General features: G+C 39.7%; 2 protein-coding genes across 4 annotated transcripts; one reads left to right on the top strand and one right to left on the bottom strand.

Moving 5' to 3' along the window:
- Nucleotides 1-1971: 1971 nt before the first annotated feature.
- LOC126355001 (glycerol-3-phosphate phosphatase-like) lies at nucleotides 1972-72241 on the bottom strand. 2 transcript variants are annotated; one of them, XM_050005126.1, is made up of 7 exons: nucleotides 72152-72241; nucleotides 71233-71347; nucleotides 56915-57075; nucleotides 30615-30752; nucleotides 19674-19884; nucleotides 19446-19587; nucleotides 1972-3813 (listed from the first exon to the last, which is right to left on the bottom strand). In XM_050005126.1, exons 2-7 carry the CDS (start codon nucleotides 71330-71332, stop codon nucleotides 3660-3662), a joined length of 906 nt encoding a protein of 301 aa, XP_049861083.1. In that variant the 5' UTR covers nucleotides 71333-71347; nucleotides 72152-72241; the 3' UTR covers nucleotides 1972-3659. The 2 variants fall into 2 exon arrangements, with proteins under 2 accessions (XP_049861083.1, XP_049861084.1); XM_050005127.1 differs by lacking the exon at nucleotides 72152-72241 and having other exon boundaries at nucleotides 56915-57089; nucleotides 71233-71319.
- Nucleotides 72242-72511: 270 nt separating this feature from the next.
- On the top strand, nucleotides 72512-149451 carry LOC126355000 (mitochondrial ornithine transporter 1). 2 transcript variants are annotated; one of them, XM_050005124.1, is made up of 7 exons: nucleotides 72512-72592; nucleotides 96723-96831; nucleotides 107159-107403; nucleotides 122133-122288; nucleotides 123104-123284; nucleotides 126766-126915; nucleotides 148903-149451. In XM_050005124.1, the coding sequence occupies exons 2-7, from the start codon at nucleotides 96762-96764 to the stop codon at nucleotides 149019-149021; spliced, it is 921 nt and encodes a 306-aa protein (XP_049861081.1). In that variant the 5' UTR covers nucleotides 72512-72592; nucleotides 96723-96761; the 3' UTR covers nucleotides 149022-149451. The 2 variants fall into 2 exon arrangements, with proteins under 2 accessions (XP_049861081.1, XP_049861082.1); XM_050005125.1 differs by lacking the exon at nucleotides 72512-72592 and adding an exon at nucleotides 72798-73486.
- Nucleotides 149452-243793: the final 94342 nt, after the last annotated feature.

The following is a 243793-nucleotide window of genomic DNA, read 5'->3' as shown; positions in this document are numbered from 1 at the left end:
CTGCTGTTCGCCTATCCATGCACAGTATGACTGATTAGGCTGTTTATGACAATGATAAAACTCCACACAGGATGCAATGACATGGCACCATTGGTGAAAGTAGAGAGCACACATTTAATCAAAGTCCTGGTGTACTGGTTCCACAACAGAGGCCAGTTTGTGCAAAAGCTGGTTTGTACTGGGTGGGATCCATGACAGGAAAAAGTGATTTTACAATGGTTGTTTCCATTACTGGAAAAAGTGCTTCTCACTCTTCCACAATATTATCCTAAGGTGGGAATGATGACGGACCTGTAGCTGATTGTCAGGAGAGCAACACGGAAAACAAGGTCTCCTGACATTTCTGTCCCTCTAACTGTTGTTGTAAAAATTGTCATAGCATGACCTCCAACAACATACCTTCAAGATAGCCTACTGAGTAGGGTGCATGGTTAATGCTTATGATCATTTCCAACAAAGTTGCAAATGAAAACATGGAAAAACACAAGATGACACCTCCAGAGCAAGTATATTTATTGATCTCACAGGACAATAGTTCACAAAATATACAATGTATGGCATAGCCACATGGCATGACAGGTACAGTACAGTTCTAACTAGCATAGTAAATAGCTTGATGAATGAGAAAAGACAGAGGGTGCACACAGTGTGGCGATTGCCTATGTAGATGGTGTCTCACAGTCAGTGGTGGGAGGCACCTGCGCTGCCATCATGTGCAGTCTCTCGGCAGTGGCGTCTTTACTGGTGACCACATTTCGCAACTGTGGACAAGGAGTGACTGTCACATTATATGTGCCAGTTGTGCTATGAAGGCCAATGTCGGATACAAATTAGATTCTTCACTTTTTGACAAACTTTGTGAAAAATGTGTTGTTGCAGTAGCAGCCTTAGTGCTTTTATTGAAGAAAGTTGTAAGTCAGTTTCTACGTGTCTGACTATTTTGACAGAAAAGCAATTTAAATTCAAATGGAATATATATCTGCAGCTCAAATTAAATTGATAGTTGCTCCAAGTGATAAACAAAAGAATTGTGATTTCATAGGTTGTCAGCATTGCGTAAGAGCAACTTACCCTCTGCTCCTCATATCTGTCTTTTCTCAAGTCAGAGTAAATTCTCTTTGCTTTCATCTCCACAGTCTGAAAGATCTAAAATTAACATGAACTCAAACATAAGTATTTGACATAAATTTCAAAGTAAGACCTCTACCCATTCCTGAGAAAAATGTGTCTTAACAGACAGGCAGCAGATGGCGAAACAATATTTTTTATGTGATACAATTACAAATTAACAATTTCTTGATTGAAATCTTATTTCTCACCAAATTTCATGATTCTAGGTCAGTGGGAAGTACCCTATGGATTTTGATGAATGAATTTGTATCAAAATCTATTACATAAAAAGCCACATCTTTGGATTGCATTGACTTAAAATCTTATTTTGTTTACAGTGCCTGCGGACCACAGATTTTCCTATTTGACATAACTTTCAACTTGATACCTGAACCCATTCCCACAAAAAGGGAGGGGGAGCCTTAACAGATGGACAGACAGCCAGACAGATGGATAGCTGAGCTATAAGGGTTCAATTTCCACTGACTGAAGTAAGGAACCGTAAAAAAACAAAGGAGGAGATCATGGTGAAAAGTTGGAGCCAAGTGAAAATCTAAAGTGCAGCATGTTGTATAGATGGTTACATGTTTCCTTGGGCTGAATATTAATTTCATAATTACATTTTTTAGTTTACCAGTATTTTTTTTAGTGGAAGGCATCATGTAAACCTTGTGATACCCTACATCCAGTAATTTACTTATTTTCAAGCATTTGTTGTTTAGATTCTTCAGTATGTGTTACTGTTAATGTGAAAGAGGTTGTTTATGGTGTCTTTCCAGAAGATCAAACTGATTTGGCCACGTCACATGTATGCTGTTACTAGTCACATAGTAAAGATATGAAGAATGTTTAAACAACATGGAATTTGAAAATATTTTATTTCTAACTCTTTAAGTATGTATATAAACATTGCATAACGTCCTTAAATGATTTTACAATCGCCTATACTACAAATAAGATCTGCAACTAGATCAGGCAGTGGTTAAGCAGAGAATAAATATTTCACAGCTTTCTGGTAACTGAATGTTTTAAATATATCATTTTACTTGCAGTATTAATGATCTGAAAATACAGTGTTCAATATCTCAATAGCAGCAAATGTAACTTATCTCACTAATGTCAAAGTTCACACTATTATTTGTTTAACATGTCTGTTTAATTGGAATATTCCATTGCTTCATTGTCTAAATACCAAAGTCTGTTGCATGAATGAGACGTAATCTTATTTGATACATACAAATGCTGCACTTTAATTGTTGTTAATCTTAGGCACTATAGAAGCTATACAAAAATTCTTTCCATCAGTAGTTCACTTATTATAGGTTATATGAATAATCTTGCTCACTGTTTCAAAATTTTATGATGTTTTGCATGAAAAATTTTGATGCCTTTAAATAATAGAATGATGCACATTTAAAGGAACACATAAATTAAAGGTACTTATTGATTTATCACATAGTAGTTTGTTTGTCTGTAAAACCACATTTTTCAGCTTAGCTGGTGAAAATTGTTATATCATGATAAATTTCAGCAATACACACATAATAAAGCAATATGTGTTACAGTAGGTGGTCATTTATCAGCATTACTTCCAGCATCTCAACTTTTTTAACCTTTCCAGAAGTTACTAGAGTGTAAAATTATGATCTAAATAAAGGAAATAATGATTCAATAAGTACACACAATTATCACTGTATTTTTGTCATTTTTTTGTATTCATATGACTAAAAATATTAACATCTAGGAATATAGAGAGAGTAATACATCAAAAATTCAACTATAAAAGTACAAAACTTAGGAACTGTGTGATATTTTACTGAGAGCAGTACATTTTTAAAACAATGAGTGCCATTTCTGAATTATCGCAGGTAAATCATACAATCAAATAATGTTTTCTTGATAATATTCTTATACGCAATTCAGTGCGCCATCTTTATTCAAAGTAGAAGCAGTACTAAAAAAAATTACCAAAACAAATTAGTCTCTGATTATGTGTTACACCACTATGATGCAAAGTACTGCTTTACAGTATATAAAAAAATACAAAAGAAATAAACAGAAGAAGCTGAAATTGGCATACTTGGTTTTTGCAGGCAGCCTAAGCCAACATCTGCAAGAAGAAGGTGACAACAATCTTTTTGTATTAATGATTCCTTTTCATGGAACTAGGAACAATAGAAGAAGACAGAGGAAGAGGAACAAGGTATCTAATTAAGAATCCAAGTGCCACAAAAGTAGGTTTTTAATAAATTGTTTTCTACCTCGAGCTGGAGAATCAGAACATTAATGTATAATTCAAATTTAAGCCAGAAGCATGGTTTAAAGCTGTAACCCACCCAAAATGAGGGAATTAAAATAAAGTAAAACCATTAATACTGCAGGTTGTTCATCATTTCAAGTAAATTACTTCACATATAAAAATAGCATCTACATAAAAGCATTGTTAGGACTAGGAAGCAACCACTGTACACTATCGTTGGTTTGCACTGCAACTGCCAGTTCCCTTCCCTCTTTTTCTTCTTTGGAGAAGAAACTTTTCAGTTCAAGGTCTACAATTTTGACAAGAGATCTCCAAGTTTCTGAATATAATATCTTGGTTTATATTCTGGATCATCTGAAGCATCATCAAGGGTACAAACCCCAGACAATACAAGAATTGTCTGAAAGCCACATCTGTTGCCAAAGAGTATATCCTGCTTCACCCTGTATGGAAGATATTCAGCAATATAATATGTGATAAATTTCCCCCAAAGGTAGTACTGAAACAAAAAGTACACATAAAATTGTTGTGGTATATTCACATGGTGGAACATTTCATTACAATAGAAAGGAAATTAGAAACGCCAGGGTTTTAGTCCTCCATTCATGTTTCTATACGTCCCAGAATCATGGCAGTACATCTGACATATTTATACTTTAAAAGGGCAAGTCATTGTTTATCATCATTACTAAGAATATTAAAAAGTACTAGACCAATTTATCTCTCTCTCTATCTCACTAAGTAATCTATAAATACACATAACAGGCAAACTCTAAAAAAGTTCTTGACCAATTAACCAATCTCAGATTCTTACAGGATGGTTGTATTACTAGAGTATCGTGTAAGACTTTTTGACATTTATACTGGCAAAGTGGGGGAACAAAGTTAGCAAAAATTTCTTGACAAACTTACTTCAAATTTTTATATGCTAACTATATTAACTGTGAATGGCTGAAAGCAAGGGGAAACTACAGCTGTAATTTTTCCCGAGGGCATGCAGCTTTACTGTATGATTAAATGATGATGGTGTCCTCTTGGGTAAAATATTCCAGAGGTAAAGTAGTCCCCCATTCAGATCTCCGAGCGGGGACTACTCAAGAGGATGTCATTATCAGGAGAAAGAAAACTGACGTTCTACGCATCGGAGCATGGAATGTCAGATCCCTCAATCGCGCAGGTAGTTTAGAAAATTTAAAAAGAGAAATGGATAGGTTACAGTTAGATATAGTGGGAAGTAGTGAAGTTCAGTGGCAGGAGGAACAAGACTTCTGGTCAGGTGACTACAGGGTTATAAACACAAAATCAAATAGGGGTAATGCAGGAGATACTAAAAGGTATCAGATAGATTATATAATGGTAAGACAGAGATTTAGGAACCAGGTTTTAAATCGTAAGACATTTCCAGGGGCAGATGTGGACTCTGACCACAATCTATTGGTTATGAACTGTAGATTAAAATGGAAGAAACTGCAAAAAGGTGGGAATTTAAGGAGATGGGACCTGGATAAACTTAAAGAACCAGAGGTTGTACAGAGTTTCAGGGAGAGCATAAGGGAACAATTGACAGGAATGGGGGAAAGAAATACAGTAGAAGAAGAATGGGTAGCTTTGAGGGATGAAATAGTGAAGGCAGCAGAGGATCAAATGGGTAAAAAGACTAGGGCTAGTAGAAACCCTTGGGTAACAGAAGAAATACTGAATTTAATTTATGAAAAGAGAAAATATAAAAATGCAGTAAATGAAGCAGGCAAAAAGGAATACAAACGTCTCAAAAATGATATCGACAGGAAGTGCAAAATGGCTAAGCAGGGATGGCTAGAGGACAAATGTAAGGATGTAGAGGATTATCTCACTAGGGGTAAGATAGATAGTGCCTACAGGAAAATTTAAGAGACCTTTGGAGAAAGGAGAATCACGTGCATGAATATCAAGAGCTTTGATGGAAACCCAGTTCTAAGCAAAGAAGGGAAAGCAGAAAGGTGGAAGGAGTATATAGAGGGTCTATACAAGGGCTATGTACTTGAGGACAATATATGGAAATGGAAGAGGATGTAGATGAAGATGAAATAGGAGATACAATACTGCGTGAAGAGTTTGACAGAGCACTGAAAGACCTGAGTCGAAAGAAGGCCCCCGGAGTAGACAACATTCCATTAGAACTACTGACAGCCTTGGGAGAGCCAGTCCTGACAAAACTCTACCATCTGGTGAGCAAGATGTATGAGACAGGCGAAATACCCTCAGTCTTCAAGAAGAATATAATAATTCCAATCCCAAAGAAAGCAGGTATTGACAGATGTGAAAATTACCAAACTATCAGTTTAATAAGTCACAGCTGCAAAATACTAACGCGAATTCGTTACAGACAAATGGAAAAACTGATAGAAGCTGACCTCGGGGAAGATCAGTTTGGATTGCGTAGAAATGTTGGAACACATGAGGCAATACTGACCCTACAAGTTATCTTAGAAGAAAGATTAAGGAAAGGCAAACCTATGTTTGTAGCATTTGTAGACTTAGAGAAAGCTTCTGACAAAGTTGATTGGGATACTCTCTCTCAAATTCTGAAGATGTCAGGGGTAAAATACAGGAGGCGAAAGGCTATTTACAATTTTTACAGAAAGCAGATGGCACTCATACGAGTTGAGGAGTATGAAAGGGAAGCAGCGGTTGGGAAGGGAGTGAGACAGGGTTGTGGCCTATCCCAGATGTTATTCAATGTGGAAATTGAGCAAGCAATAAAGGAAATGAAAGAAAAGTTCGGAGTGGGTATTAAAATCCATGGAGAAGACATAAAAACTTTGAGGTTCGCCGATGGCTTTGTAATTCTGTCGGATACAGCAAAGGACTTGGAAGAGCTGTTTAACAGAATGGACAGTGTCTTGAAAGGAGGGTATAAGATGAACATCAACAAAAGCAAAACGAGGATAATGGAATGTAGTCGAAGTAAGTCAGGTGATGCTGAGGGAATTAAATTAGGAAATGAGATACTTAAAGTAGTAAAGGAGTTTTGCTATTTGGGGAGTAAAATAACTGATGATGGTCAAAGTAGAGAGGATATAAAATGTAGACTGGAAATGGCAAGGAAAACGTTTCTGAAGAAGAGAAATTTGTTAACATTGAGTATAGATTTAAATGTCAGGAAATCGTTTCTGAATGTATTTGTATGGAGTGTAGCCATGTATGGAAGTGAAACATGGACGATAAATAGTTTAGACAAGAAGAGAATAGAAGCTTTCGAAATGTGGTGCTATAGAATAATGCTGAAGATTAGATGGGTAGATGATAATGAGGAGGTGTTGAATAAAATTGGGGAGAAGGGAGATTGTTGGCACAACTTGACTAGAAGAAGGGCTTGGTTGTTACGACATATTCTGAGCCATAAAGGGATCACCATTTTAGTACTGGAGGGCAGCGTGGAGGGTAAAAATCAGAGGGAGATCATGAGATGAATACACTAAGCAGATTCAGAAGGATGTAGGCTGCAGTAGGTACTGGGAGATGAAGAAGCTTGACAGGATAGAGTAGCATGGAGAGCTGCATCAAACCAGTCTCAGGAATAAAGACCACGACCACAACAACAACAACAACAACAACAACAACAACAACTATATTAACATTGCAGCAGATGTGGGCCGAACATTCTTTTAAACAACAATACACTAGATTCTGTTAAATTATACTGAGAGAAAGAAAATGTTTAAACATTAGAAAAATTATTTTTCCCATGTATATTCTTTCTCTTCAAATATAAATTTAAACTAAAACTGCATATACAACTATGAAAATTTTGTTTTCTTCTTCACAGTTGGTTTTAATAGAAGACAGAGGAGTTGTATTCATAGTTTATGGGCTTATGATTACAATACTAATACAGCATCTATATAGTCTGAAACTTTGTAATCCTATGCATTTACTGATTAAAACTAAGAGAAATACTATCACTGAAGCTACTGCCCATGTAGATCCAGCAGCACTATGGGGGGAGGGGACACAAAATGGACAGAGAGCAACAGAAAGGAAGGTCAGTGGGGAATGGACATAGAGAGGGGAAAGGAGGAGATGAACAGACAGAGATAAGTAAGGGAGAAGGTAGTGAACAGAGAACAGAAGGGGGGAGGAGGAGGAGATGGACAGAGAGAGGGGATAGAAGACCAGTTCCATACATATTTAGCTATTGTGAAGCTTTGCTGCATTTGCTAATATAATGTATATTTGACCTTTCAGCATTATAGATGACTGCAATGCATGGTCTTTCAGCCGGGTACACACCAGCTGTTGTCAGGTGGTACCTCTGTAAAAAATAACATAATCAAGGAGATCTGTGAATGAGGATGTGGGGCTCAATGGAGAGAAAGATTTATTTTGATAATGGCATGGTTGTAGCGGCCCGTATATTTAGCAGTTCTATCAGTTTTAGATACAGGTTATACACATGCCTGGGATTACTATTAGTAATATTATCATAAATTGAAAACAACAGAGAAATACGAAATACTTAAAAAGTAAATTATTTAAACTACTGAGCTATAAAGCACTGCAAAAAAGCAAAAATTGTCAGAATTTTTGTCACTTATTTCAGTGGACTTCCACGGCTGCTCAGGAAGGAAGATTTCTGACAGAATAATACACAAAGAGGCAGCTAACAAAGTTTTCATTGTTGTATTATGCCCAGAAGGCATTGATCACAAGAATGAACACAACTTATCTTAGAGTAGTGCAAACAATGCTGTCATTGATCTGCACAGTAGCAGAGTAAGGTTTGAACAAGTGATCAGTCACAGCACATACTATATAACTTAATTGGACTTGTTTCAGTGTGTTGAGTGTTATTTATGTGACTGTGTTGCGTGAATAGTGCAGTTTAGTATAAGTGATGTGATGATCTGGGACAGTTTACTGTGGTCTGGGCCCAGATAATTGGTTTTGATCAATTAAAAAAGGGCATGTTGATAAGTGAACTTTACATAATGGCTTATTTTCCAAACTGTGATAACAGTAAAGAAGTAGATTGTTCAGAATCAGAACGATAGTGATTCTGTCTACAAAGCAAGATCAATTACAACGTGATTCCAAGAAAATCAAGTGATTTTCTGGGCTGGCTTGCACAAACCCTTGATCTGAACCACATTTATTGTCTTTGGAATGGACTAAGTGTTGTTTGAATGCTTTATCAATTCATCCAAAAACCTAATAACAGAAATCATCCTGCTTGAGGATCAATGAAACCAAACTGTGCATTCATTTTATCAGAACCTCACAGTAATTATTCCCTGCAGATTAAATACCACACTGGTGGTGAAGGGAACATAATCCATTCCACAGTTTATGTCTTTGGAACTGTAGCGTCATAGTCTTGAAGATTCCTGTGGGTACCATGAGCGGTGCTTTGAACATCATCAACAATGAAGGACCTCCAGGCCCCTGACCACTGAAGATCACTAGGGCAGTGTTATAAGTGAAAGGACCTGGGCACTAGTTTTCTAGTACAAGATTACTTCCATGTGTTAATTGGTGCTGCACATTATACAAAGTTGTTGATGGCTAGCAAACATTAAGTACACACAGACACATGCCTGTGTTGGGCCTCTGCTTAAAGTTAGCTGTGCCTGCCACAAGTCACCAATGGTGTAGCATTTCTTCATCCACAAACTGAGTACAATCTATTTATTTAAAGTGTATTTGTGTCAACTAATCTTTTGCTTTCCTGTCCAGATTCCTATGGCGACAGATCCTCTGGCCATCTTCTACCCATTTATCACTAGCCCTCAAGTGGGAGAGCTGTTTTTTATAACACAACCAGGTGCATGGCACACTTTGTATGCATGTAAAGAGTAGCTGTCTTTATGTTACCAAGTAACATGTATGAGCACAATCACAGTTTAATCTTGGTTTAATTCAACAATAAATAATAAACTTACATTATACGAGCTAAATCACAGTTTAATTAAACAATAATAAAATAAACTTTCAAACAATGGAAAATCCAGGGTGCAATGTAGCAATATTATGAAAAAGAGGTGTTGCCACTCACCATACAGCACAGATGCTGAGTCGCAGATAGGCCCAACAAAAAGATTGTCAGAAAGTGAGCTTTCCGCCAAAGAGGCCTTTGTCGGATATAGATGCCTTCATTGTCCCCCCCCCCCCTCCCCACATACACACATAAAAGCAACTATCCTTTTCATAATATTGTAAAATAAGCTTTCTTTATATCAGTCTTTTGCTGTGTGCTAGTCTGATATGACAGTAATGATCCACTTGAAGTATTAAACAGCACAGATGCTTCAGTATGCAGCTCATGATCTCTAAAGGTTAGTATTGTTGTCCTGGGGTCCCGGGTTCAATTCCCAGATGGGTCACAGATTATCTCTGCCTGGGGACTCAATGTTAGTGTTGTCCTCATGATTTTTTCATCATTCAGGAAAGTGGTGAGACTGGACAGTGAAAAGATTGGGAATTTGTACAGGCACTGATAACCACACTGTTGAGCGCCCCACAAATCAAATATCATCATCATCAAAAGCTGTTTCAGATGCCAGCCAAATGCTTATTCTATTACTAATTATCTTGTGGACAACTGCCACATTATGGAATTGGGCTGCTAGCTTATAATCTGGGTCATTTTCTTGTACAGACAGTAAATCTTTTCTCATGTAACTCACTGTTTATTGCTGCTCACTTATGACATATGACAACACAACTTACCACTGTGTTAGCAGGTGCAATAATGAACAAATAGATATGGACTCACATTTATAGAACAACAGTGGAATGGTACAAGACAATGTTATTTGGGGTGGTGCAGCACTTTATATATAAATGCAACCTCTCAAGGGTTATTAGTGAGGATATAACATATGGCTTCTCAGAACATAATAGTTACCAACTCACATCAAGTCTTTTACTGGGTGCTAGTGTAACACCACAATAATGACTCACTTGAAGCATTAAAGAGCATAGCTGCTTCAGTCCACAGCTTGTGGTATAATGGTTAGTGATACTGTCTCTGGCTCACAGGCACCTGGGTTCGATTCCCAGCCAAGTCGGGGATTTACTCCACCTGGGAACTCAGTGTTTGTGTTGTCCTTATATTTTCTTCATCATTCAGGAAAATGGTGAGACGGGACAGTGAAAAGATTGCGAATTTGTACAGGCATTGATAACTACGCCATTGAACACCTCACAAACCAAATGTCATCATCGTCGTCATCAACAGCTGCTTCAGATGTCAGCCAACTTCTTATTCTTTAACTAATCTTATGGACAACTGTCACATTATGGAATTGTGCTGCTAGCTCACAATCTGGGTCATTTTCTAATATGGATTGTAAATCTTTTCTTGTGAAGCTTGTTGTTTATTTTATGTTCTTGCTTATTACTTAGATGTATGACAGTGCAACGTATCGCTGTGTTAGGTGGTATGGACTCACAGTCTTAAAACAACAATTGAATGGCACAAGACAATGCTATTTGTGGTTAGTGCACTTTATATATAGGTGCACCCACTCAAGGGTTAGCAGTGAGGCTATAACATTTGGCTCTTCAGAACATAACAGTTACCAACTGACATCATACCATTTGCCAATGAACCTTGTCGAATTTATGATGTCACATCATTTTACGTCCTTTGTTACATTTTTTTATTGCCTTCTGGATATCTTTCTTTGTGCTTTTACCATTTGTGCTGGTGAATATTTCTGTTTCAGATCCGTGCTTGCTATTTTTGTTCAATTTACTTGTTTGTGTTGCCACTTACTGATTTAGCTTTATCATTTTTTGCTTTGCCACACCTACCCCATCACCCAACACTCCACGCGTACCTGTCTCTTACTTAGCGGTATCACAATGGCAAGTGCCTTTGCCACCAATGCTTACTCCAATACCCCTTCCTCAGTTACAAATGCAACAAATGATGCAGCTACTAAAATGATGAGAGGCTTCATTTAAATGTAGATGTCAGCCAACGAGAATTATAATCAGATGCCGCCAACTAAGGCAGTGCCACAACTTACACAGCCATCATTAGAGCCTGTGTTTCCCCCTTTTGAAAATGAGAAAATGGACTGGGTTGAGTACTTGGTCCAGTGTGAAGCTCATCTGTCTGCACACTTAAGTACCAGGTACTGTTAAACAACCTTTTTTTCTTATCAATTGCCAGTGAAACTGTGTATGAAACATGCAAATTATACCTGCACTTTGTTGCCAGAACATACAACCTATGAAGAATTAATCCAGGCTTCAAATAGATTCTATGATGAAAAAGTCCACGTTGTGGCTGTCAGGTTTAAATTCTTCAGCAGTCAGGTCAAACTCACAGGCAGTGTGCGGCAGACTTACAAGGGCTTACTAGACAGTGTCAGTCTCAATATGAGTGTGGTAAATATTATAGTGATCTCAAGCTATGTGACATAATTGCTCAGAATGTGGCTGATAACAGAATAAGGGAACAGATTTTCAAGAATTCCAATCCTTCCTTGCAGCAGATTTCACACTTTATTGACTAGCGAGCACCTTGTGACAGTGACTTAGACAGTTTTCACTCGGTCAATATTTGTGCTGTAGTGCCTAGCAATAGCGTTACTGGCCACATTAACAAACTGCTTCCAAGTTGAGTGCACAGCAGCCCCCTCAGGAACAGCATAGCCAGCCACATAAACAGCCACAGCAGCAAGGTACTGTCGTGAAGTCTTGCCTGCACTGCTTCTCCGCACATAAGCGTCGCTTATGCTCATCATGAAATGCAACTTGTTTTTCATGTTGGCCAGAATGGGCATATTCAAGCAATATGCTTACAGAAAAAAGAGGGCTCCCTCTTCTAATATATGCTCACAGAAATCAAACTTTGTTGCATATGTTGTGCATTCTGAACCAAACAGAGCTTCGAGTGTGGGACAGACGACTGGCAGTTTGCAATTCAAGAAATCAGTAGCCTCTTCTTTAATAAAATGCCACTCTAACAAACCCTTTGTGGACCTTGTGATAGCTCAACTGCAATTAGATGTGGGCGCTTCAGTTTCTTTGCGTAATTGCAATACTTATGATCTTCTTGGACAGTCCAAGCTGCAGAAATCACGTACTACACTTACAGCATATAATGGACAAAATAATCCAGTGCTAGGTTCTTGCAGCCTTTCTGCCATCTACCAGAATTTGCAAAAGATTGTGAAATTTCAGGTTTTGCATTCATGGAACAGTGCAAATATATCTGGATTTGATTTGTTTGGGTTGCACATGGTAGACAGTGTGTTGTCACTTACTCCATTTGATTCAAAGGATGGTGTTGCTTAGTTTTACATTGAATTCAAAGAATTGTTTGCAGATAGCTTAGGCAGTTAAAGTTTCTATTTTGTTGAACATGTGACCATGAAAGACAATGCACAGCCTTGTTTCTTAAGGGGTTGCACTGTACCACACACACTCTGTGAACAAGTTCCTCAGGAACATTGACACTGGCATAACAGTGGTATTATTGCACCCATCATGGCCAGTTAGTGGGCATCTTTGTTACTATTCATCGAGAACCTTCAGGTAAATTGCATATCTGTGCAGAATTTAGGGCAACTGTGAACCCCCCAAACAGTGATTGATTCCTTTCTTTTTCCTTATGAATTTATGAAATGTTTGGGAGCTGGTAGCTACTTCTCTAAGATGGATGTACCTGATGCCTACCTCCATTGCTTACCTCCATATCCTTTGAGATGAACAGTAACAGCAAGTGCTTGTCATTAATACATACAGGGGATTCTTGAAATTTCTTTATTTGCTGCAGCAGCAATTTTCCAGTGCTTTTTGGAACAATTAACTGCATCAATTCCTTCGTATACAAATTACTTAGATCATGTAGTGGTGCTAGAGAAGCGACATATTACATCTGCTTCATTCTGAATACAGTACAGATTGCAGCATCAATTCACCACATTTGCCTTAAAAATGCACCTTGGTGTGGTCCCAGGAATGTGACATTGCTTTTCAACTGCTCAAAGATGCTTTGCTCAGAGATCATTGCCGAGTTCATTTTGATCCTTCCAAATGTGTAGTCTTGGCTGTGGGTGCCTCTTTTTCTGACACTGGTGCTGTACTCTCACACAGGATTGGTTCTGCTAACAGACCAATAGCCTTTGCCTCCAAATAGCTTAACATAACTCAGAGCAATTATACACAAATAGAGATGGAGGCTCTTGCCATCATCTATGGAGTGACTAAATTTCATCAGTATTCATATGGAAGAAAGTTCCACTTACTGACCATAAGATCTTGCAGTCACTTTTCAATCTGACCACACCCATTCTGAATCATACTGCACAGAAATTGCAACACTGGGCTCTCATCTAATCCCACTATCAATATGAGAATGTACAGACCCACATTCAAGCAAGCCAATGCAGACATACTTTCATATCTTCCCTTGGGACTGGATGCTGACTTTGATGTATCAGAAGCATCTTGTTGCCATGTTGATGCACAGGACTCAGACACAATGAACCAGTTTCCCTTTTGATAACAGGAAGATCACCTAGGCCATGGCAGCAGATCCAGACTTGCATATTATGTTGCGCTACATCAACATTAGCTGGCCTTGCACTGTGAAACAAATTGTTATCCTGGTGGTTCACTGATAATTTGCACATCAGATCTGTTTGTCTGTCGTACAAGGTGTCCTATTGCTATGCACTGAATCTGAACAATTGTGTGTAGTGATTCCAAAGGTTCTCCAGAGACAGGTTCTTAGTTTGCTTCATCAGGTTCATTGGGGCGTAGTCCATGACAAACAATTAGCTCACCAACATTGCACATAGTTAGGCATGAACTCACAAATAGAGCAGAAGATGACTCAGTACCCTGATTGTGGGGAACACCAGGCAGCCCGTCCCCAACAGTTCTTTGATTGGCTGAAGCCTGAAGTGCCTTGTCAGCAATTGCATTTGAATATTGCTGGATCATACTGGAACACTGATTGTCATTGACACATATAGTAAGTTCCTTTTGCGGCTTACCATGCACTCTGTGACAGCATGTGCACTCTTCAAGCTCTGCAAGCTATATTTTGGCTTGAAGGTCTACCAGAGTTGCCTGTGACTGACAACAGTCCTCAATTTGTGTCTGCAGAATTTGAGGACTTACAGCCAACAGGATTCATCACATCACCATCATGCCTTTTCATCCACAATTAGATGGAAAAGCGGAACACTTCATTTGAACCTTGTAACAACCAGATGGATAAACTACCCACCCACCAAAAGTGGAACCAAGCTTAGCTGCTCTTCTTGTCATCCTATCATTCCCAGGCTCACAACAACCATTACTAGTGGAGGTGCTTCAAGGATGGTGTCATCATTCTTTGCTGCAGTTGCTGCTCCCACCATAGTGGCTTTCAGATCATACAGATCTCAGAAGCATAAGGAAAGCAGATTCATCATAAAGTTGTTTGCCAGTTGCATGTTTTTGATAGAGTATCCAGGCAGATTGCAGCAATGGCATCTGACTCAACTTCACATCTGTAAATTTCGTGATCCTCCTGCTAACTCTTCATCCACAGATTCATTGCCTTCATAGATGATATAACATGCATCCCCTCTGGCTACCTGGGGTCTTGTGTTGCTAGCTCCTGGCCCTGAACCGATGGACCTCGATCCATCACCAGGCAGACAGCAGCTGTCCACAGGCATCAGCCCCTTTCACTCCCTGGCCAGCATGGGGGCTAATGTACCACTTCAAGATACCTTTGCTGTATTAACCACCTGAAGACCTTGCACCATTGTTGAATACAGGAGCTTGCCTTCCATCTCATTTCTCAGCTGACGTTCTGGGCTAGTCTCAAAGTGAATGCAGTGATGTGGAAAGGAGCTCAGCACAAGCAAAGCATCAGCTCCTTTCTTCCCTGTCTCCATGCCTCCCTCCCATAGTGATTGCAGCAATCAATGAGGAGGTTTCAGGGCAGGGAGGAGTATGGTATCGTAGCTTGTTGATACTGCTGGAGCTGGGGCCTTGAAGATTCCTGGAACACCATAGGGACAAAGAGGAGTGTAGTATCATAGCTAATTCACACTGCTGGAGCCAGAGTGTTGAAGGTTCCTGCGAGCACCGTGAGCAGCACGCTGGACATTGCCACCAATGAACCTCCAGACCACTGACCAATGAAGAGAGCCAGGGTGGTGTTATAAGTGATAGGCGCCTGGCACAAGGTTACTTCCATGCTGCTAGTCAGTGTCGAACGTTACACCAAGTTATTGATAGCTATCTCTACCAGCAAACATTCAATGTAAATAGATGCATGCCCATGTCAGATAGCTGCGTCTGCTACAAGTTGAGAACAATATATTTATTTAAAGTGTACTTGTGTCAAATAACATTTCACTTGCCCGTCCAGATTCCCATGGCAACAGATCCTTTGGCCATCTTCCACCCAATTATCATTAGCAGCAAAGACATAACATTTGGCCTCTCTGAACATAATGGTTACTGCCTCGCATCATAACAGGAACTGCATATACATCACCTTCTGGTAATGTGTTTGCAATCTCCCTTTTATCATTTACATTTTCTTGTTGGTCTGATGTTTCTTCCTGATCTTGTGGATAATAGATGACTTCCTGTGTGTAGCAGTTCAGAAATTTATTGGAGTATTAAGTTCTGTCTCACATTTTCCTGTGTCACAATATCTTGAATGACATTTGATGATTTTCCATTAATAAGAAATCAAACCAAACAGGAGAAAAGTAATATTACACAAGAAAAACACAATAAAAAGCTGAGAAAGCTTAAGACAAGCCATGAAAAAAAAAGATAATCAGTTTTTCCTTGAGTAGAGTAAAAATTGATTGTCCCTATAAAGCTTCAGAGCTTCTACATAAACCTGATCACTGAAAATTGCCTTTTATATCTATTACATGTAACATTACATGTAACATTACTTTTAAGTTATATTTCTTCTTCTTGACCCATGGGCCTGAGCGCGTTATCCTTTTCTGTGCAGTTTTTTTTTTTTTTTTTTTTTTTTTTTGCTCTCCTTTCATTCTTTCTTTCTCCTGTTGCTCCCTGTGAAGCAATGTGAAAGGATAAGAATTTCCTGAACTGTTTCATCTTGCTTTTTCACACAACTAGATGTTCAAGCTGCCTACCATGTTTGCGCAGTCTCTGCCTGTTAAAATTTAATTCATAGCTTTCACTTAACTTCAGAGTTCAAGGTTATTATGATGACTAACAAACTTCCAATGAGCCACAATATGTTTCTATTACAATTTTTGGAAGGTAGTACTTTGAATGCTACCAATATTGTTCACTCATGTCATGCATTGTTACATGTTGTACCTAATATTTCATTTGGCAGCCATCACATCTACAAAGAGATTCCATTTATCTTTCATATATCTAGTACATGAGCCATATGTTTATGTTTGTAGTTTTACTGAAATACTGGCAGTTATAACCTCTTGCGTAATTACATTTATTCAGAGCCATAGTAAACTTTTAATACTCTACTGTTCACAGTGAGAATCCCACACTTCATGTTGATACAGACACTTAGTTTAGTGTAATGGGTTTTATGGACATATAACAGTAAAAATGTGACAATGAATTTTTTGCTCCATAGATAACAGAGGAAACATGAAAATTGATATCATCCTTTTTTTCTGTATTCTTTCCACAAGTGTGCTTGCCAATGCTGAAAATAAATTTGAAATCTTCGTGTAACATCACTTTCAGAACTGCCTCTGTCCTTTTTAGAGCAGTCACTGAGAATTAACAACTTGTCTGATTCAAACCCTCATGCAGTACGTGTATTGTTTGGAGAACACAACACACACTCAGTATTCATGTTGACTGAGTGTTCAATGACAATGTGGCACCATAAATGGGGGCAGTACAATAGTGTAAACATAAACCAGAGGTTAGAAAAATAATTTAGGAATAATAATTAAAATAAAGGAGAGGCAACCCTTCATCTCTAGCTGATTGATTAGTGGTGCAAAGCTACACAACAGAAATTAGTATTTATACTAGTATCTCTTGCTCTTTCTGTAGTAAAGTATACACATTCACACACACATACACACATGTGCAATAGTATGTGGTACGTTTTTCAACAGATGACTCAGTGGCAGTACAACAAGATGAAAGGAGTTTGGAGGGTAGATCAAATAAGAAACAGAAAGAGAGAGGTGGGGGTGAGGAAAGGAGAGAGAGAGAGAGAGAGAGAGAGAGAGAGAGAGAGAGAGAGAGAGAGAGAGAGAGAGAGAGAGAGAGAGAGAGAGGGGGGGGGGGGGTTGCACAAACTCTCTTGGGGGGGGGGGGGGGGGTGAAGACTGTAAGCATTGCTAGCTGCAATTTCTGCATAGTGTTTTATGTTGGCCTGACCACCTAACAACTGTCCACTCAAATGAATGGCCAGCACCAAACTGTGGCTAAGAGCAGAGTTGACCACCCAGTGGCAGAACACAATGCTTCTACATCTACATCCATACTCCGCAAGCCACCTGATGGTGTATGGTGAAGGGTATCTTGAGTACCTCTATCAGTTCTCCCTTCTATTCCAGTATCATTTTGTTCATGGAAAGAAAGATTGTTGGTATGCCTCTGTGTGGGATCTTATCTCTCTGATTTTATCCTCAAGGTCTCTTTGCAAGATATACATAGGAGGGAGCAATATACTGATTGACTCCTCGGTGAAGGTATGTTCTCAAAACTTCAACAAAAGCCTGTACCGAACTACTGAGCGTCTCTCTTGCAGAGTCTTCCACTGGAATTTATCTATCATCTCCGTAATGCTTTCATGATTACTAAATGATCCTGTAATGCAGCGCACTGCTCTCCATTGGATATTCTCTATCTCTTCTATCAACATACTTGATTTCAATGGCTGCTTCTCAACCCGTTCAATCTGGGTCCTTCCCCAGAGAAACAGCTTTTTTGCACTAGGTGAATGATTGTTACCCTTGGAACACATCATCTGTTTCCATAACCCTCTGGCCTCAAGCTCTCCACTAACCCTTGCTCCATACTCACCTCCACACAGCCCCAGGACCCTAACTTAACTCATCCTTTATCCACATCCTCTTCCCCACAGTCTCCCCCTCATGGTCCACTTCCCCTTGTAATCATGCCCTGGATGAACTTATCAGTGCTGGTGCCCACATTGTCACATTTCTATCAATTGTACCTGTTGCCTCTCCCTCATGCATTCCTATCCCATATGCCTTGTAATGCAACATACCCAGACACGCCAAAATGAAGAGATTGCTACCTTACGTATGACTCTGATAGATTCAAATTTCTTTTTACTGACAAATACAAATTCTATGTTTTTGTTCATTTAAATAATCTTACATTGTTTGCTTATAAATATATCACAGTTTATTACTAAGTAGATAATATTTTCAAAAACATAATAATTAAAGTTGAATGAACTGAAAATATACTTGTATTTTCTGTTTCAAAAGTAATTAGCGCAGTAATTTTTACACTAAACACAACTGTACAATGATACAAATGTTAATAAAATTAATAATTCAGTTATTGCATCTGTAATTAGAAATAACATTTAACTATTGTGGCAATTATGATTTTTGATTTAAGCATTCTGTTTAATTAATCTAGGTGTACAGTACAGATTATGTCATTCATAAATTAGTAAAGCAATTAGTTTCATGAAAAAATTTAAATTTCATTAAAATTTGTAAATGTAACAATATTTGGGAGAACTGCCATTGTTCTAAGATATAAATAACTGAATGACTGAGTGCACAGATCAATCAGTCAGGCCGTTGCTAGATTGTACATTTATGGACAACATCTGTACATAACATTTTCAAAAAGTCTTTGATTAGTTCATTAAAAATTTAAGATGCAAATGTAAAAATGTGTCCAGCTTTCATTTTACATACCACATTCGTTGTCTCGTATGTCATATGCACATTTAATTTTTGTATTGCAAAACCTGTGTTGCTTATAGTGAAACATTGTTCCACTTTAAGACCACTAAACAAGAGAAAAAAAACTTCCTGCTCATTCTTAATTGACTGACTCTTGACAGTTGTCTCATACTGTGATAAAGAATAGTACTTAAAGCACTTACATGTCTCCAATCATAAGGGTCTTCGAAGGAACAATAGAATGTCTACTTGATACAACATCTTTTATAAATAACCCTGGTTTGCCAAGAATAACAGCAGTTTTTTCAGAAACTGTTTCCATAATTGAAAGGAAACTCCCTGGACCTGTGTGAGAGTAACATCTTATTATCACAATCAATAATTTCATGAAAGGTGATATTCAAGTATGATAGCACCAGTATAGTACATACCTATCATTTTTAGATCACTACGAAACATTACAGTTTCATCTGTTGCTCCAGCAACAAATATACAATCAGGTTTTTTCAGCAGAACAACAGCTTTCATCATTTTTAAGTAATTGATGTTGGGATCATAGTCAACAACAACTGCACCATATGATGAATCAAGGGATGTGATTTGATTTTTGAATCCAGACAAAGAAGTCTCTGCAAGCTCAGGCTGAACAACATTTCAACATTTAAAAGTTGCTTTGAAGTGAAAATCACATAGGAAAAATATTTAGTAACACTTTTAATTCAAGAAAAATTTAGAATAATGTGATCGGTTTGTTAGTATGCAGTAATGAACATGAAAATTATAATTTAAAACCATGTATTTCAAAATCGACAGTGGAAGGACAAATGTATAACTATCTAGTAGTTGAGATAAATCAATTCTGCCTGCTGTGAACATAACAATATAGCTAAGATAAAAAAAAATTATTTTAAAGAAGAGTGCACTGAGGATATTGTGTCAAGTTGATAACTTAACATTTTTTCAGGAACTTCTTCAGGGACCTTGGGCTTCTTACACTTACATATCAATAAGTCTATCCACTAATGGTATTTGTGGTTTATAATAAAAGTGAAATTAAGATGAACTGTGGAATCCATAATCACAATAAAACAAGTAAAAATAATTTCCAGATAGACTTCGCTTGCATCTATTTTTAGAACTCACAATTGAACTTTATATTCTGGTGCAAAATTCTTTAATAGACTTACAGTAGAATCAGACAAGAAATTGGAAATTCTCAGATATTTGAAAATAAAAACATACTTATTAAACACCCCTTCTGTAGCTCATAAAATATTCTACATCTACATAGACACTCTACAAGCCACCACAACATGCACAGATGAGGGTACCCTGTACTACTTTTCCTCTCACAAATAGAGTGAGGGAAAAATGACTATCTATATGCCTCTGTATGAGCTCTAATTTCACATTTCTTATATTAATGGTTCTTATGCGCAATGTACAAGGGGCATTTGAAAAGCCCATGCAAAGTCTGAGAGATGACACTACCAGCACGTATTGAGGTCATGTTTAGTTAGTAGCATCTTTGCAAAGAACACACGCCAAGTTTCAACCATATTGGTCTATTTATTTGTGTTTGGAATTTGTGTGAATCAAGGAAACTGAGTGATTGTCAAAAAAATGGACAAAAAGAATTTTGTGAGGTGATTAAACATTACTTTATGAAATGCAAAACGTCTCAGGAGACTAAAGAAAAGCTTGATAAACATTACAGTGACTCTGTGCCTTCGATTAGAACAGTTTATAAGTGGTTTAAAAATTTTTGGAGTGGCCATATGGGCACAAGTGATACTGAACGTTCTGAATGCCCTGTGGATGTTATGACTCCAGAAATCATTGATAAAATCCATGATATGGTGATGGATGAGAGAAGAGTTAAGGTGCATGAGATTGCTAGTGCTGTGAGCATCTCGAATGAACAGGTACATAATATTTTGCATAAACATTTGGACATGAGAAAGCTATCCGCAAAATGGGTTCCTCGATTGCTCACATTTGACCAAAAACGGAATCGTGTGAAGTGTTGCAAGAATCTGCAGGACTTTAAGCACCATTTCATCACTGTGGATGAAACATGGATACATTACTATACTCCTGTGACCAAAGAACAATCTAAATAATGGGTTACCAAGGGAGAATCTGCACCAAAAAAGACAAAGACCATTCCTTCGGCCGGCAAGGTTATGACGACTGTCTTTTGGGATTCGCAAGGGATAATCCTCATCAACTATCTAGAAAAAAATAAAACTATTACAAGTGCATATTATTCATCATTATTGGACCATTTGAAAACCGATCTGCAAGCAAAACGATGGTGATTGGACCGCAAAATACTCCTTTTCCATCACGAAAATGCAGCAGCATACTCCTCAGCAGTTCTGGTTGCAAAATTAATGGAAATAGGATTCCAATTCATTTCACATCCCACATACTCTCCAGACTTGGTTCCCTCAGACTACTATTTGTTCCCTAATTTGAAGAAATGGCTGGTGGAACAAAGATTTTATTCAAATGAGGAGGTGATAGCAGCAACTAATAGATATTTTGCAGACTTGGAGAATTCTTATTATTTGGAAGGGATCAATAAATTAAAACAGCATTGGACAAAGTGTATAAGTCTAAAAGGAGACTACGTTGAAAAATAAAAAATGTTTACCCCAAACATTTAAGTGGTTTTTATTTTTGCACGGACTTTTCAGATGCCCCTCCTATATTGGCAGCTGTAAAATAGTTTGGCAGTCAGCTGCAAATGCCAGTTCTCTAAATTTTCTCAATAGTGTTTCTGAAAAATAATGTCGCCTTCCCTCCAGAGATTCCCATTTGAGTTACTGAAACATCTCCGCACAACACATGTTGTTCAAACCTACTGGTAACAAATCTAGCAGCCCACCTCTGAATTGCTTCAATGTCTTCCTCTAATCTGACCTGATATGGATCCCAAACACTCAAGCAGTACTCAAAAAAGGCCACACCAGCAGCCTGTATGCGGCCTCCTTTACATTTGAACCCCTCTCTTCTAAAATTCTCCCAATAAACTAAAGTCAACTATTTGCCTTCCATACCACAATTGTCACATGCTTGTTTCATCTCAATTGCTTCGGAACATTACATGCAGATATTTAATTGACTTGACTGTGTCAAACAGGACACTAATAATACTGTATCTGAGCATTATAGGTTTGATCGTCCTACCCCATCTGCATTAACTTACATTTATCCATCTTTGTATCTTTCTAATTTGTTTTTTTAGCTGAGTTTAAGGTTGATACCTCACTAATACCTCAGTTTTACTGATACTGACACTTTACATTATTTTGCAAGATCTAAATTCTGATGAGTGAACCTTTAAAAAATTTTTAATGTTTTAACTTTGTTGTCTTTTTTAGCCTGATAATGTATAATAAATGCCTCTCAATTTTATTTTCTTCAGTCTTAATTGCATATCTAATGACACTAACTGAAAGAATGTAATAAATAAAGAAATGTGTTAAATGATCTATGGTCGAGATGGCATAAGATGATCCCTGACAGCTCATAGCACTGTTGCCAGCTCTCAACTATGAAGTATCAATGACTTCAAGGGGAAATCAGTAGCCATCAACAGAGCTGTGATGACAATGAAGTGTTGCCACAGAGACATTTACAAAATCACATTACGTTACTGGTTGAGGTAGGCCAGCGAGGCTGCTCCACCCAGCCCACTAAACTTCCAGGGATCAAGTTACGCTGACTTAATTATAGGTGGCTTTACTCACAAAAAGAACAGTAAGCTTAAAAACAACTGTAAACAAAGCATTCAGAGAATTTAAAACCTAATTTTGTTTTTTATAACATCCATCAAAAAGTTCCAGGAACATTCAAGCACATGTAGGATTAGATAATGTCTTAAAATAATACGTTCGGGCAATTACTGAACCTTAAGAACCAAAGTAGTAGACAATCAAATAAAAGCTGAAATTTTGAATTATTTCATGGAAGAATGTGGCACCATACAGCCTCAAGGAGGACAGATATAAGGATAGAGGTTATAAAGTTCAAAATCAATTGGTTACTCAGTTATGATACTCGACACTAGCCATGAAACTATTAGATTTTACTTTGATTATGCAGCATAAATTTCTGCACTTCCAACAGTTTTTGAAGTTTGTCAGAGGAGTATATCTGTGTAACTGTGAAACAACTGACAAAGACTCATACTGGTATTCCGTACTTCAACTGTTTATTTAAATGTGCATTCTCACTTCCTGTAAACAAATTCAATACAAGCCTAGCAAAATTTCTAAAAATTGAATCATACCACAGTACAGGAAGTTTAGAAGTTTGTGACATATGACCTGCAATTTTATTGAAGCTCAGTCATGCTTCTGATGCTTCTCAATGGCAATAAAGCAGCATATTGTGATGTAAGGTGGCTATATGTCAGAAATATAGTACAAGATGAAGTACTGTGATGAATGTACACTTTAAACAGGTTCAAGCTGGATGTTTAGCGCACTTGTGTTTATGTGTCTAATGAAAAATGTAAATAATTACAAATACAATGTAATCACTTTAAAATAGTCATGTAACTTGATTTCCCAGTATTATTCTACTAATTATCAAGTAGCAAATCTGATAAATAATATCTAATAAATCTAGTAGTTTACAAGTATTATTTCATGAAAATGATAAAAAATTAAAATACTCAGAGATGAGTAGATACAAAACTGTTACAGTATGTTATGATTATACACAGCAATAATTTGGTAGATGCTTTACTAATTTTACATTGGCATTTAATAGAAAGAAAACATAATAGTCAGACCAAGCCCGTAAAAAGAATCAGTAATTTCCAGCAGGTTAAAACTAGAGTAAATGCAGTTATCTACCCCAGATGACCATGTGATACCAATAGACCATCATGTCATCTTCTGCCAACTGCATCACTGGATGTGGTGTGGAGGGGTCAGGTTATCAGTGCATCGCTATCTCAACCATTGTTGGCCTTCTGAATCCTGGAGTTGCTATTTCTCATTCAAGTAACTCCTCAATTGTTACCACATGGTTGAAAGCATCCTGTTCTAGACTTACTATTAAGGAATAATATCTAGTAGTACTGAGAATCAAACATGGAGCCTCCACATGGGAGTCAGACATGCTGACCACTCAGCATTGAATGCACACACTTACTAGCTGTGAGAACATCAAAAAATTTGTTCTCAGTTAGGAATCATCATTAAAAGTGATAAGCAGAGTTGAACCATCACAAGGAAGTGCAGCACGTGATACACGTGAAATATGTTGCAAAATTTTCCAGTAGGAGTCAAGAAATGTATTACCACCAGTCTCATACATGTCACAGAATTGTTGTAATGGGAAAATTAGAGTTCTGTTTAGTACAGAGGTGTGTGGGCAGTTGCTTTTCTCCAGAACATTGATGGGTTAGTTAAGAGGAGAACTAATGATAGTGGTACAGTATGTGCCATTTATCATGCAGCAAATAATTGCTTACAGAATACAAAAGTAAACATAGAGCCTAGATTGAATCCAAGCCTGGAAGGCAGTTATACTTTACTAAGAAAATTCAACTCAGTAACACTTTTATGTAGACTTTATGTTCCCTTTGGAACCAGCCTGATGGCTTTAATTTCGTCATCACCCTCTGTATTCTGATCCTTTCTCCCACAACACCTTGTCCATCAATGTATATTGGGGAACCTCTGTTGAATCTGGATGAAATACAAAAGGGTTACAGGCTATCTGAAGCTTTGAGATTGTCCATGAGGTACAACCTGATGTAGAGAATAGCTGCAAGAGGCGAAGTTCTTTGTACAAGTACTGGTCTACAACACAGTACCAAGTTGTCAGACAGTGTACACTGTGACACGAAGTGAAAACAGTGTGGAATCTTTTGTGCAATGTAACAGACCACGGGTGTATTGGTGGTATAGAAGACTGTGTAGTGCTGGTGTGGGAACAAGGAATGGGAAAAGTGGTGAGTGACAGTGAATAATGGAGGCTGAGGCTAGGGGGTTACAGGAAAGTTCCCACCTGCACATTTAAGAAAAACTGGTGTTGGTAGGAAGGATCCAGATGGCACGGGCTGTGAAGCAGTCTTTGAAGTGAAGAATGTTGTATTGGGCTACTTGCTCAGCAACTGGCTGGACCAGTTGTTTTTTTGGTACAGTTTATCAGTGGCCATTCTTGGAGAGAGACAGCTTGTTGGTTGTTATGCCCACAAAGAATGCCACACAGTGCTTGCAGGTTAGCTTAGAGACCACATGATTGCTTTCACAGGTAGCCCTGCCTTTGATGGGATAGGTGATCCTCATGACCAGACTGGAATAGGTGGTAGTGGTGGGAGGATGTATAGGACAGATCTTGCAACTAGGTCTATTACAGGGATTTGAGACATGAGGCAAGGAGTTGGGAGCATGGGTGGAATGGTGATGGATGAGGAAATTGTGTAGGTTTGGAGGGTGGCAGAATACCAGCGTGGGAGGGGTGAGAAGGATTGGGTGTAGGACATTTCTTGTTTCAGGACACAACGAGATGTTATCGAAACCCTGGTGGAGAATGTGATGCAGTTGCTCCAGTCCTGGGTGGTACTGGGTCGTGAGGGAAATGCCCATTTTGTGGCCAAAAAATGGTAGTCTGAGAGGCACTGGGTGACTGGAAAGACAAGCCACAGGATAACTGTTTCTATACGAGACTGGGAGGTTAATTTAAATCTGTGAAGGCCTCAGTGAGACCCTTGCTATATTTTGACAGGGGCTGCTCATCACTACAGATGTGACAGCCACTGGTGTCTCAGCCATATAGAAAGGACTTCTTGATATGGAATGGGTGGGATCTGTTGAAGTGGACATATTGCTGGTGGTTGTTATGTTTGATATGGATGGAGGTACTGGTGTAGCCACATTTGAGGTGGTGGTCAGCATTGAGGAATGTGGTTTGTTGTGTTGAAGAAGACCAGGTGGAGCTAATGGGGGAGGAGGTGTTGAGGGTCTGGAGGAATGTGGATAGCATGTCCTCACATTGAATCAGATCACGAAGATGTCATCAATGAATCTGAACCAGATGAGGGGTTTGGGATTCTCGGTGGTTAGGAGCATTCCTCTAGATGGCCCACGAATAGGTTGGTGTAGGATGTTGCCATGTGGGTGTCCATTGCCATACCACAGATGCCTTCAAAGGTCAAGTAATTATGGGTGAGGATATAGTTGGTCATAGCAACCAGGAAGGAGGTTGTAGGTCTGGAATCTGTCAGAGGTAGTGTTCAATGGTCACAAGGCCATGGGCATTAGGGCTGTTAGAGTACAGGGAGATGGTATCAACAGTGATGAGCAGGACATCTTGTGGTAAAGGAACAGGAACTGTGGAGAGTCAGTGGTTGAAATAGTTTGTGTCTCTTATGTAGGTAGAAATGGTTGGTGTCTTTTATGTAGGAGGGTAGGTTGCAGGTAATACGCTGAAGGTGTTGGTATACAAAAGCAGTAACCAGCCATAATGGGGTGTCTTGGGTGGTTGAGTTTATGGACTTCAGGAAGCATGTAGAAGGGAGGAGTGTGGAGAGTGGTAGGGATGAGGAGAGAGATAGACTCACGGGAGTGTTTCTGGAATGTGTATAAGGATTTGTAGAGAGACTGAAGATCCTGTTGATTTCTGGAATGGAGTTTCTGTGGCAGGCTAGGTAGGTGGATGAATCTGACAGCTGGTGGAGTTGTTACGGCAGGTAATCCTCGCAGTTCAAAACCATTTTGTTAGCAGATAGGCTTACTTGGTCAGGATCACATTTTAGGTGGTGGACTGTGGTTCTTTTTACAGATGTAATGTTAGCTTGTATGTTAAGGGATTTGGGGAATGATGGTGAGGCAAAGTTTGAGGTTAATAAATCCTGGAAAGTTAATGGGGTGACTTGGGGGCAGTGAGAGTGTATCATGGTTGGGTGGAGGAGTGAACTGAGTCAGGCAGGGTTCAACAGTGGTTTGGGGTTGAATCTGATTGGCAGGGCTGTTGGTAAAAAAGTGTTTCCAATGTAGGGACTGGGGAAATGAGAGAAGATAGAATTTGGGAGTGGGGCAAAAGGTAAAGCCTTTGAAAAGGACTGATATATCTGTGGGACTAAGCTTTTGAAGGAAAGGCTCATGACTGTGTTTCAGGTTGGTTTAGGTTCTGCAATCTGTGTGGTGGCTGGAGCGAGTTTCTGAGAGTGATAAATATAGTAGGACTACAAGACGGGATTTGTCAGCTATGAGGGGTTGGGGGGAGGTATGGAGGCTGTTGTAAAGGTGGTGTATAATGGTAGTATAAGGCAGGAGCAGAAGATGAACAGGTTGGAGAGTTTTTTTGAGGTGGTGGTGTGCATCCTGCTCTATTCCTAGAGGATGAGAGTTTCAATGTGAGAGAGATGAGAATTTTACAGTTATAGAGGAGGTTTCACAAGGAGGTTTGGGCCTGATTTACGTAGTTTTGCAGGACTAGTTTGGTGAGTGTTAAGGACTGATGGAATTCAAACAGTTGGAGGTCATTGTAGAACGAGGGGCTGCAGCTGGAGATGTATGATTTGATGGTAAGACCATTTTGGAGGATTCCATAAACCATGCAACAATGTAAGAACAGTATGTGGGACTGGATTCTAGTTAGGGATAAGGAAACTGTTCTGCATTGGTGCATATGGAAGGAGCAAGGATCTATGATGGAGGATAAAAATGCATAGATACATGTTAATAACATAAAAATATGTGTGGAAAATATACAAAAATATGTGGCAAAAAATCACAAAAAGGACAGAACAGATTAATTATGGTAAAGAAAGATGAAACCTGAGGGAGTGGGGCCACTAGTAAAAGGTGAAAACAAAGTGAAATTGACATGAAAACACAACGAGTTCAAAGATAAAAATAAGTAAAAAGATTATAATATGGCTTGCAGTTTAGCGAGCATATATATATATATAAGAAGGGGATATGAGGTGTGAATACATGAATACATTAGGTGTGATTAGTATGTGCATACTGGAATAAGGGAGGAGAAAGACTGGGGGTGGGGAAGGGTTGGTAGAATGAGGTAAAAGTTTGTGTGACACAGAAAAGCATGGAAAATAACATACAGAAACATGTGAAAGTGGTGTAGGAAGAGTTAATCTGAAGGTCTAGGAATAATGAAATCGGCTGAAGTAATGTGGGACATGAAATGCTGCACCAACAATCAGTGCAGTCTTGCAGCAGACTGTCATATGTAGATGTGATGGTTGATACAGTTTGACTCATAAATCAGAGTGTTTGATGCAGTTTGAAAGACATGTCAAACACAGGAAAGAAGAGAAAGAAAAGTATGGACAATGAGTAAAGTAATGTATTAGGAAATACAAGGTGTAAAACTTTGCTTCCACCATTTGCCAATATGTGGCAACAACGGTAAGTAGTGGTTGAAAGAAACAGACATCAGGCAGTTAGCTTGGACCTCAGTCAAGATTCAAGATTCAAACATTAGTCAATTTGTGTCTGCATCATAAAGTTGTTCTTGATAGAAAATGTCAGTTTATGAGCCTAGTTTTCATCATTTGCAGGAGGTGTTACTGTTTTGTTTCAATATGAAGAAAACAGCAGCCGAGTCTCATCAAATTCTCTCAAGTATGTATGGTAAGGACGCTATTAGTGAAAGAACATGTTGTGAGTGGTTTCAACAATTCAAGAACAGTAATTTTAACACTGTAGACCAGTAGAGTGGTGGAAGAGAGAATGTTTTCAAAGATGCAGAATTGGAGACATTTCTGAGTGAAGACTCACGTCGAACTTAAGAAGAATTGGCACGATTAGTGGGAGTGACAGAGCAAGCCATTTCAAAATATCTCAAGACTATGGGAATGATTCAAAAAGAAGGATCTTGGGTCCCGTGTGAGCTGAAACCAAGAGACATTGAATGGTGTTTGTGAACAGTTGCTTCAGAGGCAAAACCGGAAGGGATTTCTGCATCGCATTGAGATCAGGGCCGACAAATGGGTTCATTATGATAACCCTAAACACAAAAAATCATGGGGATATCCCAGCCATGCTTCCACACCGACAGCCAAAATGAATATTCATGGCTCCAAGATCATGCTCTGCATTTGGTGGGACCAAATTGTGTACTATGAGGTGTTAAAACCAAGAGAAACAATCACCAATGCTCGTTACCAAATGCAATTAATGCATTTGAGCAGAGCATTAAAAGACTAACGGCTGCAATATAGCGAGAGGCACGATGTAGTGATTTTGCAGCACGACAACACTTGACATGTTACAAAAGAGGTCAAAATGTACTTGGAAAGTTAAAATGGGAAGTCCTACTCCACCCAATGTATTCTTAAGACATTGCTCCCTCTGTCTATCACCTGTTTAGATCAATGATGCATGGCTTGGCTGACCAACACTTCCGATCTCATGAAGGAGTCACAAATTGGATCAATTCATGGATCACTTCAAAAGATGAACAATTTTTTGCAACACGGGATTCGTACACTGCCTGAAAGATGAGAGAAAGTAGTGGCCAGTGATGGAAAATACTTTGAATGATACCTGTGTAACCAATTTGTTTCATTAAAGCCTCAAATGTTGGGGAAAAATGGTGGAAGCAAATTTGTACACCTTGTAATAACAAAGGAAGATAGCACTGGGTTATGGGAAGGAAGGAAAGCCATTAGGCAAAATCAGACAACAGAAAATCACACAAGCACGACCATTCTCTCTGGAAGCAGAGACCAGACTGTGAGCAACAGCACACAATAGGAAAAGCAATCTGAGGGATAGGAGGAGGCTAGGCAGGGAGGGGGAGTGACAGCAGGGTAGGAGTGGGGGACAGTGGAAGTGCTGCTCTTAGGAACATATGGGATGTAGTGGGGAGAGGGTAGGGCAGGTAGGTGCAGATGGGAGGTTGAACAGGGGGTGGGGAGTGGAGTGAGGGGGAGGGGGAGTGGAAAAGGAGAGACTAAAAAAATTGTAGGTGTATTGGTGGAATAGAAGGCTGTGTAGTGCTGGAGTGGGAACAGGGAAGAGGACAGGTGGGTGATGGACAGTGACTAATGATTATGGAGGCCAGGGAGGTTTTCCACTTTTTAATGTAAATTTTAATTTGGCTCAAATTTTTCTTAGCATAGTTTTCCATTTTTATCCAGACTTGATGGTTCAGTGATTCATAACATTTACTTCACAGAGCAGCAAGAAACAACAGTCTAAAATATAAAAGTTTTATGATTCAATGAAGAATAGAAAGATGATGGGTGTTTCCCAATGACTCATTCTGTCTTTTTCTGTCAATTTATTTGATAACCATTTTCTTCACTCATTATTCTTAGAGATCTAGAATGAAAAAGTGTCTAAGGTAAACACAAAAGTAAATATATCACTCACCTCATCTCCATGACAATCAATCCCAGCTTCTTTTAATGTTGCAATAAGTGACCTGGTTCCTATCACATATGCTTTCTTATTGAAATCCACACTTTTCAAATAGGCAGCTATGGTAACACCAGGTATTAAAATCTGCTCCTAAAAAATGCAAACTATTGTGGATGCTACTAATGCAGTAAACTTCTATATTCACACCAATTAATAAAGTTACACAATGTAAGTTCACAAGAAAAAAAAGATTAGTCACCCCTTGAGGAACCAGTACAAGCATAATTTAACTGTGCTTAATTCCAACCAGGGAATTGATAATTGCCTGGATTCTTATGAAGTGAGTGCATAAGGCTGTGCAGGTATGTCACATCCAGCGGAAGCCACTCACTTAGGATTTGATCATGCAGCTCCACCAACTTGCGAGGATGCTGACATTGGTGCTTTACCTGCTGTTCCAACATTTCCACAGTTTTTCTACAGGGATCAAGTCAGGTAATTTTGCAGGCAATTGAGCTTTAATAGAGACAGAGAGTGAAAAAAAAACCAGCCACTTATTCTTCATGCCAGATTAACTTTGAAGTTGTCATCTTGTGTGCCTGTGTGAGCAATGGCCTCTTGTGATGTGACTTACTCCAAATGTTCATTACACGCAGTTCCCATTACAATGTTCTCTCACGATTAGGCCGGATTGGACCTTCATTCACTGCTTTCAGCAATTCCTGTCAGGTTTTCATTCACAAGCTGTGAAGCACATCTCCAGGTCCTTTTTCAGACCACAATTCTGACGTAATGTTTCATGGCCTTGTATGTTACACGACTGCTTGTAGACACATTCAACTGTATGCCACAAAACAACAACAAATGTGGCAACTTCAAAGACCATATGGCTACAGGCATGGCAAACCACAATTGCCTCTTTCTGCCACTCTGTCATGTCTTTACATTTACCCACATTAAAGCACAATGTCCATTTGAAGTATAAATGTCTCACTGATTGGTACTGCTTTGTGCTCACACAGAGGCAGTGCATGCATGGCTGGGCGTGAGACTCAATTGCTGTGCCCTCTGTAAGGGCTTAAAGAGTCACCTGTGCATGCACACTGAGGTGACTATTTTTTTGTCCAGTGAGTTTAAGTATGATTTATTGCCTGAAAAGTACTAGAAATATTTTGAAATTAATAATGCCTGTGAATTAAATTTATTTTTTAATTTTCTTCTAATAACAATTCACAGATAAATTTAGCCATTATGTCAATGTATAAGTAAGGAAGTTAATAGCAGTACATAATTCCACACAAAAAGCAAATTATTTTTGCACTTTCAGACCTAGGACTTACTACGTTAGGGAAACAAGGAAAAAGACAAAGAAAGAAAGTTATGTAGACTGTCATGAGTATCATACTGGAAGAGAAAGATTGATTACAAAAATGAGAGTGCAGCAACAGATGTTGTTTACATCTCTTTGCATATGTACCTAACTTATTCACAGAAAATACAAGAAGAGTATCTAAAACTAATACAAGAAAATTGACAATAATCATTAAGTGCACTTCACTGGATTTGTTGAAGGTACCACGGTATCAGCTGATTTTAAAAGGGAATTGTGTTGTATGAGGAAACAGTATGACTGGTCAGTACTTACCTCCAAGAAGCTAAATTCCAAGTATTGCCAATACAAACACTAAAACTATTCCTAACTTCTGGAAGTTTCCTAGAAGAAAAGAGGGATTGAGTGAGATAGGTGGAAAGGAGGGACACGTCATTCAGACACCAAGTTGAAAGGGAGCCCCATGATGTGAGGATGAGAGTAGAAGGGGAAGGCATCATACAGAGTAGGAAATTACCCTCCTGGTTTAATCTCCATTAACAACCTCTTCTACTTTTTTGCCAATGGCCACTATGGTAATGATGCGGGCCAAGTTTGAGGGTTATATGGAGATCCAGAGCCAGATGAACTGACTTTGGCAAAACCTGTTTAAGAAAAGGAATCTGGACTGGAGATGACCTATGATGAAATTTATAATGAACCAAATGGTAACAGGAAATTTATCTAGTCCATAATAAATTAATGTTGTTATCTGAAAATAACTTTCTGCATAAAGTAATCAGAAAGGACATTAAACAGCTAACTATACAACCATGGATCATTAGAGGGATTAAAGGATCTTTTGAAAGGAAAAAGGAAATGTATCTGTTGGCAAGAACAAGTAGAGATCCTGCAGTAGTTGTGCACACTACAATAGCTGCTCAAAATGGCTAGGAGAAGTAATTCAAAAATCAAGGAATACGCACACAACATTAGAAATCAGTAATTCTGACAACAGACTTAAAGCTGTATGGGAGACAGGGCAACCAGTGCTTTAGCATTGGATAATATCACAATTGAACTGAATGGAAGGGCTATAAATGATGAGTCACAGGTAGCAAATATAATTAATAATCATTTCTTAAATATAGTAGAAAGTATAGGGCAAAGAAAAATCACAGCAGTATGTTCTAAAAGCAGCGCTCATAAAATTTAATCATATGAATGTATCACCAGCTTCTTCTGGAATTAAAAAAGTTATACATTCTCTCAAAAAGGAAATCCCATCTAGATTTGATAGTGTTTCCTATAGGGTATTAAAGATTTGGTTCCGTATAAAAAGTACTGTCTTATCTGAAATATATAATGTGTCATGTCAATGCATTTTTCCAGAGGACTGATGTGTGTTGTTATGTATTCTGGGGGACATTGTTCTCACTCGGGAGAAATCACATATGGCGTTCCCCAAGGTTCAGTCTTAGGTCCACTATTGTTCCTCATAATTGTATAAGATCTTCTATGTAATATATGACAAGCATAATTAGTTCTTTTGCAGATGACACATACAACAAAAGAAGAAATGGTAAACAAGGTTTCTTAAAAGTGTCACCAACTGGTTTTTTGTGAATGATGTCGCCCTCCATTATAAAAAGACATCACATGTTCAGTGCTGTATATTTAGGAGTACTAAGCCAATGATAAGTGTTTCACATGGTGAAATAATAAATAGGCTGAAATCTTCAAAATTCTTATATGTCCATATTAATGAGAATTTAAAGAGAGAAAAGCACATTTTTGGAACTCCTAAAACAGCTTATTTCAGCCACATTTGCAGTTGGAATCATTAGAAATCCTGTTGAGAAACGAATCAGTAAGTTAACATATTTTGCATATTTTCATTCAAGAATGTCATATGGAATAAAGCTCTGAGGTAACTCATTTTTAAGAAAGGAAGTCTTCATTGCACAAAAATGTGCTGCAAGAATAATATGTGACACTCTCCCACAATCATCTTGTAGACATCAGTTTAAGGAGTTGGGCATTCTGACTAGTGGCATATTCCTAGAGTTATAATTTAAAGCCAATTCTTGAAACTTTATTAGTAGTCTTGATAGTTTCTGTCTATCTTCAAGAGTCTGAAAGTTCAGTACAGTCAACATCTCAGTGGCACACCCCCACAGGCCACACAAACCTCTGACCATACATGCTGCCCCTCTGCTATGCTGCCTCTCCTATATGCTATGGGTCCAGCACACATGAGCAGCATTTTAGTATAGGTCACATGAGTGACTTGTAAGCAGTCTCCTTTGTAGACAGCATTTGCCTAGTATTCTACCAATAAAATGAAGTCTGCTACCTGCTTTACTGATTGAGCCTATATGGTCATTCTACTCCATGTCCTACCAAGAGTTGTACCCAAGTATTTGTGTGAGTTTACAGATTCCACCTATGGCTTGCTAATATTATATTCATAGGTACTGCGGTTTTTTGTCAAGGGCACAATTTTTTACATTTCTTAAAATTTAAAGTGATCTGTCACTCACTGCACCACTTTCATATCTTATCAAGATCTGACTGAATATTTGTGCAGCTTTGTTAAGACTGTATTTCATTACAGATAAATGCATGAATGCAGAAAGTCTGAGGTTACTATTAATATTGTCCACAAGATCATTATATACAAAATGAACAGCAAAGGACCCAACATGCTTCCCTCTCACATTTGTATATTTAGTAATAATAATAATAATAATAATAATAAAGAAACCAAAAAATTTAAAGAATTGAACTTATAAATGTTTGTAATGTAGCTATATCTATAAATTAATTTGCAGTGTGAATGTAAAATGACTCATTCCACATTATTATGGTTTATTGTGCATGGAACATGAAACTAACTAGCTAAGTGACATCCAAATCAAACCCAGCTTTCACCAAGATGGTTATTATGTTAATTCAGCCACAGAAAATGACTAAGGAACATGAATGTTTTCAAATGAAAAGATATTACATAACTATGAGATAGCTAGCTTGGAGGACTTCTTCACCACTTATATTAAAATTATTCTGCAAACAACAGAGAGAACATTTGGGGCAGCCGATCCATAATGACTGAATGACTGTCACATGCATGCCTCACAAATTTGAGGCACACATCATCAGTGCCTGTGGAGCAGCTGAGTAAGAATTTTATTTTTTACATATCTGTTAGCAGTCCTGTACACCTTTTGTGACCAGAGAAAGGGTGATGCTTCTAGTGATGGCAAGACTTTGAGTTGTCTACTTCAATGACACTCTAAGCAATACTCAGCTGAATATACTGGCTGCTTTAAAAAGAAAGAAGAGATTTCAGTTGTTTATTTAAGAGAAACTATGAAAGATACACATTGTGCACAAAGATACACATTGTGTATAGAATAGTTCAAAATATTATGTTTGCACAGACATTATGCCACATGCTCAACATGGGTACCATGTGTATAGAAGAGTTCAAAATATTATGTTTGCACAGACATTATGCCACATGCTCAACATGGGTACCATGTGTTGCTTGAGAAACATCAAAATGGTAAACCATTTCTTTCTATGCAAGAATCAACAGGTCCCTGTCTATTGAATGACAGCTTTGACAATTCAGTTTCTCAGCTCTTGAAGATTAGCTATCATAGATCTGACAAAAATTCTGTCTTTTATGTGCCCCCCCCCCCCAAAAAAAAGGTATCATGAAGTGTGAGGACTGGTGACCTGGGAAGCCAAAAGCAATGAACAATTTCTTGTTGTCTACCTCTTCCAATCCAATGTTGTGGGATGATAGTGAGGGGGGGGGGGGGGGGGATGCCATCATGCACAAAAATGAAATCATAGTAATCTTTGTCAAGTTGAAGAAACAATCAATTTTGTTACATGTTCAGATATGACATTCCTGTCACAGTTTCCTCTGCAAAAAAGAAAGGCCCATAAACTTTGTGAACAGGAACAGCACAAAACACATTCAGTTTTAGTAGGTCTCTTTGATGTTCAGTGATGATGGCAGGATTTTGTGACACCCAAATTCTTACATTATGGCAGTTTACTTTACCCAACAGATGAAATTTTGATTCATCCGAAAAGATGAGTAGCTCAGAAAAAGTGTCCTCCGCTCTGAAATGCAAAATTTGTACCTAGTTATATGGTCACCAGGATGAAATTGTTACAATAACTGCAACTTTTAAGGCTTCATATGCAGGCATCGATTCAGGACATACCACACCAACCTGTGGACTTCTGAGGGCTCCATGTGAATGCATCTCAGACGCATTCAACATTTTCATCAGACATGCGTGGCCAACCAGTCCTCTTCCCTTGGTGTTTGCAACCAACTTCCAACAATTTTTTATGGTAGCCACAAATCTGCTTGTGCAGAGGTGGCTTGTTGCTGAATTGATGGCAGAATGCACACTGCACTTGAACAATAAATTCGTTTCAAGTAAATTCTAACACACAAAATGATTTCTCTTGTATGGTGTAATCACTATGTTGCTACAAACAAATAACAGCGCAGCTCAGTCAAAACTTTCCTCTATGTGGTGATGTATGCAATATGTTTCTATCTCTTACAGTTTATCTGTAATAAACAACTGAAGTCTGTTCTTTCTTTTTGAATCTCCCGGTAATCAAAGGTAGCTTGAAGGCTATTTAGAGAGGTCATATCAGGTGAGGAATTTTACAAACAATTATATTTTGTCTGCTACAGTGCACTATAAGTACTTCACGTGTTTGCACAATCAAAACACATGAGTTAATCTTGCAATCATATCTTCTGAAGTTCATTAAACTTTCCTAAATCCAGCAAGGTTCACTAATACATATTTGCAATGTTGAGTTAAATTTTGATAAGTCAGGTACACTATGTGATCGAAAGTATCCGGACACACCCAAACACATACATTTTTCATATTGTGCTGTGACCTACTGTCAGGTACTCCATATCAGCGATCTCAATAGCCTTTAGACATCATGAGAGAGCAGAACGGGGCACTCCACAGAACTCATGGACTTCGAATGTGGTCAGATAATTGGGTGTCACTTATGGCATATGTCTGTATGCAAGTTTTCCACATTCCTAAACATCCCTAGGACCACTGTTTCTGATGTGATAGGGAAGTGGAAACATGAAGGGACACATATAGCACAAAAGCATACAGTTCGACCTTGTCTGTTGACTGACAGAGACTGCTGACAGTTGAAGAGGGTTGTAATGTGTAATAGGCAGACATCTATCCAGACCATCACACAGGAATTCTAAACTGCATTAGGTTCCACTGCAAGTACTATGACAGTTGGGTGGAAGGTGAGAAAAATTGGATTTCATGGTCAAGCGGCAGCTCGTAAGCCACACATCACGCTGGTAAATGCCAAATGATGCCACACTTGGTGTAAGGACCATAAATATTGGACAACTGAACAGTGGAAAAACGTTGTGTAGAGGGACGAAACATGGTACACTATGTGGTGATCCAATGGCAGGGTGTGGGTATGGTGAATGCCCGGTGAACGTCATCGGCCAGAGTGTGTAGTGCCAATAGTAAAATTCGGATGTGGTGGTGTTATGGTGTGATCATGTTTTTCATGGAGGGGTCTTGTACCCCTTGTTGTTTTGTGTGGCACTATCACAGCTCAGGCCTACATTGATGCTTTAAGAGACCTTCTTGCTTCCTGCTGTTGAAGAGCGATTCGGGGATGGCGATTGCATCTTTCAACACGATTGAGCACCTGTTCATAATGCATGGCCTGGAGCATAGTAGTTACATAACAACAACATCCTTGTAATGGACTGGCCTGCACAGAGTCCTGATCTGAATCCTGTGGAACACCTTTGAGATGTGTTGGAACATAGACTTCATGTGAGGCCTCACTGACCAACATTGATACCTCTCCTCAGTGCATCACTCCATGAAGAATGAGCTGCCATTCTCCAAGAAACCTTCCGGCAACTGATTGAATGTATGCCTGTGAGAATGGAAGCTGTTGTCAAGACTAAAGGTGGGCTAACACCATATTGGATTCCAGCATTACTGATGAAGGGTACCATGAACTTTTAAGTAATTTTCAGCCAGGTGTCCACATACTTTTGATCACTTAGTGTACTTCAAATACTGTACCATTGTGTAGGCTATGTCTTGTAGTGGTACTGTTTTTGGTTTCTGCACCTATTTAATACCAGCACCTCTAAGCAACTGCAAGTGACTTACAAATTTATATTAATGAATATTAAATGATTTCATAAATACAGGTGCATCCAATTCCATTTCCTGAAGGTAGTTCCCTTTTGTCACTGCAAATCACTGCGGCACACACTGCAGAGACATAGTGCCAAATTGTGACCAGAAATCTATCCTCTGATGAGCAAATGACAAAAACCATATTGCCAGTACTGATTTCACTGAGCATGATTCACCACAACAGGCTGTGAGATGGTGGGGTGGGGGAAGGGGCCACATCAAAGAGTTTCCGTTTGGGTAAGTGTTAGTAAAATGGAAGTAAAGACTGAATACTGTTTTTCAAGGCAGTGTCAAACAACCTATCATACTGAGGATATGTATGTTAATTACTATACTGCAAGTATACGTGCATGCAATCAGAAGATATAATATGTTTTCATTGTAGTGTATGGTCCTCAGTCAGATCAGTCTGACGCAGTGCTCCACGCAAATCTTATTGTGTGGAAGTCTCTTCATCTTTGCATGACTACTGCACTCTACATACATTTGAATCTGCTTACTGTATTCAAACTTTGGTGCTCCCCCCTCCCTGCCTCCCCCTCCCCCCACCCTCCCCCTCCCACATGCACACACACATCCCTCCATGATCAAAATAATAATTTGTTGATGCCTTAGGATTTATTCTATCAGATGATCCCTGATTTTAAGCAAGTTTACCTATAAATATCTTTTTCCCCCAGCTTGATCCAGTGCCTCTTCTTTCTTATTCAGTCTACCCATTTAATCTTCTATATTCTTCTGTAGCACCACATTTCAAAAGTTTCAACTCTTTTCTTGTCTAAACTGTCTAATATCCAAATTTCAGTTCCATATAAGGCTACACTCCATACACATAGTTTAAGAAAAAAATTCTAACACTTAACTTTTTCTTCATTGTTAACAATTTCTCTTTTTTCAGAAATGCTTTCCTTGCTATTGCCAGTCTGCATTTTATATCTTCTTTACTTCAGCCATTTTTCAGTATTTTGCTGCCCAAATAGTAAAACTCATCTACCACTTTTAGTGTCTCAGTTTCTAGTCTAATCCCCTCAGCATGACTTGATTTAATTTGAATACTTTGTGTTACTCTGGTTTTAATTTTGTTAATGTTCCTTTTGTAACTTCTTTTCATGACATTATCCATTCCATTCAACCATTCTTTTGAGACCTTCACTGTATCTGTCACTAAGTGTATAGGTTCAATAACATCTGATATAGGCTACAACTCTGTCTCATTCCATTCTCAATTACTGCTTCCCTTCGCATGATCAGCAAAGGTTGTAGGTAAGTTTTTGCTTCCTGTTTTTTTTTTATATTTGCTATGTTTAGAATTTCAAAGAGTGTATTCCAATCAATACTGTCAAAAACTTTCCCTAAATTTATTAATACTATAAATGCTGGTTTGTCTTTCTTCAACTAATCTTTTAAGATAAGTCAGACAGTTGACATTGCCTCACATATTCCTACATTTCTGTGGAACTCAAACTGATCTTCCCAAAGCTGGCTTCTACCAGTTTTCAATTTTTCTGTAAATACTGTCAGTATTTTGCATTCACGACTTATTAAACTGATGGTTCAGTAATATTCAAATCTGAGACTGCCTCCACTGCCGGATGGTTAGTGGTGCTGCCTTTGATGCCTAAGGACCTAGGTTTAATTCCTGGTACATCCTCAAATTTTTTTCTGAGGGTGGGAGGTATGGTATAGGGTCCACCCAGCCCTCATGAGGCCAAATGAGGAGCTGCTTGAATAAAAAAGCAGCAGCATCATCAGAATTCATTTACTGGTAATAGCAGCTGGAGGAACTAGTGACAAGCTGATCACACGCCCCCAGTCATAGATTGCTCCTTGTACAATCTCATAGGTAACAACCAGTGAGTCAGAACAGGCCTAAGGCCTAATCTGTGAGTGGTATGTTTATCTTATTATCTTCACACCTGTCAGTACCTGGCTTCTCTGAAACTGGAATTTCTGCAGAAGTCTGAGATTAGTTTGTCTGTCCTAATATATCTTGTAGGGAAGGTGGCAAGGATCTTAATAATCCTTTGGGAGTGCCAAGAAGCCCAGAAGCCTTTTCTGACTTAGATCTTTTGATGATCTGTCAAATTCTTCTCACAAAATCATATCTCTCATCCCATCTTCATGTATTTCATCTTCCCATTCTATAACATTATCCATATTATTCAATATCATTTCAATCTTTCGCTTCTTTGCTTAGCACTGGGCTTCCATCTGACAACATGGTATTCAAACAACTACTGCTCTTTTTTCCTAAGGTCCCTTTTAATTTTTCTGTAGATAGCATCTAGAGTGTTCTCTGATTACAAAACTTTGTTTAGAAAGCACTGTCCAAGATACAGCTACGTAGTTTGTTGCACGTGTTAGCTGAATTTATGGATACACTTCCACATCATTTCTGACAGCTGCCCCCCCCCCCCTCTCTCTCTGAAGATTTTAAATAAAAATTTGCTTTTCCATTCATACAAAGGGCAAAACCTGCTAGTTTGCAGCCAGATGACAGGCCAGATGTGCTGAGTTTGTTAGGAACATGCTGGACCAAAATGATGAAGACAATGACTATCTCAATAAAATTTGTTTCTCTGACAAAATGATCTTTCACATCTCCAGAAAAAATCAGACATAATGTCCAAATCTGGGGGTCACAATACCTATATATTGTGGTGCAGCAGATAAGGAACAGCTTAAAAGTGAACATGTGGTGTGACTTAATGCACAATTATTGGACTGTTCTGTTCCAGTGAGCCTACCACTACAGTGGCAGTTTACCTCGACATATTAGAACTTTATGTTGAACCTCAGTTACAATAATTTTAGCCATAAGTAGTGTTTCAGTGAGATGCTGCACTTCCACACTGACAGTTATTTGTCCTCTGTTTCTCCATTTCTCAGAGGATGCTGATTCTGCAACTGTATGTACAATTAACAAAAATGCCACTCTAGTTATTAATAAGAAGTTTATTAAGTCTACAACCAGTTTCACTCCTGACACTATGCCATTTTCAAGTAGACCTGAAAATGTACTGTAGAGAAGCAATTTCTTAAGTTCTCGGATGAAATCTTTCTGGACAGATGGATCGGTGGAGATGGTCAAACATAAACCCTCATCATATTTTGTAAGTTTACGTTAACGATAAAGTGATCAGTTCAATTTCCTGTTTGACAAACTCTTATGGCATGAATATCTGATGCTGTAGAGGCAGTGGTGGAAGAGACTTCTGATGAAGCAAGTTGGGATACTTTTAATTTCCCTCTTGTTTTGCCATTTGCCTACTTAAAATTCATTTTTCATTTTTGGCTAATTACTATTAACATATGTGAGCTTAATCTGCATTTTTATAAAAGAGAAAGATTGGCCCTCAACTTTAAAGAATATAACACCAGATCTAATTTTGTGCTCAGTTTTAGGTATGTAATTGATTTTCTAATTTATTTTGACTATTACTAATTAGTATCTTTCATTATAGGGTGAAATCAGTAATTGTTTCATAACTTAGATTCTATTGTTGACATATAAACAAATACAAATTCTGTGATAATATTGTAAACATTTGGCTCTAGTCAGAAACATGTTAGCAAAACCAGCCCTTCATTAATTCCAAAGTAATTAACAGATTTGTCAAAAGTATTGTTTGCATAACTATATCTGTTAATTTCATGAGTTAAACAAATAATTTGGACTAACCCTTGCAGTAAATGAAACTGTTAAAAAGAACCAATGTTTTGATGTATTCAGTTAATTTAATGAGTTAAGTTTTAATTGTAATTTCTGTAAATTTAACTTTAAACAATGTAGAGTTTCAGCACCTATTACTGTGATGATATATAAGGGCCCGATTTTTGGTCATGAATCAGTCAGTCCATGGCCGAGATTCAGACGAGGAAGATGTGTTGGTTACCACGACAACAATGATCGACTTAACAGTGAAATAAGTGTTACACCAATAGGCCATGTGTAAAATCAATGACAGTGTCTGCTCCATAAGTACCTGATTATTCTTCAAGAACTGTGAACTTTGTGGTTAGGTCTTACTGCTCGTAGATGTTCAATAGTAAACTATTGTAGTGGTATGTGGAGGTTCACCTGAAAACTATTCATGAGGCTTATAAAAAGTTAAACAATAGTGCACTGGTCATATAACTGTGTAATATTAGGGGTTGCGAAAAGTGAAATTAAAGTACAGTGAAACGCAACTGTGCATCTGTTGGCTACATTATTTACGGAAATCAGTGTCCAAATTTCAAATCCCATTTTTCAGCCAGTGTAGCAACACAGTATGTTGACACCAAGGACAACAAACAAAAGAAATAATAGCAGGTGGAACTGCTACAGACTGACAAAAACATAGAGAGAAACTGAAGACCATCTAGACATTCTGTGAGCAACAAATGGGTTATATGTGGAAGTGTATCCATAAAATACTTGATGAGTTAGGCAACCTTGAACCAGAGACACTGAAGGTTCTGTCACAAGCTAGACTGTGGCTTCCTACACTTGAGCCATAGGGTTGAGAATTGTAGAGCCCACCCAAACAGGGGTTGAGAATTGTAGAGCCCACCCAAACAGATCACATGTGCATATAGTATATAAGAGGCAGCTATCCAGGTAGCTAACACTGTGTAGAGTGCACACAACAGTTTTTAGATTGGGTGACTCTCTATCCATTTCAGATAATGATAGCTGTAAGACCCAAAGAAATGTCGCCCTCCCTTCCCTTTACAGGGGAGAGTATTAAAATCCTAGTGGTTAACTGCTGAAGCATTTGCAACAAAGTGCCAGAGTTTGAAGCATTCCTAAAAAGCTCTGAAGTTCACATAATACTAGGCGTAGAAAGCTGATCAAAACCTGAAGTTCATATAGGTCAGATCCTTTTGAAAAATTTAAGCATGTAGCAAAAGGACTGATAAATGGGAAATGAAGGTGGTATAAATGTCACAGTAGACAAGTAACTCAAACCCACAGATATAAACATTTAAGCACCATGTGAGATTGTTGGGCAACATACAGTATCAGTGATGGGCATATAATTGTAATAGGATCCTTCTACCAACCACTCAACTCACTTGCTGATGAACCAAAAACTTTAGGAAAAACCTCATGAACCAAAAACTTTAGGAAAACCTCAGTTCCATAATCAAGCTGTAATCATTGGAGAAAACTTTAATCTTCCAACAATCAATTGAGATAATTATAGTTTTGCTAGATGTGGGTGTTAAAAAACTTCCTGCAAAACATTACTAAATGCCTTCTCTGAAGACTACATAGAACAGATAGTTTGGAACTCCATGATGGAAATATATTAGATCTAATGGTAACAAAAACCTGATCTGTTTGAGGATGTCCACATTGAAACTGGTATCAGTGACCATGAGGCAGTTTTACCAACAATGAATACCAAAATAGAAAGGGCAGCTAAAACAAGTAGAAAGATATACAGGGTGGTCAGAAAATGTCTGAAACGCTTGTCGTGACGGTGTAGGGCAGATTGTACTGAGACATAAATGTTAAGAAAAAAATGCGTTACACTGTGCCGTTTCCGAGTTATTTAGCATAGAATTTAGCCAATCAGGGTGTCGCTCGCTCACATTCAAGTGGTCTGCCAGAGGCGGTATTGCCCAACAAGTGCTTTGTCTCGTTAGCTGAAACTTGAATTTACGCGCGCAATGATCTGATTGGCTAACTTCAATGCAAAATAACTTGGAAATGGCGCAACAAATCGAATTTTTTTCTTAACATTTATGTCTCAGTACAATTTTCCCTACAACATCACTACAAGCGTTTGAGACATTTTCTGACCACTCTGTATATGTTCAGCAAACTAAAGAATTACGCAATAGTGTCATATCTCAATGAAAAACTTGAAACCTTTAGCAGTTGACAATGTACTGGTTAGATATGTACCTATTAGACCAGTCCATGATGGGAAAGACCCTTCATGGTATACAGTCACTGTAAAGAAACATTTAAATAAATAAAGACTACTGCATAATAGGTATAAAATAAAGCATGAGGCTATGGGTGTACCAATCTCAATGTAGTCTCTAAGAGACCCTCTACCAAAAAAAGAGAATGATCTTTGGACTGTGAAAAGACAGAGTAATAAGTCTTGGACTGAGGCAGTTGCAGGTATATATATTGACAAATAAAGTTTATGCAGATGTGTCTGCTGCATTCGTTATTTAGTCAATAAGTATCAGCCCATACTATGATCTACCGTCAATTGTGACCCCACGTTGGTTTTGAAATGCACAATTCTTCAAATTATTGTCATAATTTATTGCCATGCCAATGTGGCTGCCTCATCACACTCTGATCAGTGCACTTCTTCTGGATTGTAGTGCTGGAAGGACTGCAGTGCAGGATGTGAAGTGCTCTTCATGTATAAAAATGATGTCAAAAACCGAGTGCACCAATCGACATCATCAAACTTTTGGTACATCAACAATGTCTACCACTTATGAATCCATTCCCAAACTAGGAGTGCAACTCTGCTGTTAATAGTGCTACCTGTGTACAATGATCCCACAGCATTTGCAGGAACATTTTTGTGTCATCCATAACTGCATCACATTTGAAATATGAATATCTGCTTACCACATCATAACAACCATTCGTGCATCATGAACAATCACTGGCCTTGATGCCTCACACCATGGGCCTGCTTTTAGATTTGGAGAATAGTGCCTTCATGGGCAATGCTTCCACTCAAACCTGCGTGCGCAATACTTGTGACACAAATTGTGTGCTTCCCCCATCTTCCATATCGTGAAATGAAAACTGCCAGTCATTTAATGTTTTATCGCAACAAACCAGGATTTGTGCACAATCAGCAGCCACCTTGCCTGCTGCAAGAGACAATGCTGCAAATTCGGGCTTTGCTTCATGTTTGAAGCTTTGTACTCACCTTTCGATGCAGCCACCCCATCTTGTGGTTTGAGATTATTGATAATATTTTACAGCAACAGGAGACTTTGACGATGACACTAGATACATCAGTTTACTCTGTTATCTAGCAGTTCAAGTGGAACTCATCAGTGACATCATAGTGTCACCACCTCAAACAAACAAATATGAAGTGGCAAATTGTGTACTTCTACAATGCTTTTCATAAACCTCTGAACAATAAGCACACAAGGCTATGTATGATCAATAGCTGCGCAACAACATGCCATCACATCGCTGGCGACACTTCCATGCAATCATCAACTGTGCCCTCATGCTGGACACAGTACTATGGGCACTATGGTGGGTTAAACTACTGTCATAATTATAGCTAGTAATGACTATGGATGAGACTGAACTTCTTGATGAATGACTCATGCTACCTGTCTATATGTTCTCTGTCACCCATTACTACTGATTAATAAACAACCAATATGTGACACATGAGGCGGCACATGGGCATTATCTTCTTCAGTGGCAACCACTGACAGCTGAACCAACTTGAAGTAACCTGACTGTGACATCACACCTCACTGTCCAGCTCCAATACGTAGCAGCAGGGAAATGATGCTCCTCGCCACAGGATAAGTATGCCTTCAACAGCTGTTGCTCTCTTGGTTTCATACAACTTCAGGCACACAGCTCAGAAATGTTGAAAACCATGTTAGTTACCAAATGCCTTCAGCAGGAAGAAATAAACACTTCAGCCTGCTCAACACAACATAGTTTCCAACCACCTTTGCATGTTGCAGAGGCTCATATCACTTCTATAGCACCAGTAGACAGATGCCTCTACATTCAAGACCTAAATACAAAATAATTCTTCCCTGAGGATATGGGCTCTCATACCAGTTCCCTGTCCTATGTCACCACACCCAATTATGAGCTGTCTGCACTTGGCAGATGACTCAGATATCTCCATCCACGGCACCACCTCGTGCACTGTTCAGGTTACACCAGAATTACAGTGCACCTGGCCATTTTATGTCATGGATGAGTGCGAGCCTATTATTGGCATGGACCTCCTATGCCACAACAAACTTTTGCCCAATGTAGTGCACATGGCATTAATGCACCACACTACTGGATCTCGCATTTAGGGGCAATTCTCTGAGACTATACCCACTACAATTCATCCTGCTAGACGTGTCTCTACTCACAAGTCTATTACAGGAACAATCCATCAATGTGTCTTTATGATTCAAAGCATACTTCACAATGAAAATTCCACCTCCCAGTCAATGCATCAGAAGTCAAACTTGCAAGAGCACGCACACAAATACATGAGCTCACTTCACAATGGCCAGCTGCAGACAACAGGCTGCCACTGCACGCTATGTGCCCTCCTCCCAGCTATGGCCTCTACTTCATAGACACTTTGCCATGGCACACACAAAAGCTGTACATCAACAGCCACTTCAAACTGGCTGCCACAAACAAGGTGCCCCCTCCTCCTCGCTGCCTGTCTCCACACTGGCTTCAGAGCAGCAAGTATCACATCAGCCTCCTGAAAACAATGCACACCTGAAGGTCAGTATGCTGCTATCTGCAGTGTTAGTAAACAGTGAACTGATCCCAGCCACTACCTGCTCTTGGGCTTATGCATGTGTAGTGTGCAATGGTACAGTGCATAGGACTGTGACAACAGATGGTCTTCCTATCAGACACAAAACTCATCACCTGTGTCGTGCAGATTCACAAAATTCATGAACTTTTACAAGCAGGAATTGTTCGCCCATCTGACAGCCCCTGGGTATCACAAATTAAACTTTTTCCCAAGAAAGATGGTACAACAAGACTTTTTAGTGGCTGCAGAGTTCTTAACTCTAGAACAGTGCATGGCAGCTACTCTGTCCCAAATCTCCAAGACTTTATGCAAGCACTCACAGGTGTAACAATCTTTAGTGTCATTGACTACAAGCATGCATATCTACAGATTCTGATGTACCCATATGATATAGAAAAGACTGCCATCATAACACCATTGGGACGTTACAAAAACGTGGCAGTAGTTTATTGATGGTTTCCTCTGCCTCTTCCCATTTTGTTATTTGTATCTTGACAATAACTTGGTTTTCTCATGTTGCTCAGAGGAGCCCACACTTCCCCTAGTACAAGTTCCACCCATGCTGCAGCAATGTTTTGTTATCATCAATGATTCCAAATCACAGCTACATCAGTTGGAAGTAACATTTCTTTGTCACACTCACAATGGATCTGGCACTTAGCCAACTACCAAATGAATGGACATGGTTAAAAATTTGCTTTTTCCAAAAACTTATCAGGATTTACATCATTTCCTCAGGATTCTCAATTTTTATTGCAGACATCTCCCACATGCTACCAAGCTCCAGTCTCCACTTGCAGATGCCTTATTAGGCAAAGCCAAGTACGGTAAGAGGAAAATTGTCTGGAGATATTCTGTAAATCAAAGAACCGCTTTGTACAAGCCATCATTTTCTTTCTCCCCAGCCTGGAAGCTCAGCTCACACTCACCACTGAAGAAAGTGGCTCTGCGCTCAGTGTGGAACTTCAGCAGGTTGTTAATGGAGTACCTCAACCATTATGATTCTTCTTGAAGAAACTTTCAAAAAAAAGTCTCAGTCTAAAGAGTCAGCTTTCAAGCACATGCTTTTGATGGTGTACACAGCTGTCAAACAGTTTTGAGAAGACATCAAAGGATGTCAGATAACTATATACACTGATGACAAGCTGCTGGTCAACACCACTATGAATTATCTCCAAAGCTGCCAGCCCCCAGCAGTACAGACATTTAGACCTCAATGCACAGTATACTACTGATGTGCACCACATTCATGGTGCAGATAACATCGTTGATTATCTATCATGTATCTGTATGATATCCCTGTAATATTATTATGAAATTACAGCAGTTGAGCAAGTGAAAGGCTCTCTCATCATGGATCTTCTCAATGATATGACTACAAACCTACATATCAAATGTTGCACTCTGCCCTCCACTGCACACCCTAGCCACCTGGGCATCAAAGCATTGGTATACTTAGTGACAGACAGGTTTGTGTGGCCCAACATCAAGTGTGACTACAATCACTAAGCACAGACTGCTTTGCATGCTAGTGTTCAAAAACTAACTACTGTACTAAGCCACAACTCAAATGGTTTCTGATTCCCAAGACAAGATTCCATCTTGTCCACTTGGACACCATTGGACTGCTCATAGATTCCATTACCTACTTTCGATCACTGATAGAACCTCTTGCTGGGTTGAAGTAACTCTCATATGTGACATTACTGCTGAATTGGTTGCACTCATTTTGGAAAACCCTTACTGGTCATCAGTGATCAGGGTAGCAGCATTTTGGGTCAATTCAATGCCCTGGCCCAGCTCTGCAGGACTACCCCCATGCGGACAACAGTGTATTACCTGCAAAGCAATGGCCTTGTAGAGAGATGTCACAAGACCATGAATGGAGCCCTAACATGCCGTGCTGGCTTGTGGACAAAAGTGCTTCCCTGGATTCTCCTCAGCATCCACTCCTCATATAAATAAAAGTTATGTGCTTTCCTAGCAGAGGTGATGTATGGGGAACCATTAGTCCTACCAGCTGACTCTGCACAATTATTACTGATGATAATCAACAGGACCTACCAAAACTCATACAATATGTTTATCAGCACATTCAGTAGATGCACTCACCACCCCTCCCCAAGGTATTCATACACAAAGAGCTCTCTATGTGTGAGTTTGTCTGGGTAAAGGATGACATGGTTCAGGGAGCCTTGCAGCCTTGCAGCCTGGCCCACATCGGGTACTTCAGTGCGGGCTGTAGATATTTGTTATCTTGCTTTAAAGAAAGCCCACACCAGTCTCCCCCTTCTGCCAAGATGCTCTGGATACATTTCATCTTGAGTATGATACCTTGGTCAACACTACTGTCAATCAAAGCATGTTGCAGCTTTCTTCCCCATCAGCAGATTTGTCTCTCAATGACTGATCTCCTGCCAATCTACCATCTCCACCATCAGCCCCAGCTTTGCCATCCAGACCATGCTGCAGCAGCCCATGACATTCACTGCAGCACCTGGCATTGTATCATATATATATATAAACTATGCATCAATTATGACAATCACTTGAAATATAGTCCAACCAAGTCCATTCATGTGCCAGCCACAACACATCCAGTCAAGTGCACCTGCACTTTCACCTCCTCATCTACCACTGTTCTCAGCATTGTGCTGGAACAACAACGTATTCATGACAGCCCCCACAAGAAATGGTCTGGCCTTATCCGCTCACGTGCGAGCCACGACACAACCAGTGAAGTGTACTTGCGCCAGCCACACACACTGGTGCAACAACTCACAGTGCTCTACACTTCCAGTGAAGGAGGGGAGGGGGAAGGAGTTCTTTGGGAGTATTGACCTCGACACAGTCTCCAGAGACCCTCCACTATGAGAAGAGACTGATCTTTGGATTGTGCAGAGAGAGAGAGTAGTGTGATCTAAGTCTTGATCTGAGGCAGCTGCACGTATTTATGTTGGATAACAAAATTTATGTCAATATATCCACTGCATCCATTATTTATGGGTGTCATAAGTATCAACCCATATCACAATCTTCCTACAGGTATATAGAGATACTGAATGAAACACACTTGGCAGTCAAGAGACCTTCAATAACTGCCTTAGCAGAATATTGTTGAAAGATCTTTCACCAAACTCAAAAAAATTCTGGTCAAATATAAAGGCTGTTAGTGACACCAAAGTTAGTGTCCAGTCACTCATGAACAAGACAAGAACTGAAATTGAAAGTTACAAAGCAAAAGCAGAAATGCTTAATTGTGTTTTTAAATGATTCCTTACAAAGTAAAGTGCAGTAGTATTGTCCCAATTTAATCTTTATACCACTGAAAAGATGAGCAAAACAGATATTAGTGTCAGTGACATTGAGAAATGGCTGAAATTGTTAAAATTCAAAAAAGGACCAGATGGAAGCCCTGTCAGATTCTGTACCCAATTTGCAGCTGAGTTAGTCCCTCTGTAAACATCATCTTCATACACCTCTCAAACAAACAAACAAAAAAGCATGCCCAGCAGACAGCAGATGGGATACTACAACAATGCTGACAGATTAGGTGATTTCTAGCATGGTTTCAGAATAGGTCGAAGTACCACATCAGCAGCAGTACTATTTGACCACCATGTACTTGAGGAAAAAAAAGAAATATGCATCTTGTCGTTCTTCAGAGCTCCATTTTAGGTCCTGTCCTATTCATATGCTATGTAAATGATTTCCCCAAGTTCTCGTCCCAATAAGCAATTGATCACTATGTATGCAGATGATACATCTGGTCTGGTGTGCAGACAAAAAGCTCAGCCTAGTTGAAGAGTTACATAACTTTATCGAAAAGGCAAGAGCTCACTTTGAAACAGACAACCTAAAAGTAAACATAGAAAAAATTAATATTAATCATTTTAAACCAAGTGGTCCAAACAGACAAAATACTGTGACTGATGAAAATCTACCAAAATCCTGTACACATTGTAAATTCTTGGGTTTATGCATAGATGATCGACTTTCATGGAAGCAGCACCCTGATGATGTCAGTAAAAAAATAACATCCAGAGTATATGTATTAAGAAGATTATCACCATATGTTAATTCTGAAACCTAAGGACTGAATATTATGGATTAATGTACCCTTTCTTGTCTTTGGATTGTGCAGAGAGAGAGTAGTGTGATCTAAGTCTTGATCTGAGGCAGCTGCACGAATTTATGTTGGATAACAAAATTTATGTCACTTTAGGGTGGGACATGCCAAACTAATATGAAAAGGGTTTTCATATTGCAGAAGTGAGCCTTGAGGATCATAGCAAAAGTAAAACCTTGAACTTCTTGCAAACCCCTATTCATTAGACACAATATCCTCACAGAGTATGAAAGAGGACACTGAGATCACAAAGAGAAACATAGATATTCACAACTATGAAACAAGGCATAGAGAAGACTTTTGTATGGTTAACAGAAGATTAACTTCAACAACAAACAGCTCCTAAGTCGCAGGAGCTGTTTGTTACCTAACAAAGTTAAGATATTGACAGGGGAAACTTTTTAAAAGTGAGTCAAACGGTGGCTTATCCAAAAATCCCTTGACATGTTCCAAAATGGTGCAAAGACTGGCAACTTGCTTTGAATATTCAGAAATGTAAAATTGTACACTTCACAAAAAAGTGTTCTCTGAATCTATCAGTGAGTCACAGTGTAATCATTAAACTCAATGCCTGAGTGTAACACTTAATAGGGATATGAAATGCCACAATCACACAAGCTCATCTGTGGGTAAAGCAGGTAGCAGTCTTTCATTTATTGGTAGAATGCTATGGAACTGCAATCAATCTACAAAGGAAATTGCTTACAAATCATTCATGCAACACATCCTAGAATATTACTCAAGTGTGTGGCACCTGTACCAAATTAGACTAATAGGAGATATTGGACTTATACAGAGAGGGACAGCATGAATGGTCATTGGTTTGTTTAACCTGTAGGAGACTGTCATGGAGCTGCTGAAAGAACTGAACTGCAGCACTTGAAGACAAACATAAACTATTCCAAGAAAACCTACTTACAACATTTCAAGGGCCAGATTTAAATGATAACTCTAGGAATATACCACAACCCCCTGCATATTGTTCCCACAAGGATTGTGAGGACAAGATTAGATTAATTACAGCATGCATAGAGGCATTTAAACCAGATTTTTCCTGTGCTCCATATGTGAATAGCATGGCAAAAAAGCCCTAATAATTGGTATAGTAGGATGTACGCTCTGCCATGCACTTCTAAGTGATTTACAGAATATAGATGTAGATGTGGACACTGTGAGACTGAATCTAGTTCCTTAGAATTAAAATTTTGTATTCAGAAAAAGAATTTATGCTCAGTCTCAATATTTCCCTTTGTCATGCGTGCTCCTACAACATTGCAGTTGTCCTCTAACTGTTCCTGTTCAGTCATTTTGCACTTCTGGCAGTCTTATTTTTTAAACATCTGTACTCTCTTTTGTTTGCTTCACTTGCCACATTTTTATATTTCCTACTTTAATCGTCTAAATTCAATATCTCTGTGATATTCAAGGGTTTCTATTGGGTCTTCTCATTTTTCTTATTTGATTCTCTGCTGCATTTCATCTCTCAAACCTCCCTATTTGTCTTCTACTGTATTTTCCCTTGTTTCAGTCAGCAGTTACCTAATGCTCTCTTTCAAACTGTCAACAACCTCTATTCTTTCAATTTACCAGCTGTGTGACAGTCTTTTTGTTGTGCCTATATGCAACTCAGCATCTCCACTATATGGTGAGTAGCAACTATCCTTTTCATACTATATTTCCTTCTTTTCCTGTGCGTATGATGGGTGCCCTTGCACCGCAACACAAACAGCTGCATTTGTAGTGATGCCATGAACTGTAAGCATGGATTGCTGATGAATGCTGTTGTACTGTGTTCAGCAAAGCATCATGGTTCTGCACTGACCTGGGGAGAGGTCCTGTTCTTCTAATGCTTGGTGTGAATTCACATCACAGCTGTCAGTAATTGAGGAAACTCTGGTGGCACAAATGTCTGTCAAGGACATGTTACATCCTCATGTATTACCTCTCACATTATTCCAACATGGTGCCAATTTTGCATCAGAAAAATGCTCAACCACAAATGGCACATATCTCTATGAACTATATGCATGATATTGAGGTACTACTGTGACCTGCAATCTCCTGAGACCCATCCCCCAGAGAATATGTCTGGGACCAGCTCGGATGTCAGCTCCATCGTAGTGCAACATCAAGGATATCGAGGACCAGTTACAACAACTGTGACCATCTTGCCTCCAGGAGAGGATACAATGGTTTTGTGACAAACTTCCCAACTGAATCAATGCTTAAATCCAGATCAGATGGGGTGCATATCATACTGATAAATGCGCTCATATTGCTAAGTTCATTGTAAATTTGACTTGATTTTGTATTTGCTTAAATAACATCACATACCCTCACAACTCATTAAACTTAATTTGGTTTTCTCTACCCCTTCTGATGTTTCACATGTTTTTTCAGGAAGTGTAATACTGTCTACATCAAGAAAGATCGTACAACTTTAGGACATATCCAACATTACCCAAAATAGTAAAGATATATTTTCTAGTTTTTTTCTGTGACAATAATGCCATGTCCAATAAATATTCAAATTATTTTACAAAGTTTAATGAATTTTCTAATTTCTCTAAGCGCATATATAAAGAGTCCACACACTGGATTGACTGTATGAATTAATGATTATTACTGAGTATAAATGGTGAATACAGTAATTTCTTACCCATTAAGTAATAATCGAGGAAGCACATCAATTATTCCACTGAAAGAAATTTAGTGAAGCAGAAGACAGTAAACAATATTTGTCATCAAAGTTTGAAAACAGAATATCACCACAGTATACAAACGTTGTTTGGAGACATTTTTGATTCCGTAAAGTAGTTATTGCAAATCTATCACATCTGCCATAAATGCTCCTGATGGCATTTAGTTTTTCTTCAAAACAAGGGAAACAAGTAATCAATATCAGAAACACATGTCACTGACTCTTCCCTCCCTGATTTTCATTACTACTTTGGAATTATGACTTGAAAGACTGTAACGTTATTCAAAGACACTTGTCATTTGAACCACCAAAGTGAGACACACCAGTTAGTTGTAATTGAAATGCAGCTACTCACAGAGGTCAAGTGTGGGCTCTAATTATCATATGGCAGTGAAACTTGGTAGATGTTTTAATGCATTAATGTTGTTGTTGTGGTCTTCAGTCCAAACATCTACACATCTACATCATTACTCTGCTATTCACAATAAAGTGCCTGGCAGAGGGTTCAATGAACCACCTTCAAACTGTCTCTCTACCATTCCACTCTCGAGCGGCACATGGGAAAAACGAGCACTTAAATTTTTCTGTGCAAGCCCTGATTTCTCTTATTTTATCGTGATGATCATTTCTCCCTATGATGGTGGGTGGCAACAAAATGTTTTCACAATTGGAGGAGAAAACTGGTGATTGAAATTTCATGAGAAGATCCTGTTGAAATGAAAAACGCCTTTGTTTGAATGATTGCCACTCCAATTCATGTATCATTTCTGTGACATTATCTCGCCTATTTCACAATAATACAAAACGAGCTGCCCTTCTTTGTACTTTTTCGATGTCATCCATCAGTCCCACCTGATGCAGATCCCACACCACACAGCAATACTCCAGAATAGGGTGGACAAGTGTAGTGTAACCAGTCTCTTTGGTAGACCTGTTGCACCTTCTAAGTGTTCTGCCAATGAATCACAGTCTTTGGTTTGCTCTACCCACAATAATATCTATGTGATTGTTCCAATTTAGGTTATTTGTAATTGTAATCCCTAAGTATTTAGTTGAATTTACATCCCTCAGATTTGTGTGTCTTATCGCGTAATCGAAATTTAGCTGATTTCTTTTAGTACTCATGTGAATAACTTCACATTTTTCTTTACTCAGGGTGAATTGCGACTTTTTGCACCATACAGATATGTTATCTAAATCATTTTGCAAGTCGTTTAGATCATCTGATGACTTTACAAGATGGTATATGGCAGCATCATCTGCAAACAATCTAAGACAGCTACTCAGATTGTCTCCTATGTCGTTAATATAGATCAGGAGCAATAGAGGGCCTATGACACTTCCTTGGGGAATGCCGGATATTACTTCTGGTTTACTCAATGACTTTCCATCTATTACTACGAACTATGACCTTTGTGACAGGAAATCACGCATCCAGTTGCACAACTGAGGCGATACTCTGTCAGCAAAGACTTTGGTTAGAAGACGCTTGTGAGGAACGGTGTCGAAAGCCTTCTGGAAATCTAAAAATATGGAATCAATTTGATATCCCCTGTCAATAGCACTTATTACTTCATGATTATAAAGAGCTAGTTGTGTTTTTCAAGAACAATATTTTCTAAATGCGTGCTGACTACATGCCAATAAATCATTTTCTTCAAGGTACTTCATAATATCTGAATACAGTATATGTTCTAAAACCCTACTGCAAATCGATGTTAGTGATATAAGCCTGTAATTCAGTGGATTATGCTTACTTCCCTTTTTGGGTATTGGTGTGACTTGAGCAATTGTCCAGTCTTTAGGTACAGATCTTTCTGTGAGCGAGAGGTTGTATATAATTGTTAAATATGGAGCTATTTTATCAGCATACTCTGAGAGGAACCTGACTGGTATACAATCTGAACTGGAGGCCTTGCCTTTATTAAGTGATTTAAGCTGCTTTGTTACACCGAGGATATCTACTTCTATGTTTCTCATCTTGGCAGTTGTTCTTGATGGGAATTCAGGAATATTTACTTCATCTTCTTTGATGAAGATTGATTTGATGCAGCTCTCCATGCTACTCTATTCTGTACAAACCTCTTCCATCTCTGAGTAATTACTGCAACCTACATCCTTCTGAATCTGCTTACTATGTTCATCTCTTGGTCTCCCTCTATAATTTTTACCCCCCCACACTTCCCTCCAGTACTAAATTGGTGATCCCTTGATGCCTCAGGATGTGTCCTACCATTCAATCCCTTCTTCTAGTCAGGTTGAACCACAAATTTCTCTTCTTTCCAATTCTATTCAGTACCTCATCATCAGTTATGTGATCTACCTATCTAATCTTCAGAATTATTCTGTAGCACCACATTTCAAAAGCTTTAATTCTCTTCTTCTTTAAGCTGTCGATTGTCCATGTTTCACTTCCATACATGGCTGCACTCCATACAAATACTTTCAGAAAGGACTTCCTGACACTTAAATCCGTATTTGATGTTAACAAATTTCTCTTCTTCTGAAATGGTTTTCTTGTCATTGCCAGTCTACATTTTATATCCTCTCTACTTTGACCCTCACCAGTTATTTTGCTTCCCAAATAGGAAAACTCATCTACTACTTTAAGTGTCTCAGTTCCAATAACCATACAGTAGAGCTGCATGCCCATGGGAACACAGTATTTTGTATAACATAATACGTCTTGTGTGCATCAATATATGCTCAAATTGCTCCATGCACTCCACAATTACACATACTTCATCTCTAAGGGTGGTAAAGTAATCTCATACCAGAAGTTAAAATATTTTTTCATGTAGTAAGCCATATGTGCAACATATTTGGTTGAAATTTCTCCAGGCATTCCGGGATAATGCTAATGTTATATGCCACCACTTTGTTGTATCACATTCATAGGTTTTTTTCAAATAGTAAGTTAAATGTGTGCAAAGTGTGAGTGAACAAACACGTGTCACATATGTCCATTTTTATGTAGGCAGAGAGTTTGTAAGTGGTATAAACCTTGAACTGAATGGTATGACACACTGCAAGAAAACTAACATTAAAAATACTTCCATATTCAATTTCTCATATTGTATGGTTGTATCCGTCTCCTTAGCAATATCTATAACCTTTGTCTTCCCAAAGAAAGGCTTTAATCACCAGTCCATTTACCAGTCCAATTAAATACAGCTAGAGTAAAAAAAATACTTTTATATAATGTCGTATTTAACAAACGATCATTAATAATGATAGTGTCCTCCAAATGAGCAGTACATAATCATTATGTTTCTATAAAATCATTTATTTATTTTTTCCATATTTCTCAAGGTTCTCTTTCTTGCTGGGCTCTGTGGCACATCACATTCAATGAGTATATGAATATGTATGTCAATCCATGGAAACAAAATAATAAAGATCTTACCTTTGTAGCACTGTAGCCCATAGCTTGGATCTTCATTAGATATTTTTCAACAGTCAGAAGATTGTTATTAGATATAAAAAATATTTTTTTCCCCATTTCATCAAGCTTTTTAATTGTTTCTATAGAGCCTGGAATCTGCTGGTCACCCATCCACAACACACCTATATAAGACTTGCTGAATTAAAACATGTGAAAGAAACATATATTTATCTACATGATAGATATATTTCCAGTCTAAAGATAACATCAAACTTTATTATAGCAGTGTGATCTACTCAAAAAACATACTGAGTATGGAGAATATCTTGTCAAAACTTAATCATTCATTATATTTTGGTCATCCAAAGTTTTCCCTAGTATAGAGCAAAAGCTGCAAAAAACACAAAATGCAACTAAATTTATCAAGGAATCTTGTACTGAGAGGTCGCAGGACTGAAATGAAAATCTACATTACTTCTATTACCATAAGACAGTTGTTCATGCACAATGTATTTAAGTAATACACAAGACTCTCAGCTATCCAGCCCAAAGTAGCAGAAGGTCAAGCTGGACTCAAAAAAGTTGGCTAGGTTGGAGTTCTATCAGTTCTCTCTTCCAACCCCACCAATTCAAAATGCCCATCTATTATACCAAAATCCAATTTTATTAATATTTTCTCACTTCTTATATAATTCATGCTAGTTATAAGTGTTGGTTATGTACATGCTGCATCCTTCAAAAATTATTACAGGAAACAGGGAACATTGTAAAGTATGAATGTACGATTACACACATGTGAAGAGCTAGGCATAAGAGAAAAGGTGAAACCTGCAGATTTAATGCTTTAAAAAGTCTTTGAGGGGTTACTATTTCCCTCCTTTACCCTTCTTCTGTGCTGCAGTATCCCTCCACTTATGCAAACAGGTGGTACCAGCTGGTGTTGGCTTCCTCCTGCTCACTAATGTACTGTTGCAGTGCCTCCATCATCTTCCAAATGTGGAATGGCATTACTCCTGTAATCTAAGTTTGCTTCTCCCTGTATTATTTCCCCCTGCATTACCATTTCTACAATGTCATTGTCAGTTAGTTCATCAGCTTCACTGTTTGCCATCCATTCTGAGACAACCTCTGCATCAACATCCTTACAGCCCAGTACATTATTATGATATCAATGAAATAGGCTGGATAGTGTGAAGGCTGAGTACTCATGAGCTAGATAGTGGAAAGTCTACTGTACTTTCTTTCAGTACAGTTGCATAATTTTAATATATTGTAAACAAGATATGAAACTGAGAACAGATAGTTGAACTGACTGGAAAAGTTCAAATTATGCTGTAAAATAAAAAGAATGGAAAATGTAACAATATTATTATGAAAAGGATAATAATAATAATAATAAAGATTTTATTGTCTTTAGGCCATTACAGCAATTGGCAACATCAAATGAAGTTACAATTTATAATACAGTGTGATAAGGTATTGACTACTGAAATATTTTAGCTTATATTACAATAAATGTACTGTAAATAAAATAGAAAGAAACTTCCACATGGGAAAAATATATTAAAAACAAAGATTCCAAGACTTACCAAGTGGGAAAGCGCCGGCAGACAGGCACAATGAACAAAACACACAAACACACACAATTACTAGCTTTCGCAACTGATGGTTGCTTCTTCAGGAAGGAGAGGGAAAGACAAAAGGATGTGGGTTTTAAGGGAGAGGGTAAGGAGTCATTCCAATCCCGGGAGCGGAAAGACTTCCCTTAGGGGATGTGGGTTTCAAGGGAGAGGGTAAGGAGTCATTCCAATCCCGGGAGCGGAAAGACTTCCCTTAGGGGGAAAAAAAGGACAGGTGTACACTCGCACACACACACACACACACACACACACACACACACACACACACACACACACACACACACACACACATATATATATCCATCCGCACATACACAGAGACACAAGCAGACATATTTAAAGGCAAAGGCCTTTAAATATGTCTGCTTGTATCTGTGTATGTGCGGATGGATGTGTGTGTGTGTGTGTGTGTGTGTGTGTGTGTGTGTGTGTGTGTGTGTGTGTGTGCGCGCGAGCGAGTGCGAGTGTACACCTGTCCTTTTTTTCCCCCTAAGGGAAGTCTTTCCGCTCCCGGAATTGGAATGACTCCTTACCCTCTCCCTTAAAACCCACATCCTTTCGTCTTTCCCTCTCCTTCCTGAAGAAGCAACCATCGGTTGCGAAAGCTAGTAATTGTGTGTGTGTGTGTGTGTGTGTGTGTTTGTGTGTTTTGTTCATTGTGCCTGTCTGCCGGCGCTTTCCCGCTTGGTAAGTCTTGGAATCTTTGTTTTAAATAAATGTACTGTGGGTCATCTGTTGGATTACTGCATTTTACAGTTGAAGAATTCATTGATATCATAGAACGGGTGGGCAATAAACCATTCATGCAGTCTTTCTTTGAATGTATGTTCAGGAAGATCCTGCATGGCATGTGGCAGCTTATTAAATAGTTTATGCCCTGTGACTTCATAGCTATTTATTAATTTTGATAGTCTGTGGTAAGGCGTGTATATGTGTTTGATGCTTCTTGTGTTGTAACAATATACATTTTCTTTATGTTTCACATCTTGTAGGTTCTTCTTCATAAAGATTAAGACATTGTATATATAGAGGTTTATTACAGTCATAAATTTTGTTTAGTAAATAAGGGTTTGCAGTGAGCCTTATGTGAAGAATTTGTAATTATCCTAATGGCTTTCTTCTGCAATAATAGGATGTCCTGTATTTGACAACAGTTACCCCATAAGATAATGCCATAGGATAATATACTTTGGAAAAATGCAAAATAAGATGATCTGATGTATGTTTCAGGTACACAATTTCTGAGTTGTCTTAATAAATAAATTACTCTAGATAGCTTACTACTAATATAGTTTACATGTTGGCCCCAGGATAACTTTTCATTTAAATAAACTCCCAGTAATTTAACAGAACTACTCACCATATAGCAAAGATGCTCAGTCACAGACGGGCACAATAAAAAGACTACTGGAAAGTGAGCTTTGTGTCAACAAGGCATTTGTTGAAAATGGCAACATACACACACACACTCTCTCATGCAAATGCAACTCACACACACATGACCACAGACTCTGCTAGCTGAAGCCGGACTACATGCAGCAGTGCATGATAGGAGAGGCAACTGGGTGGGGGCGGTGGGGGAGGGGGGGGGGGGTAAGGAGGACGCTGGGGTCGGGACAGGGAGGGATACCAGGGTAGGGGCAGGTGATGGTAAAGTGCTGCTTGTGGCAGTGTTCAGGGGTGAGGTGGAGAGAGGGTAGGGTACCTGGGTGCAGTTGGGGTGGTTATATGGAGGACTCTTAATCAGAAGTTCAAAGTGATCTGATCAGTTGCTAAAGATTTTCAAGGAGAGAAGTAAACAGACTGGGTGTATTGGTGGAATAGAGGGTGGTGTAGTGCTGGAATGGGAATAGGGAAGGGGCTAGATGGGTAAGGACAATGACTAATGAAGGTTGAGGCCAGGAGGGTTACGAGAATTTAGGATATTTTGCAGGGAGAGTTCATAGACTTCACAAAGGCATAGGACTCCATTGACAGACAGACTCTTGTTAGCATCCTGAAGAACAGAGGATTTGACGGAAGTACACAAGAACTCATAAGAGAAATTCTGACAGACACAAAAGCAAGGGTGAGATTCAGAGGAGCACTGTCAGAAGAATTTGAGATCAAGACTGGTGTTAAACAGGGAGATGGATTGTCATCATTGTTGTTCAATATAGCACTGGACGAAGTGACAGGCAGTGGAGAGCAATAAATGAGGAAATGGGAATACCAAGGCCCATGTGGAGGGACAAAAAGGACAACAGGGCTCAAGTGGACTGCCTGGCCTTTGCAGATGACATAGCAATAGTAAGTGAGATGCCAGAAGATGCAAAGACGCAAAGACACAGCTCGACAACTCAAGTAAGGTAGCCAGAAAAGTGGGACTGAGGATAGCCTATAACAGGACAAAGACATTAAACACCACTGCAGACTGGGAAACACCAGAAGGCACTGTGAAAATAGTGGACAAATTTAAATACTGGGGAGAATTTATAACAGGAAGGAACAGGAGCAAAGGAGGGAATAACACAGAGGATAAAGAAGACGAGGTCAGCCTTTTGCTTGGCGTGAGAGATATACAATAAAAATAGTATATCCACAGAGGCAAAGATAAGCCACTACAAGGCAATAGTGAGGAATGCAGTATTATAAGCTGTTGAGACAATGACACTAGGAAGAAATGGCGCAGAACAACAAGAGAAAGAAGAGAGAAAAATACTGAGAAAAATGCTGTGTCCCAAAAGAGCTGGAGAGAAGTGGATGCAAAGACCTAGGGAAGAACTGTACCAAAACATGAGAAGAATATCTGGGGAAATCAGACTCAAAAGGGCAAGGTTTGCTGGGCATGTAGTTAGGATGAGTGTGGCCAGAATGATGAAGAGAGTGTGGGAAACTACAGGGAGGACAAGGGGAAAGACAGGAACCAAGTGGATTGTTGAACTTCAGAAGGACTGGTTGGAATTGGGGATCAAGGTCAAAGGAAAGGAAAATTGGTGGAACAAATATACACTGACAAATATGCCAGAGATCAATGACAGAGAAGAATATAGGAAAAGATTAGAATGTCACCAGTGGAGCCGCCAGGAGAAACAGAAACTGAAGATTTTGGAAGAAGAGCGGGAGAGAAGAAGAGAAAGAATTAAGAGGTTTTGGGAGAAGAAGAGGAAAATGCAGTCCACAGACGGGCTACCCGTGGTCCTATAGAGGCCGTAATGCAAGAAGAAGAAGAAGAAGAAGAAGAAGGGAGAGTTCCCACCTGCGCAGTTCAGAAAAGCTGATGTTACAGGAAAGGATCCAGATGGAACAGGCTGTGAAGCAGTCACTGAAATGAAGAACATGATGTTGGGTGGCATGCTGAGCAAAAGGATGGTCCAGCTGTTCTTGGTCACAAACTGTCGGTGGTCATTTATGCAGACAGACAACCTGTTGGTTGTCATGCCCACATAGAATGCAGCACAGTGGTTTCAGCTTAACTTTTAGATCACATGACTGGTTTCACAGGGCCAAAAGCTCATTTTCAGACAAAAGTATGCTGTAATATATGAGGGCTATCCACAAAGTACACTACGTTTTGGAATTAAAAATAAATAAAGTATTGGAATTTTTTTATTATATACAGATGAAAGCCACACTTAAATACTACTTTTCTACATAGTTGCCATTTAAATTAAGGCACTTATCATAGCGATGGACAAGCTTGGAAATTCCTTCATTGTAAAATTCGAGCGCCTGTGCCGTCAACCACGTGGTTACCTCTTTTGGCACAGAAAAGGTGTGATTTTTGTGGGATTTCCTGGAAAGAGGAACTACAATAAACTCTCAAAGGTATTGCCAAACTCTGCATAACCTCAGAAGAGCAATACAAAACAAGTGCAGGGGAAAGTTGACTCAAAGATCTTTCTGATTCACGACAACGCCCGGGCCCACACGGCAAATGCCACTCGTGAAGTTCTTGAATCTTTTAAGTGGGAGTTGTTTTCTCATCTGCTGTACAGTCCCAACCTGGCACCGAGCAACTTACACTTATTCCCAGCAATGAAGAAGTGGTTGGCTATGCAGCATTTTGATGACGACCCACAGCTTCAAGAAGAGGTAACCACGTGGTCGAAGGCGCAGGCGGCCGAATTTTACGACAAAGGAATTTCCAAGCTCGTCCATCGCTATGATAAGTGCCTTAATTTAAATGTCAACTATGTAGAAAAGTAGTATTTAAGTGTGGCTTTCATCTGTATATAATAAAAAATTTCCAATACTTTATTTATTTTTAATTCCCAAATGTAATGTACTTTGTGGATAGCCCTCATAGATAAAATTGAGCCCAGAGTTTTTGGTGCAGTGTGTTTGCTCATCTCACAAAAGGACAGGAAAGGAATTAATTTTTCAGGCAAGTTAAAGTTCAGTGTCCTTGTCAAAGTAAGGTCACTAAACACAGTGAGTTTGCTCAAAATGGGCAAGAAGGGGATAGGGAACTGCACATAATCTGGTTGAGGAAATTGTCCTTGAATTAACTTGTAGAAATTTAGGCAAACTGTGAGAAATTCCTTGCACATATGGCCCTATAGTACACCAGTACGTTTGGGAGTTAGTGAAAAATAAAGCAAACAGAGCACAGAAAGTACTCTTGGTTTTCCAGTTCCTTTATGGGAACAGGACACAATTACATAAAAATTAACACAGGACATTAACATAATAAAATTGCATAGCAATAAAAACAGACACATTTTGCACACAGTAGCCACACAGAACTGTAGGTTTCAGTGAGTGGCAGGCAAAGAACCATAAATATCAAAAATTATACACAGCTGTTCCATACTTAGCAAATAGAAGAAAACTTACAGGTATGCACATGGTAGATGCCTCAATCAACAGACATGTGGCACACTATGCACTATGATAAAATCATTACTTAAAATTGTATGATGCTAAGGTAGTCCACTGATCCTGTGACATGGCAGGGGACAGCGTGAAAAACATAAATCTAAAATTGGCTCATGTGCACAATATTCTATCATTCTGCCACTAGGGCTCAGCAAGCTCTTTTGTAGATGTCTACAAACACCATTCAGCCTAAGCGTATGATGCAGATTCACTGGCATCATCTACTTTGCAACCATACATGTCCAGAATACTATTACTGCACCTGGTGACAAGTCCCATCTTCACATCCACATAGCACGAAAGACACTCACTACATAACAGTAACTCACTTGGATGAGCATGTCAGACATTTGGTGTTGGTGTGGGAAGTAATGGTCACATGCTTCTGTCTGGAAAACCCATGTGCTACAGCAAGGTAGTGCAAGGCAGAGAGATTCCCCTGCTTAGTCCGTTTTGCTCATGGCTGATTTATGTCATCTGCTGTTTTGATCTGCTGAAGCAGATGGTTGGTGAACCCATACATACTGTAATGCATCTCCACAAAAGCATGATCACCTAAATGAAGGTAATCAGATTGGCACTTGAACATAGTCTCTCCTGAATACAAATTCTGTGATACCCACTGATAACCACTGAGATACTTTATTCCATATGAAAAATTATGAAAAAAAATTAAAACATATGCATAGGCATCCTTATAGTATATGATACTGAGAATGTGAGTAAAGAAATAATCATTCTTCTCTTGTCATGTGTAGGTTTTTCTTAATCAGAAGTTAAAAATTATCTGCTTAGTTGCTTAAGATTTTCAACCCTTCATTTCTGTGTATTTTGTCTCCAGTCCCAGAAGAAACAAACTGTTTTCACACAGCTTAAAATTCAGTATTTTGTTACATATATTTGTCTCTTAGCTATCTCATGGTTTTTGTGGGTAATTTCAGCTATTCTACTTGCCATTATTTTTATACTGTTAATTCTCTGTGGTAATCATTATTATGAATTCACATCCATCAAATAATGTACAGAGCTTATATATTCATCCATGCTCTAAGCATGCTTATACTTCATGAAATTTAATGTGATTTTACTAGCTTCCTGAAATAATTTATTTTCAAATAATCAGCTGCTTACTTCTCTCTGACATAAGCTTGGTTGTCATTGCCTTAAATTCTTAACTCAACTGGAGTTATCACTGAGCAAGAGAGCAGTCACTGAATTCATTTAAATTTATCAAATGTGTACATCAAAGATTCCTTTGTATGAATCTTCTTTAATTGTAAAATAAGTATTTGCCTTCCCTGGGTACAACCAAGGAGATAAAGGGCCATTATTTTATCATACTATATAGTACTATTTATCATGTAAATCATAAATAATTTAAACAATGGGAATCCAGGATGGAATTATGACAGATCTTATGAAAAGGAAAGATTGCTACTCGCCATATAGTGGAGACATTGAGCCACAGACAGGTACAACAAAAAGATGCTAAACAAAAGGGTCTCTTCTGAAGTAGACAAAATTCAAAAATACATTCATGCAAGCATAACTAAAACACACACACACACACACACACACACACACACACACACACACACGACCATTGTACTTGGCAGCAAGAGACAATGGTCTCTTTTGTGTGTGTGTTGTCTAATTCAGAAGCAGGCCTTTTGGCTGAAAGCTCACTTGTATAAATTATTTGTGACAATCTTATGAGAAGGATAGACTGCTACTCACCATATAATGAAGATATTGAGCCACAGACAGACACAACAAAAAGACACTAAACATTTTATTTATTGGTTTGGAAGAGCATGTAAATTGGTATTGTTATCATATCCACCAAGCTGTGAAACATTTGGAGACAACATGTGAGATCAGCATTGGAGCATAGAGACTCTTGGAAGAATATGAATAACAAGAAGAAGAAAAATTCATCAGTCTGAAAAGTGGTCTATTGCAGCTCTTCATGCTAGACAATTATTGACTTTTTTTTGTATCTTTGTAACTACTGCATGCTGCCTCCATTTGAGTTTTTTAATGTACTGAAATGTTGATCTCCCCTACAAGTTTTATCCCTCAGAGTTCCTTTGATTACCAAATTAATTATTTCTTGATGCCTCAGGACATGCCCTATCAACCACTTCTTCCACCTTTTAGTCGAGTTGAGTTTTAAGGATCGTTTCTTCCCAATCCAATTCAGTACCTATTCGTAAGTTAGTTGATGCACTCATTTGCTCTTCACTATTCTTTGGTAACATAACTTCCTCTCTCCTCCTGTCTGTATGATTTATTATTCATGTTTTGCTTCCATATAAGGTTACAGTTCAAATGCTTGCTTTCAGATAAGACTTCCTAACAATTAAATTTATGTTCTATTTTAATAAATTTATCTGTTACAAGAAATCTTTTCTACCTATTGCCAGTCTACAATTTAACATTTTATATCCTCTTTAATTCTGTCTTTTCTGATTATTTTGGTGCTAAAGCTGCAGATTTCATCTACTACTTTTAATGTCCGGTTTCTTAATATAATTTCTTCAGAATCATCTGATCTTAATTTGACCACATTGCATTAACATTTCTGATGTTCATCCTATAGACTGTCTTCAAGACTATCCATTCTGCTCAGCTGATCTTCAAAGTCCTTTGCCATTTTCCATGGAATTACAATGTTATAAGCAAACCTTAGAACTATTATATCTTCCCCCTGAATTTTAAGTCCTTTTCCACATTCCTTCTATACTTCTTTTACTGCATGCTTAATGTACATATTGAATAACATGGGGATGGAATGCAGCCTTGCCTCATATCCTTCATTCATTTATATGTGATTATTCCAGAATTTCAAAGAATGTATTCTAGTCAGCATTATTACTGCTACATTATTAAAAATTCAGTTGACATAAATGTACTAATAATGAATCCTCAGGAAGATCCTAGGCCTGGTAGAAGAAGATGGATAATTCAGGGGAGGACATAGCTCAGAGCTCTACAAGCATATTCAGAGGCTCTCTGACTGTGCAAGAAAAAGAAGAGTAGCTTTCTATAGCCATGTTGCAAGATTGCCTCCAAGTAAATTGACTAACTGTCTGTTCACCTTCTGGTAAAATAAGAAGGTTTGCACCACTTGGCTTATTGAAACTGAAAAGGTCATTAAAGAACTGGGAATAACTGATCTCCAGAACAAACAGTCTGTGAGATGTGCCTTGAAGAAAGCCTGAGGATTTCAGAAAAAGCCCCGAAGGAAAGGTACTCTCTGGACAGAAGAAAGGAAGGAATAACATCAGCAAAGGATGTGACTGTACTTGGCAGAGATCAAAGCCCAACAGTTGAACAATCATCGTCCAAAGTAGGCCCACTTGAAACAAGAAGAAGAAAAAGCTGAAGATGTGTGAAAACCTGAAAAGTGTCTTGGTATAAATAAAATCATTTAAAAAGTTGTTGGTTGCTGTATGTCTTCAAGTTTCATGGATAAATTAACCAGTCAACATTGGCAAATGTATTTATTAAATCGGAGACTGCCATAATTGTGAGTTTGCCTTTCTGCAATATATCTCCTAAGATAAGTTATAGGACAAGTATTCCTTCATATGTTACTTCATTTCTCTAGGACTCAAAATTGTCTTCTCCCAGGTGGCTTAATGGCTGGGAGCAGTTTTTCAATTGGATGCCACTATGGTGACTTGTGTGTCCCCGATCTAAACAGGTTAGCAAACTGGGGAAGGGGGACCTACAGTTTAATGTGGAAGTTGAACCATGTGTCATTCCTGGTGACTCCTCACATATCTGAGAGGTGAAGACTAGATTAAAGGCAGATTGCAAATTTCCATGGTTCAACTGGGATTCGATCTCACGACTTCTTGGTTGCTATGTATGCACTTTACCGCAAGAATGACAGGTCCCAGGCTGGATTATACTAGTTATTCCATCCTTCTGTAGAAGATCTGTATCAGTATTTTACAATCATGAGTTATTAAACTGATGGTTCAGTAATAACTCACACTTATCAGCATCTGCCTTCTTTGCTATGGAATTATTACACCCTTCTTGAAGTCTGGGGATATTTTGTCTTTGTTATGTATCCTGCATAAGGGGAGTAACAGTTTTTGTATGCTGTGAGGGTAGCACTGCAGGTTGGACGGGAGGCCAGCACCCTCCCTTCGTAAAAAATTAAACATGCTTTCAAAACTACAAGTAGTAGTAGTAGTAGTAGTAGTAGTAGTAGTAGCTATTCACCCAAAGATCTAAATAATTCCAAGGGAATGCCTTTACCCTAGATGCCTTATTTTGGGTCAAGTCTTTCAGTGCTTTGTCACATTATTCTCACAGTATCTTATCATGACTCCTATCTTCATCCACTCATTCTTCCTCTTCCACAATATTGTCACCAAGTCTCTTTTGTTTATATAAGTCTTCTACATATGTCTCCCATCCTTCAGCCTTCCCTTCTTTGCTCTGTACTCACTTGTCATTTGAGTTCTTGATGTTAATATATCTTTCTTCCAGATGTTTCTTTAATTTTTCTATAAACAGCTTCTATCTTACGCATAGATGTGCATGCTTCTACAGCTTCGCATTTCTCCTTTAGCCATTCCTAATTTTCTACTTTGTACTTCATGCCACTCTCATTTTTAGGTGGCTGTATTCCAGTTTGCCTGTTCCATTTTAGAAACTGACCTTGGAGAAATGTAGGAACATGTGAGGCAATACTGACCCAACAACTTGTCTTAGAGGATAAGTTAAGGCAATGTAAACCTACATTTATAGCCTTTTTAGACTCTGAGAAAGGTTTTGACAATGTTGGCTGGAATACCTGCCATTCCTCTGTAAAGAATTCATGCTAGTATTTTGCAACCATGGCTTATCAAACTGATAGTTCAGTAATATTCACACCTGCCAGTACCTGCTTACTTTGGAATTGTAAATATTACATTCTTCAGGAAATATGAGGGTATTTTGCTTGTCTCATCCATATTGCAAACTGGGTGGAAGAGTTTTGTCATGGCTGGCTCTCTAGGGCTCTCAGTAGTTCTGATGGAATGTTTCTACCTCTATCATCTTGCTTGGATTAGTCCTTTCAGCACTGTCAAATTTTTCTCACAGTATCATATCTTCCACCTCATCTTCATCTACATCCTCTTCCATTTCTATAATATGGCCTTGAATAGACTTTCAATATACTCCTTCCACCTATCCCTTCTTTGCTTGATATTCATACAGCTGCTTCTCTTTTCTCCAAAGGCCTCTTTGATTTTCCTGTAGGTGGTATCTATCTTTCCCCTAGTAAAATATGCTTCTAAATCCTTACATTTGTCCTCTAGCCATTCCTGCTCAGAATTGTTGCATTTCCTGTGAGTTTCAGTTTTTTAAACATTTGGATTCCATTTTACCTGCTTCATTTGAACATTTTTATATTTTCTCCTTTCATCAATTAAATTCAGTATCTCCTGAGCTATCCAAGCATTTCTATTAGTCCTTGTCTTTTTACCTATTAGATCTTCTGCTGCTTCCACTATTCCATATCTCAAAGCTGCCCATTCATCTTCTACTGTATTCCTTTCCCCTGTTTTAGTCAATTGTTGCCTAATGCTCCCAATGAAACTCTCAACAACTTCTGGTTAAACTTATTCAGGTTCCATCTCCTTAATTTCCTGCCTGTTTCCATTTTTTTTTTTACTTTTAATCTACAGTTCATAACCAATAAATTGTTGCAAAGTTCACATCTGCCCCTGGAAATGTCTTAAAATTTAAAATCTGGTTTCAAAATCTATGCCTTATCATGATATCATTGATGAAACTTTCCAGTGCCTCCAGATCTCTTCCACATATACAACCTTGTTTGATGATTCTTGAACCAAGTGTGAGTGATGATTAACTTATGCTCTGTGCAAAATTCTACCAAGTAGCTTCCTCTTTCATTCCTTTGCCCCAATCCACATTCACCTACAATTTTTCCTTCTCTTCCTTTTCATAACATCAAATTCCAGTCCACCATCACAATAAAATTTTCGTCTCCCTTAACTATATGAATAATTTGTTTTATGTCATCATACATTTCTTCAATTTTTTCATCATCATCTAAGTTAGGCAGTACTGTATAAAGTTGTGCTACTGTGCTGGGTGTTGGCTTCGGGTCTATCTTGGCTACAAAAAGTGCACTCACTATGCTGTAGGTCGTGGATTACCTCCGTTCATACTCTCTTATCCAGTGTTAAACCTACTCCTGCATTATCCCTACGTGATTAGTATTTATAGCACTGTATTCATCTGATCAAACAATGGAAAATCCAGGATGGAATGTAACAATATTATGAAAAGGATAGTTGCTACCCATTGGCACTGAGTTGCAGATATGCAAAATAGACAACATACACACATACACTCACTCATGACCACAGTCACTGGCTGGTGTGGTCACACTCAGCAGCCAGAGACTATGTGTGTGTGTGTGTGTGTGTGTGTGTGTGTGTGTGTGTGTGTGTTTCCAGTGAAGGCCTCGTTGGCCAAAAGCCCATTTTCTGAAATCTTTTTGTTGTGCCTATCTTCAACTCAGCATCTCTGCTACATGATGAGCAGCAACTACCCTTTTCATAATATTACTGTATTTACCTCGTCAGAAAGTCCTGATACTTCTGCCACTGAACTTCACTAATTCCCACTATATCTAACTTCAAACTATCTATTTTTCTTTTCAAATTTTATAATCTACATGCATGATTAAGGGAGCTAACATTCCAAGCTCAATACTTGTATTAAACAATTTAAAAACTAGTTCCCTGATATATCTGATTCTGTCAAAACCATATTGTTTTACCCTGGTAATAGTTTCTTCAATTACATTCATAGATGTACTGCAGTTCTGTCTTACAGAAAATGAACTGGAAAAATCAAATGTGAAAAGCTTTGTTTATATTTAAGAAATTACTGAAATCAGGTGGTAGTGCTCCGATCATACACAGCACTTTCAGTCATTGAAAAACTGGCTCTGCACCAGGCTGCGATGGCCCAATGGATATCTATGGGCAACTGTGTCATCCTCTGCCTAGTGGCATCATGTGAATGCAGTATGGAGGGACTTGTGGTTAGCACACCATTCTCCCAGCCATTTTGCAGACTTTCCAGACATTTGAGCTGCTACTGTTCAGTCACGTAGCTCCTCTGTTGGCATTACAAGACTGAGTTACCCTGTGCCAGTCTTCCCACCAAGGAAAAATCCTTGGCAGTACCAGGAATCAAACCCGGGTCCTCTATAAGGCAGTTACCTATGCTGACCACTCAGCTACAGAGGTACCTTTCAGTCATTAGCTGTACAATAAACCTCTTACCTGGTGGACTCAGATAGAATACACATCAAATATGATGCAGCCAAGTGCGGGACTACTTCTAATTCATAGCCATATTTAAACATTTCATACTACCAAATAATTTCCTAAGTTACATCCTCACACGCTCAACAAAATGTTTCGCCGAAGTGTATATGTGTGTATCGATTTGTGTAAGACTGAAGTTTGGAAAATTTCATTGCAACAAAGCAGCTAGGCCAATTCAATATTAGGTCAGTTTGAAGATAAAATATGAAAGAGGTGACAGAAAAGAATGTAGCCTAAGAAATACAAAAGAATACAACAAAACGAAAATGCAATAAACAAAATTTGTAAAGCACCTAGTTTATGGCACTAGTGAAAAAGTGTAATTATTGTTTGACTGACACAGTTCCTGTAAAGTGCTTTCATTCGCATCATACCAGTCTTATTACTACTGTTATCTTCTATAATTGTAGCTGTTGTTAGGTGGGTAAAGGATTGTTTGCATTTCCAGTAGACAAATTTTACTCACCGTCACAGTCAGTCAGAACTGTATCAAATGAACTGAGAAATGCTGCCACTTCTTTACTGCTGAAGGATGACAAATCTGGAATCTGTTGCCTTGGTGCCATTGTGGTGGAATATAACTGTGTTATAGCAAATACTGAAATTACTACACACAGAATTAATGTGTACACCAATAACAAAATTGTGAAAATTAACACACTTGAAAGTATTATTTACAAAGGAACTTACAGAACACAATAATGAAAATACCAAAGTAAAACAGTATAAATTTATAAGCATACAACTGCATGCCGCTTGTGTCACTAAATGAGATAAATATTGACAATGTAATGACATGTGAGGGGAAGGTTTATATCCTGAAGTGTGGAGAACATCTTGATTTAAAACATTGTGAAATATCCTATCACTTGGTTGGTACACAGATGTAATAGATGCAGAGAATGATTTCTGTTCTTTCCCAGGGAAAGGAAACATTTAAAAAGTATACTGTACATTGTGAAGACAGTTGATTAATATAAATTATTTCAGAACAGTGGCATTTGAATAGCATTGAGAGACCAAATGATAGATTAATGCTGGAAGGTGGAAAGCTGACAATCTGGTAACTAGCTATTTGTTATTGGTGAAACTGTGGGACCTTTTTGTACGACACTATGTGAATGATGTAGCCTTAGTGATAATCTGTTCCTTTCTTTCAATTTGTGATTAATGCTACCAGTAGTTCTACTGTTCAGGCTCTACTAAACAGAATCTGTAAACATTAGTAGGATCTGTTAAAACATTTAAAACAGACATATTCCACTACTCTTTTAGTTGTCCATGTGTAATGTTACAGACTGTTTTGTGCTACATCTGTACTTGCACGCTCCCCTGTCAGTTTCTTCAAAATCTATTGTGCTTGCGTTCCATGTTTGTCTTATTACCTCTTCGCCTTACAGGTGCACACTTAAGACTGGAGTACTATGTTTCTCCACGGCATACGTCGTTGAAGTTAACACTCTCCTGTAAAATATAGACTTCAGTCGCTACAGTGCGTACTCAGCGCCGGTACTTGTAGTGTTTATTGATGCTACGCGTTTTTATGGCGAAACATATTTGGCGGTAGTAAGGGAGATGGGGCAGGAGATAAGAGAATTTTCATTTTGCAGTTTCATTTATTCTCAAACAGCTCAAGGTGAAGATCCGAAAGGAGGAGCACGACCGGACGCCGTTTACAAGATAATTTCATGACGTCGGTTGACGTCACGACTGACATGACCTTCTCGATCCCACACTTAAGATAACACACAGAACTACTTCTAAATGCGTTTGTTCATTGGTTTTTCAGAAATGACTGTTATACAGAAGAAGGAGCCAGGTCACATGTAAGCTGACATACAACCACTGAATTTTGCAACTACGAGGCACATATTTTTGTCTCGTCATTTGCTTGTCTGTTGTAATTATTCGTAGTTCTGAGAAAAGCTGAAATATTTATTAAAAACCAGCACATTGTTTTAATAAAATAATTTGTGGACGTGACAGTCGTTTGTCTCTGGCCAGTCCGAGATTGTTTTCGCGGTTGGTTGCATGCTTCCACATTGCCAGCATAGTCAATACCGCTGCAGAAGTTTAACAACAATAATCAAAATGGGGCTAGACATCTTGTAGCTGCAGTCTTGAGAATAATAAATCCATATGGAAAATATTTCACAGTTTACGTTGTGTACTAGGCGAACACTATAATATGTTGTCTGTGTGTAAAAGTTGTGCCCAAAGTGTAAACTTAACCAGACAATCGCGAAAATCATGTGATCTGTCATAAATAAAGAGGAAGTGGAACTGTACGGACAGAAATGTTTAAATGAAGCATTAATCGTTGCACATAGAATTTATACCTTTTATCATAAAGCACGTTTATATTCAGTGCAACGAATTATGAATTATCGTGAAGTATTCGAAAGTTTCTAATGTAATGTAACTACCGGTTTTGTATTTCTAATAAATGTTACTTTCTGAACAAGTATCTGGTTATGTCACAAATTTATGAAAGTCGGAGAATACCTTTCTTTAACTGCAATATTGTTAATATTCTTATATCAAATATTTTACGGTATTCCAAAAGATAAAATATGCTGGGCAGGAACGAAAAATTTCGTAAAGGAGAAAATTCTCTGATTACTCTCACCAATCAAAGACGAGTGGTGTGAAAAGAGCAGTTTAACAAATTCCCAATATTGGTGATGAAAATCGTGATAGCCGTGGAGAATTAATGCTAGGTTAGTAAGAAACTGTTCAGAACGTGCTAAAGGAGAAACCAAACACACCGTAACAGTAACTGTCGTAGCATATATGGAATGGGGGCTGCTTTTCCTTGTTAAAACTTTTATTTATAATTAAATAGTTTACCATATCATTTAACTCTTAAGCCGTTTATGAACTATATTTATAGGTAACATTTCTTAATTGAAATCAACTGCAGTATTACCTCTGCTATAAAGACTAATAGGAATTTAACCAAGAATAAAGACTTAGTAAAATAGTTATGACACATACTAGGTTCTTTCTACAATGAGGAATTGAACAACTAAAATCTTTGATAATTTGGGTTTTTATATAAGGCTCAGTATGGATTTCATAGAAGGCAAGTTTCAATTAAAATTTTTCCTAATCATAAAATTTTACAGAGATTCAGAATATATACAGCACTCTGGCATTACATAGGTTAGGCAGCAACCCTTTTGATCATATTGTTGTTTTTGTTGTTGTTGTGGTGGTCTTCAGTCCTGAGACTGGTTTGATGCAGCTCTCCATGCTACTCTATCCTGTGCTAGCTTCTTCATCTCCCAGTATCTACTGGAGCCTACATCCTTCTGAATCTGCTTAGTGTATTCATCTCTTGGTCTCCCTCTACGATTTTTTACCCTCCACACTGCCCTCCAGTACTAAATTGGTGATCCCTTGATGCCTCAGAACATGTCCTACCAACCGATCCCTTCTTCTAGTCAAGTTGTGCCACAAAATCCTCCCCAATTCTATTCAATACCTCCTCATTAGTTATGTGATCTACCCATCTAATCTTCAGCATTCTTCTGTAGCACCACATTTCGAAAGCTTCTATTCTCTTCTTGTCTAAGCTATTTATTGTCCATGTTTCACTTCCATACATAGCTACACTCCATACAAATACTTTCAGAAACGACTTCCTGACATTTAAATCTATACTTGATGTTAACAAATTTCTCTTCTTCAGAAATGCTTTCCTTGCCATTGTCAGTCTACATTTGATATCCTTTTACTTTGACCATCATCAGTTATTTTGCTCCCCAAATAGCAAAACTCCTTTACTATTTTAAGTGTCTCATTTCCTAATCTAATTCCCTAGGATCACCCTACTTAATTTGACTACATTCCATTATCCCCATTTTGTTTTTGCTGATGTTCAGCTTATATCCTCCTTTCAAGACACTGTCCACTCTGTTCAACTGCTCTTCCGAGTCCTTTGTTGTCTGACAGAATTACAATGTCATCGGCGAACCTCAAAGTTTTTATTTCTTCTTGATGGATTTTAATACCTACTCTGAACTTTTCTTTTGTTTCCTTCACTGCTTGCTCAATATACAGATTGAATAACATCGGGGATAGGCTACAACCCTGTCTCACTCCCTTCCCAACCACTGCTTCCCTTTCATGTCCCTCGACTCTTATAACTGCCATCTGCTTTCTGTACAAATTGTAAATAGCCTTTGGCTCTCTGTATTTTACCCCTGCCACCTTCAGAATTTGAAAAAGTATTCCAAACAACATTGTCAAAAGCTTTCTCTAAGTCTACAAATACTAGAAATGTAGGTTTTCCTTCCTTAATCTTTCTTCTAAGATAAGTTGTAGGTTCATACATACTACATATAAATTAGGAAACAAAAAACCTTTGGAACAACTGAAATGGAAATGTCACCACTGAAATGTTACTTATCAGTAGAAAATAAATGAACTTCTCCGTAAAGTATTGCAGGTGATATGTGGATCCCCTATTCACTTCCTGTTGACCATCTGAGATTTGTTTATGATGATTCCAAAAGAGAAGCCAGATTAGTCACTAAAAATGTTTTGCAGGGCTGAGAGATCAGAAGAATGTGTTTGACAGGGAAACAGTCAAACACCCTCAGTGTAGAGGTAGGTCAGGGAAGTAGATAAAACAGGTGGTCTCATGTTATCTTGTTGAAAGGTAATGCCGTGGAGATGTCAAAGGTAGGGCGCAGCTACAACCCTTAACACTTTAAAAAAGTAACATGTACAGTCCAAATCACCAACTGTGCGAACTAGAGATGATTGTTTTGTGTACCTAATGGCAACTCATACAATCATATAGAGTTCTGACCCTGTATGATGATGATGATGATGCTGGCATGGCTCTCTCTGGTGCTGCATCAGGGGAAGTAGCAACAATGCTTGCTGTATTGATAGTTATGGGTACTTCAGATGTTCAGTTAAGTGGATACGGAGAAGGTTATCTCTTTCCTTAGACAAAACTACAGTCATTTGATTCAGACAGTGCACATTTAGAGGAACCATGCCACATGTTCAAATGAACAGTCAACCAAACTGTACGAAAATATGTACTTAGCAGGGTAGTTGAAGATATTAGAGATCCCTTGTGCTTTTCAGACTGTGGAAGCTCCTGTAAAAACTGTGTATACTGCAGAACAGCTATAAAACAGAGCATAATTGCACAGATAAATGTTAATTGAAACGCATTTAGATATCAGAAGGGCAAAGCAAGATGACTTCAATAACCATTGTTGTAAAATATATTTTACAGCGTTCTCAAGATAATTTTATGTCTCATACAAGTAGAGTGCATACACCTGCAAATAAGCCAGGAAGTGGAATGACAAATAGCAAAATGAAAACTGGAATGTAGAATTCTGTCTTCAAATAATTAATGTTTCCTTCTTTAATAATATACTACTATCATGATGGGTGACATAATAATCAATACTAGCAGTGTTGAAAAGCAGGTTAAATCGCTAAACCTCAATTAAGGCCCCTAGGCCTGATGAAGTCCCTGTCAAGTCCTACAGAATTTATGAGGCAGTTAACCATAATTTACTGCAGATCTCTTGAGCAAAGATGTATTATCCTTGAAAAGAGTCTACGTCATACCCACATACCAAAGAGGAAGTAGAACTGATCCATAGATTACTGTCATGGGTCACTTGTTTCTTTATGTTATTTAATACTAGAACATATTCTTAGCTGTAACATTATGACAAACATGGAACAAATTAATCATCAGCATGGCTTCTAAAAAACAGTGAACATGCAAAACTCAGCCCGCCTCTTCACATACATTGTCTTCATTGCTATGTATACAGGAAGCTAGAGTGATTTAGTGTTTGCAGACTTTTGAAAAGCTTTTGATTCAGTAACACATCAACACTGAAATAGAATTTTATCAAAAAGGAAAATTAACTTGAGAAAACTGTAAAGTTATAGAGAGAAAAAAATGGCAGGTCATTACTTACCAATAGCAGACAAAATTTGAGCACCAAACTGCCAATAGCCACATTTAAGAGTGAAAAAACTACTATTTAGTTTTGGAACTATTACTTCCTACCTTTGGTGGTGGGGGAGGTTGGGTTGGGGGAGGTTAGAAAGGAGTAGCAGATCTCTCACGTCCCAGGGTAAGAAGGATTCACCTGTTACAAGGTCAAGGAGAAACAAAGACGAAGGAGAAGGTGTCAGAGAGAGAGAGAGAGAGAGAGAGAGAGAGAGAGAGAGAGAGAGAGAGAGAGAGAGAGAGAGTTCTGAATCTGAAATGTTCTCTATTGAGAAATGCTGAGTCTGTTTCTTTTTGGATATCGTGGATGAAGAGTACCATATTGAAAACTGTTTACTAGGCACTTTCAGTATCTGTACTGGCTGCTATGCCCAAAGCTATTTTGTTCAAGGAAATTTATTATGTCACTAAATGCAGGGGAGAAGGTTGTAATTTCTGATCAGTTCTGTTGCTCTGAGCATAGATGTGTGTTGTCTTATTCTCCTTCAATGACCGGGGGCAATTCTGTGCTCATAACAACTTTAGTTGATTGATTTCAGTAGTTTTTCAATTTTAACATCATTATTCTTTATAGTGGTATAGCAATAGAATGTTAGAATTATTCCCTGGTGTTACTTGTGGAGGGTATATTCAGTATGGAATGTAACATTTTGGCTTTTTGTTTTACTTTGTAGTGCGTATCTTGTAAGAAAGTCTCTGAACACTGGTTTTAATGTCACTGAAATCATTTGAGTTTTTTCACTAAATTTCTTTGATTTTTTTCATTAAATCTCATTGAGTTTTGGGAGGGATCTTGTGAAGATAGCTGAACTTTCTGTGAAAAGTGCCACACTGAAGCATTTTCTCTGAAAGAGGCTACACACTTCTATGAAAGTAGGTCTGATGTCATATCATATGGAATACGGTGCAGGTATGTGATAAGTATTCTTTAGACTGCATGAAACAAAATGTAATTTGTACGTAACAGCTCAGAGCTGTACAACTGCCCCTGCTCGGTGTGGAGACTATAGTCTCCACTATCAACAGTGCACAAGACAGCTTTTGGAATGGACAAGACATAGTACCAGCTCGCCACGGAAACTGAGCATGGAAGTGAAAGAAATCATTTTGTGCCCATTTAACAAAATCTGGGCTGAAGATTGCTATTCATACTGATGGCACGAAACAATGATTCACTTCTAAAACCAGAGGAGGACTGATTATCCCCAACTACGTTGCACTCACTATCTTTATAGGAAAGTCTTTTAAGCATATTATTAACTAACACATAACATTGACTAAACGATTAATCAGTTATTTATAGTTTGAGTTTCTGAAATACTGGTTCACACTTGACAGTCTTATCCAATTAAAAGGCGCATTACTAGAGTCTTGCCTATGGAAACATTATGGTACTGGTATGGTTGTGAAACTAGAGAAAGCTTGTAATACTATTGAGAAACATACAATTGTTGACAGCCACATGGACTGGGAGTTTGTGAGCATTTTCCAATACTTATTAAGTGGTTTTCTCTTAACAGTATTTATTATACCAAGTTGGTGACACATACTCCAAACAGTTCACTCCAGGGAATAATGTCTCCCATTTCCAGCATTACCCTTTTTGTTATTTATTCTACAATAAGAATGCTATTCATTATTTGTGGATGACATTTTCATATTCAGTTCTTCCTCCAGCTTATAAGCTTATAACTACTGCTCATTAGCTGCAGCTAATGCTTAGGATGCTGATGTGACTGGTTTTAAAGTATCTACAGGTGAAAATATGTATATTTTAAATGTTCACATTGCACTTTTAATTTTTCAGAATGTTATATGATGGGCATCCTCTTGAATTTTAAAATCTCTATGAGTTTCTTAGGGGCACATCTTTGACAAGAAGTTATCATTGCTGACCTAATCTGCGTGATGTAAAATGTGAATGTATGAAGGCACTCAACATGTATCTCTACAGAAAGAACTGGCTTGCGTATTGAACTGATCTCACATTTTATAGAACCTTCTTTCACACAGATACTGTACAGATCACCTAGACCTTAATGTGGTATACAGTGAGGGCATTAGACTGGCCACGGAAGCCAACTGAACTATACCTATAAAAGCTCTGTGCTGAGGTTTGTTAGCTGCCTCTTGCTCTATAGCACAGCTCTTATATGCAACATTACCAAGTTAGTTATATGGCAGAGAGTTTATTGCATCATGGCTAGGGTTGTGTTTTCTATATTGTACAGTGGACACCTAAGCACATCCATGGAGCAATTAAACATTTTTTTTAACAAAGGAATACCTACTTCCCGTAGCAGGCATTTCAGACTTTAAACAGATAAAGCTCAAATATCATCCATAGATGATTGCTGAACCCATTCCACCTTCCTGCCTCCATTCCGCTATCGAACCCCTCCTATTGCTTTTCTACTCCAGCTGAGCTCATATCTTTCCATCATTATTTCTTTCTGTTACTCTGTATTATGGACCTTCCTCTCAGTGTTTCTTCTAATAACTAACCATATACACACTAACATGTTCCATGCTGGCATTATCACTGACTTTTACTTGTCTGCAGCTCAATGCTTACTCTGTTTGGTGAGTATGTATCTGTCCTCATGCACATTATTTGACCCTGAGTTTCCCATAATTTTTTGTCATTGTTGCCAGGAAAGGAGCTATCCATTTTCCTTGATACTTTTGTATATTTTTCAGATAATTAGTTTTAGAATGAATGTTTAACTTCAGCTCCCAGTCTGGTGGACCATGGTTTGTGATCCGGATTTCTTATCTGATAGGGTGTCTTTATCTTGTTATCCCTTTGTTGTGATTCCTTTTTTCTGTTTTCTTTTTGAGGGCCTGCTAAGTTTGAGACACCCCCTACCTTCAGCTACAGTACAGCTGTCATAGCACTTGGCTTGAAGCAACACACGGTTGTTCCCATATAGGCTAATGTCAAATGATTGACAGCTGCTTGGAGCCACTGTGTTGGATGAGCTCCCAAGAGCCATGAACCTGTGATACCTGTCTCCTATGCAGAAAGTACAGGATCTGTCATTACCCATCCACTTGACTGCGACTGGCATGTCAGTGGTAGATATAGGCATCCTGACATGGTGGATGTGGACCAGGGAGTACTCAGGGCGTTGTACCGATCCCCCTAACCAACAAGTTTGGGGTGCTGTCTGTCACTGAAACTGAGACTGACCCAGTGGGACTCACTTCACTTGTTGTGTGGAAATCTGAGGAAAACACAAAAGGGTGCGGGTCTATTATTTATCAGCAGTTCAAACGTATGGCAAATGATGGTACCCCTTAGGGAAATTGCAGCAAGGGACAGGAAAGGACATCAGGTGGACTCAGTGTGTATGCCTGGGGGCCTCATTTAACATGTCAAAGAGGCTATTCCAGCAGCCATTGAGGGAACAGGGTACAAACAACTGCAGATTATGGTACATGTTGGAAAAAATGACACCTGTTGTCTGGACTCTGAAGTCATTATTAGGTCATTCCAGCAACTGGCAGAGAAGAGTGAGAAGACCAACCTTGCATGTGGAGTTTCATGAAGCTCATGATTTGCAGCAATGTCCCCAGAGCTGATCATGGCGCTTTGGTTCTGAGTTGAGTGGAAGGACTGAACCAGAAACCTTGAAAGTTCTGTGACAAGCTAGGCTGCAATTTGCTGGACTTGTGCCATAGGGCTGAGAGCTGTAGGGTCCCCCTAAATAGATCAGGTGTGCACTACACATCATAGGCTGCTACTCGGTAGCTGACTGTGTATGGGGTGACAAGGTTTTTTTAGATTGGGCAACTCTCCATCCAATCCAGATGACGATAGCTGCAAGAAGGCAGAAGTTTCAGTGTAAGATTGAAAGAAATGCCTCCCAGAGTTGAGAATATTAAAATCCTAATGGTAAACTGTTGAAGCATTCACAACAAAGTGCCATAGTTCGAAGTGCTCATGAAAAGCTGGTTGAAACCTGAAATTGACAACAGTGAGATTTTGGGGGGAAATTTAAGTGTATATCGAAAGGATAGGCAAATGAGAAATGGAGATGGTATATTTGTAGCAGTAGACAAAAACTCAAATCCACCGAGATAGAAACTGGAGCTGCATGTGAGATTGTTTGGACAAGACTCAGTATTAGGGGTGGGCATAAAATGATAATTAGATCCTTCTATTGCCCACCAGACCTATCTCTTCATGTAAACGGAAACTAAAGAGAAAACCTCAGTTCACTTGTACGTCAGTTCCACAATCATACTGTAATCATCAGTGGAGACTTTAATCATCCAACAGTTAATTGTAAAATTACCCTGATGGGTGTAATAAGACTTCCTGTGAAACTTTACTTAATGCCTTCACTGAAAACTATTTAGAACAGATAGTTAAGAACCTCACTCATGATGGAAATATATTGTATCTGGACATGATCTCCTTGAGGCTATCCACATCAAAACTGGTATCAGTGAGTATGACACAGTTGTGGCAACAGTGATTACCAAAGTACAAAGGACAACTAAAACGATCAGAAAGATATATATGTTCAGTAGACTAAATAGAAAAAAATCAGTAATGCCATATCTCAGTGAGGAACTTGAAACTTTCAGCACAGGTCAGGAGCATGTAGAGAAACTCTGGCTCAAGTTTAAAAGAAAAGTTGACCAAGCACTGGATAGATATGTACCCAGTATAACATTCATAATGGGAGGGAACCTCCATGGTCTACTGTCACTGCAAAGAAACTTTTAAGAAACAGAGGTTACTGCATAATAGGCATAAAACAAAGTGTATGGCTATAGAAAGAGAAATACTGAATGAAATACATTTGGCTGTCAAGAGAGCTATGCATGATGCCTGCAATGACTGCTGTATCAGAATATAGAAAGAGAAATACTGAATGAAATACATTTGGCTGTCAAGAAAGCTATGCATGATGCCTGCAATGACTGCTGTATCAGAATATTGTCAATGACATTTCTCAAAATCCAAAGAAATTCTGGTCATATGTAAAGGCTGTTAGCCGCAAAAAAGTTAGTATATGTACCACGTGGGAAAAATATATCTAAAAACAAAGATGATGTGACTTACCAACAAAAGTGCTGGCATGTCGATAGACACACAAGCATACACACAAAATTCAAGCTTTCCAACCAACGGTTGCTTCATCAGGAAAGAGGGAAGGAGAGGGAAAGACGAAAGGATGTGGGTTTTAAGGGAGAGGGTAAGGAGTCATTCCAATTCCGGGAGCGGAAAGACTTACCTTAGGGGGGAAAAAGGATAGGTATACACTCGCGCACACACACACGCACATGTCCATCCGCACAGACACAAGCAGACATTTGTAAAGACAAAGAGTTTGGGCAGAGATGTCAGTCGAGGCGGAAGTACAGAGGCAAAGAACTTGTTGAAACACAGGTGAGGTATGAGCGGCAGCAACTTGAAATTAGCGGAGGTTGAGGAATGCCGGATATCGAGAAGAGGGGATATACTGAAGGGCAAGTTCCCATCTCCGGAGTTCTGACAGGTTGGTGTTAGTGGGAAGTATCCACATAACTCGGACAGTGTAACACTGTGCCAAGATGTGCTGGCTGTGCACCAGGAAATGTTTAGCTACAGGGTGATCCTCATTACCAACAAACACTGTCAGCCTGTGTCCATTCATGCAAATGGACAGTTTGTTGCTGGCCATTCCCACATAGAAAGCTTCACAGTGTAGGCAGGTCAGTTGGTAAATCACGTGGGTGCTTTCACACTTGGCTCTGCCTTTGATCGTGTACACCTTCTGGGTTACAGGACGGGAGTAGGTGGTGGTGGGAGGGTGCATGGGACAGGTTTTACACCGGGAGCAGTTACAAGGGTAGGAGACAGAGGGTAGGGAAGGTGGTTTGGGAATTTCATAGGGATGAACTAAGAGGTTACGAAGGTTAGGTGGACGGTGGAAAGACACTCTTGGTGGAGTGGGAAGGATTTCATGAAGGATGGATCTCATTTCGGGGCAGAATTTGAGGAAGTCGTATCCCTGCTGGAGAGCCACATTCAGAGTCTAATCCAGTCCCGGAAAGTATCCTGTCACAAGTGGGGCACTTTTGTGGTTCTTCTGTGGGAAGTTCTGGGTTTGAGGGGATGAGGAAGTGGCTCTGGTTATTTGCTTCTGTGCCAGGTCGGGAGGGTAGTTGCGGGATGCGAAAGCTGTTTTCAGGTTGTTGGTGTAGTGGTTCAAGAATTCCGGACTGGAGCAGATTCGTTTGCCACGAAGACCTAGGCTGTAGGGAAGGGACCGTTTGATGTGGAATGGGTGGCAGCTGTCATAATGGAGGTACTGTTGCTTGTTGGTGGGTTTGCTGTGGATGGATGTGTGAAGCTGGCCATTGGACAAATGGAGGTCGACGTCAAGGAAAGTGTCATGGGTTTTGGAGTAGGACCAGGTGAATCTGATGGAACCAAAGGAGTTGAGGTTGGAGAGGAAATTCTGGAGTTCTTCTTCACTGTGAGTCCAGATCATGAAGATGTCATCAATAAATCTGTACCAAACTATGGGATGGCAGGCCTGGGTAACCAAGAAGGCTTCCTCTAAGCGACCCATGAATAGGTTGGCGTACAGGGGAGCCATCCTTGTACCCATGGCTGTTCCCTTTAATTGTTGGTATGTCTGGCCTTCAAAAGTGAAGAAATTGTGGGTCAGGATGAAGTTGGCTAAGGTAATGAGGAAAGAGGTTTTAGGTAGGGTGGCAGGTGATCGGCGTGAAAGGAAGTGCTCCATCGCAGTGAGGCCCTGGACGTGCGGGATATTTGTGTATAAGGAAGTGGCATCAATGGTAACAAAGATGGTTTCTGGGGGTAACAGATTGGGTAAGGATTGCAAGCGTTCGAGAAAGTGTTTGGTGTCTTTGATGAAGGATGGGAGACTGCATGTAATGGGTTGAAGGTGTTGATCTACGTAGGCAGAGATACGTTCTGTGGGGGCTTGGTAACCAGCTACAATGGGGCGGCCGGGATGATTGGGTTTGTGAATTTTAGGAAGAAGGTAGAAGATAGGGGTACGGGGTGTCGGTGGGGTCAGGAGGTTGATGGAGTCAGGTGAAAGGTTTTATAGGGGACCTAAGGTTCTGAGGATTCCTTGAAGCTCCGCCTGGATATCAGGAATGGGATTACCTTGGCAAACTTTGTGTGTGGTGTTGTCTGAAAGCTGACACAGTCCCTCGGCCACATACTCCCGACGATCAAGTACCACGGTCGTGGAACCCTTGTCCACCGGATGAATGACGATGGATCAGTCAGCCTTCAGATCGCAGATGGCTTGGGCTTCAGCAGTGGTGATGTTGGGAGTAGGATTAAGGTTTTTTAAGAAGGATTGAGAGGCAAGGCTGGAAGTCAGAAACTCCTGGAAGGTTTGGAGAGGGTAATTTTGAGGAAGAGGAGGTGGGTCCCGCTGTGACGGAAGATGGAACTGTTCCAGGCAGGGTTCAATTTGGATAGTGTCTTGGGGAGTTGGATCATTAGGACTAGGATTAGGATTATTTCTCTTCGTGGCAAAGTGATATTTCCAGCAAAGAGTACGAGTGTAGGACAGTAAATCTTTGACGAGGGCTGTTTGGTTGAATCTGGGAGTAGGGCTGAAGGTGAGGCCTTTGGATAGGATATATATATATATATATATATATATATATATATATAGCGCCGGCAGACAGGCACATGAACAAAACACACAAACACACACACAGAATTACAAGCTTTCGCAACTGGCAGTTGCTTCGTCAGGAAGGAAGGAAGGAGAGGGAAAAATGAAAGGGTGTGGGTTTTAAGGGAGAGGGTAAGGAGTCATTCCAATCCCGGGAGCGGAAAGACTTCCCTTAGGGGAAAAAAAAAGGACAGGTATACACTCGCACACACACACACACATATCCATCCGCACATACACAGACACAAGCAGACATATTTAAAGGCAAAGATGTCTGCTTGTGTCTGTGTATGTGCGGATGGATATGTGTGTGTGTGTGTGCGAGTGTATACCTGTCCTTTTTTTTTCCCCTAAGGGAAGTCTTTCCGCTCCCGGGATTGGAATGACTCCTTACCCTCTCCCTTAAAACCCACACCCTTTCATTTTTCCCTCTCCTTCCTTCCTTCCTGACGAAGCAACTGCCAGTTGCGAAAGCTTGTAATTCTGTGTGTGTGTTTGTGTGTTTTGTTCATGTGCCTGTCTGCCGGCGCTTTCCCGCTTGGTAAGTCTTGGAATCTTTATTTTTAATATATTTTTCCCATGTGGAAGTTTCTTTCTGTTTTATATATATATATATATATATATATATATATATATATATATATATATATATATATATATATATATATATATGATGTAAATAAAATAGAAAGAAATGTCTGCTTGTGTCTGTGTATGTGCGGATGGATATGTGCGTGTGCACGAGTGTACACCTGTCCCTTTTTCCCCCTAAGGTAAGTCTTTCCGCTCCCGGGATTGGAATGACTCCTTACCCTCTCTCTTAAAACCCACATTCTTTCGTCTTTATATATATATATATGATGATGTAAATAAAATAGAAAGAAACTTCCACATGGGAAAAATATCTTAAAAACAAAGATTGCAAGACTTACCAAGCGGGAAAGCGCCGGTAGATAGGCACAATGAATAAAACACACACACACACAGAATTTGAGCTTTCGCAACCAGCGGCTGCTTCGTCAGGAAAGAGGGAAGGAAAAGGAAAGATGAAAGGATGTGGGTTTTTGAGGCCTGGTGGATAACGAGAAGATAGTATATATTGAAGGGCAAGTTCCCATCTGCGGAGTTTGGATACGTTAGTGTTGGTGGGAAGTATCCAGATAACCCGGACGGTGTAACACTGTGCCAAGATGTGCTGGCCGTGCACCAAGGCATGTTTAGCCACAGGGTGATCCTCATTACCAACAAAAACTGTCTGCCTGTGTCCATTCATGTGAATGGACAGTTTGTTGCTGGTCATTCCCACATAGAAAGCGTCACAGTGTAGGCAGGTCAGTTGGTGAATCACGTGGCTCTGCCTTTGATAGTGTACACCTTCTGGGTTACAGGACTGGAGTAGGTGGTGGTGGGAGGGTGCATGGGACAGGTTTTACACTGGGGGCGGTTACAAGGGTAGGAGCCAGAGGGTAGGGAAGGTGGTTTGGGGATTTCATGGGGTGAACCAAGAGGTTACGAAGGTTAGGTGAATGGCGGAAAGACACTCTTGGTGGAGTGGGGAGGATTTCATGAAGGATGGATCTCATTTCAGGTCAGGATTTGAGGAAGTCGTATCCCTGCTGGAGAGCCACATTCAGAGTCTGATCCAGGCCCGGGAAGTATCCTGTCACAAGTGGGGCAAGGCTTTGTCTGGAAGCTCGGTTACTGATTGACAGTCTTATATTTCTTGAGTAGCGATATATCTTCTTATAGATATTTGGTAACCCTGGTTTTATTAATGTAAAACTGGAAATAATATTGAAATCATATTTTGGTTTTTACTGCAAACAGTTGCTAGTTTGTATGTATGGGAAAGATGCAGTAATTGAACGCTTACCCAAAAGTTGGTTTGTAAATTCAGTTTTGAAAATTATGAGGTTGGTGATGTGTATGACTCAAATTCAGCTGCACAAGGCTGATCAGTATTTATTATCCGTCAGAATTTCTTCTTCTTCTTCTTCTTCTTCTTCTTCTTCTTCTTTTGGGAGGGGGGGGGGGGGGGCGAAAGGCAATTGTTGATTCAGGCTATATAAGAAAGCATCTTCAGACCTTGCTGTCAATAAGCATATGAATAGCATAGCATGGCATTTTAAAACATTTTTGTGTTCTTGTCATACTGATGTTTTTTATGTCACTCAACCTGTATTTCCACTTACACTCCGTTCAGACACATGAAATAAATGTAGCATCATAAAATTTGAAACAAAGTTCATCACAGGCTAAGGCTGACAAGACGTGAGCAGGAAAGTCCATGTGTAGGCAAGAAGCCAACAGCAGCAGATGCAGGCAAAATCCAAATAGCAAACCAAGCACAGTCATAAGAACCACACTGCTTTCTCATATAAGGCACACAGAGATAACTGTAGGTTCTGGAAGAGGCATACGCTGAAGTGTCTTAACAGCAGGCAGTGGCTGGCCTTCTACCAGGCCAGTTGAGTGGCTAATGTGATATCATGCCACAGATCTTACACCAGATGGCTCACAGTATTTACATCTACACACATACTCTGCAAACCACTGTGAGGTGCATGGCAGAGGGTACATCCCATTATACCAGTTATTAAGGTTTCTTTCTGTTCCATTCACATATGGAGCTTGGGGAGAGTGATTGTTTGAATGCCTCTGTGCTTGCAGTAATTATTGTATGCTTATGCTCACAATCCCTGTGTGAGTGTTACATAGGGGGTTGTAGTATATCTCCTTGGAGTGATCATTTAAAGCTGGTTCTTGAAACTTTGTTAATAGACTTTCTTGGGATAGTTTATGGCTGTCTTCAAGAGTCTGCAATTTCAGTTTCTTCTGTATCTCTGTGACACTCTCCAATGGACCATTCATGCTTTCCTTCTTTGCATATGTTCAGTATCCTCTGTTAGCCCTATCTTGTACGGGTCCCACACACCTGAGCGATATTTTAGGATGGGTCGCATGAGTGATTTGTAAGCAATTCTTTTGTAGATTGATTGCACTTTGCCAGTATTCTACCCAAATACCAAAGTCTACCACCTGCTTTAATCACGACTGAATCTATGTGATCATTCCATTTCAATCCCTGATTGATTATAGTCAAAGCATACCGTAGTTTTACGTTTTGTGGTGTGCACAACTTTACATTTCTGAACATTTATAACACATTTCCAATCTCTGCACCACATTGAAATTTTATCAAGATGTGACTGAATATTTATCCAGTTTCTCTCAGATAGTACTTCATTACAGATAACTGCATCAGCTACAAAAAACTTAATTTTACCATCAATATTATCTGTAAGGACATTAATATACAGCACAAACAGCAAATGCTCCCAATATGCATCCCTGGGGCACATCTGAAGTTACTTCTACATCTGACAACTACTCTCCATCCAAGATAACGTGCTGCATCCTCCCTTCCAAAAAGTCCTCGATCCAGTCATAAATTTCACTTGATATTCCATACTGTCATGTTGGTGCAGTACTGAGTCAAATACTACTTGGAAATCAAGAAACACTGCCTGGTTGCCATAATCCAAAGCTTTCAGTATGTCATGTGAGAAGAGTATAAGGTGAGTTTCACACGACTAATGTTTTCAAAAACCATGCTGGTCGACATTGAGGAGAACATTCTGTTCAAGATACCACATACTCAGAACATGTTCTAAGTTTCTACAACAAATTGATGTCAAGGATATTGGATGTTAGTTTTGTGGATCACTTCTACCACCCTTCTTGTGGACAGGTGTGACCTGTGCCTTCTTCCAAGAACTGGACACGGTTCTTTGTTTGAGAGATCTGTGACAGATTATAGTGACGAGACGGGGTAACTCAGCTGCAAATTCATTACAGAATCTCACATGGATTCCATCAGGGTCTGGAGCTTTGTTCAATTTTAACGATTTAAGCCGTTTCTCAACACCACTGACACTAATACGTATTTCATTCATCTTTTCAATAGCACAAAGAGTAAATTGTGGCAATTCTCTTGAGTTTTTGTTTATAAAGGAACATCTGAAAATGGAGTTAAGCATTTTAGCTATTTCTTTGCTACACTCAATTTCAGTTCCTGACTCATTCATTAGGGAGTGGACACTAACTTTGTTGCCACTAAATGCCTTTACATACAACCAGAATTTTGTTGGATTTTGTGAAATGTCATTTGACAATATTCTGCTACAGTGGTCACTGAAGGCATCACTTGTAGCTCTCTTGACAGCCAAATTATTTTTCATTCAGCATCTCTCTATCTATAGTCCTACACTTTGTTTTATACCTTTTATGCAGTAATCACTGTTTCTTTAAAAGTTTCTGTACAGTGACAATGTATCCTGAAGGTTCCCTTCCATTATGATGTACTGGGTATGTACCTATCCAGTGCTTGGTCAACTATTCAACTATTCTTTAAACTTGAACCAGAGTTCCTCTACATGCTCCTGACCTATGTTGAAAAGTTCAAGTTCCTCATTGACATATGACATTACTAATTTTTTATCTAGTTTACTGATCATATGTATTTTCTGCTTGTTTTAGTTGTCCTTTGTACTTTGGCAATCATTGTTGCAACAACCATGCCATGGTTACTGATACCAGTTTAGATGTGGAGACTCTCAGAGAGGTCAGATCTATTTGTTGTTTGCAAGTGAACTGAATTTTACTCTGAAGTTTTTGGTTACCTCAGGCGATGATCCTGGTGGACAATAGAAGGATGTAATTATCATTTTATGCCCAACCCTGATACTGATTCTTGTCCAGACAATCTCACATGCAGGTTCAATATCTATCTTTATGGATTTGAGTTTTATATCTACTCCAACAAATACACCACCTCCATTTCCAATTTGCCTATCCTTTCGATATACTCTTAAATTTTCCCAAAAATCTCACTGCTTTCTGTATCTATTATTATGCGAACTTCACTGCCTTTCATGACCACTTCAAACTCTGGCACTCCATCTCTGATGGATATAGTAGCAGTTAAGTGGATATGTTGATTTCTGGCCATGCTCCTAAATGTCTTCCCTCTCAAACTGACCTAAAGTGCAGAAAATGCCCTGGCTGGTGTGATGGAGGATGCCTGACATGTGATATCACAGTGCTGGAGCCACTGTGTTGTGTAGGTAGGATACCAGTAACAGTTTGTTCACTGTCTCCTGCTTTGGGTCATCCCTTGAAGGGAAAAGGTAGTGGAGGTGCCGACTGACCTGCTTCCATTGGGGAAGTTGTCCAAAAAGTCCTTGACAGGTGGTTGCTGGTTGTCCTGAGGGCTTGGAAGTGGTGATCCTTGGAATAGAGTGGTGAGAGCTGACAGTGCACTGCCTGTGTGGGACAATCACAGATGATTCCAGTATCATAATATTTGCTGGCCATAATGACTCCATCCTGATATAGCCCCAAACATGTGTGCCCACACTGTAGTGACTACTCGGAATGGCATGGTGGTGTCCCTCCACTTCAGTGACAGAAACAGCCAATGGAGACAGGTCAAAGCCTGACTAAAATGCTAAGAAGTTTTGGTCTTCCATAAAGTCTGTAAGCAGACCAAAATATTGATTCAGTTACACAATGGCCACAAAAAGGCGGATGACAGAGAGAAAGCCAACCTACTGAATTTGGTCTTCCGGAATTGTTTCTCCTTTCAGTCATCACGTGAACACCAAAATGCCTGATTTCAAGATAAGTTATTCCAGAAAGAGAAAATTAGTGAACAAAATACAAGCTTACCAAATTTGGGATCAGATTTGTGATTGGATGCAGCACTTTCTTGCAGATCAACTTAACAGGACAAATGTAGTATATGTAAAAGCAATTGTGGGAGTACCTCAATGGAGTGTTATATGGTCATTACTATGTACAATGTATATTAATGATCTAGTGTATAATATTGAGGACTTCGTGACATTGGTGTTGTCTATAGGAAGGTTACATCTACATCCATTCATCACTAGCCACTATATGAGGGATGTTGGAGGGCATTTTGTACCACTGCTAGTTACTTCCTTTGCTGATCCTCTTGCAAATGGAGTGAGAGAGAAATGATTACCTGTTTTCTTCTGTAGGGGCCCTAATTTCTCTTATTTTGTCTTTGCAGTCCTTATGCAGGATTTACATATGTGGCAGCTGAATTGTTATGCAGTCTCTTGTAAATGGTGGTTCTCTAAATCTTCTCAACAGAGTTTCACAAAAATAAAATCTTCCCTCTGGGAATTACCATTTGAACTCACAGAGAATTTTCATAATACTTGCATGTTGATCAAATATTGTGGTGACAAATCTAGCACAACACCTCTGAATTGTCCAATGTCTTCCTTTAAAGGTTCGAGCAGTACTCAAGAAAGGTCACACAATACTCTGTATGTGGTCTCCTTTACAGGTGAGATTCACTTTCCTAGCACTCTCCTAATAAACTGAAGTCAACTATTTGCCTTCCCTGCAACTGAACTTACATGCTCATTCCATTTCAAGTCACTTTGTAACATTATGCTTAGATGTTTAACTATAGTGACTCTGGCAAGCAGCACATTACAACACTGTAACAAACACTACAAGGTTGTTTATCCTACGTATTATAAATTTCATTTTCCACACCGACCGCAAACTGCCATTTAACACACAAATAGAAATTATTTCCAAGTCATCTTGTATCTTTCTACAGTCACTCAACAATGACACTTCCCCATACACTACTTTCTCTACAGCATACAGCTGCAGATATGGTTTGTTTAATGTAACTGAGTAGGTAAAAAAACATCTCCTTGTCAAATGCCAGCAGGAGAATGCACATACAAAAGTAATCTGGACACCCTCAAAAACATACGTTTTTCATATTAGGTGCATTGTTCCGCCACCTACTGCCAGGTACTCCACATCAGCGACCTCATTAGTCATTAGACATCGTGAGAGAGCAGAATGGGATGCTCCATAGAAGTCACGGACTTTGAACATGGTCAAGTGATTTGGTGTCACTTGTGTCATATGCCTCGAAGCAAGATTTTCACACTTCTAAACATCCCTAGGTCCACTGTTTCCAATGTGATAGTGAAGTGGAAACATGAAGGGACACGTACAGCACAAAAGCGAGCAGGTTGACCTCATCTGTTGACTGACAGAGACCGCCGACAGTTGAAGAGGTTCGTAATGCGTAATAGGCAGACATCTATCCAGACCAACACACAGGAATTTCAAACTGCATCAGGATCCATTGCAAGTACTATGACAGTTAGGCAGGAGGTGAGAAAACTTGGATTTCATGGTTGAGTGACTGCTCATAAGCCACACATCATACCGGTAACTTCCAAACGACTCCTCGCTTGGTGTAAGGAGCGTAAACATTGTATGATTGAACAGTGGAAAAATTTTGTGTGGAGTTATGAATCACAGTACACAGTGTGGTGATCTGATGATGGGGTGTGGGTATGGCGAATGCCCAGAGTATATCATCTGCCAGCGCATGTAGTGCCAACAGTAAAATTAGGAGGCGGTGGTGTTATGGTGTAGTCATGTTTTTCATGGAGTGGGCTTACACCCCTTGTTGTTTTGCGTGGCACTATCTCATCACAGGCCTACATTGATGTTTTAAGCACCTTGCTTCCCATTGTTCAAGAGCAATTCGAGGATGGCGATTGCATCTTTCAACATGGTTGAGCACCTGGTCCTAAGGCACGGCCTGTGGCACAGTGGTTATATGGCAATAACGTCCCTGTAATGGGCTGGGCTGCACAGAGTCCTGACCTGAACCCTATAGAACACCTTTGGGATTTTTTGGAATGCCAACTTCATGCTGAGACTCACTGACCGACATTGATACCTCTCCTCAGTGCAGTGCTCCATGTAGAATGGGCTGCCATTCCCCAAGAAAACTTCCAGCACCTGATTGAATGTATGCTTGCGAGAGTGGGAGCTGTCATCAAGGCTAAGGGTGGGTCAACACAACATTTAATTAAAGTATTACCGATGGAGGGTGCCACAAACTTTTAAGTCATTTTCAGCCAGGTGCCCAGATTCTTTGGATCACATAGTGTATAAAGATATTAAATTTTGCACGCTTCCAGAGCATTGGCTCCTCCTTCTGGCAGAACAATTGAAGGGAAAGAGAGAGGGATGAAGGAAAAGCACTTGTGAAGTTTAGAGAAAGGGGTAGATTCTAGAAAAGTCGTCCAGATCACCAGGTCAGGGGATGCTTACCAGACAGGATGAGAAGGAAAAGTTGATTTTTGGGGGCTGCACCAGACAAGATCTGAAAACCTGAGAGCTTCAAGGTGGAAGATAGTATAATACACAACAGAGGGAATACTGCCTAAACACCATGCACAAGTTAGAGTGCATTGTACATGATAGGGGATGGAGGGCGCGGGTGGGGGGGGGGGGAGGGGGTGGTTGCAGTGTAAGATAGAGAGGTCAGTAGAAAATGAAAGATGTAGAAAACTAAAAGGGAGTGAAGAAAGGGATAGTTACATTATTTACATTGATACATCAGATCATTTATGAATATAGAGAACAATGTGTCAAATGCTTTCTGGAAGTCAAAACATATGGAATAGTCCAACTTGGAATATGCACAGGAGTTCTGCACAGCAAAGCAATGTTAAGCATACTGGTCTGTATTTTTGTAGGTTCATTCTTTTACTCTTATATATATGGGAGTTACCTACACTTTTTCCAGTCCTTGCAACTTTGTACTGAACAAGATTTGCAGTAAATTCATGCTGAGTAAAGGGCCAATGGGAAAGAATACTCTCTATGAAAACTGAACAGGGATTCCATCTGCACCTGTTGAATTTTTTGTTTTTGGCTCTTTTAGATGCTTTTCAAGCCAAGGATGTTTGTTTATATGTTCTCCTTACATTTCACATGTTGCCATCTTCTCACAATGTAGGATTTACCAGTGGTGGATTTGGAGTAAGTGGTATCGGGTGGGTGTGTGGGGCTAATTTTACTGGGAACAATTGCAGAGGCTTGGTGCAGCAATAATGACCTGGGAATGTCATATGGTTTGAAACTGATGTTGCAGAGTTTAGGAATAAAGCAATGGTGACAAAGGATAGTGCAGGGAGGATATCAGGGAGAAAAGCTTTCATTTCAGCACTGGACTTGAGAAAGTCATAGACTTGGTGGAGTAAGGTACTGACACATTTGAGGCCTATGTGGTAATGGGATGAGGGAGAGTGGGATGTGTAAGGGAGTGCTTCTACATTTTTTAGACATGGGAATTGTGCTATTGAGAGTGTGAGAGCAGAATACTAGTTGGGATATTTATCTGTGCATAACATCTATGGGAGAACAAAGCCTAAGAGAAGTTGTTGTAAGTGGTGATGTATTCAGTGGTGGAGCAAATATGTTTGCCCCAGATGCATAGGCTGTAACAAAATGAGTTTTTGATGCAGAGGTGTGGCAGCTGTCAAAGAGTAGGTATTGTTACTTATTGGTGGGTCTTATATTGATTGAGGTTTGGGTGTGAGATTCAGTGAGATAGAAGTCAAGGCCAGGGAAAGTGACTTACGATTTGGAAAAAAGGACCTGGTGAATTTGAACTGGATAAAAGAGCTCCACTATTGTAAAAAGTGAAGGTGATCGTCCTCAGTCCAGACCACAAAGATGCTACTGAAAAGTCTATATCAAACCAAGAGTTTTACCTTTTGTGGCTATAGGAATGCTTCATCCATGCAACCCTTGCAAGGCCATTCCAATTCCCACAGCAGTTCTCTTGATTCATTTCTAGACCTAGAGAAGTGAAGTAGTTAGAGGGATGGATAAGTTTAGCTAGATTGATAATAAATAAGGTTTTAGAGAGATTTTCAGGTAGACATTGAGAGAAGTATTGTTTTAGAGCTAATGTTTGTGTATGTGGGATGTTTATGTAGAGTAAGGTGACATCAGTAGTGACAAGGCACAGGTTCCAGGTGGGCAAGGGATGAGAATGGATTTGGAAATAGTTGGTGTCTTCTACGTAAAGAAAATTAGAAAGGTGCTATGCTCAGAAAAAGACTGCCCTGGTTTCAGTGTTCCTGGAATTTATAAAATTCGTTGTGAATTTGATAGCAGTTGCATTGCTTAGTCAATATGAAAAAATTGAGAATGTGGCCCACTGCACTTTCTCCACATTAAATATCGTGATTGCGACACATCTGCTGTTGCTGAATGCAACCTCATGATCAAACATACAGTTATATCTGACGAAATGAATATTTATCCTTTGCATCTGCCTACTGAAATTGTGTAATTGAAGAAACTGTTCAGATAAGAATATGCAAGAATTTTAAGTGGGACAGAGCTATAGTCTTAGTGGTGCATGGAAACAGATGTTTAATGCTCAAAGGCAACAGAAAAATAAACTGAGTTATTCACTATATAACAAATTTAGCATCACTGCCAGTGTTCTTCCATCATAGACATCAATATGATCTCTGATAGCTGATAGCATATGGAAGGTCTTGACATCTCTAAGATATAATTTGGCCACCTAAGTAAAGTATTAACCATGCTTGCGATGGTATGTGGTTGTGTTACTCTTGGTTTGTACACAACAGCTCTTGCAGTATTAAATGAAGGGAGGCTTAATATGCTAATCAGTCAGTTGCCTCACCAAGGAATAGCCGTGTTTGGTATACATGTACAGCAAAAATGAATGAAACCATCAAATTTAGAATAGTTTAAATATTGTTGCATTCAAGTTATGAAGGCATTATCCAATGGAAGATGGTGTAGGACAGGATGATGACATGAACTATGTTTTTGGTGGATCTGATTATTCAGAAACATGACTATTCATTTTGCTGCTCAACTGAATTGTTCTGGATAGGATAGTGGATGAAGAAAACAACTTTATATATGATAATGTGATTAATAGTGTTTAAGATTGTAGTGCAAGTGGTAATGGCAGAAACAGTAATCCTCAAAGAGTAATGGTGACAGTTCTGGTGACTATGAACCTCCACCAGAAAAGAAATCCAATATTGTTAGTATTTCAACCAAATTTTTGGACGAACATCTTGAACACATTCGTGATGATTATCATACACCTCTACATAAAGAATTTCTTGGATATATTTATGATGATTATTACACACTTCCATGTAAGGCTATAATATACAGCTTGTTATTGAAGATGCATCCATTTATAAAAAAGTACATTGAAACCAAAGTAATACTTGATTATTTGGAGAAAAAATGTTGTACTGAACATCCATTTTGAGGAAATAAAGCACTCAAATAACTGGAGATAAAACAATATGTACTGTCCCAATTTCACATAGCATGGAATGAAGGAAAATGTGTCCATTATGGCACCTGAACTTTTGGGCAATGCAAAAAGCAAGAGAAATTGAGCACACAAAGTTTAACTGTTCTCCACATTTCATAGCACGTTTCAAGAAAAAATACAGAATGTGCCATAGACACATCACTGTTTTCATGACATCCAGAGATGTACAGGAAGACTAAGATATTCACATGTCTGGGATCTGTTATATATATATATATATATATATATATATATATATATATATAAAATAGAAAGAAACTTCCACATGGGAAAAATATATTAAAAACAAAGATTCCAAGACTTACCAAGCGGGAAAGCGCCGGCAGACAGGCACATGAACAAAACACACAAACACACACACACACACACATATATATATATAGTCCAACAATATATAATATGTGCAAAAAGGACAACAAACACTATAAGGACGCTCCACAGTGATTTCGACACTAAATTGGGAAATAGAATTTTCATGATGAAAATGCATTCTGTTATTCATAACGAGCTGTGTGCTCCAGTGTATCAGTCTGTGTTCAAGTATTCCTATCTAGCAGCTGGATACAATTCTCCCACATATTCTGTTGAAATCAAGAATGTGATTCAAGTGACATTTGATTTTGCAGCTCAAGAGTGTGATTCTGAGGGCAGATATTGCTTTTGCCAAATGTGCCTATTGTGATTCTGCATATTGTTGGGGAACCTCATGTACACATTTTTAAAGTCCAACAGTGGACAAACTATGAGTAACACAATCTAATGCTTTCACCATTCTAATCACAATGGTACATAAAACTTACGAATACAACTGGAACACTGAATTCCTGTTCACTGTAATACAGTCTAGTTTTAGGAACTTTGTTTCCGCCTCCAGAGTTCAAATAAAATATCTCCTCCAAGCTAATTACCTTCAGTGTCAGAAGGAATCTTTATTTGACTGTGTGATATCTGTACAGGAACAAACAATTAACAGCATGGAGTGTTTCTGACTGAATTCACAGTAACTTTTATATCTGTTTCAGATTCTTTTTCCAACACAAAGAAACTGGTTTTTATGCAAGATGTCTCACTCAGGAGATGCAGCAAATAACATTAAAGATATGGCTATTGATTTCATAGCAGGATCCTTAGGTGAGTATATTTTGTTTTTCTTATCATCTAATATGTTTTTGTTCTTTGACTTGAAGCAACTATTAGCTAGGAATTCTTTTCCTTTTCTAATTACATCATACATGCTGTTCAGTGTTTATGTTAAAATGTGGCTTTGGAATAAGGTGATTTAGTGAGTAATGACATAAAATATAAAAACAAAAAAATCAGAACATGTAACATGGCAGCTTCAATTGCAAATAAAAACCAATCTTTTTACCCAGGTTTCAGCCAAAGTAATTTGGCCTTCTTCAGAAGCCATTGACACTAAACTACTGCATGTCAAAGTTTGGCCATGTCAAATATAAAACTGTAGCACAGTAGTAACCATTCATAAATCTACATTACTTTGGCTGAAGAGAAACAGCAGGCCCCACTGCGCAGACGAGGTCGGTAGGCCGCGAGAGCTGGTGGAATTGAAGCTGTGAGGACAGGTTGTGAGCCGTGCTTGGGTAGCTCAGGTGGTAGAGCACTTGCCTGCAAAAGGCAGAGGTCCCGAGTTCGAGCCTCGGTCTGCACACAGCTTTAATCTGCCAAGAAGTTTCAACAAAGTGGTTGTTGCCATAGTGATCATTCTCAAAGTTTAACAAAAACAAGGAAATCCTGCATTAAGTGTTTCTGCTGCCAGAGCTGGCACCATTGACCACAGTCCAGTGTTACATGTTTTCTTGCAAGAAATGTGGGTGTGTAGGCATTATCTATTGAAACAGCCCATGGCGTACATCATGCATCATGCCAGTGCCATTATCTGATACCAAAAGTATGCTCAAGTTGATAACCTTACTGGACAACAACAAAGCAGACATACATTTACAAGTGGCTACTAAAGCTTCTGTATCGCTTATTAGTGCTGAAAGTTACTTGTATATTGGCTTATCACTTTTGGGGAAAATTAAATATTGTTTGGTAATATGCAGTAATCAGCCACTGTTAGCTATAATGGCAAGTGTTAGTTATAAACATGTATGTATATAAATAACATTTTCTGTAGTGCCTTTGCCAGTAGCTAGTAACATATTTGGTTTAGATGGCTTCAGTGGATTTGGCTTTCACATATGAGATTCAGTTAACATCATGTCCAATAATATTTAGTGATTCAGATGGGTCATGCAAGAAATAATCTGATTTAATGACTCTAATCCATGTAGCACAAAAAACTGTGAAACACACAGAGCATTTCTTCACAGCTTGACCCATATCTTTCACTGTGAAAGAGGCAGTTACAACAAAACTCAACCATTTAAAGGCATTACATATTGCGATACAATTTGCATTTAGCCAAGGGGAAATGGTTTTGGTGGTAAATTGATGGCTATATCAGTGCCAAATCTAACATAGCTGTTTTTCGAACTCTGCACCCAAAAAATCTACTGGCTAAGTTATCATGGGGCCAGTTCTATTGTAAGATAGATTTATCTGACACTTATTTGCAGTTGTCCTTAGATGCAGGCTCAAGGGGTTTTATGATCATGAATATACATTTTGGGCTATATCAGTAGTTTGGAGTTGTGAGTGCTCGTGCAATATTTAAAAAAAATATTTAACCAGCTTATGCAGTGAGTACTGGCTATAAAATATTTACTAGACTTGGACTTAATGGGCTCAAATGTAAATTAAGTAAATGTAGTTTTTTTCCAACAAAGTATTCAGTACCTGAGTCATGTACTGAGTGAAGCTGGTCTCCGGCCCATGTTAACCCACATTGAAGTGACTGATGATCTCTCTGTGGCCAAAGCTTTTAAGGTACTTTAGATGTTCTTGGACAAGAGTGATTACTATGACAAATTTATATTGAATGTTGTGAGACATTACACCTGCTCAAACAGCCTTGAAAAATAATGTCAAATTTTAATGATCCCTCACTTTCAGACCTTGTTGTTGAAGCTCAAAAAGTGTATGAAGTTTGCTCCCTGCTTGCCCACATTTAAACCAGGTAAATATTTAATCCTAGCATTAGATGTATAGCAGTTTCGTATAAGTATCTGGATTGGTATTTTAAGTAAGTCCTCCCCTGATGGCACTAAAGAACCAATTGTGTATGTGCCTAAAACACTAACAGTAACGGATGAATTGTAACCAAACAGAAAAAGAGGTGTTGGCTATTAATTATGATATCAAAAAATTCCATGTTTTGATATACAGAACAAAATTTCATCCCGTCAAGGACAACAAGCCACTAATTACACTTTTTAGCCCTGGAGAAAGTAACTGTAAAGTTGTCCCAGCCTGGGATGATATTGGGTGATGACATGAGAATTCTTTCCCATCCCTCCCAAAGTGGCATTTCATTTCCCAGCCATCTATAAAATAGCCTGGTTCCTCCATATAGCACACCCACTCCCAACCATTTTCGACATGGGTCACAGTCATGTAGAAGGCCCAATTCAATGGCCTGTCCTGTACGCCTCATCCAGCACATACTACCCCTGTTCCATAATAGGCACCTTCAATCCTAGCAAAGGCAGAATTGCCTGTAAATCAGCATATCATATAACAGCTCTACTGTAGCTTCTGCACACCATTTTATCTGGACACATCCACCAAGACAGGCAGCAGTAGCCGACCGAGACAGACGAAGCAACAGGGAAGTAAACGCTTTTGTGTCATTTACGAGTTCCCAACCAAGAGTGAATTTTATTGTATCATCTGTGTACTTTAATAGTTTAGTTTCTTGAGTTTCTGCGAGTAAATTTAACATCTAATAGCCACAGTTCTTATGTTTTTGTTTCCGTCAGAAAGTAAACCAATTTTGTGATATATTAAAAGTTCCTAATCAGGGGCAAATTATTTACTTTCACTTGAATGCTTCAGTAGTTAGGTTCTTGAATATCTGTGTATTACTAGACACAGTTTGTGCATTTTTGTCAGGGTCTACAGTAGAGTTGCACAGCACGTGCCAATAGTCCGTTTATCTGAATAGTTTAGTTTTCCACAGTCGTTAGTATGGACAGGGACTGTGATTGTTGTGTGTGGCTCTCAGCTTCAGGCTGTGATGGCTTCAGTTAAACAGCTTGAGGCTGCAGTGGATGGGTGCCACTACTGTGGGCTGGCTGTGGGGATCCAACGGACGTCCAGCACGTCAGGGTCCTCCCATCGGTCCTCACCGGTGGCATATGCAGTTACTGCTCCCATTGAGGCTGACCCCTCACCTGTGGTCAAGTGGGAGGTCACCCTGGGGCAAAGCAGGTGGTGAAAGACTTCCCAGGTGGCTGCATGTAAGGTCTCCCCAGTTTGTCTGACAAACAGGTTCCAGGTGCTGTCTGTGGCTGACACTGTTGCTGAGCTGGATGCTGTTGCCTGTCCTGTTTCAGAGGAAACCACTCAGACTCCAAGATCCGGGCAATTGCAGAGGGTGGGATTATTGGTAGTTGGGATCTCCAATGTTAGGTGTGTTATGGGGCACCTTAGGGACTTGGCTGACAAGGAGGGTAAGAAAACCAATGTGGACTCCGTGTGCATACCGGGTGGAGTCATTCCAGATGTGGAAAGGGTCCTCCTAGACGCCATGAAGAGCACAGGATGCATCCAACTGCAGGTGGTCCCTCATGTTGGTACCAATGATGTGTGTCACTTTGGATCAGAAGAGATTGTCTCTGGTTTCGAGCAGTAACAGAAGTGGTAAAGGCTTCCATTCTTGCTTGCAAGATGAAAGCTGAGCTGACCATTTGCAGCATAGTTGACAGGACCGATTGCTGACCTCTGATACAGAGCCAAGTGGAGGGTCTGAATCAGAGGCTCAGATGGCTCTGCAACCGTGTAGGCTGCAGATTCCTTGACTCGCGCCAAAGGGTGGTTGGGTTTTGGGTTCCGCTGAATAGGTCAGGTTTCCACTATACGCAGGAGGCTGCTACACGGGTAGCAGGGGCTGTGTGGCGTGAACTGGTGGTTTTTTAGGTTAGAGGGTCTCGGGAAAACACAAGAAGGGCTTCAGTCACAAAGGGTGCAGGCTGAATACAGGAAGAATGTAGATACAGGAACCATTGGTGTAACAGTTGTAAATTGTCGTAGCTGTGTTGGGAAAGTACCAGAGCTCCAAGCACTAATAGAAAGCACTGATGCTCAAAACATTATAGGCACTGAAAACTGGGTAAATCCCAATATAAGCTTAGACAAAATTTTTGCAAAGAACCTAACGGTGTTCTGAAAAGATAGGCTAAACACGGTTGGTCGTAATGTGTTTGTTGCTGTCAGAAGTAGTTTAACTTGTTGCAAAATTGAAGTAGATGCTTCCTGTGAATTAGTATGGGCAGAGGTCATTGTTGGCAACTGGAATAAAATAATAATTGTATCCTTTTACTGACCTCCCAGTTCAGATGATACAGTTGCTGAAAGGTTCAAAGAAAACTTGAGTTTGATTTCAAACACGTACCCGACTCATTTGATAATAGTTGGTGGTGACTTTAATTGACCCTCGATATGTTGACAAAAATACATGTTTAATTCTGGAGGTATGCATAAAATATCATCCGAAATTGTGCTAAATGCATTCTCTGAAAATTATTTCCAGCAGTTAGTTCATGAGCCCATGTGAATAGTAAATGGTTGTGAAAACACACTTGACCTCTTAGCAACAAATAATCCTGAGTTAATAATGAGCATCAAAACTGATATAGAGATGAGTGAACACAGTGTTGTCGTAGCTAGATTGAATATTAAAATCCCCAGAGTCTCAAAAAATAAGTGAAAAATATACCTACTCCAAAAAGCAGATAAAAATTCCCTTGGCACCTTCCTGAGAGACAATTTCCACTCATTCCAAATTAATAATATAAGTGTAGACCAGATGTGGCTTGAATTCAAAGAAATAGTATCAGCAGCAATTGAGAGATTTATACCAAATAAACTAACAAATGACGGAGCTGATCCTCCTTGTACACAAAATGAGTTAGATCACTGTTGCAGAATCAACGAAACAAACATGACAAATTTAAACAGACACAAAATCCCCAAGATTGGCGATCCTTTACAGAATCTTGAAATTTAGCATGGAGTTCAATGCGAGACGCCTATAACAGTTTCCACAACGAAACGTTGTGTTGAAACCTGGCAGAAAATCCAAAGAGATTCTGGTCATATGTGAAGTATGTTAGTGGCAAAAAACAATTAGTGCCTTCTCTGCGTGATAACAATGGAGATACTATCAAAGACAGTGTTGTCAAAGCAGGCTTATTAAACACAGCCTTCTGAAATGCCTTCACAAAAGAAGACGATGTAAATATTCCAGAATTCGAATCGAGAACAGCTGCCAACTTGAATAACGTAGAAGTAAATATCCTCAGTGTAGTGAAGCAACTCAAATCACTTAACAAAAGCAAGTCTTCTGGTCCAGACTGTATACCAATTAGGTTCCTTTCTGAGTATGCTGATGCATTAGCTCCATACCTAACAATCATATACAACCATTTGCTTGACGAAAGATCCATACCCAAAGACTGGAAAGTTGCACAGGTCACACCAATATTCAAGAAAGTTAGTAGGAGTAATCCACTAAATTACAGGCCCATATTGTTAACATCGATTTGCAGCAGGATCTTAGAACATATATTGTGTTCGAACGTTATGAATTACCTTGAAGGAAACGGTCTATTGACACACAGTCAACGTGGGTTTAGAAAACATCATTCCTGTGAAACACAACTAGCTCTTTATTCACATGAAGTGCTGAGTGTGCTATTGACAAGGGATTTCAGATCAATTCCATATTCATGGATTTATGGAAGGCTTTTGACACTGTACCACACAAGCGGCTTGTAGTGAAATTCCGTGCTTATGGAATATTGTCTCAGTTATGTGACTGGATTTGCGATTTCCTGTCGGAGGGGTCACAGTTTGTAGTAATTGACAGCAAGTCATTAAGTAGAACAGATTTCAGGCATACCCCAACGTAGTTTTATAGGCCCTTTGCTGTTCCTTATTTATATAAACAATTTGGGAGACAATCTGAGCAGCCGTCTTTGGTTTTTTGCAGATGACACTGTCGTTTATCAACTAATAAAGTCATCAGAAGATCAAAACAAACTGCAAAACGATTTAGAAAAAATATCTGAATGGTGCAAAATGAGGCAGTTGACCCTAAATAACAAAAAGTGTGAGGTCATCCACATGAGTGCTAAAACGAATTCATTAAACTTCGGTTACACGATTAATCAGTCTAATCTAAAAGCTGTAAATTCAACTAAATACCTAGGTATTACAATTATGAACAACATAAATTGGAAAGAACACACAGAAAATGTTGTGGGGAAGGCTCACGAAAGGCTGTGTTTTATTGGCAGGACACTTAGAAAATGTAACAGACCTCCTAAGGATACTGCCTATGCACTGCTTGTCCGTCCTCTTTTAGAATACTGCTGTGCAGTGTGGCATCCTTACCAGATAGGACTGACAGAGTACATCGAAAAAATTCAAAGAAAGGGAGCACTTTTGTATTATCGAGAAATATGGGAGAGAGTGTCACAGAAATGATGCAGGATTTGGGCTGGAAATCATTAAAAGAAAGGCGTTTTACATTGCGACAAAATCTTCTCACAAAATTCCAGTCACTAACTTTCTCCTCTGAATGCGAAAATATTTTGTTGACACTGACCTACATAGGGAGAAACGATCACCATGATAAAATAAGGGAAATCAGAGCTCGTACGGAAAAATATGTGTGTTCATTCTTTCCGTGCGCTATACGAGATTGGAATAATAGAGAATTGTGAAAGTGGTTCGATGAACCCTCTGCCAGGCACTTAAATGTGATTTGCAGAGTATCCATGTAGATGTAGATGTAGAAGTAACTGTCCATCTGAATGAACGGACACTGCCAAACCTAGTGACCAAACATGCTGCTGAGTACAACATGATGGATTTCAGCGGCTACTTTACAACTTGTAGTTGCTCCTTTCTGCAATTCCAGTTTCTCTGTATTACCTAGAAGAGAACTGTCCTTTTAACATGTCCTTCAATAACCCTCCTGGCCTCAGTCTGTGCATCCCCTTCTACCTACCCTCATACTCAACACCCGTGGCCCTGTCTCCACTTATCCAACATTCATACCCTTCACTCTACCGTCTTCCTCTTCCTCTTTTCTATCTCCCCCTCTCAATACACTGCTTGTATGCTGGATGTAACTCCCACTCTGTGCAACCAGATATTCCATTCCTTCCCAAGTGCCAGCCATCCTTCCACAAGGGCACCCATACCCAGTGTTAAGGGGGCGGGCACATCACACTCCCCTCACCAGTTCTCAGGGGAAGGAAAAAATATAATGTAGTCAGATGCTTTTCGTTCAAGAAAATTTTTTAAAAGTCGGTATTATGTAGGTTTTTCACAGGTTCAGAACTGGAACTATTTTATGGATACTTAAAAGTCATCACTTGTCCTCCAAAATTTTTAATATTAAAAATACTCCATAACCCTCCTTCCCCCCAGGACTAGCTCTCTCCCCCTTCAAACTATGCATGAGCATCATTGTTCCACAAACCTCCATCCCATTTCGCACCTCCTTCCTCCCCTTGCCCACTGCACTTGGCACAGTTCCTTGCCCTATTCGAGGTGCAGTTCCACCATAATTTAGTCAGGTGGGACGATGTAGCCATGCAGATGTATGTGTGTGTATGTACCTGTATTCTATAATGTAAATGGATAAATAAAAAAATCTACTCACCAAGCGGTGGTAGGAGAGAACACACACCAAAGGATTTAACTTTTACAAGCTTTCGGAGCCTGTGGCTCCTTCTTCTGGCAGAAGAGTTGAAGGGGAAGGAAGAGGGGTGAAGGAAAAGGACTGGAGAGGTTTAGGGAAAGGGGTACAGTTCAGCAAAGTCACTCACGACTCCAGTTCAGGGGAGACTTACCGACGGGATGAGAAGAAAAGACTGATTGTTGGGGACTGCACCAGACAAGTCTTGAAAACCTGCAAGCTTAAAGGTGGAAGACAAGGTAATATGCAAGACAGAGATTACTACTAAAACATTTAGCACAAGTTAATAAGAGTGGAAAGCTAAGTGCATTGTGTAACAGAGGCAGGAGGGGGGTCAGCAAAAAATAGACAAGTCAGAAAATGAAAGATGCAGAAAACTAAAATGGAGTGAAGAAAGGAGTAGTTACCGTGAATAAATGCTGAGACAGAAGGAATTAACTTAATTTAAGGCCAGGTGGGTGGCGAGAACCAAGGGCATGTTGTAGTCATCGTTCCCACCTTCAGAGCTCTGAGAAACTGGTGTCTGGGGGAAGAATCCAGCTGGCATGTATGGTGAAACATGCACCGAGGTCTTCTTGACTGTCATGTTGTATAGCTTGCTCTTCAACAGGATATTGCGTGTTGCATGTATATACCCTCTGCCTATGACCATTCATCCTGGCTGATAACTGGGTGGTAGTCCACATGAATGGCCACCGACAAACTGTGGTCAAAAAGCAAGTGGACCACCCTGTAGCTGAACACACTGCCAAACAAGATACACCTTACCTCAGTGACTGCTTCACAGCCTGTGCCATATGGATCCTTCCCACCAACACCAGATTTTCTGAATTGTGCAGGTGGGAACTTTACCTGCAATACATCCTACATTCCCGTAACCCTCCTGGCCTCAACCTTCGTTAGTCATTGTCCTCACCCATCCGCCCCCTCCCTGTTCCCATTCCGGCACTACACAGCCATCATTTCACTGCAACACCCAGTCTTTTAATTTATTTTATTTTTATTTCTCTCCTTTCCGCTACTTAGCCCCTCCCCCCTCCACACCTTCTCTCCTACCCTCTGTCTAAACTGCAACACTTCACTGTCCGCCACTCCCACCATACTATCCGTCCCCCTCCCCACCCCAGCCTCCTCCTTACCCCCACCCAGTCACCACTCCCATCATGCACTGAAGCTGCTGATTGCAGTGTAGTTTCAGCTCTCTGAGACTGCAGATGTGTGTGCAAGATGTGCTTGCTTGCATGTGTGTGTGTGAGTGTGTGTATGTGTGTCTACTGCTGACAAAGGCCTTAATGACAGAAAGCTATGATTGTGTGAATCTTTGTATTGCGCCTATCATGGCTCAGCATCTCCACTATATGGTGAGTAGCAACTTTCCTTCTCTCATATTGTGACTAGGAGACCTGCTGGAGTTGCTCTGTCACACCCCTAAATTTCCACGGGAGTGCCCTAGTAACACATGGTCTACAGTCTGGTGGTCGACGCCACTGTGCGAGCTGTGCCTGCTGCTGGCTATCCTTCATGACATTGGGGTGTTATGTAAACAGCCACATTGGAGACAGTTGCCTCAAGATATTGTTGAGCATGGATGTCAGCACATTCAATTCCGTGTACTGTGTTTGCGGTCTTCCTCTCTACTGTCATAAAGAAGACGGTTGGATAGTAATACTTGACCAAATAAATGCATGTCTTGCTAATGCTATCTCATTGGTGCACAGGGCACCATCCAGCAATCACCACTTTTTGCCATCCTTCAATGGTAAGGGCCTCAATCCATGTCCTTACAATCAATAGGAGTACTGTTGACAATGAGTATGAGAGTTAAAGCCTCAGGAGGTACAGAAACTGAATTCCATTATCAACCATTGTTTGGTACATCTTCTCACAGCCACTGCTCCCAACATGATAAATCACACAGTTGCCATTATTCATGCAGACTGGCTCCTCGTAAGTAGCGACTTGGATTTTCAGCTATCAGAGAGCTTTGGGGGGAAGGGGGAAGAGGGAGGGCGGGGGGTTTCTTGAGGCCAATGGAGAGGACTTCCTGGTATGGATCATTACGCATGAGGGAACTTGAGTTATCACTAGGATGGTACCACCTGCAATCACCAAAAAATAAGATATTCAAGACAACTCCCTCTGTTGATAGTCATGATAACACTCTTTTTTGGGGACAATCAGGGTATCATTCTCATGCACACGTTTGCCAGAAGGGTCAACTATTAATTGAGAGACATATGTGAGTACTCTGAACAAACTCTAGGCAAACTCTAGACATTTTTGCTCTGAGCGGAATTCAAAAGAAATCTTGCTCTAACATGACAATGCATGACACATCTTGTCAGTTTACATGTTGTGGTTTGATTTGTATTTATGGCTAGGTAAAAAGAAAACATAGTATATAGGAGCCTGTGGAAATGATATATCTGTAGCTCTGTAATGCAGGGCACAGTTATTTTGTGGAACAATATTTGCCCTCTTGTATTGTTCACTGTATTGGTGTACCTTGTGTGTGTGTGTGTGTGTGTTTGGGAGGGTGGGGGTGGGGGTGGGGGTGAGGAGGATGCGATAGGGACATATAAACAAAATGACTTAATTTTTTGTTAATTGATTTATTTGCAGGAGGAATTGGTTCAGTTTATGTTGGTCAACCTTTGGATACTGTAAAAGTGAAAATGCAGACATTTCCAGCATTGTATCAGGGAATGGTGGATTGTTTTCGACAAACTCTAATGAAGGAAGGAGTTGCAAGAGGTCTGTATGCTGGGACAGTGCCAGCTATAGCAGCAAATGTTGCTGAGAACTCTGTTCTCTTTGCTTGTTATGGATTATGCCAAAAAACTATAGCAAAAGCTGTGGGAGTCCAGGTATGTGAATCTGTTTAAAGGTGGAGCAATCTTACTCAAAGTGACTGTTGCTGTACACTTTTTAATGACTATCTACAGTCAACAATGCTCACAGTGTCACTGACACCAAACTAGGTTTCCAGTATCCTTGTTTCCAAGAGTAACTTAGAAATGGATTTGTGAAATTAAGCAATAAGAGTGACACAGAGGCACCAGCCTTGGATGCTAAAGAGGTACATGTGATTATGACTAATAATTAGTCAAGCACTGTTTTGTAAATAAGAGTCACATGGGGCACAGACATGAGAGATAGTAATGTTGTAGAATAATGCACTGTAGTTTGCTTTCTAAGGGCAAATGCAGTTATGTCTGCTGAAATACATAATTTGATTCTGGAATACTGGTATGATGCATTTCACTGCATGAACATTGTTCTGAATTCTTTCCTATTCTATCTTTCTGCTTTCTCACTTACATAACACATAAGTTTAGCATAAGAATAATACTCTTTTGTCACTCTTGATCCTGTATTTTCCTACTCATTGTGATCTGCTGCCAGGCACACTATCTTGTGTAGGCTATTGCCTGGCTTACAGTGGATCTGGTTCTCTTTTATCCATATTCATGGTGACCCAGCTTTCAGCCCAGTTTGTTTGTAACTTGGCCATTAAATGATATTTTCCATTGATGAGGTGGAGTGAGCTCCCAGGCAATATTTAGTACTGTCATATAATAATGCATGAAGTTCAGGGTTACACTACTTTTCATAACTTTAGAAACCTTCCTTTGTTGTCCTCTTGCAAAAGTTGTCAGCAATGCAGGAGGAGACAAGTGGTGGTGTGCAAACATGTAGTGCATAGAGAATTGCCCGAACACTGGACATACCCGTCAGCACAGTGCGTAAAAGCCTACGAAACATCCTTCTTTGCTATCCATTTAAAATTACCCATGTGCACGAGTTGCTTCCTGTTGACCTGTCAGCAAGAGGGACCTTTGCTTTAGAATGTCTTGCTGACATGGAAGTGGACAGTGATTGTCTGTGGAAGATTTTGGGGACAGACAAAACCCATTTCTATCTGACAGAATATGTCAATACATGGAATTCTCGAATATGGTCAATGGAAAATCCACTCGCAAATCAACCAGTACCATTTCATCCTGAAAAGGTCACTGTGTGGTGCAGGTTTATGGCATTGTTTATCATAGGACCATATTTTTTCAAAGAGACAGGTGCCTCCGGTCCTGTTACCTGTACCATCACTGGTAGGTGCTATGAGTGTCTTTTGCACAACCACATCATTCCAGCTCTCCAACAACATGGATGCATGGATGGGATCATTTTTAAGCAAGATGGCGTACTTTTGCTCATTGAAAATCCAGTTAAGCAGCTACTGAAGTGCCATTTTGGAAATGCTAGAATTATCAGTTGCCATTTGCATACAACCTGGCCATCCCAATCACTTGATCTTAATCTGTGTGACTTCTGGCTGTGGGTCTGTCTGAAAGATGTGTTCAGTGTCCCATTTGCAAACTTAGCTGCATTGAAGGCAGGCATTGTGCAACACATTCTGAACGTGACCCCAGAAACCCTTCGATCAGTTGTGGAATATGCTGTTTCTCAGTTTCAACTAGTTGCAGAAAACAGTGGACAGCATATTGAACATGTTTTGTGCCAGTCACACAGAAATTAATAATTTGATTTGATTTTGATTGATGCTTTTTATGCAGTTTTTGGCCTCAGGACAGTTAAAAACTGCTGTGATTTATACTTTTTATGCAGTTTTTGGGCTCCAGGACAATTAAAAACTGATGTGATTTATGCTTTTTAGGCAGATTTTGGCTCCAGGACAATTAAAAACTGATTTTCCCATCTGATGTGGTATGACCTTACCGTGGTGGATGAGCTTCTGAAACTAAAAGTATCACACCTATACACCCATGCACACTGAGTAGTGCAGTTTGTTTAACATCAAACATACACCTTAGGCATCGTTGTATGATTCATTTGCCATTTGTAGTCGACCACTATTAAATTATGATGCTTACAGAGCCATCTATTGCTACATTTTATAACTATTTATTTTTCTTCTGCCATACATTTTCCCCCTTCTTCAATAATATTCCATTGCAATTTGATGTTATTCTGACCAGTGATGTTATTTCTACAGTGATTTGAAAGTTTAACTTTAATTTTAATCACCCTATATATCAAAGACAAATTCAATAATTATATGTAGTACAAATTTGACTTACTTTCATGAGGTGAAATCAGTAGCACTGCCAATAGGCAAACACAAAAGTGACACCATTTCTAGCTTTTGAAACTAATAGTTTTTTCCTTAGGGAGGGGGGAGGGATGAATTGGATGAGGGCAAACATAGTCAATATAGGTGTCCCCTGTCACATTTTGGGGCTTGAGAAAACTGCTCTTCCTTTTGAAATTTTATTTGGCCTGTTACCTTATGCTTGTATTGCTTACAGATTAGTGCAATGTTATGTAGAAGAGGATAGTAACTGTCTGTCAAGAGGATCAGGCTTGGTCTTGCAACTTGCAAGAGATGCATCATATGGAAGCATAATGATGTGGACTGAGTCATTTTACATTCACATTGCAAATTAATTTGTACATATGATTATAGGATGAACATTTCTGAGTTTTCTTTTAGTTGCCAAGGAGAACTATTTTTGTTTGTTTTCAAATTTTACTTTGCTGTCTGTCAGACATTTTATATACCTATCTGGGTATGTGATCAAAAAATTTTGTTGCAGCATTGTACAGCCCTTTTTGTGCTAAAGAAAACCTTAATGTGGAGGAATGAATATAATTTTTTCTTCTGATTTTGTGATGGTGTACATCATCATTCCTTTTGAAGTGTAATGGATTAATTACAACAAAATTCATGAGGGAATAAATACTCATATACTATGAAGCAGTAGTCAGAATGCCCAACCACTTAAACAGATGTCTACAAGATTATTTTGGGTGAGCACCACATGTTATTCTTACAGCACATTTTTGAGCAACAAAGACTTTCTTAAAGATGAATTACTCCAGAACATTATTCCATATGATTTTACTGAATGAAAATATGCCAACTTACTGATTTGTCTCTTCCCAAGATTTGCAATGATTCTAAGTGCAAATATGACTAAGTTATCTGAGGAACACCAAAATGTGATTTTTTCTAGTTTAAATCCTTATCAATATGGACACCGAAGAATTTTGAAGTTTCCACCCTACTTTTTATTTCCTCCCCAAGTGTTACACTTATCATTGGTGTAAGACCCCTAGGCATGCAGAACTGAATATCTTATCTCTTTTTAAAACTGAGGGCGAGAATGTTTGCAAAAAAACAGTAATGATGCATTTAAGAAATTTGTTTACCTTTTCTTCTGTTTCTTTATGTGTGCTTGGATTGATTGCAATACTAATGTTATCTGTAAAAAGAACCAATTCTGTTTATTGTATAATGGAGGAATATCATTTACATATATGAGGAAGAATAGTAGATCTATGGTTGAGCCTTGGGGAACCACATAAGTGGCTTTTTTTTTTTTTGCATGTCAGAATTATGTCCACATATTATATTGGTTGAGTTACTAAGTAGAACTTTCTGCCTTCATTTGGTTACACATGACATTAGGCATACGGTGGCTATACCAACAGTCCCATAAAACGTCAATTTAAGTAGACAAATACTGTGGTTCACACAGTCAAATGCCTTAGATAGGTCACAGAAAATAACACCCAGAGTTACTTTATTGTTTAATGCTTGTAAAATGTGGTGAGTGAACATGTAAATGGCATTCACAGTAGAGCAACTCTTCTGAAACCCAAACTGTGATTTTCTGAGGATATTGTTGTTGCTAAAGTGATTTACTATTCTAGAATACATCAACTTCTCAAAAATTTTGGAAAATGATGTCAGCAATGAAACAGATCAGTAGTTACTGAAATCTCTCTTACCACCTTTCTTAAATAGTGGTTTAACAACGGCATATTTCAGACACTCCAGAAAAATGTCTTGAGTTAATGATGCATTGCATATTTCAGGTAAGACCGAGGATATTATGTGGTAGCAGATCTTTAGTACTCTATTGGAAACACCATCAAAACCACATGAGCTTTTATTTTTGAGTGAATGTATAATTTTCTTAATTTCAGAAGGAGAAGTAACCTTCTTTTATTCATTTTATGAAAGTTACTTATTCAAAATTGTGCTGTGATTTTTCTCTTGAACCGTTTGTCCCCATGCTTTACTGTATGTGAGAAGTGATCATTATATACAATTTCTACCTTCATCTCATCATTTATAGCCCTTCCATTCAAGTCAATAGTGATGTTATCCTGTCCTGTGGCTGGTTCTCCTGTCTCTTGTTTCCCTATATTCCTTGTAGTCTTAAGTCTATTATTGGAATTATTGACGTTATTTGCATATTCCTTGGTTTTTAATGAACTTGCTTAAGAATTTTGAGTAGTTTCTGTTGTGTGCAACTATTGCAGGATCTCTATGTGTTCTTGCCATAAGATACATTTCTCTTGTCCTTTAACAAGATACTTCAATCCTTCTAGTGATACATGGTTTTTTTACATGACTGTTTAATGTCTTTTGTGATTAGCTTATGTGGAAATCTATTTTCAAACAATGGTTCAAAATGGTTCAAATGGCTCTGAGCACTATGGGACTTAAGTTCTGAAGTCATCAGTCCCCTAGAACTTAGAACTACTTAAACCTAACTAACCTAAGGATATCACATACACCCATGCCCGAGGTAGATTCGAACCTGCGACTGGAGCGTTCGCGCGGTTCCAGACTGTTGCACCTAGAACCGCTTGGCCACCCCGGCCAGCTCAAATAACGGTATGAATTTGTATCGAAGTAGAGTAAATATTATGTTAGCATTTGGTTCATTATAAATTTCATCCCTGGTCATTTCTTGTAAACTATTGTTAAAAACATTTATAATGGCACCATTAATTATCCTAACTGATTTCTGATGAGCTGCCATTTTTATTACATTGTAGCAGTTTTCTTTGTCATGTGGCATTGCTCATATTGGATAGTTATTACAGTACCTGATGCTTATTCAGTAATTAGATATCAATTCCAAATTAAAGAGCCAACCACAAAGAGTGTACATGAAACACTCTTTAATGGTGTAAATATTGTAGGAACAAAGGCTCATAACTAGAACTATTTTGTCTTGGTTGTTAAAGACATTCAGTATATTTTTAACTTAATTTGTTCCACTGAACTTGACATAATCTACAACTTGTCTTTGTTTTATCTTTTTAACATGTGTAATGTGTTAATATTTCAGCCCATTGATTGAGGGTTGAGATTTCACATCCTAAGCATCATCAGAAAACACTGATTCAGTTTTATTGCTGGCGTACTTCCCTAACAATGGTCCTTCAATTTTCATGGTAAGAGTAACTGTTCCTCAGTTGCTCAACTGAGCATATACATCTCTCTTCAGTTAGTCAACGAATGTATGCCAGGGTCTTCCTTGAGGTTTGCTCATCTGTTATTTTGATGTTTTAAATTCAATACTTTTAACCACTGGGTGAATCATTTCAGTGCACCTGATTCATTCTACTTTTATGTAGATGCACAAGACAGCTGCATGATCACTTGAAATCTGTGAACCCTCACAAATTAAAGATAACATTAAAAACATACTATGATAGTCACTCTTCCAGCAAATTATATTATTATTTCGAGCAAATTTAAGATTTCTATGAGATACTTGTTTCCAATGGCCTTGCCACAGTAGTAACACCAGTTCCTGTCAGATCACCGAAGTTAAGCACTGCCGGATTTGGCTAGCACTTGGATGGGTGGCCATCTGGTCTGCTGAACACTGTTGACAAGTGGGGTGCACTCAGTCTTTGTGAGGTAACTTGAGGACATACTTGATTGAGAAGTAGCTGTTCAGATGGAGTTTATTTGCTGCATGTTAAATTGTAATCATTAACATAATCAGGATTACCTTCCAGTGAGCTAGGTAGGAACTGTGCCTTCATTGATTTCTGTTCTGTTATAGCTTTACTCTCTCAACTGCATCCCATGATATTTCTCCCCTCTTGAGGTATTCATTAACCTGGTCTGTCTATCTCTCCCTAGGCCACCCAATCACTCTTTTCCCTGATACTTCCATCTCCAATTACTGATATGGAGTTCAAGACAGGAGAATTTGCTTCACATGACTTAACCACTTCAATCTCATAGTGCTCATTCTTTATTCCATGGTCAAAGTCACCAACAGGTCTCTTCCATACATATATACTCCAGATTCTGCCTCACCTGGATTGTTGTAGAATCGACCCAAGGAACTTCATATCACATGTTTCTATCTCACTCTCTTCTCTCTTATTTATGGCACAGCTCTCCATACTATACGTCAAACTGGCAGGAGATAGGTTTGACACTTGGTTTGTTTAGATCTTGTCCCAGATTAGGTTTCATACTTGGTGGAAGAAGGTGCATCCATTTGCTACTCTGTTTATAACTTCTAGTTTGGCACTTCCTACATTTGATGGGGCACTATCCATATAATTGAAACTTTTCATGCATTCAAACTTCTCTTCTTAAAATATGATGTTACAAGTTGTGGGTACCCTACTTTTTACCTTCATTGCCACTGTTCTTACTCATAGTAATCTTGAATTCTTTAATGTTTTTATTCAAGTAATCCAGTCTCCTCTGATCCTTCACTTCCACCTGTCCCCAGATAGTGATGTCATCAGCAAAAGCAAAGGACATTGAGATCTTTATTTTCTGCTTCCTTGATTTCTTTCATGTTTGTGTCCACAAGGGTGATGGAGAGCAACAGGGAAAGCAAACTGCCTTGCTGAACAGTGCTCTTTGTCTTAAACCATTTTGATCTTACACCTCCTATTTGTACACTGCTTTCACAACCTTCATACATACATACATACATACATACATGATACCTTCATACATATAGATCTTTACAGCCTGAAGAAGATACAAGGAAAACCATTGATAAAGAATGAAAAACTAGAACTCAACAAAAAAATAAAAACTAGTTGAGATTGGGAACATTAAATGTAAATAAGTTGCAATGTTTAACATAAATATGACAATATTACTGTGGAAATTAGGTGAATGTTGTTCTATGATAAATATCAGTATGTTTCTATTGAAGATAAAACACTAGCTATTTAGTAAAACCAAGGTAGGAATGGCATTTTCAAACTAGTGTTTTTCTTAATGGTTTTACTATGTTACAAATAGCATGTGTAAGCATAAATCGTTTATAGAAATTTAACAAAGGCAAATTATTAAACTAGTTTTTAACAGTTTGTTCTCTGTATTAACAAATGTCCTGACTTTTTACATATCTGAAGGTTCTTCTTCATGATGAAGGTCTATGAAATTTGATGGCTGAATCCAGAAAAGCACTTTGGTGTAGATTTCTGAGGAACATATTTCAGTGTACTTTTTGTTGCCAATTTAGTTTAATTGTACATACATATATACATTAATCCTGGTTCTATATATCATGAATATGACATTTTGTAATGGTGTAGAATGTGTCACTTTAACATTTTCTTTACACAAAATAATTTATTATTATTATTATTATTATTATTATTATTTTACAGTTACTACTTCGTATTTAAAAATTCATTTATTGAGTAGAAGGAGTTGTCATTCATAAATTCTTTTAGTTCGCTTTTAAATGCTGTCTGTCTGTCTGTTCCACTTTTAATGCTATATGGCAAATGACTAAAGGTTCCTGTGGCAGCATAGTTCACCTCTTTCTGTGCCAAAGTGAGATTTAATCCAGAACAGTGAGGATCATCCCTTCTTCTATTGTTGTGTTGTAGCTATGCATTTTGCTTCCCTTTTTTTTTTTTTAAAAAAATAATAACAAATTTCGTAAGTGAATATATGTATTGCAAAGGTACTGTGAATATCACGAGTTCCTTAAATAAATGTATGCTAGGTGATCTTGGGTGGGCTCCAGCTATTATTCTGATTTCACACTTTTGTGCAATGAATACTTTCTCTTGCCTTCACGAATTGCTCCAAAATATGAAAACAGTGAATGAAAATAGGCATAATAGGCTAATTTACTGATATGTTTAATACCAAAATTTGCAATAACTCTAATAGTGTAAATAGCTGAACCTAACCGTTTGAGCTGATCTTCAATGTGTTTCTTCCAATTCAATTTCTCATCAGTTCACACACCCATAAATTTTGAATATTCTGCCTTAGCTACAGATTTCTGTTCGTAGTCTACATTTATCAATGGTGCTATTCCATCTACTGTACAGAAATGTATAAACTGTGTTTTCTCAAAATTTAGAGAGAGTCCATTTCCAGAGAATCATTTAATAATTTTCTGAAAGACATTACTTACAATTTCCTCAGCTTATTCTTGCTCGTCAGGTCTGATTACTATACTTGTGTCATCAACAAAAAGAACTAGCTTTGCATCTGGCAAGTCATTCATATATAATGAGAACAATAAGAGACCCAAGACTGAACTCTGTGGGATACCATTCTTGATACTTCCCCAGTTAGAGGACGCTGCTGATTTTTGCAGACTATTTGTACTGTTAATTTCAACCGTCTGTATTCTTCCAGTCAAATATAAATTAAACCATACCACAATACTTAAGCTTATGTAGAAGAATTTCGTGATTCACACAATCAAAAGCCTTTGAGAGGTTACAGAATATTCCATGGGTGATGTTTGGTTATTCAGTGCAATTAATATTTGATCAGTGAAAGCATATATAGCATTCCAGAATGAGATTTTCACTCTGCAGCAAAGTGTACGCTGATATGAAACTTCCTGGCAGATTAAAACTGTGTGCTGGACCGAGAATCGAACTCTGGACCTTTGCCTTTTGTGGGCAAGTGCTCTACCAACTGAACTACCCAAGCATGACTCATGCCCCGTCCTCACAGACTTAGTTCTGCCAGTACCTCGTCTCCTACCTTCCAAACTTTACAGAAGTCTCCACAATATCCTTTCTTTCAGGAGTGCTAGTTCTGCATGGTTTGCAGAAGAGCTTCTGTAAAGTTTGGAAGGTAGGAGACGAGGTACTGGCAGAACTAAGGCTGTGAGGATGGGGTGTGAGTCATGCTTGGGTAGCTCAGTTGGTAGAGTAGTTTCCTGTGAAAGGCAAAGGTCCCGAGTTCAAGTCTCGGTTCGGCACACAGTTTTAATCTGCCAGGAAGTTTCATATATAGCATTTTCTGTTGAAAAGCCTTTCTGAAAACGAAATTGACATTTTGTTAGTACTTCATTTTCACAAACATCTGATGCCACTATAAATAAATTACTTTTTCAAGAATTTTGGATATGGCTGTCAGAAGTAAGATTGGGTAGTAGTTCTTAGCATCATACCTATCCCCTTTTTTATACAATGGTTTAACAATAGCGTATTTCAGTCTATCTGGAAAAATTCCCTGTTTCAGTGAGCTATTACATATGTGGCCAATAATCCTACTTATTTGTTGGGAACAAGCTTTCAGTACTCTGTTGGAAATGCCATCAATTCCATTTGAGCTTTTACTTTTGAATGAATTTATTATTTTCCTAATTTCAGAAGGAGAGGTGTGGTGAATTTCAATTTTATCATATTACATAGGTATTGCCTGTTCCAAATACTGCTTTGCATTTTCTAATGAATAGCTGGATCTTATTTTCTCTACAATACTTAAAAAATGATTATTAAAAATGTTTTCTACTTCTGGCTTCTTGTTAGTTCCAAAGTGTTTTAATTTTATTATTGGATGTGCTAACCTCAGACATAATGCACATACTTCTGGACTTTTTAATAACTTTTCACAATACAGTGCAGTAGTTTTTATAATGTTTCACTGTTTCGGGCTCATTACTCCTCCTAGCTATAAGATACATTTCCCTTTTCTGTTTACAAGATTTTTTTATCCCTTTCGTAAGTCATGGCTTTTTTACATGGTTTCTTACAATTATATTTCACTGTTTCCTGAGGGAACCTGTTTTCAAAAATATTCACAAAAGTATCAGGGAATAGGTTAAATTTTAAATTAGTATCAGGTTCCCTGTACACCTCATCCCATCCTAACTGTTGCAGGCTTTCCCTAAAATTTTCAGTTGTTAAATCATCAATTGAATGCACTATTTTGTAGGACTGTTTTGCATTACTGTATGGAGCTGTATTGTATACCATAATTAGCTGTGCATCATGATCAGACAGGCCATTCTTAACAGGAAAAGTTTTTATTTGATTAAATTTATCTTGTATTCCATAGATCATATTTACAACATGTATTACATGTAGAAAGTTTCAGTAAAACAGAAGTTGCATACATTTATGAAACAAAAATATTTTTGTATTGTTACATGCTGGTCATTTACAAATTTGTGAGTGACTGCTTATTTATTTTGAAACAAAACTTAAGAAGAAACAGTCATGAAAAAATAACATAAAGTTGCGTTTGAAAAAACTGCAGATGTCTATCCAGGAGTTTTGTAGCTGCGCCTTTCACACTTTTCTGTGCCAAAATGATGTTCAACAGAGCATAGAGCAGATAATTTTTCTTCTTACTATTGTATCTATGATACTGCTATTACTCTCAAACACAAATGAATATTTGACAGTAAATTTCATTACTGAATAAATGTACTGTGAAGCTGCAGTTAATATTTTCAGTTGATTAAGTCTCAAGATACACATATGCAGACCTGACATACAGTTCTGATTTAATTCAATAATTAAACAATACATTCTCCACAGGATATGCAGCCTATATTTTAACTTCCTTCTGTCGTATTAAAACATTATCTTTCAGGTTCCTAGTATTTTTAGTTGTTCATTTAGGAAAATTTCAGGCTGACATTAAATTATTAAGTGACTATTAGTACTTTAGGATATATTTTTCAGTCAGGCTCAGTAAAAGTATGTACATCAAAATATTTGCAGGTAAATAAACATTTCATTCAGTCTGACAGACAAAGTAATAAATTGTGAATATTTTTTCATAGAAATTTCTGGTATCATACATACTTTATGCTGCAACAATTACAAATATTGCATTTTCCTTTATTAACCCACAAGATGTTCCTTCTGTATTCTACTCTATACAGAATTTATCTCATTCTATATTTTTGAATTAATGGTAATGGAGCTACATGAATATTCAAATAATTTATAACCACTTGCATTAAAGTTTTTCCCTGTGGATACATGGTGTTCAGACAGACATATCATGTCAGTTCCCATCCAACTCTGGAGACTTCTCAGACATTTTTATGTGATGAGCCATGAGTCTCCTAATATATGCTGGTGAGTCAAAACATTAAACATTATGACTACATGCTTGATAGCCTGTTGGTACACCTTTGGAATGCTATACATCAGTGGTTCTGCATGGTATGAGTTTGACCAGTCTTTGGTAGGTTTCCAGGAGTATATGGTACCAAAAGTCTATGCACAGGTAACACAATTCCTGTAAAGTGTAGGCCGGTGGATTGTAGGCATGGAGCTAGTGCCTGATAGCACCCCATGTGTGTTCCACTAGGTTCAGATTAGGCAAATTTGGAGGCCAAGACATTGATGTAAGGTCAATACTGTATTCCTCTAATTCTTGTGGATCAATTCTGGTCTTGTTACATGGACAGCTATCCTCTGGTAAGTAAGCCACGGAAAAAAAAGCAAGCATCAAGGGATGGAGCTGGTCTGCAAGAATGTTCCTGTAGTCCACAGCTGTCACAGTGCCTTTGATTACTACCACATGTCCCTTGGATGGACAAGTGGATGCCCCCCCCCCCCCCCCCCCCATATCTTAGTACTGCCCCTGTGTGCGTGGCATGATGCAGGTTTTGAGCAGCCATTCACATGGATAATGGCATATCTGGACTGGATCGTCAACCTGGTTTAACAACAAATGTGATCAATCCAACCTGGTTACATGTTTCTATTGATCCACAGGCCAATTTTTATGATCCCATGGCCAATGCAATCATAAGTTATGATGTTGTTTAACATGGGAACATGTAGGGGTCATCTGCTGTAGATCCCCATGTTCAACTACGTGCTCTAATTTGTGTGGTCCAAAACATTTCATGGTGAGGCCTGAATGTCCAACACTGTGTTGCCTACTCTTGATTTTACCACTCTTCATTCACTTTATGTAGATGCTTCCTGCAGTAGCACTCAACCAGCTGACCAGCTTTACTGTTTCAAAGATGTTCACTCCCAGATGCTAGGTCATAGCAATCTGCACTTCGTCAAAGTCATTTATGTCAGTGGATCTTCCCATTTGCTGCCTTTATCTACACTGGACTGTCCCTATTCATATCTGCTTTGCTAGTCCAAGCTATTAGAAATGTGATTGATATGGTCATTAAAGCAATTAGAAAATATAGTTGTTTGACTGATTATATATGAGGGTTGGAACTTCAATAGTGGCAACTATTTATTTACAACATGTACAAAATAGATGTGTGTTTCAAAGTTTTACTGACCTTTAAAGTAGTCACCAGCATTGTGTATAACCCATTGCCAGCAATGTGGTAGCTGTGCCAGTTGTGTTGACAGTTTGCACAGTGCGGCCTATTGCCTGATGAATTTGTACTGAAGCAAATGCCATGAAGTGTTTCCTTCAGTTTAGAAACTGAGTTGAACTTACGAGGGCCTAAGTCAGGGGAGTGCAGTAGGTGGTATAGCACTCAGCAGCCCCATCAGTCAAACAAATCAGTAACAGCTTGCACTGTACGTGCTTGAGCATTGTCCTGCAAAATGATGGTTAGGTCCTGCAGAAAGTGTCATCACTTTTGTCTCTGTTTGCTTCATTCTTTGAACACAATCTACAAACAGCTAAGAGACAGAAGTGGTGACACTTTCTGCAGGACCTGATCATCATTTTGCAGGACAATGCTCAAGCACGTACAGTGCAAGCTGTTACTGATTTGTTTGACTGATGGGGCTGCTAATTGCTATATCACCTACTGAAATCCCCTAACTTAAGCCCCCATAAGTTCACCTAGATTTCTAAACTGAAGGAAACACTTCACAGCAGTCACTTCAGAAGTGCTACAAATTCATCGGGCAATAGACCTGCCGCTCGAACTGTGAACACAACTGATACAGCTAAGAGTATCCTACAACTTGCACATCACTGGCAACGGGTTATACACACTGCTGGTGACTACTTTGAATGTCAATAAAACTTTGAAATATGTTTCTATTTTGGGTACGAGCTGTAAATAAATAGTTGCCACTATTAAAGTTCCAACTCTCATATATTACAAAATTTTAAGCATGATTACAGAATGTCACTTCTGTTGACTAACTGCACCTCTTCAATACCTTTGTAAATTTGTACTACACTAATTAAATTTTTGATGTTCTTTATTAAGTAAAATTTACCATCATATAATGCAATATTACCAGGGTCATTACAAAACCAATACTCCCCATTTACTTTCATGGAAACTACAATAGATACAGAATGCACAACAACGCAGTTAAAGCAGCAAGATTTCAGCTGTGTACTGGCATTTTTCCACAATTTATTATGCAATTTTGCCTGTGATGAACAAGAGCATGCATGCCACATTTGTAAATACTTGAACCAGCTGAGGCTATCCACTGTCTTACAACTTTGATGACAGCATCTGAGACTGGAAAATATTGGCTATGTAGTCCATTTTTCACAGGCTCAAAGAGATTGAAGCATGAAGGTGCCAAAGACATTATGATGTATGTGGTAGAACAGTCCAGCCAGATTGGGCAATGACTTCCATACGCAAAAAATTTTGGAGGGCCTGACATTACGTTTCAAGCAGATCTTTCCGTTCTTCTATCTCTGGAAATTTGGGCTTTCATACTAGACAAGTGCCATCTTGTAGCTTTGTGAACGTACAGTTGCTTTAGGCTCCAAAACATCCAAAAGATCTACACCCTTGCTATCCGATAAGACTGTGCACATCACATTACCTGCAGATGGCTTTTTCTTGAACTTCTTTTTTGACAGAGAACTCACATGTTGCCACTCAAAGGGCTGCCTTTTGGATTCTGGCTCTTAGTTGTAATGCCAAGTCTCATCTCTGGTGTTCAGAAAATTGCCACTTTCAGCCTCATATCAATCAGCAGGCCTCCAACTAATTACCATTTCACACACACTTTGTGCTAACTGAGGTATGCATAACATTTTGTCTAAGGCATTACAGCCAACACTGTACAAAATTCCTTAGTCATAATTTATCAGTCATCTCAGTTGAGTTGGATGAGAAACAGTTCATTATGAGGGATGGGAACTGGGCAGCATCAACTGGGGTGTGCTCTTTAAGGCACATAATTTTCACCGCTAATGAAACATAGTGCCCACTTCATCTCATTAGTCACATCTACTGCATTGTTTCCATACAGATTTAATGAGCATCAGTGGATTTCAGTTGGTACAGTTTGCTAACCAGTAAAGAATTCAATGACACATATCTGTTTCATAAACATGTTGATGGGAGGCACCATTTTGGAATGCTCCCTTACTACTGCCGTTTGTCGCGGGACAATGAAACTAACAGGAGACTAGCAAGAAAATTAAAAAATTACTTCCACATCAACATAATCTGGCTGGGCACACAGTCAGCACAGCAAAATATAAGGCATTGGTTTCAGAAGGCCCTTGTGAATATAAACTGGTTAGCAACTAGATAATTATAATGCAACTGCTTTCTTGTATGTCAAAGTAATGAAATTTTCCTTTACTTTCCAGAATACTGGTGATCTGAGCACTCTTGCAAATGCTTCTGCAGGTTTCTTTGCTGCCTTCTTTTCATCCCTTGTTTTGTGCCCAACAGAGCTGGTTAAATGCCAACTACAAGCCATGCGGGAAGTTCAGATGCAATCACTGAAACAAGGGGATACAGTGGTTAGTATTGTGCTTAACTGGTGAAATGTGTGTTTTTGGTACATAAAAATATTTTTGGTCATTTTTTAAAGTGGGAGAGTTCAAAAATGAGCATAATGCTTAGACCAGAACAATGTTTTGATGAATGCACAAAACTATTTAAGGAGATTCTAGCAGGTGCTACATGTGAAAATGAAATTTATTTTTTTATACTGTAATGTGTACTAAGGCAAGATCATAGGAAGATCAATAATGTGTAGTGTGATAGGTTCCTGTCCCACTGAATCTACTCTTTGTAGCCTTTTCTTTTTTTTTTAATTAAAAAAGGAAGAATACTACAAGTTACTGGTATTTAAATTTCTTACTCTATGTAGTCTAGTACATGTTGATTCTGTAATGATAAGGCTATAAGTAATTCCTTTTCCATTTCTTTGGGGGAGAATGTACATCATCGCACACACACACACACACACACACACACACACACAGACACAACACACATGGTGATGAAATGATTACACTCTGAATGAAATTAACTAGATTTTTATTAGGCACATCAGTTGATTCCATGTCATCCATCCAGCTATAAAACACACATTTTTGGACATTTATTGATTTATATTGTTACAAATAATTTTCAAATGTGCTGTTTAATCATTCATTTGTGCTGTAAAAATGATGGGGACTTTAATTGCAATGAAAGTCCTGCAAGAGTTCAGCAAACTTCTGGAATTAAAGTTTGACTGAATGAAACAAACTCATGCAGTTTCATTTGAATAAGCAAATTATCTAGTACTCTGAATTTAATCTTTATTTCACATATCTTCCTCATCCAGAGTAAAATTGGACCATTCCGCTTAACGAAGAATATCTTACAAAAAGATGGGATCAGTGGTTTGTTCAGAGGATTAACATCAACAATTGCCCGTGAAATGCCTGGGTATTTTTTCTTTTTTGGAGGATATGAGGCATCTAGAACATTCCTTACTCCACAAGGGCAAACAAAAGATGATATAGGTAAGTAAAGAGCAAATTAGCTGAGAGAAATGTGTACATTAGAGAAGAAGCTTCTAAAGATGGCAAAATTATGAATGCATAACACAGAATATAATCTTATAAAGTTGCCAACATATTTAATTGCCACAAAACTATCTGGTTAGTGAACTTAATCATGAACAACAGATGAAAATTGTATGAAAATTGTACTTCCAAGCTGATGTGAACACTATGTATAATTTTGTGTAATTTTAGTCTATTCTCTGTCAGTGCATCTTGCCACTGAAAGCAAGAAAATTTCTACTTATCTGTGCCCCCGTAAGAGATTTGGGACTGAAGTATTTCCAAATATCTGAATGTCCATGTGTTAATATTGTAAAGAAAACTTTTTCAATTGTTATTCCTGTGTTCCAATGCAATATAAATATTCTGATACCAGTCAGTTTGCCAACTGGCTTATATAGCATAAGAAAAATTACTCTACCTTACGAAATACGGAGGTGTACCAGGTCAGCATTAAATCAACGTTCTACATGACACTTGGCCTGCTACACTAGCCAGCCTGAAGGTGAGTTATAGTTAATTTCTCACACTGATTTAACTAAATGTAAGTGTGGCATCAGAAAACATGAAACGTAAATCGTTTAAAGTACAATAACACACAGATCAAAGTTTAGGCAACTGCCAGACTGATAACACTTGTAGCTTTACTCCCTTAGGTTGACTGATGACAGCAGCAGCAGGAAGGGCATCTAGCCAAAAATTTGGAATAAATAGTTGCCAAATCATGAACTATGGTGTACTCTGTGACTGCAGTACAATGCTAGAAAGGGGAAGGAAAGATCTGAAATAAATAGTTGCCAAATCATGAACTGTGGTGAACTCTGTGACTGCAGTACAATGCTCCTTGCTTCTGTTAATGTCATAAACTACATACACCTTAAATCTACTCTCCAGCAAATCATCTTCAGTACCGCCATTTTCTTATTCGATTAAGCACACTGGAGATGATATGACAGACAGTAAACTAATTCACTTATTTTTGAGCTTTGAAATAAGCTAATTGTCTATCAAACAATAGGCAACATATACTTGCTTTTCACCAAATACTGCAGTGTGAAGAGCTTCATGATGATGTGAAAGAGCAAAGTTGGTTCATATGCTATTTGTGAAACAGCAGTCATGAATAAATAAACTGAATACTGAAATTCAAGAAAGGCTGAAGTGATAAGTCTGGAGGAGTAAAAAATGGTACATTTGCAAGAACAGCAACAGAATAGAAAGAATATTGGAAATACAAGTTAGTTTTACTAATAATAATTGCTGCAACATACATTCTTTTTAACCTGCTTACTGTATTTATTTCACGGTCTTCCTATCTCCCCACCCCTACTCACACACACACACACACACACACACACACACACACACACACACACCTACCCACCTTCAGAATTTCAAATAGTGTATCCCAGTCAGCGTTGTCAAAGGCTTTCTCTAAATCTACAAATCTATAAATGTAGATTTTCCTTTCTCTAATCTCTCTTCTAAGATAAGTCTTGGGGGGAGTCAGCATTGCATGGTTTCCAACATTCCTCCAGAATCCAAACTCTTCTTCCCCCAGAGTTGGCTTCAACCAATTTTTCCATTCTTCTGTAAATAATTCGTGTCCATATTTTGCAGATTTTTCAACCATGTCTTCTGTAACTATTACTTCAATAGTATTCACACCTGTCAGCATCTGCTTTCCTCAGAAATGAAATTATTAATATTTTTTAAGTCTTTGGGTATCTCATCTGTCTCAGTATCTTCCACACCATGTGTAATAGTTTTGTCATGGCTGGCTGTCCCAAGCATCTCAGTCCTTCTGACAGAATGTCATCTATTCCATAGGCCTTGTCCTGGCTTAGATCTTTCAAGTGCTCTGTCAAGTTCTTGTTGCAGTATCATATTTCCCATCTCATTTTCATTTACTTCCTCTTCCCTTTTTATAATATTGACCTCAAGCTAAAGGTGTGATATCAAATATTAACAATTTAGACTCTGTTCCCTGTGCTAAAACAAGATCATAATGACACAATTGCAGTTGTAGTCCCAGTTTCCTAAGCCAATGTTATACAAGGGCAACATGAAATGTTCATGGTTTGGCACTGAAAGACACCTATTTTCCAATGTTGTCTCCTTTTATGCGAATTCACTTTGATCTTGTTTTTTCAGTGAATAGATCCTATCCCTGAAATTGAACTCCAGGATGTTTGTAAAACACCTATTTCCTGTTGTCTCTTAATTGAACTTAAAACAAGATATGGTAACAGTTGAAAAGTCAGAGGGACCCAAATATGTTGGTTGGGGAGGATGTTTCAGTCATTTGTATTTCAGATCCCCTAGGTTGCCTATTCTTAAAGGAACTTTTTAAACTGTTTCTTCTAGAAACCTAGGTTGTATTCACCAGTTATTGTTTTATCCTTTGCCAGACAATGAATATGGAAGAATCCTTTTTCATTCTACATAACACAGGAAATTACCTTATCGAGAAGACCAAGGTTTTCCGTCCACTGCTTTGGTTGTTGTTTTATTTCTGGTAGGAAATGGTGGATCCATGTCTCATCCAAAGTAAAAAATCAGTTGAATTTTTTAAAAACGATCAACACATTTGATTTTTGCTCAACACTTAACAAATCTGTCAGTTTATTTCTTTGTGTAAAATGTTATTTATTCCTTCTTGTAATATGTCTATGGGGTTAGCTATTTGTTGGTGCCTTTTTGCTGCACCCTTCATGTGGATCATCTTAAAGAGAAGTAAAGAGAAACATGTTTGAAATCAGCCACCCATTTCTCAACCACTGAAAAAGAAGAAATATCCCTTTGGACCATCACCAAATGTGGATGATAGCACAGTATTCCAGTTTATCCATTTGAATGAAACACAAATCACTACTTCAAGAAGCTATGTAAAAAAAGATTATTTCTTAGATAAAATGACACAATCTCTCCCTCTCCCTCTCCATCTCCCTCTCCCTCTCCTCCCCCTCTCCCTCTCCTTCCCCCCTCTCCTCCCCCTCTCCCTCTCCTTCCCCCCTCTCCCTCCCCCCCCCCCTCTCTCTCTCTCTCTCTCTCTCTCTCTCTCTCTCTCTCTCTCTTTGTGTGTGTGTGTGTGTGTGTGTGTGGGCGCGTGTGCACTGTCGACACCTCAACATTTCTGCTATTCAGTGAGGGGTGTCCTTAACTCCTAAATAATTCTCCTACTAGCGAAGTTTTGATTACTGTGTTTTTCTTAATTTCATTAGTTTCAGCTGATTTAGGGGCATAAATTACTAAAAGTACATATCTGTCTGTGTTATCAGCTTTGGAATGAGGTGGCAAGAAGAAAACTAAAAAATTAAGAAATAAAACATAAATTCTGAAATTAATATTATGTCACTTCTTCACTTTTGACATTCCATTTGTGAGTGCATAGTATTCTTATAATTTTCTGCTGAAATGGAATGTTTGTATGATCTAGGACCCCTCAAGACAATGGCCTCAGGTGCAATTGGTGGAGTCGTATTCTGGATGGTCACATTTCCTGCTGATGTGATAAAATCACGTATTCAGGTTGCAGGTTCAAAGGAGACAATGACTTCAGTTCTGATGCGTATCATTCGGAAAGAAGGTATATTTATGTTATAAAACATTTATTACACAAAATAATGATTGTAAGTTCACATAAGTGGCAGTTGAGAAATCCTCACTGTCATTTTTCTTCTTTCAAACAGATTAGTAAAAAAAAAGAAAAACATAATTTCTGGTTTCTACTTTCAATTATTATTATTCATGGCAAGTACCACAGAAGGAATTATTACAGAATCTGAAACTTTTGACATTTTAAAACTGTTTTTTATATGGGAACTTGAGCCTGGATCTTTTCCTTTCCCTGTCTACTGACATGTCCAGTTGCTTTGTAAGAACATTAAAGTGTCAGGAAGTTTTATAGCTGTACACATTCTGCTGCAGAGTGAAGGATTTATTTTGGATTATAGAGTCATTAGAAGCACTTAATAATCTTAGTTATTTTGTCATTTACATTCTGTTTTCTGAATATTTTTTGTCATTAACAGATCTTGCTAATAATTTGTACCATCTGTGAGAAGTTAAATTTATATATCTAGAAACAAAGATGATGTGACTTACCAAACAAAAGCACTGGTAGGTTGATAGACACACAAACATACACACAAAATTCTAGTTTTCGCAACCAACGGTTGCTTCTTCAGGAAAGAGGGAAGGAGAGGGAAATTTATATATGTACATTAAAATTCTGAGGGTTTTGTGACTGTATATACAATTGCTATGTGGTGGAAACAGATGTATACAAATTCAAGATTCCACAAGAAATGCTCAGACCTCTCCATCTAGTGAACAATATTATGAAAAGGAAGCAGAGATTCTGGGTTGCAGGTAGGTACAACAAAAAGACTGTCACAAATAAATTAAACTTTTGGCCATTAAGGCCTTCATCAGCAATACACACACACATACACACACACACACACCCACCCACCCACCCACCCACCCACCCACACACACACACACACACACACACACACACAAGTTGTTTCAATTGCTTGAGACCGCAGTTGTGTGTGTGAGTTGTGTTTGCATTTGTGTGTGTGTGTGTGTGTTTTATTGTGCCTATCCGCGACTCAACATCTCCGCTATATGGTGAGTAGCAACTTTCCTTTTCATAATATTGTTGCATCCTGTATTTTCCATTGTTTCATCGTGTGAACAGTTATATTGTAAATTGACTTCACATCTTGCACTTATCTTAGATTCTTTTGAATTTGTCAGAAATGTGGAATATTCTGCTGGGGTTACTACTTTAACTACTTCAATTGTGATTGTGGCAACATGTACACTTGCAGTGAAGAAAAGCATGTAATTGTATTGTTCCCTCTCTTTAATCATTTCCATTTGCTGGTATGCATGATTAAAGAAGAACCACAGTCATTGAATCCATTCAGAGCAGCAACATTTCACCAGAAATTGCGATGTTGAAAATTGTTTTTTAATTTAGCATATCAAACATTTTCCCACGATAAAGAAAAAAGAGGCACTGCTGTTCTGAGTGGTTCGCAATAACAGAGTTCACAGAGTGAAATATGATCCAAAATTAAACATCTAAACATAGTGACTACTGTAATCTCTCAGGCTTTCTTGATGTGATCGACTAATACTGTGCATTCCAGGTGTTCTGCCGAGTTGTTGTTTCCATTTTAAGCACAATATTTCAACAAGCAACCCAGCCATCTTCTTCAAGTGCTGTGAGTTTTGCTGCTATTTGTACTTGCTGCATGGACTCCAGCACTCTATAGCTGCTTTCACTCATAATAATTTATTTTCAACTGACAACTTGAATGTATAGTGGCTGTGTTGCACAAAATTATTATTATCCATTTGGTAACAAATGGAAACAGAAAATGACAAGTAACGCAACCAATAGCTCTTTACTTCATATTGGTATAGTGGTGAGATTTCAAATTCAGCCATTTCTTTTCCTTTAATACTGAGAGGTTCAAAAAGATAGGAATGATTACAGAATAAGACATAGGCAGTTCAAAATCATGATAAGAACAGCAATACATAGCAGGAAAGATTTTCTGTGTTAATGTTTTCTTTCATTCAGTCTCAAATGTTTTTAATTTATTGCACTCTATAATCATTATTACTTTTGATCAGTGTAGCATTTTCTTGTATCTTAAATCTTATTTTTGTTCTTGATTTCAGTGTTTAGTTTGTACATTAAATTTTATTTCTCAGAATATATTGCTTTATATCATATGTGAGTGCATTTGCTGGGGCAGGCTGTTGCATCTGATATGAAGCCTTTGAACCAGCCTGAAATTTCGAAACAGTATGACTGCTGATAAGCTTCTTTACTGTAACACTTATGTTCAGACACATTAGTATGCAGTTGTTTTCTGACAATTGTTTTAAGTGACTGGTGCCACATGTTGCAGGTAAATGGATAAAGATTAGGTTCTTCCAATGAACTAAATGAAAGTCTATTTTTATTGTGCCATATGTGTTTCACTCCTTTTTATTTATGAAGCATCTTCAGTAGCATGTAATATGTATTTGCTTTTGTATGTAATAATTGCCTAATATTTAGTACAGATTTGTTATTATGTTACAGTTCTTTGTTATTCTCTTGTACTTAGGTGAGAGAAAACTTATTGTAGCACAAATTTTGAGAGATTACCTTGCTACTTTGTTTCTGTTTATGACATTATTAGTGCGTATGTGTCATTGTGCAGCTGTACATAGTTGGTCTGCGTACCCAGAATGTCTGGCTTTCAGCATTTTATGAACACATTTTGACTTAACACCACACTTCTGCTACTGACTGTGTTTTGGTTTGGTGTGTTTACTGAATGGGGTGTTGCCAACTAATACTCCGTGTCTCTTGTTCATCTTTTGTTTGTGTTGTGGTGCCTGTGTGTAGTTTAATATTCTTTTGCATATTATGTATTTTTTGTTTTATTTTTTTATGAGTTACACAGGGTGGAGAAAAACTGCCACTAAATTTTAACCCTGGATAGCTGATGCCAGTAGGAACCAAAATTACTAATGTTGTGTAGGTTGACAACACAAATTTTTAAATTATGGAAACTTGGCACCACACACTCTAATTGGCCATGAGATTGCCCTGTTGCCGAATGCTCTGAGCAATGTGTGACCGTGAATGCTTTGCCTGCCAGAGATCACAATATATCCAACGTGGCCCACACATTTGGTGGTAGTGCGCAAGCCTCCAACTGTGGGGACCTGAGGGTGATTCCGCCAGGGTCCCAACACACCCTTTGTAGTTTCATGATAAGATGTACTGGGAACAAACCCATCAACAGCTATTAGTTCATGTGCAAAAAGTCTTTTACAAATTGTGTCATGGTTTACTTAGAGCAGGTGCTCGAATGGGCAACCATCTAACACGTCACAAGCTTGGTAACGTTGAACCATATTTTGCCGAAACTCTTTCAAAGATTCCTGGCATTACCCTGATGTGATTGGCAGCATGTTGAATGTGATCCATTAATACATTCTAGGTGGTTCACGTCCGGGTGGGTGAATTAGAACCTTGTAGAATCCCCACAGGAGAAAGTCTGGTGGCATGATGTCTGTGATCGCGGGGGCCATGCCCTACGAGCACCTCTGCCAATTACCTGGCTGTCAAAGAGTTCATTTAAATATCCATGCACAGTCAACTGTTATTTGTGGGTGCCCCATTATGCTGCAACCACATGCATAACTGTATGTCATGGTGAACATGTTCCAGCAAGCCGGGTAGCGTTTCTTACAAAAAGTGGAGATAATTTGCCCTGGTAAGTTGAGGAGGGAGGCGGATCAACCCAGTCAGATGGCCACCCACTCTGCCTGCCCAAATGTTGAGCGAAAATCATTCCTGGTGTCCATGGATATACGTGACATGAGGATTTCCCCTTGTCCAGTAATGAACATTTTGAGTGTTGTAAAGGCCATCCCAATCGAAAGTGCACTTGTCAGTAAACAACAATGTTGGGGATGTCGGAATACCATCCAACATGTCACAGAAACTACCTGCAAAACCCTAGCATGTGTTCATAGTCCAATACAAGATATAGGTCGTGAGCAGGGTGGAAACTAAATGGATGCTGGCCGTCACCCCTCAAAACCTCCCAGACTAACCGATGAGTGACCCCCCATGTTGTGTCCAACCGCTCAAGTACTTGTCATAGGTGCTTCCTTGAAATGTTCGAGACAGTCTCTCAAAATGCAGCATCCCATCGTGTTCAACGTCTTCCAACATCACCATCATATCCCGCTAATGAGTCTGTTTTGCCAAGTCGCAGGTGAATTGCTGTAAACATTTACAGGCATGGGTGGTGTCTTGCTGGGTACCATTCCTCATACAACCATCGAGCTTCATGCACATTACTGTCGGCTAGTCTATAAACAAAAACTATATCTCATTGTTCTTCAAATGAATACTGTGTCACCATGCTTACTGTATGGCTAAATCGCAGGTGACGTGTGTGCTCCAAAGTGAAGCTTACATGTGAATGGCTCTGACATGAGGTGGACACAAAACAGCAAGACCTATTTGACACATGTGCATATCACATTGGTGCAGTGAGGGTGCAAGGAATTTTTTTATGCGTGAACTGACAACCATAGTTCTGCCCCTCAGCCAATGAATGGCAACAGGCAGTCCCATGGACAATAGGAGTGCGTGGCACCAAGTTCCAATTGTTTAAAAATGGTGCATTGTTAACCTACACAATATTAGTAATTTTTGATCCTACTGGCATCAGCTATCGAGGGTTAAAATTCCGTGAAATTTTTATCCACCCTGTACAATCCGGTTACGTTCTACATCTGCATTTGTTATTGTGGTAGTGGCTAACATGATCAATGGATTGTTACTTATATTGATTTGGTCATTCATTACTTTTATGTTAATTGGAAGGGATCCTCCTACCAGTATGTGAAAGTTTTCCTGCAGTGTTAGGAGTTTTCTGTTGTAGTACTTTCTCCACTTCATGCCAAGATGATACAGAAACCATTGATAAATGTTTTGAAGAAAGAAACAGTTTTGGCTGCAAAATAGACTTTATTATTTTATATTCTGTCAGTAATGTATTTTGCCTTGTTTAAGGCATCTTCAGATTGGCTGGCATAACAAGTGTTAAACACATGGGCTGTCATCCATATGAATGTCTTAGCACAGTGGCATTTGCCTGCTAAGACTTTTGCCTGGATTGGTTGGTTGGTTGGTTTGTGGGATTAAAGGGACCAGTTTTGCCTGGATGGCAGCCTATATGTTTAACACCTGTTGTGCTTAAATAAGACAAAATATGTTATTATCAGAATATAAAATATTAAAGCTGTTTCACAGCCAAGACTCTTTATCTTTTCAAAAAATTTTCTGTTGTGATTGTTCATCCCAAAAGTTTTCATATTCTTTTCTAGGTTGGCTCGTTCACGTACATGCTTTATTACAATATAATGAAAAGGATAGTTGCTACTCACTATATAGTGGAGATGCTGATTCACCGAAAGACACAACAAAAGTACTGTCATACAATTAGCTTCCAGCCAATAAGAGATTTGCCAAAATTAGACACACACACACACATGCAACTGTGTGTGAGCTGCATTTGCATGATGTGTATACATGTGTGTATGTTGTCTAATTTTGACAAAGGCCTTGTTTGTCAAAGGTTAATTGTGTGACAGTCTTTTTGTTGTGCTTTTCTGCGACTCAGCATCTCTGCTATATGTGAGTAGCAACTAACCTGTTTGTTATATTAAACAATGGAAAATCCATGATGGAATGTGACTCGTAAATTCAATCATGCAGGACTTGTTAAAGACCTTCTCTCCTTCTCCTGGTTCCTACAGGAGAAACTCTTTTGCCACCAACCCTACCAATCAGACTCAATCAAAGACCAATATTGAACCTTGCCTAACTCAGTTTACTCCTACATCCAACTGTGATTCACCCCCCACTGCCCCCAAACAACCCCCTGTTAATTTTCCAGAATTCCTTAACTTCAAACCTTGCCTCACCATCATTCCCAGAATCCCTTAACATACAGACTAACCTTCCATCTGCAGAAAAAACTGCAGTCCACCATCTAAAAACTGATCCTGACCTTATAATCCTACATGCAGACAAAGGCTCCACCACTGTTGTTTTGAACCATAAGTCTCTAGAGGAACGGAAGGTTCCAAATGATTGGAAAAGAGCACAGGTAGTCCCAGTCTTCAAGAAGGGTTGTCGAGCGGATGCGCAAAACTATAGACCTATATCTCTGACATCCTTCTGTTGTAGAATTTTAGAACATGTTTTTTGCTCGAGTATCGTGTCGTTTTTGGAAACCCAGAATCTACTCTGTAGGAATCAACATGGATTCCGGAAACAGAGATCATGTGAGACCCAACTTACTTTATTTGTTCATGAGACCCACAAAATATTAGATACAGGCTCCCAGGTAAATGCTATTTACCTTGAATTCCAGAAGGCGTTTGATACAGTTCCACACTGTCGCCTGATAAACAAAGTAAGAGCCAACGGAATATCAAACCAGCTGTGTGGCTGGATTGAAGAGGTTTTAGCAAACAGAACACAGCATGTTGTTATCAATGGATAGACGTCTACAGACATTAAAGTAACCTCTGGCGTGCCACAGGGGAGTGTTATGGAACCATTGCTTTTCACAATACATATAAATGACCTAGTAGATAGTGTCAGAAGTTACATGTGGCTTTTCGCGGATGATGCTGTAGTATACAGAGAAGTTGCAGCATTAGAAAATTGTAGCGAAATGCAGGAAGATCTGCAGTGGATAGGCACTTGGTGCAGGGAGTGGCAACTGACCCTTAACATAGACAAATGTAATGTATTGCGCATACATAGAAAGAAGGATCCTTTATTGTATGATTATATGATAGCGGAACAAACACTGGTAGCAGTTACTTCTGTAAAATATCAGGGAGTATGCGTGCGGAACAATTTGAAGTGGAGTGATCATATAAAACTAATTGTTGGTAAGGTGGGTACCAGGTTGAGATTCATTGGGAGAGCCCTTAGAAAATGTAGTCCATCAACAAAGGTTATGGCTTACAAAACACTCGTTCGACCTATACTTGAGTATTGCTCATCAGTGTGGGATCCATACCAGATCGTGTTGACAGAGGAGATAGAGAAGATCCAAAGAAGAGTGGCGCGTTTCGTCACAGGGTTATTTGGTAACCGTGATAGCATTACAGAGATGTTTAGCAAACTCAAGTGGCAGACTCTGCAAGGGAGGCGCTCTGCATTGCAGTGTAGCTTGCTCGCCAGGTTTCGAAAGGGTGTGTTTCTGGATGAGGTATTGAATATATTGCTTCCCCCTACTTATCCCTCCCAAGGAGATCACGAATGTAAAATTAGAGAGATTCGAGCGTGCACGGAGGCTTTCAGAAAGTCGTTCTTCCCGCGAACCATACGCGACTGGAACAGGAAAGGGAGGTAATGACAGTGGCACATAAAGTGCCCTCCGCCACACACCGTTGGGTGGCTTGCGGAGTATAAATGTAGATGTAGATGTAGATTACTTGGCGGAAGGACTCAGCCAACTGTCAGATACTTCCAGCTACTAACCTTGCCACAGTGACCCCATTCCACTTATCCAGCCGCATCTCCGTCACTACTCAAATCCTTAGTCCCATTCCAGAACCTCTCCCCAGAATCCATCTCTCTACTCACCCCTACCACTCCCTGCACTTCTACCTTCTACATACTTCCTAAAGTCCATAAACCTAATCAGCTAGGACGCCACATTGTGGCCATTTACTGTGCCCACACTGAGAGAATACATGCTCTTGTAGACCAGTAGTTTCAACCTATTACCCAGAACCTACAAGAACCTAACCTCCTATGTGAAAGATACCAACAATTTCCTCCACCAACTCTCTACAGTTCCTGTCCCTTTACAACATGGTGCCCTGCTTGTCACTGTTGACGCCACTTCCCTGTACCCAACTCTCCACATTTCCTGTCCCTTTACAACATGGTGTCCTGCTTGTCACTGTTGATGCCACTTCCCTGGACACTAACATTCCTAATGCCCATGGCCTTACCACTACTAAACAGTACCTTTCCCAGTGCCCGACAATTCCAAACCAACAACCTCCTTCCTGGTTGCCATGACCAACTGTATCCTCACCCACAATTACTTCTCCTTTGAAGGCATTATCTACAAACAAATCCTGGGTACAGCTATTGGCACCCACATGGCACCATCCTATCAACCTATTCATGGGCCATCTAGAGGAATCTTTCCTAAAGATCCAGAATCCTAAACCCCTCACCTGGTTCACATTCATTGATGACATCTTTGCTATCTGTATCAAAGGTGAGGGCACCCTATCCACATTCCTCCAGAACCGCAACAACTTCTCCCCCATTTGCTTCACCTGGTCCTACTCAACCCAACGAGCCACCTTCCTAGAAGTTGACCTCCTCCTTGAAGATGGCTACATCAGTACCTCGGTCCATATCAAACCTACAAACCACCAGAAATCCCTCCTCTATGACAGCTGCCACCCATTCCATACTGAGAACTCCCTTCCATACAACCTAGCCACCCATGTTCATTGCATCTGCAGTGATGGGCAGTCCCTCTCGAAGTATACCGAGGCTCTCATTGAAGCCTTCACTGATTGTAATTATCCTCCCAACCTTGTACAAAAACAAATCTCCCATGCCTTACCTTTCCAGTCTCCCACCACTTCCCAAAGTCCCACCGTCTGGACACAGAGAAGCATTCCCCTTGTAACTCAGTACCACCCAGGATTAGAGCAACTGAACTGCATTCTCTGCCAGGGTATCAGTTACCTCTCGTCGTGCCCTGAAATGAGAAATGTCTTGTCCACTATCGTACCCACCCCATCTGCGGTGGTATTCTGCCATCCGCCAAACCTACACAATACACCCCTCCATCCTTACACAACCCCTTCCCCCAATCCCTTATCTCAAGGCCCGTACCCCTGCAATAGACCTACATGCAAGATCTGTCCCATACAACCTCCCACCACCACCTACTCCAGTCCGATCACTAACATCACCTATTCCATCAAAGGCAGGTCTACCTGTGAAACTAGTCGTGGTCTAAAAGCTAAGTTGCAACCACTGTGCTGCATTCTACGTAGGCATGGCAACCAACAAGCTGTCTGTCTGCATTAATGGCCACCAACAAGCTGTGGCCAAGAAGCAAGTAGATCACCCTGTTGCTGAACACGCTGCCAAATATGATATCCTTCATTTCAATGACCACTTCACAGCCTGTGCCACATGGATCCTTCCCTCCAACACCGGCTTTTCTGAATTGCGCAGGTGGGAACTTACCCTACAATACATCCTACATTCCCGTTACCCTCCTGGCCCTCAACCTTCGTTAATTACTGTCCTCACCCATCCAGCCCCTTCCCTGTTCCCGTTCCAGCACTGCACAATCGTCATTCCACCACCACACCCAGTCTTTTTATTTCTCTCCTTTTCCTCCTCCCCCCCCCCCCCCCCCCTCCTTACCCATTAGGGAGGACGATGGTTCAATCCCGCGTCCGGCCATCCTGATTTAGGTTTTCCGTGATTTTCCTAAATCACTCAAGGCAAATGCCGGGATGGTGCCTCTGAAAGGGCACGACCGACTTCCTTCCCCATCCTTCCCTAATCCGATGAGACCGATGACCACGGTGTCTGGTCTCCTTCCCAAAAAACAACCAACAACCAACCCTCCCCACCTCTCCCCTCCCTCCATCTAACCTGCAGCACTTCACTGTCTGCCACTCCCACCATACAATCCCTCCTCTTCCCCACCCCAGCCTCCTCCTTACCCCCACCCAGTCGCCACTCCCATCACACACTGGTGCTGCTGCTCACAGTGTGATTTCAATTGTTTGAGAGTGCAGTCTTGTGTGTGAGTTGCATTTGCATGTGTGTGCTGTTCATTAAGGCCAGTGGCCAAAAGCTTTAATTGTGAAAGTCTTTTTTGTTGTACCTATCTGCTACTCAGCATCTCTGCTATATGGTGAATAGCAACTGTTGATTATATTGTTACATTCCATCCTGAATTTTCCATTGTTTGATTTTATATGCTTTATTGGGTATTCAGGGAAAGACAAATTGACTGTTCTCATGTTTAGAGTTCTTATGTGCTCTTTGTATCTAATTTTGACATTTCTGCGAGCCATTCCCAGGTACACTGATTCACACTATTGACGTTATAACTGGTTTATGCCAGCCCCTTGGTATTTGTTTGGTTTCACTTTTGGCATTTGTAAATGTGATTGGTGGCATTCCTTGTTCTGCATGCCATGTGGAATCCTTATTTCTTCAGTTTCTTTGCATCCTCTGTGTTGATTCGTGTTTGTTTGTCAAAGTATACCATTTCTTTATGTTAAACATGTCATGGGTATTTCTGTTCATGTGCACTGTAGTGTTTGTGGAGCTTTGTGGTGCTTGTATCCTCTGTTTATTTTCATTTTTATTTAGTTTTGTCTTGACTTTATTATGTGGCTGAGCGGTTCTAGGCCCTACAGTCTGGAACTACGCGACTGCAATGGTCGCAGGTTCAAATCCTGCCTCGGGCATGGATGTGTGTGATGTCCTTAGGTTACTTAAGTTTAAATAGTTCTACATTCTAGGGGACTGATGACCTCAGAAGTTAAGTCCCATAGTGCTCAGAGCCATTTGAACCATTTTTGTTGTACCTGTCATTTTGGCTATGTGTTGTATTGCTTTGAATTCTTTGTCATAGTTTTCTTTGCTGAGTTGGACTTTAGTCAGTCTGCATATCCTGATTTAGAAAGCTGCTAGTTTAGAATTTTGTGAGTGATTCGATGTGGCATGTATAATTGTGTCTGTTGCTGTTGGGTTTCTGCAAATGAATGATACAAAAATGTGTTTTCAAATCCTGAACATTGAAATTATCTCATTATAATTATTCTTTGACATATTATTATTTATTTGCTGAACATAACAAATCAGAAAAAGTAATGTTTAATTTATGCACATGCAAATATCAAATGGTTCATAATATGTCAATATTGGACAGTTTAGTAACTTCTTATTGAAAAATTAGGTCTCAGTGTCTCTTCCATGTTGACACCTTTCTTGTATGATCCTTAAATCTACAGCTACACCTACATTCATACTTCAAAAACTACCTTGTGGCATGTAGCAAAGGGTACCTCTGGTACCACTATCAGTTTTCTCCTCCTCTTTTTCATTTGTGGTTGGTGCTTGGGAAGCATGACTGCCATAAACTTCCATATGAATTTTGATTTCTCATTTCACCAGACATATGTGCACTCTCAAAATTTCAACAGTAACTTTCTCTGTGATGCACAACCCTTCTCTTGTAGTGACTGCCACTGGAGTTTGTTGAACATCCATTGTAATGCTCTCATGCTTGCTAAATTATCCTGATGACAAGATGTGCCACTCTTCATTGTATCTTCTTTATCTCTTCCATTAATCCTACTTTGTAAAAGATTCTGATGATACTCAAGAATTGGCTGAACAGATGTTTTGTTAGCCACAGCTATGTTTCATTAAGATTCTTCCAATGAATCTCAGCCTGACACGTGCTTTTCCCACAATTTATTTTATGTAATTCCACTTTAGGTCACTCTGTACAGTTATTCCTAGGTATTCTATGGTTCTTTGAGTTTCCAGCGATTTTACATCACTAATGGATCTCTTCTTCTATTTACAAGCAATGTAGTAGATTTACTTATGTTCACGGTCAACCATCAATCCCTGCACCAATCATCAACCCTTTGCAGGCCATTCTGCATTTTGGGAGTCTTCTGGTGTTACCGTGTTACACCAACTTTACTAAAGAAAACAGCATCGTAGAGCTTCCAATGTTATGCACTAAATCATTTATAAAGGTAGTACCAGGAGGACTGCTCAGTTCTCAGCAGTATGACAGGAATGATCAATCAGAGCAAAAGTCTAGTAAACACGAGTTCTAAAATGCATACCTTAAGAGATATGACACTTCTTCATCTTATATACTGTGAAACAAATGACATCTACCCAATATTTTTGCTTTCCATGTTTTTAGTTTGTACTATGTATTAAAACATGGAAAAAAAAAGTCCAGTAAACATGGGCTCTACAGTGCATACCTTAAAAGCTAGAGCACTTGTTCAGCTTTGTTACTGTGAAGCACATTTCTTGGTATGCATCTTAGAATGTTTACTAGCCAATTTATACTTTGAATGATCATTCTTCTCATATCACTGAATATTTATGCCCTCTTGGAGCACCCTGTATATGCTGTAAAAAGTCCTTTGGGGAGTGCCTACTTTTACCTTTACCTCTGTTGATTTCATCCCATTACAAATAACATATTGAGTTATATCTCTTATAAAGTTCTGAATCCAGTCACAAATCTGATCTGATACTTAGTAGTTTGTGAACTAAATGACACTGCATAACTGTATCACCTAGAAGTTAAGGAACATGGCGTCAACCTGAATCTCTATGGCACATGGAGGAACAGGGCATGCTGTGTTTTGGAAGATCTTTGTTTGCAGAATCAATGTTGGTTTTGTTTATAGAACAGATTTTTGCTGTCCAGAAATGTCATAAAGTGTGAGCACAGAACATGTTCCATAAATATGTGACTGATTGGTATCAGTGATATAGGCCTATAATTATGTGCATCAGTTTGACATCCCTTCTAGAAAATCGGAATGACTTGTGTTTTTTCCCGATCACTTGGTTCTCATCATTGTTCCAGTGACCTATGATATACTGCTTTTAGAAGGGGATCAAATTTATTTGCACTATCTCTTATTATCTCACAGGCATCTCTGGCCCAGAAGCCTGAAATTTTAATTGACAGGCAGTTGTGAGTTGACTGAAAAGAGGAACCACAACAGAGTCATCCACAGTGAAACTATTTCAGAATACTGAATTTACTATTTTGGCCTTCTTTCTGTCCTCTTTCAGTCCAATACCATTATGGTCACTGAGTGACTGAATAAATATTTCGATCCATTTACTGACTTCACACAAGACCAAAACATCTTTTGATTTTTGTCAAAATTTTACTTCTGAATTCATTAGCCACTTCTTGCATTGTTCTCCTTATGTTTATTTTATTGTGTTCATCTTTTGCTTGTGAACTAAACTCTGACTTCACTTACATTCTGTGGTGAAGCTCTCTTTGCTTTTGTAGCAACTTTATAACATGGCTATTGGTTCAAGGGTCTTTATGATCATTCATAACCTTGCTCAGCACATACTGGTCTAAGGCATTTTGCACAATACTTCTGAATTTCATCCATTTTTGATTCACATCTTTGTCCTCGGGGCTAAATATTTGATGTTGACTAACCAAACTTTGCAGTTTGTTTGCTTTCACACTTGTCGAACAAAAACATTGTCTTACCTTTTTTAACATTCCTTTTAACACTTGTAATCAATGATACTATAACGATCTTGATCACTAATGCCTCCTCTACATTAACTGATTTGGAAAACTATTAATTATCAGGAGTTTGCCTCCCTGCTCAAAGTAATTTTCAGATATAGCATTCAAACAAGCTCATGTAGCCCCGCACTCTGATATCACTTTTAATTACATGACTCCTATTCTATAGCTGGTAAACTGAAGTCTCCACCTATAGCAATGGCATGATTAGGATATTTTTGAAGTTTCTCTGAAGCACTATGTCAGTATGGCTCCAGAGGCAGGTGGTCTAAAAAGCATCCAATTACCATGTTTGATCCACCTTTGATGCTAAACTTAAACCAGAGTGTTTTACTTTTGGATTTTTTTATAACTTCACTAGACACTGTAGAGTTCTTTACGACAGTAGATATGCTACAACTATTGGAGTCTTTTCCATATATACTTCAATTTGTATTTAGAATTTCATTGTTATTTACTTCTGAATAATTTTTATGCTAATACTATGTGGGCAGTGCTATTTTTTTGTAAAGAATACTAACTTTTAGACCTTACTATAGATACTCGTGCAGTTTGCTAATATTATATTTCCAGTCTGCAAGGGCAAAAGTTAGCCTCTGACAGTAATGTTGCTGATCCCTTTTTGTTTTCATGAGGCAGTTAATATTGTCCCTAAATAGGGGTTCCTTCGATTAAAAAAATTCCCATGTGCTCATCATACATACTGTACTCTTCTAGTAGCCACATCCTGCATCAAGTGCATACCTGATCTATTGGGAGGGAGGGAGGGGGGGAGGAGAGGGAATGTACAATTTTCTGCCTAATAGTAGAGGTTGAGAAATTTGCTTCTGTGAAAAACACAGAATATTCTGATCCTCCACAGATTGTGATGCAAAGGTCTTTCTGGACTTGATTCATGAGCTGTGGGATGAACATGGCAGTAGCATGATGCATTCAAAGATGCTACTTGAGGATATCATGGCATGATACAACTGAAATATTAATTTCTTCTGCAGTCTCTCAGTCAGTCTTCAATTAGCACACACAGTTTGGTTGACATTCCTGACGACTTGGGCGTTGCTAATAGACACTGAAGGGCATCCTGAATGAGGGTCGTCTTTAACTTCCATCTGCCCATTTTAAACCATGTGAATCATTCATAACACCAACTAAGGCTTAAGTACACATCACTGTAGGCTTCCTGCAGCATTTGGTGTGTCCCTGCAACAGTTTTCTTGAGTTTCACGCAAAATTTAATGCAGACACATGGCTCCTCTAATTCTGTCACTCAAAATTTGCAAACTGTGTTCTACTCAGTACAGCACTGAACAAGAACTAACAGACATACAAAGGGCATTCAGCAAGTTTTGCATGGTTCTCTCTAATTTTTTTTTTTTTATTCTGGAGGAAAATGAAATTTTTTGTTAACATACTTGGAACATTTAGCTATACGAGATGCATTCAAGTTCTAAGGACTCCGATTTTTTTTCTCCAGACTGGAAAGAGATAGAAATATGTGCATTGTTTTAAAATGAGGCCGCGTTCATTGTCAATACATCCCACAGATGGCAGCACCGTACAGCAGATGGAATTTTACTGCCAGCGGCGAGAATGAGAACTGTTTTAAATACTTAAAATGGCGACGTTTTCCTTACTTGAACAGCGTGCAATCATTCGTTTTCTGAATTTGCGTGGTGTGAAACCAATTGAAATTCATTGACAGTTGAAGGAGACATGTGGTGATGGAGTGGGTTCGTGGGTGCAACAGTTTAATGAAGACAGAACATCGTGTGACAACAAACCGAAACAACCTCGAGCTCGCACAAGCCGGTCTGACGACATGATCGAGAAAGTGGAGAGAATTGTTTTGGGGGATCGCTGAATGATTGTTGAACAGGTCGCCTCCAGAGTTGGCATTTCTGTGGGTTCTGTGCACACAATCCTGCATGACGACCTGAAAATGCAAAAAGTGTGGGTGCCACAAATGCTGACGGACGACCACATGGCTGCCCATGGCATGTTGCCAAGCAAATGTTGACACACAACGACAGCATGAATGGGACTTTCATCGGTTGTGACAATGGATGAGACGTGGATACCATTTTTCAATCCGGAAACAAAGCGCCTGTCAGCTCAATGGAAGCACACAGATTCACCGCCACCAAAAAAAATTCGGGTAACTGCCAGTGCTGAAAAAATGATGGTGTCCATGTTCTGGAACAGCGAGGGCGTACCCATTGCATTCCAAAGGGCACTACGGTATCAGGTGCATCTTACAAAAATGTTTTGAAGAACAACGGGAAAACGTCCGGAAAGGGCTGCGCACATCGAGCTAACGTTACGCAACAGTTTCTTCGTGATAACAACTTTGAAGTGATTCCTCATGCTCCCTACTCCCCTGACCTGGCTCCTAGTGACTTTCGGCTTTTTCCATCAATGAAAGACTCTCTCCGTGGCCACACATTCACCAGCCATGCTGCTATTGCCTCAGCGATTTTACAGTGGTCAAAACAGACTCCTAAAGAAGCCTTTGCCGCTGCCATGGAGTCATGGCATCAGCGTTGTGAAAAATGTGTACGTCTGCAGGGCGATTATGTCGAGAAGTAACGCTAGTTTCATTGATTTTGGGTGAGTAGTTAATTAGAAAAAAAATCGGAGTCCTTAGAACTTGAATGCACCTCGTACATTGAGCCTACTCAATGTAGTCGCTCCATCAGCTATGACACATTTGGCCCTATGTTCTATCCATAATGTAAATACATTTTGGTAAAATCTGGGGATTGACTTTTACACCATCACTTGACACAGGAAATAAGGTCTTTCTCATTATCAAATGTTTTACCATGCAGGTGGGTCTTCAGATGACCAAAGAGGTAAAAATCAGATGGAGCCAAGTCAGGACTGTAAGGAGGATGGGGAACAATTTTCCAACCCATTTTCTTGATTTTCTTCTGCATCATAAGGGCTGTATGGGGTTTGGCATTGTCATGGTGTAGTCTGATGAGCTGACCCTGATACCTCACTACCCAATGACAAATGAGTCACTTCTGTCATTTTTGATGATTTCATCAATGGTCTCCTTATTCACATCACTCGCTGCTGTCGTTGGTCTACCGCATTGTGGATTGTCCGATAGAGAGAAATCACATTCTTTGAACCTCTGCAACCACCGCTGGATACTGCTGTGATCCACTGTGTCCTTCCCATTAATAGGGAGCAACTTACTGTGAATTGATGTGACAGAGTCATCGCTGGTCTTGAAGAGGAAATCCATTACTGACCATTGTCGCAACCTGACATCTACTTCATGGCCCATTATAGCTCACCTGTAAATTAAAAAAATATACTTTTATATACCAACTTATAGCTAAATGTTCCAAGTATGTTCACAAAAAATTTCATTCTCCTCCTGCAAAAAATAAAAAAAATTAATGATGACTTTGCAAGACTTTTTGAGTGCCCTTTGTACAACAATGAAACTTATGGCAGTTACACAGTAAACATAGGTATGTACAGAGATACCAACCGTATTTCTCCCCAACACACCACTGGCATCAAACTTCAAATGTTCTAAAATTTTTTGAACAGACCTTGTATGTTGAATCTGTCCTAGCAATCACCATTTCTTTTTCTATTTCTTCACATTTTTTTTAATGACAACTTTGCTAAACGTTTTGAGTGCCCTTTGTACAACAATGATGTTATAACATTAAGTGGAACACACATGTTTCGAAATGATACATCACATATAAGTCACTGAGCAAGTTGACAAAGCAAGATGTGAACACTGTAACATTTGAATGAGCACTTACTCCAAGACTAGCGGCTGCTGGCTGGCTGGGTCGCTTAGGTGGCGCAGCTGCTGCATGGCTGGCAAACAGCGCCGCATGCAGACGACGTGGGTAACTGTACGGTGACACTTTGAATGCTTGGCGAGTCACAACACTTTTCCTCCCTTTGCAATTTTTGCATTGGTCTTGATGGAGGTGGCCTGAGTGCTAATGTCCATAGGTGTTGTTTGACCGGCCATAAAGTCTTGAGGAGGAGGCTTCCCATATGGACCGAAGTGTCCCCGATGATACCGGGTCGAGATTACAGGAGACGTAGGGGTCAAATCGGCTGAGGCCCCGTGCATCAATCTGCCCATTGCGGCAAGTCCAGCTGATATAACAGGAGACATGAGCGATGTGTCGGCATCCGTCGGAGAAGGACGCGAGTAGATGGGCTCCGACAGATAATGGTGATCCAGTTCCTGCATGGGCACATCTCCCGGTGGTGTCTGTTGTTGTACTGTCACCGAGATGATGGCAAGAGGGCTGTGTTGTGAGTAATGAGAGATGCCAAGATCCCGAGTGTCAGGTAGAGCCGAACAGGCGTTGCTGGCACAGGAGGCCGAAGCTGGTCCGAATGACGCACTGCAACACCCGTGTCCATCTGGGTTTCATACAGGCATTGGCCATGGTGTCATAAGATGTGGCCCTGACTCCATTTTGGCTGCCTGCCATATCCCCGTACCCGGACAAGGTCATTGGCAGTGAACCGGCCAAGCGAAGGCACCCACAGCCTTGAGGTGGATGGCCGCAGAAGATGAAGCAGCGTGTGGGGCTGTCGGCCATGTAAGAGCTCAGCCGGGCTGTGGTTGCCCATGGGGGTGAAATGGTAAGAAACCAAAAACAGGAGAAGTGCATCATGAGCAGCAGAAGAAGTCAGGAGATTCCGCATCTGAGCCTTAAATGTGTGGACCAGTCGTTCAGCCAACTAGAAACCCTTATCTTCTTTCCATTTCACTTATCTGATCCCTGCTGTATCTAGACTGAGCCTTAGATTTCTTTTTTCAGATTTTGTAACTTCCCAACCATAATCAGACTTCTGACATTTCACTATCCCCTTGATAGTCCCCCTCCAGCAATCTGAATGAGGAGCTAATCCAAATCTTTATGAAACTTTTCATTACAGGCAACTTGTCCTATGGATACACACAATGGTTTTGATTGCCTTTACATCCTGTCATTGATCAGTCCTGATACTTCTACCTTTTGGGGACTGTTTCCCACACTGAGGGCAAGAGGGTGCCCCAAACTCTGTCCTTTTTCTGCCTTTTTTGACAATGCCATTGGCAAAACAGTGGTGACTTATTTAACTTATTATGCAAGGTTTTGGTCACCATTCCTGATTATATGTGGGCTGTTTAATAAGCAATGCAACAATTTTTTCTGACAGCAGGTTAGTTTTATTCAAGACTCCAGTGCACCATGTCATTCATTATTTCCTTGGCTTCAAAACGCTATTTTTCAACATAATCTCTGTTCAGTGTGATAAAATTATGCCACCTTATTGGGAGCGCCTGTATGCCCACATTGTACCACTTTACTGGACGTCAGAGCCATCTTGCTGCAGTCAATAACCTCCCCAACACCCATGTCCTACTTCCCGCAAAGTGCATCCTTCATTGGCCCAAACAGATGGAAGCTCTTTCGTTAGGTGGCGAGGAACGCAGCAAGCAGACGCTTCGAGTACCCCAACTGGTGGATGAGTGCATAAGCATTTCCAACAGGGATGTCCAGTTGATGCAGTGAGGTATCCGCACATTCCAACATTGCATGAGTCACAGTTGTGTGTGGTTAGCCAACTCACAGGAGGTCAGACAGGTTTGCGTGACCTTGCTGCAATGATTATAGATGCCTTGCCTAACAACTCACCATGCTTTTGTTCACTGACAGGTCCCTGTTGACATCCTACAAGTGTCTATGAATATCCATGATGCTCTGGTTTTCTGCCAAAAGAAACTCAGTGACAGCTGTCTGCTTGGAATGCACTTCCTTTACAGACACCATTTTGAAGACTATGTCCAGCACCATCACCACCTGATGGAACCACGATGTCCCACGACAAATGCCACATTTTTTAAACCGAAACTGGCTGAGAAATAAATGTGTTGCATTACTTATTGAATACCCTTCCTATTTATTCAAAAGTTAAGCAGTGGATGGGACTGACTGAGATACCCAGAACATTTTGATTAGTAACCGGTAGGGAGTTGAAAATGTAGCCTCTATTTTTGGCAAAACTTGCTTCTAGTTTTGGTGAAATTTGCATCTACTATTTTTTTTGTAAATGGTCAAATGCACAAATTAAAAGGTTGTCACACTATATGCTTGAAGACAAAGCCTTAGTGGTTAAAAATTGGCTGTTAAAAAACTGGTGTTGCAAAATATTCAACATTTTTCTACCTGAAGTGATATCTGCTTGTTTTCTTCTTTTGCTTTAATTTAGACTTACAACAAATGATTGTTTCTGTTGAGAAGCTGCAGCATTTGGCCACTGGCGAACAGAGTGTTTCTCTGATCTGAGGCATTTCTCATCATTATTTTTCCTTTCCCAGCCTATTCCTAACTGCAAAATCTACAGAATGTTGTTTTTGACCTTTTGTAGGTATTTCTAGCTGTGTGACTCACATTTGACAACACTACAGTAGAACCTGACAAGGTAATTACGGCCCCCATCCACGATCAAACAGCCTGTCAAACTTTACTGTGTTCGACAAATATTTCACTGTGTACAGTGCTGGCTAATGTGTTTGTCAAACATAGAGCATGTTTTATGTAATTGAGAGAAGTTTTGATTGATGGTAAATTTGACAAGATGATGGACATTGTTTGTGTTAATGTTTCACCACATATGGTTAGTGAAAAAGAGTTTTATTACATTTTATCTTACTATAGGGTGTGTTTCTATAACTATGGAAACTATCATCGGCGATAAAGGCAAAATAGCACTGGCAATTACAGCTCAGTAGAGGTGTCACATCTTTCCCGGCCACATATTACACAGGAAGAGGTTCAGAAGCAAATCAATATTCTGTGCATAACATACAAACAGGAGTGCAATAAAATAAAAGAATTGAGGTTCTCCAGTTCCCATGGATGATTTAGTTTATATGATCTCAAATTGCAGTATTTTAATGAAATTTCATTGGAGGACCAAGTAGAAGAGAATGAATTTTCACATATTGTGTCTTCTTTCTCAGTGTGAGGGCAAAGTAACTCTAAACAAGTTATTGTCCAGTCAGAAAAAAATTGGTTGTAATCATCAGGTTCGGAATGTAACACTTCTTTTAACAGGTTTATCCTGTGAATATTTATCTCTCATTTTAAGCCATTTTCAGACCAGCATCTTGCTTTCTTCTTCTTCTTCTTCTTCTTCTTCTTCTTCTTCTTCCTCTTCTTCTTCTTCTTTAAGCACACCTGCAGTTGTAGGCATTCCCATAAGTGTCTAAAAGCAACATACGCAAACAGCATCTGCATGAAGAGTGATGTTAAATTGATACACATATTGAAAAATGTATGGAGTTTGTTTGACAAATCCTTGGACATACAAGAGCAAATTTGAAAAATATGTCTGATCATGGATGGATGCCTCTAGCACAGAAGTAGAATGAAAATAACTGTATTCACATGTTAGGGGAAGACTTTCAGCATGGTAAAAATACCTTGACAGGATTTGTTATCCAGTCATTGTAGTGCAGAGTACAGATACTATAAACTGACAGTCTGCCATGAGTCTAAACAGACTGGAAATATGACTGCCAGGGGGGAGAGGGATGGTGCAAGGAAACAAGGCCCATCTCCCTCTTGCAGGACACACTTGTAATCTGTGTTTCTGCGAAACAGAGCTGATAAATGGTCTCAGGGATAGCTGTTACATTCTTGTGTCATGGCTTTCATAATCGAATTCCACAATGGACAAGGATAAATATTTTCTCTCATTTCAGAATAAGAAAAGAAAACACACAACACAAAGCATTTAGTAATAGCTACTTTGAAGTTCCTTGCTGATATTGGCAGGGTCATAAACCAGGTACTTTAGGCCCAACCTATAATGGTATTTGATGCAACCACAGTTCAAAACACCCATCACCTAAAACTGCCTCATTAATTGTTCACATTGTACACACTATTGAACTTTAGCTATCAGACAAACATACATGTTTCTTTGTTCTAAGACACTAGGCCTCACCCCTCAGTCCAACGTTGCCATACCGGCATGTATCTTTTAGAGACCACTCAATCACCCCACAGTTGGTGTAGCATGAGTGTGCTGAAATGTTGTTGCGTTCATACACTTCATTTTTCATACATTTTCTTACACAAATTATCTTCCTAACTTGAGCTTCACCAATGAAATGATGTACAATACCAGTAACCAAAAGTTGGTTACATTTTTAATATTTACATGCAGAAAATAAAGCTGTTTCATACTATCAATGATGAAATAAGTCACCTGGATAAATTCATTATGAAATAGCATTCATTAGGTAAGTTTGCATATTTGCATTTTGAGGCAGAATTCACATCTATATTCACAATTATCACAAATGCAAATTTATCATGTCCCTAGCAATCAAAGACACTACTCCTCCCCCCTCCCCCCCAGACCATGGTCACCATAGCAGTTCATTATAACGTGAGAAATCAATTATTAGGCTTATACTCTCTTTAGATCGATGTTAGATATTTACAATAAGAACATTACTTCTTGAAATTTATTCATTGAAAATTTTCCCTTTGTATCAAACCATTACTTATGATGGAACTGTATTTTATATTATTTCAGATATAACTAATAATCTGATGTTTTGTGTTTGCCAGGTCCATATGCACTCTACAATGGCCTTCGACCAACTGTTGTCCGTACAATCCCTGCCACTGCAACGTTGTTCCTTGTGTATGAGAATAGTAAGAAACTCATGCACCATTTTACTGACTGAAGTATTTAAATAGAAATGATCATGCTGCACTAGAATGCATAAATTGTGCAAAAGAACTGTAATGTGGGTAATAGTAATATATTAGCCAACACAAAGAGCATGTAAATCCACAAACTCACCTAGGGCAGTTAACTCTTGTATAGTATGTGGGCATCATTTTGTTACTTTTTGTGAAAATATAAATAACTATATTTTAAAGACAACATTTTTCATAAGGAAATGTGACGAGCACTGGAATCATTCACCCAGTATGGCAGAGCTATGTGGATGTAAGGTATGCACTCATAATGCCTTTGTAGAGTTCGTTTGTATAAATTCCATAAACTTACAATGTAAGTTTGTTTGTATTTAAGACAGATGGCTGGCTATGGATCATTTGTCAAAAAGTGTGAAATCAAGGTTAAGTTTATAATAAAACAAATTACAAATACTTATGCATCCTATTCAGTAACAGTACATAAGCCTGTGTGTGATTCATACTTTGGGTTAACCTAGTTTACTGTACAGATAAATACAAGACCATGCATTTTGTTAACTGGATACTTTGATTTTTAAGAGCCAAAGTGTATTGAATGAGCTAAATTGATGGGCCCAGAAAAAAGATGTCTGTGTGCCATGCTGTTTGAAGTGTTGTTTTGAAACATAGAGTATGTTTGAGAGAATTGTTGATTGGTGTCAGATTTGATAAGGTGGCAGACATTGTTTGTGATGATGTTTCAGAGCACATGTTTAGCAAAAAAAAGAGTTTAAGTACAGTTTATCTCATGTATATGAGTTCCCATAGCAATGGAAACTTTGATTAAGAATTAAAAACAAAATGGCACTGGCAGTTTACCAAAATGGTAAAGGTATTATGTCTTTCCCAGTCATATATTATGCAGGAAGAGGTTGAGAAAAAAAAACAACAGTCTACTAAGGTCAATGCAAGAAACACTTGCATTGGTAGGTATTACCACTAGTGTCAAAATACTTAATGACACAAACAGCATCTGCTTTAAAAGTGAAATTAATTGACAAAGTTGTTTTAGGTGTATGATCTTATTTGACAAACCTGTGGATAGAAATAAGCAAATGTGATAAACAAGTCTGATCACATATGTGCCTCTTTGCAAGAGCCCAAGTACTTTTATTTTCAGTAGGTCAAAATCTGTTCATATTTTAGGTAAGTAATATGTTGTAGTAGTTTATTCATCCAGAGACAAAATACACTGCATGGATTTCGTCAAAAAATACATAGTATATATATACACACACATATAGGGTGAACAATACTATATAAAATACAGATGTGCATAGTAGACTACATAACATCAGACCACATTGAAGTAGCATGTACAACTTTGATTTTTTACATTGATGTATGAGAAATACTTTTTACATAGAATACACAGTTGATATTTAGATATAACACATATAATTAAAGCACTTTTGTACATATTATTTATTTAGATCATAGCAACAGCCACATAAAAATTACTATTGGCATAGAGTACATAAATATAATTGTTTAGTATGAAGCTATTCCAGGTATCCTTTTACACTATAATAGCAGTTGGTCATTAAAAATTTGAATACTGCTTCTTTAAATGGAGACAATTTTTTTATTTCTTTTATCTTTACCGGTAGTTTGTTATACAATCTGCTTTCTTGTATGTTTGTTTGTTTGTGCGCCAAAGCCTTGTTAACTGTTTTTATATGATGTCATTGCACTTTCTTGTGTTGTAAGTATGTAGATCCGAGTTTGATTGGAAATTGTTAATATTTCTTCTTACATTAATTATACTTTTCTGTATATAGAGGCACGGTAGGGGTAGAATATTCAGCTGTTTAAATAATTGCTTTGAAGGAGTTAGCCTTGAACTGTTGGTAATTATTCTAACAGCTCGTTTTTGTAGAGTGAAGATGGTTTTGAGATTTTTCTTACTATGACCCCAGAAGGCGAGGCCATAGGTAATAGCAGAATGTATATAAGCAAAGTAAACAGTTCTGCTACATTCCCTACTACATACAAAACTAATAACTCGTAAAGCAAAGCAAGCAGAGCTTCACTTATGCAACAGATTCAGGATATGGGATTTCCAGTCTAAATTTTCATCTATATGTACACCTAAGAATTTTGTGGTAGCAACTCTCACAATTTCTTTATTTTGTATTCTGAGATCTAGATCAGAGTGTGACTTTGCTTTCCTGTAATGGATATAATTAGTTTTAGAGATATTTATGGTTAATTTGTTCACTTCAAACCAATTTTGCAAATATTCTATAACTCTGGTTGCAGATGTTGGCAATATCCGGTTTATGTCAGTTACTACAATGTTTGTGTCATCTGCAAACAGGGTTATATGAGTACCATTTAGTGGAATCTTGATATCATTTATGTAAAGAAGAAATAGGAGAGGTCCTAGAACACTCCCCTGCGGTACCCCAACTAGCACAGTCTGAATATCCGATCTGTAAACAATACTTTGGTTTTTACTGTTTGTTGTTGCAATTTCTACTACCTGTTTCCTATTATGGAGATATGACTGAAACCACTTTTTAGCTACTCCTCGTATACCAACATATTCTAATTTGTCTAGCAGGTTATGATGTTGGACAGTATCAAATGCCTTTGAGAGGTCCAAATTAATTCCTAGTGTACTGTTGTTCTTATCTAGCCCCATTACAATATTTTCAATGAATCGAAAACCATGTTCATAATGTTACCACAAAGAAACATGCTAGCAGCACTTTTCCCTTATTGGCATCTATAATTAGAAGGAGAACAATGTGTTATAAATTTAGAAGACATATTTGTGTCTTATTATTTAATCGGCATTGTTCAATAATTCTGTGCACCTTTTATATTTTGTTCATTTTCTCCATAATGGATGTGGTTGATTCCATGGCTTCCTTTAATGGGTAATATTGAAGAAAATGTATTGTCTGTCACAACTGAACATGGTTTATTTCAAAACATGTACAGTTTTATGGTTATGCACATATTCAGGTAATTACATTCAATTTTGAATTTACATATTCGATGTTGGTTTTCATTGATGAACATAAAAGAATCATTCCATGCCATGTGGTCTAGAAACTGGAGCCATTGCTGAAATAATGGATGTGGATATTTGAGCAAACTGTGTTTTTACATTTTTGATCAATTCATTGATAAAAACATGCACAGTAATTGTGCTATGTCACAGTCAGTCACTGACAATGTCAAAACTTTTCAGATTCCACCTTCTGATTTTGCTGAAAATAGATGACAAATGAATGGACTGTTGCTTGACATTTTCCTAGTGGGGACATTGCAGTGCACCCTGAATGATAAATGAATAATTTTTGTCAAAATTCATTAGGGTAATGAGCTTGTCTTCCAGTGAACCAAAATTGAGGGATTTTAGGCGCAAACACAGATGTTTGAGGAGGTAATTATGGCTTGGTGAACAATTTTTTTCTTTTTTTTTTTTTACTTCTTCAATAGATGGCTGTTTTGACTGGAGTTTTTTTTTTTACCCAGGTCCACTTCCTCTTCATGAGGACTTCTGATATTACATTCCCCAGACATTAATAAGCAACTGTAAAATATAATTAAAATGTCAGGTATAATGCAAATACCTGTGGAATATGGCCATATTTTCACAGCGACTCCATTGTCTTGTTGTTTTTTAGGACATTGCAAAGCCAAATCTAGTTTTTTAGGTGGTTTAAAATATGACTTTTCTAATAAAAATGGTTCAAAAGAGTGCAGATGATACTTTTTTTTTTTGCAAAAGAGAGCTAAAAGTACCCATTTTTGGTATTTTTTATGAAAATCATCGGATTTGCACTCAATTTGTAAACTACTGGAAAGCAATAGGAGAATAAAATTTGTGATGGTAAGTTATTACGTACAAAGTTTCACACTTTTGTGCAATTACTTCCAGAGGTATATCATGCAAAACTTCATATTTTTTCAAGCAGCTCCTTTTTCAACGAACTTCGCTTCAAACTATCTGTATGAAAATTATTTGTGAAAATTTTTGTTGTTATTCCACTTAAGAAAGTGCAAAAAGTTGTATGAGTTATCCTAGTTTTGTTTCAGTCAAGGAAATATTACCAGAGATTTTAAAGTTTCTGAAAACTCAGGGGAGCACTGCTGGAAGCTGCACTATGTAGTCAGACAAATGCCTATATTTACACAAGTATTAAGTGCACAAGTAAAACTTTACCAGTGTTCATTGGGAAAATGTGCAAGTGTTCACATAAAATTTCATAAAAATTCATGATGTTGATGCAGGAACATTTTACAAAATTAACCAAATAGAATAAAATGGCCCAGAAAACAAATTATGTGTTGTTGACTAATGAGACAAAAGTGAAAGCATTGGAAGTGACAAGAGTCAGACACACAGGTAAATGACAACAACGGGCTTCCCGAGCATACTTTTTTCCTGAGCAACAAAACAAGCTATTATAACCTAAACTCATTGAGCATACTTTTTTCTTGAGCAACGAGTGGTACTCATTGTGCTTTTGCTTGAGGAGGCCCAGTTTCTGGGAACTGCGATGTTTTACCCACGTGTACCGAGTCTGGCACATATTTCATTATGTTACTACTAGGTTGATTTGATTTGCACAAGGAGACAAAAACAACAGTGGTCTCAGCTCTCTATTGCCTACTCAGAAACTGGATTTATTGTGCAGTTCTGCTCCTTGTTATTCTAGTAAAGCCAACCAGCACACTTAAATAGTGGGAGACCCTTTCCCTTTACTAGTTTCCCTCATTATATATGATTTCTGCAGGATTTACTGACCTGAATATTCCGTATCTTTTGTCCTCCAATACTTCACATTCGAAAATTAGGTGTGTGGTTTCATGCCCCTCAGAATTTAGTCTACACCAAGGAGCTTCGTTTCCATAGCCATCATGTCTAGGTGTTTCTTGACGTTCCCATGGCCAGTCATTAGTCCTGTCATGTGTTTAACATGTCTCCTCTTCAAGTACAGGATTACAGAGCTTCTCTTGAAACATGGCTTCAGCATCATTAGCTTGCCATGTTTCTTCTTTCTCATATAGCCAAATAATTCTGTTTTACCATTTCCTTGGTGATGGAGTCATCACACCTCTCCTGACCAGCCTATCAGCTTGGCCACTACCATTAATTCCCGAGTGACCAGAGACCCACGGCAGAGTCATCCTCACAGTCTCACAGAAGCATCATGGAATTCTGATATGATCTTTGTTCTCATTGAAGAGACTGATAGGGATTTCAGACCTGTTTGGCAGTGTGAATAAAAGTAGATGGTATGTTCCTTATAGAATATGCGCAAATTCTCCTCTGCGACACTCTGAGAGCAGATATTTCTACCTGGAGTACCATGGCCAGTTTCCCTAGAGAGACTGCACACTCTAGTTGAACTGTACTGTGTATAACCCAGCCCCAGCACTTTCATATATTTTCAACCTGTCAGTAAACCAGACTGTGTCTCCTGAATGAAATTGTGTTTCATTCTTCCACTGCTCCCTTCTTCCAATTATTGCACTGAAAGGTTTATTGAAGTAGCTGAAAGTTATTGTATAGTCAGCTGGTACACTCAATAAACTGGTGAGAGTTCTGGCTGTCCTAAAGATATCCAGTTTATAACCCATATGCCCCTGCTGGTGCCTTCATTGCAATGGGTGCATGTCCAGCATGATCTCTGTCCCAGCATTTGGTAAGCTGCTAACACTGCCTGTTGTGGCTAAGCAGGCCAACCTGTGCACCTTGCCAACTCCTTAGCAGCCACCATCTTTTTTACTTTTCTACTATGGGCCCAAAAATTATCGTAACTCTTATTATAGTGGTGTATATCTAATATATAATCCTGGGGTTTTGACCCCAGTTTTTACCACAGGCCCTTCTAGTCCTCAAATAAAAGTACCTTTCACTGTGGAACATATATTCTTTATGTGTGGGGTACATGGTAGTTCTACATCCAGGGTTACCCCTAGATACTTCACAACCCTCTTTAGTGGCTAAATTTCACTGCAGAACCTTAGATTCCAGTACCTGTACTGGATATGCTTCCTTAAATATGGCAATATAACCATTTCCTTGGGACTGACCTTTAGTTCCTATTTTCTGCACCAGTTCTGTACAATGTTCAGTGCACATTGTGCCATTGTTCTAACAGCACCAGCAAATTTGCCAAGCTTTACGATGATTTCTGTTCTTTCTACTCAGTGTGGTGTTAATCTAACTGCACATGGTGGTCTTAGTGCCATTCTCTTCTGCAGCTCTAACTCTGAATTTGGAGGTAGTATTGCTAAAAGTCCCCTCAATATTCAGGAAGATGCAGAAAGCAACTTCTTAAAATTGTAGAGCTTTTTTCAACTTTCCCAACGAGTAGGTGAAGTGCTGTCTCACACGATTTGCTTGTATGGCACGTTTGTTGGTTTACATGTACAGGAACATCAGTTAACCTAACATGCACATTAACCAGTTTTTCTACTGCCTTTAGAAGAAAGGAGGACATGCTGATCATTCTAGTACCATTAGTCTTAGTATGATCATTTCTCCATGGCTTCAGAATGAAAACAACCCTCACTGTTCTCCAAGCATTAGGAGTGATTCCTCTAGCTAGGCTGATCCTAAATAGTCTACATAGGAATCTAGTTAATCCCTCTTCTGCTTGTTGCAGTAGAGCTGAAAAGATTGCCTTTGGGCCTGGTGACATGAATGGTTGAAACCTTCTCACCACCCACTGGACTTTTTGAAACCAACACATTCCCTGGCAGATTCTCAGTTCTCTATTTGCTTATCTTTAAACTAGTGCCTCTCGGGAACAGACTCTTGGTTTGTATTATTGGCCAGAGTGCCTTGAAGGAAATGAGTCTGGAGGAGCACATCCAGTGTCTGACTTGCTGTGCTTGCATATCCACTGCTTTCTTTCCTTATAATACCTCCTGGATTAGTTTTCTAGGGAGCAATTTATGAAGTCTACTGGAAGCAGCTGTACCTTCCACTTCCTCACAGAATACCTTCCAGGATGATAAGTTTCAATCGCTTAATTACAATGTTGTATTTGACAAGGGCCTCCCGATATTTTTTTGCCCATTGTCCTTTCTCTCTCACAAGGTTGAACGGTATTCTTAGATGCTTCCTTAGTAGTTCAGATTGTTGTTACACCAAGTTGCATTCCTGTTTGTGCACTTCTTCGTGGCTGGGCGGTTTGAGGTCACAATGGCAGATGTCACAGTGTGTGCGATTTCCTCAAAATCTACTGGATTTCTTATCAGAGTTCTGACTTTAGGTAAGCCTGACTTTGGGTCTGTCCTTGATAAGTTGTCCTGTTTCAAACCAAACTTAATATACACATGGTCAGATAAGTATGGTTCCAGTGCCATGTGTCATTGTTTTATGTAACTACCCATTAGAACTGATCCAATAGAAAAGTGAATTTATGATGGTGTGCTGAAAAGTAATGACTCCAAATTTTTATGTGAAAACTCTCAAAGCTTTTGAAATGAAACAAATGTTATTAATTTTCTACATCTTTATTCTTCGTGTCTACATATTTGCAGACCTCTCCCACAAGAGAGCACCAAATTGTAGTTTGTAACATAGCAGTGTATAACTTAACTTCGTTGGTGTTTGAGAAACAGCATGCTGTAACGGAGTTTCAAATTTGAGGAGTTTGTCCACAAAACAAAGCACCCTTTTGTTCAGCATGATAATGCCAGACCACATACAAAAGTTGTGACGTCTGCAACAATCCAATCCCTTGGGTTTATCATTGATCATCCTCCATACATTCCCAACCTAGACCCATCTTGATTTTCATCTGTTTCCAAAACTTAAAGAACATCTTCAGGGATTTCACTTTGATGGTGATGAAGCATCACAAGCAGAGGTAAGGCTGTAGCTCCATCAAAAGAGTCAAACATTGTACAGTGACAGTATCAAAAAACTGGTCTCTCATTGGGAGAAATGTGTTCTTCGCCAAGATGACTTTGTTGAGAAATAAATAAGTCGATGTGAAGAATACAGATGTAGAACATTAATAAAGTCTGTTGCATTTAAAAACTTTAAGAGTTTTCACATAAAAAATTTGGAGACATTACTTTTCAGCATGGCCCCCGTACTACTTCACTTCATCTGTTCCTGAAGGTAGGTTCCCTAAACCTGTTCAGTATTTCCAAGTTATTCTTGAGTAGGTATTCAGATAGGTAGGCCTACTTACCTCTGCTGTTGGTGTCACTGCTTTGCCATGCCAGGTTGTGCGCAATGGAATGTTAACCAGCCAACAGCTATGAGCAGCTGTCTACCTATTTCCTCACTTCCTGGACAGGAGGAATACTGTTCTTATAAGCAAAATAAACTGAGGCCAACACAGATTCCCTTATGCTTCATTCCCCACACTGTTTCATAGAGCTTTACCTCCCCTAATGGAGATATCTTGGGCACCAGCCAGTCCACTGTTCCCATCCCCTCACAGACAAAGGTAAGAATATCATTTTCCACACAGACCCTTCTGAATATGGGACGGACTTGTCTTCTCCTCAGTCTCCTCAAAGAGAGCCATTAGAACAAGCCCTCTCTGTGTGAGGTTATGTTGACCAGTGGACATTCCTGTTGGATAACCACCACCCTAAAAATCGAGACTGCAGTACTATAGGTATTTTTCCCTGTTTCTGCCTTGGCTTTCTCTGGGTCTGGTTAGCCTGAGAAGTGGGGGTATTAGATTCCTTCCATGTTCTCTCATTCGGTTTATTAATGGTAGAAGGGGTCTGTTTATCCCCTTCATTCTGAGATAGTCTTCTTGGAGGTCTTAGTTTAAACACCTTTTAATTCCCTCCAGTTATGTTTAGAAGCCATCTTTTACCTTCGTTTTCTTTTTCTTCTTTGAGAAATTTTATCTTCTGAGCCCCAGACAAGGATTTAATCTTGACTCAATCCAACTGCTCAGCAACAATTTCTACATTTTGAGCTTATCTGTCATCCAATCCAGTTAGGGAAACAGCTTCCATTTGTTACAAACCTGATGTTTATGCATTTGTGGTTTCATCATGTTCCTCACTTTTGGTTTTACTTTTTTCTGCAGTCTTCATTTTGAGCTCATGAGAATTGAGGATTTATTTGGTCAACAACACAGAGCCCCATGTGGTGTAAGGCTAATTACTCATGGAGGTCGCCTGGTCCCCTGAGGATTGGGGGAGGACTATGGGAATGGATATGGGAGAGGAGGGGGGGGGGGTTGGTTGCAGGACACTTTTCGTCTGGTTCATCCACTGAGGCCTGTCTGGCATGGGAGATATTGCCAGTAGCTTCACTACAGCTGTTGTAGCCCTCAGATTCCCACAAACACACAAGCTTTTTCACTCACACGGTCAGTGCATTGGCAAGGCAGTGTCCTCTGCAGAGGTTATTACTAAGTTTGTTTTCTTCCTTATCTGAAGTAACTCTGAATATGTCAGATGGAGCCCCGTGCAAGTATCTACCTGTTTCCTGTGTGCTGTGTGGTTTTGTAAGCTTGAAGTATTTCTCTGAATGGGAGCTGAATGTTTGAGAATTCATGAGTGCACTTTCATATCTGGCAAATATCTAGTGATCAAGTCTCTAATTATTGAGTCTCATAGGAGTTTTTATACTTACCATTTGGGCACACAAATCTGCAACAGTGACAGAGATCCTTTAAGCATGCAGTACAATCTTTATAGGACTCTAATTGTGTTTCCTGACACTGGTATAACTCTTAAGATGGCAATTACTGTTTTGGTTTTTGTACCTTGGTCTGATCACACTGCACCGATTTCAACTAAAGACAAACTATCTGTATCTGTAGTGGAACACAACTTGTGATCACTGCAAGTACATCTTGTGAGGACCAAAAAAGGGAAAGTTCTTTGAAGATCTGCATAGATTATCTTAAATGTACTGAAGTGATGGTTGAACTGGTGCAGATATTTTTCCCACTTATCAACTTCATCTTTACCAGAATGGAAATGGTGGAAGTCAGTTTACCAATTTCTTCCTGATAATCTGCTATCTGCTGCTGCAGTAGGCCCATTTGTTGTTATTGGCCATTTACTGCTGAACTACATCCAGTTACCCCTCTCATTGCAGTCAATTATGGCAAGTTTGATGTTTACACAACATATGTGCCAGGCTAGTATCATGCAATGTGTACAAAATATATATGCTAGACTGGTATCATGCAATAGCATCACTAATGAGTGAGATTACCCAAAGCAACCATACACCATTAATTATTACTACTGCATGACTGCTCTGCAGTTCACACTAACATGTCTGGCAGAGGTTTCACTGAATCACTTTCACACTATTTCTCTACAGTTCTATTCCCTATCAGTGTGTGGGGAAAATGACCAATTAAATCTTCCTGTGCAAGCTCTGATTTCTCTTATTTTATTACAGTGATAATTTTTCCCTACTTAGGTGGGTGTTGGAAAATTATTTTTGCATTTGGAGGAGAACATTGGAGACTGTAATTTCACATAAAGATCTTGCTACAATGAAAAATACCTTTGTTTTACATAGATGGTGGCTAGTGACAAGAGTAAGTTGTGTCTTAAGTGCAATAAATTAATAAAAACCACGGAAATATTCGTGATCTGTGGATTATGGTGTAGAAAACAGTTTCACAGTGATTGTGTTGGTCTAAGCAACAGTGAAATACGTCTCGTGAGAAATTCGAAAGAGCGAATCAAGTTTTGTTGTGAAGCATGCGAGTCTGCCTTACATGCTCAGCTGACAAAAGAGGTAGGAACTACAATGGATTGGGAAGCTGTACAATATTTAAGGGAACGCGAGTCAAGTGCAGAAGAGAGTAATATTAACGAGACGAAAAGCTGCAGCCACGTTGTAAAAAATAGTGTTTGTAATAAGGGTAAAGGAGAAATCGAAAAGTTGAATGAACGATTAAAAAGTCTTCAGCTAGTTGCTGATATACTGAGATGAGATATCACTAAACTTGAGAACGAAAACCACGAGTTAAAAACATTGGTTGCGAGCAGTAAACGCCAAAAGAGCACAAACAACTTAAACACGCATTCCAGTGAAAGTAATGGTCAAAATTGCGTAAAGAGGCCGAACTCAAATGCCAGTGAAAGTAACGGTCAAAACTGCGTAAATAGGCCTAACTCAAATGCCATCCAAAGTGAAAACAGTGGTCTAAAGAGTGTAAACAATTCAAAAACTATTTCTCGTGTAATGACAAACAAAGTGACTAAAAAAGTGCCTTGCTCACAACGAAATACATGGAATAAACCTAATCTTGTGTGCACAAACAAGTTCAGTGTGTTATCAGACAGCAGCAGCAACCCCATAAACATTGAAAGTGAACAAGCCACCCAGCGTGAAGATAAAAACATTGTAAGGAGATGCAAAAACATTGCCAACAGCTAGAAACAGTGAACAAAGAAACACAATGTGCTTTTTCTAGCCGACAGCTACGGAACAAAACTAGCAAATATTCTACAGGATGTGAATACGGACCTTCGTGCAACTGGCATCGTAAAACCTGGTGCGAGGACAGAAAATATTGTTGAAGGCATCTCAGAATACAACAAGTGACAGTGACTTTGTTGTTTGTGTGACTGGTGCAAATGATGTAGCACATAATGAAGCCAAAAAGTGTATAACAGGTTTGAAAATTTTTTTAGATGTAAGGAAGGTGGAAAACACTATTGTTGTGACGATACCTCATAGACACGACTTGATCTATAATTCATGTGTTAACAAAGAGATTCGTAAAACAAATATTAAAATCAAACAACTATGTTCCATTTATGCTAAATGTAATGTAGTGGATATTAGTAGACTTGAAAGAAATTTGCACACTGAACATGGTGAGCATCTAAATTACCATGAGAAAACATTTTTGTGTCACGAGATAAAAAAAGTTGTAAATGAAATACGAGCACGCAGCAGACTTGTCTTAAAAGACAGTCCCACGTTTTTAGAGAAAACAACATTACAGACGAAGGAAAGTTAGAAACCACATTAAGTGGAAACTGCAGCAGTCTAATTCCTTTGGATAATTGTGAAATCCTAGATCATGTAGCGAAAATAAATGAATACAGAAAGTTCTGTGAAAGTAGAATACCATTGTGTAGCAGTGACAGTTCCTCCTCCTTCATATAAATGTACAATCTCTTAGGTGTAAAATCAATGAATTACAATACTGGCTCGATAAAATCAACTGCAGTGTTCTATGCTTCAATGAACACTGGATGGAAGACACTGAAATAGACTTGTGTGTTCCTCTTGGATATTCGTTAGCTACAAGCTACTGCAGAAAAAGTATTACACATGGTGGGGTCTCAATATATGTCAAAAGTGACCTTGAATTGCATTACTCAGTTATAGACCTTAGTAGAATATGCCTTGAAGCTACAATATAAGTAGCCGGTGTGGTAATGCACGAACAGAAAACTGTAATTGTCTCAATCTATCGAATCCCAGGCTCTGATGAGATAGTATTTATAGAAAAAATTAATACTTTAATATTGTTGTTGTCAAAATATAAAAGCATAGAATTGTAATTGTAGGTGATATTAACATAGATATAAGGGCAAAGAGAAAAAATGTAATTCATATGATTAACACTCTGAAGTCATGAAACTATTACTGTCTCAATGAAAAACCCACTAGACTGAATGCATGCCTTGATAACATAATGAGCAATGTACAAAGAGACTCCATACAATGTGATGTAATAGAATTAGGAATATCAGATCATGCAGGGCTATGGCTTCAAATAGAAAAGATAGCCTTCAGTTCTACAGAGAGAGAAGTGACATATAGAATTCTAGGCGAATCCAATGTAAACAAAATGATAAACCAGTTAAAAGAAATGGATTGAACTCATGTAATGGATAACAAGAAAACGATTAATAAATGTTTTTCCATTTTCCTGACAGAGATCAACCATATAGTAGAAATGACATGCCCCTTGGTAACCAAAAGGTACCAGAGTAATATTACTCATAAGCAACAAAATACCAATAAATGGTACACCCCACAACTTAACAAACTCAAAATACTACTGATGATTATGAAAGACAAATCTCATAACAGTGATACGGACAAGGAAATTACACTAAAATGAGAAACCTTTACAGATTAGAAATAAAAAATGCTAAGTGCTGTGCAAATGATGAATATATTTTAAACTCTAAAAATAAATGTAAAGCTGCCTGGACTGTCATTAAAAGGGAAATAAATAATACCAATAAAGAAAAGACTGCAATATTGACTGCAATATTCTCAATAAATATTTTGTAAATAGAATCACCACCCCAACCATCAATTCTGCCTCTGATGAGAAAGCATTGCTCACTTGTGCAAAACAGACAAGAAGTGAGAATCACATTAAATGATATTCACAAGTCAATAAACAAATTAAGTAATTCCAAAACAGAAGATTATTATGGACTCAGTAATCTCATCATTAAATGTCTAGCAAAAGAAATTGAAATGCCACTTCTCTCACTATCAAACAGAGTACTTGATGAAGGAATATTCCCCGACTGTCTTAAGCTCTCAGTTACATTGCCTGTGTATAAAAAAGGTGAAAGAAACCTCCCAAATAACTACAGACCCATTTCAATAGTACTAATCATATCCAAGTTAGTAGAAAATTGTGTGCATAAGCAGATATACAGGTATTTTGAAACCAACAATATTTTAAATGAACAACAGTTTGGCTTCAGGTCACACCTATCAACTGTAAAAGCAGTAGAAGCTTTGGTAAACAATGTTTATGAAGGGTATGAAAAAAGGGTATCAATGTCTGGAAGACTTATTGACCTAAGTAAAGCTTTTGTAACATGACATACTCATCAAAAAATTAAAATACTATGGCATTGAAGATGACACACTCCGACTATTCAGATCTTATCCAAGCAATAGGTTACAACTTGTATATGCAAGTAGGCAGAGGTCAGAAATACTCCCTATAGAAAGAGGAATACCCCAAAGCTCTGTTCTTGGACCTTTTCTGTTCATTGTCTATGTCAATGACTTCTCGAAATACATACCGTGTAAGAACATACTATATGCTGACCATATGACATTAATAAGTACAGGAGAGAACTTACAGAGTGTACTTGACAAAAATAGAGAAATGATGCAAACGGCTAATTACTGGTGTCAGGCTAACCAGCTGTGCATAAATCAAACAAAAACAGAAGTAACTAAAATGAAAACAAAACAGTGAAATTACTTGGGCTAATCATAGACCAAAAGCTCTCATGGGAAGGACACACCAATTATCCATGTAGTAAACTAGCACGAGTACTTTTCTTATTGTATAAATTAAGAAACATTGCTACTCCACTCGTACTATGGTTTTTTTCATTCCCAACTGCAATATGGAATATTGCTTTGGATTAACTCCCCAGGGGCTGAATATATTTTCAGATGGCAGAAGAAAGCAATCAGGCACATGGATGGGTTAGCACCCAGAGAGTCCTGCAGAAATTATTTTAAATCTCTTGGCGTAATGACAGTGCCAAGCATGTAAATTTATAACTGTCTAATATATGCCAGAGAAAATCTGAAAAAATTGAACATGAGGTGTGATGTGCATGCACACAGTACAAGAAACAGTCACCTGCTGGACTTGCCTTCCACAAGACTTGCTGTAGTCCATAATAACTATAAGTATTTAAGCATAAAATTTTTCAATAAGTTACCATGCTCAGCTCGTACAGTACCACTAAATAAATATAAGAATACATTGCAAACCTGGCAAAAAAAACAACGAATTCTATACAACTGAAGAATTCTTAGAAACTAATCATCAAAATATATGTTTTACCTAAGTTATGAAGAAAATGTTTTGATATTATATAAGTTAGTTATTTACTGTGATTCTTTTCTTATGTGTGCATTTAATTACTGTATAAAACATTGTTTTACATAATGCTGACGAAAAGGTCTTTAGTTCCTTTTCTCCCCTTTCTGTAACTATTTGAATATCGTACTGAAAGTAAAACCCTCTTTAAACTTTGACGAAGCCAATTGTATGAAAAATACTGAAAGGCTAATAAAAATATTCTATTCTATTCTATACAAAAGTGCATGGTGCCATTAATGTTAGTGTCAGTGAACTTAACAAAAAGTGAATACTGTTTGCCTTCCAAAGCAAGAGAAAGGCCTGGGGGGGCCAGTTAGCAACAATACACCTTCTGGGAGCATCTCAAGCATGTTCTTTGGCATTCAGATGAGTAGTTTCTACTGGCCACTCCATGCCATGAGTTATTTAATATTGGTGATATTTGTCCATGAGATAAGGCATGTGTAGCTAGTAAACATCATCTTGTTGGATGAAATTATGACCTGTTGCACCCTGGCATACACATGTAATTAAAAATAAAGAACATAAACTCATAGGCATTTACAGTCAATGTTCCATTTAAAAAAGAAGAAAGTTATTCCAGATGTTTATCATTCCACACATGGATATTGCCTCATATAAATGCTTTCCTTTTGTGGTAGTCTGAGGTATGATGATGAGTTTTATTGCTCCAAATCTAAACATGTTTGCTGTCATCAGTGTTCAAGCTAAACTAGAACCCATTTTTAAAGAAAATGATCCTCTGATGTTTCAAAATCCAGTTTGCATTTTGGCATACCTACAGCAGCCACTTCCTCATATTATGAGAAAAAAATACATTAAATTCTCTCTCTAACCTAGGCCTCTGGCTTCTCAGTAACCTGGCCCACATCTGGCCTCTAGTCACTGAAACAGAAGTAACCTAGTTATGAATGGATTATCATGTGCAACAATTCTGTGGAAACAGATGCACCATCAATATTTGGACAAGAGATTCCCTACACATCTACATCTACATCTACATGACTACTCTGCAATTCACATTTAAGTGCTTGGCAGAGGGTTCATCGAACCACAATCATACTATCTCTCTACTATTCCACTCCCGAACAGCGAGCGGGAAAAACGAACACCTAAACCTTTCTGTTCGAGCTCTGATTTCTCTTATTTTATTTTGATAATCATTCCTACCTATATAGGTTGGGCTCAACAAAATATTTTCGCATTCGGAAGAGAAAGTTGGTGACTGAAATTTCGTAAAAAGGTCTCGCCGCGACGAAAAACGTCTTTGCTGTAATGACTTCTATCCCAACTCGTGTATCATATCTGCCACACTCTCTCCCCTATAACGTGATAATACAAAACGAGCTGCCCTTTTTTGCACCCTTTCGATGTCCTCCGTCAATCCCACCTGGTAAGGATCCCACACCGCGCAGCAATATTCTAACAGAGGACGAACGAGTGTAATGTAAGCTGTCTCTTTAGTGGACTTGTTGCATCTTCTAAGTGTCCTGCCAATGAAACGCAACCTTTGGCTCGCCTTCCCGACAATATTATCTATGTGGTCCTTCCAACTGAAGTTGTTCGTAATTTTAACACCCAGGTACTTAGTTGAATTGACAGCCTTGAGAACTGTACTATTTATCGAGTAATCGAATTCCAACGGATTTCTTTTGGAACTCATGTGGATCATCTCACACTTTTCGTTATTTAGCGTCAACTGCCACCTGACACACCATACAGCAATCTTTTCTAAATCGCTTTGCAACTGATACTGGTCTTTGGATGACCTTACTAGACGGTAAATTACAGCATCATCTGCGAACAATCTAAGAGAACTGCTCAGATTGTCACCCAGGTCATTTATATAGATCAGGAACAGCAGAGGTCCCAGGACACTTCCCTGGGGAACACCTGATATCACTTCAGTTTTACTCGATGATTTGCCGTCTATTACTACAAACTGCGACCTTCCTGACAGGAAATCACGAATCCAGTCGCACAACTGAGATGATACCCCATAGCTCCCCAGCTTGATTAGAAGTCGCTTGTGAGGAACGGTGTCAAAAGCTTTCCGGAAATCTAGAAATACGGAATCAACTTGAGATCCCCTGTCGATAGCGGCCATTACTTCGTGCGAATAAAGAGCTAGCTGCGTTGCACAAGAGCGATCTTTTCTGAAGCCATGCTGATTACGTGTCAATAGATCGTTCCCTTCGAGGTGATTCATAATGTTTGAATACAGTATATGCTCCAAAACCCTACTGCAAACCGACGTCAATGATATAGGTCTGTAGTAAAATGGATTACTCCTACTACCCTTCCTGAACACTGGTGCGACCTGCGCAATTTTCCAATCTGTAGGTACAGATCTATCGGTGAGCGAGCGGTTGTATATGAGTGCTAAGTAGGGAGCTATAGTATCAGCGTAATCTGAAAGGAACCTAATCGGTATACAATCTGGACCTGAAGACTTGCCCGTATCAAGCGATTTGAGTTGCTTCGCAACCCCTAAGGTACCTACTTCTAAGAAACTCATGCTATCAGATGTTCGTGTTTCAAATTCTGGAATATTCCATTCGTCTTCCCTGGTGAAGGAATTTCGGAAAACTGCGTTCAATAACTCCGTTTTAGCGGCACAGTCGTCGATAACAGTACCATCGGCACTGCGCAGCAAAGGTATTGACTGCGTCTTGCCGCTTGTGTACTTTACATACAAACAGAATTTCTTCGGATTTTCTACCAAATTTTGAGACAATGTTTCGTTTTGTAACCTATTAAAGGCATCTCGCATCGAATTACGTGCCAAATTTCGTGCGTCTGTAAATTTTAGCCCATCTTCGGTATTTCACGTTCTTCTGAACTTCGCATGCTTTTTCCGTTGCCTTTGCAACAGTGTTCGGACCTTTTTGTGTACCACGGGAATCAAATCTAAAATTTTAGAGAATTATGTGTACCTTGGAAATGATTTGGTCTGTTACGTGGGATAAACTCTTCATCTAGGACAGTAAAAAACGAAAAAAATCTTAGAAATCTGTAGGCCACAACAAATCATTGCAGTTACTCAAGCATTGCATGGCATTTGCAAAGGAAATTTAAAACATGCCTGATTAGCTGCATTATTATCATTTTGCACAATGGCTAATGTCTTCAAAGTGATTGAAGGGTGCTCACTGTAAGCACTGTTTTTTATTTTTCCTGTTGGAGGTGTTGTGAGAATCCTTCATAATTATGCTATTCACAAAGTTCAAGACTATGTCAGAGGCAAGTGGAATCATATCATCACAGTTCCACAAAACTGCAAAAGCAGATGCAAATGTTTTATAAATGTGTATCTTTGGATATTCAAGTGCAAAGTTTTCCACAAACTCAATAAAAAAGTACCAGTTTTTCATGTGAACTTCACTGTGAGTCACCTTTGAACAATCAACAGTAATTTAGGGAGATTATCTACTCTGATAATGCAAATGAACACATTTTATTATTAATCAAGATTTCATTAACTCAATTAGTTAGTAATTGCTTGAAGGAAAATCATAGAACCCTTTCCTAAAACCATAGATAAAAAACTGTATTTAGCTCAAACAATACATATAGCTTATTAGAGATGACTTTAGGTAACCTGTGTTTTGATGATAATGATATTTGGTTTCTAGGACACTCAACAGTGCGGTCATCAGTGCCTCTATGAAGTCCCAAACTTTTCACCGCCCAATTTTTTACACAGTCCAATCTAGCCACTGTCACAAATGATGATGATGATGATGATGATGATGATGATGAAACGATGAGGACAACACAAACACCTAATCTCTGGGCAGAAAAAATCCCCAACCCGGCCGGGAATCAAACCTGAATCATCCAGAACTGATTCAGAGGCAGCAATGCTAGCCACTAGACCACAAGCTGCAGATGAACCTATGTTGTGAACAGTACTTCTCAGGTCAAAAAAGATTTACTATGGTACTGAAAGTAACTTAAAAGTATACTATACAGAATACATGTTTAAATACATCCAAATTCTTACACTGCAAAGCAGTTAAAATGGAATGAACATACAGAATGTCTGAATGCAAAATTAAGCAAAACCTACTACCTTCTTTGCTCACTAAAAGTTACTGCAGTGAGAAAATAGTAAAGAGTGCATGTCATGCCCACTTCCATTATCACCATAAACACAGGGTCACAGTTTGCAGAATTCAAAAGCAGCCATTAGCACATTCAAATTACAAAAGAAGAGTCCTTAGAATCATGTTTGTATGCAAACGTAGAGACTCATGTAAACTACTGTTTCAGGTTTATGGTATTCAACCTTTACAGTATATCTACATTATTGAAACTCTTAGTTAAAAGAAATAAATATAATAGGTAAGGGATAATAGATGACAAGAAAACTATGATACTCAGCAGCACTGTGCAAGAAAAGAAAACAAAAACGTACCTATGACCCAGATCAGCACTTCCCTATGTGAGAACATTACTTTCTACACTTTCAAATGGTGCCACCCAAAATCATTATGGAAACTGAATAGCTGGTAACCACTATGGCACCAATAGCAAGAGGATGCTGGTCATTGCCCCCCCCCCTCCCCCTCCCCATAAACTATGGACCTTGCTGTTGGTGGGGAGACTTGCGTGCCTCAACGACACAGATAGCCGTACTGTAGGTGCAACCACAATGGAGGGGTATCTGTTGAGAGGCCAGATAAACATGTGGTTCCTGAAGAGGGGCAGCAGCCTTTTCAGTAGTTCCAGGGGTAACAGTGGATGATTGACTGATCTGGCCTTTTAACACTAACCAAAACAACCTTGCTGTTGTGGTACTGCGAACGGCTGAAAGCAAGGGGAAACTACAGGCGTAATTTTTCCCGAGGGCATGCAGCTTTACTGTATGATTAAACGATGATGGCATCCTCTTGGGTAAAATATTCCAGAGGTAAAAATAGTCCCCAGTTCAGATCTCCGGGCTGGGACTACTCAAGAGGACGTCGTTATCAGGAAAAAGAAAACTGACATTCTACGGATCAGAGCGTGGAATGTCAGATCCCTTAATCGGGCAGGTAGGATAGAAAATTTAAAAAGGGACATGGATAGGTTAAAGTTAGATATAGTGGGAAATAGTGAAGTTCGGTGGTAGGAGGAACAAGACTTTTGGTCAGGTGAATACAGGGTTATAAATATAAAATTAAATAGTGGTAATGCAGGAGTAGGTTTAATAATGAATAAAAAAAATAGGAGTGTGGGTAAGCTACTACAAACAGCATAGTGAACACATTATTGTGGCCAAGATAGACACGAAGCCCATGCCTACTACAGTAGTACAAGTTTATATGCCAACTAGCTCTGCAGATGATGAAGAAATTGGTGACATGTATGATGAGATGAAAGGAATTATTCAGGTAGTGAAGGGAGATGAAAATTTAATAGTCATGGATGACTGGAATTCAACAGTAGGAAAAGGAAGAGAAGGGAACATAGTAGGTGAATATGGATTGGTGCAAAGAAATGAAAGAGGAAGCTGCCTGGTAGAATTTTGCACAGAGCATAACTTAATGATAACTAGCACTTGGTTCAAGACTCATGAAAGAAGGTTGTATACATGGAAGAACCCTGGAGATACTAGAAGGTTTCGGATAGGTTATATAATGGCAAGACAGAGATTTAGGAACCAGATTTTAAATTGTAAGACATTTCCAGGGGCAGATGTGGACTCTTACCACAATCTATTGGTTATGAAGTGTAGATTAAAACTGAAGAAACTGCAAAAAGGTGGGAATTTACAGAGATGAGACCTGGATAAACTGAAAGAACCAGAGGTTGTACAGAGTTTCAAGGAGAGAATAAGGGAACAATTGACAGGAATGGGGGAAAGAAATACAGTAGAAGAAGAATGGGTAGCTTTGAGGAATGAAATGGTGAAGGCAGCAGAGGATCAAGTAGGTAAAAAGATGAGGGCTAGTAGAAACCCTTGGGTGCTAGTAGAAATCCTTGGGTAACAGAAGAGATACTGAATTTAATTGATGAAAGGAGAAAATACAAAAATGCAGTAAGTGAAGAAGGCAAAAAGGAATACAAATGTCTCAAAAATGAGATCGACAGGAAGTGCAAAATGACTAAGCAGGGATGGCTAGAGGACAAATGTAAGGATGTAGAGGCTTATCTCACTAGGGGTAAGATAGATACTGCCTATAGGAAAATAAAGAGATCTTTGAACAAAAGGGAACCACTTGCATGAATATCAAGAGCTCAGATGGAAACCCAGTTCTAAGCAAAGAGGGGAAAGCAGAAAGGTGGAAGGAGTATATAAAGGGTCTATACAGGGGCGATGTTCCTGAGGACAATATTATGGAAATGGAAGAGGAGGTAGATGAAGATGAAATGGGAGATATGATACTGCGTGAAGACTTTGACAGAGCACTGAAAGACCTAAGTCGAAACAAGGCCCCGGGAGTAGACAACATTCCATTAGAACTACCTACAGCTTTGGGAGAGCCAGTCCTGACAAAACTCTACCATCTGGTGAGCAAGATGTATGAGACAGGCGAAATTCCCTCAGACTTCAAGAAGAATATAATAATTCCAATCCCAAAGAAAGCAGGTGTTGACAGATGTGAAAATTACTGAACTATCAGCTTAATAAGTCACGGCTGCAAAATACTAACGTGAATTCTTTACAGACTAATGGAAAAACTGGTAGAAGCTGACCTCGGGGATGATCAGTTCAGATTCCGTAGAAATGCTGGAACACGTGAGGCAATACTGACCCTACGACTTATCTTAGAAGAAAGATTAAGGAAAGGCAAACCTACGTTTCTAGCATCTGTAGACTTAGAGAAAGCTTTTGAAAATGTTGACTAGAATACTCTCTTTCAAATTATGAAGGTGGCAGGCGTAAAATAGGGGAGTGAAAGGCTATTTACAATTTGTTCAGAAACCAGATGGCAGTTATAAGAGTCGGGGGACATGAAAGGGAAGCAGTGGTTGGAATGGGAGTGAGACAAGGTTGTAGTCTCTCCCCGATATTATTCAATCTGTATATTGAGCAAGCAGTAAAGGAAACAAAAGAAAAATTTGGAGTAGGTATTAAAATCTATGGAGAAGAAATAAAAACTTTGAGGTTCGCCAATGACATTGTAATTCTGTCAGAAACAGCAAAGGACTTGGAAGAGCAGTTGAACGGAATGGACAGTGTCTTGAAAGGAGGGTATAAGATGAGCATCAGCAAAAGCAAAACGAGGATAATGGAATGTAGTCGAATTAATTTGGGTGATGCTGAGGGAATTAGATTAGCAAATGTGACACTTAAAGTAGTAAAAGAGTCTTGCTATTTGGGGAGCAAAATAACTGATGATGGTTGAAGTAGAGAGGATGTAAAATGCAGACTGGCAATGGCAAGGAAAGCGTTTCTGAAGAATAGAAATTTGTGAGTATTGATTTAAGTGTCAGGAAGTCATTTCTCAAAGTATTTGTATGGAGTGTAGCCATGTATGGAAGTGAAATATGGACGATAAATAGTTTGGACAAGAAGAGAATAGAAGCTTTTGAAATGTGGTGCTACAGACGAATGCTGAAGATTAGATGGGTAGATCACATAACTAATGAGAAGGTATTGAATAGAATTGGGGAGGAGTTTGTGGCACAACTTGACTAGAAGAAGGGATCGGTTGGTAGGACATGTTCTGAGGCATCAAGAGATCACCAATTTAGTACTTGAGGGCAATGTGGAGGGTAAAAATCATAGAGGGAGACCGAGAGATGAATACACTAAGCAGATTCAGAAGGACATAGGCTCCAGTAGGTACTGGGAGATGAAGAAGCTTGTACAGGATAGACTAGCATGGAGGGCTGCATCAAACCAGTTTCAGGACTGAAGACCACAACAACAACAGCTGGTCATTGGGGGTACCCTCTGATGGGCACACACCAGAATCTGACAAATGTGCTGGCCCACAATTGGTCTGAGTCAGCTGTGATACAATCTTTGAAGTGCATGGTAAGTGTACTACTGGTCTGGTTCAGGTGGTAATAGTGTGGACTCTGTAAAAGATTTGGTGTTGGACTTTGGATGAAAGGTAGCATGCTCAGCCTCTTTATCTTTGCTCAGTTACTGCAACCTTCATCAGTTTGAACCTGCATACTGTAATCAATCCCAGGTCTCCCTCTACAGTTCTTACCATCCTTTACTAAGCTGACCCGTCCTTGATGCCTCAGGATGTGTCCTATCAACTGATCCCTTCTTTTAGTCAAGTTGTGACATACATTTCTTTTCTCCCAATTTGATTCACAAACTTATTAGCTATTCGCTCTACTCGTCTCATTTTCAATATTCTTCTGTTAAAAATCTTTGTAAAATCTTTAAAGTGGTCGTCCAATAAATTCATGAGCTTCATTTAGCCATTGATATGCAAAAACAAGCAGTTACGTCAATTATTCAACAGATTATGTACTGGTCATTATACAATTATATAAAATTCTTTGAAAAATCCTACGAAATTTCACTTGGTCATATTTATGCTCTTGGCTTACATTACAAAAGAAAACATCATCTTACAAACTGATTGACCAAGACTAGTTTTTCCTCGATGTATACACCCTTTAAACGTTTCCAAAATCATATGTTCTAAAGCATTCTTTGACAAACTGCATTTACGTTTACAGTGACAATTAATATTTGTAATAAGAGTTCAGATAGACCACCAATTTTAACTAATGTGTTTGTTCACAGTGTGTAAAATGTAATACATAAAAACATTAAAAACCCAAAGAAAAGACAAAGGATAATTTTACATAAATACGTACACAAATAAAAATCTGGATATATACAAATATATAAAAACAGTGGAAGACATCACGTCATTATCAAACATAATGTCAAGCAATATTTTACATGATAGGTACAGAAATATTTTCTTAAGACTACCCTGAAAAATAGGTACAAAATGTGTACACAAATGACAGAAATTGGAAACTGTTAGTTTGTGGGTGCAACTGTTCAGTGTTCACTACATTATGCACACCCTTTTTTAAAAAAAAAAAAAAAAAAAAAAAAAAAAAAAAAAAAAAAAAAAAAAAGAAGAAGAAGAAGAAGAAGAAGAAGAAGAAGAAGAAGAAGAAGTCAAGAGTCACACACTGATTTCACAACACACTTTCACCTTCATTTGTGTATGGGGATGGAAGCTACAGTTTTTTGTGAAGTTTAGGACATGAAAATTGTTCAAGATCAGACATGTTGCCTTTGCAAGTCAGTCTTTGAACCCTCAGCCCATTGTTGATTCTGTCAGGTTACCAGCCTCTTGTGGAGTTGATGATATGGAAGGGTCCTCAGAATATACAGGCAGGTAAGTGGTTGTATGTTTTGAAGCCAAGATTTTTGTCGAATTTGCACACAGTATGGAGTAGGTACAGTCAGGTAGGATCGTTAGGTCACCCAGAATTCTTCTGCGTCGGCTAAGGGAAGTGTAATTGTATCTAGTTATCATTTCTTCGTGTATCTTCTTTTACTATGTTTGTGTTCCTACTCTTCTGTTCTTCATGTCGCTTCTTTCTCTTGATATTACTATTGTTTTTAGGATAAGGATATCGGTAATTGTGGACAGGTAGGTTATCTGTTTGGTGACCCTATATATGGAACTTAAGTCGTCGTGTGAGACTCAGATTCCTCAGGAGTCAATGCCAGGTGACTGACTGCTACAGATTATGTTGTTTATCAGTCTCTGTCTGGCAGAGGACCACAGAAGAAAAGCAAACACAGTTGACAGTTCCGTACAGCTATTAGCAGTTGCGCTGCAGGCTTAACTGACTGTATTATGTGTGCAACAGTTTATCTTGTCTCCATTGTGTAGTACAACAGTGGAGACAAGTAATTAGTGACTGTTTAAATACTACCTCTGCTGCACTAACCATGTTACCTGGTGCCATTGTCTGCCACCTGGGCAAGATCTTCAGGCAGCCGATGTATAGCCCATGCCTCATATCCACCACAAAATGACTGACAGCGCCCCTTACTTCTGGACTGTTCTATCCGCACACCATGTTGTTGCTTCCAGTGTGTCTCACAAAGTTTTTTGTGCATCTTGTGCTCACTAATTCCCACAATTAGTTTCTGATTTACAACAAATACTATACAATCCATAATACAATTTATTGACATTTATGAAATATAAAATTTTAAAATGCACCCACTACTGAGGTTATTTACCTTTATATTTATTATTGTTCTATTTGTATTATTAGCCTAGACACTCATGTATTTACCGTTATTATTATTATTATTATTATTATTATTATTATTATTATTATTTTGATTTTTGAACAAAGTTAAGATTACTTATAAAGGAATACACCTCTACCTGTCAGTGAATTATTAAGTATCTATTGGCACCAGTATACCTATAAAATACATGTTCATTGGTTGTTCATACAATAATAGAATTAATCCTCACCAAATCCAAATGTTAATAGTTGCAAATACTACTTGTTAAACTACTTGTTAAACCAAATGTTAAACTACTTGTTAAACTACTGTTAACTACTTGTTAACTACTGGCCAGTAGGATGTTTGAATCAGTCTAACCACTACACTGTCATGGTTATCACAAGATCATCTGATCTCATAGCTCTTGGTTTACATTTTGGATGTCATCGTGAATATCTGTGAACAACAAAGTGCACGTCTGCAGACACAAACATACACAAATGAATGGTTAGGTGGGCCTCTTCTTCATTTCATGCTTCTGGCATGCTTCCTGTGGACAATCATACTACATAACAAGTTTAGTGCAATTATTGATATCTTTTGTTTTAATCATGCTTTCATGTGCCTTTTCTCATGGTTTTACTTAGTAATACCTTCTCTTCTCTGTCCTCCTTTTGTGATCTGCTGTTGTTACCTTTCTCTGGTGGTCTCTTCTTTTCATCTTAATAAAGTTACATTTTATTTTATTAGTGGTACCTGGAAATATAAAGATTTTAGTACATTATATAAAATCACTGCTCATCAACTTGACTGCCATGTCCTTATGTATTACCCTCTGTGTCCTGTGCTTTGAATGTACAGCTTTGTACTTTTCCTGTATTACATTTTACATGTCTATATCCCCTTATTACACTTCCATTTCATGTCCCTCTAACACTCAAATAATATTTAAGTGCCCTCATACAGAATTCCACATAACTGGCCATCATGTACACAATTATTCCATCTCTTTGGACATCATAAATACAACATTTCCATACAAATAATGGTGCGTTCGCACATAGACACATGGAGCTGGCCACCTTTTGAACTCCTGTTTCTCTGAATGGAGACAAATCATACTTGGACAACACACCTGCGTGTCACCGCAAACCCCATTAGCAAGTCACTCATTTATGATCCTATTGCTAAACATATAAAATAGACACTCATTTATGATTTTTTTTACAGACATTCTCTCCTAATATGTTAGACATTCTCTCCTAATATGTTCCACATCAATTTGTTAACAAATTTTATCTATTCACACATTTTTACAACATTTTTGCAGTACCACACGTTTCTCAATTTCACTTTATTCCTTCAAGGACCGATAGCACATCTTAAACTCTAAACAACTTCTAAAATTGTACACTCAGCTTTCTGTACACATATTTATAGCCTACACTAAGAAACATACCCTAATTTTCTTACCCACGACATGCTGCCCTTTTATGTACTGTAGTACCTCTTTTAACATGATAACATCATAGAAAACTTGATAAATCTACAGATCCCTTCAGTGTAATACTTAACTTAATTGCTAACTATATACAGTACTATACTTTTGTCATACAAGCTCCCCTTATTTCTCCCTACTTCTTCTATAGATGGCTTGAGATGGCTCACATGATGGAGTCCCAAAGAATTTCCTGTTTTCACAGACTCAATTTCAACTGCATTTGTGTGTGTTAGTCTTCTTATACGTACAGGGCCACTGTATTTCTTGAAGAACTTTTTACATATCTTCATTTGTTTGTTGGACAACCTATAAGACTTAACTAAGACTTTTTGTTCATCTACAAATTCCCTTGCATGCACCTTTTAGTCTGCGCGCACCTTGCACTTCTCACCAGCAACCCAAATATTGCAAAAATCCTCCTCCACTATGACTTTATGCTGTCAGCACATCATTTGTGGAAAATTGATCAATCCTTAAATTTTATCAGGAGGGCTCTACTTCAGAACCATCATAGGTGACACCAGTGTAGTACTGTGGCGAAGCTCGTTTATCACATCCTGAAAATCTTTAAGAAACACATCCCAGCTAGCATGATTCTTTCCACCGTATAATCTACATAAATTGCCCAAATCTTCCTTTGTTCTCTCTGTGAGGTTCAAACTCAGGTGAAACCTACTAATAAATATGGGCTTTGTCTTATACTTCTGTAGTGTTCTTTTCCATACATCAGATTTATATTGGGGTCCATTGTCTGACATGATACAGTCTACAGTTCCCACTTGGTTTAGGAAGTCTCTACACAAGGCTCTACTTACAGTTGCACCAGTTGCCCTTTTTAGTGGTGTCAACGTCACAAATTTGGATGTCAGTTCCAATACTACTGATATACACTGATGGCCCCTCGGTGTCTTGGGTAATGGTCCCATTAAATCTGTCGCTGCCTTATGCCTGAGCTTCTCAGGAATGATTGGGTATAAAGGAACCTGGGTTCCTACAGTTATGGATTTCGCCTTTTGTCAGTTTTTACAGATGGCTAGTACTTTCTGTATGTGTTTCTCCATGTTTTGAAAGTAGCAGACATTCCTCATTTTCATAAAACATTTTTGCGGACTGTAACTATGTAACTTAGGTGTGTGTACCATATAAGCCTATTTATTAAGACATTTGGTATGCCCACCACCCACAGCAAATCATTAACATTTGCCCTATAAAACAGAATCCCTTTTCTCAAGAGGTACTGTTGTCTTTTGCAGGTCTGCATCCAATTCTTCCATTTTCTTTTATTTTGACTATATTTGGGTCCTTGTCCTGCTCATTCTGGATATTCTGTATCGTCCCAGTAATGAAGTTTTCAAATGCTATGCCTTTGAGGTAGAACAATGAAAAGTGCTCTGCTCTAATGCTTCAGCTATCTCTTCTGTTATACCAACCAATAGGTGAGTGGGACAGGGCGTCAGTGATGACATTTCTTGGACCAGGTACATAGACCGTTGAAAACTGGTATTCCTGAAGCGCGACTACCCACCTCACTAGTCTTCCATGTGGAAGTTTGATGATTATGAGAAACTATAGGGCCCCATAGTCCATATAGACTTTTGTTTTTCTACTGAACAGAAAGTACCTGAACTTTTTAAATCCCCATACTATTGAAAGAGCTTCAAGTTTGGTAATAGAGTAATTTCTTTCACTTTTGGATAGTACCCTGCTACCAAAGGCAATAGTTCTGTGTACTAATTTGCCATCTTGTTCAAACTCCTGAAACACCATGACTCCCAGACCGGTTTTTGCACTGTCAGTGGCCATACAAAAATCCTGTGATAAGTCAGCAAGTGATAAAATAGGAGCATTGATGAGTGCCACTTTCAAATTATTGAGTTCTCTGTCTGCACACTCATCCCACACCCAGGGTGTTCCTTTACCCGTCAATTGGCAGAGTCGGGGACTTGCTAATGTTTCCACATAGATAAACTTCTTATAGAAATTTTCCTAGAAGCTCTCTCAGTTGTTTTCTGGTTGTAGGAATGGTAAACTTTGCATTTGGTTTGTAGGAGTGGTAAACTTTGCAATTGCTGCCATCCAGTCTGGGTCAGAACTAATCCCTTCTACTTACTGTTATCACGTGTCCCAGAAAGCTGACCCTGCTGCTTCCAAAACAAGACTTTTCAATGTTTGTGGTCACCCCATATCTTTTCAAACTGCTTAACACTTCCTCTAAGAGTTTGTTATGTCCCTCCCAGGTCTTTTCTGCTACCAGTATATCATCTACATAACGTGTAGGCTTCTCTTTTAATTCTTCACTCAATATTTTACTAAAACCCCTGATAAATGCTGCTGAAGGTATATTCAATCCAAAAGGGATCCTTCTGATTTGAAAACACCTTCCGAAGGCAATAAAGGGCGTGTATTTTCAGCATTCAGGATCGAGCTCTATCTGCCAAAAGCTTGAGCGCAAATCAAGTGAGGAAAACACTGAAACCCCATGAAATCTTTGAAGCAGCTCCTCAAGCCTTTCAGAGCAATCCGTCTCTGGTACAATAATGGTATTTATTTGCCGTGAGTCTAATACCAGTCGAATTACACCGTCCTTTTTGTCTACTATGTGTAGTGGACTATTATACTCAGATCTCATGGCCTTAAATTCACCTTCGTCCTCCATTCTTCGTAGTTCACTTAGAACCCTTTCCCAGTATGACCATGGGATGGTATAAGTTGGTACCCGAAATGGTCTACGTTTCTTTACCTCAAATTTATATCGATACCCCTTAATGCATCCGGTTTTGGGTATGAAGATCTCTGCGTTATTTATGAGTGCAAGCTCCAACCCTTTTCCATCCTTATCATCTATGTTAGCCAGATTCTCGACTTTTGCATCAATCCTACTGTTAATTACATTAATATGTTCACGTTCTGACTTGAACTCTGCTCCATTATCATTATCCTTTTTACACTCTTCCCTCTCATCTGCATGTTGGCCCATGAATTGTAGTTTTAAACAGCTCGCCAGAATTTGAGCTTTTATTGCCTTCTCATCAAATCAGATTTTCATTTTATTCTCTTTCCCTAACATTAATTCCCCTCTTCCTAGATTGATGATAGCTTTCTACGCTGAAAGAAAATCCACACTAATTATTATATCAGCTGTTAATTTCAGTAGTATGAACAGATTTGCAGTCATATGGTGTCATTTGCACTCAAACTTTATACGTGTTTATTGCAATATTTCCTTACCCTTTCCAACTAATGCACCTCGTACTTTTGTTTTTTGTACTGTGAGCACTGGTGGATTAACTGAATATTTGCATTTAGCAAACAGCCTATCTGAAATAGCTGAGAGTTCACTTCCACTATCTATTACATCAGTACCTATAATTCCTCCAGTTTGTACATTTACCACCAGATAGATTTCCTGTTAGGGTAGCGTTTCCTTTTCATCAAGTAATATCTCCTTCGTGTCCTCATAGTCTATAATATTTATATTATTAGTTCCGAGATGGTTTACGGATGCATTTTCTCTAGTGCCCGTCATCTGACCTAGTCATTGTTCATTTTCCATGTTATTTTGGCATACTCTTCCAGGGTTAGGTGGTCTAATTTCAATCGATTGCTCCCGATTCCTGTTGTTATTCATTCCACTCTATCCTTGGTCAGACCATTGATGAGTTTCTCTATTGTCGCCCCATGATGTGCCATTATTTTGTGGCTCCCATCTCCGGTCATTTTGTTGCCTATATTCTCTGCCATCCTCTCCATTATTCCCATTATGATCTCTCTGGTCCACATTTCAGTGAGGCGGAAGATTTACATTGTTTTGCCAATTGTCGTATCTATTATTCACTCTGTTGTTCTCCCTTCTTTTGCCTTGCACGTCTCTCTGCCTAACTTTTTCTTCCACCTGCTGCTCGTTGAAAGCGAACTCCAACTCTCTTAGGGTACTTTTGAACCCTTCTGCATCACTTCCACATCAGCCAACAAGTATTTGCTGGTAGGAAATTGGCAACTTCATGTAACATAATCTTATGAACTCAGCCAGAGTGCATGGGTCATCCAAATACTGATTTTTCGTGGTCAAGGTTTTGAAAAACTTCACCAGACTATGGAACCCTGAACTCTCTAAGTCTTTGCTCATCGTTATTTCCTGCTTGGTCCCGTCCTGTGTCTCCCTGGACCAGTATTTGTTTAAAAATGCATCACGAAACTCCTCGTATGACGTGCACATTTTTGCTATGTCTCACATGCATTTGGCTGTCGTTCCCTTGATATGTAAACATGTCCGTATGTGAATATGTCCAGTTTGTACATCAGAGGCCAGTGAGGAGGTAATGATAAATCAAATGGACCAATAAAGGTTTTCGAGTGTAAAACTTTACCCTCAGTTTTGTAATGCTGAAATTTTCGTACAGAGATAAAATGCTTAAAATCAAAAATTTTGTTAGGGTTTCTTCCCACTTGGCCAATCAGATTCTCTCTTGGCACTAACGTTCCCTGTCTACTGTTAGCTTGGGCATCCCCTCTTCTATTCCCTGTCATGTTGTCAACACTGGAAAAATGTTCCATGGTCCACATTATCGGATAATAATCACGCGTATGATATATTTAATTGCTGTTGTCTGTTTTCGCAATTTGTGATCCAGCCGTGCCCTGTGTAGATGGAGGGACCATATCTCTAGTGATATTTCGTTGCTCTGCAGATACACTTTCAGTCTGTAGTTGATGAGCAACTTTTACATTCAAGCACATTCTAATATCATCTGGGCTTGGACATAATCGTGAAGAGTTTGAACTGGCTCTTCCGGTATCTGTTATTTCCAAATTGCCTACTATTTCTTTTCTGAGAGGTGATTTTTGCTTTGGTTGCGACCTGACTTCCTGAGATAATTGTTTAATTTTGCTTTCTATGTTCTGTTTAAATTGGGAGAGCTCTGCGCTCAATACCTTATTTGGTGCAATTTCTGTCTTTCGCAGCTGCGTTATTTCTATTTGTTTCACGTGCCTCTGCAACTTCGTTAATGCTCCTCTACCTATCTTTGTCATGTTTTCTGTCTTCTCTAATGTTTCAAGAGCAATCTGCTTTGTGCCCCTTACTAGTAATCGCACCTCATCCGTGGTTCTTCTGACCTCTGCAATCTCTCGTTCTAGTTTTATTTTGGAGTGTCACTACCTCATTTTTCTTTTCCATCATTCCATGTTTTATCAACTGAATTTTGGCACTAACTTTTCGAATTTTACTTCCCATTTCTGAGCTGACCTTCTGAATTTCAGCAATAACGTTTTGAATTTTATTTCCCATTTCAGAGCATCATTCCCCTGTTTTATTTGGCTTTCCAATTCCTTTAGGTATGCAAGGATGTCCATTGCACCTGTGTTATCTAAATCTTCCCTCCTATTATGACATTCTCTTCCTGTACTCTTAGGTAGTCTTCTCCCCTATTCCCTTACCATTTCTTAGTATTCAAGAAAGTCATCACCGCATGCCCCTAATATGCTGCTTCGTGACAATGTCACTGATGGTGATCTACCACTATTCTTAGTTGTTCTGCGTTCACTTGGGCTCCCTACATTATTTCCCATATCTTTAGGATTGCCTCAGTGTGTCACTGTTCCTCATCTTTGCTATCAGATTGCCCACCATGGGCTTGACTGTGTCTATCATCCTCAAAAATTCCCTTGGATTGGTATTCTCCTCACTAGTGCCTTGTGCTGCTAACATAGCTAACTCTTTCTCATCCCAGAGGCTTTCTTGACTACTCCATGTATCTGCCATTTATGTATTGTTACAACTAGTGCTCTGTTGTGCTACTAAGTGTGCTTTCACCCTAGTTAACATTGACTGATCCCCGATAACAATTCTCTCTTAAAATACACTCAATTTACAATATCCACATTTATTATGTAACGGCATGTAAGATAAATATCTACAATAAGAAGTTAAACTAATGGCAACATTGTGAATGAGCAGTGTCGTTACAATACAAGCAAAATACACTGATAAATGACATTACAAGATCAATAAATTGCAGCCTGTGGGCTGAAGTGCAACACCTCTGGGAAGATATATATTAAAGTACAAAATACTATTTTTTAAGTTATTTCATGACTTTACCACTACAAACTATACACACAAGCTGGTGATCGCTATCAATAACACCTAAACATTAAATGGGAAATTTTTTTTTGAAAATTTCTGAGGTTTCAAACCACTTTATGACTGTGATGCTTAAAGCTTTCCCGGTGTACTGATTGTTCCATAAAAACATGGGAGAACTGGTGGTTGTCAGTAACATCCTGCCACAATATTCCAGCACAGAGTCTTCTGACCATCTTCAGATGAGTACCACTGTAGTAGTACTGCCGCAGGTGCAGTGCACGGAGTTATTATGAATTCGCACACTGAGCAGCGCATGCGCATTGTCACCTCAGTATGACTTTAAATAGCAGACCTCAGCACGTGCTCACCTGTGGTAAGCTTCTGCTACACTAGTCATCGAAGGCTTCACACGCTGCCCTTTTGACAGTCAAGTGCATTTCATTTAGCTTTTCTTAATCTAAAGCCCTGTGTTTTTGTCTTAACATGCATTATGTAGTAGTCAGTATTTCTTTAAAAGTTTCTTTACAATGAATGTCTCGCCACTCTTTGGTGGGTTCGTGCTTGGCTACCATGGGGTCCCAGCCTTTGCAGCCTCATTTCCCTTCTGTGCTGCATGTCTATCCTCTTGCTATTTTTTCCCCTCCGTTGGCAAACATGTCTGGGGTGTTTTTGGGAATGTTCTGCATTGTCTGTCGCTGACATAAGAACAGTCTCGTCACTTTTGTTTTTCCCATTTACTTTCTTTGTTCACCTTCTCCTATCCTTCCTATGCTTCGGTGAAGACTTCCTATGACCCTCTTGCCAAACAACACCTGAGTCTTCCCCTGAAAACCAGAAAGGCTCAAATAAGTCCAACAAAGGCAAATAGTCTTCTCCTTCGCCAACTTGATGATCCTCTTCGAGAGTGTTGCCATGTGATACCTTCTCCTGGTCGGCCTCTGTTTGCCGGTGCACTCCACCAACCATTTTTCTGCATTGAACTCTGCAGACTGACAGCACAAGAAAGCTGAAGCTTCTGTGGAACTCACAGGGCAGGATCCTCCTGCTTCTATGCCCTGTAGCAGTGAGTCTTCACAGGCTGGCACTCAGCAGCCGCTGAGGTGACACCTCTTCATTTTTTCCTCATTAAGACTCTCCTCCAATGGAACGTTTGCAGTCTTTGAGCCAACAAAGAGGATTTATGGTTACTGTTAGAATCACTGTCTCCACTTGTACTCTGCCTACAGGAAACAAAACTGCATCCTCATGACAGCTTTGAGCTTTTGCAGGTCAGCTTCCATCTCATGGGGGAGTCATGATGCTCATATGGGACAATGTTCATAGTTATTCCATCTCCCTGATCACCCGTCTTCAAGCTGTTGCAGTTTCCCTGACTACCTGTCTTCAAGCTGTTGCAGTTCACCTTTTCTTTCCTCGCCTGACCTTTTCCCTTTATACCATTTATATCCTCCATCATTCGATGTCACAAGGGTAGACTTCCTTCAGCTTACTGGGCAACTACCTCACCCATTTCTTCTGCTTGGCAACTTTAATGCGCACCATCCCATATGAGGTTTACTCAGAACCTGTCAGAGTGGTGCCCTGACCTTCTTGATCAACTTCACCTCTTCTGCCTTAACACTGGAGCACCCATATTCCTTTCTAACTCCTCACACACCAGTTCCCATTTGGACATATCCTTCTGCACTGCCCAGCTTACCCATCGTCTTGAGTGGTCCATTCTTTCTGACACCTACTCGAGCAACCATTTCCCGTGTACTATCCATTTGCTGACTCCTATCCCACCTGCATACACACCCAAATGGCAGCTTACTAAGGCTGACTGGCAGCTTTACTCCTGCCTGGTGACCTTCGACAAACACGATTTCCCCAGTTGTGATGACCAGGTGGAATAACTTACACACGTTAACCTTACCACTGCATAATGTTCCATTCCCCGCACTTCCTTTTTACCACACCGTGTCCTGGTCCCTTGGTGGACTGAAGCATGCCATGACACAATTCTCATGTGGAGACGTGCTCTCCGCATTTTTAACCATCATCCTACAATGGCAAACTGCACTCATTATAACCAGATGCATGCACAGTGTCGTCGTGTTATTCAGGATAGCAAAAAAAGCTAGCTGGATTTCATTCACTCAACTCAATCCTCTGTAGTGTGGGCCAACCTCCGACAGCTCTCTGGGACCAAGATCCATTCCTCAATTTCCAGCCTGACAGTAGCAGATGATGTCATAGTGGACACTATTGCTATCTCCAACATCTTGAGCCACAATTTTGTGGAAATTTCGACTTCTTCTCACTATCACCCTGCCTTCCTCCACCAGAAATGAGTGGAGAAGGCTTGGGTGATATCCTTCTCCTCTCAGAATCATGAGTACTACAATGCTGCCTTTACTATGAGGAGGCTAGATAATGTTCTCACTTCATCTCGATCCTCCACCCCAGGCCTAGATGCTGTTCATATTCAGATATTGGAGCATCTTTCTCTTGCAGGCAAGCACTTTCTGCTTAATACATACAACTGCATCTGGGCAGAGGGCACATTTCCCAGGTGCTGGCATGAAGCCACTGTCATATCCGTAACTAAGCCTGGTAAGGACAAAAACCTTCCTTCTAACTACTGTCCCATCTCTCACACCAGATGTGTTTGCAAGGTTATGGAACATATGATTCATGCCCAGCTGGTATGGTGGCTTGAGTCTCGCAATTTACTAACCATTGCACAGTGTGGATTTTGAGCACGCCTTTCTGCAGTTGACCATCTCCCCACTTTGTCCACTCATTTCATGAATGGTTTTCTGTAGAAATCCCAGACTGTGGTCGTGTTTTTTGATTTGGAGAAAGTCTGTGACACCTGTTGGAGGACCAGTGTTCTCTGAACTTTCTACATGTGTGGCTTACGTGTTCGCCTGCTCTGTTTCCTTGAGGAATTTTTAACAGACCAAGCTTTCAAGGTCTGTGTGAGTTCTGCCTTTTCGGACACCTTTATCCAGGAAAACTGTGTGCCTCAGGGTTTTGTCCTGAGTATCATCCTCTTTGCTATTGCCATTACCCCTATAATGGCCTGTCTCCCACCGGGCATCTCCGGCTTCCTTTTTGCTGATGATTTTCCCATCTACTGCAGTTCTCCATGAACCTGTCTCACTGAGTGGCAACTTTAGCAATGTCTTGATCATCTTTACTCATGGAGCATCGACAATGGCTTTTGTTTTCCATTGACAAAAATGTTTGTATGAATTTCTGGTAGCACAGTTGTTTTCTCCCACCATATTTACATCTTGGGCCTGTTGCCCTTCATTTCATTGAAACTAAGAAATTTCTGGGGCTCATGCTTGGTAGGAAACTCTCTTGGTACTCCCATGTGTCTTACCTGGTAGCCCACTGTACGTGATCCCTCAATGTCCTATGTGTCTTCAATGGTACTTCCTGGGGTACAGATCAAACCATTCTCCTGTGTTTGTACCAGTCCCCTGTCCATTTCAAACTGCTCTGTGGGTGCTTTGTTTATGCATCTGCACGTCTGCCCCTCTTACGCCAACTCAATACTATCCACCATCATGGCATCCATCTGGCCACTGGCACCTTTCCACTTTTACATGAGCCCAGCTGGGTGTCTGTATGCAGAAGCTGCTGAACTACCACTTCCCTACTGCCAAGACTTTCTCCTCAGTAGGTATCCATGCCGTTTGTCTTCCGTGCATGGCCACCCATCCTATGCCCCCTTCTTCAATGACTCCTTTGATTGCCAGTATGGAGCACAACCCTGTTCTCTGTTACCTCCTGGAGTTTGCTTTCAGCTATAGCTTTGGCAGCATGAACCCTTCACTACCTTGGTTTTGTGTGGCAGCCCATGTTCACCTTGGCCTTCATTTGCTTTCTGAGCACACTACCCCAGCCTCGCTCTATCGCCTTCAATTTCATGACCTTTGCATGGAACTTCACAACTGTACCTTTATGTACACTGGTTGCTCTCAGAATGACCATGGTGTCAGGTGTGCCTTTGTCATTGGTGCCAACATTTTTCGGTATCGGCTTCTGGTACACTGCTCAATATTTGTAGCAGAGGTCTTTGCTCTGTATCAGGCCATGGAGCACATCTGGTGACACAGGCTTTTTACTTGTGTCAAGGTACTATTTCGCTGCGACTGTCCGCCGTAGCAGCGGGCAGTAACTACCAGCCGTAACTGCCGACCACCACTGCCTGTGTATTTCGTTGAGACTGCTGACCGCAGCGGCCATGCCACTCAGTGAGTTACCTCTGTGAAAGGAACATGCACTCGAGTTTGCAACATGGATGCTAATACCATTCTAGGTTTTTTGGTGGTCGAGGAAGAAGAAGAGGAAATTATTGCAATGCTTACAAGATCTTGTCCCCACAGCATTTTTCAAACATGGAAAAGTGAAGAAATTTATGCTAACTTGGTAACCGGTCACTTGCAAAACAATGAAGAGAGGTTCAGAAATTTCCTTAGATTTAACCCATCTCAGTTCAATTTTGTTTTAAGTCTGGTGAAAGATGATATAGCAGGTACAGCTACCAGTGCAGTGCAAATTCCAACAGAAGCCGACGAAAAAATGGCAGTGACTTTACGGTAAACAGCTGTATAAAAACGTATGTATTCATCAACAATGGTTTAAAATGGATAATTTTGTATCTTTATGAAATAAGATAAATTTCTATTAAAATAATAGGTTTATTTGGAAACGACTCAGGGCCTGTACAGTTTGTTGTTTATTTTTACATTATCTTTACACTGTGTTTACATTATGATTAATAATTATTTTCAAAAGTAGTATCACCTGCTTGTGGTTCAATGTTTATTAATGGGGTGAAAGTGTACGTATCGTCTCCAACCAATGATAAGATAAGATAAGATACTTTATTGTCACATAACATGTTTTTATACAATCATTCGATTGAGAACATTGGTGACTCATCAGTCTTTAACCTAAGTTGTTACAGTATTTTATTTACTACAGGAAATATGTAATACATACATTGCTTCTTATAATAAAAATACAACATTATATTTTAAATCTTTTCATAACTCATCGAATCATTACCATAGCCTTCACACACCTATATGAAGTATGGATGTACTGAACGGGATACAAACTGCCATTTAAACTATAATTCTATATATAAACACGATTATACAGTGAATATGTATACTTTGTATCTATATGGCTTCAAAAGTATACTATTTGTACTTGTATCTTTACTTCCTATTCCTATGTAGAAATTCTTCTAGACTATAATAACATTTGCTTCTTATATAAGTGCCAATGGTCTCCAATGTGGATTCCCCAAATATTGACCTTATCTTATTTCTGATCTTCAGAGCCATTTAATATGGAGTATTTTCATATACTGTGAGTCGGTGACAAGGTGGCATGTATTTCAATTTATGTCTAGTTTCATAGGCATGTGTGAACATATTTCCTTCAAACAGATGTGAGTTTTTCTGTTCAAAGAGAAATATTTCATATATGAAGATGGAAGGGATTGTCATGAAGTCCTGGCTTTCGAATAGGGGTTTGCATGAATGTCTAATATTGGTTCCTGTCATTGCTCTGATTTTTTTAAAGTGTTATGAAATACGTGTGGTATACAGTTTTCTTCACCATTAAATCTGTTACTTTGCATTGCATGAAGTTCTTTCGAACGGGGATGAAAGGGAAGATGAGCCAGAAGGACTGATGCTGACAGGTAGTGGCACAAGAGATGATTCTGAAGAACTGTCAAATCCCGTAACATAGCTTAAAATGTCAATTTTTGCTTTATTAATGAGGTGATGTGGTAGTTTCCTAATGGATGCTGCGATGCTTCTCATGAACAGCCCCACATCATCTTCTGGCTCCTGATTATTAGCCAAGCGCTGCAGCAATTCCAATTATTGTTGATCCCTTTGGTTGATTGAATCCCAGTGTGTTTTCCTCGATCTGCGAGCTGAGATGGAAGAGTTGGCAGCAGGTGCATCATTAGAGGACAAGGAAGCAATGACTTGGGGAGTGTGAGGCCCTGTTTCATTGGCATTTTCTCTGCCTTCATCAGATAGGAGTCCTTCAACATTTGTTGGCTCCTTTAGTGGAACACTACAAAAAGATGACTGCTCCATTTCTACATCTCTCTAAAAGCCTAGTCTGTTGAACAATGGCCATTTTATTGTTGAACTTGGTGCAGCAGAACCTGTTTGCAGTTGTTCTTTTTGAACCATTTTCCAGTAGTAATCTCTGATGTCTTTCCATCTCTTCTTACACTACTTACCTAAAATGGAACAATATTTGTTTAGCTCTGTAATTAGGACAAGACATGTTATTTATGTTTCATTTATTAATAATAATTATGGTTTGCATTACTGGTTTCTAGCTACAGGGGAGTTTCATGTCCTTTGGATATGGTTTTCGGATATCACCAAGCCACATGAGCATCATAGTTCGTGAAACAGTAGAAGCTATGTGCCAACACTTGGCATATATCTTCCTGCCTCCTCCATCTTGAGAATCTTTCAGGGAAGGTGCAAAAGAATTCTAAAATCTTTGGGGTTTCCCTAACTACTGCGCTGCAATTGATGGGAAAAATATAAGAATACGGTGTGCTGGAAAAAGTGGTTCCCTTTTCTGGAATTACAAAAGGTACTTCTCCATAGTACTTTTGGCATTGGTTGATGCAAACTGTAAATTCATTGCAATAGACTTAGGTTCACATGGGAAGGAAGGAAGCAGTGGGATATTTAATAAGTCAGCAATGGGGAAAATGATCATGAAAGGAGACATGTTTCCAGCAGATGAAGAGCTTCCATTAACTGACACCAAGATGCCATTTGTTATAGCAGGCAACGAGGCATTATGCTTGCCAAAGCATATTCTCAAGCCTTACACTTGCTCGTCTGCCCAGCAAGATAAATCAAAAGTGACCTTCAACTATAAATTGTCACAAGCGCGTAGAGTTTCTGAAAACGCTTTTGGACTTTTGTTTCAGGTATTTAGAGTGTTCTACACAAATCTGAATCTGCAACCTAACACATGTGATAAACTCGTTACAGCTTGTTGCTGTCTACACTATCTCCTCAGGGACACCTATATAGAAAAAAGAGGACGGCCTTTTTATGAACTTGACCATGATGTGAGTTTACCACAGAACATTATTCCCCCTTCTACCAAGCTGAAGGGTTTCAGGTGTGAGATACATTTAAGAATTACTTCTGTGAACATACAAATCAATGATTACAACCTGGAAAAGAACTAAGGCTCAAATAAAGAAAATAAATTATTGTTACTACTCATAATGACTATTGTTGTAATCGTTTGGTGACAGAAAGAATGGAAGCATTGTTGTAGCCTCCATATTGTACAATTTGTCACAGTAGGAAAAAAAAACATAAATACATGAATGTGTATATACCATCTTTTTCCATTGCTTCTCCTATCTTCTTCCACACCTTATCCTTTGCCATCACATTTCTGAAATCTGTATGCTTATGATCATACAGTATAGAGTATCTGCTCACATACTCCACTAACTGTTTGTCGTCATCATCGTGAAAACCTTTCTTCAACATAGTGCATCGTTGATTCCTGCAGTCGACACACACCTGGCAGTTGTGGCCGAACTGCTTGACTGCTTCTGCAGTGGCCAAGATGTGGCAGTTACGACTACATCACAACCGCTGACTGCTGAGCATTACAACAATATAGATTCCGTTGCTTTGCCTAAGAGCGGTAGTCAACTGCCCGCAGTCACTGCCAGCCACTACGGCCGGCAGTTGCAGCGAAATAGTACCTTCATCTGCTCAGACTCTATCAGTGCCCTTCAAAGCCTCTGCCTTTACACTGTCCATCCCTTAGTGCAATGGGTCCAGGAAAACTGTCACTTGTTCACTCTTTATGGAGCCACTGTGCTGTTTATGTGGGTTCCTGGTCATGTCAGTCTGACAGGAAATGAGGCTGCTGACACTGCTGCCAAGGTTGCGGTCCTCAAACCTCAGCCCACTAGTTCTTATATTCCCTCTGATTAGCTATGCGTTGCCATCTGTGAGGTGGTGGTGTCACTTTGGCATCACCACTGGTTCTTCCTTCATGGAAATAAGTTCCAGGTTATTAAGCCTCTCCTAGCGGCTCTGACGACTTCTCTTGGCCCTCCCACCACAAAGGGGTCATTTTAACTAGGTTCTGTATTGGGCACTGCCTTTGTAGCCATCATCATTTGTTAAGTTGCGCTTTCCCATCACTTTGTACACAATGTGCCCAACTTTTAACTGTCCGCAATTTCCTGATGCAATGGCTATTTTTTAATCGTTTACTTTGCCACTTGGGTTTGCCATCTGAGTTATTGGCCATTTTAGTGAATGACGCACAGACTGTCGACCATGTATCATTATGGCAAAGGCCATTTAAATTTTAGTTCTGGACCTCCATTTCTCTATAGTGTATTTTATAGACCTTTCTCCACATTTTATCTGTCTTCTTGTACGTCGATTGGGGTTGATGTGTAGTCGTTTTTTAACTCCTGTTCTATAGTTTTGACATGGGTGCATATGGCCCTAGTTATTTTTGTACCCTAAAACAAAACAAAATAATCAGTGAATGTATGAATTTTTATAGATCCATAACTATTCAGTGTTTCATTAATTAGTCTTCCAAACTTGAGCCACATTTTGTCTACATACTCCAGCCCAGAACTAAATGATTTCAGTTCATTCTTGAGGTATGACACTACTGCCTCTTTATCTACAGTACTAAGTAAGTATTGTTGTTACAACTACTCAAAGAGTTCAGGTCTATTTGTTGGAATTTTATCTAATATGTTTCCATCATTAGTGGGCTTCCAACTATTTGTTCTAAATACATTGGAGACAATATTTATTATTATTTTGCAGGATATCTAGCCAATTCCCACCACTTACACACCTATAATTATTCCAGTAGTTTGTTGAATGTAGCCACTTCATACCTCAATGTAAGTATATCTAACATCAGATTTAGCCTGAGCTAGCAAGTCACTGCCCACCACTTTACATTTGTACAAGCCATGCAGTGCATTCTGTGAGGAATAATTGCAGAAAAATTAACTTTGGCCATGTTTGGAACATCTTAGGGGCACCAGTGCCAAAGTTAGTTTGTCGTCATGTTGTGCAAGGCAAGTGAGATCATTTGTTTATTTGGATAACATTTTTTATTCAGTATACATAATTAGATATTTTTTCTCTGTGTACCAGTAGACAAAATATTACAATTCGTTAGGTGTTGTGTATTGACACATACTTGATATTTAGAACTGGACTCATGTCATAAAAGTGTAACAGTGGACTTTTAAGGTTGTGTGTGTGACTTCATTTCTGTGACATTTACATATGTTCTTTTACCTTCAGTGAATGAGTGATGACATAACCAACTATGCTCCCTCCACAAGATACTACTACTCTGCAACTTCTACTTCATACATCACATCCCTGAAATTGAATCCCTTACTCTCCAGCTCCTGGAGGAGCTTTTCAGACACCACCTCCATAAATTATCCAACCTACAGACATCCTACTGTCATACTACTATCCAACCCCTATTGTACCCACAGTGTTCCTCCTTGTTCACCCCTCATAGCAGCTAAATTCTGCCTAACTGACCTTTCCAACTTGCAGCATCCCCCAAAACTCTCTGCCAACCCTCCACCAAATCCAGAGCCAAAACATTCCTGTAGCACTGTTGTTATCCTTTCCACCAAAACCCCCAGCTCCACATAAGTTTCAGTCCTATCCAAAGGCCTCACCTTTAGACCTACAATCAAATTTAACAAAGCTGGACTTGTCAAAGACCTACTCTCCTTCTCCTGATCCCTGCAGTGGAAGCACTTTTTGCTTCCAATCCCTCCAACCAAAACCACCCTAATTCCAATATTGAACCCAGCTTCTTCCAGTTCATACCACCATCCAACTGTCATCTTCCCCACCTCCCACCCAACTGCCCACTGGTCACTTTCCAGGAATTCCTTACCTCCAACTTAGCCTCACCATTCTTCCCCAGGTACCTTCCTCAGCACACCAACCTTTCAGTAGCAGAAAGAACAGCCATTCACAACCTCAAAACAAATCCTGACCTAATCATGCCACCTGCAGACATCACAGTGACTACCTGGCAGAAGGCCTCCACCAATTGTCTGACTCCTCCATCTATAAATTTTGCCAGAATGATTCCTTCCCAGAAGTCCAACAAAAACTCCAATCCCTGCTTCAAAATGGTTCAAATTTCTCCAAGAACTATGGGACTTAACATCTGAGGTCATCAGTCCCCTAGACTTAGAACTACTTAAACCTAACTAACCTAAGGACATCATACACATCAATGCCCAAGGCAGGATTCGAACCTGCAATTGCAGCAGCACCAGTGCGGTTCCAGACTGAAGTGTCTAGAACTGCTTGGCCACAGCGGCCAGCTAATCCCTGCTTAAGGTCTTAGGCCCTTCCCAAAACATCTCCCCTGAATCCATTTCCCTCGTCACTCCTATGACACACCGCACACCCAGCTTCTACATTTTCCCCAAAATCCACAAACACAACAATCTTAGACGCCTCATTGTGACTGGTTATTGCGCCCCCAACTGACAGAATTTCAGCATTCATTGACCAGCACTTCCAACCAATTGACAGTAATCCAACCTCCCACGTCAAAGACACCGACCCCCCACCATCCCCACCCCTTTACCTCCTAGATCCGTACTCATCACTGTTGACACCACCTCCCTATACACCAACATCCCTCATGCCCATGGTCTTACTGCTATTGAACACTACCTTTCCAAATATCCTTCAGACTCCAAATGCACTACCTTATTCCTCATACACCTTACTAACTTTATCCTAGCCCACAACTACTTCTCATTAGAAGGAAAGCTATATAAACAAACCCATGGCACAGCCATGTTCACCGGCATGGCACCCTCCTATGCCAACCTCTCTATGGGTCATCTACAGCAGACCTTCCTAGCGTCTCAAAACATCAAACCCCTAGTTTGTTTCAGGTTCATTGATGATATCCGCATGATCTGGACACAGGACCAAGACACCATATCTTCATTCCTTCACAATCTCAACACCTTCTCTCCCACCTGCTTCACGTGGTCCTCCTCAACCCAGTGTGCCAACTTACTATCTGTTGAGCTCCTCTCTGATGACTCCATCCACACCTCTATCCACATTAAACTGAACAACCGCCAACAGTACCTTCATTTTGACAGCTGTCATCCTTTTTGCACCAAAAAATCCCTCTCTTAGCCTGATTACCCGGGGATGGCGTATCTGCAGTGATGGTCTCACCAATGCCTTCACAAACAGGTATTAGCACCCAGACATAGTTCACAAACAGATCTCCCATACCATTTCCCCATCACAACCCCAATCCTTCCACCACCTCCAAAATCCAGCCACAAAAGAGTATCCCCTTTATCACCCAGTACCAACTCGGACTAGAACAACTGCACCACATCCTTCATCAGGGCTTTGATTACCCATCATCTTGCCCTGAAATGAGGAACATCCTACCAGACCTACTTCACACCCCTACTAAAGAATTCCACTTATGGCAGTTTAAAGGAACTCTGCTGTTCTCAACCCAAAAGTGGAAATCTAGGATGTGACAGCCTAACCTCTCATTGAAACATCAACATATGTGGTTCAAGCTATCTACTCAACTTAGAACCAGAAGACCTTGATTAGTTCTGAGGACAATACAGCACCTGTGAGTGTGGTTGAAATTCTGAGATGAAGGCTGATCTCCACCTATTCTGCCAGTCACCAAAAGGAATCAAGTATGACTTTGGAACCCAGCCAATAGGTTGTTCCAATGTGCACCACAATCTACATACAGTTGCACCCTATTCCCTTCATGACTCTGGTACAACCTGTTTGATAGACGAGCAGTGTGAACACTAGCAATTACTACTTGCAGTCTGCAGTAACCAGCTGATGATGTCACCTTAAAGAGATCTGATGCAATTTATATAACATGATCCAGTAGTAGATTCGAGAGCCATATATATTCAAACACCCCACCCCCCGTGAAAATCATGGAGCTTGCCGTTGGTGGGGAGGCTCGCGTGCCTCAGCGATACAGATGGCCGTACCGTAGGTGCAACCACAACGGAGGGGTATCTGTTGAGAGGCCAGACAAACTTCTGATTCCTGAAGAGGGGCAGCAGCCTTTTCAGTAGTTGCAGGGGCAACAGTCTGGATGATTGACTGATCTGGCCTTGTAATAAAAGCCAAAACGGTCTTGCTGTTCTGGTACTGTGAACAGCTGAAAGCAAGGGGAAACTACAGCCATAACTTTTCCCGAGGGCATGCAGCTTTACTGTATGATTAAATGATGATGGCGTCCTCTTGGGTAAAATATTTCAAAGGTAAAATAGCCCCCCATTCGGATCTCCGGGCGGGGACTACTCAAGAGGATGTCGTTACCAGCAGAAAGAAAACTGGCGTTCTACGTATCGGAGTGTGGAATGTCAGATCCCTTAATCGGGCAGGTAGGTTAGAAAATTTAAAAAGGGACGTGGATAGGTTAAAGTTAGATATAGTGGGAATTAGTGAAGTTCGGTGGCAGAAGGAACAAGACTTCTGGTCAGGTGACAACAGGGTTATAAACACAAAATCAAATAGGGGTAATGCAGGAGTAGGTTTAATAATGAATAGTAAAATAGGAATGCAGGTAAGCTACTACAAACAGCATAGTGAACGCATTATTGTGGCCAAGATAGATACGAAGCCCACACCTACTACAGTAGTACAAGTTTATATGCCAACTAGCTCTGCAGATGACAAAGAAATTGAAGAAATGTATGATGAAATAAAAGAAATTATTCAGATAATGAAGGGTGATGAAAATTTAATAGTCATGGGTGACTGGAATTCAGCAGTAGGAAAAGGGAGAGAAGGAAACGTAGTAGGTGAATATGGATTGGGGATAAGAAATGAAAGAGGAAGCTGCCTGGTAGAATTTTGCACAGAGCATAACTTAATGATAACTAGCACTTGGTTCAAGACTCATGAAAGAAGGTTGTATACATGGAAGAACCCTGGAGATACTAGAAGGTTTCGGATAGGTTATATAATGGCAAGACAGAGATTTAGGAACCAGATTTTAAATTGTAAGATATTTCCAGGGGAAAATGTGGACTCTGACCACAATCTATTGGTTATGACTTGTAGATTAAAACTGAAGAAATTGCAAAAAGGAGGGAACTTAAGGAGATATAACATGGATAAACTGAAAGAACCAGAGGTTGTACAGAGTTTCAGGGAGAGAATAAGGGAACAATTGACAGGAATGGGGGAAAGAAATACAGTAGAAGAAGAATGGGTAGCTTTGAGGAATTAAATAGTGAAGGCAGCAGAGGATCAAGTAGGTAAAAAGATGAGGGCTAGTAGAAACCCTTGGGTGCTAGTAGAAATCCTTGGGTAACAGAAGAGATACTGAATTTAATTGATGAAAGGAGAAAATACAAAAATGCAGTAAGAGAAGAAGGCAAAAAGGAATACAAACGTCTCAAAAATGAGATCGACAGGAAGTTCCAAAATGGCTAAGCAGGGATGGCTAGAGGACAAATGGAAGGATGTAGAGGCTTATCTCACTAGGGGTAAGATAGATACTGCCTACAGGAAAAATGGAGACATTTGGAGAAAAGAGAACCACTTCTATGAATATCAAGAGCTCAGATGGAAACCCAGTTCTAAGCAAAGAAGGGAAAGCAGAAAGGTGGAGGGAGTATATAGAGGGTCTATACAAGGGCAATCTACTTGAGGACAATATTATGGAAATGGAAGAGGATGTAGATGAAGATGAAATGGGAGATAAGATACTGCGTGAAGAGTTTGACAGAGCACTGAAAGACTTGAGTCGAAACAAGGCCCCAGGAGTAGACAACATTCCATTAGAACTACTGACGGCCTTGGGAGAGCCAGTCCTGACAAAACTCTACCATCTGGTGAGCAAGATGTATGAGACAGGCGAAATACCTTCAGACTTCAAGAAGAATATAATAATTCCAATCCAAAAGAAAGCAGGTGCTGACAGATGTGAAAATTACCAAACAATCAGTTTAATAAGTCACGGATGGAAAATACTAACACAAATTCTCTATAGACGAATGGAAAGCTGGTAGAAGCCAACCTCAGGGAAGATCAGTTTGGATTCCGTAGAAATATTGGAACACGTGAGGGAATAGTGGCCCAACGACTTATCTTAGAAGAAAGATTAAGGAAAGGCAAACCTACGTTTCTAGCATTTGTAGACTTAGAGAAAGCTTTTGACAATGTTGACTGGAATACTCTCTTTCAAATTCTGGAGGTGGTGAGGGTAAAATACAGGGAGTGAAAGGCTATTTACAATTTGTACACAAACCAGATGGCAGTTATAATTGTCGAGGGACATGAAAGGGAAACAGTGGTTGGGAAGGGAGTGAGACAGGGTTGTAGCCTATCCCAGATGTTATTCAATCTGCATATTGAGCAAGCAGTAAAGGAAACAAAAGAAAAATTTGGGGTAGGTATTAAAATCCACGGAGAAGAAATAAAAACTTTGAGGTTCGCCTATGACATTGTAATTCTGTCAGAGACAGCAAAGGACTTGGAAGAGCAGTTGAACAGAATGGACAGTGTCTTGAAAGGAGTATATATATAGAACATCAACAAAAGCAAAACGGGGATATTGGAATGTAGTCTAATTAAATTGGGTGATGCTGAGGGAATTAGATTAGGAAATGAGACACTTAAAGTAGTAAAGGAGTTTTGCTATTTGGGGAGCAAAATAACTGATGATGGTCAAAGTAGAGAGGATATAAAATGTAGACTGGCAATGGCAAGGAAAGCTTTTCTGAAGAATAGAAATTTGTGAGTATAGATTTAAGTGTCAGGAAGTCGTTTCTCAAAGTATTTGTATGGAGTGTAGCCATGTATGTAAGTGAAACACGGACGATGACTAGTTTGGACAGGAATAGAATAGAAGCTTTTGAAATGTGGTGCTACAGACGAATGCTGAAGATTAGATGGGTAGATCACATAACTAATGAGGAGGTATTGAATAGAATTGGGGAGGAGTTTGTGGCACAACTTGACTAGAAGAAGGGATCGGTTGGTAGGACATGTTTTGAGGCATCAAGGGATCACAAATTTAGCACTGGAGGGCAGCGTGGAGGGTAAAAATCGTAGAGGTAGACCAAGAGATGAATACACTAAGCAGATTCAGAAGGATGTAGGTTGCAGTAGGTACTGGGAGATGAAGAACTTGCACAGGATAGAGTAGCATGGAGAGCTGCATTAAAGCAGTCTCAGGACTGAAGACCACAACAACAACATAAAGCAAATATATCTTTTGACATGGATACTTGTGTGCACCTGTAGAACCAAGACCGCTTGTGACAGTAACATACAGTAGTTGTTGTGATTGGGTTATTTAACATATGAGACGATTATGACTCTGTTTCTACGACACAGTGGTATCGTACACAAGAAAAAGTTATGAGACATATCCACCCTTTGCTGACTATTTTGAATCTTAGGTAATCAGTTATTGATGAAGTATTATACGTAGTAGTAGTAGGGGGTGTGTGACGGGTTCACCTTGAGCATCAGGCTTGTAAAGTAAGTGTTTGTGTTCTGACATATGCAAAGGAAATGACTATGTCAATTCATAAGGAAGGTTTGGATTTGACAAGTAGTACTGTGATAGCAAAGGGAAGAGTATGTCAAGTCATAAGATGGTACTGATATTTCTACTTCCAGACCCATAGCCGTCAACAGGGTGTATTTCTGATACTTCACTCATTGTCGATTGTCATTCAACTGAGACTGTGATTGTAACATTTAGATGTAAGCACAGGGATGATATATATATGTGATCGATTTCTTAGGATGAATGATTTGTAAATTGTTTGGTTGACTGCTTCTGCACATTTCACGCCTGTATTTAGTTGACTGAAGACTGATTGTGGGGTGTGCATGTGGAAGACACGTTTGCCTGTTCCCTAGACGTGAGAAACGCCTTAGTTGACCTTGTAAATTGTAGGTACTGAGATCGATATTCGTGTGTGGAAATGTCATTTTTCGTATGTTTGTTTCTAGTTACTCAGTGGTCTAGAGCATGATCCACTTAGCTAAAGTTTCGTGTTTGTATAGAAATAATTCCCAGTCTATATCTTCGGAATTATGTTGCGTGAGCGATTGGTAGGATACTGGTGAGTGCGAACCATGCAAAATTAGATATGTTCTTGTAATCCCAGAGTTTGGAGATGGGTATAGAAATGCGGGCAAGCAGGCATGCCCAGCCAGAAACAATAACACATTTGCACCAGTTTGGGAAACGAGCAAGTCTTTACACAAAAGTTCTGAGAGTGACTTCGATTCACTGGCGGCTTTCTGATGTAAAAGGGATGATTTTGTATGGCAGAGGTTATGAATTGTATGTCTACTACATCGACGCGGTACAAGGTGATTTATTGCTGGGCCGGAAATTGGTTTCACACTCTAATATTCAAGCTCTGGTCCTCAGTGGAGAGCAGTGTAATTGAGTAAGAGTCTTTCCGTATTTGATGATCTGTATGGTGTGTATGGCACTTTGCGAGGTTTAGTTGTCTGTGCAATATGGCGTTCAGTGTGAAATAGTTTATTGCCACTAAATGTCATGTCTGTAGAAAGAAAGAAAAGGTGGACGGTGCTTTCCCAGGACTGAGAATCATCGGGACATATAGCCGTTGTGAGTGTAGGCATACTATAATTTTTTTGGGTGCTGTACAGATATAAAAGATAACTGCACTGTTTGTGTAAAATGTGTATATATTTGCATTGTAAAGTTACTGTGGTCTATGTTGTGGCATGACTAGAGAGGATGACTGTGTGTCCTATTGTAAGAGATGTATAGATTCAGCACATCGATAATTGCGAGGGTATGAGAGAGCTATTTTATATGGAAAATTATGTATGCTATAGATACGGAGAGTCGTTCCAGAAGCACAGCTGTCGAGAGCAGACATTACATGTACGTAGATCGGTGTCAAACTGTAGCAGCACTCGTAATATTTAATTGTAGTTACACTAGTAAATATGTTCCCGGCTTCCAATATTCTTATGAGTCTAATATTTATTTGCTGATCTGTAGACAACTTTGCAGTTTTAAGTGTCAATGCAATTTAGTGATCTGTGCAAAATAATTTTACTGCTGAAAGTCCCATCTGCAGAAAGAAAGGTAAGGTGGGTGGTGCTTCGATACTGATGGCATCAGTAATTTGGTGAGTAAATTCCATTAGAGCCAATCATAATGCTCTATTCATTCACATCCTTTGTGCTGGGATATAGGAGTCTCTACATAGCGGTGGGAATGTTAGTGTGTGTTGTTGAAAGCAGGAAGGGTAACACGTGATGGACTGGGGTATCATGTTAGGACCGCTGGGAAAATTGCATTCAATGTTATTCTGCGCGCGGTTAGAAGCTTTTCTCGTGTCGTGCTGGGAACAATGCGCCCTGTGCTACTCTGTCATTGACGGTAAAGACACATGCTGCCCGGATGCGTCTCGTGTATGAAACCGGTGTGAGCGTGCCTTGAAGTTCTACGAGTCAGCATAACACTGGCTGTATACCTGAAAATAGAGGCGACGCGCCTGTGTCTGGCAGCGGCTTGTGGCTGTGACAGCGCGTGCCCCTTGAGTGACTGCACTTCCACCCAGTCACGTCAGCAATGGTGTCTAGGTGAACATGTATTTCGAGAGGAATTTCTCAGGTATCATGTATGAAAGGGATGTCGCCGCCTCATGTGTGGGGCATCTGAGTGTGGTTTAACAGCTGATGGCCACGTCACTTCATGGGGCTGGAGGTAGCCTCCTGTGTGGTCTACAGGGGGTGGCGGATGGTGTCTGTGTACGTTGTTTGCATGGCTGTTGCATTGTTTTGTGAGCAGGTCTGTAGACGGCACTATGCACTATTTGGGCAGTTTACGAGTTAATTTCGTGTCTGCACATCTGTGTACTGCCGGCTGGAGTAGCCGAACGGTTCTAGGCGCTATAGTCTGGAACCGCGCGACCGCTATGGCTGCAGGTTCGAATCCTGCCTAGGGCATGGATGTGTGTGATGTCCTTAGGTTAGTTAGGTTAAATTAGTTCTAAGTTCTAGGGGCTGATGACCTCTGAAGTTAAGTCCCATTGTGCTCAGAGCCATTTGAACCATTTGATCATCTGCGTACTGCATTATTTTGTAGGAGTGTGCATGTCTGTACTAAAATTATTTCGGTAAATTAGGAGCTGTTTGCGTGTCTGCAGAGCGCTATTTAGGTGTAGTTTACAGGTCTGTGCGCTGTGTGGCGTGACCCTATGCGTGTGGTTTGTATTAGTGTGATAAATATACTCCATCCCTAAATAAATTGTTCCAAAATAAATAAAGTACATTCCTTCCTTACTCTATCCAGCAGCCCAGCGCAGGCTGAGTCATTTTCGTGCCATTTTCCCTCTCTAGACCACCATCTTGGATTACATCACAGGAGGGATGACAGCACTCTTTGATGGCAGTATTGTGTACTAGGTCAGGTGGAGACATAATCTGCAAAATAAAATCTTATGTCCAGCACAGGCAGAGTCGTTTTCTCACCATTTCCCTCCACCACCTAGGATTACGTCACAAAGTGGACGACAGTGCTCTCTGCTAGTAGCACTGTGTACTAGGTAAATACCTCGTGGTGAACACACTTTTGGGCTGTCTTGGATAACGGAACTTGCATCACCAGCTGATATCATGGGTGCCAGCTTGGATTACATCACAGAACAGATGACTGCGTCCTCTGATGGTGGTACTGTGTACTAGGTCAGCTGTAGTGCTACTTCCTGGCCAACACACTGGATGGTGGTGCTGTCTCTAATTGTTTAAATAAAGACTGGTGCATGATTTCGACAGTTGACGATTAGGAAGTATGTTTGCAGAGTCTTTTAGATGGATCACTATTTTGAGAATTTCGAGTTGTTTGGCTGTCTGGACGTAAACGTACTGCATTATTTACGAGTGGTTTGCATGTCTGTAGGCTGTGCAATGCGTTATTTTGACTGTTTTCAATTAGCAAGTGCATGTGTATAGCATTATACATGAGTCATTTAGGAGTAGTTTGCAGGTCTGTATGCTGTGTGGCATGTCAGAGCGTGTGTTCTGTATCACTGTGATAAATATACTCCATCCTTAAATAAATTATTCCAAAATAAATAAAGTACACTCCTTCCTATCTCCAACAGCCGAGCACAGGCTGTACTTTTCCCACAAATCAGTTGGGTCACTGAGGTTAGTGGAGGTGAGCTTTGTTTCCTGCAATTTTCCTAGGTTGGTAGAGATAGCCCAAGTGACCTATCTTTACCGCCAAAATTCAAACTTGGCACCAGTTCATAGAATGAGGTGGCAGTCGGGTGACTTAAGTTAGTGGAGGTATCCCAAGTGACTTATCTTCCCATGATTTTCTTAGGTTAGTAGAGGTGTGATGCTTTATCCTGTTGGAATTTGAACTTCCCGCCATTTTTATGGGGGAGGAGAGGGGAGGGGTGTTAGGTTAGTGGAGGTAGCCCATTTGACCTATCTTCCTGCCAAAATTCAAACTTCCCGCCAAAAGCCGCCATCTTGGATTACGTCATGGCCACCATCTTGGATGATATCATGGGCGCCACCTTGGAAGATGTCATCGCCGCCATGTTGAATGACGTCATCGCCACCATCTTGGATAACGGTTCTTTGGTCTAAAACCACTCTTGCCTTAATACTCTTCCTGCCAACTGCAGTTAAATCTCTACATGCAATCCTGTAAAATTTCCGATAACATTAACTTTGCAAATACTAATGCTTGAAAATTATTATCAGTATGATAGTATTTATTATGTTAACTTGAGCCTCAAGCCCAGTATTTAATATTTTATTTAAGTTCCTCCTAATGGCCGCCTGTGCACCACTATGACAAAAGAAAACCACATGGGCAATCTTCTACACAAATCACTTTTACCGAGCGAGGTGGAACATGGAACAGTGGTTAGCACACTGGACTCGTATTCGGGAGGACGACGGTTCAATCCCACGTCCAGCCATCCTGATTTAGGTTTTCCGTGATTTCCTAAATTATTCCACGCAAATGCCGGGGTGGTTACTTAAAAGGGCACGGCCGACTTCCTTCCCCCCTTCTTCCCTAATCCGATGAGACAGATGACCTCGCTGTTTGGTCTCTTTCCCCCAAACAATCCAAATCCACAAATCACTTTAAATAATTTTTTCACTTAAATATTTCTGTAGGACGGGAAAGCACAAAAATATCATATTAACGAATTGTATATTTTATAGTTACCTGTCGTATTAGCTTTGGTTTCTATCGACAAAAATATACTCAGTTTTGTACTTCCTTTTTTAAACTTTACAGTTACACGTCTGGTATAGGTTTAATTTAATTTTTACAGCGTTTTCCAGGAGATGTCACAAGTTTAAAGCGAGCTTGTTTGCAAGACCTTCTTGAAACTTTGTGCAAAACATTTGTATTAGACAGTATTTTGCAGGTACAGTAAGTTGTGATTGTAATATTCACACTGTGCCTGAAGGCCATTTAGAATTATTAAGTAAATTTCGTGTCAGCACATTTGTCATTTAATTACTGTGACCAACACTGTTAGTCCGGATTTAAGTAGCAATTTGCTAGGGATAATCAGCTCGGTTCCCAACTCGACACAGCCCAAGGGAAACCCCAACTGAAAACCTGGGCGACAGCCTCTGGACTAGCTGTGTGTGACTTTCGCAATATGATGGTAAACATTCAGTCAGATAAGAAAGAAAAAAATGTACATCATCATGTTTCAAGTTTACATCAAATAAAGAAACAGATCATTAATAATGCAATAAGTGTTCAAGTTATTGGGTGCCTCATGGCACATTTCTGCATGCATATGCAAATCGAATGAAGTTATTTATTCAGGCTTTTCTTAAAAGTTCAGTGCTCTTTAGTACAAGAAATAAGTCCTTCAACTGTGAATTATTAATGACAGTTAATCAATGAAATTAAAAAAATGAAATGATCGTATGACATTGTTGGCTGGGAGGCCCCATTATTATTTATTTATTTTTCTTGTAATTGTTTTCGTTGTTGATCGTTGTGTTTGGTCGTTGTGGACGTCACATGACATCCGTTCAAGTTCTTTGTTGATCCTTTTACTCAGTTTTTTTATTACAGAGGCCAACGAGCTCTCTGACTGAACATGCTGAGCTACCATGCTGGCAATCAGGGAGTTTGGCCGCCATATTGCAAGACCTTTTAAGTTGACGCCACATCGGCGACTTGCGAGTCAATGATGATGAAAATGATGATGGAGGACTCACAATACAAGGTGCATTCAAGTTCTAAGGCCTCCGATTTGTTTTCTCTGGACTGGAAAGAGATAGAAACATGCGCATTGTTTTAAAACGAGGCCGCGTTCATTGTCAATACGTCCCAGAGATGGCAGCACCGTACGGCAGATGGAATTTTACCACCAGCGGGAAGAATGAGAACTGTTTTAAATACTTAAAATGGCGATGTTTTCCTTACTTGAACAGTGTGCAATCAATCGTTTTCTGAATTTGCTTGGTGTGAAACCAATTGAAATTCATCAACAGTTGAAGGAGGCATGTGGTAATGGATTTATGGATCTGTCGAAAGTGCGTTCGTGGGTGCGACAGTTTAATGAAGGCAGAACATCGTGTGACAACAAACCGAAACAACCTCGGGCTCGCACAAGCCGGTCTGACGACATGATCGAGAAAGTGTTTCGAGATTTCGCTGAATGACTGTTGAACGGATCGCCTCCAGAATTGGCATTTCTGTGGGTTTTGTGCACACAATCCTGCATGACGACCTGAAAATGCGAAAAGTGTCATCCAGGTGGGTGCCACGAATGCCGAGGGACGACCACATGGCTGCTGTATGGCATGTTGCCAAGCAATGTTGACGCGCAACGACAGCATGAATGGGACTTTCTTTTTGTGGTTGTGACAATGGATGAGACGTGGATGCCATTTTTCAGTCCGGAAACAAAGCGCCAGTCAGCTCAATGGAAGCACACAGATTCACCGCCACCAAAAATATTTCGGGTAACTGCCAGTGCTGAAAAAATGATGGGTGTCCATGTTCTGGGACAGCGATGGTGTAATCCTTACCCATTGCATTCCAAAGGGCACTACGATATCAGGTGCATCCTACGAAAATGTTTTGAAGAACAAATTCCTTCCTGCACTGCAACAAAAACGTCCGGGAAGGGCTGCACGTGTGCTGTTTCAGCAAGACAACGCACCCGCACATCGAGCTAACGTTACGCAACAGTTTCTTCGTGATAACAACTTTGAAGTGATTCCTCATGCTCCCTACTCAGTTGCAAAGCGATTTAGAAAAGATTGTTGTATGGTGTGTCAGGTGGTAGTTGACGCTAAATAACGAAAAGTGTGAGATGATCCACATGAGTTCCAAAAGAAATCCGTTGGAATTCGATTACTCGATAAATAGTACAATTCTCAAGGCTGTCAATTCAACTAAGTACCTGGGTGTTAAAATTACAAACAACTTCAGTTGGAAGGACCACATAGATAATATTGTCAGGAAGGCGAGCCAAAGGTTGCGTTTCATTGGCAGGACACTTAGAAGATGCAACAAGTCCACTAAAGAGACAGCTTACACTACACTCGTTCGTCCTCTGTTAGAATATTGCTGCGCGGTGTGGGATCCATACCAGGTGGGATTGACGGAGGACATCGAAAGGGTGCAAAAAAGGGCAGCTCGTTTTGTATTATCACGTTATAGGGGAGAGAGTGTGGCAGATATGATACACGAGTTGGGATAGAAGTCATTACAGCATAGACGTTTTTCGTCGCGGCGAGACCTTTTTACGAAATTTCAGTCACCAGCTTTCTCTTCCGAATGCGAAAATATTTTGTTGAGCCCAACCTACATAGGTAGGAATGATCATCAAAATAAAATAACAGAAATGAGAGCTCGAACAGAAAGGTTTAGGTGTTCGTTTTTCCCGCTCGCTGTTCGGGAGTGGAATAGTAGAGAGATAGTATGATTGTGGTTCGATGAACCCTCTGCCAAGCACTTAAATGTGGATTGCAGGATAGTCATGTAGATGTAGATGTACTCACCTGACCTGGCTCCTAGTGACTTTTGGCTTTTTCCAACAATGAAAGACACTCTCCGTGGCCGCACATTCACCAGCCGTGCTGCTATTGCCTCAGCGATTTTCCAGTGGTCAAAACAGGCTCCTAAAGAAGCCTTCGCCGCTGCCATGGAATCATGGTGTCAGCGTTGTGAAAAATGTGTACGTCTGCAGGGCGATTACTTCGAGAAGTAACGCCAGTTTCATCGATTTCGGGTGAGTAGTTAATTAGAAAAAAATCGGAGGCCTTAGAACTTGAATGCACCTCGTACACAGTCCCCTGCCGGGAATCGAAACCGGGGCCCCTGCGTAGTAGGCGATAACGCTACCGCTACGTTATGGAGGCGGACAGTTAATCGTTAGTTCATTGTCTATTAATACAAAATATAGTTTGTTTGTACATGGATGCACATTTAAAGTTCCAGTTTTCAAATTCACTTATCACTTTGTTCACAAAAATGTTCGATGCACAGTGACACAAGATATCAATTAAAGTTTATGAGGTACTCTTCAGGTTTTCTAATAATTCACTTCATAGCAAGGAAAATGCACAATACTCACTGGCACTTTCAATTGTTATTCATAATATTAAAGTTATGTTATTTATTTCTTAAGACATTAATGTTTAAAGCTTATACATATCAGTTTTTTGTAACTTCCTTGCATAGATATTTACAGAAATAAAAAGAAGTTTCGCATCGCATCGGTTCCGAGAGTTCCCGAACCTGTACAGAAAACTGGAATAGAGATCAACACAAATATCATTTCCGCCCTTTTTATTGCTCATGAAAACCACACTTGCATGTTGTACCACCATACAGCAAGACATTCAGAGCTGGTGGTCCAGATTACTCTACACACTGGTACCTCAAATACCCAGTAGCACGTCCTCTTGCATTGATGCATGACTGTATTCGTTGTGGCATACTATCCACAAGTTCATCAAGGCACTTTTGGTAAAGATTGTCCCACTCCTCAAAGGCGATTTGCCGTAGATCCCTCAGTGTGGTTGGTGGGTCACGTCATCCATAAACAACCCTTTTCAGTCGATCCCAGGCATGTGCGATTGGATTCATGTTTGGAGAACATGCTGGCCAGTGTAGTCGAGCGCTGTCGTTATCCTGAAGGAAGTCATTCACAAGATGGGGGCACGAATTGTCGTCCATGAAGACGAATACCTCGCAAATATGCTGCCGATACGGTCAGAGGATGGCGTTCACATATCGTACAGCCGTTGTGGTACCTTCCATGACCACCAGCGCCGTACGTCGGCCCCACATAAAGCCACTCCAAAACAGCTGCACTCGCTGGACAGTGTGTCTATGGCGTTGAGCCTGACCAACTTGCCTCCAAACACGTCTCCGACGATTGTCTGGTTGAAGGCTAAAGGCGACACTTATGGTGAAGAGAACGTGATGCCAATCTGAGCGATCCTGATCATTTATGAATAATATCAAGTTGCACTGCTATATAAGTTGTTTATATTTTATCTAATTCAAAATGAGCCCATTTCGGCAAATTGCCATCGTCAGGTGCTCTGTAAATACATAGATAAGCGATGGTCTTAATATAATGGTTTTGCAATTGTGATCTGAAAATTTATAATATATCATTAGGTGTTTTACCTTACACCGTTGCTGCCTTGTCCTGCCTGTTTTGGAATTATTACTTTCTCCCAGGTGTAGAGCTGAAGATGTGTATCAGATGTTACTTGTATTCCAAATATGCTACTTTTCTGACAGTTGGATGACAGTGGGTCATGTTTACATAGTTACCATTATAAATAAGTGATGTGTGAAATTCAGTTGTTTATTTTTTTTTCGTACAGGTTTGTTTCTAATTATGTTTTTGCCTAAAGTTAGTTTTAGTTTCATTTTTCGTAATAATTGTTGTCTAAGATTTATGTTGGTGTTCTGTATCTGTTTTACACTACTCATGTTATCGCTGTTACTATGGATATGTGTTGTTTAGAGTCACTGATATTGTTATTTTACCCGTTTTCCCGACTTATTTTGTGAATAAAGTTTTCTATGCCCTTTTTGTGCTTAGGTCGGTTTGTTCCTTCAGTAAATTTGTTGGGTTGCTGTATGCATTTGAATATATCCCTATTTCCTGAAGGATGTTCAAAAATGTTCCCTTTTGCTTTATATGGAGGATTTCTATCGCTTCGTTTATGGGTTTTACGTAGTGATACATGAAATTTTATAAACGCCGGGATTGTTGTGTATGGGAATTTTCGAGCTGCCTTTGTGAATTTTGTGTTCGAGGTTGTGTGTGTTTTGAAATGCAAATGCGATGTCGGTTTTGTTGAATGATTTGTTAATTTTGTTCGAGATGTTTCCTAGATAGGTCGTGGTTACGTATATTGTTTTCTTCCTTTTCGTTGTATGTATTTTCTTTATGTATATTGTGCCTTTCAAGTTGTGTTTTATTGTGGTATAATTGTGTTACAATTTTGGGGTCATAATCGTTTTGCTGGGCTATGTATTCTAAGATTTTTATTTCCCTCGGGATTGCTTCGTCTTCTAGTGGTAAGTTTATTAATCTGTTCAGTATTGTGTGGAAGAATGCGAGTTTGTGGGCTTTTGGATGACATGAGTGTGCATTGATAATACAGTCTGTTGTGGTAGGATTTCTGTAAATTTGGAAGCAATGTTCGTTGTTAGTGTTCTTAATAGTTGAGGAAGTTAATTGTTTTGTTAGTTTCATATTCTATGGTGAATTTCATTTTAGGGTGTAATTGATTCAGTGCTTTATGTATTTCGTCTAAAATGTCGTCTACATATCTGTAATAGTGTATGATTTTTTTGATTAGTTGTGTTTTTTGTTCCAAAATTTTTTTCTTCCAAGCTGTTAGGGAATATGTCAGCTATGGTACCAGCAATGCTACGTCCCATTGCGACTCCATCTTTCTGTGCATACATTTTATTATCGAACTCGAAGTAATTTTGGTGAAAGACAAGTTTTGTTAGTTGCAAAATTTCTGTAGTGCCTTGTACTGAGATTTTTTTGTACTTGAGTAGGTTTTATTCTATGATATCTATTTTTTTCATGGATCGGGATGTTGGTGTATAGGTTAGTAATGTCAAAAGATACAAATCTTGCATTTGAGGTCATTTTTATGTCCTTGATTTTTTTTAGCTTATGTTCTAGAATTCGTTATGCATATTTTTTGTTGCATGTGTAAAAGGTATTAAGGAGGTTGTTTAGTTTCGCTTATGTAATGTGTGGGACTGTTAACATTGTCTACTACAGGACGTATTAGGAACGAACTGTTTATGTCTCTTAGGGTGCCCCCAGAGCCTTGATGTTCTGGGGTTCATGGGTATACATGTCCTTGTTTCATACTCTGTAAGTATTGTATGACATGCTCTTATGGTTTTCGTAGTGTGGGCTAAAATTTGTTAGTGGGGTTTCTCTTGATTTGTGTGATACCATTGCTACCAAAGAAATCGTCAACTTTTTGTGTGTAGTCATTTTTATTGATGATAACTAAACTATTGCCTTTATCTGACTTAATTGCTAAGGAATTGTTATTCGTTAATTTCTTGTCTGAATAGGTATTATAGCTTTTCCTGATTTTGAGCTCTCTTTCTGTTGCATTTGCTATTTTGTTAGTAATTTCATTCTGCTATTTTATGGGTAAGTTTGCTAAGTCTAGCGCTACTTTTGCAGATGGTATTAGTTGTTTTTAAACACTATGGTGGAATCTAGGTCTGATAGTATACTTTAATCCTTTATCCAATAAGTTTTGTTCTTGGTCATTGAAAGTGATTTCAATCATATTGATGGCTTTTTTATGAAAATTGAAAGGAGAGATTATGTCATTAGTTTAGACAATGCAATATTGTTTGTCTATGAGGCGTCTGATTTTACTTTTGTGTCTGGATCTGATCTGGGTGCTGATGTTATGTGAAATGTGACACGGTATCAAAAATTAATGGAGTAGTATTGTTACTTTATTTCAGGTAAGCGACATACATATCTTGATTTAGGTGTTCCTTATAAGATAGTTTACTGTTAATTTCTTGTTGGATCCATAATTTTGCTCCATATTGTCTGATGTGAGGTACCAGGCTTGGTTCTGCTCAAATCTTGATGTTGACGTGGGCTGGGAGGAGTTTTTTCTTTAAACAAACCTTGTTGAATTTTACACATTTTATGACTTTTACCATTTTTATTCTTATCCGTACATATTTCAATAAGTTCCCCATACAGCTGTATGACATTGAAGTACATAAGTTTTTGTTTTTTGGAGCCCACAGAATGACGTGATTATTTATGAATAATATCCAGCTAAAATGCTATGTAAATCGTTTATATTTTATCTCATTCAAAATGAGCCCATTTCGGCAAATTGACATCATCAGATGCTCTGTAACTACATAGACACGCGATGGCCTTAATAAAATGGTTTTTTTACTATGATCTGAAAATTTATAATATATCATTAGATATTTTACCTTACACGTAACATCGTTGCTGTCATGTCCTGTCTGTTTTGGAATTATTACTTTCTCCCAGGAGTAGAGTGGAGATGTATATCAGATGTCACTTGTTTTCCAAATATGCTACTTTTCTGACAGTTGGATGACAGTAGGTCAGCGCCGGCCGGTGTGGCCGAGCGGTTCTTGGCGCTTCAGTCTGGAACTGCGCGACCGCTACGGTCACAGGTTCGAATCCTGCCTCGGGCATGGATGTGAATGATGTCCTTAGGTTTGTTAGGTTTAAATATTTCTAAGTTCTAGGGGACTGATGACCTCAGATGTTAAGTCCGATAGTGCTAAGAGCCATTTGAACAGTGGGTTAGCGATGTTACATGTTTAAATAGTTACCATTACAAATAAGTGATGTGTGAAATTCAGTTGTTTATTATTATTATTTTCATATAGGTTTGTTTCTAATTATGTTTTTGCCTAATTTATGTTTTTGCCTAATAATCATGTCAATAAAAGACATATTTTGCACTACAGGCCCCAAAGAACAAAAGCCTGAGCAGTCCATTCGGCATGTTGTTGGGCCCATCTGTACCGCACTGCATGGTGTCGTGGTTGCAAAGACGTAGGGAGTGAAGTTGTGCATCATGCAGCCTATTGCGTACAGTTTGAGTCTTAACACAACGTCCTGAGACTGCACGAAAAGCGTTATTCAACATGGTGGCGTTGCTGTCAGGGTTCCTCTGTGCCATAATCCGTAGATAGCGGTCATCCACTGCAGTAGTATCCCTTGGGAGTCCTGAACGAGGCATGTCATCAACAGTTACTGTCTGTCTGTATCTGCTCTATGTCCGAACAACATCGCTTTGGTTCACTCCGAGATGCCTTTGTTGAGAGCCCTTCCTGGCACAAAGTAACAACGCGGACAAGATCGAACCGCGGTATTGACCGTCTAGGCATGGTTGAACTACAGACAACACGAGCCGTGTACCTCCTTCCTCGTGGAATGACTGGAACTGATCGGCTGTCGGACCCCCTACGTTTAATAGGCGCTGCTGATACATGGTTCTTTACATCTTTCGGCGAGTTTAGTTACATCTCTGAACAGTCAAAGGGACTGTGTCTGTGATACAATATCCACAGTCAACATATACCTTCAGGAGTTAAGGGAACCGGAGTGATGCAAAGCTGTTTTTGATGTATGTTAAAACTGAAAACAACTGAAATATCGACGTCGTCGCTTCGGTAACAGGCGGCGTGAATGACCAGATGCGTTCGCTGGTAAGTGACTTTAATGACCGGACTGTGCGCTCAACGGTGTCTGGTGTCGATGACCGGTATGTGGTCGATGGCGGAAGGCATCGATGAGCTGGGTGTGGTCGGCGGCGCCCACTGGTGGTTGAGCCGCCGTCTGTTGGGACAGCAAACTCAGCGCAGACAGCGTATGACGATGGCTTCGCAGTATCAGGAACGCAGCCTCCGGATGAGTTGCAAGAACTCGCCATTGCTTCCTGGAGACTGGCAGCAACTCGACATGGATCGCAAACACGAAAATTTTCCAAAGCGGCATCAGAAGTCGTTCATAACTTAATGTCCTTTGGAAAGGTCTCACTAATTAGTACATTGTCGCATACAAGATGTCTAGCACATATGTGTGTGAAGTTTTTCGTGCCGTATTTGAAGTATTTGTAGAAATATCGCCAGTTTATCCTGTTCATGGAAGTCGTCTGCAGAATCACATTAGTTCACCATGAACGCACGTAAAAATAACCATAGGACGCCCAAGCCTTTTTTCTCTAACTTGGATGCCTAGGGGGGGGGGGGGGGGGGGGGGGGGGTTCGGCGAGCCCACAGGTATTAAATAAGTTTGCTGACGAAAAATTACAACTTTCAAAATGGTTTATGTATTTTAACTAAACGGCTTATAAATTAATTGTTATAAATATTGGATTGAGTGAATTAAAAATTTGGCATATTGCAATACAATATACAGATGCGTTTATATACAATAGACTACTCTGAGTTCTCAACTTCAAGGCATGAGATACACTTCACAATTTTTTCCGAATGTGTGTTACACACATGTTTATGACACTGTCCACAATACTGTTTTAGTTTACTTAGATTTTTGTACTTCTGCTTCTTTGTTTTAACTTTTCTTACATAAATATGACACCGACCTTTCCCTGCAGGAGACTGACGTGCTTTTGTTGTCCCTTCTTTGATTTTCTTTTGTAGAATAGTCTCCACTGATTGAACAATTTGGTTAGATTACTCACTTCCATTGGCACTTCTTTTTTCTACCTGCAATTTCACTAGTTCCTTCCTAGCTTGCAGAAGATAAAGTTTCCGTTTGTTCTTCAAAAAAAAATCGTTCAAATGGCTCTGAGCACTATGGGACTCAACTGCTGTGGTCATTAGTCCCCTAGAACTTAGAACTACTTAAACCTAACTAACCTAAGGACATCACACACATCCATGCCCGAGGCAGGATTCGATCCTGCGACCGTAGCAGTCGCACGGTTCCGGACTGCGCGCCTTGGAACCGCGAGACCACCGGGGCCGGCCGTTTGTTGTGTTTCTTTTCATTCCATCTTGGATGTTGCTGGATAAATATGGTGGTTGCATTGATAGCACAAATGTCGATGAGAGAGTAAAATACAGGTAGAGGCCATCTCTTTGTTCCCCTCTTGCAGGTGTACATACACGCCATTTGATCAATGGTATCAATTCCACCTTTGGTGGAATTATAATATGCATTTATTTCGATTTTATTTTACTATCCTCCAACAGTGCCTTTATCTTGGTGCATTGTTGACATCAGTAAGTTTTTACTTTGTTTCGTTTTTGCTGTGTAGGACACCAATGTTACTGGAGGCCTACGTGTTCGGAACTGCACTAACTCACTGCACGTTTACAAGATAAACAACAGCTGGCTGACATCAACAATCACTTCCTCTGAAAGTAAACCGATTGTTGTGAATATCAATAATACCAATCAACAAGAAATTAACTTGCATTGTTGTAGAGATGAGAAATACGAAATCCTACTAAGGGAAATTTTCTACAGCATGGAAGCCTAAGGGGGGGGGAGGGAGTTTGTTGGACCCATAATAAGTTTATTTATTTTTTCTTTCAAAGCAGGAATATTCTATAAAATATATTGACACTAACGTTTCATAAAATAGCCAACAAACAATAACTCAAAGGGAATATGTAGTATGAAAGTTACTTGGGCAAAAGCAGGGGACATAAAAAAAATTGTGGGCTCAACGAACCCCTCCCTTAGGCGTCCTAGGGTTAAATTCACAGTTCGCACTGTCTTTAGTTAAATTAGACATATTCATGTCTTACAGCGGCTGCAAGTATTTGCATTGCCCTATTTGCTGCAGAAATGTTTACTTTAGTTTAAAATGTTTGCGTATTTATTAATACAAGCTCGACGCGTTTATTTAGCAGCTCACGCAAATCCGCCGCGCTTTCAGTGTTTTACAGTCGTCCCCGCAAGTCTTCACACATTCGCTACGCTGCTGTTCAAAATGCATCGTATTCAGCGGGTAGTCCTACTATCACTGTCATGTTTTTGATTAACAGCACTGACGTAGCACTCTTGGTTCATTGTTTATTGAACGTACAGTTTATCTGTCATCTTTTTACATACTTATATAGTCTGTTAAGGTTTACACTATGTGCACACCTTCTTCATTTTTACGTTACTGTTTGATGGGTTAATAATAGAGATGCATGCATAGCCCTTTTACAGACACATATTTTGCTTACATTAGCTCATGTATGTACATCTCCACTCCATGAGTTATGATCAATTGACCATCTGGATTCTTGTCAAACAAGGCTCTGGCTGGACTTTTTACCAAACAAATCCCGGTGTGTTGTTTTTCATGATCTTTAAGTGCGATTAGGTGTAGAGGACACCAGTTTGTGTGTGTTCCTGCAATCACGGAAGCCAATTACCAGTTCTTGAATACGAAATATTGTTGTCGCGAGGACAGCATTAGACGCACGAAAGTTAACTGGTAAATCTGTCATTCACATTCGGTAAGCACAGACTTTGTCTCAAGTTCAAAAGAAATTCAGACCTTGATGTACCGTGGTGCACCTTGCACACAATGAACTCTAAACCTGAATTTAAAACTGGATTAACCATCACCAATCTTCATTTTTAAACAAATAGCATTGAATGCATCTCTGTTCCTATACGCAATATTACATAAAACTTTTCATAATCGTTGCTCAAATGGCCTAATTATTTCTTGAGCTGCCCCCAGGGCACACTGTCTTCACACTTTACATCACGTGAAACGAAAAGCTTATAATCTACTACCTACATACTAAAGATCTGAACAGGGAAAAAAACGAGAATACGTTTCTGTACAAATAAACAACGTTATTCAATAAACTTCTTTAAATCTTTAAAGGGATATAAGACTTTGACAGTTATGTTGTCTGGTTGCTGACCCCACGGATAATTTCTACGTACCGGTATGATTATCCTACTAATAACTCTCGCATCCAGAACCAGCATCACAATACCATCTAGCTTTGTTATTGTCAACAGTGGACTACTATACGAAGAATAGGAAGGCTCTATTATATCCCTTTCGATCCTCTTCCTAATGTCCATTATTGCAGCTTCCCTCTTCGTACAAGGGACGGAATATGTTAGCGCGGCAGAATGTTTCATGTGCGTACACCTCCGTGTTACATACGTAGTCTTTTATAGTTCCCGGTTTTTCAGAAAATACTTTCGTATACATACTAACTAAGTAAATCCATTAATTGACTCTGCTGCTTCATATCTAGGCACTCCGATTCGACTACATTGTGCAGAATCAGCTCTTTTGTGGCAATTACCTCGTCGGTTTGACTAAGGCGTGAAGTACAGTACTCCTGAGTAGGTAATTACTGTCTAGAAATAATATTTGATGTCGGGTATACTCAATACGAATACTATGGCAGTGCTTGCCATCTATCTCCTCTGTGGTAAATAATTCCAGCACGACTCTATTTTCCTACATTGCCCACAGTACAGGTTCCGTGCGAGAGGTTGATCGTTGCGTTCCTTCCTCTGATGAAATCCCAATCCAGGATTGGGATAAATTATTTATCACCAGGAACGTGCACTTCAAGCTCCATAGTCACCTATGTTTGTGTTTTGACCACCTGCGACTTGGAACTAATAGCTCCTGCCACTTTACACCCTTGAACTGGAAATGATGATATCTTGCGTACCCGACATAATATTTACTCATAACGCTTGTCGTTGCTCCTGTGTCCAAGATCACAGTCAACGGTACATTGCCTATTTTCGCGTGCACTGCAGCTTGTACAACGGATTTACCTGTCTTATTTCAAATTTTCGGCTCAGCGCATAGTTCACTGCACATATCCTGGCCGCTGTTGTAACGCAACATATTTACAGAGTTTATATAAGTGTCTTCACTTTTCTCCTTGACCAATACCGGAGTCCATGGGGTGTTCGACTTTAGTTTAAAGACGCGTGCGGGCTGGGTTGGCTTTCGTCCACAACCTCGGCTATCCTAACTCCTTGATCCTGACGCTGCTGCATCATACGACTGTTTTGTCTCTGCACATTATAGTGTTCGGAATTACTTTCGCACTGAATGTTTCCGTCAAGTGGCCCATAATTTTGACTCGGCTGAGCCGCCTGTTGGTTAGCCCACCTGTCGGCATTAGATCGACAAGTTTTAGGAGGTTGGAAGCTGGGATTGTAGTGCCCACGATGTCTCCGCGTCTCTTCCCAATATTTCCGTGCTGATTGTTGAAATTCCCTTTCCCATTTGAGTTCGAATGCGCCGCATTCTGTTGTGGTTACCTATAACCACCGTTCAAAATGGTACAAATGACTCTGAGCACAATGGGACTTAACATCTGAGGTCATCAGTCCCCTAGAACTTAGAACTACTTAAACCTAACTAACCTAAGGACATCACACACATCCATGCCCGAGGCAGAATTCGAACCTGTGACCGTAGCGGTCGCTCGGTTACAGGCTGTAGCGCCTAGAACCGCTCGGCCACTCTGGCCGACATAACCACCGTTATTATGGTCCATATACTCACGGTAATCTTTCCTTTTTCTGCTTCCGTTACCATTGCCATTCCTTTTTCTGCTTCCGTTATCATTGCCGTTTTCACTATTATTATTTCCGCCGTTCTGCGGAGGGTACCTACAGTTACTGGAGCTAACCATTCTTCTATCTCTGTGGATCAAATCTAGTGAATCCATGATGGCTACAAATTTTCCAAGTCATCTTCAGAGAAGTTAACTAACTGCTCTCTGACTGGAATAGATAATTTCGGTTTTAATATTCTTAACACTTCTCTCGTTTTCGTGGGTTCGTCTCAGTAACGAGTCTTACAAACAGAACTCTCTATGTATTTTCTCATGCTCCTAATTTAGGGTTCTACATGGTAGGATTGTAAACCTCTTGTCTTGGACGTTCTTGGGTACAAGTACTCCTATATTTTGCTAAAAAAATTTCCCAAATTCTTCGAGTGTTTTACAGCTGTCCGCTGTCTCTATGGCTCATAGAGCCACTTCACCTATAATATGTGAAGTCACAAACTGTATTTTTTGTCGCTCTGTCCAAAGCTTGGGCAAAATGTGTCTAAAATTTTTAATGAAAATGTCCTAATATACTGTCGTTTTATCAGCAGAAAATGTCTGAAAGTGCCTGTGTTTTACGAGGCTTTCTTGCAGTTTAATCTCAGTGTAGCTCGGCTTTTGTTCGGCAGCTACCGCTGGTATCCTCTCTAGAGCAAGTTTGTAAACACTTCATTCACGGAAAGTTGTTGACTGATAAACAATTGTTTCTGTAACCCCTATGACCTCGATTCACGTTTCGCTCGGTATCTTGCACACTAGACTAACTGCATTCTAGCAGTCTTTGCCATTGCGGAAGTTCCTCCGCCAAGGTGTATGAAATCTGGCTTATTTCGTTTCGCAGTTCATTTGCGGGTTCGCCACTGCCGAATGCAGCTTCGTTTGTGGCCTTTTGTACCTATTTTGTAGCTCAGTGGTCACATGTTCCTTAATCTCTACAATCTTCTGCTCCAACCACTCAGTTATTACGATTTTAATTTTTTCCGATTGAGCCTTCAAGTGCTCCTCGACTGCTCAGTTAATTCTAAAAAAAGCTGGTCTAATTTATTTATCACTATACTTTAGTGTCCAGGGCGTTTTGTGCATCCTGGTACTTCTTAACATCATTAATAACCTTAGATTCAGATTCAGGTAAGCCACTATACACTTCCTTCATAGCAGTGATTTCGGTTTTAAGAGTTTCTAGCTGCTCGTCTAGGTATGTTGACAGAGTTTCGTCACGCTTTGTTAGAATTTCATTTAATTGACGGATGATGTTCTCATCCTTTATTTTCTCCCTGGCCTCTTGTCTCATGTTCTTTCTCTTTGCGAGATAACTCTTCTTCGCATTCTCCTTCTTTGGTCTCAAAGTAGTTCATTAAAGTGTTCAAGCATAGCTTTATCTAGTTCTTTCTCGTTTTCTAGTAACTTCTGAAAGAACATTGTAAACAAATCATCACTAGGCATTCCTGCCGGTGATAGTTTCAATACTGTAGTGTTTGACCTTGCCTCTGCAGAGGTCGATACTGCCGACTTATTAATTGTCGTCAGCCGAGATAATCTTTTCGTTGTGTATCAATTGCTCTGACTCTGATCTTATCATAATTTCCGCTGATAGGGTTTCAGTTAACTCACTACTTTCAAGTGGTAGTTCTTGTATATTATTAAGAGATTCGGAATCGGAGTATACTGATTCCTTTCTCGATTGCTATCTAGTTCTGTTATGATGCATAGTATAAGTAAATGCAGCCTTTTTCGTGCTAACCGTGGTTGGAAACTGAGCAGTCAATTGTTGCGCCAGCTGTTATTTCGGCTGCGAGTAAAATCTTAACTGAAACTTCACACGAATACACAACACACATACAAAACAATACCTAAATCACAATAATAAAATGTGCCATGAGATATCAAAGTGCCCTTGTGACCTATCAGCACAGAAAACCAAAGGAAACACACACTTGTCCTTGGCTTAGTTACATTTAGATATAGGTTCAGGTTGTATGTTATGTATCCTTGTCCAGGTATACGAGGGTCGGAACTTAAACAGTGGCAACTGTTATATTTACAACCGATACAAAAGAGTTACACGTTCGCACCTGTTACTGTCCTTCAAAGTAGTTACCAGCGTTGTGTAGAACCGTTGCCAGCGATGTGGATGGCGTAGTATACCGTTAGCAGAGCCTGTTCTGTTGATGGTGCGAATGGAGCGGTCTGCTGCCTGGCGAATCTCTGGAACAGTTCTGAAGCGAATGCCACGAAGTAGTTCCTTCATCTTCGGAATCAAATAAAATTCACGTAAGTCCGGGGAGTATGGTGGATGGCACAGTACTTCCCAGTCCTAATGACCGAACAGAGCAGCCGCAGCTTGCGCCCGCGCATTGTCGTGCAAAGTGGTGGGTGGGTTGCGCAGAAAGTGTCGCCGCTTCTTTCGCAAAGCTGGTTGCAGGTGATACTCCAAAAACGAACAATAATACTGTGCATTGACGGTCTGCCGTGGAGGAACGTACTGTGTTTGGATAACACCATCACAGTCGTAACGAGAATCACCATAACTTTATAGAGCGCTCCATTCGCACCATCAGGCTCTGATAACGATATACTACGCCTTCCACATGGCTGGCAACGGGTTCTACACAACACTGGTGACTACTTTGAAGGACAGTAACAGGTGCAACCATGAAACTCTTTTGTATCGGTTGTGAATAAATAGTTGCCACTATTTAAGTTCCAACCCTCGTATTATTGCTTGACGTTATAATTTCCTCTCAGGTTTTGAGATTTTAATTATCCAATCAAGCAAAATGATGAACATGTGGAAAGAAACATTTATCAATTAATTACATTGCAAGAAAAATACAATACAATAGACTAAAATAATAATTTATATTCAACTTTATATTTTGCGGAGATTCGAGCCGCGCGTTAGAGCGCCACTTACATCGTCCCTCTCCCTTCTTTGGTATTAAACTGTTTCGATTTTAATGTAAGATGTGATAGGGGTTGTTGGGAAAACTGTAAAGGATATTTTATACACTGTTGGCATCGCGTATATTTTGCACTCTCGTATATGCGGCTTACATATACGCCGACGATAATCAATATTGTTACCCAGGCACAAGTATTAGTAAAAATGGGTATGCTTGAAAACCATTATCAGTATTCCAGCAATTTATTATATTAACTTGAGGGTGAAGGCGAATTTTTAATATTTTAATTGAATTCCACGTAATGGCCGCCTGCGCCATTACGACACAAGAAAGCTAGATGGGCAATCTCCTACACAACTCACTTCAAATAATTGTTTTTCACTTAAATATTTCCACAGGGAGGGAGAGGTTTTGAATATGAAAAGGTAAAATTAAGTTTTCACCGTATATTATCACAGGATTAGCAATTCTGTTGAACTTACGAGGGCTTGAGTCAGGGGAGTACAGTAGGTTGTATAGCACTTAGTAGCCGCATCAGTAAAACAAATCAGTAACAGCTTGCACTGTACGTGCTTGAGCATTGTCTTGCAAAATAATGGTCAGGTCCTGCAGAAACTTTCATCACTTATGTCTTTAAGCTGGTCGTAGGTTGTGTTCCAAAAATGACTTCCACATTGCTGGCAGAGGGTTATAGGCCTACACGATGCTCGTGACTTCTTTGAAGGTCAGTAAAACTTTGAAACACGTATGTATTTTGTACGACCTGTAAATAAATAGTTATCACTATTCAAGTTCCAACTCTTGTATATACTCAGTTTTGTACTTTCTTGACACTTCACGTTTAAACTACTGGTATGGATTTAGTTTAATTTTTAAAGGGCTTCCTAGGGGACGTCACTTGCCCCTTACATATTCTTCATCCTCCGATGGATGTCTAAAGGTGTTTGTTTTTTGGCAGCCAAGGAAAAAAATAACAGCACGTTGGTTTTGTTTGGCAGCATTTGGTAACAAAGTCGCCATAGTTTCTGCATTTATCACGCACACGACAGAATGACACGAATGCCACACTAATCCCTTGCCTAAATGTTGATGCTTATGTACCGTAAAGTGGAACAACTCTATCACATTTGTTTTCTTCTGCATGTTTTGTTACTGTGTTAAAATCAGAGGAAATCACCAAAATATTACAGAAAAAGGAGTTTAAAGCATTGAAAACAGTTTACACATTACCAGAAAGAGATTGTCACTGTGCAGCGGAGTATGCGCTGATATGAAACTTCGTGGCAGATTGAAACTGTGTGCCAGACCGAGACTCGAACTCGTCACCTTTGTCTTTTGTGGGGCAAGTGGTCTACTACCTTAGCTACCGAAGCACGACTCTGGCCCCTTCCTCACAGCTTAATTTCAGCCAGTACCTCGTCTCCAACCTTCCAAACTTCACAGAAGCTCTTCTGCGAACCTTGCAAAACTAGCACTCCTTGAAGAAAGGATATTGCGGAGACATGGCTTAGCCACAGCCTGGGGGATGTTTTTAGAATGAGATCTTCACTCTGCAGCGGAGTGTGCGCACATATGAAACTCACTGGCAGATTAAAACTGTCTGCCGGACCGGGACTCGAACTCGGGACCTTTGCCTTTAGCAGGCAAGTACACTACCTTTTTTTTATCTCATTTTGTCGGCGTTCGTTCGTTGCATCTGCTCGTGGCGGACGTCGCAAGTCACCCGTTTCAGTTCGTCGTTGATCCAGTAACTCAGGTTTTTCTTTTTTTATTACAAAAGGCAGCTAACCCTCTGCCCGAACACGCTGAGTTAACCGTGCCGGCTACCATCTGACTCACGATTCATACCCAATCCTCACAGCTTTACTTCTGAAAGTACCTCGTCTCCTACTTTCCAAACATTACAGAAGCTCTCCTGCGAACCTTGCAGAACTAGCACTCCTGAAAGAAAGGATACTGCGGAGGCATGGTTAGGCACAGACATACCTCCGCAGTATCCTTTCTTTCAGGAGTACTAGTTCTGCAAGGTTCGCAGGAGAACTTCTGTAAAATTTGGAAAGTAGGAGACGAGGCACTGGCAGAAGTGAAGCTGTGCTAGCCGGCACGGTAGCTCAGCGTGTTCTGTCAGAGGGTTAGCTGCTCTCTGTAATAAAAAAACTGAGTTAATGGAACAACGACGAACTGAAACCGGTGTCTTGTGACGACCGCCCCGAGCAAATGCAGCGAACTAAAACGAACAAACTGAATTATTTTATTAAAAAAATATAGGTTTAGCTACCCTCTGTAACAAAAAAACCTGAGTGAACGGATCAACGAAGAACCTGAACGGGTGTCATCGGACATCCGCCCCGAACAAATGCAACGAACAATATAGAACCAAATGAGATAAAAAAAAGATGGTAGAGCACTTGCCCGTGAAAGGCAAAGGTCCCGAGTTCGAGTCTCGGTCCGTCACACAGTTTTAATCTGCCAGATAATTTCAGTTTACACATTAGCTTACATTTTACCCAGAAAAGAAAAATGTGTTTCAGTTTTAATTGCAAAGAGTATTAATTATGTGCACAATGTGTTTTACATTCAGAGAAGCTTCATCTGGCACGTCTGGGAAGTAGAAATTTCCCCCCTGTTTGTCGCACAAAATTACAACGCCTCGAACTCCTCATTTGTGTAGAACTGAATAAGTTTACCAAGAAAAGGCTCGACATTTTTTTTGTCAATGATTTTACCTCAACAAACTTTCCAAGCTTTAGTTGTGTAACATCTAGCGCATGGCAGAGTACTGTAATCTGCAAACCACTGTGAAGCGAATGGCAGAGGGTAAGTTCCACTGTACCAGTCAGTAGAGTTCCTTCCCATTCATTACGTATGGAGTGCGACAAGAATGACTGAATTCCTCTGTGCGTGCTGTAATTATTCTAATCTTGTTCTCACGATCTCTATGTGAGCAATACAAAGGAGGTTGTAATATATTCTTAAAATTATCATTTAAAGCCAGTTCTTGACACTTTGTTAGTAGACTTTCTCGGGACAGTTTACGTCTATCTTCATGAGTCTGCCATTTCAGAGTCACTGTAACATTCTCCCAAAGAAACCACTGGTCGCTCATGTTGTCCTTCTTTGTATACATTCAATATCCCCTGTGAGTCCTATCTGGTACGGGTGCCACACATTTGAGCAATATTCTAGAGTGGGTTGCACGAGTGATTTGTAAGCAATTTCGCTTGTAGACTGATTATACTTTCCCAGTATTCTACCAATAACCCGAAATCTACCGCCTTCTTTACCCACAACTGAGCCTATGTGATCTTTTCATTTCATATCCGTACAAAGTGCTTCACCAAGGTATTTGTATGAGGTGGTCGATTCCAAGAGTGGTCCATTCATGTCATAGTCATAAGGAATTACGTTATTTTCGTTTTGTGAAGTGCACAATTTTACATTTCTGAACATTTATAACAAGTTGCCAATTTTTGCACAACTTTGAAATCTTATCAACATCTGACTGAATATTTACGCAGCTTCCTTCAGAAATTACTGCATTGTACGAGATGTTCAAAAAGTCTCTCCGCAATGCCGTATGATTGTTAGCCGCGCGTGCCGTATACCGCAGTGAATATACCGAAATGAAACTAAGTGAAATACAAGTATGTAAATTTATGGAATATTCATTTTTACCTACAAATTTTTACATTAAATGTTGAAAGTGCCCCCCTGTTGTTGAATACGCAATTCAGTTCGTCTAACCATGGTTCCAAACACAAGTGGTTTTTTTTTCCGAGCCTCCTTCCTCCCCTACAGACCGTCTTTCCGCTCGCCATTTGTGCCTTCTTCGGCTAGCTTCTGTGCTATGTTTGTTCCATAAGAGCGAGTTGACTGAAGAAGTAAATGTATACAAGTAAACAAAATCCCTTCTTTCGGGGTGGTGGAAAGAAAATAGGTTCCCTACATTCTTCCGCCATTGTGCGGGAGCGATTCTTGTAGGAGAGCCAGGCGTACTTCAGCCTGCTGGCGTCTCTTGTTTGCGTCAGCAACCTAATTGTGCATCTACACTAGGGCAAAAAGGAAACGAAATAGCCAACTTCTTGACGAAAAATGAATGAGAAACTTAATAAATAATTTCATAAAGAAAAAAAGGAATCCTGAGATTGAACAAAATATCGTTTGATCGTTCTTCAGCTGTGTCTCTATGACAATGTTTGGTTCAAGAAATTGCGTAATTTTCTTTGTATTTCTTTTGTCGTTCGAGCTTTTGATGTTCTGTCACCAGGTACATCCATTAATCTGCTTTACTCTTTGTCATAGCCGTTGAGATGAAATGGACTGTCAGTCCTTTGAGCCAGTTGGCCGACCTTCTTTTAGTGTTAGGAAATGGCACGTCATCAGGCAGAAGAACGTGTGTCGGTGTAATCGTGCTAGGTGACGTGCGGAACACATCTGCTAGTTTTTGCCTGAAGAGAGTCCACACGTCTTTCACATCGCCACAGACGAAGCGATGTTCGTCATTGTCGATGACAGTGCAGCTGGAATAGTTTGGTGTGTGTGCCAGATGTATCGCGTGCAATTTGGAGTTGGTGGGGATTTTTCTATTGACTGCGAGGTACCACGTCGATCACACATTGGATGGTAGATGGGGGTCAGATTTGTTTTCCCATATGTTTTTCCAATCATAATGTCGAAACTTGTTTTCTATTCGATTGGGCAGTTTTCCCTCCAGCAATGTGTTGTAAACCTCCTTAATCTGATATATGTCCTTCTGCGGTATTCTATGGCGTACATAGCTGTATTCCACAAGAAAATGTTTATAGTGGTACAGCTCGTGTGAGGTGTGATGCACATCGATTGGTGGATCTCTGCTGACTGGGGTGATTTCACGTAAGAGATGAGTCACTAAGGTCCGCGGTGATCGTTGCCACAGTTTATAAGTTTTGCGAACGTATAGCGCTTGCGCCTTAAGGTAGATGTCTGTCAGATGCAGCCCGCCATTGCACGTCGGTAGCGTCAAGGTATCACATGATACCTTAAATATCTGACCTCTGCTGACAAAATAACCAAGCGCTGCTTGCATTTGGTGTGCTATGGTTCGTGGCAGAGGGAGCACTTGAGCAACATAGTTGACTTTGGAAGTTATATAGGTTTCGGCTAGTTGCACTTTTTGTATTGCATTTAAATTACGGAAGCTGTGTTGTTGTATGCTTGCTCGTAATGTGGCAAGTAATTTACTGCAATTGAGAGCCTCTGATCTCTATACCCCGACCAAGATTCATAATACCAGATTTATTGCGATTGAGTGTAGCTCCTGACGCCAGTTCGTAGGTCGCCACAAGTTCAAGTACTGTGTCCAGCTCTCTTTCGTCAGTCACAAGTGCCCCTACATCGTCCGCGTAGGCTTGACATATGATCTTCTGTCCGTGTATATGTAGTCCACGGAGTTCCCGAGTCAGGGATACTAAGAGAGGTTCAAGCGCAATCGCAAAAAGCTTCATGGACATGGGGCAACCTTGTCGTACCGAACTATGAATATTGATCGGGCGACTGAGTTGTCCGTTGACACTGATTCTTGACGTGCTATTCGTCAGTATGTTTTCCACGGAGGCTATAATTTTCTGTGGGAAGTGCATGGATGTCATACACCGGAACAGATACGAATGATTAAATTTATCAAAAGCTTTTTCAAAGCCAAGCGACATCAGAGCACAGCGAATGTTGAAGGCTTCCGATATTGCTATAATGTCTCTGTAGTCGCATAAGGTCTGAAATATCGTTCTATCCTTTCCCACACTTCTCTGGTAAGCTCCTGTCACTGTACGAATAGCTGAATTGAACCTTTGCATCACGATACGGGCGAAGACTTTATAATCACTATTGAGAAGTGTTATGGGTCGAAGATTCTCCACTGTTTTGCCCCCTGGTGTTTTGGGGACTAAGACGACTGCACTTTCTCAGAATTCCTTCGGAAGGTCAGTTTCGGCATTTATTATTTCACTGCAGACGAGTGTCAATTTAGCAATTATCTGTTCGCAAAAAGTTTGATAAAATTCAGCGGGTAGCCCAACGGGTCCAGGTGAATTATTCTTTGGGCTCCTCGAGATGGCATCTTCGACGTCTTCGTCCGTTATTCTTGCTGCGAGCACATCAGCTTCTCCTGGAGTGATTCGCTCTGTCGTCGTAGCAGTAAGAGCTTGCTGCGGTGTTTCATCTGTCTGTGTATTGGCCAGCAATTCACTAAAGTGTTTATGGATCTCATCTCGTATTGCAGTTTGATCTGTCAAGAGTATTCCGTTTGAAGTTTTGAGCTCCGTCAGAATTTTCCGTTTTTGTCTTTTATTCTCTTGGAGGATGTGGTACATCGATGTTGTCTCTTCTTGTGTTCCGTTCTGCAAACGCGTTCGTATTTTACGGCCTTCAAGATGTTGTCTCTGCAGGGTGAGCAATTTTACTTTTACTCTGTTGATCTGCCCATGATTTGTTATGACTGTAGCATCCCGAAAGCACAAGTCTCTCAGACAGCTGAAGTAAAAGTCTAATGTCCGCTTCCGCCAGACGACTTTTTCGCGGGAGTAAGTTTTCATTGTCTTTATTATTGCGGGTTTCGCGCAGTTTAGCTGAAATGTTTTCCCAAGTATCAAGCAGATTAAAGTCTCTGACGAAGTTCTCCAGCTCCAGAGATTTGTTAAAATTTGGCGTCTGATCTTTGGGACTCAGCACGCAATTAAAGTCATCCGCAAATATTGTTTGTTCAAATCGCACCGCGAAAAGGGGGGCGCTGTCCTCCTTGAAAAATTCGGCCCTGCGGCGCTTGTTTCCAGTTCCTGACGGGGCAAATATGTTGGTAAACCTGGTGTTGTTTATCGTGACAGCGAGACCTCTACTATTCGGCAGTTTCTCCACGTCTGTGAGTAGGATCCCCTCTTTAGTCATAATCTCTGTGCCGAGGCCATTGTCATTGCCAGGATTGATGATGGCGTTGTAGCCAATCATGTCGTCCAAACGGATAGCCGTTACTTCTTGCAGCATTAAGATGTCAACATAAGCGGCGTACAGAAAATCTTGGAGATTCCTCAGATTGAGGGTGGTGCTAATTTTATTTATGTTCAAGGTAGCAATTCCGTACGCCTGCATGGACGTCATGTCGACTATACCGTGTCAGGTGGGATATTGTTTGTCAGATGAAGTGGATGTTTGCTCCACTTAGGAGAAGACGGCATCATCATCTGCTGCACGAGCGTCTTTAATGGTGGTTTGTTGCCGGGTGGGCACATCCTGTCGACGGTCGGGTGCCGTCCGTCCTGAATGTTGTACTATGTCAGCCATCTCTGCATCAAGGCTTTGCTCCTCCATGTCATCCGCCCAGTCTCGCGTGCACGTAACTTCCCGCGTGTCCGTTTTTGGCACAGGTGGAGGGTCCTTCGGACTAGCTGTACTGTCTGGAATGTGGATTCCACGGTCGGGGTCAGTGTCCTCCTTTCGGGTCTTCTTTTTTGTTGTTCGAACTTCCAGAGGAGTTGTCTGTTCGTCCCCGCCAGTTCTTGGCCTATCTGTTTCGTCTTTTCACGCACGATTGGCGCTATTTCTGCTGCTCCTTGACGGGCTATTCGACGTTTCTTCCGTTTCGTTGGTGAAACAGTTGTAGGCTGCTGGTCATTATCCTCCGACGTGGCAACCGTATCGTCTTTGTGTTGCCCGACTTCTTCGAGTGGTTTGCACATGCCTTCTTCTGCCGTCTTAGCCTGGTCTTGTTCTGCACGCCTGTCAGTTTCCTCGTCTTGTGAGTGTGCTGGACCTGTACCTTCTGTGCTGCTAGTATCCATGGCTACGCTACCATCGGGAACGTCGGCATAAGCAACTACCGCCCTGTCGAAACACATGTCTGGGGCGACGTCACCGCGAATTGCGGCGGCGTACGTCACGGGTAGCGTGGCCATCTGACTAGGCAGGTCTCGCTCCCCAGTCGACAGTTGCGTCACACGCCGTTGAACACACTGCGCGCGGTCGTCTTGGGTCGAACATCAACCGGAGCAGGTTCTCGGCTGACCATCGTAAATGAGGATCGCTCGATATCCACCAATCCAGAGATACGGTGGGATGCCTGACCTCATTTAATACTGGATACTTGTACAAGCTAGACCATTTTTCTGCGACATTGTTGATAACAGTTTGTTGTTAATTTCCTCGGACGTTATTTCAAAGAGGGGCTCAAAGATTCGAACCGTTCTTATCCCCATCCCTACAACCGAAACCGTGACCTGCCCTACGTGTCCGTCTGAATTTGGCCACCCCACCACATGCTTCTACAAGTTGGTCGCACTTGTCAGAACTGGATAACTTAAGGAACACAGTCGGACTGACAATCGACAGGTGAATTCCAATCAATTCATCCACTTTGATCTGAAAAGTTTCTTCGATAAATGCCTCAACTTCGTAAGATTTCGGTCGAGCGTAGTTCGGATCGAAAATCAACTTCAAAGTATCTCGTCGCGTTGTTTGTTCCATTATTTCATATTAGAAATGTGATCGTGTACTATAACTTACGCAGAAAGCGCACACTCACCACACAGCGCCGGCCGCTCGCAGTGACAACGCAAACACAGCAACAGCCGCTCCGCAGGTCCGCACAACACGGCCGCCGCCGGCGGAATACGAATACGCAATTCAGTTCGTCTAATCATGTTTCCAAACACAAGTTGTAACTTTCTGGCAGATTAAAACTGTGTGCCGGACCGAGGCTCGAACTCGGGACCTTCGCCTTTCGCGGGCAAGTGCTCTACCATCTTTTTTTATCTCATTATGTGCTCTTACCATATGAGCTACTCAAGCACGCAACTATTTTGTAACCTATTTTACGTCCCCTGGAGGATCTGTTCCGTGGCAGTACGATGGACTCTTGATTTCACTACGACTTAACAACATTGAAAAACTTACTTGTTTTACCCACAAAACATTATTAAGAAGTGTAATATGATAACACAGTTAAAATATGTCAATAACAGCAACTTTGTAAAATAAAAACTTACCTGCTTGTTTTTTCTTTGTTCTGTAGAGAGTTGTTCCCAGATGGTTCTCCACACGTTGACACACACTTCTTCCCATAGTTTGCTTTTCAAATTAGCTTCAGAATAATTTTTTTTTTACAGTTTTATTGAACAATGCAGGCCTCTTTTCTACTTCATTTATGAGCAATTCACTATCGATGTCTTCATCCCTCACAACAGCCATTTTACGAACTATACTGTTTCCAGATGCAGACAACAGAGACGGCACGTCGCCCTTCTGTTGGCGGCCAGAGCGGCTGAGAAGTTGTGTCGCTGTCGTATCGCTCCGTGTGCGCTTTTACATATGATGTATAGACTCTGGAAAAAACGAGACAGATGCGCGACAAAAAGTCTGCAGTGTGCGCCCGCCCTAAAACTAGCAAAGTTGCCCTGCTTGGCAAAGTTCTCCCAGTTTACGGTACCCGCATCTAGGATTGCCGTATCTAGATGGGACTTCTTCCAGACACTCTAAAACGGGGGTGTAGAAATGAAGTAAATATTTTTTTAAATTTAATTTTTTATTTAGAACACAATTACGTGAAACTTGTTGCGGTAGCAGTAGTTGGTACACCATATTTTTCGGAAGATTTCACCTTTTTCAGCAAGTCTATTTTCCCTTATACGTATTTATTAAACTCCATGCAAGTAAACTGACACTGTGAGATTGATTCCACAGCCCTGGCAGCAGTCGATTTCTTTCATCAGTCTACTGTGCCATCAGCAAAACTACTGTTTCCACAGTGGCACTATGAGCTGGAATAGAAAACAAACACCAGCATAATTTCAGCAGTTGGCATTTGCGTTTAGGAGTTTCAGTTTCCTTAAGAAGTGAATCCACCTTTCGAAGGCGTTACTTTGGTACTTGAGCCAAGTTCGTAACAGTATTTTGCAAAAACAGGACAAAACTGGGTCTTGCCGGGATGTAGGGGCAAGAGGGTCCATAACGGTGACGGTCCCGATATATCGGGACGGATGGTAACCCTACCCCCATCGGAGTCCTCGAACGGAAACTGTGTGATTGCTCCTTACAATTATCGACTTGAGTAAAGTTCCAGGCCCACTGATAAAGAAAAGTAAACAGCTGCTCGTGCATTTCTTAAGCCTACAATAATTTTCATAGTTACTCATGTATCATAGAAAAATAATTATCAGAAAATCATAGGAAGTTCTGGTAATGAAAAGGTGCAAGCCTCTCATTCGGCCTCTCGTGGATTCGTCTGGTGTCAAAACTGATGACAACAGTCAGAAAGCAGAAATTGTATTCGAGAAAGAGGACACTACCGCGCAGTGGTTTTTTCTGTCACTTCCTCGTGCGACTCTTACCGAGCTACAATAAAGGATCAAACGTGCTTGTAATACCCCGGACCAACGTCCGCACCCAAATCCCCCTGCATGCTGTGCAACTTAATGACAACAGTTTCTTTTCTCTGCGCTTATCCAAGTTCTGTTATTGTGTGGTGGCTTGGGGAGACTACATTGTTTTACAAGATAGAGCAATTTTAGTACACCAGAAGACCGTCATACAATACTAGAGATACATTGATCAGCCAGTACATTATGCCTATTGACCTGCTGTCGATATAAACCCGTTCAGGCGATAGCAGCTTCAGCTGGCGAGGAATGCTGCTAGTCAGACAAACGCAAGGTGCACTGCAGCGCCAAAGAAACTGGTATGAGCTTATTCAACTACAGGGATGTGTAAACAGGCAGAATCCGGCGTTGCGGTCGGCAACGCCTATATAAGACAACAAATGTCTGCCGCAGTTGTTAGAACGGTTACTGCTGCTACAATGGCAGGTTATCAAGAGTTAAGTGAGTTTGAACGTGGTGTTGTAGTCGGCGCACGAGCGATGGGACACAGCATTCGGCGGTACCGATGAAGTGGACATTTTCTCATACGGACGTCTCACCAGTGTCCCGTGAATATTAGGGATCCGCGAACACACCAAGTCTCCGACATCACTATTGCCGGAAAAAGACCCTGCAAGAATGGGACCAACGACGACTGAAGAGAATCTTTCAACGTGACAGAAGTGCAGACCTTCCGCAAATTGCTGCAGATTTCAATCCTCGGCCAACAAGTGTCAGCGTGCGAACCATTCAACGAAACATCATCGATATGGGCTTTCGGAGCCGAAGACTCAATCGTGTACCCGTAATGACTGCACAACACGAAGCTTTACGCCTCGCCTGGGCCCGTCAACACCAATATTGGGCTGTTGATGACTGGAAACATGTTGCCTCGTCGGACAAGTTTCGTTCCAAATTGTATCGAGCAGATGAACGTGTACGGGTATGGAGACAACCTCATGAATCCATGGACCCTGCATGACAGCAGGGACTCTTCAAGCTAGTGGAGACTCTGGAATGTTCCAATGTGTGTGAAATCTTATGGGACTTAACTGCAAAGGCCATCAGTCCCTAAGCTTACACATTACTTAACCTAAATTAGCCGGCCAGAGTGGCCGAGCGGTTCTAGGCGCTACAGTCTGGAACCGCGCGACCGCTACGGTCGCAGATTCGAATCCTGCTTCAGGCATGGATGTGTGTGATGTCCTTAGGTTAGTTAGGTTTAAGTAGTTCTAAGTTCTAGGGGACTGATGGCCTCAGAAGTTAAGTCCCATAGTGCTCAGAACCATTTGAACCTAAATTATCCTAAGGACAAACACACACACTCACGCACGAGGGAGGACTTGAACCTCCGCCGGGACCAGCCGCACAGTCCATGTCTGCAGCGGCTCTGGAATGGTGTGGGGCCTGTGCAGTTGGAGAGTTGTGGCACTCCTGGTACGTCTAAATACGACTGTGACGGGTGACACGTATGTAAGCATTCTGTCTGATCACCTGCATCCATTCATGTCCATTGTGCATTCCGAAGGACGTGAGCAATTCCAGCAGAAAAATGTGACACCTCACACATCCAGAATTGCTACACAGTAGCTCCAGGAATACTCTTCTGTCTTTAAACACTTCCTGCTGGTCACCAAACTCCCCAGACATGAACATTATTGAGCATATCTGGGATGCCTTGCAACGTGCTGTTCAGAAGATATCTCCACCCCCTCGTGCTCTTACGTATTATGGACAGCTCTGCAGGATTCATTGAGTCAATTCCCTCCAGCACTACTTCAGACATTAGTCGAGTCCATGTCATGTTGTGTTGCTGCACTTCTGCATACTCTTGGGGGGGGGGGATACACGATATTAGGTAGGTGTACCAGTTTCTTTGGCTCTTCAGTGTAGTTTCAGTGAGCGTGCTGTGCGTATGTACAATGGGGAGTTTGCCCGAGGGCAGACTGTGATAACCCAGAGGCTCAGCACAAGCATTTCGGAAACTGCATGACTTTTCAGGTCTTCGAGGAGTCCTGTTGTGACTGTCTTCAGCACATGGCGAAACAAAGGTGAAACCACGTTCAGACGTTGTGGGGTTGGGCGGCCACCCTTCTTTACAGATGCCGGATGTCGTAGGCTGGGCAGACTGGTAAAACAGGACAGGCGGCTAACTGTGGCAGAACTAACAGTAGACTTTAGTGCTGGACAAAGTACAAGTGTGTCTGAACATACAGTGATCCGAACACTCTTTAACGATGGTCCTCCGCAACCGACATTGCCAATGTTAACACCACGACATCGGCAACTATGATTTAAATGGGCATGTGACCATCGGCACTGCCGCGTGCGATTAGCCGAGCGGTCTTAGGCGCTGAAGTCATGGACTGTGCGGCTGATCTCAGCGGAGGTTCGAGTCCTCCCTCGGGCATGGATGTGTGTGTTTGTCCTTAGGATAACTTAGGTTAAGTAGTGTATAAGCTTAGGAACTGATAACCTTAGCAGCTAAGTCCCATTAGATTTCACACATATTTGAACAATTTTTTGAACCTTTGGCGCAATGGCAGAGCGTTGCACTTCTTCATCATGCCGGGCCGGTGAGAGGGCAGGAATCTGTCGTCTTCCAGGGGAACAGCTTCTTGACATCTTTTCTGTATGATGGAGACAAGCTAGCGTTGGCTCCATTATGGTTCAAATGGATCTGAGCACTATGGGACTTAACTTCTGAGGTCATCAGTCCCCTAGAACTACTTAAACGTAACTAACCTAAGGACATCACACGTATCCATGCCCGAGGCAGGATTCGAACCTGCGACTGTAGCGGTCGCGCGGTTCCAGACTGAAGCGCCTAGAACCGCTCGGCCACTCCGGTAGTCGCTCCATTATGCTCTGGGGAACATTCATGTGGGCATTCGTAGGTCCAGTGGAGCTCGTGCAAGGCACAATGAATGCCAAGGAGTACTGTACATTGGTTGCAGACCACGTAAACCCTTTCATTACGCTCATGTTTACCGACGGCAGTGACGGCATTTTTAAACAAGATAATGAGCTATGTAACAAGGCCAGGATTGTGATGGAGTGGTTCGAGGAGTACAGTGGCGAGTTCCAATTGATGTGCTGCCCCCCTCTCCCCACCCCACCCAAAACGACAGACCTAAACTTGATCGAACACATTTGGGATGCAATTGAACATGGCGTCAGAATGTGGTGCCAACTCCCTCCAGTGCTCCACGAAGGCCACATTGCCTCCATCCCACGACGCGTCAAAGGTGGACTTTCCGGCTATTAGGTAGGCTGGCCAGTGTATGCTGATCTGCGCTTCGTGTGTGGATCCAAATGCAATCGTCAGAAACAGAAAAATCAAATTTCTGGGATAGAAAAGAGAAAGTAAATGCGAAATTTAAAGATCTGAAAGGATGAGCACTTCAGGAATAAGCATCTTGTCGAATTCCAAGAACGGTGCTACATTCAGTCAGTCACGAATTCTGCAACCTAACTGGTATGGTCGCCCGACAACATGTCGAACTTGGGAGACGAGTACGGTCTTAGTTCAGTCCTAGGTTATTAAACCAATCTCTCAGCACATTTGAGGAGCTTTCAGTCGAATGCTGGATCTGGGTTACACTTTACGTAAGCAACCTAACAATGTAGTTTTCATAGCACATTTTGTTCAACTTTAATTATAACATTCAACAATAACAAATAAACTAAACTTCGCCCGAACAGGCCATGAAGGCCCAGCCGTACTGACCGGCCGCCGTGTCACCGTCAGATCACAGGCGTCTCTGAATGCGGGTGTGGAGAGCCATGTGGTCAGCACACAGCTCTCCCGACCGCAATAAAAAAAAAATATGCCAGACAATAACTCAATAAATCGATTAAGATGATACCATCTGAAGTTTTGTAAGTAAACAAATTACTATAGACTACATCAAAAGCTCTATAAACGATTTTTTAAAGTTTATTTTTTGTTTCTACACTTTGAATAGTATTAACCAATGGAATTTCTTTCTGATTGCTTTTGGTTTTATTCAGCAAGATTTTATGTGTCGTTCTGGTTCCTTTTCTATTTATGATTATTAATTTTCAAAGTCAACGTAACGAACAGGTATATAAATATAAATATTTTATGCACATATTTTATGGCTATATTTTCTGAGTTGTTGGATTAACAATCTGAGGGCGTAATTTCATTTCATTAATTCAAAAATGTGACATCGATAGTGGTATCAGTGTTAACAATTTTGTGTAGTCTAATGAAATATGCTTCTATTTTAGGTGTCAAAGTAATTTGATGAAAGGAATGTTGAGTGGATAACTACCAAAATTTAAGATTCAGTAAAATTAGTGTACTCCTTGTCTTCAAATTCACCGAATCAGTTATATCAGAATAGGTAATTTCACAATCTTGCTCCCTCTTGGAGAAATTTCTGTGGATACCAATGTGTCAGCTGAACAGTTCTGTTGAATGGACCATTTCCTGAAACATTCGATAGAGCAGATTTTGTGCACTATTCTTACATCTGTGCTGAACGTAAACTTAATGCTAGAAAATAGCAAAAGTTTGGCGATGTTTTCGTTTTGTATGATGCGATAACTGGCACATTACTGGAAAACAACGTAACATGCCTTCGAAGGCCACATTTATAGCTGTGTTGCAACGTTTCTTCATTGTACCTATAGCAGATCATTTGGGACAAACTTTTGTGCACATTTCTGGACGTTCCTGTTATTCGCACAGATGAAAACGGAGGCTTCTTTTAGTGTACTTGGCCAGTTCTGAAAGTGTAAGGGCCCAGAGAAATGTGAACAGCGTTTTTGATATCAGTGCCGGTTTGCATGGGAAGACGGTTTTGTTCAGGTAAACCATTACGTTTCAACACAAAGTATTCTAGAATTCTGCTGTAATAGTTCCAAGAGGTCTAAAGCGTATAATTTAGATTTTATTTTGCGTTGGTGTAAGTTGGTTGTGTTCTCCTCCAAGCACTTACGTGGAGGTCAGTACAAAGGACAAAAGAACACTTCGGTTCCTCTTTAAACGTCACTTTACAACCCACTGTTGTAAGATTTTTTCTTGTCGCGTTTAGCCGCAGCAGCTAACACCACCTTGTTCCCAAGCCCATTAAGAACTGGCGGGGTTTATTTGCTGGACTTCCTGATAAGCGCTGACGACAGAGGAAATGACACTGTTGTTACTGACGAGCCACGATTCGTGTGACACGTGCGGGTACTCAGATTGTAAACTGCTTGAGTGTCGCAGCGGGGATTCGAGATAACAGAACAATGAATTTACACAAACGGCCCAAGTGAATGTTCGTTGCAGTTATAGACGTGGTAGGAGCTTACCCGAAGAGAATAGTACGCGAAAATTTATCAATAATATACAATGTGTCTGACTCATAATGCCTTAATTTTATTATGTTGTAGAACCCAAAGAAGAAACTGTTTCGACATAGAACTCACACCACAACTGCTAAGTGTCACTTTTCTTTCCTACCAACAACCATAACTTTTCAGCGTGGGTTCCTTGAGTTGAACGAATCGTATCCACCCTGTGCACAATTTGTACCCATGACCGTTCATACGCATTGGAATGATGGCTTACGTTGTCAATGGCTTATCTTAAGGTCTTGAATAACACATTCGGCACAGTTTTATATTGTTAAAACATGAGCTTTGTTACATGCTCTGTTCCGCTACTGTCTGCTGTGTATTTTTACTTACTTGCGTCACAATATTGCTGACAGACATTGTTTGCTTTACATTGTTAAAACAAGAGCTTTGTTACATGCTCTGTTCCGCTACTGTCTGCTGTTTATTTTTACATAATTGCGTCATAATATTGCTGACAGACACTGTTTGTTTTACATTGTTAACAAAGCTCACATAAAACTCATTTGTTGACATGCCTTTACACCAAGCGGCGTGGCCATACATTTTACTGTGTGGCGCAGAACTATGCACGGTTTTGCGAGATATTGTAGTACTGAAAGTTCTAAATTGTACAAGATTATAACAAGACTGATTTTTTAAACGAGTGCAGCAATAAAAAAGTCAGTTTAAGGACAGTCTCTACTAGTAAAGACCTGGAACGTCAGGTAAATTTCAATTCTATTTGTCGGTGGTAAATCGCACCGAGGTAAAAATGAGGAACAGTTGTTACCTTTGCCATACCGCTTACCCGTGTTCAAATATTCATATGTGTGTGAAATCTTATGGGACTTATCTGCTAAGGTCATCAGTCCCTAAGCTTACACACTACTTTAACCTAAATTATCCTAAAGACAAACACACACACCCATGCCCCAGGGAGGACTCGAACCTCCATCGGGACCAGCCGCACAGCCCATGACTGCAGTGGCCCAGACCGCTCGGCTAATCCCGCGCGGCGCTTACGCGTGTTAGTGAAAACAGCAGCAAGAAAACACTGGGCACTTGGTCAGTTTCAGTATATACGATTCACTCAGGGTATTGGTCCAAAAGTTATGTTTCAGTTTTATTATGGAGAGAGTCATTCATAAACAGTGACTTTTCCTTGATATGTGGAGGCTGTCATGAGTACGTGTAGTGTCCCGAATGATGTGGAATATAGTCCTCAGATATTGATTTACAACTCAATGCGCATAGCATCTCTTTTGCTTAAATTAGTAAAACAATTCCATTAGACATTATCTTCATATATCGGATGAAAGTAGGGCCTAGAAAAATACACAAATCTGACTCACGAGGTGTGGTCTCTCAGAGCGCGAGAAAATTTTCGAACTCTTTCTGTAAGAACAGTTGTGGCTTCTATACCTTCCCTACCCTCCTTAAATCGCTAGCCCTACAATATTTTGTTGTTGGTTGTATTATCGCATTCTTTGTTGTTACTGAGACGTGCTGGCGTCTTCTAGATCCGCGCCTCGTGAACTGCGTGCCTGTTTTCTTCAGTACAGTACAATATTTGTTCTCAGGAATGCGCCAGTTTTAATGATCCGAGTGTAATGAAATTGCTTACCGGTGGATGCAGCTGACCCAGTGGCATAGATTAAGAAACAGACGGAAAAGGTTACGATTTTTCAAAAACCAGTGATCTCATTGTGCTAGCGGAGGATCGCTAAAAAACTTCAGGACATTTGTGACGGTGACCTTCCCGTTTCTCCAATAAAACATAGCAGGTTAGTTAAAATAAAATGTGTTCTCTGTGGTAATATAAAGACCCCAGTTCTGAATGTCAGTTTTGCAGATTTTCTTTTTGTATCTGTGGAGTGCAATTTTGACGTACAAGTTGAAACTGTCATTTGGTTTTATATGAACATTTACTTGATACAGAGATACTAGAATTTTTCAGAATGTAAAATTCAGTTCCCTAACAGGTCTTTTCTGTGTACTATTTAAGAAACTGCAAAAACAAAGTGATTCTTTGTGATAAAAATAATATATTGCAAGAATTATTAGTGCAGTTAAAACAACAAGGAGTATTTAAACAACGCTTTAATAATTGAAAAAAATAGATGTTACGTAACTAAAATTAACAATGTCAAATGATTTGCGCCTTAAATCTCGGTTTAAATCTAGCGTTCCAAGAGACCCCACCTTGCGGTTACAAAAAAGTCACATTGCGAGATAAGGGTTAAAAAGGTGTCAGTACTCATTTCTTAATCCTACAGTAGTCGTGCCATGTTTCTTACAGAGATAAATAAAAATTTATAAGCGAAAAACCAACAAAGTTCTTGATAACATATAATTTACTATTTTTAAATGTTAATGTGCTAAGTACATCCCTCTCATGAATCCATAAATTTTGCTCGTTTCCACTGTTGTAAATTTCTTTATACGTTACACATGATTCATATTCATGAACAAATATTGTATAAGAGTATAGTAAACAAGATGTCTTCAGTTTATACAATTCCGTCAGTCTTCCCTTTCTAAGTGTACTGAACAAACAACACTTACATGCTCCAAACAGAGATATTTGCAACAGCTGTTTCTGTTAGACTCTTCATCTACCTGTCGTGCCACACACGGCGCACCTTATGTTTGCCAGGATGTTCATGGAGCCTTCTCTTTGGCGCAGTGATGGAAGTTTCGGACACTCTTGAAACAATATTAAATGGTAAGTTACTCACGGCAGCCGTGTGAAGCTACTTGATAAGGTAACAAGAACAGAAAATCTCCTCTTCGAGTGCAGTGGGTTTAGCAGCATGAATTAGTAAAAATCTGATATTTCCAACTTTCAGTAGGGAATAAAATATGACCATAGGTCTTTGGCGAGTGTGTCTTGCGCAGTTATAGACAGCACAAAACTTATCACACGTCTACGCTTCCTCTTGTATGTAACTGTCATTTCAGCTTTGCTCATCTCTTCCTCAACTCTGTGATCTTGGTGAAAACTCGATATGAGTACAACAGTTTGACCTTTCTTGGGAATATATGATACAAGAGTACAAGATTTTCTAAAGCCAAACATATTTGAACATTCTGAACGCTTAGTTGGCTTCGTGAATTCAAGTGCCAATTCCTTCTTGTTTTTTTTTTAAGTCTGGTTCCTAATGAGGTTAGACGAAAACCATTTTTTAGTGTTTCCATCAACTGAAGACTGGTAAACCAGTTATCCTCTGTGATATTCCTGCCAGTTCCACCGATGGAGATAGACGTCAGAAATAAAACAGCTGTTAGTATTACTTATGTCACTGGTTTTGTTCCGACAAACACGTCCACATCCTTAGTATCAAACATCCTGGCGCCACGTAGGACCAATATTTTTATTCCATATCTGTGCAGTTTCCGAAGTATAATGCCTAAACGGACATGCCTCGAAATGCCTGTAACTTCTCGTCAATTTTGAGTTATTCGAAAGGAATGAGCCGTGCTGCGGCTCGCCTTGGTGCTGTTTGTATGTTTCCGCCCTGTCTTGGAGGCCAGACGGTATCGTTTAGTTGGCATGGTTGCGGTTGTTTGTGTTCTTCTTGTGTTGACTGGCGCCACTCGGTTTCGCAAGCGTGTCCTGTCCGCTAGTGGCAGCAGTGGCGGTTATCGGTGTGTAGTAACTGTTGCCCTATCTTTGGGGCGACGTCGTTGTTTTTCCGGGTCGTGTGAGCGTGCGCGTTCGTTTGGGAACTCCAGGAGGAGCCAGGTTCGCGCAGTGCCAGAACACGCCGGGACCGCTGGCGGGACACATGGACTGCCGAATGGAAAGGCTGGGCACAAGCACCACCCACAAGGAAACACCGTTGGTGGAACCACACATGTGACCAAGCTATTGACCAACGAATCAGTGCATGAAAAATAATTTAGTGGCCATAAATCCACAGAGAATTGGATGAACTTCCTGAAAACACAGAAACAATCAAACAAAATCATTGGCAGTGAAAAACGACAGTATGATAAACGGCGACTGACGGAGATCGAATCGGACTTCACGGAGAACAATACAAGAAACTTCTACAGAGCGTTCAGAGAAAATATGACTGGATATTAACCAACCAACTTGTACTTCAGAAGACCGGATGGGACCCTAGAAACCAATACCAAAAACAGTTGTGACATTCTCGCAAAGTACTTTGAAAAACTTCTCAACACTGACTCCCGCTATGGAAGAACTGATGACAGAAACGAGCACGTACAATCCAGGTAGCGAACCTCCAACTCTAGACAAAGTTAAAGAAATAATGAAGTTACTCAAGAATCATAGAGCACCAGGAGAAGACGGCACCATCGCGGAAATCTGGAAGTTATCTGGGAAACCATGAAAATTCCTGACGACTGGAAAACTGCCCTGATAACCCACTACACAAAAAAGGTGACGAGACTGATTCGAACAACTACAGAGGAATATCCCTCTTACCAGTCACATATTGATTGGAGAATACCAAGCAGGCTTCCGTAAAGGGCAGTCTTATCGGGACAAAATTGGAACCTGAAAATGATTTTACAACACAAACAGAACCTGATCATTACCTTGGCCGACTTCAAAAAGGCGTACAACTATTGACCGGAAAAATCTCTTCAAAATGTCTGAATATAAAGTAGACAACAAAACACAGTCTATCATAGAACAAACATTGACCAACACGACCCCCAAAGTAAAGTTCTGTGGGGAGCTATCAGAGCCCTTTGAAATTCCCACAGGTGTCCGACAAGGCGATGGCCTCTCACCTCTCCTTTTCAATCTAGTGTTCGATAAGGTAATAAAAGAATGGGAAATATCACAACAGGGGATAACCTTAGGAAACCTACAGATTAAATGCGTGGCTTTTGCAGACGATTTGGCGATTGTCACGAAAGGTAGAAACAAAACAAAAGAAGCTATTGAAAAACTACACGAAATCGCTTCCAAAACTGGACTACAGATCTCCTACGAAAAGCCACAGTTTATGAGCACAAAGAAACTCTCATCTCTGAACACAAAGTACGGCACGATTTACAAAACGGCAAACTTCAAATACCTCGGTGAAACACTACAAATGAACGGACATAAGAGAGACTCAAACGAAGAAAGAAAAACTAAAATGGACAAGGCATACAAAGTAGTGTGGAATCATTAAAACAAGAAGTCTATCTCACAAATAGCCAAATTACGCCACTACGACACGGTGGTGCTCCCCGAAGCACTGTATGCAGCACAGACCACACTAATCCCAGGGCATACACGTATCAGACAACTAGGAAAGGTAGAATGGAAAATACTTAGGAAAATATTTGGCGCAACTAACAACAATGGAATATGGATCAAGAAACCTACAGAGGAACTACACAAACATACGGAGACAACCATAGAAAAGATCGTAAAACGCAGACTACAAATCTATGGACACCTATACAGAATAGCATCACACAGACTGACCAAACAGATCTTTGACTGGGTAATCGCTAGAAACAACAAATGGGTGGCAGAGGTAAAAAACGACCAGAACCAACTCAAAATCACACCAGACACAATAAACGACGGAATAAAATTCAGAAACATCATTAAGAAAAGTAAACTACATAAGATACATTGTGACAAACGAACAGGCGTAAAATGGACCGAAGAACGCAAACAAGATGACAGCCGGAAGATGAAAGAAATATGGGCCACCAAAAAGGCAACCAAGATGAAGCCGAAGATACGAAGCCGATAAGAAGCATGGAACGAGGACCGGAAACAGAAACATAGCGAGCGAATGAGGGAAGTTTGGGCTGGAAATGGCCATATAGTTTAGTCTAACTGCGCTCTTGTAAGTGCAAAACGCCATATATTCGTACGGACAGTCTGTGCGACTACTACAGAGTTGGGCCCTATGTGACCTTAAACCGGCCCTGGTGTATACACATGTAACACTTCATTCCAGATGCGACAGAATACTGTCCGCAGCTGATTTTCAGCACTTGAATTTACAAGATAATGCCACAAACACTCCTAGAGCTATTATTTTCCTAATATTAGACAGCGTTAGTACACTGCACGGCCATGCGAGCGACGGTGACTATGCTCTGTTCCGGTTGTTTGTTTATTTACAACACATGAAGTTACAGCTGGACATACTGACTACCAGACGAGTTGGTTGCAGTTGCCTCTAGACCAGTGATGGTTCCCAAACTGAGGGTGAGTACTCCTTGCTGGGTAAAATGAAATTTGCTGGGGAAGGAGTAAAAAGAGAAGGGTTCGATTATGGTTCTGCCTAATAACCAGACTGTTTTTTTAAAAAAAATGAGTATCACCACATGGAAGACTAATAATTTTTAAACAGGTAATTAATTGTAAAATTGTCGGATAAGAGCGTTAGCACATGAAGCGACGCGGCGGAGGTTACAGAGATGCATAAACGACATTATTTGAAATTCATGCGCTATTGGAAGTAACAACTGTAACTTCAGCCATTTGTTTAGTGTGGCACTTTCTATTCGGCTCCAACGATTCGCTAACTGTCTTGCTTTCGTTAGCCTTTTGCTTGCGATGCCAACGAGTTGAAGGATTAGTGAAGTGAATGCATTGTTGGAGCCATAGATTTCACTAACTTCTCGTCGTATACAGATTCTTAAGCCTAGTTTACACGACGACAGTGGGTTGCACGCAACTTCGTTGCCGACCACTGCACGTGCGTGGCGTGAGTTTAGTAGCTGGTAAGTTCCTATGGACCAAACTGCTGCCGGCCGCAATCCGGAACCGCGCTACTGCTACGGTCGCAGGTTCGAATCCTCCCCTGGGCCTGGACGTGTGTGATGTCCTTAGGTTAGTTCGGCTTAAGTAGTTGTAAGTCTAAGGGACTGATGATCTCAGATGTTAAGTCCCATAGTGCTTAGAGCCATTTGAACCATTTGAACTAAACTGCTGAGGCCACCGCCAAGCGCGTTTGGGCAGCTCGCTGATGAAACTAAACACTTCCGGCTTGTTTCAACTTTGGCCACAATAGTTGCTCGAGTGTAAGGTTGGTGTGTCAGTACTTGGTAGAGTGTAAAAATATTGAAGTATGAAGTGGCGAACGGAGGAAATTGTTCGCATGTTGGATACATATGCTAGGCAGAGGTGTTTGTGGGATTTAAAACAAGCAGCGACGCGTTGCTGCGGATAAGACCGTCGTACGCGATTTGAACTTGAATGGAGCGAAAGTGTCCGAGCTGTAGAGCAAATTTCGTTCAGTTAAGAGTACATATACAAATAAATTAAGAAACATGCACACATTCAAAATATCTGGCTCTGGAGCAGTTATCTTCTACAAAGCTAAAAACTAAAACCCTTTCGTTCGAGTTGGCCGATTCTTTTTAAGGAACATTGTTAACGGGAGGAAAAGCTATACGACTCTGGAAAGTTGAATCCTTTATTCAATATTCATTTATTTAAAAGTCGCAGTAGTGCTTCCCATTCAGAAACTGATATGATTGAACTTCGAAATGTTGCCGTGGAACAGATCCATCTTCAAGAAAGTAATATGCAAACCGTTCTATCCTTCATGCGGCCTGCTTCGAATAATTGTTGCAGTTTGGCATTTATGGTTCTGTTTGTTCCTGACTGGTAATTTCCATTCTCGAGGCGCTCCTGGTCTATTAAATGTGGTTTCACATATTGTAGGAGGAGAACTGTTTTTCTCTGACCAACTCGCACATGTAGCACTGTCAGTTTTGTCAACTGTTTCTAGTCGTAGTGGTATTGGCTTTTCATACAAGTGAAATCTGGAAATCAGAATTCCAAATGCATTTTTCATAACACAGTGAGCTATATGCCTATTCTTTCTTTTAAATTCAGCGGACCATGTGTTCAAAAAGGCTTAATTAAATATGGTGTTAATGTGAAAGCCTCGTCAACAGCTAAAACTGAGCCGTCTAGCAAAACGAGAGTTATGGACTCTGGTTTGTAATTTCAGTTCTGGGTACAATGCTTCACGCAACATATTATTTTTCTCTCTCACTGCAGTATTAACTGTTTACAAGGAACGTGAATTGTTCTGGTACCATTCTAAGAAAATTAACACTACTTCTAGGATCTTTTATTACAGTTTCTTTTAGCAATATCTCTGAGAAACCGAGTTGTCTTTTCTTTATTCAGACACGAACATAAATACGTTCCTTATTTCTTTTCTTATGCAGCGATTTCAAGCAAACAGGCATTTACTCTGCCACAACTTGTGCAGCTGCCAAAAATTTATTTTAGTCACGACGACAGTACTCACAAAACGACGAGATTGAAGTGAAGAGCCACGCGGGGTAGCCGAGCGGTCTAGGGCGTCTTGTCACAGTCCGCGCGGCTTTCCCCGTCGGAGGTTCGAGTCCCTTTCTCGGGCATAGGGGTGTTTATGTGTGTGCGGCGTCCTTAGAGTAAGTTAGTTTAAATTGGATTAAGTTGTGTGTAAGCTTAGGGACCGATGACCTCAGCAGTTTGGTCCGATAAGACCTTACCACAAATTTCCAAATTTGAAGTGGACACTTGCCGCTGTGTCTAGAGCCATATATGAATTTAATTACACTGAAATGAATACCCCTAGCTGTATACAGGCGATGACATAAGTCATCTGGGACAGTTGAAAATGTGTGCCCCGACCGGGACTCGAACCCGGGATCTACTTACAGGGCAGAGGCTCTATCCCTCTGAGCCACCGAGGAGACAGAGGATAGTGCGACTGCAGGGACTTATCTCTGTCACATGTCCGAAAGAACAGATACCATCTTTATATATGAATCTGTTTGCGTGCAACTCGTTTCACGCAACGAGTGACGCAACCCACTGTCGTGGAAACTAGCCTTTAGACGAGAAACAGAAGCAAGTGAGTGAAATTTTTCCTATTCAAGTGTCAACTCTTGGGTAATAAATTGCTAATTTACAGGAGTGTCTTTCGTTTACTATTGGACATAAATAGCTGAATAGATAAGTTGATGAGTTGTAAGTAGGCGTCTAAGTTTCTTTCCTATTTGTTGTAGTTGTCGTACCACTGAGCAGCAGTCATAAAAAAGCACTATATTACGTACACGATTACCCTCTAAAAATTATTCCACCACAGGGACAGTTTCACTGGAGAATAAAAGTTGCACATACCTCTGTGCTTTGAAAAATAGGCATAACCGTGATTTTAAACTTGTGAAGTTGAGGAAATTTAGGGTGAAGAAAATCCCTATGGAAATCTATGACACGTATTTTGCCACAATATTGTCATTAACATAACATACAATATTCGCTATCATAACAGCGCGGTGAATGGTTTTATTTACGATCAAGGCAACAACAACAAATTTATTATCTGGTCATATCTCGAAAGGCAGCGCAGTGTTTGATTCACATACCGCTCTCTGCCCGCGTCAGTTTGTAACGACGCTCGTGCTCGCCAAGCTGCCTCTTGAATACGTCTGGTCTTCACGTGTAGCCGCTGACACCACTACTCCTCTTGTAAAGATTTTAGTATGTACTGATCCATTATTCAGACTATTGCCGCAATAACTTGTCGCGGATTCTTTGTAGCAACGTTTTTCGCCCTGCCACGTGATGAATCGTGTCGACATCAAAGAAGGCTGGAAGTTGAAAGTTGAGTCACTGCGTTGTTAAAAAATTGTTGATGGAAGCGAAACAAGGCTGCATCCCTTTTTGAAGTAGTTTTTCGCGAAACGCTTTACTTTTTGTATAATAAAAACTTTCTATAACCAAGATCGCATAAATATACTTACAATTAATATTACTGTTTGACGTCTCTCTGGCATCGCGTAACTTTTAAAACAAATT

Source organism: Schistocerca gregaria, chromosome 3 (assembly GCF_023897955.1).
Source record: "Schistocerca gregaria isolate iqSchGreg1 chromosome 3, iqSchGreg1.2, whole genome shotgun sequence".
Taxonomy (NCBI): Eukaryota; Metazoa; Arthropoda; class Insecta; order Orthoptera; family Acrididae; genus Schistocerca; species Schistocerca gregaria.
This window is presented reverse-complemented; position numbering and strand designations above follow the sequence as displayed.

Bases quoted from the DNA above. Each gene is read 5' to 3' on its own strand.
- LOC126355000 (XM_050005124.1), top strand. From the start codon at position 96,762: ATGTCTCACTCAGGAGATGCAGCAAATAACATTAAAGATATGGCTATT. The intron at 122,289-123,103 runs GTTAGTATTGTG...TTCCTCATCCAG, and splicing joins TGAAACAAGGGGATACAGTG to AGTAAAATTGGACCATTCCG. The intron at 123,285-126,765 runs GTAAGTAAAGAG...TGTATGATCTAG, and splicing joins GCAAACAAAAGATGATATAG to GACCCCTCAAGACAATGGCC.
- LOC126355001 (XM_050005126.1), bottom strand. From the start codon at position 71,332: ATGGCACCAAGGCAACAGATTCCAGATTTGTCATCCTTCAGCAGTAAA. The intron at 30,753-56,914 runs GTAAGATCTTTA...TGCATTTTTTAG, and splicing joins TGGGCTACAGTGCTACAAAG to GAGCAGATTTTAATACCTGG. The intron at 19,588-19,673 runs GTATGTACTATA...ACTCTCACACAG, and splicing joins TAGTGATCTAAAAATGATAG to GTCCAGGGAGTTTCCTTTCA.